Here is a 241,686-nt window from a genome sequence, read left to right as displayed (position 1 = left end):
TTGATGGTACCATGTTGCCCTAGCACTACGCTGAGCTTGCAGTGGAAGTGGAGGGTGAGCCCAGAAGTTCCAAATTCTACTTCAACTTATTTGGGTTCCTGATGTCATGTCCATCTTCCCCTCTCTGGGCCAAGACCCAAGGAATGAGGGGACTGATGGGTTCCTTCTCAGGGATACAAGCACCAGCAAGTCTTGTCTCAACCCCACTGACCTTCCCCTTATCCTAGGCTCTTCCAGCTGGAAGAACACTTCACTTCCTCTCTCAGTAGGTGACAACTTCCCACTGTCGTACTCTAAGTTTGCTTCGCCTATGATTATAGTGAAACTTTTTGTCCAGGCTTCATGCTTTGCTCTTAGTATTTAAGAGTATTTGAAATTTGGAGCTTCTTTTACTTTCCCAACAAAGCTTTCAAGATTACTATTTAGTTATAGGCTTCAAAAGCTGAAATAGAGTCATTGTTTACCTTTGCATTCCTGCTATAACTATCATGATGTTTTTTGAGGCAAATGGATGCCTTTGGTTAAAAAGGTAATGGTCGCATGGAAGAAAATAAGAAAAAAAATCACATTAATATTTTTCAAAGCATATCTCCCTCTCACCAATTTTTAGTCTGGTTAAAGATTAACTTATTAGTTCTTGGGAATTCCCTGGCAGTCCAGTGGTTAGGACTCCGTGCTTTCACTTCTGAGGGTCTGGGTTCAATCCCTGGTTGGGGAACTAAGATCCCAGAAGCTATGTGATACAGCCAAAAAAAGAAAAAGCAAAATGATTAAGTTATTAGTTCTGAAGGTGTAACTAAGAGCAACCACTCCCATCCCCGACTAATGGGGTCCTTACAAAAGAACAAACTTATTAAATATAAGTAAAACAAAAGGGAGCTGAAGTCTATCTTCTGCAGACCCCTGGAATCAGGAAAAGTCCAAGGAAAAGGAAGGATTATAGTTATTACTGCTCCAAGCAGGATGTGTTTATGGCACAAATAGATGGCAGAGAGGGTATCAGCAGCATCCTGTCACCCAAAGAGTTTTGAGTCCACTTGTGCAGTCAAGGGTGGGACAGCAACTTGGTCAGTGGGTTCCAGCAGGGGTCAGCAATGGATTGGACTGGAATGCATCTAGCAGCCCCAGAGGCAGTGCTAGAGGCTTTCCTTCTGGGGCTGTGTGTATTCATGGCTTTTACCTAAAAGAACGAGGCTTTCATGGACCAGGACATACATTTCAACAAATATTTATTGAGCACTTGGAATGTGTCAGGCACTGTTATAGGCACTTAGGATACAAAGTGAATAAAACAAAGATCCCTGCCCTTATGATCTCATATTTTAGCAGGGATATAGAAAATAAACAATAAGTATATAGTATGTTAAGTAATAAAAGATATGGCGTTAACAAAAAGTAGAGCAGGCTAGGTAGGATCAGGAGTGCTGGGTGGGAGTAGGGGTTAGACTGAGGTAATCAACAGGGTGATCTGGATAGGCTTCATTGTACAAATAGGATATGAACAAAGACTTGAAGGAGGTGAGAAAGTTAGTCGGGAGCTATCTGAGGGGAAATTGTCCAGACAGAGGGAACAGCTAAAGAAACAACCCTAGAGGATGAGATCAAGAAACAGAAAGGAGAACAGGATGGCTGGAGCAGAATTATGATCAGAAGGAAGAGGGGATGCCAGATCATGTGGGTATTATAGCCTACAACTTTGGCTTTTTCTCTGGGTAAAATGGAGAGTCATTGAGGACTTTGAGCAGAAGCATGATATGATCTGCCTTATGCTTAAAAGGATCATTCTGACTGTTACGTTAAAGGGGCTCAAACAAGGTGATATGTTAGGAAGCAGTTTCGTTAATCTAGATGATGGTGGCTTGGACCAGAGTGATGGTAGAGGAGGTGGTGAGAAGTGGTCAGATTCTAATACATTTTACAGGAAAAGCCAATAGACTTTCCTAAAAGGTTGGCTACAGGGAGTGAGAATATGAGAAGAGTCAGAGTGATTCAAATTGCTTTGGCCTGAGCAGCTAGGAGAATGGAGTTACCATAAACTGAGTTGAGGAAGTCTAGATATGTGGACAGGTTTGTAGGGGAAGAACAAGTGTTTAGTTTTGGACATGTTGAGTTTGAGATGTATGTTAGACAACCCAGTGGAAATTTTGAAATAAGTCTGGAGTTTGGGAGAAAGGTCTTGGACTAGAGATTAAAAAGATGGGGGTTAACTGCATATTTAAAGCTCACAGTCTGAATCAGATCAACAAGATCAACAAGAGAATGAGTGTAGAGGGAGAAGAGAAGAAAGGCTAAGGCTGATCCCTGGGACAGTCTTAAAGTGAAGAACTGAGGGAGTTGAGGAGGAACCAGAAAAGGAGCTGAGAAGGCGTGACCAGTGAGGTAGGAAGAAAGCCAACAGCGTGATGTCCTAGAAGCCTAATAAAGAAAGTATCCAAAAAGGGAGTGGTCCACTTTGTCAGACGATCATGCTAAGTCAAGTAGGATGAAGGCTGGGGAGCTGGCCATTGGCTCCCGCCACTTGGCGGTCATTGGTGACCTTGATAAGAGCAGTCGTGGTAGAGTGGTAGGGGTCAATGCCAGATTGCAGTGGATTTAGGAAAGAACAGGAGGAAAGAACCTGGAGACCATGAGTACAGGGAACTATTTGAGACATTTTTCTGTAAATGGGAGCAAAGAAGTGGAGTGGAAATTGGTAGGGGAAAATGGGGTCAAGAGAACTGATTGCTTTTTTTTTAGATGGAAAAACAAACAACCAACCCAGCCTGTTTATATGCTAATGAAAATGTTCCAAGAGGGAGTAAAAAGTTGCTAATGCAAGACAGAGATGAGGGAGAACTTCAGGAGTGATATCCTTGAGGAGGCGAAGGCAATGGGATCTAGTGCACAAGCGGAGGGATTGATTTTAGCTAGGAACATGAATATGTAATCTGTGAAGCAGTTGGATATTCAGGTCTCTTCCCTAGTAAGGCCTGCTCCACGTTATAGTGACCGTTTAATTACTTAATTACCAGCACAAAATCTATGATGGGACATTTGCTTCCCCGATGAATTTTCAGGTTGGACAGTAAAAAGGAAAGTGTCCACCTAGAGTTTTGAGGTGTTAAATTCTTAGTTTCAAATCATACATACCTTTTTCCTTAGATTGCTAATATCACATAATTTCTCATCTCAGAAAACTGTTTTTAAGGCTGAGTGGGACATTTTGATCTCCTTTATAACTGGAATGACGGAGACAGATGGGGTCTTCTAGTCCTTTTTGGTGACATGTGGGCCATTAGCTATATTAACGTCTTTGCAACAGGCAATCTTGCCTTACTACCCTGAACACGTATTCCGTCGTACTCAGAGGACGACTATGATTGTGCTCAGAGTCTGGACTATCCTGATGTAGTTCCTAGGAACTATGGTATAGAGGTTGTTCTTGTACAATATGTACATCCAGAGGTTCAGAGACTGTTGTTTTTTTTTAAAAGACTCCACATTCTGCTAGAGTTCTTGGAGGCCCATCATCTAACAAGGAAGCCTCAAGGGAAAGTAACAGAGTCACTCCAGTCAGAGTAATGAAAACCTCAAGGCCAGAATGACAGTCCTCTCCTGTGTACTGACTTGGGTCCCTCCTGCTTCTTTGGCTTCCCACTCAAGGGAGCTCCGAGGTAGAAGACTGATGGCTGACTGACTGTGTATGTAAACAGGAATAAGCTGCAGGTCACTAGACAAGTTGACAAGGCACTGAATCTCCTTCTTGGAAAAAGACACCTTCAGGGGAAAATCTATTTGACAACAGACATTTGTTTTGTTTTGTTTTGTTTTTGCCGTTCGCAGGCCTCTCACTGTTGTGGCCTCTCCCGTTGTGGAGCACAGGCTCCAGACGCTCAGGCTCAGCGGCCATGGCTCACGAGCCCAGCTGCTCCACGGCATGTGGGATCTTCCCAGACCGGGGCACGAACCCGTGTCCCCTGCATCGGCAGGCGGACTCTCAACCACTGCACCACCAGGGAAACCCGACAACAGACATTTAATGCTCAGAAGTCAGGTACTGACATTCTGGAGCTTGAATATGTACAAATACCTCTGAATGGGCTCTAGATAAGGACATCATTGATACAGTCCTGCAAGAAAATTCTTCGGGAGATGGGAACACCAAGGAAAAGGTCTTGCCACACCACAGAGTAGTACAAGTCAGGAGAATTAATGCAACCATAGTTAAGTATGCTGAGAGTGTGTCACTGAGCATCACAAGTGAAAGGAGGGCTGCTGGTTGGAGTGGACAGAGATCTAGAGGAAAGCATGGGCCATATCAATGGCAGCAAACAATTGTGGTAGATGTTATATCTGAGCCAAGCTAAAGACCCACACAACAATCTCTGTGAGTCATCTGTAGCCAATCTTTTAAAGAGGCCATATGAGAGAATCAAAGAGATGTGTGGTAGGAAAATAACCTCTACTGAAGGCTATCAGGCACAGTTGATGAATTTTCCTTTAAAGCCACAAGGCATCAGATATTGCCATGTCATTTGGGGTCCCAGCAACAAACATCTGGCACATTCAGTTGGGTCAATCGAGGGAAGTTTAATAAAGGCACTGTCTTCAAAGGTGCGAGTAGAAGTGAAGCAAGTATCCTGCAACTAGTAACTTGAGGTACGACTCCTCGACTTGAAGGAGCAAGGGCAGGGGCTTAGCAGCAGGTTACCACACCTGAAGAAAGAGAAAGAGAGAGCTGTGTAGAGAGGGTTACCTGGCAGGTGCAATGTTCTTCAGTTAAGGGGTGAAGCCAGCTTGTACAAGCCTGCCAGGAGGGAACCAAGAAAAAATTACCCAGCTCTCACTCTTCTCCTTCCCATGGATCTGTTCTTACTTGCTCACCGTTGGCCAAACCCAGCTGGAAGCCAGACAACAAGACAGTATTTTGACTGGCTCAGATTTCTGAGGATAAAGAAGAGCAGAGAGAGGTAGAGAGCGGATATGGAGGGATATCAAAAGATATTCAGCAAAATATCAATAACTTTAAAGGGCTAGAGGAATGCCAGTAGTCCTTTTTTCTTTTTAACTTGTTTAGATGACAGAACAAAATATCTGTTCACTCAAAACAGGAGATCTAGACTACACATTATGGAACTCTATGTCTACGTTACATTCCTCAAGAAGAGCAGTAACTATCATGTGGTTAGCATAGCCAATAAGATCAACTTTGAAAAACATTACCTTTTACCAGTTTATGATTTTAATGCTCTTTTACCCTTATTACAGAGCAAGAGCAATACATTTCCATTGTAGAACATTTAGAAACACAGATAAACTGAAAAGAGAAAACAAAATTTACTGTAATCTCACATTTTAGCAGTACTAATATTATGGGATATGTTTCTTAAGTTTCTTAATCAGACCTTACATATGTATCTGTATACTTTTTAACTTTTTATTTTGACATAATTCTAGACAGAGAAGTTTTGTGTAGCAGTACGCAAAGTTGCCATGTACCCTTCACAATGATCGTCCAAATGTTAACCTTTTACCACATTTGCTTTATTCATCTCTCTCTCTGTGTATGTGCACGTGTGCACATATATACATACACAACTATAATTTATACACACATAAACATTTTTTTCTGAATCATTTGATAGTAATCAAATTTAAAATCTAACAGAAGCAAGTTATGCCAATAACCTCTAAACTATCAATATCCCCAAGTGTACTGGGAAATCCTCAAAATTAAGAGAACAATAATGATAACAGAATGCTTATCAAGGAATTGATCAGATCAGATCAGAACACAGTTATCCAGTAATTGAACACCCTCAGACCTTTGTAAATACTCTGCCATCATATTGCAATCCTGAGACAGGCTGTGAAGGGTCCTGTGTGACAGATGCCCAGCCATGTTCCTATTTATGGGAATGAGACTCTTTAAACCGGGTTAACCCAAGAGAAATATTAGAGGGCTCAGAGAGGGACCTCAGGAATTCACCTTTGAGCCAGATCATGGACAGCCAGGTAACTGATACTCCATTCCAAAGATTTTGTTGCTGGCATCCCATCTCATTTAGAGTGTATCATTGTGGAGAAGTCAGTTCCGGGTGTCCAACTGTAAATGCTTGCTATAGAAGATAGAGAAATTAGTCATTTCTGCCAGGACATAAGCTACTGCCCGACTGTGGAACCACTAGGGAAAGAAGAGGAATTACTTTCTGTTTCCTGTCAGGTCCTGATTTAAGGATAATATGTTGGGACTTTGTTAAATAATTTTTTTTCCAGCATAGCACATCACCTTGAGAATTGGCATAAAACAGAGCCAGATGCTAAAATGCCTTCCTGGATAGTTTTCTAGAGTTGGGCCTGTTCCCCTGAGGTGTACAGTTGAAGATATCAGATGGTCCAGCCTTCTAAAAGCCAAACAGCAAGAGGCTTAGCCACAGGGTCAAAGCACAGAACAGCAGAACAGCATTGAGTTGGATGTCAGTTGACAGGAGCCAAGAGAGTCCAACTCAGGCTTATCAAGGAGCAGCACTTGCCTATCTGATCCCAGACTTGGCCCTATTTTAGAAGAAAAATTGCATTATTTTCCTTATAAACTGACACAGGTTTCAGTTAATTTAGGAGACTGTCTCTTGACCAAAAAGAAAAAGACTATTTTAACATAGTAATTCCTTGCGGAATGATTTTCCTGAGGATGCCTACCAGTGTCCTATGAAGGAGGTTGGCAATTGGTAGTACAGGTGAATGTCTTCTTAGCCAAAGGACCGCCAAGGGACCTACCCTGTTCTTTGAGATCAGGAGGGAAAAATGGAGGAAAGATGGTATAGGAGGGCTAACAAGGAAAAGAGAAATCCAGGGCCACTCCCTCACCAAGTTCTCAGTTCCTGGAAGGAACTGCACGTGAATCTCTCAAATGCCTGTGGGCCCAAGAGTTAGCTGCAGAGGGTGGATGAGATTGGGGGCTACAGTCTTCAGTGGGATTAAGATGCACACATATATTAAAAAAATGCACACATATAAAAAGAATGTGATGGGAGGACCCCAGTTGGAAGGTAGCCAAAGGGACAGCTTGAGAACAAATCTTCTCTCAGTGGAGCCTGTTGAAACTACAACCTTGTCCACACTATGCCCATAGACAGTGAGCCAAAGAGAGACATAAACAATCTCTCTGTGGACAACCCAAAAGGTTCTACCCTTGCTATCCTTCCTCCCCACTCCATAGTCAGAGGGACATGCGCCAGGGAGAGAGGGATGAGAGCCAGACTGCTCTGAATAAGGGGTTTAGGGGAGACCTTAAAATCACATAGAAGATTTAAGTTGTGAAATGAAGAGCAAGGAGTCATAAGAACTGGAAATGACTGTTCTAATAGATGAATCGCCAGGAATTGATAGGAAAGGAAGTTTCAGAAGAGTGATTATGGCAGCCGCTAGGGGGATAATTAATTTTATACCCAACAGTTGAGATTCTTCTCCAAGACATTAAATTTAACATCCAGACACTTATACCCTCCCTCTCCTAAGACGCCTAGATTCCACCATACTCCTCCTCCATTTCTGCCCTCTTATTATAGCAGCAACATTATCAAGGATCAAATGTACACTAACCAACATCATAACCTCTCTTTTAATCTGTTTTCCCAGTGGCATGAGGAGCCCCAAATGGTCAAGAGGTAGCCTCAGCTTCTAATTCAATGGGACCATTGTGGGACTTTTAGTATTAGGAAATTTAAACAAGTGAAGCCCAAAGCAGTGGAGAAGGGAAATAAGAACTTTGTAAGTGATGTAAGAATCCCACTCCTCCAACATTTAGCCTGATCCATGTATTCTGGCTTTGGGAGAAACAGCCCCATATATAGTCCTGGTTCAGAACATATGCCCTGACAAGCATCCCTATCTTATAAGTGCTCTCAATCATATAAGGTCTCCCTGCTGACACCGAAAATGAATCTTCAAAAACCTTTCTACCCAGTGACTTCTGATGATGGTAAAACCAGGAGATCCCATGGTCATAATCAACCTTTTGCTCTATTACTTTTATGAAGTGTGAATTTCTTGGTCCAAAATAAAATTATACGAAATATTGTGTTAATGAATCAACGCTAAGTCCAAAAATGATGCTAATGGGAGAGAAAGGGCAGGCATGGAAAACAAATTCATATCCAGAATAAGTGTTTATTTCAGTATGGGGAAAGAGAAGTCCCTTCCATGACTGAAGAGATTCGGGGTAACTCATTTACCACCACTCACCTGAGTGTGAAGGTTCAGAGGTCATTACTGCTCACAGGTTGATAACCTGAAAAGAAAGAAAAAAATCATGTTATTGAGCCTATGTATAAACTTGAAATCTGCCACTATTTCACTTTGTTTATGAGCCCATTAAACAAGCTCTCAGTGCTGGGAAAGAAACCAACTGATATCTACAGGAGAGGTCATTTTATCTACCCGATAATTTAGCCATCTCTGCAGTAGGAGCATTTTGTTGAGCAGCCACAGGGGACATGGATATTCTTACACTCTGGGCTCATGCTGAGCTGTTCATTCATTCATTCTCTATCACTCAGGGTCCCAGCAGAAACAAATGGTACATGCAAATTAAGGTATTTCAAAGAGGTAACAAGGGTTATTTACAAAGCCATAGGCAGCATGTAGCACAAAGGACAGTAGAGTACCCTAGCACTGTTTCCACACCTAGACCCAAAAGCAGAGGGAAAAAAAAAACCCAGAAAGATAAAGTCATATAGAGAGGGCTACCTGGAGGAAAGCTGTGACATTCATTTGTGACAACCCAATGGGGAGAGTCAAGGGACTATATCATTTGACTTAAATGTCCTTCTTCCCTCACCTCTCTTCCTAGGATTCCTATTTACCAAACCCAACCAGCAGCCAGAGGACAAAGGATGCAGACCAAACAGGTCAGCCTCCCAGGGCAGAGAATAAGAAATGGGCAGAGAGGTGGAAAAGAGTAAAGAGTGGATCTAGAAAGTCACACAGGAGATATCCAGCACACATTAATTCAAAAATTATTATGTGCCAAACACTACTCCAGATGTTGGGAACAGAACAGCCAAAAAACAGACAAAAACTCTTAACCTCATGGAGCTCATAAAATATATAGTATGTAAAATATGCACAAGTACCAATAATAATGAGAAAATAAAGCAGGAATGGGATATAGGAAATATTGGCTGGGGAGGATTATCACAATCTTAAATAAGATGACAGATAGGGTTTCAGTTGAAACCTGAAGGAGGTCAGGAATTCATATCTGTAGATATCTTGAAAAGCAGACTATACATAGGGAATAGCAAGTGGAAAGGCTCTTGTGAGTACACGTGGCATATCTGAGAAACAAAGAGAAGGCTAGTAGGTGAGTTGGATTGAGCAAGAGGGATATAGTATTAAGAGATAATAGCAGAGAGGTGAAGGAGTAGTGGAGGCAGGGTGGAGACCATACCATGTATGTAAGGCTTTGTAGGACATTGACAGAATCTTGGCTTTACTCTGAGTGAGATGGGAAACAATTGGAGGGTTTTAAACAGAGGAGCAGCATGGTCTGACATGTGCTTACATCATTATTCTGGCTGCTATGTTGAGATAGACTGATGTGGAGAGGGGGGTCCAGGTTAAATAAAGGAGGCCAGTTAGGATAGGAGGATATTACAACAATTCAGTCACGGGACAATGATGGTTTAGGCCATGATGGTAGCAGGGACAGTGGGTGGTAAAGGTGACAGGATTTGCTGAAGTACTGGATATGGATGTGAGAGAGAGCGAGGAAGTTGACTCCAAGGTTTTTTTGTTACTGGAAAAAAAGTAATTGCTATTTACTGAGATAGAGATTGCAAGAAGTTTGAGTTTGGTGTATTTTTCCCTGGGTGGATTTTAGGAGCTCAGTTTTGGACGTGTTGTTTGACATCCCAGTGGAAATGTGAAGATGGATATATGAGTATGGATTTTAGGAGAGAAGGGGAGATTTAAACATGCATAGATATTTGTGTGCCATGTGTGCGGTGTCCTGGAAACCAAGGAGAGGTAATCAGCTATGACAAATGCAGCTGATAGTTTAAATAAGATTTGAACCTAAAATTACCATTGGAAGAAGCAATGCAGGTGACATTCATAAGAGCAGTTTTAGTAAAGTATGGGGATGTAAGGTGGTTTGAAGTGGGATCAAGAAAAATGGGAAGACAGGGAGCTATACTCAATATCCTATGATAGGGCTTCCCTGGTGGCGCAGTGGTTAAGAATCCGCCTGCCAATGCAGAGGATATGGGTTCAAGCCCTGGTCTGGGAAGATCCCACATGCTGCGGAGCAACTAAACCCGTGCACCACAACTACTGAGCCTGTGCTTTAGAGCCCACCTGCCACAACTACTGAAGCCCGCATGCCTAGAGCCCTTGCTCCACAGCAAGAGAAGCCACCTCAATGAGAAGCCCGTGTACCACAATGAAGAGTAGCCCCCGCTCACCGCAACTAGAGAAAGCCCGTGCACAGCAAAGAAGACCCAACACAGCCAAAAATAAAAATAAAATAAATTTATATTTTAAAAATCCTGTGATAAACCATAATGGAAAAGAATATAAAAAAAGAATGTCTGCATGTGTGTAACAGAGTCACTTTGCTGTACAGCAGAGATTGGCACAGCATTGTAAATCAACTATACTTCAACAAAAAAAGTAAAAAAAAAAAAAAAGAAAAATGGGAGGAGAAATATTGGAGATAGTAAATATAGACAAACCTTTCAAGGAATTTTGCTGAAAGGGAAGGAGAGGAAAGTGGGGTCAATATAAAGTCTTCTGTCTCAGTAAAGACAGAAGAAATTAAAAGTCTCTTTTTCAAACCTCATTGTCACCAATTCTCCAATCTTGGTCAATTAAAATTTGTCTCAGGGACTTCCCTGGTGGTCCAGTGGTTAAGACTCCACACTCCCAGTGCAGGGGCATGAGTTTGATGCCTTATCAGGGAACTAAGATCCCGCATGCTGCACGGTGCGGCCAAAAAAAAAAAAAAAATCTCAGAAATTAAGGTATGAGTCTATATAAGAAAAGCTACCAACAAAATTTACAACATCAACCTTATACCACTAGTCACCAAAAACATTTGATTTTTGATAAACACCTATTTATGATGAAAAAACCCTTAAGAAAACTAGGAATAGAAATAGAAGGAAATACTTCACCTTGATAAAGTTTATACGTCAAAAACCAACAGCAAACATAATTAATGGAGAAACTTTAGATCCGGAGCAAGATTAAGATGCCCCCATCTCTGCTATTATTTATACTCAAGGTCCTGGCCAACTTTATAAGGAAAGAAAAAGATGTAACTAGCTGAAAAACTGTCATTATCTGCAGATGATAGAATCATTGATCTAGAAGAACCAACAGAATCAACAAACTGTTAGAACTAATTTCTCTAAATCAATAATAACCAACTAGAAAATGTAATAAAAATAAAACACTATTCACAGTAGCAACAAAAACTGTGAAGTAACTAGGACTAAATGTAATCCAGTATGCTTAAGACTTCTATGAAGTAAACTTTAAAACTCTAGTAAAGGATATAAAGAAAATCTAAGTAAACAGTTTTACCTTCTTAAACGGTACAACTCCGTAGAATAATAACTTATTTTGGAAAAAACTAATAGACAATATAAAGAAGATCTAAATAGATTAAATGTCATGCTTTTGGATGGTACAACTTTATATTATAACAATGTTTCTCTATATTCATCTATAATTTTAAGTAATCCAACTCAAAATTGCAGTTGGACATTCTGAAGAAGATGATAAGTTGACTCTTAAATATGAATAAAAATCAACTTAAAAAATACGAGTATTGGGAATTCCCTGGCGGTCCAGTGGCTAGGACTCCGCGCTTCCACTGCAGGGGGCAAGGGTTAGATCCCTGGTTGGGGAAGTAAGATCCTGCATGCCATGAGGTGCTGCCAGAACAAAAAAAACAAACAAGCAAAAAATATGAGTATAGAGGTAGAATTTTCCATACCTGATATTAACAGAATTTTGGCGCTTAATACCTGATGAATAAATTTTTGGCTCAAGAACAAAGAGACCAGTGGAATAGAATAAAGAATTTAGAAACAAAAATTTATCAGAATCAAATGTATACTAAAGAAGGCTCCAAAAATTCATTGAGAAATGAAGATTGCTTTCTTGCTTGATTGATCAATTGATTTGTAGATGATGTTGAGGAAACTGGCTCACTCTGTGGAGCAATATAAACTGAATTATTACCTAACATCATCACTATATTGAGAAATACAAACTGGATCCTTACCTAACATCAAATACAAAGGGGTATTCTAGATGGGTTAAAGACTTAAAGGTAGGGGTAGGGGGAAAGTCACAGAAGAAAAATTCAGAGAATATATTTATGTCCTAGGAGCAGGGACAGACTTTTTTTTTTTTTTTTTTTTGCGGTACGCAGGTCTCTCACTGTTGTGGCCTCTCCTGTTGCAGAGCACAGGCTCTGGATGCGCAGGCTCAGCAGCCATGGCTCACGGGCCCAGATGCTCTGCGGCATGTGGGATCTTCCCGGACAGGGACACGAACCCGTGTCCCCTGCATCGGCAGGTGGACTCTCAACCACTGCGCCACCAGGGAAGCCCTGGGACAGACTTTTAAACAAAATTTAGAAAACACAAACCATGAGGCAAAATGCTGATGAATTTGATTACATCAAAATTAAAGCTTTCCAAAACTCCAATGAGGTACCACTTCACACTCACTAGAATGGCTACAATGTAAAAAAAAGTGGAAAATAATGAGCAAAGAGGTGGAGAAATTGAAACCATTGTACATTGCTAGTGGGATTGTAAAATGCTTCAGCCATTGTGGAAAATAGTTTAGCAGTTCTTCAAAAAGTTAAACATAGAATTACCATATGACCCTACAATTTCACTCTTAGCTATATATTCCAAAGAATTAAAAACAAGTGCTCAAACAAGTACATTGACATGCATATTCATAGCAGCCCTCTTCATAATAGCCAAAAGGTGGAAATAGCACTAATGTCCATCAATGGAAGAATGAATAAACAAAGTGTGGTCTACCCATAAAATGGAGTATTACTCAGCCGTTAAAAAAATGAAGTAGTAATATATGCTATAACATGGATGAACCTCCAAAGCATACTAAACGAAAGAAGTCAGACACAAAACGACGTATTGCATTATATGACCTATCCAGAATAGAAACATTCATAGAGGTCAAACAGATTGGTGGTTGCCAGGGCTGTAGGGGACGCAGCATGGGGAGAAACTGCTTAATACAGAAGGATTTTACTTTGGGCTGATGTTTGGAACTAAATAGAAGTAGTAGTTGCATGACATTGTGAATGAACATGTCAGTGAATCGCTCACTTTAAAATGGTTAATAGGGACTTCCCTGTTGGTCCTGTGCGTAAGACTGCGTGCTCTCAATGCAGGGGATCTGAGTTTGATCCCTGGTCGGGGAACTAGATCCCGCGTGCATGCCACAACTGAGTCCACATGCCGCAACTAAAAGAGAAAAGATCCCACATGCCGCAACGAAGACCCCGCATAGCCAAAATAAATAAATAAATATTTTTTAAAGATAATTAAAAAACCAAAATGGTTAATAAAAGTCTTGGTGGAAGTATTAAAAAAAAAAAGCTTTCTATCCAGAGAAAAAATTAATAGACAAATAATAGAATTAAAGAAGATTACTTGTACTCATAAAAACTGACAATGGATTGATATCTAGAATATACCAAAAAATTTTGCAAATGAACAAGAAAAAGAGCAATCGCAATAAAACAATGGGCAGAAGAAACCAAAAGTTGATTAAGGTATGAAGAAATGTTAACACTCATTAATAATCAGTGAAATGCAAATTAAAACAGCAATGAGATATTAATTTACACCTATCAGATAGGAAGAAAATTAGCAAGTTGAATGTGTACTAAGTATGTGTATAGGCGGATACATCTTAGATCATGTTCCACAGAAGCAGACGTTGAGATATGGACTTATTTGCCAGTGATGTAAACACTAAGGAAGTCTTCCCAGGATGAACTGGTAAGGGAGTGGGGAATACAGGACAGAAAAAAGAAACCGATGCAGCCAAAAATGAATAAATAAATAAATATTTTAAAAAAGAAAGAAAGAAATGGGACCTAATTAAAAGCTTTTGCACAGCAAAGGAAACCACCAACAAAATGAAGAGACAACTTCTTAAATGGGAGAAAATATTTTAAAATGATATGACCACTAAGGAGTTAATATCCAAAATATATAAATAGTTCATATAATTCAATATCAACAAACAAACAAACAAACATCCCAATCAAAAAATGGGTAGAAGATCTGAATAGACATTTTTCCAAAGAAGACATACAGATGGCTAACAGGCACAAGAAAAGATACTCAAAATCTTTAGGTTGTTTCCATGTCCTGGCTATTGTAAATAGTGCTGCAATGAACATTGGGGTACATGTGTTCTTTTGAATTGTGGTTTTCTCAGGGTATATGCCCAGTAGTGGGATTGCTGGGTCATATGGTAGTTCTATTTTCAGTTTTTTAAGGAACCTCCATACTGTTCACTCCACAATTGATATTGGCTCTATCAGTTTACATTCCCACCAACAGTACAAGAGGGTTCCCTTTTCTCCACACCCTCTCCAGCATTTAGGGTCTGTCATACAGAGTGAAGTAAGCCAGAAAGAGAGAAATATCATATACTAACGCATATATGTGGAATCTAGAAAAATGGTACAGATAAATCTATTTGCAGGGCAGGAATAGAGATGTAGATGTAGAGAAGGGACATGTAGACACGGGGTGGGGGAAGGGGAGGGTGGGACGAATTGGGAGATTAGGATTGACATATATACACTACCGTGCATAAAATAGATAGCTAGTGAGAACATGCTATGAAGGACAGGAAGCTCAGCTCAGTGCTCTGTGATGACCTAGATGGGTGGGATGGGGGTGGGGTAGGAGGGAAGTCCAAGAGGGAGGATATAGGGGTATACATATAGCTGATTCACTTTGTTGTACAGCAGAAACTAACACAACATTGTAAAGCAATTATACTCCAATAAAAAAAAGAAAGGCTAGCATCAAAAATTCTACAAATAACAAATGTTGGAGAGGATGTGGAGAAAAGATAACCCTTGTACAACTGTTGGTGGGAATGTAAATTGGTGCAGCCACTATGGAGAACAGTATGGAGGTTCATCAAAAAACTAAAAATAGATTTGCCATATGATCCAGCAATTCCACTCCTGGGTATATATCCAGAAAAAAAGGAAAACACTAATTCAAAAAGATACATGCACCCCAGTGTTCATAGCAGCACTATTTACAATAGCCAAGATATGGAAACAACCCAAGTGTCCATCAACAGACGAATGTATAAAGAAGTTGTGGCTTATATATACAATGAAATACTACTCAGCTATAAAAAAGAATGAAATTCTGCCATTTGCAGCAATGTAGATGGACCTAGAGGATATTATGCTTAGTGAAATAAGTTAGAGAGAGAAAGATAAATATTATATGATATCACTTATAAGTGGAATCTAAAAAATAATACAAATGAATGTATATGCAAAACAGAAACAGACTCATGGATATAGAAAACAAACTAGTGGTTACCAAATAGGAGAGGGGAGAGGGGAGGGGCAAATTAGGAGTATGGGATTAAGAAATACAAACTACTACATATAAAATTGATAAGCTACAATTATATATTGTATAGCACAGGGAATTATAGCCACTATCTTGTAACAACTTTTTTTTTTGGCCGCGCCATGTGCAGTTTGCGGGATCTTAGTTCCCCAACCAGGGATTGAACATGGGCCCTCGGCAGTGAAAGCACCAAGTCCTAACTGCTGGACCACCAGGAAATTCCCAACTTTTAATGGAATATAATCTGTAAAAATACTGAATCACTAAGTAGTATGCCTGCAACTAATATAATATTGTAAATGAACTATACTTCAATTAAACAAATAAAATAAGCCATTATTAATAAATTATAGCACCTTAAAAATAATAAAACACATTTTTTAAGTAGTATTGAATTTTGTGGAATGAATATAAATTTTTCTTAGATAAATAAGGATGGAAAATATTTTTATTGAATGATATAGTTCTATAAAATTGGTATTTAAAAGCAAGGAAACATTCATAATATTAACAAGCAAGATATTCTGTGGGATATATCTGCATATTCTTCTAGTAATTACCCTTAAAATTTCAATGTGCAGTTTTTACAAATTTAAGAAATATACTCCTGAACAGATGGAGTTAAAAAGGAAGACTGTTTACTTCTGAACTCTTCCCTGCCACTTTCCCTGCTATCAAGCAGTATTTTGGTTACATCTTGTCTTTTTGGTAACTATTCATTTTGATAGAATTTAAAATTTAGAGAAAAGTTGTAAGAATGGTATCTACCCTTAACCCAGACTAAACAGTTGTGTACATTTTCCCCCCTTTGCTTTATCACAGGTTTTCAGAAATTTGAGTATAATGTTTCTCAGTCCCATTTTCTTTTTGTTTATTCTGCTTTGGGTTTGTTGAGCTTCCTGAATCGGTTGATTGATATTTTTCTTCAAATTTGGAAACTTTTCAGCCATTATCTCTTAAAATATCTTCCCTTCCCCACTTACCAGGGCCTCCAATTACACATAGGTTAGACCATTTGATATTGTCCTACAGGTCATGAGGCCTTGTTTATTTTTCTTATGTATTTCATGTGTTCTCTATATGCTTCAGTTTGGATAGTTTCTTTTGTTATGTTGTCAGATTTACTGAGATTTTCTTCCTTTGTATCTAGTATGCTATTAAGCCCTTTAGTGTAATTAGATGTTGTATTTTTTTCCTATGGAACCTGTTAGACTCACGACATTCAGTGATAAAAAGCCATACAAGCATTTTTACTATGCCAAATATTCAAAAATTAGTGTTATTGAATGTTTTAATTGTGTGAATTTAAGTATCTGACCAAACAGTTTTTGAACAGGGTAATGTGTTTCTCTTCCATGTGTGAATATTTTCCCCTATATTAATTGAGGTTTTGATTGGGTTAGGTTTTAATCTCATATAGTGTATGCCTATATGTTTTTTCTTTTTTTAAATTGAGTTATGAAACTTCCCAGGAGAACTTCCAGAAGTCCTCATGGACCAACATAGAATCTCCTACATCCCCTAAAGGTTATCTGTGGGCCAACTCTAGCACCCCGTCAACTGGTGCCTCTCCCCTAAAGTCAAAGTCTCAGGTAAAAGTTAAAGTCTGTACGTGTTGAGGAGCTGCCTAAGACTATGCAGTAAGAAAGAAGAAGGAAGACTGTTCTCTACTCTGATCTCCAGCATATTGGTAACCACTCAAAGATGTCTGGACATGTAAGGGGTAGAGGCCAGGCACTGGGGAAATTGATTGGATTCCTTGCAGATCCAATCACGTAAAGTGCAAATGTTGTTTTAGTCACTACTTAGAGGCTATTTTCACATCCCAAATTATGAATTTGAGCACCCGAAATGCATGTAATAATGTAATAACTATTAATTTGATCAGCTTTCCAATAACTGTTTAGCTATATTGGCTTCCTCAAATCCAAATCAATATCTTTTCCCCTTAGCTTATATTTACACTGGCCCTAAAACTCAAAGTTTCTCTGTTATCTGCTTATGGATTCCTGAAGCATCCCTTCCCCAAAGTTTTTATTCCCAGGAATCATCAAAGTCCCCCAGCTGTTCTCATTAAGGACTTCCAATTTGTTACCATCGGAGGGCGACTTTCAATAATTTCCTGGGGGCTTCCCTGGTGGCGCAGTGGTTGGGAGTCCGCCTGCCGATGCAGGAGACGCGGGTTCGTGCCCCCGTCCGGGAGGATCCCACGTGCCGCGGAGCGGCTGGGCCCGTGAGCCACGGCTGCTGGGCCTGCGTGTCCGGAGCCTGTGCTCCACAGCGGGAGAGGCCACAACAGTGAGAAGCCCGCGTAACATACACACACACACACACACACACACAAATTCCTGGATCCAGGCTCCCTCTTGGGGTATAATTCTAAATTGTTCCCTAATATCATTCCTTTCCTCTTCCATTAAATCTCTGTATGACACAGTCATTTTCCCAGACCTACTATCATCAAAAACATCTCCCCAACCTTTTCCTATCCTAGTCCCAAGTGTAAAAGCAGTTAGGTCCATATAAAATCAGAGAGATATTCTTCTTTTCTTTTTGTATAAGACTAGTTTTGACATTTCAGATCTCGTGTCTTCCCCTGAGTGTCAATCTCTCTTCATTCATCTACTGATATGCCACTAGTTTGCCTTCTATCATTTCTAAAACTAACATTTTCAAGCCATAGTTCTCTCTTCATTTGAAACACCCAGTTGGTTGGCCCTGCCTGCTGATCAGGGCATTCCCACTGTTTCTGGACCAGCCTAACTCCATAAGTAAAGGCATACCAGATGCAGGCTCCCTATAGTGAATTTTCAGCCTTTCCAATGGTATTGTTTCATTCTTCTTGTAAGAATAGACCTCTTCCTCTTCATCTAGTCATGGCTATACTGCTATGGTATTCACAAATGTGATTGGCTCAAAACTAACAGACATATCAGAGCCAAACTGAGAGCACAGAGCAGAGGTGGGTAGGGAGGGAAATGCCTCAAGGAGGCTGTTGATAAGCCACATAAAACCCTCGATTCTGGTTCCACGCTGATTTTTGCTCACACCTACTTCTTCTTTAAGAACAAGATAAAAAGGGAGAAGGTTTGGGATGGCTATTTAGTACCACCAACGATGCGTAGCAATAATAAATCAAGCCCCCAAACTCACATAGTCTACTTGGAATTTTTCAGCAGGGTTTTCAGTTACTCATTCAATCAACAAATATTTGCCGAGTGTCCACTGTGTATCAAATAGTACTCTTCCAAGCACTGGGGAGATAGTAGTGAAGACAGCATGCAAAATCCTTGCCACATTACAGTGTACATTCTTCTAAAGGAGATGGATAATAAATTTAAAAGTATATAAATTCAGGTAAATCGAAGGGCTTTGAAGAATAATAAAGCATAATACAGAGATACAATTTCATTGGGAGAGAGTACCTATTTGGAGTGGCTAAGGAAATCCTGTCTTATAAGGTGACACTTGCCCAGAAAAATGAATGGAGTGAGGGTGTAAGTCATTGGAAGTTCTTGGTGAAGAGTGTTCCAGAGACTAGAATTAACAAAAGCCCTGAAAGGGAATGACCTTAGCGTGTTCAAGGAATAGCAAGAAGTCCAAGATGGCAAGAGTTGCTGCCATGATGGAGAGCCTAGAAGGAGATGAAGTTAGGGAGAAGGGTGATCTTGTATAATATAGTAAAGAGTTTGGGTTTTATTTTAAATGTGATAGGAAGTATTGAGAGGGTTTGAGCAGGAAAATTCTGTAATTTTTTAATTTTTATATTTGAAAAAGATCTATCTACAGAAACACATTTGCTTCTTTCCTTCCCCTTCTCCTGTGTGTTTAACACTGTCTCTGGGTTTAACCAAGTGTTCATGAGGACATAAGGGAAGCAGGCCCACCATGCAAACTCAGGGAAATGGAATACTTGGACCATAATTCATAGACTCTTTCTAAAAGCCTGAGAAAGATCACTTAGAATTCTTTCTTATCAAATGCCTTTGATTTCTTAAGGGAAATAGAGCTGATAAGACCTGCCAACAGGCATCTAATCTGTGCCTGACATATTGTTCACTTCCTAACATTACTTCCCCTTTTCCTCATCTCCTGCAAAGGAGATTCATCACAAAGAAAGCTGCAATTGTTTTTAGGCAGCCCATAGTGAAAGGAAGCTTTGGCTTGGACCAGGGTGGTTGAAAGGCAGTCAGATTTGGAACACATTTGGATAATGGAATCAATAGGTCTTGACGATGAATAGATTGGATGTGTAGTTGAGGGAATAAGAGGAATCAAGGATAACTCCAAAGCTTTCTGCCTGAACAATCGAATAAATGGCAGTGCCACCTCTTGAGATGGGAAAAACTGAGGGAGGAATGATGGGGAGGGAGAATCAAGAATTATTTTGAACTTGTCAAGTCTGAGATATCTGTTAGCATCCAAGAGCAGATGTAAACTGCAATTGCATCTCGTCCCCAACCAGAATGTAAGCTCCAAGAGGATAGGGATTTTTGTCTGTTTTGTTTACTACTGTATTCTTGGAGCCTAGATGAGGCGCTGGCACATAGCAGGGTTTTTTGTTTTGTTTTTTTAAATAAATTTATTTATTTATTTATTTTTGGCCGCGTTGGGTCTTCGTTGCTGCATGCGGGCTTTCTCTAGTTGCAGTGAGTGGGGGCTTCTCATTGCGGTGGCTTCTCTTTGTGAAGCACGGGCTCTAGGCGTGCAGGCTTCAGTAGTTGTGGCACGCGGACTCAGTAGTTGTGGCTCACGGGCTCTAGAGCGTAGGCTCAGTAGTTGTGGTGCACAGGCTTAGTTGCTCCACGGCATGTGGGATCTTCCTGGACCGGGGCTCGAACCCTTGTCCCCTGCATTGGCAGGTGGATTCTTAACAACTGCGCCACCAGGGAAGTCCCACAGCAGGTGTTTGATAAATATTTGGTATTTGCTGCATGAATGAACAAATAAATGAGTAAATGTGAGTCTGAAGCTTTCATAGTTTGAAGTCCTGGCCTGTAGCCATTGCTGAGCAGAATGATAAAAAGCAAATGGTGGCAACAAATACCATATATTAATACCTAAAATAGTGAGAGAAAGCCGTGTCTGAGGGACCTCTTCCCTCTATCAGAAATCAAATTCAAATTTCTGGATTGGCCTGCCACATGGAGAAAAGGGAGACATGGAGAATAGAGGGCCAGAGCCTGAACAGAGGAATGAGTGAAACCATTTATGTGAACTTTTAATGTATAAGATCTCTCCAAATACAAAGGAAGCCCCAACAGTGATATGAATTTGCTTCTTGAGGGAAAACAAAGTGGAAAAGTGAGAAAGAAGAGGCTTCCTAAAGAGATCCTTCCACATTCCCAACCCCCCTCACCCTAAGTCTACAATATAAAATATTGAAGTTTTTAAAGTTTTTGTCAGTACTGAAATTCAATATATGGTTTGGTGTGAAAATGTAATGTACAGGAAGACATATAGTTTGGTATGATTATGTATTATCCTACATCACTGTTGCTGGCTATCACGCTACGAAAAGTCTGATGTTATTTGAAAGAACTGGAAGGATCAAGAAAATAAAAAAGAGGGTGGGGAGAAAGCTTGTTTGTTTCAGCCTACTGAGATGCCAATAAATCAGTGCTAATTGCCCAGAGTCTACCTTTTGTGGGTGAACTCAATCTTGACAATGAATTGTGACACTGTGTCTCCCATATCAGGGTAGCATTCTGTAATACTGACAAATATTCTTCTCTCTTGGAGAGAGGCATCTTTATTGATCACATCTATTTCCTGAACCATTCTGTCTTACAGTCGAGTCTTTGATGCTTGGACTTACAAGTTAAGAATCTGCAACCTTGTTCTGTGGTGCCATTGAGCTAGATCAGGAGAAAGGCTCTAAAGATACAAGAGAATGAAATGTGTCAGTGGGACTGGGAAGGTGCCGTAAATGGGAAAACACATCTTCTGCTCCCATCCCAATCACAACACTTAGAAACTTGCCATGGTGAGCGGCTTCAGTCCCAAGGTTTTTCCTGAGACCACCTTCTATCCCTTACTGTCCATCCTGTATATTTTTAAAAACCCATTTTCTTCCCTTTTGTTTCTCCTTTGGCCCCCACATCCCTTACACTCCTGTGATAAATTGAATGAAAGCTCTGTGTAGAGAGATAGCTTCCACTCTCTCTTGTGAGTAGATATCCCCATATTTTAAATAGACAGGTCTACAAACAAATCTCATGGCCTTGAATTTCCCAGGTTCCCAATCTCCTGATCTTCTTCATATGTCTCTATTTCTGATAGTCTTTCTTAGCTCCATATTTATTCCACAGTGGCTATTGCTGTGGCTACATTCTCCTCCTCATAAAATTCATTAACTCTGAAAGTCATTTTCCATTTATTCATTGCTGAATAATGCTAGTTCTGTTCAGATTTGGTATTGATCAACAGATGAGATGAATGAATGTTTAAACCCTGGTCCCACTCTGTCCACAGATGGAAGGCAGGTTGCTAGGCAAAGCTTTCTGCCCAGGCTCCAGTTTCTAGCAGGCTTTCATTTTTGCTTTGCCATGGAGATAATTTCCTGAAACCCCTATTTCCTTGTTCGCTGGTATCTGAACCAATGTAGAACATTCACACTACAGCCGCAGCATTCACTGCAGCCAGGATGTTGAGGTGTTTGACGTACCAAATATACCTCCTCCCCCTACAGGTTCCGAAGCAATTTTTTAAAAAATGCAAAAATCAGGGCTCCCCTGGTGGCGCAGTGGTTGAGAGTCCACCTGCCGATGAGGGGGACGCGGGTTCGTGCCCCGGTCCGGGAGGATCCCACATGCCGCGGAGTGGCTGGGCCCATGGGCCATGGCCGCTGAGCCTGTGCATCCGGAGCCTGTGCTCTGCAGCGGGAGAGGCCGCAGCGGTGAGAGGCCCGCGTACCACAAAAAAAAAAAAAAAAAAAAAGCAAAAAGCAAATAATTTCGAAGTATCTGTTTTTGCTAGAGGCTAGTTTGGAGTCTATGGCTGGGACCCGAATATAAATTTGGCTTCTTAATACATCCCCCTAGCCCCCAGGTAACTTACCACGTGTTGCTGGCAGGTTGTTTGGGAAAGCAAGAGCCAAAATTGGGATTACCTACCCTTGCTCAGTACTATATGCCATAGTTTTTCTTTTCAGAGAAGAAGGGAGGATGCTACCATACCAATACTTTTAAATGGATAGAAGTTTCTGTTTTATAAGCAGTGAGAAATAGGAGGAGAGGAAGAAAATGGTTCCACAAAGAGTTCTTCCTGCCTCCTGCCCTCACCTAATACTCCCAAAATGCACTATGCCACCCCAAGCACCCCATCCTTACTACCCAGTGTTTACCTGGGCTGTGAGGTCTCCATCTAGACATAGAAAGTTGTGGAGATGAAGGGTTGAGGAGGAACAATTCTTAGGTCCCATCATAGATCAACACCTAAGGGGTAGTAGAAAGGGGTGACCAACCTGAGTTTTGGTGGATGCAGCTCCTGTGTTTGGAAAGAAGACAGTCAGGGGACAATGTATGATACATTCACATTATCTTCTCTCAGATGGTCTCTGTTCAAGCAAATCCTGGCTTTGCCATGAACTCAAGCCTAACAGGTTTTTTGGATCTGATTTATCTGCCTTATAACTGGTAGCATGGGCTTGCTTATTAAGCTTTGATACTTTTTGTGAGTTTTTAATCATTTTCTGTACCTTCAAAAGTTGCAGTTTAGATGCTTTAAGGTAGAGGCTCTCCTCTCTTTTCTCATCTCTTCCCGTGATTTCTGGGGCTCCTTTCTCCTGGTTCTCCAACCTCTGGCCACTCCTTTTTGGCATTCTTTACACCATCCACTTGTGATGTTCTTCTTTTAGCGTTTGCTTTATCTGAGCCTCTGTCCCGTGCCTTAGTGTCTTTTCAGCCCACCGTTTCTCCTGCTTAAGCTCATTGGCTCCAATACTTTCAGCTAGCATATATACTTGATGCTGATTCCCAAATGTGTAATTCTTTCCCAAAAGCATATTTTAAGCCATTTACTCAACACTGTCCCCACCTGCATCTCATACTCAGTGGACCAAAACCAAAATTCATCAACTGACTCCATCTTCTTTATGCTACATTTTAGTAAATTGCACCCACATTCACTCAGGTAACTGAGCTAGAAATGTGACTATAATATTCATGAGCCCATGGATCCAACCGGTTACCAAGTCTTATTAATCCCACCTTTCTAACATCTTTCAGATCTCCTTCTTTTATCCTTCTTCATTGCCACTACCTTATTTTAGACCTTATATCAGTTCAGGCTTTTTAGGTTGCAATCAACAGAAACAAACTGACTAATTTAAGCAAAAAAGGGGTATTTATTTGAAAAGATATTGGGAAAGCTCACAGAATTGGAGGGAAAACTGAATAACCATGCTTCAAGGAAGACTAGATCTGAGGCGTTTCTGGGGACCTTAGCAGGTGGAGCTCAAACTTGTCTGGGACACTGGGTAAGGTAACTCAGCTACAATCATCTTTCATCTCTCTGTCTTTATCAAACTTTCAAATTCCTAGTAGAAAGAATCTGGTTGGCCATCTTTGAATAAGTCATCCAGGGCTAGGAAACAGGGGTGAGTGGCAAAAATTGCCATACACCCTTCTCAAACCTTCCTCAATACTAACTAGCTTTCTCAAATGCCTCTGCATCTTTCCAATCTATAGTTCACATGGCCACCATTTTTGTATTTTAAAAATATATACTGTTCAAAGTATCCCTACTTAACATCCCTCCATAGTGCTTTATTATTCATAGAATAACCTACAAGCTTCTTCTAGGGACTTCACTCTAGGATTTAGACCCTGGCTTCCTCTCTAGTCTCATCCCTTGCTACCATTTCATTAAATCTTTTTTTAAAAGTTAATTAATTTTGGCTGCGTTGAGCCTTCGTTGCTGCGCGGACTTTCTCTAGTTGCGGCGAGTGGGGGCTACTCTTGGTTGCGGTGCACGTGCTACTCATTGCGGTGGCTTCTCTTGTTGCGGAGCACAGGCACTAGGCACGCGGGCTTCAGTAGCTGTGGCGCACGGGCTCAGTTTGTGGCTCACAGGCTCTAGGGCGCAGGCTCAGTAGTTGTGGCGCTCGGGCTTTGTTGCTCTACGACATGTGGGATCTTCCTGGGCTCGAAACCATGTCCCCTGCATTGGCAGGCGGATTCTTAACCACTGCGCCACTAGGGAAGTCCCTTCATTAAATCTTATGTTCCAGGCATACTGTGGTTACTGGCAATGCTCCTAAACAAGACATGCTTTATTCTATGTTCATGTTTTAGCTTGTGTTGCTCCCTCTTTCTCAAATGCCCATTTCCTCTTCTTTTCACCTGGTTGACTCATACTCACCTTTCCAGGCTCACTTTAGGGACTAGTTCCAAACCTCTCCCTGTCTCTCCTCATCCAGGTTAAGTGCTCTTCCTCTCTACTCCGCTAGCATCCTGAACTTCTCTCTAACATGCCCATTGCAATGTGTTGCATTCCACTCTTTCCTGATCTGTCTTCTAGGTTAAACTGTGAGCTCCTTGAGGTCGAAGAGTACATTTAATTTTTATTTAGTTCCCATTACCTACGACAGTGCCTAACATGTCATAGATGTTTGGCAAATATATTGAAATAAACAAATATTGATTTTGAATGCCTAATGTATAAAGCACTGTGGGTGGAACAAACATAATATATATATAATTCATATTTCACTTTCAAGGAGCTTACTGCCTAGGGAGCAAACAACCTGCATATAAGAAAAGTATACGTAGAATAACAATTTACTATATAATTGCATGCACAAAAAAACAGTACCTGCATGCTAGAATTTGGGATTAGATTGATGTGGAAAGTCTTCTCTGAAGAAGAAAGGCCTAAGTAGTAACATAAGTAAAGAAGAAGACTCAAATGGTTTGAAGAGGTTGGGGAGAGAGTTTTAAGTTTGGAGAATAAGAGAAATAAATGTTCACTATGTCTGAGGAAAAGGGTAAAAACATTGGCTAAGGCAGAAGTTGATTAAGATACAGTGAAAATATATCCTTACTGTATAGCACAGGGAACTGTATTCAATATCCTGTGATAAACCATAATGGAAAAGAATATGAAAAAAAATGTATATATATATGTAAACTGAATCACTTTGCTGTACTGCAGAAATTAACACAGCATTGTGAATCAACTATACTTCAATAAATTTTTTTCAAAAAGATACAGTGAAAGGGTCAGTGTGTGTGTATGTTGGGGAGTCATAGGTTAGAAAAACAAACTGGAGCAGATTATAGCAGATTTTGTTTAAAATCTTTGGACTTTTCATTCTCTGACTCGAACATAGAACACCTCAGCATTCTAGATTGCCTTTTCATCACAAATTCCCTGTGTCTCCGCTAGAATATTTTCAAAATGGACAGTTTCCATGTCAAGGAATTTCCCCTTCTTCCCTGAACTAAGCTTTCCTAATGTCCTTCAAGGTATTGTACACTCCATCTTTCTATTCTTATTTTAGATGTAGCTTTTGTGTTTGTGTGATGTTTTTCCCCACACTGATTTGCAGACAAACAGCACAAGCCTTATATCCCCCAATTTGTTGGCTCCTACTTATTTTAGTTTCAATATACATGTGAGCTGGATTCACAATTCCAGAAAAACTAAAGGTGAGAAAAGGGTGAAAAGCTTATTAGTCTATTTCCCTTGAAGGGAAGTTTCAGAGGTTAACTCAGTCTAGTGATAAACTCTAGATAGTCATATTTAGGGTTTGTGTCTAGACACTCAAACTAGACATAAAGCCTGAGCAATCACCTATCAAAACTATTAACATTAATATAGATCTTTCCTCCAAACCCATAGGCTTTTTAGGAGCTTGGGCTAATAGGCCTTAACAAAGCTCTCCTTAATTGTCAGGGCCCCCATTATTTGATCTCATCCTACCTCCCCACTTTTATGTCTTATCACTTCAAACAACAACAGCAAAAAAATAAAAACAAAATAACCTTCCAGTCAGGACTAATATCTGGAAAAGTATGATTATATTGAGAGGGGAGGTATACATTAAAGGATGGCTACTCTTCCAAACTTCTCCCACAACTGACACGTGAATTAATTTTATTTCAGCTCTTTATATAGGTAAATCTCACCACTGTCATGGAATTAGAACGTCACCTTTAAATCATTTGGTTAACTCTATTTTTACAGATGAGGAAATTGAGGCCCCAAGAAATGAATTGACTTACCTAATATGTTAGCATGTATTTGTCATTATTGTTTCATATTTAACAATCACTTTCTCTTCCCTCCCCTCATTTACCAACTAAACTTAAGTTCTTGAGGGCAAGGATCATCATGTCTTGTGCATTTTCTGCCTTCACAATGGCATCAATAAGTCTCCTCTTGTTTTCACACAGGATCAAGAATGGGGCTGAGCACAAAGAATATGCTAAGAAAAGAATGTTTGGATTGAACTGAACCCCTGCAGAACGTGGACTATTTAGAGGCACTGAGTTTGGCCTCTGGGTGAATATTTGCCTTGGGTTGGCCCACTTAGCAGTGAACAGTAATGGGCCAAAAGAGACAGGCCAAGTGTGTAGTCTTTTTTGCCCAACCAAGTTATGAATACCTTCTTATACAGACTCATTTTGTAGTCCATATCACTTTGAAAAGTACTAGTCACAGAGTAGACACTCATTAAAAACGTTTTAATTGACTTACTGTCCTGGGATCAAAAATCAGATCTTGATCTGTGCTTCATACAGCAACTAGAGTAGCTTTACCAAAAGAAAAATGCCGGGCTGTCAAATATGGACACTGCTGGGCTGAAGAAGCATTTTTCATGCAGTTTTATGCCTTAACTTGGCCTTGAACAAGAGTATCTGGGATCCTGTGCTGCCTCTTAGATACCAAAGAATCATTTTGGAAAGTGCTACAATAAAGCCTATAATATAGTGTTAATTATTAGATAACTTAAGGTAATAGTACACATCAAAAGGGCACCAACTCTACGATGTTAAGTGGGGGTGAATTTATTTTGGTCTACCCACAATGTGTCACCCTCTCTCCTGGGGACTATTTTTAAGACCTCTGCCCTGAGTTAATGATGCAGCTGGTGGCCAGCAATAGATGGAAGTGAGCCATCCTTGGATGGGATTTGATCCTGGATTTGGGATTATTTATACCATGCTATAGCCCGTTGACCTATCAACTACATAGCTTGGCCATTTCTACTTTTCTTGTTTTGGTCTTTACTCTGCCACCCTCATTTTTAAAGGAGAGAGGTTTAGTTGAGGTAGTTCCAGGGTCCTACTTAATTTAAGCTAGTTTAACCTCCAAAGAGAAAGCAGGCTATTTATTTTAAGTAACCCAATCTTACTGATGAGCATCTTTCACTATGTTAGGGCAGTAAAGGTTTAGTAAGAATTGGTCAAGGAATCCAAAATACTTTGTTACTAAATATTGCAACTTTTGCCCTTTTTCTCCAAAGGGAACTGGTATCTGGAGAAGAGGGAGATGGGAAAGTAAATGAAAGTTTAGATTATGAGAATATTTACCACTGATGATTGTTTTTATTACCTTAATTCTAGGTAGGGAAACTTAGATGTGGTTGGGTACATGAGGGAACCAGTAATCCAAGCATGGTCATTAAGAATTGGAAATTTAGTTGGGAAGTTCCACTAACTGTATCCCTTCTCATGGAATCATTGGCTAATTATTGGCAAGGGCAGAGCTGTTTCCATGTGGAGAAGAGTATGCAGGTAGACATTCAAAACCGTAGGTGGTCTTTAAGGGTATTATGATTGTCCAGTTGCCCAAAAGAATTTGCCTAAGCAGTCTACTAGGCCAGTTCCTTGAGTGGTCTAAAATCCCTATTTTTTTTTTTAAATTGAGGTATAGTTGATGTACAATATTATATAAGTTTCAGGTATACAACATGGTGATTCACAATTTTTAAATGTTATATTCCATTTAAAGTTATTATAGAATATTAGCTATATTCCCTGTGTTGTACAATATATCCTTGTAGCTTATTTATCTTATACATAGTACTTTGTACCTCTTAATCCCCTACTCCTATCTTGCCCCTCCCCCTTCCCACTCCCCACTGGTGACCACTATTTTTTGTTCACTATATCTGTGAGTCTGTTTCTTTTTTGTTATATTTCCTAGTTTGTTTTATTTTTTAGATTCCACATATAAGTGATATCATATAATATTTGTCTTTCTCTGCCTGACTTACTTCACTTAGCATAATACTCTCCAAGACCATACATGTTGTCGCAAATGGCAAAATTTCATTCTTTTTATGGCTGAGTAGTATTCCATTGTACATATATACCACATCTTCTTTATCCATTCGTCTGTTGATGGACCCTCAGGTTGCTTCCATATCTTGGCAATTGTAAATAATGCTGCTATGAATATTAGGGTACATGTATCTTTTTGAATTAGTATCTTCAGGGGTTTTTTTGGATATATACCTAGGAGTAGAATTGCTGGGTCTCATGGTAGTTCCATTTTTAGTTTTTTTTTTAGGAACCTCCATACTGTTTTCCATAGTGGCTGCACCAATTTACATCCCCACAGTGTATGAGGGCTCCCTTTTTTCCACATCCTCTGCAACAATTGTTATTTGTGTTCTTTTTGGTAATAGCCATTCTGACAAGTGTGAGGTGATAGCTTATTGTGGTTTTAATTTGCATTTCTTAAAACCCCTATTTTAGAAGAAATCAACTTATTAGTTGTCACCATGTCTTCAAGAGGTCCCACTTGATTAACTCTTCACACTGAAGAGCCCAGCATGCAGGCTGAATAATGAGTCCTGTTCTTTACTACCCATACATACGCAATCAGTGATCACCCAAATTGGGCTCTTCTAAGTCATGTCCCCAAACTTCATTGAGAGAGGTTGAGAACATGTAGAAGACCAAGACTCTGAGTAAGAAAAAAATAATTTGATATTCTGCCTCTTTTTCAGGTTTCAGTATGGCAAATCAAAGACTTCAAGAACTAGCCCAGTTAAATTTGAGAAAGAAACAATTGTTGATAGTGATGAGGTAAGAAAGAGCATTAGCAATGTTCACTTATAATCTTTCTTTGGAATTGCTTAGACTACTTTATAAGCTGGGTCTCACAAACTTCATGTTGAAAAGCAAAAAGGGGTCAAGATTTATATAGAAAGCAACGTTAATTTATCTAATTTTATGAAAGAGAAACAGAGACATAGAAAAGGGAAGAGACAGGGACATATCAGCAAAGAATCAAAACCCAGGGACCAGAAATCTATTTTAGGGGATGAGCGAGTGTTAAGCCCTGACTTAAACTTGATTTTGTGGTCACTTCTTGCAACAAAACTCCTTTGGATAGCTTGGTTGCTTCCCAAGGTTTATCATATTCAAGTGAATTTTCCAGGTCAACTTTTATTTCATCAGCCAGAGATAGTACAATTCAACATAAAACTAAAAACATACTCCAATTTGGACATTCTTATGGATTTAGTCAACTACTGGAGACTAATTTGGAAACAAGATGCAATACCTTAGAAAAATTTGGGAGTAAAAACATTTTTCCCAGAGACTTTCCCCAAAAAATTAATTAAAAAAAACAACTATAAAGGAAAAGTCTTCACATCTTCTCCCAAATAAATTTTCCCGAGACGTCTGTGATTCTAAATATATATGTCATATCTGTGAAGCCAGTTTTTCAAATGTATTTTTGTTTTGAACAAAGGGACTTCAGTTTTACAGAAGGTAACACAAATGAAATCATTGCAACTTTGGATTTGTCCCCTATTTCATCCCAGCATTCCTAAAAGAATGTATGGCATATCTCTGCTAATCCTCCCCACAGTCCTCCTCCAAGCCCTGGAAATTGCCAACTCCTGGCATTTTCCTCCCCTCATCACACAGTTTTGTCCCACTCTTACTATCTCCCTCTTCATTCACCTTCTTGCCGCATTCACCTGTTCAGTGTGAGTTCCCTTTCTTCTGAATCCCAGCTTACTATATCACCTCCTTGGGGGCATGGCAATCTTTAGAAATGCTCATCCACAGACAGGATTGTGCTCTTTATCTGATTCCTGATTAGGCCAAGCCCGAAGGAGATAACTTAGAGCTTTTATCTCCTTGTGTTCTTGTCCCTTTGATTTATCCTTAGATAACCTGGGGCTAAGCTAGAGGCCAGGCAACAGCCCTGGGGGTCAGCAGAAGGAGATGGAGGAGGTCCAGCAACTCTACCACCAGACATGGCACTCAAGCAATCCACCAATCACCAGCACCACCACCAGCAGAAAAACACAAAGTGGTAGACAGAAGGGTTACCAAAATTCAATTACTTTTTGCCACATTTCTGGAAGAATCATATGTCACAGAAATATTCAAAAATGCAGACTGCACCATTGTTTCTCCCTTCTGTGTGCCGCCCCCAGCCCCGAAAGCAGTTATCCCCCAGGCTTCCTTTCACCGACAACCCTTAAGTTATTGCCCTTCTGTAACTTGTTTTTCTCCTTAAAGGTTGTTTTGTTTTTCACCTGATTTTGCATGTTTTGTTTTGTTTTTTACCTGATTTCCCTTCTATAGAGATGGAAAAGGCAGAAGAAAGAGGTGTGAGCTCTAGGGATGATTTGTCCCGGTCTAAACTTTGATGCTGCCCTTGTCTATTTCACCCCTTCACTTCCTAACAGCTCCTAACATTTCACAAAGCTGGTCCACATTTCCATGTACAAGCTACCCTGTCAGGGTGCCTTAGAACCTAGCTCTCCATGCTATGGCTCTCATTCCAGAAACCCAGGGTGCAGAGCATGGAGTTCTTCTCACTTAATTTAAGTTAGAGACCAGATTTTAGCCAGACTAAGGTGAGGTAAGGAATGGAATATTGTTTAGAATAGGTACAACTTGAAATACTAATTTTGATTATTGTCTCTAGATTTTTGATGCAGTCGGGCAATCAAAATTTGTTCCAGAGAACCTTCACCATTACACAGTCCATCCAAATTTGGTAGGTGATAAAAGCATTCCCCCAAGATCTCCAACAGCAAGTTTCAGCTGAGGCCCACTGCAGAGTATCCCAAGTGCCTCCAAGTGTCACCAGCTTCTGTGACTGTGCATCCTCCTAGGACAGGGAAGCAGAGCTCTCTCAGGACACTGTTGGGAATGGTGGTGAGGGAGGAGGGCAGGACTGGGAAGAAGGTGGTTCCTGCAGCTGATTTTTTTTTTTTAATTGAGAAAACATATTTCGAATCAGGAAGTGTTCTGTTCTCTCCCTCTCCCTTCCTCTCTCTCTAATCCTCCACCTTCCTCCTGCTGATGGAAAAGCAAGTTTAGTGGGCATGCCCCTTCCCCCACTACATCTTAAGTGACATGCTGTCTTTTGTGACTGCTTTTCCTTTTTTTAACTTTGTGCTTATTCTGCATATTAATGTGGTTGTGCCTGTGGAGAAACGTTGGTGGGTAGGAAGATGCAGATAAGGGCTGTGTTGGCCCCCTCAGGGCTCTCTGAACTAGGAGATTTGGTTCCTGGCAGTTTCCCTCCTCTGCCTCAGAGTGAGTTGTAGAGAAGGCTGTTTAGGTTGAACATAGAAACTTCTGCTTGTCCTGTTTTCTTGGGCACAATGTTGGGCACAACTTTTCCACAAGAATGAAGTCATCTCGCTCCTTTTAATGTGGAAACTTTTCCATCTCATTTCCCCAGCCCCTTGGTCTGTTTGCAGGGAAAAGCTCTGAGAGAAGAAAGGGACAGAGAGCTTCAGACATTTTCTATTAAACCCAGCCCCTGTCCGGCTTCTACCCCTACCCCATAGAGGCAAAAGATTAGCCAACTGATTTGTTAATCTGCTCTTGAACTAATCCCTTTGTCTCTCTGGAAATCTTTCTGTCTGCTCAGGCCCAGTACTATGAGCCTTTGAAGCCCACTGCACTGCATAAATTCCTGGCTCGAAACAGGAAAATTCAAAGCTTCACATTGAAAGTAACAGAGTATGATCAGGATAAGACCTTACTGATTATGACCAACAACCCACTTCCCTGCTCAATCGACCATCAAGGAAAGGACACGACATCAAAATACTTTTCCAGTGAGTTACTGCTCAAGGTAATGGCACCTGGGGAAGTTTCCTGGCACCCTGAGTAAGGATCCTGAAGAATTAGGAGTTAGCTTGAAGAAGGGAGCTAACCTAACGTGGAAGATGGTACTCAGGACCCAACCTCTTCCTTCTTATTCTTTGCCATATGCTTCACCAAATAGAATCTGAGAGCCTGGGAAATACTCAGAATCAGAATTGCACAAACTTTGGTCATGAAAGTTCATTACACAGAGAAAAGAGGGTCTTAATTCAAAATTGTTCCTCCTTGGTCAAAGATATTTAGTTTGTAATTAACAAAGGGTAAACTAGCCACTGGCTTTCTAGTTGAGTATAAAGTAGCAACAGATAAAACAGGAAATGACGAACAAGGAACAGAAACGAATATCAAATTGGGAAAGGGGTAAAGGGTTATGCTCTATACCCACTGCTCTTGGGTGTCAGAAGGGGAGAACAGAAAATTTACTATCACAACAGCCAGATGTTTGGGACTTTGTTATACACTAGAGAAGTTCAAATTCAATTCAATAAACAATTACTGGACATACACTAAGCTAAGAACTAAAATATGAAGATGATTACAAGACAGTTTCTATCTTGAAGGAGCTTGGAGTCTAACAGGAGAGACAGATCAATAAATGAGATATAAAAAGTAATTATTATATACCAGGATATATGAATAATAAAAGAATATACAAGATACACTAATATACAGTAGAGAACAGTATCTTTATTGGAGGAAAGGAAGTAATCAAGGAGATTTTACAAAAGAGGTGACCCCTGTCCAAAAAAAAAAAAAAAAGGAGAATATTCCAATCAGTGGGAAGGGCAAAGGCATAGAGACATGAGAAATTGAGGAGCATTTAGGGGAATGTAAGAGAGTAAATGGCAGGAGATAAAAGGTAAAATCAAATTTGCATTTTAGAAGACCTTTTTAGGAAGTTGAGAGAAAGGTGTATTAGTTGTGGAAGAGAAAAAATCGGTAAGATTAGTTATATTATTACTACAATTGTCAAAGTGAGGGATGCTGAAGAATTGAATAAATCAATAACAGAGGAAATGAAGAAAATCAATTAAGAGATATTTAAGCATATGATCTAAAAAAGATCTTGACAGCCTTAAGAGTGGGCCTAATATAACAAGAAGAAATTAAATAAGTGAAAGTGTAAATTTAAAAAATCTAATTATTACAGAAATTTGATGCTGGGAGTGGAATGATCCAAGACAGACTGTTATAATAAAATGTGGTCAATATGGAATTAGTATTTCTTATCAGCTAGATGGATGGCAGTGAGAGATTCCTTTCCAAACGGATGATAAAATGCTAATATCCAGTGGTATATGCTGACAAAGGAGTTAATTAATTCATTGCCTATGGTTCCTTGGGTCTCAGAATTTGTGCCATTTGGACATAACCTCAGAGGTTGTCTCTCATGGTAGTGGATAACATACACTGAGAGGAACAAATGTCAAGCCAGGGCTGCCTTGCTCAAGGTAGAGAAGGAAATACAAGACTATCACGTAACCCTGGTGCAAGAAGAGCTTTCTTCCAACAGCTGGCACTTTGTGAGCCTTCCAGGTCACATGTGGGACCTGATCATACTCATGAGTAAATTGTGGTACCAGCCAAATTGTATTAATAGACAGTATTAAGGCTCTGATTGTCAAAGACTGGCAGCATGGTAATTTTATGGGGCTATCTGGAAGAAGTCCAAGAAGATGGAAATGCCCAATATCTAGAATGCCTCTTTAATATTCATGCTGCATCCCTTTCTCTTACTATACAAATGTGATAATCTTTTGTGAGCCTGAGATTATGCACAAAAGAAGCATTCTTTTGCTACACCCAGACATGTGTATAAGAAGAGTGTGGGTACCAGCAATCAAGTTGAAGAATGAACCAGACATGTCTATCACAGAGATTGTTATACTCACAGCCCCTTCTAAGTGACATGGCCCTACCACAGTTTGTGAAGAATAGGATGCCCCAAAAGGTCCTATTCTGAATAACTAGACTCAATTCTCTATGCCTACCTAGGACCAGAGAAGGCCACCTGATCCAGTGAAGCAAAATTCATAGGCTGGTTAGTGACCTGTGGTGTCGATCGGTACCCCCAAATCTAACCAAACAAACAAAACCCAAAAACCAAACCAAAACCTAAACCAACTAACTGATGCCAAAATGTTGGCCTCTGTACCACCAGCACTGAATTAAATCTCGGAGACAGTTTTGGGTGAAGTGGAAAAGAATAGCTTTATTGCTTTGCCAGGCAAAGGGAGACACAGTGGGCTCCTGCCCTGAAAAACTATGTTCCAAACCTGGGAGGATTTGATGAGCAGTTTTACAGTAATGGTTCAAAGGTTACTGATAAGATTAGGGTGTGTGCAGGGCCTGCACTCCTTTAATCTCAGGTGGTCTTGAGGAGCTTCTCTGGTCCCTTTAATCTCGCCTCAGGTGGTTTCTTGCCTGCTCCTCCCTTGATTAGCGACTGTTCGAATCTTTCCCTTTTGAACTCAAGGAAGGTCATGGAGGCTGGAGGCTGGAGTCTGTTCCCTATGAACAAGAAATGGGGGACAGAAAGGCTTCTGTGCCCAGGAGCCCCACAGGGTCCTGCTCGGTTTTGTAACTTATCAACAACCAAAATCCCTGAGCTAATCATATTCTTGCTCCCAGGCATCTGAATTGGGAAAGGAAAAGACTGAGGCTGTGGGAATAAAACGTGAAAGGGCATGTAGAGGAAGGCCATAAAAACGTCAAACCATGAGGAAGAAGGTAGGGGCAGCTTGAAGTAGAAATGAATAAGCAGAAGCTGTGGGTAGGTAAAAAGATATACAGGGTAAAGGTAAGGAATGAACACTAGAGACAGAAGGAAGCAGACAGGAAGAAGGTAGGAAGCGTGTTAATGACATAATGCTAAATGATATGAGACAAGATAGACAAGCTTATGCAGTAGTGGTCCTAGATAGTGCTGCCTTGGATTCCAGATAAGTTTTTTATTTTTGTTTTTCTGCTCTAAGGTCTAGCTCTGCTAAGGTTTCTGCTCTTTTGTGGCCAGATTATTAGCTGTGTCTTAGGTCCTAGGCACACATGCTGCTACCGTAAAACCCCTATTAATTGAGGTAACTTAAATGAATTCCTGTTCCTCAAAACTGGAAGACTTTAAAGAGAATGAGTACAGAATTGAAAAGACTTGGTTCAGCAGCAAGCATTTCTAAAAAAGAGGTTTGAAAATTCTGAGCAAAAATGTTCCGTATGGGTCAATTAATTAGTTTGGTTATTCCTTCATTAACTGTCATTCTTTTATTCATTCGACAAATATTTATTGAGCACTTACTATGTACCAGGCAACGTTATGGGGTAGTAAGGATCTATCAGTGACTAAGTCAAAGTTTAATTCCAGTGAGGTAGAAGACCATAAGCAAGCCAACAATCGCACGGATAATGTATAATGTGTTAAGTGCCCCAAAAGCAGGATAAGGGAATGGAGGGTGATGGGTGTGAGTGGTGATTTTAGATAGTGTAGTTAGGGAAGGCTCTCAGAAGCAGCAATGACATTTGAATAGAGACTTTAATAGGATGTGTCCTGCAGTTGCTACAGCTAGCATATTGTTTTCATTTCAGATTGCCACACATTATATAGATATAATTATTAACATAATGTGTAAATATAAGTTGTAACTTTCTCAAATGAGTGAAAATGAGAGAAATCAGGAGAACAGTGAACCCAAAGCCATGTCATATGAAAAAAAAAAGTTCAAAATGTTGGCAATGTTGAGCCTGGAAGAGAGAGGGCGCTCAGGGGGAACGTGATAGATTTCTTCAAATTCTTTAAGGATTCTGTGGAAGAGACACTAGATTTATTCCGTTTGGACTGTAGGGTAGAAGTGACAGGGGATAGCAATCAGCTGATCAAAGATTAAGCAGGCTGGGTTTTTAGATATAGGAAGATGGACCACTTGACAGTGTTACTATGGAGGGAATAAGAGTGTCAGATGAATGGTTAGAATTGATGGTCTTTAAGATCCTTTCTGAAAGTCTTTGATTCTATGACTTTAATAATGATGAAATTATTACCTCACAAAACATCCCATTCTGTGGCCTTTTCACTGCAGACAGAGAATGGGATGTGAATGAGACAGCCAACTCCAAGAAAGGTGGGTAGAATCCCATGGATCTATTCCCCAATTTATTACCAAATGTTTGGTTTCCTAAGCAATTCACTAGTTGAATCCTTCACAAAACCTGGGAAATTTTTCTTCCATTTACTACAAACGGCTAGTGGGCAAGCTTAATTGATTACTTAGGAAACTGACCTAACTTTGTACAAATCGTCTGGCTGTGAAACCAACAGGTATTAGCCCACCCAGGGAACTGTTTTCTCTTCTTTGGGTTTCTGCATCCCTACTTCCCTCTTCGGCAGGTTTTGCTGCATGATTTTAGGGGAATGGGAGCTTAGCCCAGGAGCTTAGGTCAGTAAGTCCAGGAGACTCAGCTAACTCCCTCACTTACTCTTCTTCCCTTTGCTGCAGGAAAGTCATCAGCACAAGCCCACTGAGAACTTCTTCCTACCTCTGATGTATCAGAAAAAAAAGTTAAGATCTGGGCTGAAACCAGTCTTCCCTGTGACACTGCTGGAGGACCCTAAATCCAAGAGAGAACAATGGTTTAGGTGAAGTCCTGGCTCTTTCTTACCTTTTCCTTATTCGTGTCACTATCTCTTTTCAATATGATTTAACAAACACTTTTCGGTTGTACGGAATGTGGACAACTGTGTAATAATAGGACAGCTTCCCTACATGATCCCCAACCACACTTCTACCTTAGCAACAGAGAAACAGTAATGCAAAACTAAAGTTTTTCACAAGAATGATTTTCAAGAGTGAAGACAAGTATTCAAAGGTCCATGCTTTGAGGAAACAACAACAAAAAATTTCTCTTGGTGCCTGTTAAGGGTTGTGATATAGGAACAATTTGCTATGTATGAGATTTGATTTGAAACTGGTTATAGGAGCAGCTTATATCTTGTTTAGAGAGGAGAGAGGAGATTCTGGAGTTCCCTCATAGGTTTACAATGCTAGGTTCTAGAAGCATCCCTTCCACTGAACAATACTCCCGCTCTGTACCAATGAACACCCTCAAATCCTACGGTCCTTTCTTCTCCTCCAGAATCTGAGAATGCAGTGAGTGGTTCCATTAATCCCTCACCCTAGGATCTACTAAATGAACTTTCTTTGTTAAGGTTTTCCACGGACGAGGATTTCAAGAGTGAAGGGAAGTATTCAAAGGTCTGTGCTTTGAGAAAACAGAAAAAAATGTACCCTCAGCTCAACTTTGCTCCAGTCTGTAAAAGAGATCTGAGGAGTGACGGTAAGGTCCTCTCTATCAAAACAATGGTTTATGGGATGGAGCTGTGGGCAGGAGGGACAAACTATGGGGACGAGAGATAAGGGCAAATCTCTCCTGGAGGTTCTGGAGGCTAGTTTTCCTTTTAGCATGGAAGCCAAGAACTGATAGAGGCCCAAGTGGTGCTAGGCTTTCCACCCTGTTTCAATCCTCACATTTCAAGAAAACTCTAGCATAGTGTTTTCCAAACTACATCACCTACCACTTTACTAGTTTTGGTCAATGAGTTATTTGCCCTGTTATTTACTTAATGTTTTTCTTTCAAATTATTTTTTTGTCCTAATTAATACTATATCATTGCCATCATGGGTTTGATATACTAATCACATGGGTTTTTTTTCTCTTATACAATTCTCTCAAACATTTAATCAAATTCATAATAATTACATTTTAAAAACTAATTTATTTTGGCTGTGTAGGGTCTTCGTTGCTGAGTGTGGGCTTTCACTAGTTGCGGCGAGCGTGGGGCTACTCTTCGTTGCGGTGTGAGGGCTCCTCCTTGCGGTGGCTTCTCTTGTCACGGAGCACGGGCTCTAGGCGCGCAGGCTTCAGTAGTTGTGGCACGAGGGCTCAGTAGTTGTGGCTTGCGGGCTCTAGAGCACAGGCTTAGTAGTTGTGGTGAACGGGCTTAGTTGCTCCGCGGCATGTGGGATCTTCCCAGACCAGGGATCGAACCCATGTCCCCTGCATTGGCAGGCGGATTCTCAACCATTGCGCCACCAGGGAAGTCCCATAATAATTAAAATTTTAAATGTTTATCTAAGTATCACCTAAAACTACCCAGTGGTACGCATATCACACTTCGAGGAAAACTGTTCTAGAAGGGCCAAAGGATAAGCTATGCGTCTCAGAGGTCCATGAGTCTCTTTGGGGTTGAGGCAGGACATGGCGTGGAAGAGGTTTGGGATAAGGTTGTAAGGAAGGGGTACAACAAAAACGCTCCTCACAAATTGTCATTCATTTAGCAACATTTATGGGGCACTTACTCGTGTTGGATATTTATCAAGCACCAATAATAATAGCACTTTCCATATGTAAGACATATGGATGGGCCAGGTCATGAAGGGCTTTGTATATTTGTATAAATAAGGGCTTAGGTTTTATCCAGCAGGCGGTTGGGACCCACTGAAAAATTTCAGAGCACTGAACACACATTTGTGTATTAGAAGTATAATCGATGGCTCCCCAGACTTCACCAGCCTATGGCTCCAAGATAAGGTTCATTTCTCCTACAGGACTGCTCTCCTCGAGCAGTTTCTGGAACTCCCTAAGGTATGCTTCCCTGTTCTACAAGGCCATCCTAGCGATTGCCAGCCATCCTCAGCTCAAACAGTCACAGTTCCAGAGGTATGAGGTCATATCGTACTATCCCTTACCTGGCTTCTTCAAGTGTCTCTGCTCCTTCTGTACCTATCTGCCACACCACCTGACATCCCTCCTGCCTCTCTTAACTCCCCATATACAGCTAAAACCAAGCTGTGATATTAAATAACACTTCATAGATGTGAAGAAAAATTAAAGGCTGGCAGAGAGTCATTTATCTTGCTTTAAAAGGGGACACTGTTAGGCTCAGCCTCAACCCCCCCTCAGTCCCTTCATACTCCCCAACAGGCCCCCAGCACATTATCCATTCTTGGGAGTCTCTTGGCTTACCAGCACTGTCTCTGCCTAGGCTCCTAATACCCTTGGCCCAAGGAAGGGGAAAAGGTAGCTCCTTCCCCTAAGCCTGTTTATTTTCAGCCCCCAGAATAAATCAGTAGGAACATCTATTTCCTTCAAGGGAAACTCCACATGGAAAGCAAGCTTTGAGCTTTATAAGCCAGATAAGGCAAACATAAAATAGTACATTTAGTCAGAGCTAAATCTTAAATGATACCATACGCAGGATATCAGCAGTTCAGCTTAAATCTATATTGGAAGGAAGAATTTCTCCAGTCTAGAATCTAATCTAGATTAGAATTTCTCTGATTTTTCAAGGGCATGATTCTGTTAAGGTATCCCAGTTTACATTTCTAAACAGAACACTTAACATCTCAGTCTGCAGCATTTATTAGAATTATGGTGACTTTACAGTTTCCCTCAAGAAAAATGAGTGGATATATACTTATGTATCTAAAGGGCCCATTATTGTGCTTTTCCTAAACAAAGACAATCCACTGTGAAGTTGAAACAGTGTCTCTACTTCACGTAAAAGAGAACCTAGCAACTCCTCCTTCCATCAATAATTTTCCATGTTTACCAGGCATCCAAATAAAGAAAGATTACACAGAGAATTGCTTGCTTGGTAAAAGATTACCAGGCCATGAAGGCTGGTTAGGAGACTGTCCAAGAAACAAACAGATAGGACCTGAATTAAGGTGACAGCAGTAGGAATAAGAAAACAAACTTTTTTTTTTTTTGCGGTACGCGGGCCTCTCACTGTTGTGGCCTCTCCCGTTGCGGAGCACAGGCTCCGGACGCGCAGGCTCAGCGGCCATGGCTCACGGGTCCAGCCGCTTCGCGGCACGTGGTATCTTCCCGGACCGGGGCACGAACCCGTGTCCCCTGCATCGGCAGGCGGACTCTCAACCACTGCGCCACCAGGGAAGCCCAAGAAAACAAATTTAAGGGATATTTACAAGGCATAATACTTCAAAATGGGGGGGGGGGAGGGATGGGAGCAAGAAGAGCCCACAACGGAGGCGTCCAAGAAGGGCATAAGTTGAAAGAGATTCTGGAAAAAGTGATGACAGTGAAGCCAAAGGTAGAAACAGTTTCTTAGTTACACTCTCGGACAGGAGAACTGAAAAGGCTAAGAGGAACATGAATATACAAGTGAAAGTTCCTTCACTTAGTTAAGCGTTATGTAAGCGTCAAAATGGCCACAGATGGAATCGTTCGAAAGGGGTGGGATTAAATAGGGAAGACCCTAAACTGGTGGGTGTTGATGAAGGGAAGAATTATAAAGAAGGTTGGAATGGTAGTCCGTGGTCCAAAACCTATCCTCTTGCTCAGAGTAAAGAGCAGCTTTCTCGGCCCTCCGAGCGGATCTCTTTTTACGTCTCACATTAAGTGTCCTAAACCTCTGGAAATCCACATTCACGAAGGTGCCCTGTGCTTTGTTGCAGTCTCCAAGAAGTCAGGGAGCTACCTGCCAACTTCCCAGATGATTTGGGAACCATTAACCCTTTCATCACTCCTGGAGGAGAAGCCCACCAGAACCGCGCCAGGAGAGAGCGCGTTCCGCAACGGAAGGGCCCAGCAGTGGATTATAAAAAACGCCAGTGTCATTAAATGAAAACAAGCCCTACATGCCCCTCGCCTCTCTCCAGAGACTGAGCGGCCTGGAGAAGTCGCCATTTAGGGCGTGCCAACCAAATAAAATCTTATTCTGCCCTCTCCGGGCGTGGGCTGCCGGGTCGCTTGCAGGGTGGGCCGTGGTGAGCCCCCTGCAGCGACCTGTCACCGTAGGGGCGGGGACGCGGCCCCGGGGAGCCCACCCTTGGCCCCGCCTCCTCCCGGCTTGAGGAGGAAGAGAGGGCGTGGCCACGTCCCCTGGGGCTGAGAGCGGTCGGCTACGGCCGGGGAGGGCGGGCCTTCTCTCCGAGTGACGGGACCGCGGCCCAACCGGCGCCAGAGCACGGGGCCGACCTTCCTGCAGCTTCTTCCGCTTGCTGGCTGCGGCGCCTGGGACGGTGGCGGTGGGCTTGGGCGCTGGGAAGTCGTCCAAGATGATTAAAAAATTCGACAAGAAGGACGAGGAGTCTGGTACGCGCGGGGCGTCTGACGCCCACCCTCAGCCGCGGGGCCCCCTTCACCTGCCCGCCGCCACCTGCTCTCGGGGACTGCGGACCTGGGGGCGTGGGCGCCGGTGTGCCGGCGGGCCGGAGTTGGAGCCCAGCCCCTCCTCCGACCCACTCCTCTCCAGCCGGGGGCCTGCCCCTAGCCCCTCCCCCGGGCGCCGGAGCCTCCCCTCAAGTCGCGCGCGAGCGCCCGGGCGCTCGCGCGCAGCCTCGGGCTGCTCGGCGGCCCCGCCCCCAGCCCCCCTCCTCCGGCTCAGCTCCTCGGAGCCACCTGCTCCAGTTCGCCAGGGCTGGGCTGCCCACCAGAGTCCGGCCCATGGCAGGTGGCGGAGGTAGTGAGTGTGCGCTTGCGAGAGGCGGGGTGGGGTGGGGTGCTGGTAGTGCAAGGCCCACGGTGGGTCTGGGATTCACGGGACTGAGTGTGTTTGTGAACTTTGTGGTGTCTGTACCTTGCAGTCTCCCCGGGGACCTCTGCTTTGTCCACTTCCGTGCGGGCAAGCCTGCTCCGTGGTACCTAGCTCGTTTAATACTCAAGCATCCAAAAGTGAGTTGCATCTTGATAGCCGTCTTTGGTCCAGAGTAAATGAGGAAGATGCCAAGTCACCTCAAAAAACAAAAAGAAACAACCCCCCCCCCCAAACCCTCAGTGATTGATAGCTGCTCTAAGTGTGGTCGAGGGTTGGGTTAGTAAACCTCTGTGGCCCCTTCCAGCTTGACGTGTATCTAATTCTCTGATAAACTCCTCACAGTAAATGTTAGAAACACATAAAATAGTGCTTTCCTTTAGGGAAATCCAAAGGACCCTACCACAGTCTCATTAATTTTAGTTGTATGGACATGACAGATATTTCTAACATTCATGTAAAAAGAAGGCAGGGAAAGAATACACTCATTTCAGGCAGGGTTTCTGCAAAAGAGAAGTACAGGATCTTACAGGATAGCAGACAGAGCTAGTGTCAGAAGGATTTTAATCAGTTTGTATGCATATTAGTAATGATTATCACTGTGAAATCCAAGTGGTCACTTCACTTGGGTGAGATTTCCCAAGCATTCAGTACCCTTCTGTAGAAAGTAAGTTTGTGTAGGACAACTATTAAAGACATTTTTTTCCCCCCGTAACATAGGTAGTGGCTCCAATCCTTTTCGGCATCTGGAGAAGAGTGCTGTCTTACAGGAGGTATGGCTTGGAAGTATAGTGTGTTTTTTTCTTTTCTATTCCATTTTAGAATGGGGGACAAAGAGCCCCAGAATGCTCTGATACAAAATAAGAATTAAGGAATGCAACTGAGTTCAAAGAATATATACTTGAGGGAAAAAGAAGAGGGGTTACTTGTCATAGGAGAGTCTAGAGCTTATAGAAATGCAAAAATATGTAGACTCTGTCACATGTTGAGAATTTTAAATAAAACACCAAGGAGGTGTTTAGTGCAAGGTTATTGAAGGAAGTTATAGATATTAAGCCTATTGTATTCAAATGATGTAGATAAATATTGTGATTCTTACTTAATAGATAAAGCCCACAAGTTGAAGTAGCAGACCTAAGGGAGTGAATAGTATAGAATGGAAAACCTAGGCCACATCTAATAATTTATTATATAACATAATAAGTTGAAAACTGTAAGCAACATTATTTGGATACTGTGATTAAAATGTATAATAGTCTTTATTTAAGTTGATTTTCTGTAGTCTGTGATAGCAAAGATAGAAAATATATATAGCAATGTTTTTTGTTTCCACAGGCTCGTATATTCAATGAAACGCCCATCAATCCAAGAAGATGTTTGCATATTCTTACAAAGATTCTTTACTTATTGAACCAGGTAAATTATTTTGATTTTCCTCAGATTTGTGTCCTGGGATAGAAATACATAACATGCAGTGAAGTACTTTCTGGCAAGTGTAATTATTTATTTTTTAAAAATTCACTTAATTTTAAAATTTACCGTGTTTGATTAACATAATAATATGTAAAATTTCTTGAGGACGAGGAGTATGACAGACACTTCTTTTTTATTCATGAGGTACCAAATCAGCTAAGCACATGGTAGGATCTCAACGTTGATTTGAATTTAACAAGTATTAGTTAATATTAAAACATGTTTTTTAGATATGTTCAGAAAATAAAAATATATTGCAAAATCTTACACAAATTTCAGATAGATATTTTATCCTTTTGGGGGGAGTATATTATATTACTATTTTAAAACTTTGATTTTAATATTCAAATTTTATACAGGCATACCTCATTTTATTATACTTTATTGCATTTTTTTTACAAATTGAAGGTTTGTGGCAACCCTGCATTGTTAGATGATGGTTAGCATTTTTTTTAGCAGTAAAGTATTTTTAAATTAAGGTATGTACATTGTTTTTTTTTCAACGTAATGCTGTTGCACAGTATAAACTACAGTATAGTGTAAACATAACTTTTATACGCACTGGGAAACCAAAATATTCCTGTGACGTGCTTTATTGCAGTATTCACTTTATTGCTGTGGTCTGGAACTGAACCCACAGTATCTGCAAGGTATGCCTGTATTTATTTTCCCTACTCCACCACTAGCAGTATGATTCTGTGCTTAATTGTTTTGTACCTTAATGTCTTTTTCTGTAAATGGGGATTATGCTAATACCTGTTTTATAAAGTTATAATGATTAAATGATACGATAAATGTGAAGTACTGAGAATAGTCCTGGACACATAGTAAACATTCAGGAATAGTTTTCATTCGGTCATATAGCATATATATTTATTATATACCTGCTGCGTTCTATGCACTGTTTTAGGCACTGGGGATGTAGCAGACAAAACCAACAAAAATATTTGCACTCATGAAACATAGATCCACTTGCACTTTTTTTTCTTTTTAAATTAATTAATTTATTTTTGTCTGCGTTGGGTCTTCGTTGCTGTGCACAGGCTTTCTCTAGTTGCAGCGAGCGAGGGCTGCTCTTCATTGTGGTGTGCGGGCTTCTCATTGTCGTGGCTTCTCTTGTTGAGGAACACAGGCTCCAGGCGCGCAGGCTTCAGTAGTTGTGGCGTGCTGACTCAGTAGTTGTGACGCGCGGGCTCTAGAGTGCAGGCTCAGAAGTTGTGGCGCACGGGCTTAGTTGCTCCGCGGCATGTGGGATCTTCCCAGACCAGGGATCGAACCTGTGTCCCCTCTATTGGCAGGCGGATTCTTAACAACTGCACCATCAGGGAAGTCCCCCACTTGCTCTTATCGTTATTTATTTAATTTTTTTTTCTTGTGTGTGGTTTTATTTTTTTGTTTGTTTCTTGTGTGTTTTTTTGTTTTTTTTTGCTTCAGACTAAAAAAGTCTCATGATTTTTAGTCTAGGGCCTTAGAAAATGTGAGTCTGTTTCTTAGACACACACACACACACACACACACACACACACACACACACACACACCCCCACACCCACACACACACACACACCCCCCCCACCTCAGGTGGTTTACATATGGTGCTTAGAAGACTGTGGTTTCCAATCTGAATTCCATGAGAATATTTTTACTTTACTATACTTCATGACTGAAGACCTCATCCAGAGACATGAAGTTTTGTAGCTTGCAAATGGAGGCAGAGCAACAAGAACATGCTTTTAAATAAAATATATCTATTCACAAACATATATTCTCATGTGGTATTATATTAGAAACATTTAATGCAAAGTCAGTTTGATTTAACTTTTCATAGCATATATTGTGTCCAAGTTGGGGAACTCCAGTCTATAAGCAGAATTTTGAGTAGTTAAAGTTGGTTCAGAGTAGCATGTATTTTTACATTGACCAATACTGCTTTGATGGGCAACTCATGTTGAAACATATAATTATCTTGATAAGGAAGTTACCCACACAGTCTGATAAACACAGTCAACTAGGTGAACAGATTTGGGAACTTTAGCTTTATCTTTTGCCTAGTTCTTGGTAGTGCTTTATGGAAAAATACTTCTAAGTTTCTACTAGAGTTGACATATCCGTATATTCTCTGAGTTTCAAGTCAAAAAGTAGGGACTTAGGATTTACTGTACTAGTATGACTGACAAATAGATGGGCGTCTGTATGTTCTCTAAATATGAAAGAAAGTAAGGGAAATGTCTTGATGATGAGCAAGCTGGGTACTCTGACTTAAGTAATTGTAAACTCTTATACTTTGTCTTTCATCCTAAACTTTCAGGGTTTTTCATCAAAATTTGTTTATTCTTACACCTATGACAAATAGATTGACTAGTTATATTTTTTATGAGAGCTGAAGCCCTGAAAAGTGATTGAGCCCAACATATTATATAGGATTGTTTTTACTGAAGAAGTTAACTATTGAAATGGTAATGTTTCAGGTGGTCTGTGGTCTGCAGTGTTTTGACTATTAATAAAATATTGGGTTGGCCAAAAAGTTTGTTTGGGTTTTTCTGTTACATCTTATAGAAAAACCCAAACGAACTTTTTGGCCAACCCAATAGGTTATCTAACACCTCGCTACTCAGAAATATGTGGTTCCCAGATCAGCAGCATTCGCATCACTGGGAGCCAATTAGAAATGGAAAATTTTAGGGTTCACACCAGAGCCACTGAATCAGAATCTGCATTTTGGGAAGATCCTCTGATGATTTGTTAAGCACGTTGAAGTTCTGACCCAAAGCATGTTTTTAGGGGCTTGAGCCAGTGTCTTGAGATGTATTAGCAGCCCTATAAGCCTTACTTTTATATAACTAATCTGCTGCCCTTTTGGTTGGTCCCTTTTTACCATGTTTTCTGGGATTCCTAATAGATAGTTCTTTACAGTTTAATATTTATTATGCTCCTATGATATTGTCAGGCATTGGATTATAGAAATGTAGAAGGTATGATCTCTGCTCTTAGGCAGTGTAACAATAACATCCTGTTCTGATAAGGAAGTCAATTTACTATCATTTTCTATCTCCTTGTAAATCACAGTTCTTCAGGGAATTTAAAATAGTTCCTGCTAAAAAGTTAGATACCACTGTTCTAGAACTTTCATAAAAGCATGGTGTATGATAATGGATTATTTTAAATAAGGAATGGATAAATGGCTATGTAGGTTTATAAATTAAAAGCCAGAAAAATAGCAAAGAGGCACAATGTTTATACAGAGAGTTTTTCCTGAGTTCTAAAAGATCTTTGCAGAAATAAATGGAAAGTCCTTAATTTTTGTTGAGTTTAAGAAATTGTTTTAATTTAAACTTAATTTAAATTACTTAGGGTGAACACTTTGGAACTACGGAAGCCACAGAAGCCTTCTTTGCAATGACTCGATTGTTTCAATCTAATGATGTAAGTCTTTTTTTTTTTTTAATTCTTTTAGGCTAAAAAAAGCTCCTTTTATCTGTTTTCCTTGGGGGAACTTAGAGTGCTCCAAATTAGGGAAAGTTGCTTGAAATGTTTAAAATTACTTAAAAATTTTCTCTTCATAAAATTTATAAATGTTCATTAAAGGACATATGAAAATGAAAGAATGAAAGTATATAGTTCAAAGCTGTTCACTCACAGATCTACCATCTGTGCAGTCATGAAGACCGCTAATATCCAGCTTCTGGCGTGACACTGCGGAGGTGGACTGGTATAGAAGTCAGAGGACATAGCTATCACATCTCTAAGTTCTTAGTCAAGTTTCTTGTGGGCCTGGGGTTGCTGTTGGCAGATGAGAAGACGCGCTGGATGCAGAGTGGGGAAGGGACATGGAGTAGGGAAGAAGAAGAGTGAGGACAGACTAAAGCTGCCAGCACCTCTGCATCTGTCTCTCATTACCTTCGACCACCCTGACTTTCAAGCATAATGTGTGCTTCACTTCTGTCTTCCAAATGTGGCACATATTTCCTTTTTGCCCAGCTCTGACTCAGAACCATCAGAGAAGGGGATTGTGGGACCTGTATTTCTCAGCTTTCTGTTAACATAAATTGGCCAAATTGTGCAGTTCTTTTGGTATGCATTGCATATCATCACAGGCCACATTTTGTGCCTGACCCCGAGGATTTTATAGGATTTGAGTCTGGTTATGTGTCTAGATAGTGAGCAGTTTGGGGATTAGGTCCTCAGGAACATCGGTGTCCCATGTAAGGCAACTATCTCAGGGAAAGTCAGTGCACATTCTTCAGGCAAATGGAGCCTAATTTCCTCAGACAGGGTATGAAGGACTGCTTCTGCTTGCCCAGGAGGCTTGGAGGAATTTAGAGGTTCAAGGTACTTCACTTCATCAGAATCTGCCCATATGTCCCCATTCTGATTTTCAGGGCCCCTCTCCTTGCCAATCATGGTCCTAACTTTAACATAAAATGGCTCACAGGGGGTAAATTGAATTTGCATTGTAATTCAGTCACCTGCAGGATATACTTTTCAGAAATCTCAGCCCTGTGTCCACATGGCATGAGGCTTTTTATTAAGGCATTATGGACGTTTTCTAGTCCCTGACATAGACCTTAAGCTGTGAATTCAAAACTCCGAGCTTAGCATTTTCTTTTACCTAGTTTGCCAGTGTACTTAGAAGGAACTAGCCCATTATACAACTCATTTTTACAAAAATGTTCTATGGCAGCAACTAGTTGATTACCCAAACCTTTGTCTTCTATAGTCCTTGATTATATTTGTCTGCAGGTGATGATTTAAGTATTTTGCCACAGCATGCCATGGATGACTAGTGTCCCCTTTACCACTGGAGACAGGGTCATTAATTCCTTTTATCAAGTCAGAAAAGCAATTTCAGATTCCTATCCTTAAGGCCCTATTTCCCTTTAATCACTTCCTGTACCAAAATTTGGGGTTCAATCAGGGAAGCAGAATTGCTGTGTTCATTATTGAATTATTTATTAGAGGAATTAAACTAGAAAACGAGGCATTTCAAGCTGCTGGAGAGTGCGGTCACGGAGAGGGACTATCATAAAAGTTGTGGAAGGCTGCTTCACGTGTCTTGTGGTAGGCCAGAGGCTGTCGCTGCTCACAGGGCTGGCAGTTGGGAAGAAGAGCTGGACGTGGAGCAGGGAAGAGGATGCAGAGCAGGGAAGAAATAGCGTGAGGACAAACTCGAAGCTTCTAGCACAGAGGTTGTATTAAGAGAAGAAGACATGAAGTAGTTTTCTAGGAAATGGATTGGGGAAATGTAGGATTGTTGGACAGGACGCATGGCCCCTTCAAGTTAGTGGTCATGAATTAAAGTATTCCCAGGTAGCATGGTGAATGTTTTTCTCCAGCTACAGGCTTCAGGTTAAGGCATGGAACAGTTAAAGATGGGGTTTAATCAAGATTGGGGTTTTGCCATGTTAGTAAGCAGAGGGAGGAACAAGGAAATTGAGTGATTGAAATATTGACTGTGGAGTCTGTGCTTGGTTAGGAGGCAAGTAAGAACGGGGGCTGATTGGGACAGTAAAGAGTTGATGGAATCAATGGCTTGTAGGTCATGATGGAGCGAAAGAGTTGAGTCAGGAGTGGTGGTTGGAGAGTGAATGCTTGGAAATGAAATACAAAAGGGGTACTGTTATTGAGTAATGACCAGGATATTTTATTTTTTTTTGTAGTGACTGAGGTTTAGTAACCATGTACAGCATGATGTGATTTGTTTTGATGGTCCCTTAGGCAGAGTATGGCATTAAGGATATGATTTTTTGTGGGGAAGATGAGGGGGTTTTGCCAGTGGCATGTGGAACTCCTTCCTTTCCCAGCCTTCCTTTACCAGAGGGTAATAATTATTTTGAGATTGGTATCCTCCTATGTTTATATATTATATCTGTTTGTATCCATAATATATACTTAGTATTTTTGTGTTTTAAAATATAATCTGAATGATGTCATCTTGATATTATTTTGCAATTTAAAAAATTAATGTTTTTGAGATCTGCCCACTTGCTACAAGTACTTTTACTTTATTCTGTTTTACTGCTGTATGGAATCCCAGTGTGTGAATATACAGTATTCTTATTTATTTATCCATTCTCCCATTGGTAGATCTATAAGTTGCTTCTACTTTTTTGCTATTACAAATGACATCACACATAATGTTTATGTACATGTCTTCTTGTGCACATAGAGAATTTTTCTGGGGTAGATACCTCTAAGTGGAATTTCTAGGTAATGCTATTTATACGATCTTGCCAAATTGATCTTAAAGGGTTGTACTAATTTACACTGTTTGCTTCCAAATCCTTACCTGCTCCAAATAATAATTTCTATTATCTGATCTAAATATTTGCCATTCACAAGAAGGTGATATGGCATCTCTTTGTGGTTTTAATTTGCATTGCCATATCACTGCCGAAATTGAAACTCTTTTCATATAGTTAATGGCCATTTTACTTTCCTCCTCTGTGAATTGTCTGTTTATATTCTTTGCTTATTTATATTCCATCTATTGATTTATAGGTTTAAAACTTTATTTTAGCCTTTAAAGAATCTGCTTTGTTTTTTTAATTTTAAAAATCAGCTTAAATATACAATAAAATTCACCAATTAAGTGTACAGTTGTGTTTTGACCAGTGTATAGAGTCATGGAACAATCACCACAGTCATGATATAGAAACTTTTCGTCACCCCAGAATGTGCCCCCATATTTCTTAGTTGTCTATCTCCTCCCTCAACCCCTAGTACCTGGCAATCACTGATTTACTTCCTGACAACATAGTTTTGCATTTTCTAGAATTTCATTTAGATTTAATCATATAGTATATAGTCATTTATGACTTTTATGTCTTGTTTCTTTCCCTTAGCTTTTGAGATTGATCCAAGTTTTTGTATGTATCAGTAGTTTGTTCATTTTTATTGCTGAGTAGTATTCCACTGTATGGAGGTAGTCTTTATTTATCCATTCACAAGTTAATGGATATTTGGGTTGTTTCCAGTTTACAGATATTATAAACAAAGCTGCTAAAAATATTCAAGTACAAGTCTTTGTGTGGACCTATGTTTTCATTTTCTTTGGTTAGTATCTAGAAGTGGCATTCTTGGGTTTGCATTTCCTGAATGATGAATGTATTAAGCATGTATTAAGCAAACATATGCTTATTTGCCATCCGTTTATCTTCTTTGGTGAAGTGTCTGTTGAAATCTTTTACCTTTTTTTTTAAAAAAAAATCAGGTTGTTTATCTTCTGCTTATTGAGTTGTAGGTGTTCTTTTTATTTTCTGAATACAAGACCATCATCAGATAGGTGTTTTGTAAATATTTTCTCCTTCCCAGATCCCAGTCTGTGGCTTGCCTTTTCATTCACTCACCACTGCATTCTTTTTCTTTTTTTTTTTAAGTATAATATACAAATGGTAAAATTCACGCTTTTTAGGGTATAGTTTTATGAGTTTTGACAAATGCATACAGTAGTATTATCATCACTGCAGTCAAGATTTAGAACATTTCCATCACTCCAAAAAGTTCCCTACTATATGATCTATTCCTCGCATCCTCAGGCCCAGGAAACCAGTAATCTCTTTTCTTTCCTTATAGTTTTGCCTTTCCAGGAAGTCATAAGAATGATATCATACTATATGAAGCCTTTTGAGTCTTCTTTTCAGGCACTTAGCATAATTCATCTGATATTTGTCCATGTTACTTTTTGTGTCAGTTTACTCCTTTTTATCTCATTGTAGTAATTTGTTGTATGGATGTACTCAGTTTATTTGTTCATTAGCTGAAGAGCATTTGGTTTGTTACCATTTTTTGGTGGTTATGAATAATGTTGCTATAAACATTCATGTATAAGTTTTTAAATGTAAGTTTTTATTTCTCTTGGGTAAATACCTAGGAGTGGAATTGCTGGGTCATATGATAGGTGTATATATGTTTAACTTTGTAAGAAACTGCCAACCCATTTTCCAAAGTGACAGTACCATTCCCCCCATTACTGTATGAAGCTTCTAGTAGCTCTGCATTCTAGCCAGCACTTGGTATTATATGTTTTTTGTTTGTTTGTTTATTTTTTAATTTTAGTCATTCTAATACGTATGTAGTAGTATCTCTTTGTAGTTTTAATTTGCATTTTCCTAATGACTAATAATCTCAAAATCTTTTTATGTGCTTTTGTTGCCTTCTATGTATCTTCCAAGATGAAGGATCTGTTCATATCTTTTGCCCAATTTTAATAATTTGGTTGTATATTTCCTTATTATTGAGTTTTGAAGGTCTTAATGTATTCTGGATAGAAGTTGTTTATCAGATGTTTCCCAAATATTTTCTCCTAGTCTGTGTCTTGTTTTTTCACTTTCTTAGTCTTTAACAGAGCAGAAGTTTTAAGTTTTGATGAAGTCCAGTTTATCATGGTTTTTTTTCCTGTTATGGATTGTGTTTTTGATGTGTATTATAGAAATCTTTGCCTAACCCAAGGTCATAGAGATTTTCTCCTATGCTTTTTCCCTAGGCATTTTGTAGTTTTTGTGTCTTAAATTGCTTTATGATCATTTTGAGTTAATTTTTGTACATGATATAAAGTGAGGGTTGAATTTCTTTTCATCTCCTTCCTCTTCCTCCACCACCCCCTCCTTTTCCTCCTCCTTTCTTTTCTCATCAAATTCTACTGGAGTAATTGCATACCAATATGGAGGGAGGAGGAGCAGGAAGAAATAATGATGATTGTGTTACAGTGGCACATTGGAACATTCTATTATTTTCATTGCCATATATATCTATTCTTATTCCAGTATCACACTGTCTTGATTACTGTAGCTTTATAGTAAGTTTTAAATCAGGTCGTGCATGTTTTCCTATTTTATTATTATTTTTTTCCTTTTCAAAGTTGTTTTGGCTCTTCTAAGTTCTTTGCATTCCTCTATGCATTTTAGAATCAACCTGTTCATTTCTATTAAAAAGGCCTGCTGGAATGTTGATGGTGATTGCATTGACTCTAAAGATCAATATGTTCAACTACAAGAAAATTTAAAACAAAGAGATCAATTTGAGGAGAATTGACATTATAACATTATTGAGTTTTCTACTCCATAGACATGGTATATATTTCCCTTTATTCAGGTCTCTAATTTCTGTCAGCAGTATTGTAGCTTTCAGCATAAAAGTCTTATACATATTTTGTGAACTTTATCCCTGAAGCAGTTAACATTTTTTATGCTATTGCATTTGTATTGTTTGTAGGTAGTCTATAGAGATTAAATTGATTTTTGTATATTGACCTGTTTCCTGTGATCTTGTTAAATTTATTTATTACTTCTAGGAGTATTTTGGGAGATTCCTTAGGATTTACTTTTTTCAGTCTGTATGCTTTTTTTTTTTTTTCCCGGTACGTGGGCCTCTCACTGTTGTGGCCTCTCCCGTTGCGGAGCACAGGCTCCGGACACGCAGGCTCAGCGACCATGGCTCACGGGCCCAGCCGCTCCGTGGCATGTGGGATCCTCCCGGACCGGGGCACGAACCCGTGTCCCCTGCATCGGCAGGCGGACTCTCAACCACTGTGCCACCAGGGAAGCCCTGTATGCTTTTTATTTGTTTATCTTACCTTTTTGTCTTCTTGCACTATTGTATAGTGTGAATAGAAGTGATGGTAGAGGACATCCTTGCTTTGTTCCTGATCTTAGAGGAAAGGTATTTAATCTTTCACCATTAAATGTGATGCTGGCTCCAAGTTTTTCATAAGTGACCTTTATCAGGTTGAGGAATTTCCTTTCTGTTCCTAGTTTGCTGGGAGATTTTTTTTTTCCATAAATGGGTATTGAATTTGGTCAAATGTCTTTTCTATATCCATTGAATTATTGTGGTTTTCCTTTTTTAGTATATTAATATGGTGAGATGCATTTATTTTCCTGGAAAATATAAAATCTTTGTTTTCTGTTTGTTAAAATTTGTTATGGATTTTGAGTCTGTGGTCATGAAATATATTTATGTATAGTTTTTTCTTGGGTTTTGTATTTGGGTAATGTTGGCTTCATAAAATGAATTGAGAAGTGGTTCTTCCTCCTCTGCTCTCTGGAAGAGTTTTTCTAGAATCATTATTAATTTTTCCTAAAATGTTTGATGGAGTTCACTATTGAAACCATCTTCATTGTAGGAAGGTTTTTGATAATTAACTACTTTAAAAGGAAATAGATATGCTGCTATTCAGATTATTTGTCTTCTTTTTTTTTTTTTTGCGGTATGTGGGCCTCTGACTGTTGTGGCCTCTCCCGTTGCGGAGCACAGGCTCCGGACGCAAGGCTCAGCGGCCATGGCTCACGGGCCTAGCCGCTCCACGGCATGTGGGATCTTCCCGGACCAGGGCACGAACCCGTGTCCCCTGCATCGGCAGGCGGACTCTCAACCACTGTGTCACCAGGGAAGCCCTATCTTGCTGTTTTAATTTGCCTTCCCCTGATGACATATAATGAGGAGCATCTTCTCATATACTTATTTGCCTTCTGTTTTTCTTCTTAAGTGAGGTATCTGTTAAGGTCTTTGGCCCATTTTAAAATTAGGTTGTTTTTCTTATTTTTGACTTTTAAGAGGTTTTTCTGTTTTTTGGGGGGTTTTGGGGTGTATTTTGGATAACAGTCCTTTCTCAGTTATGTGTTCTGTAAATATTTTTCCCAGTCTGTGTTATCTTCTCATCCTCTTGACATTGTCTTTTGCAGAGCAGAAGTTTTTAATTGTAATAAAGGCTGACTTATCAATTATTTCTTTCATGGATGATGCCTTTGGCGTTGTATCTAAAAAGTTATCACCATACTCAACATCATCTAGGTTTTCTTCTAGGAGTTTTATAGTTTTGCATTTTACAGTTAGGTCTGTGGTCGATTTTGAGTTAATTTTTGTGAAGAGTGTAAGGTCTGCGTCTAGATTCATCTTTTTGGCATGCGGATATCCAGTTGTTCTGGCACCATTTGTTGAGGAGACTATCTTTACTCCATTGTATTGCCTTTGCTCCTTTGTCAAAGATCAGTTTACTGTATGTATGTGGGTATATTTCTGGGTTGTCTTTCCTGTTCCATTGATAAATTTGTCCATTCTTACGCCAATACCATTCTGTCTTGTTAGTGTTTACTGCTTTCTTTTTTTTTCTACTCTTCATTCCTTACTGTATTTCTGAGTTATTATCTAGAATAATTTTCCCTGTGCCTGAAGAATATACCTTCTAGAATCCCATCTTTTGTAGACTTTAGATATTTTATCCTATGCAAGACCCTGGGCTTACACTTCTGTGGCTATGAGTTGTGTGTTTTTCCATTTTGGGCACCTGTGAATTTCCCTTCATTTTCCCTTGGCTGTGTATTAAAATTTTTTTGTTCCTGTTTTATTCAGCATTTCTGTGTATTTGTTTAGGCAGTATAGTTGTTAAAAACACATCTTTGTCAACACTACATTGTCACTCTTTAATTTTAGCCAATTTGGTGGGTGTGAGGTGGTATATGAAATGTGGTTTTAATTTGTATTTCCCCAGTGACTAACAGTGTTGAGCCTCCATTTTTTGTGCTTTAGCTAAATTTTTTTGTATCTCCAGTTTTATTCTGCTTCATGGTAGATTTTTGCTTGGGGGGGGGAGTGTAAATTTTCTTCTGCTCTGAAGTTTTGATTGTCATTTTTTTTGCTTTCTTCTCATAGTAGCTTCATATGGATGTGATATGCCTCATTATCTGCCCCCATGCTGCCTTTCTCATTCTGGGGTGATTTTTTTCTCTGTTTAATCACCATGAGAATCCTCACTCTGTTCTGCCTGTTCCTTAATGGGCTCAGTAGTCTCCAACAGATCCTTTGTACAGCTTGGACTCTGGAGCTGGGTCTGATGTATTTGAGTTTCACTACTTATAAGAAATATGAAGTTACTTGGTAGAGAATGAGGCTAGACAGGCTAGAGGAACCAAGGCTTTGAGCATTGAGTATGAGTGTTTATGAATAAAATCAGAGATCCAGGTGAGGAGAAAGGGTGGGCGAAAATTTGTTTAACACTTCTTTTGGATCCAGGTATCCATCTAGAAATCTTGATAATTGAAAATAGTAGTTGTACAACCACAAATACCTTAAGAAAAAATATGCTGAACTGAGGAAAACACAGAGTCTGCATGTCTCTCTGTATATATTTTTAAAGAATTTAAAAAATACATTTTCTAGGACAAGCCTTTAGCACCTTGAAAAACCTGTCTTTGGACTCACATTGTCACAGTCACAGTTTGGGTCCTTCTGTATAAAGATCCATGTAATTAACTGAATTTTTGAATTTTCATCTAGGTGTCTTCTACTGTTAGTGCATCAATTACTTGTGTTTAGGAAATACTAGAATTTTGAATATTTTCTCATCCAGGCCTTTTTTTTTTTTTTTTTTGCGGTACACGGGCCTCTCACTGTTGTGACCTCTCCTGTTGCGGAGCACAGGCTCCGGACGCGCAGGCTCAGCGGCCGTGGCTCACGGGCCTAGCAGCTCCGTGGCATGTGGGATCTTCCTGGACTGGGGCACGAACCCGTGTCCCCTGCATCGGCAGGCAGACTCAACCTCTGCGCCACCAGGGAAGCCCGAGAATCTTTTTAAGAATAGCTTTCTAAATATATTGACTTGGGGCCCTCACTTCAAACAGTTTAAAAAACCATTTCCTTATGAATAACCTTTTGCCTTTTATAAATAATTTTTCAGCAAACATTGAGAAGAATGTGCTACCTTACTATCAAAGAAATGGCTACCATCTCTGAGGATGTCATAATTGTGACAAGCAGGTATGTGAATAGTTAAAACCTACGATGTGATTCTTACATATTTAGTGGAGTATTTGTTGTTCTCTTTCTGTTAATTTTACTTTTTGACTGTAAGAAAGCCAGTAGGAATTGAAAAGAACATAATGTCTTAAAGCATTCTTTTCTAAAATGTGGTTGTCATGTGAAAACCATCTCTGTTTAATAAAGCTGAGAAAGAAGTCACAAAGGATAATACTAATAGATTTGATTACATTTTAAAATGTCATAAAAATATATAAACAAAACTAAAAAGTAAATGATACATTGAAATAAAATATTTATTAAAAAAATTTTATTTTATATTAGAGTATAGTTGATTTATGAAAAAATATAACAAGTACATCAAAAGGCTAACATCTATAATATATAAAGAACTCTTATACTTCAAAAAACTCCAAGTGATACTTCATAAAATAATCAATATAAAGGATCTAAATATCTTTAAATAGTCATTCTCACTAGTAACCAAAAAATGTAATTAAAAATTCAACAATGAGTTACAATATTTTTTTGTTTTGTTTTTTGTGCTTTTTAAATTCAATTTATTTAAACTTAAAAAAAAACAAACCCCAAAACAGCTCCCCCATTTCTCCCACTCCCCCAGTCCCTGCCTCTGGGAAACCACTAGTCTGATCTCTGTATCTCTGTATCTATGAGCCTGGTTTTATGTATTTACTTATTTATTTAGATTCCACATATAAAAGAGATCATATGGTATTTGTCTCTCTCTGTCCGACTTATTTCACTTAGCATAATGCTCTCAAGGTCCGTACATGTTGTCACAAATGTCAAGATTTCATTCTTTTTTAATGGCCGAATAATATTCCAATGCATATATGTACCCCAATTTCTTTATCCATTCATCTGTTGATGGACACTTAGGTTGTTTCCATATCTTGGCTAATGTAAATAATGCTGCAGTGAACATGGGAGTGCATATATCTTTTTGAATTAATGTTTTCTTCAGATAAATACCCAGAAATGGAATTGCTGGATCACATGGTAGTTCTATTTTAATATTTTGAGGAACCTCCATACTGTTTTCCATAGTGGCTGTACCAATTTACATTCCCACCAACAGTGCAGAGGGTTCCCTTTTCTTCATGTCCTAAACAACACTTGCTGCTTCTATCTTTTTGATAGTAGCCATTCTAACAGGTGTGAGGTGATAGCTCATTGTGATTTTGATTTACATTTTCCTGATGATTAATGATGTAGAGCATCTTCTCATGTACTTGTTGGCCATCTGTATGTCTTCTTTGGAAAAATGTCTGTTCACATCTGCCCATTTTCAATCAGATTGTTTGTTTTTTTTGCTATTGAGTTTATGAGTTCTTTATAAATTTTGAAAAATTATAATATTTTGCCAGTCAAATTGGCAAAAAAGAAAAAAGGCAGTCAGTACTTGTAAGGGATATTGATATTCTTGTATACAGGAGGTAGAATAATAAATTGATTCAGTCTTTTTAGAAAGCAGCGTGGCAGCATTTGTTGAATGTTTGAAAGGGTTTATCCCTTTGATCCAGTAATTCCACATCTATGGAATTATCCACAGAAAACAATCAGAGATAGCACAGAAATATTTATATACAATGATGCTTATTGCAACACTGTTTACACTAGCAAAAAGGAAAAAACAACTTGAATGTCTGACATTGTTAAAAATGATCTAATTAATCATGTTTTAGTCATATTATGAAATATTTTAATTTTTTGAATATATTTTTGAGACATCTTTAATGATATGGAAAAGTCTTCAATAAAGTGCTAAATGAAAGTTGGATTCAAGTCTGTGTATTCCCTGTAGTCTCTTTTAAAAATATTCTAAGTATGCATATAAAAATATATGATTGGATATACACTGATATATTACCAGTAAGTTATCTCTGGGTGTTTGGAATTGTGGCTATTTATTTTCTTTAAACTTTTGATAATTTCCAAATGTCCTAGAATGAGTATGTATAATTCAGAGTCCTAAGATATATAACAAATGTTATTTAGAAAATAGTTACTAACAGTTATTAATATATAGTTGTAGTTAATAGTTACTAATTATAACTCATTCAAGTGAATCTGGTATTTGTACAAGAAAATAAGTTTTGGAGGAGGGTACTTACGTTTAACCAGCAGTTGTATTGAATGTAGTTTCATAATATTAGTAAAGCTTTCAGCTGAAAATAACACAAAGCCAGAATTAAATAGTAACAAACAAAATAAGCACAGAGTAGCTGGTGTTGGTTCAGTAGTTCAATAGTGTCAGGGCTGGTGTCTCTTAAATTCTTCGGGACGTCCTCACATTATTGCAAAATAAGATGCCTGAATTACTGGCAGTGCACCATTCAAGGTGGGAGGGGTACTGAGAAGGGGGCCAGAGAGAGCCAGTGCTGTCTGCCCCTTTTATCAGGTATGCAAAAGCTTTTCCCAAGGCAATTTTTAGATTTTATTTGGCACAACTGTGTTATGACTAACCTTAGGAGGCCAGGAAAGTGAGTATATAGCTTTTATAGCCCAAGGGGCAGGCTTGGGAGAAGGGAGGGGATTAAAAATGGGTATCGGATTAGTCAGCTAACAGTGTGTGGCACAAATACAAAACAAAAAAATCTTCACTTAGATTGCTAGATTCACTAAATATTGGAAAAATTAAAAATAGATTAATCAACTGTTGATTGAGGGTGTTTCGTTCCTTTGTTTAGCTGTTAATACTTCCATCTGAGTCCTGTTAGGCCGCTTTGAATCATGGTTTGCTTCTCGTTCCTTTTAAGTAATTAGTAGATGTAGTAGGCAGAATAATGCCCCCTCCACCCCCAAGATATCCCTGTCCTAATTCCTAGAACCTGTGAATATGTTACATTACATGGCAAAGGGGAATTAAAGTTGCTAATCAGCAGATAAGGAGAGTATCCTGGATTATCCAGGTGGGCCCAATATAAGGATAAGGGTCCTTAAAAGTAGAAGAGGGAGGCAGAAGAAAAGCGTCAGTAAAGAGATGTGATGATGGAAGCCGGTTCAGAGGGATGCACTGTTGTTGCTGGATTTGGAGATGGTGGAAGGGAGCCATAAGCCAAGGAATATGGGTGATGTCTGGAAGCTGGAAAAGGCAAGGAAATGGATTTACTCCTACAGCCTCCAGAAAGGAATGCCATGCTGCTGACACCTTGATTTTAGCCCAGTGAGACCTGTGTTGGACCTCACCTTACAGAACTGTAAGGTAAATAAATGAATGTTGTCTTAAGCCTCTAAGTCTGTTGTAATTTGTTACAGCAGCAATAGAAAACTAACAGATTTTTGCAGTATTTAAGTGTATCAAATCAATACATTGTATACCGTACAGTTACACAATGTTATATGTCACGTATATCTCAAAACTAGAACAAAAACCTAATAGAGACTTTGGTACCTGGAAGTGGGGTGCTGCTGTAACAAATACCTAAATATGTGGAAGTGGCTTTGTAATTGGGCAGTGAGCAGGTGCTGGAAGAGTTTTGGGGAACATGATAGAAAAAGCCTACACTGCCTTGAACAAACTGGTAGAAATATGGGCGTTAATGACTCTGCTAGACTTGGAAGTGAGGAGCAGGATAGAGAAAACATTTATCATACAGCATTGTGAACAGACTGTTGATAGAAATATGGACATTAAAGGTGTTGCTGGTGAGGGCTCAGAAGAAAATGAGGAAGGTATTAGAAACTGGAGGGAAGGGGATCCTTGTTATATTGTGGCAGAAAGCTTAGTGGCATTGTATCCTGCAGTTAGGTGGAAAGCAGGGCTTGTAAGCAATGAATTTGGATATTTAACTGAGATTTCCAAGCAGAATGTTGAGGTGTGGCTTGGTTTCTTTTTGCCACTTGTAGTAAAATTTGAGAGTAGGGTAATAAATTGAGGAGAGACCTGTTAAACATGAACCAGGAGATCTTGATAAATACCAAATCGTTATGTTGTACACCTGAAACTAATATAATGTTGTATGTCAATTACATCTCAAAAACAAAACAAAAATAAACCAGGAGTTGTTGATTTTGGAAATTGTCAGCCTACCAAAATGGCAAAGGATGCTAAAATCAAGAGATGTGTGTTGGGAAAGCCTTCTCTAGAGAAAAAATCAGAGTTACTCTACAGCCTTTTCCTGAAACCTCAGAAAGATTTAAAGGTCAGCGTATTCACTCACACAAAACACTGAGAGATGAAGGGTGTGACTCATAGATTCCCTCAGCATCTAAGCAGAAGCCAAAAATAGAGATGGGATTATCTAGGCAAGATCTGTGGAGGAGCCTCTTGTCTAGTGGAGTCTCTGTACGTATATGGTAGTCCCACAAGGCTCGTGAGAATCTTATACCAGCAGAAACACTGCCAGCTTGGACTGAAAGGAACAGAGAGGTGAAGTGAAAGAAGGCTATCAGAGCCCCAAAATTCTACAGGCAGGAAACAGGCTGATAAGACTCCTCAGCTTTAAACACAAGCTGCCCTTTATAAAAAGGAAGGATGGCTCGGAGGGCGGAGGCCCATAATGTAGAGCTGAGAACCATAGTGAATTCTGCCACGACTTGAAACCGCTTCCAGTTTGCCTGGCTGGATTTCAGAATTGCTTGGGAACAGTAACTTTTTTATCCTTCCATTTTCTCTTTTTGAACAGGAACGTCTGTATGTGTTATCCTATGGCAGTCCCATCTTTGTTTTTCAGAGCAGGGAACTTGTTTTTTAGTTTCACATGTCCATGCATGGAGAGGAATTTTGCCTCAGGATAAATTATACCCAATCTCACCCATCCCTGATTTAGATGATTTTTGATGATAAGATTGGGACTTTTGAGTTGGGTGAGATTTTGGAGTTTTTTTTTTTTTTTTTTTTTTTTGACTGTACCGCATGGCACGTGGGATCTTAGCTCCCCAACCAGGGATTGAACCTGTGCCCCCTGCATTGGAAGATGGAGTCTTAACCACTGGACTGCCAGGGAAGTCCTGAGATTTTGGACTTTGAGTTGATGCTATAATGTGTTGATTTGGGGGGGATCTTGGGATAGGGTGAATATTATCTTGCGTATGAGATGGATGCAGCCCTGCTGACACGATGATTTTAGCCCAGTGAGACCTAAGTTGGAATTCTAGCCCATAGAACTAACTGTAAGATAATAAATACATTTTTGTTGTTTTAAGCCACTAATTGTGGTCATTTGTTATAGCAGGAATAGAAAACTAATATATTAGATGACCATTCTACATACATAGACAATTGTGTTAGCTTGGTAAGAAATCATGGATATTGAGAAAACCTAAAGGCAGACACTTCACAAAAGAGTATATACAGATAGCCAATAAGCACATGGAAGTGTTCTCAATATTATTAGTCATCAAGGAAATGAAGATTGAAACCTCAGTGAGATACCTTTTCATACTCACTAAAACGGTTAAAATAGAAAAGCCTGACAGTACCCAAATCAACAAGCCTGCTCCAATACCAAGTATGGAACTTGGTGTATGGAACATTTGAAGCTTTCCTACATTGTAGGTGGGAATGTAGAATGAATGATACAACCACCACAGAAAAAGTTTGTCAGTTTCTTATAAAGTTAAATATATACCTACCCTGTGGCCAGTAATTCCACTGCTAAGTATTTACCCAAGAAAATGAAAATCTTTGGCCGCAAAAAAGACTGTATAAGAATTTCATAGCAGCTTTGTGGTAGCCCTAAACCAGAAACAACCCAAAAGTTCATCAACAGGAGAATGGTTAAACCAACTGTGTTATATTAATACAGTGGATCAATACTCAGCAATAAAAAGGAACAAATTGCTGTTTCAAGCAACAACACAGATACATTCCTAAAATAATATGCTGGAGCAAAAGAAAACACATGCTGGATGATTCTATTTATATAAATTCTAAGACCAGTCAAAACTCACTTGTGGTGACAGAAACCAGAAGTCTGGTAGGTTGGAGGAGACTGACTGGAAGTGGTCATGAGGGAACTTTCTGAGGTGATGGAAGTGTTCAGTATTTTATTTTGGGTAAAGGTTATATGAGTGATCACAATTGCCATCTAACTGAACACTTAAGCTGGCATTTTTATTGTATATAAATTACAACTCAGTTAACAAAAAGAAAAACATGAAGAGATTTAGTTAGTGGCTTAAGGATGGTCAAGTATATTGACAATCTGGTTATACTGTTCTACCCCTGTCTGATGAGACTCACCAGTGAAAAGCTGCATCTGAAGATTGCTTAGAATTCTGGAAATGAGTCCTGAGGAATGACCCATCACTCACATGGGGAGTAGCATGGGGGAATGGGTTTCAGTATGTGATTAGTTACATCCCTAGTCTCAGAAAATCAAAAGAACGTTCATAGGCCATGGTTTAGGAAGAAATAAAGGGGCTGTAGAAACGGCTGTCTGGCAGGCAGTTTTGATATCAGTTGTGGGAATAATGTGAGGATTTGGGCAGGGGGAGGATAATACTTAGCTTCCTGAGGGAACTAAGAAGCTAAGACCATCCACAGACTTGGTAAGAAACATTCAAACCTGAAACAACTTTTCTATTTGAATGGTGCTGCTGTCCCTGACGTTATGTCTGCCAGGACTTGGTGTAGAGCAAGAAAGGAAATGAGATACTATTCTAATCTGACTTAGCCACCACTGTAGTGAAACTTCTCTCTCAAAGATTTCCAGTAATCTCTTAATTGCAAAATCCCAAAGCTGATTTTTCGGTCTGTATTTTAATTGACCTCTCTCTTAGTTTTAATATGGTTAAACACTCCCTGAAGTTCTACCGTCTTTGGCTTTCAGAACCATAGTCCTGAATTTCCTCCCATCTCTGATTATTCCATTTTATTCTTCCACAGAAGTGGCTGTTTTATTCTGCCTGTCACCCTAAATATCGGCATTCCCTGGGGTTCACATCAATGCTTTTGCCATTTCCCAAACTCATCATGCTATTTGATACTCTGTATCACTGTACATGTTTCTCCCTGTGCCTGCATTTACCCTATTTCCTTTTCCACAAAGCTCAAACATCATTTTATGTATTGACTTTCCTGTTCTTGACAGGTTAGTCATTGTCTCTTCTGCTGTTCTTATAACACTTTGTTTTAACCTCTATTCTAGTGTTTAGTACATTGTGCTGTAATGATTTGTTTACATGTTTTTCTACCCACTGTACTGTTAGTTCCTTGAGAGCAAAAATTATATCATATATGACTTTGTAACATTAATTCTTAGAAAAGTGCCTTGCATGTATTAGACACACATTAAAAGTTTGTTTCATGAATTAAGCACAGGATAATCCATTTTCTCACTTCAGTTAAGGGGGCTGAAATCATAAGGATTATTTGTCTTTCTCAAGACAGCACTCACACATATGAAGGAGTGGAGAAATATGGGTGTATTAGTTGGGTTTCTCCAGACAAAAGAACTAATAGGATATATATAGATATATAGAAAGATTTATTATGAAGGATTGGCTCACGCAGTTATGGAGGCTAAGCCTCATAATCTGCTCTGTGTAAACTGGAGGCCGAGCAAAGCCAGTGGTATAGTTCCAGACCAGACCTGAAGGCCTGGGAACCAGGAGTCCTAATTTCCCAGGGCGGGAGAAGATGGACGTCCCAGCCCAAGCAGAGAGCAAATACTCCTCCCTCTGCCTTTTTATTCTATTCAAGCTCCTAACTGATTGCGTGATGCCCATTCCTATTGGTGAGGGTGATCTTCTTTATTCAGCTTGCTGATTCAAATGCCAGTCTTCTGGAAGCGCACTCATAGACACACCCAGAAATAGTGTTTGACCAGTTATCTGGGCATCCCTTAACTCGGTGAAGTTGACACAGAAAATTAACCATCGCTGTGGGTTTAATGGGAGTTGAGAAACCTTTCTGTGTCCTGCCTCTTTCCTGCCTCTTTCCTGCCCAGTCGCCAAGCAGACTGCCCTGATTTATTTGGATTCATACTTAATTCTCTTTTAAAATGAAATTGTGGAAAAATTTTGAGAGAAAATCATGAAAATGATGCCAAGTCATAAAACTCCTTTCTCCAAAGCCTAATGAAATGAACACCAGTGTGTAAAGGGGGAAGTCAGGGGACTTTTGATTCTAGCCAAGATGGAGTAAGGGGCAGGCCGTGTCTCCCAATGATCACAACAAAAACCTGTGGACAAAAGTACAGAAAGTGACTACCCGAGGCCTTTGAAAACTGAATAATAACAGTGAATTTGAGGAGAGAAAACAGTAATTAATGAATAACCAGTGTGGTAACAGTGAATTTCATGTTTATTTTTCCTCTTTATACCCCACATTTGACCCAAGAGCAGGCTAATGGGAGAACTGTACAGTGGGAGGAGTCAACAAAGGCAGAAGCCCATCTCTCTAGCCTGAGCACAAGTTAAAGAAAAGACCCCTGCAAGCTGGAGAGCATGGGGGAGAATCCTTGTTTGTTATTGTTATTTTGTTTACTTTCTGGTCCTGCCTTGAGGCCAGCCCTAGTTGTGGAACACTACTATGACGTGACAGCAGTATTTCAGACACCTGAAACCCTGAGATAAGACCTGTCTCTGAGAAAATGGGCCCCTGGCATGTGAAGAGTGGGGGGAAATCCACGTTACAGTTGACCCTTACAACAGGAGTTTTGAGCTGTGCAGGTCCACTTACACACGGATCCTGAGGAACCACATATAGGGAGAGCTGAATATAAGTTATATTCAGATTTTCGACTGCGTGGAGGGTTGGCACCCCTAACCCCTGCATTGTTCACGGGTCAACTGTATTCTTTTTTTCCTTCCTTCTTCTATCTCTTTTTCTTGAGCGCTTGCTTCCAAAGAATTGTGCAGTAGCATAGGGAGCTAAAACTCTGAGAGAATCTCATATTTCTGGTGAGAAGAACTGGGAGAAGGAGTCCTTGAGAGCCAGAGAGTGTGGGAGAAATGACATGCACAGAAGGCCACACAGAACTTGCGATCTGAAACTGCCTTGAGTGCTTGGTAAAACGAAAGTCAGCATTCCTCAGAGGCTTTTAACAGGACTCAGAGTCTCATGACATAGTATTCAGAATCTCCAGATACAATCCAAAATGAGTCAACCAGGAAAGTCTGACCAATTCTCAAGGGAAAAGATAATCAATAGATGCCAACCCGGTTATTATCTAGATGTTGGGATTATTAAAGACTTGAAAGCAGCTAGTACAACCATGCTCCATAAAGGTGAACACTCTTGAAATGAATAGAAGAGTAGAAATTCTCAGCAGAGAACTATATATATAGAAAAGAACCAACTGAAAATTTTAGAAATTACAAAGTACAATATGCAAAATAAAAAATTCATTGGCTGGGCTCAATAGTAGTATAGAGATGTCAGAGGAAAGCATCAGTGAACTTGAAAGTAATTCAGTAGAAATAATTCCAATTAAGAATAAAGAGAAAAAAGATGGAAAACAAAAATAAACAGCCCCACTGACCTATGGGACTGTATCAAAGGGTCTTACATTCGTGTCATTGGAGTCCCTGAAGAAGAGGAGAGAGGGATTGGTGCAGAAAATTTTTGAAGAAATTATAGCTGAAAACTTCCAAATTTGGGGAAAGACATAACTTTACAGATTCAAGGAGCTCAGTGAAGCATATGCAAGATAAACTCAAAGGAATCCACACCCAGATCATAAGGAAACTGCTGAAAACCAAAGATAAAGTATAACCCTTGAAAGCAGTTTGAGAAAAATGACTCATTACATATAAGGAAACTTCAGTTTAAAATACTGTGGGAGGACTTCCCTGGTGGCGCAGTGGATAAGACTTCACGCTCCCAATGCAGGGGGCCTGGGTTTGATCCCTGGTCGGGGAACTAGATCCCACACGCATGCTGCAGCTTAGAGTTTGCATGCCACAACTAAGGAGGCTGTGTGCTGCAACTAAAGAGCTGGCTAGCTGCAACTAAGGAGCCCACCTGCTGCAACTAAGGAGCCCACGTACTGCAACTAAGGAGCCGGCGAGCCTCAACTGAAGGAGCCCTGGAGCCGCAACGAAGGAGCCCACATGCTGCAACTAAGGAGTCCACCTGCCACAACTAAGACCTGGCGCAACCAAATAAATAAATAAATATTTTGAAAAAATACTGTGGATTTCTCATCAGAAAACACATTTCGGAAGATGGTGGAACACTGTCGTTTAAGTGCTGAAGCAAACGGAAATGACAACCCAGTATTCTCTATCCACAAAAAATATCTTTCAGGAGTGAAAGTGAAATAAAGACTCCTCAGATGAAGGTAAATCAAGAGTATTTGTCACCAGCAGACCTACTCTGAAGGAAATATTAAATGAAGTGTTTTAGGCTGAAGGGAAATGATACTACATCTTTGTAGTACTGAAAGAAAACAAAAAGCACAATTGTTAGCCCAGAATTCTGTGTCCAGCAAAAATAGCTTTCAAAAACAGTTGGCATAAAAGCAATTTCAGACATGAAAAAGCTTAAAGATTTAATCTGTAGCCTTTTTTTTTTCTTCTAAGGTCTATGGACCTAAATATAAAACCTAAAGCTACAAAACCTCTAAAAGAAAACATATGGAAAAATCCTTGTGACCTTGAATTAAGCAAAGATTTTTGAGATACAACGTCAAAAGCTTGATCCATAAAGAAAACAAAAAGACAAACCACAGGGTGGAAGAAAATACTTATAAATTATATATAATAAAGGACTCGTATCTAGGGCATATAAAGAGCTTTCAAAATTCAATAATGAGAAAACAATACAATAAAAAAAGTGTAAAATCTGTGAATAGACACCACTAAAGAAGACATATACATGGCAAATAAAGCAAATGAAAAGATGTTCAACCTTCTTAGTCATTAGGGAAATTCAGTTTAAAACCACAATGAGATACCACTATACATCTTTCAATTGACTAAAAATTAAATAGACTGACTTTAGCAAATATTACTAAGGATGAGGAGGAATTGGATCTCCGGTAGGAATGTAAAGTGGTGAAATCATGTTAGAAAACATTTTTGCAGTTTCTTAAAAAGTTAAACATGAACCTACCATAAGATGCAGTTCGTTCACTTCTAGATATTAACCCAGGTGAAACGAAGCAAAAGTTAAATGGAGGCTTTTGGGGTATAGAGATTTGGAAAGAGCATTATGTCCAATGTTTCCATGAAAAGGGGGCTGAACAAATAGCAAGTTCAGCAATTTATCTGAATCCTTTAGAGTGCTGACACTGATATCTCAGAGTAACCAACTGGCTCAAAACCTAAAGACAGACCAGAGCTTACAGCTTACCAGAGCTTGGACTGGGTTTGGTTTCTTGTTGCTCTTGTAACACGCAGTGCTCCCCAAGCTTGGCTTCAAATTCCTCTAGTGATACCCTATGTTTAGGTTGAGGGCTGGTGTGACAAACAGAGTTTTTTTTTTTTTTCAATGATTGCCCTCAGCTTTTGGTATTTTCTTCCCCCAGCCCCTCAGAGAGGGTTGTTCTCTTGCAGGTTACTTACTTATCCCTCAGTGCAGTGGGCTGGTAGGGATGGGAGGCTGTTCTTTGTTGTTCTAATTAAGGCTGTCTTAGGCAGGCACCCTGTTCCTGGATCTTAGGGTTGTGGCCTTCACTTCTGCACCCCCCCCCCAAAAAAAAAAAAAAGAATAGCCAGGAAATAACTGAAAAAGGGAAAACCGTGAGGAAGGACTAGCACTACCAGTCAGTGAAATACTAAGGCCTGTACAGTTACAACAGTGTGGTACTGACACGTGAATAGACAAAGAGACCAGTGGAGTAAAATTGTGTGATGACTGTGTAAAGTGTCAACTCGGCCGTGCTGATGTACATTTTTCAGAATTCTCTGATACAAATGGAAAGTACAGAATTAGACCCAAGGACACATGCAAACTTAGCATATGACAAAGGTGGCATCTCTAATCACTGGGGTAAGCATGTACTTTTTTTTTTTTTTGCGGTATGCGGGCCTCTCACCACTGCGGCCCCTCCTGCCACGGAGCACAGGCTCCGGACACACAGGCCCAGCGGCCACGGCCCACGGGCCCAGCCGCTCCACGGCATGTGGGACCCTCCTGGACCAGGGCACGAACCCGCATCCCCCGCATCAGCAGGTGGACTCCCAACCACTGTGCCACCAGGGAAGCCCCAGCATGTACTTTTTAATACATGTTTCTGGGACAACTGAGTAGCCACTTAGAAGAAGATAAAATTAGATCTGTATTTCACATCATATACATGAGTAAACTCTAAAAAGATAAGGAGTATAAATTTTAAAAAATGAAACCATACAAGTACTAGAAGAAAACATGAGTATATTCTTCTTTAACCTTGGTGTAGGGAAAAGTTTCATAATTATGACTAAAATCCAAAGGCAATAGAAAGGATTGATAAATTTGACTACATAATTTTTTTAAATTGCATGACCCAAACACCATAAAATATAGATAGAATAAACCAGGGGTTTGCAGTAGGGCCAAGTTGTGGTATAAACAGTTATTCTTAATTTATTGTCATGGTATCCTATGTGACATTGCCATTCATTTTATGGCAAAAGCGGAGTGATAGTGGGCTCGTGACTGGGAGGGAGATGAGTAGTTTTGTTATATTGTGCTTCACCTAGGAGCAGACAGCCTGATGCTATGATAAGATGGCCTATTGAATGCTCAGCTGAGGTAGTAGGTTGGAGGAAGGACTCTGTGAGGTTGGGGAATTCTCCTCCAAGATGCCATATATCCATTGAATCGATTGCCAGTGTATGGTACTGTCACCAAGAAATAGGTAGGTCCAGAAATCAAGAGGTGGAAGTAGGACTGGCTCCTCTAACCCTCACTCCCAGTGACTCACTTGTAGAATTTATGCTTCCCATTCTCACCCCGAATGTGGATTAGAGGTTCCGGTTCCCAGGGGACAATGTTTTCAAGGGGTGAAAAGGGGGAAGCATTTAACCCATTGACTCCTGGTTCCCGTGGGTTGTGGATTGTCTCCAGTGCAGAAACATCCCACACTTCTGGATTCTACATGTCTGAGTAACAGGTTGGCAACCTAAGGCATCCCACACTGCAGAGTCAGAGCAACCGTGGGGCAGGAAGTGAGCCAGTTTGCACACTTGAAATGATGACTCCTATTGGGTCACTTTGTGTTCTTCATGCTAGTAGACCAGCAGGTAATGAAAGGAGCTGCTATACTTGTAGACGTAACTGACCTTGATCCCTATCAGGATCTAGGGTTGTTTCTATATAAAGGTGACAGGACTGTATCTAGAATTCAAGGTATTCACTTGAGTATATTTTTGTGCGTTCACGCATGGGAAAATGTTGACTAGGGACTAGGGAACAACCAATGGTCCAACCAGGGTAAATCCAACAAAGGCTCAGATCCCTTGGGATCAAGGTTTGAGTCACCTACCAGACACATAACCAAGATGAGATAAAGTGCTGGCCAAGAGTGAGGGAAATAAAGAATGGGTTGTTATAGGAAGGAGATGATGAATATCAATTATGGCTTTGAAATGTGTTGTAGCAGTATGGGTTGTACCATGTTCTACTCATCTTCCAGTCTCTTGTAGAAATAGTGGATGGTTACCATCTTGAAGACTCAGTGATAGATTAGATTCAGTGGAAGACATATTCAAATGTGAGGGGTGCAAATAATGGGCTGTATTGGGTGCCACTTTTGAGCAACCTCCCGTTTCCTCAGCCTCATCTTTGGTTCCAGCTGTGGCTGTGGTCAACATTGCCATGTAGGGTCCAGCTCACTAGCATCGATAGTGCCTCACTTCAAGCATGTCCTGTGCGTTTTGCTTCCTGCCCTGCAATTTCTTGCACACTCACTGAACTCACATGTGTGAGTTAACATGTGAATGTTAAGAGAATGGGGAGTTAACACTCCGGGGTGAAATCTCTACCAGGGGCTAAGAGCTAGTGGATAAATTCTTTCCTTTTCATCCCTTGAATGTGTGGTTTCTGAGATGTATTTCATTAAGGTCCTCAGAAGATTGGTCATTAAATAACCAGATGTTTGTGGCAGTGACACACTAGAGAAAACTTCTTTGGGTTGACTTTCCCTCCTCCTTTGTTTACTTCCTTATCTTTTACTTGTCCCTCAGAACACACTCCCAAATAAACTATCTGTATGTAAGCCTTTACTGTCAGGGCAGCCCAAGCTAAACAGAAGTACAGAGCAGGGGTTGGCAAACTATGGCCCATGGCCAAAACTGTTGCCTCATTTTGTAAATTAAGTTTTATTGGAACGTAGCCATGCCTTTTTGTTTATGCATTACTATGGCTACTTCCGTGCCCAGCAAGCCAAGGAGAGAGGACTCAGGAACCAAACCTGCCAAGCCTCAGTTTTTCAATCTAATTGGAAAAATGCAAATATTTGTGAAAAAGACTGGTTGATAAATTATTTATCCCCAAACAATGGAAATCTGTGCTACCATTAAAAATATATTTTAGATATACTATTTAGACATTTTAATATATATAAGTATCTAAAATTTTAAAACATCTGCCTATAAGGAAAGATTTTCAAGTTATATTACTAAGTAAGATTGAAGGTACCAGAAGAGTGGCGATCCATTGGCATGTATTTTAAAAAGTCTCTGTGGTTGCATATATTTTAAGAACTTTCTTAAGAAAACTTTAAGCAACTGTTCACAATGACTGTCTCCAGTTGAGTGGCACTACAGGCTAGGGTGGGTGAGGAGAGACTTAGACTTTATATTTTATACCTTTCTGAATACTTTGAAAATGGATTGTTATATGAGTGAAATACTCTACCTAATAATTGAAAAATGAACAAAATTGAAGGACTGTCAGTTATTCGCAACTTTCTCCTCTTGGTGCCCTAATGGAGTGAGTTGGAGTTGGAGGCTGTTTTGGATTATGTGAGGGAAGTTGAGTGAGGGAGGAGGTGGATAGTCAGTTTGAGGGTAGTATAAATGCACAGAGGACAAGAGAAGGAAGGGTAAAAGAGTGAATAATCTGAAGGTTAAAAACCTTTTAAAATTATGGCCATGAAGTTTTGTAGCTCAGTCCACACTCCTCTGCCTGTTTTTGCAGCTCCACAGAAAGGTCTGAAACCATTGACAATTATTTTAGAAAGCCATTCCTGTGAGAGCGAGACCTCATGAAGTAATCGTTTTAGTCAGTTTCTTTTAAAGAGTTATTTTTAAGTCTGATGAGTTTTTGGGATTTTGGGGGATTTCAGCCTGAGGCTCTCTATATAATCGTCTGCTTTTTATGCCAGTAATCAGTATCTAAAATTATTTTTATATTTAGTTTATGTGATTAATATCTCTTTCCCACTGGAATGTAAGCTCCATGAAGGCAAAGACTTTGTTTTGCTCACTGCCGTATTCTTTTTTTTTTTAATCTTTATTGGAGTATAATTGCTTTACAATGTTGTGTTAGTTTCTGCTGTGTAACAAAGTGAATCAGCTATATGTATACATATATCCCCATATCTGCCTCCCTCCCACCCTCCCTATCCCACCCCTCTAGGTGGTCACAAAGCACCTCGCTGATTTCCCTGTGCTATGTGGCTCCTTCCCACTAGCTCTCTATTTTACGCTTGGTAGTGTATATATGTCCGTGCTACTCTCTCACTTCGTCGCAGCTTACCCTTCCCCCACCCCATGTCCTCAAGTCCATTCTCTATGTCTGCATCTTATTCCTGTCCTGCCACTAAGTTCATCAGTACCAATTTTTTAATTTTTTTTTTAGATTCCATATATATGTGATACCATACCGTATTTGTTTTTCTGACTTGCTTCATTCTGTATGACAGACTCTAGGTCCATCCACCTCACTACAAGTAACTCAATTTTGTTTCTTTTCATGGCTGTGTAATATTCTATTGTATATATGTGCCACACCTTCTTTGTCCATTCATCTGTCTGTGGACCCTTAGGTTGCTTCCATGTCCTGGCTATTGTAAATAGTGCTGCAGTGAACATTGTGGTACATGTCTCTTTTTGAATTGTTGTTTTCTCAGGGCATATGCCCAGTAGTGGGATTCCTGGGTCATATGGTAGTTCTATTTTTAGTTTTTTAAGGAACCTTCATACTGTTCTCCATGGTGGCTGTATCAGTTTACATTCCCACCAACTCACTGCTGTATTCTTAAGATTTAAAATAGTCTTCTATCCAGTAGTTTTTATATTTATCCAAGGAAGACACTCAATAAATACTTGTTTAATCAGTAGTTGTATTAAGATAATTATGGGGACAAGTGGAATTAGTGAGGGGTGGACTCCACAAAAGAGAAAACTTTAATCTTATGGTAACCAATTTGATTTTTCTCAGTCTGACTAAGGACATGACTGGAAAGGAAGATGTGTACCGAGGCCCAGCCATCAGGGCTCTCTGCAGAATCACTGATGTAAGTTCTTTGTTTTACTGAGGTGTCAAAGGGGACCTATGTTTATCTGCAGGTGACCATGTAAATTTAGTAGGAGTCCCTGTCTGACTTTGTGAATCATCAGCAGAAGAGAAACATGACCACCAGAAAGGCTTTTGTGGCTCTAGGTTTTTTTTTCTTTTCGATTGTTTTTTCCTTTTGTTTATTTAGATTATTCTATTTCTCTCTATATTTACCCTCATGGACTTTTGTCATAGTCAGGGCACATTGCTTGCAGGAGACAAAAACCCATTCGAATTTAGCTTTAAAAAAAAAAATCTTTCTTACAAAATACAAATCTCTCAGAATTTGAGGTAAAGCTTACAACCAGAACAAGAAATAGGGCAGCTCTATGGAACTCAGCAGCAAGATTCTCAGATATTTACTCTTATCATCCATCATTTACCAGGCTCAAGCCCTCTCATTTAAGTATTTAAGAGAAAAGATCTGATTAGCCATCAGCCAACCAGTGGCTTGTTATCTACCTGGGTCCAAATCAGGTGTTTAACCTTGACTTAGTCTGTTGTATTGGGAGGGATGAGGTTATAGAGTATGTTAGGCTGTCCCTTTCTTGGAACTCTGAGAAGGAAAGGTTAAAATGAAGGACAGGCTGGGCATTGCCAAGCAAACTGAATAATATTTCAGCTATATTCATGATCGGGTGTATTTTATGTATATGCTTGCAATCTTCTCAAATTTCAAAGGTTGAGCAGGGTTAAGTGGTAAATCTGGATCCTAGGAGGAGTAATAGAAATGGTTTAGTATTTTTCAATGCTCAGTTACTTTATTGTGGTTGCTTTTGCTTTTAGCATTAAATTGATACCATAAGACTTGACCATTCCAGGGCTAGCTAAGACTCTTCATCTAAGTATCGATCTTGGTGTATTTATGCATCCTTACTTACCTGCCACCACCTTCCCAGTGCTAAGCTTTCTTCCAGATAAATTAAAAAGAACTTTATTTTCAGAGGATTTCCTATTGAGGACTCAGTATAGTAGCATATTGCACATTTAATTTCTTATGAATCTAAAATAATCAGAGATTACAGTTGATTTATAGGACTCTCTGGGATCCATATAAAATACGTGCCCTACACGTAGAGGTATCTTCAGGACTTTAAAAGCATCCCCATTTAGGAATTTCTTTTATAATATCCCTGATAGGTTCAGCCTCTACTTGTGTATTTCTTCCGAACTGGGATTCTTCACTTTGAGATAGTTTATTTCATTGTGGAACAGTTATTCCTCTTCCTTACAAATGTTCCTTCTTTCTTTCTTTTTCTTTTTTTTTTTTTTTTGCGGTACACGGGCCTCTCACTGTTGTGGCCTCTCCCGTTGTGGAGCACAGGCTCAGTGGCCATGGGTCATGGGCCCAGCCACTCCATGGCATGTGGGATCTTCCCAGACCGGGGCACGAACCCGTGTCCCGTGCATCGGCAGATGGACTCTCCACCACTGCGCCACCAGGGAAGCCCCCAAATGTTCCTTCTTGAAGCTGCCACTTGGTTGTCTGGGTTTTGCCCTCTGGGATCTGATTATTATATGATAAGCCTTTTAATGCATTCTAAATATTTGCACAGAGACAAATATGTGACTTGTTTTTGTAAATTATTTTGAAGTGGTAGTTTTGGATGAAAATGTTCTGCTTCAACCGCTTTTTCTTTATGAATGTTCTCAGGGAACAATGTTGCAGGCCATTGAAAGATACATGAAACAGGCCATTGTGGATAAAGTCTCCAGTGTATCCAGTTCAGCATTGGTATCTTCCTTAGTAAGTGAACAAGTAACTGGTTCTCATGCATGGTACAGTTTCTAGTTGCAAAAACAAAGTATCAGTATGATTCTCTCGCAAATGAAATATTTAAAAATATGTATAGATTTCTGTTACTTTATACAATAATGCTTTACCTGAAAGAGGAACATTGAGCAATTAAAATGGGCAGTTATAAAAACATGAAATTTTCATATGTTTGAAAGGTTTTGGTAATCAGAAAGCTATGTTGTATATATAATACAGATAGTGGGTTAGGGTGGGATGGGGATCAGGGAAGAAACTGAGCTAATCTCTTTCTTTAAATCTTCCTTTATGACCTGCCCTTCTACCTCTTGTCTCTTTGTCCTCTGCTTTTGTTGGTGCCCTGTGTCTGCAGTGTCCTTCAGTCCAAAGTCTACTGTCCCATTACTAAATTTCCTCCCAGGAAGTGCTGGTTGTTTTAGTAATATCTTTTCTTTCTCTTTTTTATCAAAACAAAATTTATTCATGACAGCCTATCACATTGTATTTGATTAAAATTGGTTACTAATGTGTGAATGGATTAGATCATCTGAATCACGAGAGTTGCTGGTTCTGGAATATAATTGGTCAAGTTTTACAGCAGGTACTCTACTTTTTTATGGTACTCTGTTTTTTCTTCCAGGTGAGTTTCCTGGAAGTAAAACCTATAATGTTAACATTATTTAAGTACCATCCTATTAATTATCCATTCCCTCCCCGTCCTTCCCCTCTCATTACTTCCCTTTATACACCTTTCCCAGCCCACAAACATATGCTCACCTTTGCAAAGGGGTCTTGGAGAAAGTGTTTCAGGTTTATTAGTTGTCTCAGAGACTTGAAATAGACTTATAAAAGCTATAACATTGTTTCTCTTTTTCTGGAAATGTCTGTTAGTAATTTTCCAAGAAAACTAACTCATGTTTCTAAACTTTTAGTGACTATGCATGATCTGTTCTCAATTTTTTCTGTATTTAGCACATGATGAAGATAAGCTATGATGTGGTTAAGCGCTGGGTCAATGAAGCCCAAGAAGCTGCTTCAAGTGATAATATTATGGTCCAGGTACTGTCATTGAATCACCTTAGCTTATGTCTCCAGATCATCTTTCTTTAGCCCTACATTTTAGGGGCAGTTTATTGATTCCCCAGATGAGTATTAGCTAAAGGCTAATATTAAGCAGCATAATATTAAGTATATATTAGTGCATATTCCCAAGTGAGTATCCCACTAATTATGATTACCACTGTAGGCCCTGCTATAGTGTTTAGTAGAAACTGTAGGAATGTTTGAGAAGATTCTTATATTCAGTGGTAGTTTGAGATGCTCATTCCAGAGGTCATAATTCATTTCAGTCCTTTGTTTGAAAAATAATTTGTGAAGATGGATGTTCAATTCCAAGCTTTTCAGGCCTTGATTATACTAGACATTAGAAGAACAGTAAAGAGTAATTATCACTTTGCGAAGCTTTAAAACTGTTTTGTTGGAAAGATCTCCTTTTGATATTCATTACGCTATTCTTAATTAAAAGGAACAAGATTAAATGCTTAACTGGCAATTTTATGTAAAGTACTCCATTTATATTTGAGAGGGTACTTATTTATCCTCTTTTAATGTTTACTTCTCATGTTAGCATATTCACTTATGAGGAAGTAGAGTAGTAATTTTTCCCTTGGGAAACATTCTCACCTTCCTAACTCTGATCATTGTGTTTTTACACAAAGTGCCATGATAATTACATGCCATAAGCCTACTTCAGGAGATTAATCCTTTAACCACTAACATAACCACAGATGATTTAAATCCACTAAGCAAGACCTGTAACACTGGTTAAAGCCTTGGACCTGAGAGCCTTTGTACTAACGATGGATGGGGCAACGCTGAACCTGCTAGAGCCATCTTCAGATTGTATGTCACCCCCTTAATACTTACCTAATCTGTATTAACAACTTCTGAGGGTAAATTAGAAACTCTTTATCCTTTCAATCATGCCTGTGTTTGATTCAGTATGAAAAAGATATTCTATTTGTATACATTAAACTTGGGTATCTTTTTATTAAAAATGTATTTCCGTATGATTCTATATTTATGTAAGTTTTATCCTCTTCCTACTCAGCCTTCTCTCTATATCATATTCTTTTTCTTGTTCTTTAGTACCATGCGTTGGGAGTTTTGTATCACCTTAAAAAGAGTGATCGCCTTGCTGTTTCTAAGATGTTGAATAAATTTACTAAATCTGGTCTCAAATCACAGTTTGCCTACTGCATGTTGATCCGAATTGCCAGTCGCTTACTAAAAGAAAATGAAGAGGGGTAAGTGTTTTCAGCTAATCCTAAGTAATTTTCCATTTGCTGGTTAACATACCTCAGCGTTTATTTCCTTTATGAATATTTTTTGGGCAATGTCGACTTTACAGATGGATTTGGTGTTTTCCAAATTAAGAAAAAAATATGGGATTCCAAGAATCACAACTTTTTCTTGTGGCCTCTCCTGTTGCGGAGCACAGGCTCCGGACGCGCAGGCTCAGCGGCCATGGCTCACGGGCCCAGCTGCTCCGCAGCATGTGGGATCTTCCTGGACTGGGGCACGAACCCGTGTCCCCTGCATCGGCAGGTGGACTCTCAACCACTGCGCCACCAGGGAAGCCCAAGAATCACAAATTTTATTTTTACTTTAATGTATGCTGCAGCATATATACTTAACAGATTATGATTGCTAATAATACAATAAATAACAAACTGATATTGAACAAAAAATATTTATCATAGGTTATATAGTAACTAAATGTGAAAGCTGGAAGTGACATTAAGAATCATCTTGTTTATCCTTTTTATTTTTATAAAAGAGAATGTTGAAGTACTGCATTTAATAATTTATTTAAAGCACGTGAGGGAAGCTAGTAGAAATACACATTCATAAGGTTCTTATACTGTTCATGAAGTAGTGTTATAGTATCTGATGGTAGACTGTGATAATATAAGGATGAATACTGTAACCTCTTGAGTAATCACTAAAAAAACTAGGAGATATAAATGTCAACAGAGAAGAAAAAATGGAATATTGAAAAAAATATTCAGGGCTTCCCTGGTGGCACAGTGGTTAAGAATCCACCTGCCAATGCAGGGGACATGGGTTTGAGCCCTGGTCTGGGAAGATCCCACATGCTGCGGAGCAACTAAGCCCATGCACCACAACTACTGAGCCTGCGCTCTAGATAGAGCCCGTGAGCCACAACTACTGAGCCCATATGCTGCAGCTACCGAAGCCCATGTGCTTAGAGCCTGTGCTCTGCAACAAGAGAAGCCACTGCAATGAGAAGCCCACGCACCGTAATGAAGAGTAGCCCCTGCTCGCGGCAACTAGAGAAAGCTCGCGTGCGGCAACAAAGACCCAACACAGCCAAAAAAAAAAAAAAATTTCAGCTGAGCTTCCTGCTTTCAGTAATGGTAGAGTAGCTTGGTTATATTAGCCCTCCTGCAAATAATGATTATATCATTAGTCCAAAACTGTGTGTCCGTGAAACAAAAGAACCCACACTATTTGAAAGTATTGGTGAGTGGTGAAAAGCAGGCAAAAACTGGAGGGAAATTACTGCATGGAAGACAGAAACTATACTGGGTGAGATTTGTGTATATCTGGCTGGTCTCTGAGGGCACTCCACAATTTTGGGGTGTGGGATCATAGAAAGCCATAGTATTTATGGACAGTGGGGAGAGAACACAGTTTGAAATTAGAAGAATGATGAAAATTTAGGGTGGAAATCCTGGGAAAGAGGGAGCCACAGATACAGTGAGCCTCAGAATCAATTTCAAACTCTGCAAAAATCTTTGGCTGACTACTCAAGGGGAAGACTCCAGTAAACCTGTCAAAAAGCAGTAGCTGTCAGCTGAAAGAACTGAATGGAGAGTTCACTTGCAACTCACCATGGAGAAGATAACGTTTGGAATTTGATCCCAGCTCAGTTAACTGCCTGCTACAGGAACATCTTAGATTCTAGAGTCTTTGCATTATATCGTTCACAATGTCTATATACAGTAATAACTAAAAAAATAAAAATAAAATTGCTAGAAGTGCAAAGAATTTGGGAAATGTAACCAGTAGTCACATTTTACTATAAGCAGCAAGAGGAAACCAGGTCATACCTTCACCACTTTCCTTGGAAGTTCCCTCAAGTAAATATCCAAAAATTACAAATTCTGCTTTCCACATAACTGTAGGACACAGTTTCACTGAGCTCTGTGCCAGTACATAACAAGGATCCACCTTACTCCATTTTACAATAACAAGTTTCTGACTTCCTTCTGATCCTCCAAGACCAGCTTTCTACAAGCAGTCTGTGAGCCCTCACTGCCTCTCCTTCAAGACCAAATTTATAATAACAGTCCGTCAAGGCATTTTAGATTTTCTTCATTATGCTCACTAGAATTCTTCCAGCCTCTGCCTATTGTCTGGTTCCAAAAGCAGTTCCACAATTTTAGGTATTATAGTAGCACCTCACTTCCAGGTACCAAAATCTGTATTAGTGTTTTATTGCTGCCATAACAAATCACTACAAATGTAATCACAACATCCATGATCTCACAGCTCTTTAGGTTAGACATTGGTCTCATGGGGTAAAGTTAAGATGTTGGCAGTGTGCTTTTGGTTACTGGAGGCTTTGGGAAAAAATCCACTTGCAATCTCATTAAGGTTGTTGGCCAAATTCATTTCTTTGTGGTTATAGATTGTAAGTCCCTATTTCCTTGCTGGCTGTCAGCCAGGGATTGGTCTGTGCCATTTAAGGTAACATATTCACAGGTTCCACGGAGGAAAGCATGGACATCTTTGGGAAGCCATTTTGCCTGCTACAAGTACAATAACTGAAATGGATTATTTGCTGGATGAGCCTAACACCAAACTAGAGATGGCTGAGGAGAGTGAAAGTGTTAGTGCATTTGAAGATAGTGCTATAGAAAGTAACTAATTTGAAGAACAGAGAACAGATTAAGGAAAAATAAACAGAGCTTCAGAGAACTGTGGCATAATATCAGGTGGCCTACCACTTGATATATGATTGGAATCCAGAGGGAGATGTGAGAGAATGGAGCAAAAAAGGTATATGAAGAAATAATGAACAAGTATTTCCCAGTATGCATTTATTCTAGAACTGTAAGGTTGACCTAACAGTCAAAAATCAACATAATATTCCTCATCTAAAGAATAAAGGAGGGCTTCCCTGGTGGCGCAGTGGTTGAGAGTCCGCCTGCCGATGCAGGGGACACGGGTTCGTGCCCCAGTCTGGGAAGATCCCACACGCCGCGGAGCGGCTGGGCCCGTGAGCTATGGCTGCTGAGCCTGCACGTCTGGAGCCTGTGCTCCGCAATGGGAGAGGCCACAACAGTGAGAGGCCCGTGTACCGCAAAAAAAACATAAATAAAGAATAAAGGAGATAAATCCTAACATCTTGATGCTAAAAAGCAATTGATAAAATTCAGTGGCAATTTGTAATTAAAAATATCTTTTCAAAGCAAATAATAGAAGGGAACATAATTATTCTGATAGGAGTACCAAAAAATCTACAATAAACTTTATACTTATTGGTGAACAGTTAAAGACTTTCCCTTTAAGATTGTGAATGAGACAAGGATGCTTGCTAATCCTGTTTTTTAAGTAACATTTTACTGGAAGGCCCTACTTGGTGCAATAAGTTAAGAAAAAAATTAAAAATCTAAAGATTTGAAAGATGACATGAAAGTGTCTTTGCAGACAACATGACTGTGTATATAGAAAGTGCAAAATAATCTATATATTACCTATTAGAATTGATACATGAATTTACCAAAGTTACTGGATAGGCTAATATCCAGAATCAATTTTATTTCTACATACCAGCAACTGATCAATAAGATACAATTTTGAAAAGATGGTACCATTTTAATTAAAATCAAATCATTAGGAATAAATCTACCGAAAATTGTATACATCTCTACACAGAAAATTATCAAATGTTATTTAAAGTAAGACTTGAATAAATGGAGGGATATGTCATGTTTTTAGATTAGAATATTCAATACTGTAAAGATAGCACATCATCTTATTTTGATTCATGAATTCATTGAACCCTCAATCAGAATTTCAATTGGCTTCTTTTAAATACCAAACAGAAATGCATACGTTTGTGTGTCAAAAGACATACCAAGGACACCTTTAGTACTGTTTTTCATAATAGCCCTGAAATGGAAGCAGGCCAAAGGTCCATCACTGGTAGAATCAAAAAAATAAATTGTGGTATATTCATATAGTAAACAGTATGCAACAGTGGAAATGAACATATTACCATTGTCAAATGTAACCACATGGATAAATCTCAAAGAAGTCACATACAAACAAATACATTCTGTAAGTTTTGTATAAATTAATTTCAGACTTAACTGGCACAACTAATCTGTAGTATTTTTTTGTTTGTTTTTGTTTTTGCGGTACGCGGGCCTCTCACTATTGTGGCCTCTCCCGTTGCGGAGCACAGGCTCCGGACGTGCAGGCTCAGCGGGCATGGCTCATGGGCCCAGCCACTCCGCGGCATGTGGGATCTTCCCAGACCGGGGCACGAACCCGTGTCCCCTGCATCGACAGGCGGACTCTCAGCCACTGTGCCACCAGGGAAGCCTACCGTGATGAATATTGATGTTAGATGGAAGTAAAAGCATGTTAAGTTTTTGTGGTTTGTTTTTGTTTGGGAGGAAGATATTGTTAGTGATATTAAACTTTGTCAGAAATATATATGGGTTAGTAACTAAGAATATAAATGGAATATAAAGCTTTAATAATGTTGAAATAAAAATGGAACAAAGAAAAGTTGATTGAAGGTTGGTAAGGAAAAAATAATAAAGGCAAAGTATATAAATAGAAAAAAGAAAATAAATTGGATAGAATTAAGTGTAAATGTGTTAGTTATCTCTTGCTGTGTGACAGATTAGCCCAAAACATAGCCGCTTATAGCAGACATTTATTATCTCACAGTTTCTGTGGTTAGGAATTTGGAAGTAGCTTAGCCGTCTGGTTTTGGTTCAGGGTTCTTCATGAAGTTGCAATCAAGTTGTCAGAGCTGTAGTCATCTGAATCTGGAAGATTCCAATTTCATTCATGCAGTAGTTGATAGGCCTCAGTTTCTTCCTGGCTATTGACCAGGTGCTTCGTTTCTCACTTTGAGAGCCTTTCTCTAGGCTGCCTGGATGTCCTCACAGCCTGGCAGCTGGCTTCTCCAGAGTGAACTGAGGGAGAGAGCCTAAGGTGGAAGCTGCAGTGTTTTATAACCTAATCTTGAAAGTGACATGCCATCACCTCTGATGCTTTCTCTTGGTCACACAGACCAACCCTCGTGTAATGTGGGAGGGGGCTACACAAGGATGTAGATATTCAAAAGTGGAGATTTGGGAGGACCATCTTGGAGGCTGGCTAGCAAACAAGATATTTCAATTATAATAATAAATGTAAATGGGTTTACTTACATTATTAAAGGATTACTTATTAAAAGAGTCTCAGATTGGGTAAACAAAATAACAGACCTACTATATAGCCTTTTACATAAGACACTTCCAAACAGAATGACGAGGAAACATTTCAAGTAAATATGTCAAGAATATATGCTAGATATATACTAACACAAAAAAATAGTTTAGCATTATTAGTCTAAGCCCCAATAGGAATCAAGGTTTAAAGCATTAAAAATGACAGTGGGATTTTGTATTTTGACAAAAGTAATGGTCTTAAAAATGGTATAACAGGAGCGATCTTACATATACTTAATAGTGTTGTTTCAAAATATGTAAAGCATAATGTTAAATACAAGAAATTAAGGTCTTGGGAGACTTTATTTATTTTTGGATTTTGAATTTTATTTTTTTATACAGCAGGTTCTTATTAGTTATCCGTTTTATACATATTAGTATATATATGTCAATCCCAATCTCAAGGTCTTGGGAGACTTTAAACACTTCTCTTAGATGGCCAATCAAGCATAAAAACTTCAGACTGTAGTTGACCTGTATATCACTGATAACAAAATTGACCTTGGATTTATAACCCTGTGTCCAAGAGAGAATACATAATATTAATTCTTTAAAATTTTTAAATTGAGAAACATAATGTACATATAGAAAAATGCATAAAAGTTGTAGTTGTATACATTATGTCCACTTTCTGTGAGACACTCTTATAATGATCATATACATTAGGTGGTAGTACATTTCTGGTATTTCAGAAATGTTTTATGTATCCTTCTTGGTCATAACTACCCCCAGTAGAAACCACTTTCTGACTTTTATGGTAGTTATTTCTTTGCTTTTATTTAGATTTTTACCCCCCTGTGCATGTATCCCTAAACAGTAAAGTTTAGTTTTGCCTTGTTTTGAACATTCTGTCTATAGAATCATGCAGTATTTTGGGTCTTTTTTTTTTTTTTTTCCACTCAGTATTCTGGTGTAAGAGTCACCCTTGCTTTTGGTGTAGCTCTAGTTCATTTTAATTATATTTTATATTTCCTTGATTGAATACTTCCTAGTTTATTTATATTCATTCTTCTATTAATGGGCATTTGGATTATTTTCTGTTTGGAGCACTTATTAATAATGAAATGGCTATAAACAGTATCCCTGTACCTCATACCACACTGCCTCATTACCATAGCTTTGTGTCTTTGTATGTAAGCATGCATTTCTATAGGGTACATATCTAGGAATAGAATTGCTAGATCATTGGGTATACATCTCTTTACTAGGTAACGTTAGACTTTTTTTCAAAGTGATTGTACCAATTTACACTCCAGCCAGCAGTGTGGGATTTCTTGAGGCTTGATATTGTCAAACTTTAAAAATTTTACTAATCTAAGGGGTATATTATATATTTTTTATTGAGCTATAACTCGCATATCATAAAATTCACCTTTGTAAAGTGTAAAATTCAGTGGTCCTTAGTATATTCACAAAGTTGTATAACCACTACTACTAACTCCAGAACATTTTTACCACCCTAAAAAGAAAACCCCAACCCATTAACAGTCCTACTCCCTATTCTATCCTCCCCTCAACCCCTGGAAAACATTAATCTGCTTCCTGTCTCTATGTATTTGCCTGTTCTGGACATTTCATATAAGTGGAATCATACAATATGTGGTCTTTAGTTTTTGGTTTCACTTACAATAATCTTTTCAGGGTTCATCTATATTGTAGAAGTATCAGTACCTCATTTTTTATGGGTGAATAATATTCCACTGGGTGGCTATACCATATTTTATTTATTCATTTGTCTGTTGATGGACATTTGGGTTGTTCCCACTCTTTGGCTATTATGAATAATAATTCATAGACTGCAATAGACTGCTGCTATTGGCAGTCATGCGTAATTTTTTACATGGACATGTTTTCAGTTCTCATGGACATTTACCTGTGAGTAGAATCCCCAGGTCATTATGTAACTATGTTTAACTTTTCGAGGAGTGCCAAACTGTTTGACAAAGTGGTTGTAACCATTTTACATTCTTGCCAGCAGTGTGTGAAGTTCTGATTTCTCCACATCCTCACCAACACTCACTATTGTCTGTCTTTTTTTATTATACACACCATAGTAGGTGTGAAGAGGTATATCAATGGGGGATTTTTTTTCCCCCCACTGGAAAAGTTTTATTGAAAAAAAAATTATACAGGTAAGTTCTTGGTCTGACAGCAAGAAAAGTTTTAGTTCCCTAACAAGTTTCAGCATCTTTTCATATGCTTATTGGGCATTTGTATATCTTTTTAAAATCCTTTGCTCGTTTAAAAAAAATGGGATTATTTGTCTTTTATTGTTGTTTGAAATAGTTGTTAAATATATTTTGGATACTAGACCTTTATTAGGTATATAATTTTCAAGTATTTCCTCCCATTCTGTGGCCTTCCTTTTCACTTTCTTGATAGTGTCCTTTGAAGTACAGAAGTTTTAAATTTTGATGAAGTCTAATTTGTCTTTCTTTCTTTGGTTGCTTGTGCCTTTGTTATTATACCTAGGAAACCATTATCTAACCCACGGTCACGAAGATTTACACCTATGCTTCCTTCTTCTAAGAGTTTTATTTTTTACATTTTGGTCTTTGGTCCATTTTGAGATATTTTTGTATATGGTGTGAAGCAGGGGTCCATTTTCATTCTTTTGCATGTGGATATGCAGTAGCAATATGAGTTTGCAGTTGTCTCAGCACCGTTTGTTGAGAGACTGGTCCTTTTCCCTTGAATTATCTTGGCATCATTGTCAAATCATTGTGGTTTTAATTTGTAATTTTCTAATTACTAATGAGTTTGAGAACCTTTTTCTATATTTATGAGCCATTTGGATATTCTTTTATATTTAAATACCTATTGGAGTTTTGCCCTTTTTTTTGTTTGGGTTATCTGTTTTATCCTTATTGATTTCTAGTTCTTCTGTATTCTAGATGTGAGTCCTTTGTTGGTTGTATAAGTTGCAAATAGCTTTTCCCACTCAAGTTTGTCTGTTCCCTTTCTTGATATCTTAATGAACAGAACGTTCTTAAAGGTAATGTCATTCTTTTACTTTCAGAATAATATTTTTGGTGTCTTGATCAAGAAATGTTTTCTACCCCAAGTTTTCAAATGTATTTTCTGTACTATTTTCTACAAGTGTTATAGTTTTAACTTTCATGTTTTAGGTCTATAATCTACCTGGAATTGTTTTTTGGATATGGTATAAGGTAGCAGTCTTTTTTTCCCATGTGGATATGCAGTAGTCCCAGCGCCATTTGTTGAAATACCTGTCTATACCCTTTGCTATGCAATATCAGCTTTGCCATGAAACAGGCATCCTTATATGCATTGGTCTGTTTCTGGGCTCCTGTTCTCCACTACTCTATATTTCTCTCCCTGTACCAGCAAAACATTGCCTTATCATCACAGCTTTATAATAGTGTAGATATATGGTAGAACAAATCCTCCTCTCTTATTCATTTGCAGTAGTGTTTCTCAGTTCTTGTTTTGTATCCTTATTTCTCTTCTCTCTGTGTGTGTATATAATTTTATCATGGATTGTTTAGCTTTCCCCTCAGTTGAGTTTGCCTCTTCCTGGGACACTCCCACCAAGAACATTAATAAAAACCAAGAAATTCTAACCTGGGCAATCTTATCCCCCAGATTTTTCATTCATTGGGACTTTAGGGATATTTTTCCACAGGCAGCTAGTGAGACCAACCATCGCAATGACTGGCCATGCTGCCAAAATGAGTCTCCTTTGGTCATGCTGCCAAATGACCTCTCATTCTTTGATCCACTTCCAGAAAGCTACAGTAGAAACCTGGCTTGACGCCCACCTTGCTATAACAATTTTTATGCAAATAAGTACAAATATCCAAGCAAAACTCATACCTAACCTACTGGAGTAACATTCATTGGGCGAAACACATAGACTGGTGCAGTACTAGTTGCACTGGGCTCCACATTGCCTTTTCATCCTAGGACAGTGTACAGAGGTCTATCAGGACCATTTTTCTCACCCTGAGAAAGGGATTATGACCCTTGGGTTTTGAGATTTTTAAACTACTGTGTATAATTATATGCCAACAAATTGGATAACCTAGAACCTATTTTGATGGCTTAACATAAATTTTGAGGGAAGCAGCCCTTCCCTGGCATAATCAAGGGCTGGGATCCAAACCTTGCCAGATGTATGACATGGCATGCTAGTAGTAGAAATCTCCATGTCCACCTTTACTGTTGGGGAAGCACCAGCTCCTCCTTTGGCATGATAGGAAGGAGCTTGAGTCCCAAGCTTTGTGGGTGACCAGAATCGATTACACATTTAGCTGAGTCCAGTTGTTATGGAAGTTCATAGGAATCCAGCTTCTTTTCTGAGTGGCCAGAAGATCAGTTTTGGACAAAATGACCATACTCCGCACTTGTTAAACTCATTTATTAATTTTCAGAATTTCTCTGGCAATTATTTTTGATTTTGTATGTCCAGTATTATAGTTGGCCTTTAAAAAAATTACAGTTTTTGCTATGAACTTCCCTCTTAGTACTGCTTTTACTGCATCCCATAAGTTTTGGTATGCTGTGTTTTTGTTTGTATGAAGGTATTTTCTAATTTCTCTTTTGATTTCTTCTTTGACCCATTGGTTGTTCAAGAGTGTGTTGTTTAATTTTCGTATGTTTGTGAATTTTCCAGTTTTCCTTTTGTTAATTCTAATTTCATCCCATTGTGGTTGAAAAAGATACTTGGTATGATTTTAATCTTCTTGAATTTGTTAAGACTTGTTACCTAACGTGATCTATTCTGGAGAACATTCCCTGTGCACTTGAGAAGAATGTGTATTTTGCTGCTGTTGGGCAAAAAGTTCTGTATATGTCTGTTAGGTCAATGTAGTTCCAGCCCACTGCTTCCTTATTGATTTTCTGTCTGGATGTTTTATCCATTATTGAAAGTGGGGTATTGAAGTCTTCTACTATTATTGAATTGCTCTCTTTTCCCTTCAGATCTGTCAATGTTTGCTATATTTAGTTTTTTGAAAATTGTTTTGACTATTCTGGGTCCTTTATGTTTCCATATAATTTTAGGATCAGCTTTGAATTTCTACAACAAAAAGCCTGCTGGCATTTTGATAGGGATCGCATTGAATAGAATAGATCTATTTTGGATAAATCAATTTGGGAGAATTTCCATCTTGACAATATCTAGTCTTCCAGTCCATGAACAGAAATTGTTTCTCCATTTATTTAGATTTCTCAGCAGGGTTTTGTAGTTTTCAGTGTAAAAGTCTTGCATTGCTTTTATTAAATTTATTTCTAAGTATTTTACTCTTTCTGATGCTGCTGTGAATGGAATTGTTCTGTTAATTTTGTTTTGGATTAATTGTTGCCAATATATAGAAATCAGCAGTTGATTGTTGATTTTCACGTGTTGATCTTGTATCCTGTAACCTTGATATGGTCATTTATTTGTTCCATTTGTGTGTGTGTGTGTGTGTGTGTGTGTGTGTGTGTGTGTGTGTGTGTTATATTCCTTGGGATTTTCATGTACAGGATCATGTCATCTGAGAACAAATACAGTTTTACTTCTTCCTTTCCAAACTAGATGTCTTTAATTTCTTTTTTTCCTAATTGTACCATCTTGAACCTTCAGTACAATGTTGAATAGAAGTGGTGAAAGCAGATATCCTTGCCTTGTCCCTGATCTTAAGGGGAAAGCATTAAGCATGACGTTGACCATGGATTTTATGAAGATGCCCTTTATCAGTTTGAGGGGATTCCCTTCATTCTCTAGCCTTTTTGAGAGTATTTATCATAAATCGGTGTTAGATTTTGTTGACTGCTTTTTCTGTACCTGTTAAGATGATCATGTGGTTTCTGTCCTTTTTATTACTAATTTGGTATGTAACACAAAGTGATTTTCTTTTTTCTTTTTCCTTTTTTAAAATTGAGGTAGAATTGATTTACAATATTATATAAGTTTCAGGTGTACAACATAGTGATTCACAATTTTTAAAGGTTATACTCCATTTCTAGTCATTATCAAATCTTGTGTGTATTACCTGTGCTGCACAATATATCCTTGTAGCTTATTTTATGAATAATAGTTTGTGTCTCTTACTCTCCTACCCCTATATTGCCGCTCCCCCTTCCCTCTCCCTACTGGTAACCACTAGTTTGTTCTCTATATCTATGAGTCTTTTTCTTTTTTGTTATATTCACTAGTTTTATTTTTTAGATTCCACATATAAATGATATCATACAGTATTTGTCTTTCTCTGTCTGACTTATTTCACTTAGCATAATATCTTCCAAGTTCATCCATGTTGTTGCAAACAGTAAAATTTCATTTATTTTTATGGCCGAGTGGTATTCCATTGTGTATATATACGACATATTCTTTATCCATTCATCTGTTGATGGACACTTAGGTTGCTTCTATATTTTGGCTGTTGTAAATAATGCTGCTGTGAACACTGGGGTGCATATATCTTTTTGAATTAACGTTTTCCTTTTCTTTGAATATATCCCCAGGAGTGGAATTGCTGGATCATATGGTAGTTCTGTTTTTAGTTTTCTGAGGAGTCTCCATATTGTTTTCCATAGTGGCTGCACCAATTTATATTCCCACCAACAGTGTAGGAGGGTTCCCTTTTCTCCACACCATTCTCCACAGCATTTGTTATTTGTGGACTGTTTAATGTCTGTTATGGCAAGTATGAGCTGATATCTCATTGTGGTTTTGATTTGCATTTCTCTGATAACTAGTGATGTTGAGCATCTTTACATGTGCCTGTTGGCTATCTGTATGTCTTCTTTGGAATAATGACCATTCTGTACTTCTGCCCATTTTTAAATCAGGTTGTTTGTTTTTTTGTTTTTCTTAACATCTTTATTGGAGTATAATTGCTTTACAATGGTATGTTAGTTTCTGTTGTATAACAAAGTGAATCAGCTATACATATACATGTATCCCCATATCTCCTCCCTCTTGTGTCTCCCTCCCACCCTCCCTATCCCACCCCTCTAGGTGGACACAAAGCATGGAGCTGATCTCCCTGTGCTATGTGGCTGCTTCCCACTAGCTATGCCACTCTCTCACTTCTTCCCAGCTTACCCTTCCCACTCCCCGTGTCCTCAAGTTCATTCTCTACATCTGCATCTTTATTCCTGTCCTGCCCCTAGGTTCTTCAGAACCATTTTTTTTTTTTTTTTTAGAATCCACATATATGTGTTAGCATACGGTATTTGTTTTTCTCTCTCTGACTTACTTCACTCTGTATGACAGACGTTAGGTCCATCCACCTCACTACAAATAACTCAATTTCGTTTCTTTTTATGGCTGAGTAATATTCCATTGTATATATGTGCCACATCTTCTTTATCCATTCATCTGTCGATGGACACTTAAGTTGCTTCCATGTCCTGGCTATTGTAAATAGAGCTGCAATGAACATTGTGGTACATGACTCTTCTTGAATTATGGTTTTCTCAGGGTATATGCCCAGTAGTGGGATTGCTGGGTCATATGGTAGTTCTATTTTTAGTTTTTTAAGGAACCTCCATACTGTTCTCCATAGTGGCTGTATCAATTTACGTTCCCCTCAACAGTGCAAGAGGGTTCCCTTTTCTCCACACCCTCTCCAGCATTTATTGTTTGTAGATTTTCTGATGATGGTCATTCTGATTGGTGTGAGGTGATAGCTCATTGTGGTTTTGATTTGCATTTCTCTAATGAGTAGTGATGTTGCGCATCCTTTCATGTGTTTGTTGTCAATCTGTATATCTTCTTTGGAGAAATGTCTATTTAGGTCTTCTGCCCATTTTTGGATTGGGTTGTTTTTTGATATTGAGCTGCATGGGCTGCTTGTATATTTTGGAGATTAATCCTTTGTCAGTTGCTTCGTTTGCAAATATTTTCTCCCATTCTGAGGGTTGTCTTGTTTATGTTTTCGTTTGCTGTGCAAAAGCTTTTAAGTTTCATTAGGTCCCATTTGTTTATTTTTGTTTTTATTTATCTTTCTCTAGGAGGTGGGTCAAACAGGATCTTGCTGTGATTTATGTCATAGAGTGTTCTGCCTGTGTTTTCCTCTAAGAGATTTATAGTGCCTGGCCTTATATTTAGGTCTTTAATCCATTTTGAGGTTTTTTTGTGTGTATGGTGTTAGGGAGTGTTCTAATTTCATTCTTTTACATTTAGCTGTCCTGTTTTCCTAGCACCACTTATTGAAGAGGTTGCCTCTTCTCCATTGTATATTCTTGCCTCCTTTATCAAAGATAAGGTGACCATATGTGCGTGATTTATCTCTGGGCTTTCTCTCCTGTTCCATTGATCTATATTTCTGTGTTTGTGCCAGTACCATACTGTCTTGATTACTGTAGCTTTGTAGTATAGTCTGAAGTCCGGGAGCCTGATTCCTCCAGCTCCATTTTTCTTTCTCACGATTGCTTCGGGTATTCGGGGTCTTTTGTGTTTCTATACAGATTGTGAAATTTTTGTTCTAGTTCTGTGAAAAATGCCGTTGGTAGTTTGCTAGGGATTGCGTTGAATCTGTAGATTGCTTTGGGTAGTATAGTCATTTTCACAATGTTGACTCTTCCAATCCAAGAATATGGTATATCTCTCCATATGTTTGTATCATCTGTAATTTCTTTCATCAGTGTCTTATAGTTTTCTGCATACAGGTCTTTTGTCTCCAGGTAGATTTATTCCTAGGTATTTTATTCTTTTTGTTGCAATGGTAAATGGGAGTGTTTCCTTAATTTCTCTTTCAGATTTTTCATCATTAGCGTATAGGAATGCAAGAGATTTCTGTGCATTAATTTTGTATCCTACTACTTTACCAAATTCATTGATTAGCTCTAGTAGTTTTCTGATGGCATCCTTAGGATTCTCTATGTATAGTATCATGTCATCTTCAAACAGTGACAGTTTTACTTCTTTTCCAATTTGGATTCCTTTTATTTCTTTTTCTTCTCTGATTGCTGTGGCTAAAACTTCCAAAACTATGTTGAATAATAGTGATGACAGTGGTCAACCTTGTCTTGTTCCTGATCTTAGTAGAAATGCTTTCAGTTTTTCACCATATGGCCTTTATTATTTTGAGGTAAGTTCCCTCTCTGCCCACTTTCTGGAGGGTTTTTATTATAAACCGGTGTTGAATTTTGTCAAAAGCTTTTTCTGTGTCTGTTGAGATGATCATGTGGTTTTTCTCCTTTAATTTGTTAATATGGTGTATCACATTGATTGATTTGCATATATTGAAGAATCCTTGCATTCCTGGCATAAACCCCACTTGATCATGGTGCATGAGCCTTTTAATGTGCTGTTGGATTCTGTTTGCTAGTATTTTGTTGAGGATTTTTGCATCTGTGTTCATTAGTGATACTGGCCTGTAGTTTTCTTTTTTGTGACATCTTTGTCTGGTTTTGGTATCAGGGTGATGGTGGCCTCGTAGAATGAGTTGGGGAGTGTTCCTCCTTCTGCTATATTTTGGAAGAGTTTGAGAAGGATAGGTGTTAGCTCTTCTCTAAATGTTTGATAGAATTCACCTGTGAAGCCATCTGGTCCTGGGCTTTTGTTTGTTGGAAGAGATTTTTAATCACAGTTTCAATTTCAGTGCTTGTGACTGGTCTGTTTATATTTGCTGTTTCTTCCTGGTTCAGTCTCAGAAGGTTGTGATTTTCTAAGAATTTGTCCATTTCTTCTAGGTTGTCCATTTTATTGGCATATAGTTGCTTGTAGTAATCTCTCATGATCCTTTGTATTTCCGCAGTGTCAGTTGTTACTTCTCCTTTTTCATTTCTAATTCTGTTGATTTGAGTCTTCTCCCTTTTTTTCTTTGTGAGTCTGGCTAATGGTTTATCAATTTTGTTTAACTTCTCAAAGAACCAGCTTTTAGTTTTATTGATCTTTGCTATCATTTCCTTCATTTCTTTTTCATTTATTTCTGATCTTATCTTTATGATTTCTTTCCTTCTGCTAACTTTGGGGTTTTTTTGTTCTCTTTTCTCTAATTGCTCTAGGTGTAAGGTTAGGTTCTTTATTTGAGGTGTTTCTTGAGGTAGGATTGTATTGCTATAAACTTCCCTCTTAGAACTGCTTTTTCTGAATCCCATAGGTTTTGGGTCATCGTGTTTTCATTGTCATTTGTTTCTAGGTATTTTTTGATTTCCTCTTTGATTTATTCAGTTATCTCTTGGTTATTTAGTAGTGTATTGTTTAGCCACCATGTGTTTGTATTATTTTACAGATTTTTTTTCCTGTAATTGATATCTAGTCTCATAGCGTTGTGGTCAGAAAAGATACTTGATATGGTTTCAGTTTTCATAAATTTACCAAGGCTTGATTTGTGACCCAAGATATGATCTATCCTGGAGAATGTTCCATGAGCACTTGAGAAGAACGTGTATTCTGTTGTTTCTGGATGGAATGTCCTATAAATATCAATTAAGTCTATCTTGTTTAATGTATCATTTTTTTAATTGTTTTTTGTTTGTTTGTGGTATGCAGGCCTCTCACTGTTGTGGCCTCTCCCGCTGCGGAGCACAGGCTCCGGGTGCGCAGGCCCAGCGGCCATGGCTCACAGGCCCAGCCACTCCGCGGCACGCGGGATCCTCCCGGACCGGGGCATGAACCTGCGTCCCCTGCATCGGACGGACTCCCAACCATTGCATCACCAGGGACGCCCTAATGTATCATTTAAAGCTTGTGTTTCCTTATTTATTTTCATTTTGGATGATCTGTCCCTTGGTGAATGTGGGGTGTTAAAGTCCCCTATTATTATCGTGTTACTGATTGATTTCCCCTTTTATGGCTGTTAGCATTTGCCTTATGTATTGAGGTGCTCTTATGTTGGGTTCATAAATATTTACAACTGTTATATCTCTTTCTTGGATTGATCCCTTGATCATTATGTAGTGTCCTTCTTTGTCTCTTGTAATACTCTTTATTTTAAAGTCTATTTTGTCTGATACAAGAATTGCTACTCCAGCTTTCTTTTGATTTCCATGTACATGGAATTTCTTTTTCCATTCCCGCACTTTCATTCTGTATGTGTCCTTAGGTCTGAAATGGGTTTCTTGTAGACAGTAAATATACGGGTCTTGTCTTTGGATCCATTCAGCCAGTCTATGTCTTTTGGTTGGAGCATTTAATCCATTTACCTTTAAGGTAATTATCGATATGTATGTTGCTATTACCATTTTCTTAATTGTTTTGGGTTTGTTATTGTAGGTCTTTTCCTTGTTTTGTGTTTCCTGCCTGGAGAAGTTCCTTTAGCATTTGTTGTAAAGCTGGTTTGGTGGTGCTGAATTACCTTAGCTTTTGCTTGGCTGTAAAGGTTTTAATTTCTCCATTGAATCTGAATGAGATCCTTGCTGGATAGAGTAATCTTGGTTGTAGGTTTTTCCTTTTCATCACTTTAAGTATGTCCTACCACACCCTTCTGGCTTGCAGAGTTTCTGCTGAGAAATCAGCTGTTAACCTTATGGGGATTCCCTTGTATGTTATTTGTTGATTTTCTCTTTTAATATTTTTTCTTCGTATTTAATTTTTGATAGTTTGATTAATATGAGTCTTGGCATGTTTCTCCTTGGATTTATTCTGTATGGGACTCTGTGCTTCTTGGACTTGATTGACTATTTCCTTTCCCATATTAGGGAAGTTTTCAACTATAATCTCTTCAAATATCTTCCCACTCTGTTTCTTTTTCTCTTCTTCTTCTGGGACCCCTATAATTTGAATGTTGGTGCGTTTAATGTTGTCCCAGAGGTCTCTGAGACTGTCCCCAATTCTTTTCGTTCTTGTTTCTTTATTTCTGCTCTGTGGTAGTAATTACCACTATTTTATATTCCAGGTCACTTATCCATTCTTCTGCCTCAGTTTTTCTGCTATTGATTCCTTCTAGAGAATCTTAAATTTCATTTATTGTGTTGTTCATCATTGTTTGTTTGCTCTTTAGTTCTTCCAGGTCCTTGTTAAACTTTTCTTGTATTTTCTCCATTCTATTTCCAAGAATTTGGATCATTTTGCTATCATTACTCTGAATTATTTTTCCGGTAGACTGCCTATTTCCTCTTCATTTGTTTGGTCTGGTGGGTTTTTACCTTTCTCCTTCATATGCTGTGTATTTGTCTGTCTTCTCATTTTGCTTAACTTACTGCGCTTGGAATCTCCTTTTCCCAGGCTGCAGATTCGTTGTTCCCATTGTTTTTGGTGTCTGCCCCCAGTGGGTAAGGTTGGTCCAGTGGGTTGTGTAGGCTTCCTGGTGGAGGGGACTGGTGCCTGTGTTCTGGTGGATGAGGCTGGATCTTGTCTTTCTGGTGGGCAGTATCGCGTCTGGTGGTGTGTTTTGGGGTGTCTGTGACCTTATTATGATTTTAGGCAGCCTCTCTGCTAATGGGTGGGGTTGTGTTCCTGTCTTGCTAGTTGTTTGGTATGGGGTGTCGAGACCTGTAGCTTGCTGGTCATTGAGTGGAGCTGGGTCTTAGCGTTGAGATGGAGATCTCTGGGAGAGCTTTCGCTGTTTGATATTACATGGGGCCGGGAGGTCTCTGGTGGTCCAATGTCCTGAACTTGGTGCTCCCACATAAGAGGCTCAGGCCTGACACCCGGCCAGAGCACCAAGACCCTGTCAGCCACACAGCTCAGCAGAAAAGGGAGAAAGAAAAAGAAAGAAAAAATAAAACAAAGTTATTAAAATAAAAAATTATTAAAAATAAAAAAGTACTAAAAAAAAGGAGAGCAACCAAACCAATAAACAAATCCACCAATGATAACAAGCAGTAAAAACTATGCTAAAAAAAAAAAGTGGACAGACAGAACCCTAGGACAAGTGGTAAAAGCAAAGGTATACAGACAAAATCACAGAAAGAAGCATACACACATACACACTCACGAAGAGAGAAAAAGGAAAAAATATATATATATCTATATAAAAAAAATATATATATATATAAAAGGAAGAGAGTAACCAAATCAGTAAACAAATCTGCGAATGATAATAAGCTCTAAATATTAAACTAAGATAAACATAAAATCAGAAACAAATTAGATGCCGAAAGCAAACCCCATTCTACAGTTGCTCCCAAAGTCCACCACCTCAATTTTGGGATAATTCGTTGTCTATTCAGGTTTTCCACAGATGCAGGGTACATCAAGTTTATTGCTCCTGAGGCTTCTAGGAGAAATTTCCCCTTCTCTTCTTTGTTCACACAGCTCCTGGGGTTCAGCTTTGGATTTGGCCCTCCCTCTGCGTTTAGGTCGCCTGAGGGCTTCTGTTCCCTTTTGGGAAGTCTGAGGTCTTCTGCCAGTGTTCAGTAGGAGTTGTTACACATGTAGATGTATTTTTGATGTATTTGTGGGGAGGAGGGTGATCTCCACGTCTTACTCCTCTGCCATTTTGAAGGTCCTCATTTTCTGATGTTAAATCAATTTTGTTTGCATTCTTGGGAAAAATGCTACTTGATTATGATATATAATTCTTTTTATGTATTGGTGGATTCAGGTTGCTGATAATTTGTTAAGGAGTTCATATGTCTATGTCAGGAGGGATATTGGTCTGTTGTTTTCTGAGAATTTGTCAGGCTTTGTTATCCAGGTAATAATGGCATCACATCATTAGCTGGGAGGTAGTGTACCCTCATTTATGTTATAAAAGAGTTTGTGAAGGATTGGTATTATTTCTTAAATATTTGATAGAATTAACCAATGAAGCTGTTGTGACCTTTGCTTTTTTTTGAGGGAAGTTTTTGGGGTTTTTTGCGGTACGCGGGCCTCTCACTGCTGTGGCCTCTCCAGTTGTGGAGCACAGGCTCCGGACGTGCAGGCTCAGTGGCCATGGCTCACAGGCCCAGCTGCTCCGTGGCATGTGGGATCTTCCCGGACCGGGGCACGAACCCTGTTCCCTGCATCGGCAGGCGGACTCTCAACCACTGCGCCACCAGGGAAGCCCTTGAGGGAAGATTTTAAGTAACTAACTCATAGGTCTGTTTAGATTCTATATTTCTTTGTAAGTCAGGTTTGGTAGTTTGGTATTTCTAGGGATTTTGCCATTTCATCTAAGTTATCTAATTTGTTGGTATATAGTTGTTTATAATATTCTCTTATAATCATTTAAATTCCTTTAGGGTCAGTAGTGTTGTCCTTTACTTCATTCCTGAGTTTGGTAATTTGTATTCTTCACTTTTTTTTTCCTTGTTTAGTCTAGCTAAAGGTTTGTCAATTTTGTTGAATTTTTCCAAAGAACTAGCTTTGTGTTTCGTTCATTTTTTTTATTGTTATTTTTCTGCATTCTAGTCCATCGATCTTTTCTCCGATCTTTATTTACTTTCTTCTTGCTGTGGACTTGGTTTACTCTTCTTTTTCTAATTTCTTTATTGTGGATACTTAGGTTACTGATTTGAGACCTTTCTTCTTTTCTGGTATAGGTGTTTAGAGCTATAAATTTCCCTCCAAGCATTGTTTTGGCTACATCTCATAAATTTTGATTTACTGTGTTTTTGTTGTCATTCTGTTTCAGATTTTTTCTTGTTTTCCATTTGATTTATTCTGGATACATGGGTTACTTAGAAATAAGTTGTTTAATTTCCAAATATTGGGGATTTCCTTTATTTTCTGTTGCTAATTTATAATTTACTTCAGTCGTGGCTGGGGAATATGCTTTGGTGATTTCTATCCTTTTAAATGTATTGAGACTTATTTTATGACTGGCATTTAATCTGTCTTTGAGAACTGTCCATATGCACTTGAAAAGAATGTATTTTATAGTCACTGGGTTGAATGTTCTAGGTTGAGTTGAGGAATTAAATTGTTCAGGTCCTCTATATCCTTGATGATTTTGTCTAGTTGTTCTGTCAGCTATTGGGTAGGTATAGACATCTCCAGCTCTTATTGTTAAAAGATCTATTTCTCCTTTAGTGTTAAGTTTTTTTGTTTTGTTTTGTTTTTGTTTTTTGTGGTACGCGGGCCTCTCACTGCTGCGGCCCCTCCTGTCGTGGAGCACAGGCTCTGGACGCGCAGCCCAGTGGCCATGGCTCATGGGCCCAGCCGCCTCGCGGCACATGGGATCCTCCCGGACCGGGGCACGAACCCACGCCCCCTGCACTGGCAGGCAGACTCCCAACCACTGCACCACCAGGGAAGCCCTAGTGTTAAGTTTTGTTTCATATATTTTGAGGCTCTGTTGTTAAGTGTGTATATGTTTATCACTGTTATATCATCCTGATGTATTGAGCAGCTTCTCATTATGTCTCTTTTTGTTTCTTGTAATATTTTGTCTTAAATTCTCTGTCTGATATTAATATAGCCACTCCTGATCTCTTACGATTAGTTTGCATGGCATACCTTTTGCCATCATTTTACTTTCATCTCATTTGTATCTTTGAATCTAATGTGTATCTCTTGTAGACGGCACATAGTTTGATTTTGCTTTTTTATCCTGTCTGGCAATCTCTATCTTTTGGTTGGGGTGTTTAGACCTTTCATATTTAATATAATTATTGACATGGTTGTATTTACCTTCGCCATTTTGCTGTTTTTTCTATAGAAGTGTCTGTCTTTTTTGTTCCTCTCTTCCTCTTTGACTGCCTCCTTTTGTGTTAAATAAAATTTTCATTGAATCATTTTAATTTCTCTGTCAATATTTTTACTGTTTAAAAAGTTGTTTCTCGGGCTTCCCTGGTGGTGCAGTGGTTGGCGGTCTGCCTGCCGATGCAGGGGACATGGGTTCGTGCCCCGGTCTGGGAGGATCCCACATGCCACGGAGCGGCTAGGCCCATGGGCCATGGCCGCTGGGCCTGCACGTCCGGAGCCTGTGCTCTGCAACGGGAGAGACCACAGCAGTGAGAGGCCCACGTACCGCAAAAAAAGAAAAAAAAAGTTGTTTCCCTGGGAATTAGAATATGCATTTTAATTTACCATGATCTACTTCAGATTAAGGCTAATTTAATTTTCGTAAAATATAGAATCTTTGCTCCAGTATAGTTCTGTTCTCTCCCTGCTCCTGTTTGCTATTATTGTCATGTATATTACATGTATGTGCATTATCCAATAATGCAGTGTTATAATTATTTTTATACAATTTTATGTCCTTTAATTAGTTAAGAGAAATGAAAAAATTATTTGTAGAATAATTTATATTAACTCACATATTTACCATTTCTGGTGCACTTTATTTCTCATTGATTATTCATGTCACTGGAGTCAGTCTTTCAGTTTAACAGACTTCGTTTAGTATTTTTTATAAATCAGGTATGTTAGCAATACATTGTCTCAGTCACTGCTTATCTGGGAATGTCCTTTTATTAGCCTTCATTTTTGGAACATAGTTCTGCTGGATAGAGAATTTTTATCTTTTTATTTCAACACTTTGAATATGGCATTCTCTATTTCATTGTTTCAGGTGAAAAGCCACTAATTGTATTGTTGCTCCCCTGTACAATGTGATGAGTAGCTTTTATCTTGCTTCTGTCAAGATTTTCTCTTTGTCTTATGCTTTCAGCACTTTGATTATGGTGTGTCTATATGTGGATCTTTTTTTATTTTTCCAACTTGGGATTTGTTGAGCTTCTCAAGTGTGTAGATTAATATTTTTAACAAATTTTGGTAGTTTTTGGTCATTATTTGTCAGGATATTCCTTCTGTCCCTTTGTCTCTCTCCTTTCTTTCTGGGCCTCCTATCATGAAAATGTTGGTACACTTAGTCATATTCCATAGGTCTCCAAGGCTCTGGTTTTTTTTTCCTTCATTCTTTATTTTCCTCAGCTAGATTATCTCAGTTTAACCTATCCTCAAGTTTTCTGGCTTTTTCTACTGTCAGTGCAAATCAGCTGTTGAATTGCAGATTTGAATTTTTTAAAACTTGTTTCTGAACTCTCAGTTTTTTAAAAATTGAAGTACAGTTGATTTACACTACTGTGTTTCAGGTGTACAACAAAGTGATTCTTTTTTATGGCTGAGTAATCGTGTGTGTGTGTGTGTGTGTGTGTGTGTGTGTGTGTGTGTATTTTATATATATATGCATATTACCTCTTCTTTATCCATTCATCTGTTGATGGATACTTAGGTTGCTTCCATGTCTTGGCTGTTGTAAATAATGCTGCTATGAACATTGGGGTGCATGTATCTTTTCGAATTAGAGTTTTTGTCTTTTCTGGTTATATGCCCAAGAATAGGATTGCTGGATCATTTGGTAGCTCTATTTTTAGTTTTTTAAGGAACCTCCATACTGTTTTCCCTACTTACTGGTTGCACCAGTTTACATTCCCACCAACAATGTAGGAGGGTTCCCTTTTCTCCACACCCTCTCCAGCATTTATTATTTATAGACTTTTTTTTTTTTTTTGCGGTACACGGGCCTCTCACTGCTGTGGCCTCTCCAGTTGTGGAGCACAGGCTCCGGACGCGCAGGCTCAGCGGCCATGGCTCACGGGCCCAGCTCCTCCGTGGCATGTGGGATCTTCCCGGACTGGGGCACGAACCCGTGTCCCCTGCATCAGCAGGCGGACTCTGAACCACTGCACCACCAGGGAAGCCCTATTTATAGACTTTTTGATGATAGCCATTCTGAGTGGTGTAAAGCGATACCTCCTTGTGGTTTTGATTTGCATTTAATTAGTGATATTGACCATCTTTTCATATGCATGTTGGCCATCTGTATATCTTCTTTGGAAAAATGTCTATGTCATCTGCTCATTTTTTGATTGGGTTGTTTGTTTTTTTGATATTGAGTTTTATGAGCTGTTTGTATATTTTGGAAATTAACCCCTTGTCAGTCACATTGTTTGCAAGTATTTTCTCACATTCTATAGGTTGTATTTTCATTTCGTTGATGGTTTCCTTTGCTATGCAGAAGCTTTTAAGTTTGATTAGGTCCCATTTGTTTATTTTTGGTTTTTTTTTCTTTTGCCTTGGGAGACTAGTCTAAGAAAATATTGCTACTATTTATGTCAGAGAATGTTTTGCCTGTCTTCTCTTCTAGGAGTTTTACGGTGTCACATCCTATATGTGTCTTTAAAGCATTTTGAGTTTATTTTTGTATATGATGTGAAGGAGTGTTCTAATTTCATTGATTTACAAATAGCTGTCCAGCTTTCCCAACACCATTTGCTGAAGGCACTGTGTTTTCTCCATCGTATATTCTTGCCTCCTTTGCTGAAGATTAATTGTATGGGTTTGTTTCTGGGCTCTCTATTCTGTTGCATTGATCTATATGTCTGCTTTTGTGCCAATACCACAGTATTTTGATTAGTGTAGCTTTGTAGTATTGTCTGAAGTCTGGGAGAGTTATACCTCCAGCTTTATTCTTTTTCCTCAGAATTGCTTTGCCAATTCGGGGCCTTCTGTGATTCCATATAAATTTTAGGATTATTTGTTCTAGTTCTGTGAAAACTGTCATGGGTAATTTGATAGATATAGCATTAAATCTGTAGATTGCTTTCAGTAGTATGGCCATTTTAATAATATTAATTCTTCCAGTCCAAGAGCATGGGATATCTCTTCATTTCTGTGAATCATCTTCAGTTTCCTTTATCAGTGTTTTAGAGTTATCAGCATATAGGTCTTTCACCTCCTTGGTTAGGTTTATTCCTGTGTTTTTGTGTGTGTTTGTGTGTGTTTAGTGCGATTTTAAACTTTTTTTTTTTTTTTTTACTTTCTGATATTTCATTGTTACTGTAAAGAAGTGCAGCAGATTTCTGTATATTAATCTTGTACCGTGCTACCTTGCTGAATTCATTTATTAGTTCTAATAGTTTTTGTGTGGAGTCTTTAGGGTTTTCTGTATAGAGTATTGTGTCATCTGCATATAATGACAATTTTACCTCTTCCCTTCCAATTTGGATACCTTTTATTTCTTTTTCTTGTCTGGTTGCTGAGGCTAGGACTTCCAAAAATATGTTGAATAGCAGTGGTAAGAGTGGGCACCCTTGTCTTGTTCCAGAATTTAGTGGGAAGGCTTTCAGCTTTTCACTGTTGAGTATTGTGTTGGCTCTGGGTTTGTCATAAATGGTTTTTATTGAGATGTATTTCCCCTATACCCACTTCAGTGAGAGTTTTCATCGTGAATGGATGTTGAATTTTATCACATGCTTTTTTTCTATCATTGAGATGATCATGTGGTTTTTGTCGTTTCTTTTGTTGATGTGGTATATCACGTTGATTGATTTGCATATGTTGAACCATCTTTGTGACCCTGGTAAGAATCCAACTTGATCATGGTGTATGATCCTTTATATGTGTTGTTGGAGTTGGCTTGCTTAAATTTTGTTGAGGACTTTTGCATCTCTATTTGTCAAAGATATTGGCCAGTAATTTTCTTTTTTTTGTAGTGTCTTTGTTTTTGGTATCAGGGTGATGGTGGCTGCATAAACTGACTTTGGGAGTGTTTCCTCCTCTTAAATCTTTTGGAATAATTTGAGAAGGATAGGTATACGTTCCTCTTTGTATGTTTGGTTGAATTCCCCAGTTAAGCCATCTGGTCCTGGATTTTGTTTGTGGGGAGTTTTTTTAGTTTTTTTGTTTGTTTTTTATTACAGATTCTATTTCACTTCTAGTGATTGGTCTGTTCAATTTATGTTTCTTCTTGATTCAATTCTGGCTGTTTCTAAAACCTTTTCTGTTTCTTCTCGGTTGTTCAATTTGTTGGTTTATAACTTCATAGTATTTTCTTATGACTTTTTGTATTTCTGCAGTATTGGTTGTTATTTCTCATTTCTTATTTTGTTTATTTGGGTCTTCTCTCTTTTCTTCTTGTTAGCCTGGCTAGAGGTTTGTCGATTTTGTTTATCCTTTCAAAAAAACTAGCTCTTGGTTTTATCGAGCTTTTCTATTGTTGTTTTGATCTCTATTTTATTTATTTCCTCTCTGATCTTTATTATTTCCTTCCTTTTAATGACTTTGGCTTTTGTTTATTTTTCTTTTTTCTAATTCTTTTAGGTGGTAGGTTAGGTTATTTGCTTGAGATTTTACTTGTTGCTCAAGAAAGGCCTGTATGTATCGCTCTGAATTTCCCTCTTTGAACTACTTCTGCTGCATCACATAGATTTTGTAAGGTTGTGTTTTCATTGTCATTTGTCTCAAGGTATTTTCTGATTTCCTCTTTGATGTCATTGTTGACTCATTGGTTTTTTAGTAGGATGTTGTTTAGTCTCCGTGTGATTTTTTTTCCCATTTTTCTTTCTGTGGTTGATTTCTAGTTTGATACTGTTGTGGTCAGAAAAGATGCTTGAAATAATTTCTGTCTTCTTAAATTCATTGAGGCTTGTTTTGTGTCCTCGTATGTGGTCTATCCTAGAGAATGTTCCATGAGCACTTGAAAAGAATGTGTATTTTGTTTGGTTTTTGTTTTTGTTTTTTTTGGATGAAGTGTCCTGTAGATACCAATTAAGTACATCTGTTGTGTCATTTAGGATCTCTCTTGCCTTATTGATTTTCTGTCTGAAAGATCGTCCATTGATGTCAGTGGGGTGTTAAAGTCTCCTACTATTATTGTATTCCTGTCAATTTCTCCCTTTATGTCTGATAGTATTTATTTTGTATATTTAGGTGTTCCTACATTGGGTGCATATATATGTTAACAAGTGTAATGTCCTCTTCTTGTATTAATCCCTTTATCATTATATAGTGTCCCTTGTCTTTCTTTTTGGACTTTGTTTTAAAGTCTGTTTTGTCTGATATGAATATCGCTACCCCTGCTTTCTTATTGCTTCCATTTGCATGAAATATCTTTTTCCATCCCCTCACTTTCAATCTATGTGTGACTTTTGCCCTAAAGTGAGTCTCTTGTAGGCAGCATATTGTAGGTACTTGTTCTTTTATCTGAGCAGATTTGAAATTTTTATTCTAGTTATGCACTTTCCAAATCCAGAGTTTCTATTTGGTTCCTTTAAAAAACAAACAACTCATTTTTTCCTCTTTATTGATACTCTCTCTTGGGTGAGGCATGATTGTCATGCCTTTAACTTTTTAATTCCCTTTAATTCTTTAGATATGGTTTCTTTTGCTTCTTTGAACATATTTATATTAGTTGACTTAAAGGCTTTGCCTAGTACATCCAACATCTGGGCTCCCTCAAGAATAATTTCTGTTGACTGCATTTTTTCACTATATATGGGCCATACCTCACTATTTCTTTGTGTGTCATAGCTTTTTGTCAAAAACTGGATATTTAATATACTGTGGTAACTGACAATCTTATTTCTCCCTTTTCCATTCTCAGAGTTTGTTTTTGTTGCTGTTTGTTATTGTTGTTTGTTTAGTGACTTTCCTGGACTAATTCTGCAGTCCTTATTCTTTGTCATGTGTGGCTACTGAAGTCTGCTTGGTTAGCTGAGTCTTTGGATAATGATTTGACAGATTTTCTTAAATGCTTTTGACCAACATGTCTCCCATCTTTTTTTCAGTGGGCATTTTGTGTGTTGGGGTATGCATAACTGTGCCTAGTCTTCCCTTCCTAATTGTGCAGAAACTCAAAGTCAAGCATGGGTGAGAGGCTAGAGCTCCGTAAGCTCTTACCTGGGTATTTGCACAGCCTTCTAGATCCCCAGGAATATGTCAGAAATTAAAGCCCCTTATGGGCATCTCATTTCTTAGATTTTCTTTTTAAGTTTTTTTGGCCAGACTCTTGTTTGCGCCAACTAGAATCAGTACCTGTGGCAACTGCAGTGTTAAGCAATTGCTGCTGTTTTTTGGGAGACAAACCTCCTGGGGATAGGGCTTTCCTCACTGAATGTCCTCAGAGTTAGATGAAATAAAAATTCGCTTCGGGGAATTCCCTGGTGGTCCAGTGGTTTGGACTCCACACTTCCACTGCAGAGTGCATGGGCTTAACCCCTGGTTGGGGAACTGAGATCCCACATGCTGTGTAGTGCGGCCAAAACATTAGCTTCATGAATGGGGCTTTTTTAAGGAGCATCATTCAGGTCAAGTAGCGACAGTGCTCCAGGAACATGGCTTTTGATGGTGCTCCAAATTCATCTGCCTCCTTCAGTGGCTACTAGGCTGCTGGCTTTCATAGCTAGTATGGTTCTGAGGCCCTGGTTTCCAAGGCTACCATGAAGCTGGGAAGAGGGTATGAAATAGAGCAAGTTAAAATACCAGAAAGCTTACTGTTCTTATGAAGATTCAGCTGTTCCTCTTGAATAAATGTTCCTAGGATTGTTGCAATCCTTCAGCTAACTTCTAGAGTGCTGAAAATGTTGATTTTGAAACTTTACACCAGTATTCTCATTGCTTTTATGGAGGAGTGTATTTTCAGAGGTCCTTCATTCATAATTCCAAAAGTGCTTCTCATTCTGTCTTTGCTTTTTTTTTAAAAAAAATTTATTTATTTCGTCACGCCAGGTCTTAATTGCAGCTCGCGGGCTTGTTAGTTGCGGCTCACTGGCTCCTAAGTTGCAGCACACAGGCTCCTTAGTTGTAGCATATGAACTCTCAGTTGCGGCATGCATGTGGTATCTAATTCCCTCACCAGGGATTGAACCCAGGCCCCCTGCATTGGGAGCATGGAGTCTTAACCACTGTGCCACCAGGGAAGTCCCCCTGTCTGTGCTTTTAGCCACTATGCACATTGCCTCTGTTCTTTATGATATCTAATTATGGCCTGTGTATATTTATTGTCAGCCATGAAAGTCCAGTCTTCGATTTCATTGAGAGCTGCTTGCGAAATAAACATGAAATGGTTATTTATGAAGCTGCTTCAGCTATCATCCATCTTCCTAACTGTACTGCGAGGGAGTTGGCACCTGCTGTTTCAGGTTAGTTGTATATTTGATAACTGGCTTTTGTTTATTTTCTTATGTTTTTGTTTTAAGTTCCATAGGTCTACAGAATAGGTAATTTTGAACCTTAGCTCTGTATATGTAGTTTTTACATTTTGATACATAAATGGTTTATTTTAGCTGTTTTTTAGTTACAATTGTACCTCCATATCCTTGGGTTCCACATCCCACCAATTCAACCCAATCGATTCACAGTTGGTTGAATCCTGAGATGTGGAACCTGCAGATACCAAGGGCTGATTGTGCTACACCATTTTATAGAAGGGTCTTTAGCATCCCCAGATTTTGGCATCTGCTAGGGGTCCTGGAAGGTCCGGGGTCCAGTCCCCTGCAGATATGGAGGGGTGACTGTGTTTCTTTTTCTGAAGTTATCATTTCCCCATATTAAAAAATTTAAGTTTTTACTTAGAAAACAAGTAACTTTAATGCCTTCAGTTCTCCATGTTTAAAAAACCCATTTACTCTTACAACCATAAATATTCCTACTCTTTAAATTCAGATATTAATGGGTATATTAACATTTTTAGGAAAAAAATAAACTTTGTTTCCTGTATTTAAAGTTTTTATAGCTCAACAAAAAGTACTTTTTCTATTTTTGATGATGTATTTTTCATGTGAATTTTTTTTTCTTTTTTTTTTTTTGCGGTACGCGGGCCTCTCACTGTTGTGGCCTCTCCCATTGCGGAGCACAGGCTCCGGACACGCATGCTCAGCGGCCATGGCTCACGGGCCCAGCCGCTCCGCGGCATGTGGAATCCTCCCGGACCGGGGCACGAACCCGCGTCCCCTGCATTGGCAGGCGGACTCTCAACCACTGCGCCACCAGGGAAGCCCCATGTGAATTTTTGATGCTGTCATCTAATTGCCTTATGCGTATTTTGAATGTGATTCTTCATGTACTGTATTTTCAGAAACATGCTATATGTTGAAATGAGCTATGTTCACAGTGACCTTTTTTCTTTCCTAGTTCTTCAGCTTTTCTGTAGTTCTCCTAAGCCAGCTTTGAGATATGCAGCTGTGAGGACCTTGAACAAGGTAGGTGTTCCTTTGCTAACTATTGACTTGTATCAGTGTTCAATTGAGAAACAGTAAATACGAAGCATTTGGCTTTCTGTCCAAGGTTAGTAGATATGATTTATGGGCTTCACTTCTGTAGCACCTCACTTGTATTTGCAGCTTTAGATATGGCCATTTATACTATTATTCATGTGCTCAATAGCCACCTGTAGTTAGTGACTATCATATTAGACACTGCAGATACAGAATATTTCTATCATTGCAGGAAGTTCTCTTGGACAATGTTGGTCTATAGCAACACTATCCAATAGAAATACTATGTGAGTCACATATGCAATTTTAAATTTTATTGTAACCACATTAAATTCTTTATGATGAGATTAATTTTAAACATATATTTTATTTACCCTAACATTTATAAAATTTATCAACATGATCAGTATAAAATTATTAGAGATATATTTTACCTTCTGTTTTTTCATACTAAGTCTTTGATATCTGGTGTATATTTTGTATTTACAGCATACCTCTGTTTGGAATAACCACATTTCAAAGGCTTAGTAGTCACATATGGTTATTGGCTACCATATTGGACAGCATAAATCTAGAGGATAGAGTGCAGAAACACAGAATGAATTAAATAACTATAAAAATTTTATTTTATTTATTTATGTTTTTAAATATTTATGTGGCTGTGCTGGGTCTCAGTTGCGGCAGGCAGGCTTCTTAGTTGTGGCTTACCAGCTCCTTAGTTGCGGCTCACTGGCTTCCTAGTTGTGGCATGCGAACTCTTAGTTGTGGCATGCATGTGGGATCTAGTTCCCTGACCAGGGATCGAACCTAGACCCCCTGCATTGGGAGTGCGAAGTCCCAACCATTGTGCCACCAGGGAAGTCCCTAAAAATTTTAAATGCAAGTTTAATGTTGTAGAATAATGGTCTAGTGTAATATGTGGTCGACTAAATTAATTGTATTAACAACTGGAGGAGAGAAATTTAGAGCAGCCATGGAAGGAGGCTTTATAGAACAATATGAATTGTATTTTGAAGAGTTGATATCGGTCCACATTCCATCATCTATAATCTTGGGACCAGATGTATCTCAGAAATCAGTATTTTGAGAATTTTAGAGAGGTAATATGGTGCCATCTCTTATATTAATACTAACCCCTTTGGGCCTAGAGCAGTTAGACACATTAGACATGTTAATATTTCTGCTTTATACGTATGACTATCCTCACTACATGGAATAAATTAAGACTTAGTTTTACATTAGTTTGGGTCATTTTTTGCTGTTGAGTGAATTCTGATGGCAATACTTTGCTGAGTTCTCAAAATTTTACCATTATGGGTAAAGGATTCTATACCAGTATTGGATTAGGCAGAGAGGCAAACATCATCAACAAAAGCAAAGAAGCAGGACAATGACACACATGTTTTATCATGTGAGCAATCCAGTTTGGTTGCAGTTTGGTTGCTTAAATACAGAAGTGTTTTGTAAGTGGTAAGATATTACATTTAAGTGCCTTCGAGTAGTGTTTATCATTCTAGGTCCTACTCGCAGATATTCTAAAATCTAGTAGAATAGATAACCATGAACACATGTACTATAAGGACGAACAGGCCAACTGTAATAAAAGACAGACTATGATATTGTTATAAAGGTTATAGAAACCTAGGAAGATAAAGTGCTGTGCTATACTGTAACTAGCAGTTAATCACTTATCAAATGATATATCATATCTTATTTATTACAAACATTCATCTTGAAACAATTGCCTTTTAACGTATGTTGTCCAAAAAGCCATTTACCTTAATTAAAATTTCTGACCAGTCCCTCCCAACAAGCCTCTTAGATAGCCTCATCCACCAGAGGGCAGAGAGCAGAAGCAAGATAACTACAATCCTGCAGCCTGTGGAAAAAAACCACATTCACAGAAAGATAGACAAGATGAAAAGGCAGAGGGCTATGTACCAGATGAAGGAACAAGATAAAACCCAAGAAAAACAACTAAATGAAGTGGAGATGGGCAACCTTCGAGAAAAAGAACTCAGAGTAATGATAGTGAAGATGATCCAGGACCTCGGAAAAACAATGGAGGCAAAGATTGAGAAGATGCAAGAAATGTTTAACAAAGACCTAAAAGAATTAAAGAACAAACAAACAGAGATGAACAATACAATAACTGAAATGAAAACTACATTAGAAGGAGTCGATAGCAGAATAACTGAGGCAGAAGAAAGGATAAGTGACCTGGAAGACAGAATGGTGGAATTCACTGCTGCGAAACAGAATAAAGAAAAAAGAATGAAAAGAAATGAAGACAGCCTAAGAGACCTCTGGGACAACATTAAACGCAACAACATTCGCATTATAGGGGTCCCAGAAGGAGAAGAGAGAGAGAAAGGACAGGGGAAATATTTGAAGAGATTATAGTTGAAAACTTCCCTAACATGGGAAAGGAAATAGACACCCAAATCCAGAAAGCACAGAGAGTCCCATACAGGATAAACCCAAGGAGAAACACGTTGAGACACATAGTAATCAAATTGGCAAAAATTACAGACAAAGAAAAATTACTGAAAGCAGCAAGGGAAAAATGACAAATAACATACAAGGGAACTCCCATAAAGTTAACAGCTGATTTCTCAGCAGAAACTCTACAAGCCAGAAGGGAGTGGCATGATATACTTAAAGTGATGAAAGGGAAGAACCTACAACCAAGATTACACTAACTGGCAAGGATCTCATTCAGATTCGATGGAGAAACTAAAACGTTTGCAGAAAAGCAAAAGCTGAGAGAATTCAGCACCACCAAACCAGCTCTACAGCGAATGCTAAAGGAACTTCTCTAAGTGGGAAACAAAAGAGGAGAAAAGGACCTACAAAAACAAACCCAAAACAAGAAAATGGTCATAGGAACATACATGTCAATAATTACCATAAATGTGAATGGATTAAATGCTCCAACCAAAAGACACAGGCTTGCTGAATGGATACAGAAACAAGACCCATATATCTGCTGTCTACAAGAGACCCACTTCAGACCTAGGGACACATACAAACTGAAAGTGAGGGGATGGAAAAAGATATTCCATACAAATGGAAATCAAAAGAAAGCTAGAATAGCAATACTCAGATGAAATAGACTTTAAAATAAGAATGTTATAAGAGACAAGGAAGGACACAACATAATGATCAAGGGATCAATCCAAGAAGAAGATATAACAATTATAAATATATATGCACCCAACATAGGAGCACCTCAATACATAAGGCAACTGCTAACAGCTATAAAAGAAGAAATCAACAGTAACACAATAATAGGGGGGGACTTTAACACCTCACTTACACCAATGGACAGATCATCCAAAATGAAAATAAATAAGGAAACAGAAGCTTTAAGTGACACAACAGACCAGATAGATTTAATTGATATTTATAGGACATTCCATCCAAAAACAGCAAGATTACACTTTCTTCTCAAGTGCACACAGAACATTCTCCAGGATAGATCACATCTTGGGTCACAAATCAAGCCTCAGTAAATTTAAGAATATTGAAATCATATCAAGCATCTTTTCTGACCACAATGCTATGAGATTAGAAATGAATTATAGGGAAAAAAATGTAAAAAACACAGAGGCTAAACAATACGTTACTAAATAACCAAGAGATCACTGAAGAAATCAGAGGAAATCAAAAAATACCTAGAGACAAATGACAATGAAAACACGATGATCCAAAACCTATGGGATGCAGCAAAAGCAGTTCTAAGAGGGAAGTTTATAGCTACACAAGCCTACCTCAAGAAACAAGAAAAATCTCAAAAAAGCAATCTCACCTTACACCTAAAGGAACTAGAGAAAGAAGAATAAACAAAACCCAAAATTCGCAGAAGGAAAGAAATCATAAAGATCAGAGCAGAAATAAATGAAGTAGAAACAAAGAAAACAGTAGCAAAGATCAATAAAACTAAAAGCTGGTTCTTTGAGAAGATAAACAAAATACATAAACCATTAGCCAGACTCATCAAGAAAAAGAGCAAGAGGACTCAAATCAATAAAATTAGAAATGAAAAAGGAGAAATTACAACAGACACCACAGAAATACAAAGCATCCTAAGAGACTACTACAAGCAACTCTATGCCAATGAAATGGACAACCTGGAAGAAATGGACAAATTCTTAGAAAGATATAACCTTCCAAGACTGAACCAGAAAGAAACAGAAAATATGAAAAGACCAATCACAAGTAATGAAATTGAAACTGTGATTAAAAATCTTCCAACATGGCTTCCGTGGTGGCGCAGTGGTTGAGAATCCACCTGCCGATGTAGGGGACACAGGTTTGTGCCCTGGTCCAGGAAGATCCCACGTGCCGCGGAGCAGCTGGGCCGTGAACCATGGCCACTGAGCCTGCATGTCCAGAGCCTGTGCTCCGCAATGGGAAAGGCCACAACAATGAGAGGCCCACCTTCTGCAAAAAAAAAAAAAAAAAAAAATCTTCCAAGAAACAAAAGTCCTGGACCAGATGGCTTCACAGGTGACTTCTATCAAACATTTAGAGAAGAGCTAACACCCATCCTTCTCAAACTCTTCCAAAAAATTGCAGAGGAGGGAACACTCCCAAACTCATTCTGGGAGGCCACCATCACCCTGATACCAAAACCAGACAAAGATACTACAAAAAAAGAAAACTACAGACCAATATCACTGATGAACATAGATGCAAAAATCCTCGACAAAATACTAGCAAACAGAATCCAACAACACATTAAAAGGATCATACACCATGATCAAGTGGGATTTATCCCAGGGATTCAAGGATTCTTCAATATATGTAAATCAATCAATGTGATACACCATATTAACAAATTGAAGAATAAAAACCATATGATCATCTCAATAGATGCAGAAAAAGCTTTTGACAAAATTCAACACCCATTTATGATAAAAACTCTCCAGAAAGGGCATAGAGGGAACCTACCTCAATATAATAAAGGCCATATATGACAAACCCACAGCAAACATCATTCTCAATGGTGAAACACTGAAAGCATTTCCTCTAAGATCAGGAATAAGACAAGGATGTCCACTCTCACCACTATTATTCAACATAGCTTTGGAAGTCCTAGCCACGGCAATCAGAGAAGAAAAAGAAATAAAAGGAATACAAATTGGAAAAGAAGTAGTAAAACTGTTACTGTTTGCAGATGACATGATACTATACATAGAGAATCCTAAAAATGCCACCAGAAAACTACTAGAGCTAATCAATGAATGTGGTAAAGTTGCAAGATACAAAATTAATGCACAGAAATCTCTTGCATTTGTATTCACTAATGATGAAAAATCTGAAAGAGAAATTAAGGAAACACTCCCACTTACCATTGCAACATAAAGAATAAAATACCTAGGAATAAACCTACCTAGGGAGACAGAAGACCTGTATGCAGAAAACTATAAGACACTGATGAAAGAAATTAAAGATGATACCAACAGATGGTGAGATATACCATGTTCTTGAATTGGAAGAATCAATATTGTGAAAATGACTGTACTACCCAAAGCAATCTACAGATTCAATGCAATCCCTATCAAATTACCAATGGCATTTTTTACGTAACTAGAACAAAGTAAACTTAAAATTTGTGGAGACACAAAAGACCCTGAATAGCCAAAGCAGTCTTGAGGGAAAACAACAGAGCTGGAGGAATCAGACTCCCTGACTTCAGACTATACTACGAAGCTACAGTAATCAAGACAATATGGTACTGGCACAAGAAAAGAAACATAGATCAATGGAACAAGATAGAAAACCCAGAGATAAACCCACACACCTATGGTCAACTAACCTATGACAAAGGAGGCAAAGATATACAATGGAGAAACGACAGTCACTTCAATAAGTGGTGCTGGGAAAACTGGACAGCTACATGTAAAAGAATGAAATTAGAACACTCCCTAACACCATACACAAAAATAAACACAAAATGGATTCAAGGTCTTCCCTGGTGGTACAGTGGTTGAGAGTCTGCCTGCCTCTGCAGGGGACATGGGTTCATGCCCCGGTCCGGAGGATCTCACATGCCACAGAGCGGCTGGACCCGTTAGCCATGGCTGCTGAGCCTGCACATCCAGGGCCTGTGCTCCGCAATGGGAGAGGCCACAACAGTGAGAGGCCCGTGTACCGCAAAAAAAAAAAAAAAAAAAATGGATTAGAGACCTAAATGTAAGACCGGACACTATAAAACTCTTTAGAGGAAAACATAGGAAGAACACTCTTTGACATAAATCATAGCAAGATCTTTTTTGATCCACGTCCTAGAGTAATGGAAATAAGCACAAAAGTAATCAAATGGGACCTAATGAAACTTGAAAGCTTTTTGCACAGTAAAGGAAACCATAAACAAGACGAAAAGACAACCCTCAGAATGGGAGAAAATATTCACAAACGAATCAATGGACAAAGGATTAATCTCCAAAATTTATAAACAGCTCATGCAGCTCAATATTAAAGAAACAAACAACCCAATCCAAAAATGGGCAGAAGGCCTAAATAGACCTTTCTCCAAAGGAGACATACACATGGCCAAGAAGCACATGAAAAGCTGCTCATCACTAATTATTAGAGAAATGCAAATCACCTCACACCAGTTCGAACGTGCATCATCAGAAAATATACAAACAGCAAATGCTGGAGAGGGTGTGGAGAAAAGGGAGCCCTCTTGCACTGTTGGTGGGAATGTAAATTGATACAGACACTATGGAGAACAGTATGGAGGTTCCTTAAAAAACTAAAACTAGAATTACCATATGATCCAGCAATCCCACTACTGGGCATATACCCAGAGAAAACCATAATTCAAAAAGACACATGCACCTCAATGTTTATGGCAGCACTGTTTATAATAGCCAGGCATGGAAGCAACCTAAATGCCCATCTACAGAGGAATGGATAAAGAAGATGTACATATATACAATGGAATATTACTCAGCCATAAAAAGGAACAAAATTGAGTCATTTGTTGAGACATGGATGGATCTAGAGACTGTCTAGAGAGTGAAGTAAGTCAGAAAGAGAAAAACAAATATCGTATATTAACGCATATATGTGGAACCTAGAAAAATGGTACAGATGATCCAGTTTGCAGGGTAGAAGTTGAGACACAGATGTAGAGAACAAATATGGAAACCAAGGGGGGAGAACTGCGGTGGGGTGGGGATGGTGGTGTGCTGAATTGGGCGATTCGGATTGACATGTATACACTGATGTGTATAAAATTGATGACTAATAAGAACCTGCAGTATAAAAAAACAAAGAAACAAATAGAAAAACAAGTAATACTAAACTTTCTTTGGGTTATTTGTATGGAAATATGTTAATATAAATGTTTCAAACATTACATGAAATTCCTAAAAATCTTATGTTCTGGTATAATGTTATAAGTCATAATTCTAGTTATTACTTTAAAATGTGTATCTCAGAAATAACTAAATTTCCTTGTCAATTGCATTATTATGAACTTTCATCAAATCTTTAACCGTGGTCATTTTAAAAAAATTTATTTATTTTTAGCTGTGTTGTGTCTTCATTTCTGTGCGAGGGCTTTCTCTAGTTGTGGCAAGCGGGGGCCACTCTTCATTGCGGTACGTGAGCCTCTCACTATCGCGGCCTCTCTTGTTGCGGAGCACAGGCTCCAGACGCGCAGGATCACTAGTTGTGGCTCACGGGCCTAGTTGCACCGCGGCATGTGGGGTCTTCCCAGACCAGGGCTCGAACCCGTGTCCCCTGCATTAGCAGGCAGATTCTCAACCAGTGCGCCACCAGGGAAGCCCCAACCGTGGTCATTTTTAAGTCTTCTGTCATTTACAGACAGTTCTGGGTGTACTCTGATGCTTTCACAAACATGTTCCTATAAAAGAGTTTCACCTTGAAGGAATTCATGGAGAAGACTCTGACTAGTACAGGTTTCTGGTAACTGACTATACTGCTGAACTGAATGAATAAGCATTTTCAGAACTCTAATGGAAAACTTATGAATTCATAAAAGTGCTAACAAGATCAAGATAAAAAAATTAATTACATGGGACTGAGTGAACTGAAGAGGATGATTATAATTTTTGTGACTTCCTGTTTGAATAATAAAAAAAAAATCCCACAAGGATTCAGAGGCAAAAAATATACAAATCAATTTTCACTGCAAAGTAAAGGAGCTGTTACAGTGGAGGATTATTGGACTAAATGTCAATATTATGACATAGTATGAGTGTGTTTCATGTTTGGTAATTGCAATCATTGTTGCTTTTGTTGTGGTCATCCATTTACAATGCTTGGTGTCTGTTTATTTATCTCTTGTAAAAAGAAAATACAGTGTGTGTGTGTGAGTTGTGAAAAAAAAAGGGAAACTTTTAAATTCCTGATTCTGGTTTTGCACAACTGTATAATTAACGGTGATGATCATATTATAAGGGGAGGCCCAAATAGAAGTTACAAATAAAGGAAATAAAATTCCATTTAAAAAAATTTTTCTGTTTTCATCTTCTTTTATTTTTTAAAGTTCTGGTCTTTATCAGTAGCAATTTGCTGAATTTTTTCCATGCCCTTTGGCCAGGTGGCAATGAAGCACCCCTCTGCTGTTACTGCCTGCAATCTGGACTTAGAAAACTTGATCACAGACTCAAACAGAAGCATTGCTACACTGGCCATTACTACACTCCTCAAAACAGGAAGTGAGAGCAGTGTGGACAGGCTCATGAAGCAGATATCATCCTTTGTGTCTGAAATCTCAGATGAGTTCAAGGTAAGAGTTTAAATATGAGCATGTTTTCTCCCAGTCTCTGGCTTACCTATTTCATTTCTTTTTTTTTTAATTTCAATAAATTTTATTTGCTTTTTAAAAATATAAATCTTATTAAAAATAGAGATGTACATGACATATATATGAAGAATATAAATAAATCACCTAAAAAACAGCTACAAATTATCCACAATCTCAGTACCCCAGAACAACTTTATGATATTTGTTAAACATGATTCCAAATATAGCTCTGTATATGTGCAGTTGGGTAAATGAATAGCTAGATATATTCAGAAAAAAATTAAGAGAAATGTAATCATACTATGCATACTATTTTAAAATTAACAATATAAAAATATATTTTGAACTTTAAAAAGGAAAATAATTAAAACTGAAGTTAATTGTGAACTTCAAATAAGTATTTCTTTACGCAAGACAATTTTTTCTTTTTTTATTTTAAACATTTTATCAAGAAGGCACATTTTTTTTAATACAGCAGGTTTTATTAGTCATCAGTTTTATACACACCAGTGTATACGTGTCAATCCCAATCGCCCAATTTATCACACCACCACTCCACCCCCCCACGGCTTTCCCCCTTTGGTGTCCATACGTTTGTTCTCTAATTTCTACCCTGCAAACTGGTTCATCTGTACCATTTTTCTAGGTTCCACATATATGCGTTAATAAACGATATTTGTTTTTCTCTTTCTGACTTATTTCACTCTGTATGACACTCTCTAGATCCATCCATGGCTCAACAAATGACCCAATTTCGTTGCTTTTTATGGCTGAGTAATGTTCCATTGTATATATGTACCACATCTTCTTTATCCATTCCTCTGTAGATGGGCATTTAGGTTGATTCCATAACCTGGCTATTGTAAACAGTGCTGCAGTGAACATTGGGGTGCATGTGTCTTTTTGAATTATGGTTTTCTCTGGGTATATGCCCAGTAGTGGGATTGCTGGATCATATGGTAATTCTAGTTTTAGTTTTTTAAGGAACCTCCATACTGTTCTCCATAGTGTCTGTATCAATTTACATTCCCACCAACAGTGCAAGAGGGCGCCCTTTTCTCCACACCCTCTCCAGCATTTGCTGTTTGTAGATTTTCTGATAATGCGCATTCTAACTGGTGTGAGGTGATATCTCATTGTAGTTTTGATTTGCATTTCTCTAATAATTAGTGATGAACAGCTTTTCATGTGCTTCTTGGCCATCTGTATGTCTTTTTTGGAGAAAGGTCTATTTAGGTCTTCTGCCCATTTTGGATTGAGTGTTTGTTTTTTTAATATGAGCTGTTTATATATTTTGGAGATTAATCCTTTGTCCGTTGCTTCATTTGCAAATATTTTCTCCCATTCTGAGGGTTGTTTATTCATCTTGTTTATGGTTTCCTTTGCTGTGCAAAAGCTTTGAAGTTTCATTAGGTCCCATTTGTTTATTTTTGGTTTTATTTCCATTACTCTAGGAGGGAGATCCAAAAAGATCTTGCTATGATTTATGTCAAAGAGTGTTCTTCCTATGTTTTCCTCTAAGAGTTTTATAGTGTCCGGTCTTACATTTAGGTCTCGAATCCATTTTGAGTTTATTTTTGTGTATGGTGTTAGGGAGTGTTCTAATTTCATTCTTTTACATGTAGCTGTCCAGTTTCCCCAGCAGCACTTATTGAAGAGACTGTCTTTTCTCCATTGTATATCCTTGCCTCCTTTGTCATAGGTTAGTTGACCATAGGTGCATGGGTTTATCTCTGGGCTTTGTGTCTTGTTCCATTGATCTATGTTTCTTTTCTTGTGCCAGTACCATGTTGTCTTGATTACTGTAGCTTCGTAGTATAGTCTGAAGTCAGGGAGTTCGATTCCTCCAGCTCCGTTTTTTCCCCTCAAGACTGCTTTGGCTATTCAGGGTCTTTTGTGTCTCCATACAAATTTTAAGATTACTTTGTTCTAGTTACATAAAAAATGCCATTGGTAATTTGATAGGGATTGCATTGAATCTGTAGATTGGTTTGGGTAGTATAGTCATTTTCACAATATTGATTCTTCCAATCCAAGAACATGGTATATCTCACCATCTGTTGGTATCATCTTTAATTTCTTTCATCAGTGTCTTATAGTTTTCTGCATACAGGTCTTCTGTCTCCCTAGGTAGGTTTCTTCCTAGGTATTTTATTCTTTATGTTGCAATGGTAAGTGGGAGTGTTTCCTTAATTTCTCTTTCAGATTTTTCATCATTAGTGTATACGAATGCAAGAGATTTCTGTGCATTAATTTTGTATCTTGCAACTTTACCAAATTCATTGATTAGCTCTAGTAGCTTTCTGGTGGCATTTTTAGGATTCTCTATGTATAGTATCATGTCATCTGCAAACAGTGACAGTTTTACTTCTTCTTTTTCAATTTGTATTCCTTTTATTTCTTTTTCTTCTCTGATTGCCGTGGCTAGGACTTCCAAAGCTATGTTGAATAATAGTGGTGAGAGTGGACATCCTTGTCTTATTCCTGATCTTAGAGGAAATGCTTTCAGTGTTTCACCATTGAGAATGATGTTTGCTGTGGGTTTGTCATATATGGCCTTTATTATATTGAGGTAGGTTCCCTCTATGCCCTTTCTGGAGAGTTTTTATCATAAATGGGTGTTGAATTTTGTCAAAAGCTTTTTCTGCATCTATTGAGATGATCATATGGTTTTTATTCTTCAATTTGTTAATATGGTGTATCACATTGATTGATTTGCATATATTGAAGAATCTTTGAATCCCTGGGATAAATCCCACTTGATCATGGTGTATGATCCTTTTAATGTGTTGTTGGATTCTGTTTGCTAGTATTTTGTCGAGGATTTTTGCATCTATGTTCATCAGTGATATTGGTCTGTAGTTTTCTTTTTTTGTAGTATCTTTGTCTGGTTTTGGTATCAGGGTGATGGTGACCTCCCAGAATGAGTTTGGGAGTGTTCCTTCCTCCGCAGTTTTTTGGAAGAGTTTGAGAAGGATGGGTGTTAGCCCTTCTCTAAATGTTTGATAGAATTCACCTGTGAAGCCATCTGGTCCAGGACTTTTGTTTGTTGGAAGATTTTTAATCACAGTTTCAATTTCATTACTTGTGATTGGTCTTTTTATATTTTCTGTTTCTTCCTGGTTCAGTCTTGGAAGGTTATATCTTTCTAAGAATTTGTCCATTTCTTCCAGGTTGTCCATTTCATTGGCATAGAGTTGCTTGTAGTAGTCTCTTAGGATGCTTTGTATTTCTGTGGTGTCTGTTGTAACTTCTCCTTTTTCATTTCTAATTTTATTGATTTGAGTCCTCTTGCTCTTTTTCTTGATGAGTCTGGCTAATGGTTTATGTATTTTGTTTATCTTCTCAAAGAACCAGCTTTTAGTTTTATTGATCTTTGCTACTGTTTTCTTTGTTTCTACTTCATTTATTTCTGCTCTGATCTTTATGATTTCTTTCCTTCTGCGAATTTTGGGTTTTGTTTATTCTTCTTTCTCTAGTTCCTTTAGGTGTAAGGTGAGATTGCTTTTTTGAGATTTTTCTTGTTTCTTGAGGTAGGCTTGTGTAGCTATAAACTTCCCTCTTAGAACTGCTTTTGCTGCATCCCATAGGTTTTGGATCATCGTGTTTTCATTGTCATTTGTCTCTAGGTATTTTTTGATTTCCTCTGATTTCTTCAGTGATCTCTTGGTTATTTAGTAACGTATTGTTTAGCCTCTGCGTGTTTGTGTTTTTTACACCTTTTCCCTATAATTCATTTCTAATCTCATAGCGTTGTGGTCAGAAAAGATGCTTGATATGATTTCAATATTCTTAAATTTACTGAGGCTTGATTTGTGACCCAAGATGTGGTCTATTTGGAGAATGTTCATGCACAGTTGAGAAGAAAGTGTAATCTGCTGTTTCTGGATGGAATATCCTATAAATATCAGTTAAATCTATCTGGTCTATTGTGTCACTTAAAGCTTCTGTTTCCTTATTTATTTTCATTTTGGATGATCTGTCCATTGGTGTGAGGTGTTAAAGTCCCCCACTATTATTGTGTTACTGTCGATTTCCTCTTTTATAGCTGTTAGCAGTTGTCTTATGTATTGAGGTGCTCCTATGTTGGGTGCATATATAATTGTTATATCTTCTTCTTGGATTGATCCCTTGATCATTATGTTGTGTCCTTCCTTGTCTCTTGTAACATTCTTAAAGTCTTTTATCTGATATGAGTATTGCTACTCCAGCTTTCTTTTGATTTCCATTTGCATGGAATATCTTTTTCCATCCCCTCACTTTCAGTTTGTATGTGTCCCTAGGTCTGAAGTGGTCTCTCGTAGACAGCATATATATGGGTCTTGTTTCTGTATCCATTCAGCAAGCCTGTGTCTTTTGGTTGGACTATTTAATCCATTCACATTTAAGGTAATTATTGATATGTATGTTCCTATGACCATTTTCTTAATTGTTTTGGGTTTGTTTTTGTAGGTCCTTTTCTCCTCTTTTGTTTCCCACTTAGAGAAGTTCCTTTAGCATTTGTTGTAGAGCTTGTTTGGTGGTGCTGAATTCTCTCAGCTTTTGCTTATCTGCAAACGTTTTAGTTTCTCCATCGAATCTGAATGAGATCCTTGCCGGTTAGTGTAATCTTGGTTGTAGGTTCTTCCCTTTCATCACTTTAAGTATCTCATGCCACTCCCTTCTGGCTTGTAGAGTTTCTGCTGAGAAATCAGCTGTTAACCTTATGGGAGTTCCCTTGTATGTTATTTGTCGTTTTTCCCTTGCTGCTTTCAGTAATTTTTCTTTGTCTGTAATATTTGCCAATTTGATTACTATGTGTCTCGGCATGTTTCTCTTTGGGTTTATCCTGCCTGGGACTCTCTGTGCTTCCTGGACTTGGGTGGCTATTTCCTTTCCCTTGTTAGGGAAGTTTTCAACTATTATCTCTTCAAATATTTTCTCTGGTCCTTTCTCTCTTCTCCTTCTGGGACCCCTATAATGCAAATGTTGTTGCGTTTAATGTTGTCCCAGAGGTCTCTTAGGCTGTCTTCATTTCTTTTCATTCTTTTTTCTTTATTCTGTTTCGCAGCAGTGAATTCCACCATTCTGTCTTCCAGGTCACTTATCTGTTCTTCTGCCTCAGTTATTCTGTTATTGACTCCTTCTTGTGTAGTTTTCATTTCAGTTATTGTATTGTTCATCTCTGTTTGTTTGTTCTTTAATTCTTCTAGGTCTTCGTTAAACATTTCTTGCATCTTCTCCATCTTGGCCTCCATTGTTTTTCCGAGGACCTGGATCATCTTCACTTATCATTATTCTGAATTCTTTTTCTGGAAGGTTGCCTATCTCCACTTAATTTAGTTGTTTTTCTTGGGTTTTATCTTGTCCCTTCATCTGGTACATAGCGCTCTGCCTTTTCATCTTGTCTATCTTTCTGTGAATGTGGTTTTTTTCCACAGGCTGCAGGATTGTAGTTCTTCTTGCTTCTGCTGTCTGCCCTGTGGTAGATGAGGCTGTCTAAGAGGCTTGTGCTAGTTTCCTGATGGGAGGGACTGGTGGTGGGGAGAGCTGACTGTTTCTCTGTTGGGCAGAGCTCAGTAAAACTTTCATCCTCTTGACTGTTGATGGGTGGGGCTGGGTTCCCTCCCTGTTGTTTGTTTTGCCTGAAGCCACCCAACACTGGAGCCTACCTGGGCTCTTTGGTGAGGCTAATGACAGACTCTGGGAGGGCTCATGCCAAGGAGTACTCCCAGAACTTCTGCTGCCAGGGTCCTTGTCCCCATGGTGATCTACAGCACCCCCCTCCTCTGCAGAAGACCCTACAACACTAGCAGGCAGGTCTGGTTCAGTCTCCCCTGGGGTCACTGCTCCTTCCCCTGGGTCCCGATGCACACACTACTTTGTGTGTGCCCTCCAAGAGTGGAGTCTCTGTTTCCCCCAGTCCTGTCAAAGTCCTGCAGTCAAATCCCACTAGCTTTCAAAGTCTGATTCTCTAGGAATTCCTTGTCCCGTTGCCGGACCCCCAGGTTGGGAAGCCTGACATGGGGCTCAGAACCTTCACTTCAGTTGGTGGACTTCTGTGGTTTAAGTGTTCTCCAGTCTGTGAGTCACCCACCCAGCAGTTATGGGATTTGATTTTACTGTGATTGCGCCCCTCCTACCATCTCATTGTGGCTTCTCCTTTGTCTTTGGATGTGGGTTATCTTGGTGAGTTCCAGTGTCTTCCTGTCAGTGATTGTCCAGCAGCTAGTTGTGATTCTGGTGTTCTCACAAGAGGCAGTAAGAGCATGTCCTTCTACTCCGCCATCTTGTTTCAGTTCCCTATTTCGTTTCTTAACAGTGTCTTTTGATGAGCAGAAGTTTTAAATTTTTATGAAGTCTAATATATTAATTTTTTTCCTTCACAGTTATTGCTTCCTGTGTCCTAAAAATCTTTTGTCTATTTCCAAGTCTTAAAGATATTTTCCTATGTTTTATTGTAAATGTTTTACAGTTTTAGCTTTTACATTTTGGTCTATGATCCAACTTGAATTAATATTTGTGTGTGATAAGTTCAGTTTTTTTCCATACTGATTTCCACTCATTCTAGCATAATTTGTTTAAAACACTTCTCTTTCCCCATTGGTGTGCCTTGGCATCTTTGTCTAAAAAGCAGATAACCATATAATTGTAGGTGTATTTCTAGGATCCATATCACATTCTATCGAACTATTTGTCAATCTTATGCCAGTACCTCACTGTATCGATTAATGTAGCTTTATGGTATCTCTTAAATGTGTGGTCTTCCAACTTTGTCCTTCTTTTTTTTAATATTCTAGTTCCTATTTCCATATACAATTTAGAACCAGCTTATAATTTCTGTAAAACAAAGCCTTCTAGGATTGTGATGGGGGTTGTGTTGAATCTATAATCAATTTGAGGAGAATTGATAGCTTAATATTATTTATTCTTCCAGTTTATGAATATGGTGTACCTCTCCCTTTATTTAGGTTTTCTTTGTTTTCCCTGAGCAGTGTTTTATAGCATTTATTCTAGAGGTCTTGCACATCTTTTGTTAAATTTATGTATAAATATTTTATGCTTTTTAAATTCCATTTTATTAACATTTCTATTTCATTGTTTGCTACTAGTATATTAAAAATAGTTTTCTGGGGCTTCCCTGGTGGCGCAGTGGTTGAGAGTCCATCTGCCCATGCAGGGGGACACAGGTTCATGCCCCGGTCCAGGAAGATCCCACATGCTGCAGAGCGGCTAGGCCCATGAGCCATGGCTGCTGAGCCTGCGCGTCCAGAGCCTGTGCTCCGCAATGGGAGAGGCCACAACAGTAAGAGGCCCGCATACCGCAAAAAAAAAAAAAAAAAAAAAAATTCTTTTTTGTTTTTTAACTCTCCCATAATTAGATATCCTTGCTGAGTCCCCTTATTGGTTCTAGTAGTTGTTATATGCATTCCTTAGGATTGTCCATATAAATAGTCATGTTATCTATGAATGGAGACATTTTTACTTCATTTCCAATCCAAATACCTTTCCTTTCTTTTTCTTGCCTTATTAAAATGACTGGGACTTCCAATACAGTGTTGAAGAGAACTGGTGAGAATGTGTCAGAGATAATCAAAATAGCAATAAATTTCAGTTAGAAGAATTAAAGTAAAAAGATATTATTCCTTCATTTTTATTTAATTCTCAGTCAAGAGGTATAGCTGACTCTATTTACTCTCTTCTTGTATTTATCTACTTTTAAAAAACAAATGTAGCCTGTATATTCAAGTAGACATTTTGAATATTTGGGAAACCTTGGGAGGTTATGAAGGTCATTTTGTAATATAGTTTATTGAATGAATCTCCTATGCTTGGATGTTTAGATAGTCTGCAGTATTTTGTGATTACAAATAATGCTGCAGTGGATAACTTTCTGCACGTGTTTTCTTGAAATTTTGGAGGTGTGTCCTCAGGGTAAATTCCTAGAAGTTCATATACTAGATTGAAAGGTAAATAAATACGTAGTTTTGTAGAGAATGTTAAATTCTACCAGGAGTGCGAAAGAGTGCCAGTTTCCCCATAGCCTTACCAATAGAGTACATATATTGTATTTTGAAGTTTTTCCAATCAGTTGGGTGAGAAAGGATGTCTCAGTGTAGTTTTAATTTTAATTTGTTTTATGATGAGGGAAGGTAAACATTTTTGCATATTTTTAAAGATCATTTAATATCTCTTTTTTAATATTGTCTGCTCACATCTTTTTCCCATTTTCTATAAGATTTTTGGTCTTTTGTTTCCTCAGTTAAAGTTTTTTGTGTATTAGGGATATTTATTCTTCATCTGTGAAATGTGTTATGATATTTTCTCCCAGTTTGTCATTTGTCTTTTGACTTTCCTTATGATGTCTTTTGTCATGCACAAGTTTTTAATTTTTATGTAGTCAAATTTGTTGATCTTTTTTTTTTTAACATCTTTATTGGAGTATAATTGCTTTACAACGTTGTGTTAGTTTCTGCTTTATAACAAAGTGAATCAGCTATATATATACATATATCTCCATATCTCTTCCCTCTTGTGTCTCCCTCCCTATCCCACCCCTCTAGGTGGTCACAAAGCACCAAGTTGATCTCCCTGTGCTATGTGGCTGCTTCCCACTAGCTATCGGTTTTACATTTAGTAGTGTATATATGTCCATGCCACTCTCTCACTTTGTCCCAGCTTACCCTTCCCCCTCCCTGTGTCCTCAAGTCCATTCTCTAGTAGGTCTGCATCTTTTCCTATCCTGCCCCTAGGTTCTTCATGACCACTTTTCTTTTTTAGATTCCATATATATGTGTTAGCATACAGTATTTATTTTTCTCTTTCTGACTTACTTCACTCTGTATGACAGACTCTAGGTCCATCCACCTCACTACAAATAACTCAGTTTCGTTTCTTTTTATGGCTGAGTAATATTCCATTGTATATATGTGCCACATCTTCTTTTGTTGATCTTTTCTTTTATTACATTGGGCCTTTGAGTAATAGTTAGAAAGCCTTTCCCTTCAGACTATAGAATCTGAATGGGTGTAAGAATTCACCCATGTTTTCTTCTAGTATATGTATATTTTCATGTTTTACATGTAAATCTCTGATCCATTGGATTTTATTATTGTATGTAAAATGAGAAGTGGATCTAATCTTATCCTTTTCCAATGACTATCCAGTTGCCCCCCCAAATTTTATTTAAAGGTCTGTCTTTGTCCAGTATTTGAGATATTACCTTTATCATATACTAAAGTTCCATATGTACTTGGGTCTATTTGGGGGCTTTCTATTCTGTTCTTTTGTTCTCTTTACCTATTCATGCATCAGTACTACACACTATTTTAAATATAGAAGCTTTGTAAGGATGTTTGAATATCTGTTAGTCTCCTCTCATAGCTCTTTATTTTCATTGTTTCCCTAGCTGTTCTTACATGTTTATATTCCCTTATGAATTTTAGTATTAACTTGTCTAGCTTCATTTAAAAAAAATCTCGGGACTTCAGTCCAGTAACTTAACTACTGCAGTCCAGTAGTTAAGACTCTGTGCTTCTACTGTAGTGGGCGTGGGTTTGATCCCTGGTCAGGGAACTAAGATCCCACATGCTGCATGGTGCGGCAAAAAACCACAAAATGAACAAACAAAAAAAACTCATTGGCATTTTTTTTGGGATCACGTTAAATTTATAAGTTTTCTTAGGGGAGAACAAATATCTTAATGATGTTGAGATATCCTAATGAAGAAAAGGGATATTTCTTAATTTGTTCAAGTCTACTTTTGTGCCTTTCATGAATATTTTATAGTATTTTTATATTAGATTTGAATGTTTTAAAAATTCTTTTATGTACTTTATTGTTGCTGTTATAAATCTTTTTTTACTCATTGTGTTTTCTAACTAGTTATTATTTGTGTATATGAATAGTATTATCTTTGCATTTTAACTTTACAGCCTGCTACCTTGCTGAATTATTTTATTGAGTTAGTTTTCTCATAAATTCTCTAGGGTTTCCATGATATACTGTTATATCATCTGTAAATAAAGATAGTTTTGTCTTTTAGTTTCTAATTCTTATTCCTCTAATTGTTTTCTCCTATCTAATTGCATTGGCTAATAGTGCTGGAATAATGGCAAATAACAGTTGAGACAGTAGCATCCTTGTTTTGTTTCTGACCTTAAAGTAAATGACTCTTGGGGTTCCCTATTAAGTAATATGCTGGCAGTACGATTGAGGGTGTGTGTGTGTGTGTGTGTGTGTGTGTGTGTGTGTGTGTGTGTGTGTAAAATGGAAGTGCCTGTCCATTCCTGTTTTATTTTTTTAAGAATTTTTATTAGGAATGACTGTTGGATTTTATCAAAGGTTTTTCAGCATCTATGGATATAGTCATGATTTTTCTCCTCAGACTCATTAATATTGATGAATGATATTCATTTTCTAATGTTGAATCATTCTTGCATTCTTAGTATAAATTCCATTTCATCATGGCATATTCTTTTCTTACTGTAGTGTTGGAGTCTGTTAGCTAATGTATCACTTAGAATTTTTGCATCAATGTTCATAAATGATTTCCATCTGTAATTTTTCTTTTTGTATGTATACCATCTTTATTAGGTTTATATATCAATGCTTCATAAAAGATTGTGGATGTTTTCTTTCATTTTCTATGCTCTGAAACAACATATATAGATTTGGGACTATCTGGTTGGCAGACAGTTCTCCAGTCTTCCATAAATTTCTTGCATTTCTGCACACCCGGCAAATTAGGCACTAACTGCCCTTTGTTTCCTACTGTACCAGTTTTGTCCCCTTTGTGTAGTGCAAGATCTCTTCCAGTCTCAAAAGATACAGCATCTCCCTAAAAGTAGTAAATGGCCGGTTTCCATACAGCCCTAGAAGATACAGCTAGTCCTGCCTCTAGAGCAAAAAGCAAACATGCTTATTGCCTAGTATAATAAAGGTAATGTTTCCCTTCTGAATAGAGGACTGGCATGCTTACTGCCCACTGTAAAATATTCAAGTTCCATATCTCAAAATCTCCTGTAATGCAGCCTACTGTGGGCTCAAGTATTATCTGGCCCTTTTTGCATTGTCCTATGGTAACTGGGGCTTAGCAAACTGATCCCCAAATGCTGATATCCTGGCTACTGCTTCTGCTGTCATTAAATAACTGTCTTTCATCTCTGATCCAGGATTCTTGTGTATTCTTCTAGCATCCATGAAATTGTAGCAGTCTAACCTGTTAACTTGCAAGTAGGGTAAAATTTCACACTCTTTTTACTTCTTGACACTGGTCTTTAAAGTTGTGGTAAAAATTTCCTAGAAACCATTTTGTGAAATAGTTCTTTGGTAACTTTCTCTATTTCTTCTATGGAAATGAGTCCTTAAGCTTTTTATCTTTACTGTTCACTTTAAAATTTGTATGTGAAAATTTTAAATGTAAAATTTTAAAATATGCTCAAAGCTCATTTGCTTGGAGCAAAGGGGTGGGGTCTTTTTTTTTAAATTAATTAATTTTATTTATTTATTTTTGGCTGCACTGGGTCTTCATTGCTTGCTCGCGGGCTTTCTCTAGTTGCAGCAAGCAGGGGCTACTCTTCGTTGTGGTGTGCAGGCCTCTCATTGCAGTGGCCTCTCTTGTTGCGGAGCACAGGCTTTAGGCACGCGGGCTTCCGTAGTTGTGGCACGTGGGCTCAGTAGTTGTGGCTCGCGGGCTCCAGAGCGCAGGCTCAGCAGCTGTGGTGCACAGGCCCAGCTGCTCCGCGGCATGTGGGATCTTCCTGGACCAGGGCTCGAACCCACGTCCCCTGCATTGGCAGGTGGGCTCTCAATCACTGCGCCACCAGGGAAGCCCTGGGGTCTCTTGAATACACTTCATTTTTACATTGCTTTTTATTTTCCTCTGAGGTCTCTTTTGCTTATCTTTCATGAAGAACCATTATTGTTATTTTAGTTAACTATAGTGCTTTCTTAGCTTACAGTACATAAGTAGCTAAAGTTATAAAGATGAACGTCCTTTCTGTGTTTTCCTCTAGGTGGTAGTTGTACAGTCATTATAAAGGTGCATGTCCTTTTTGTTTGTCTTTCTATAGGTGGTGGTTGTACAGGCAATTAGTGCTCTCTGTCAGAAATACCCTCGAAAGCACAGCGTCATGATGACTTTCCTCTCCAACATGCTCCGAGATGACGTAGGTGCACTACTTTTTAATCATGTGAAGTTGCTCTCTTAAATTCTTATGCCGTAGTATTTAAAGCAGCTTTCTTTATCATCTCAGTATGCATCTCAAATAGTGTGCCTAATTCTGTTTTCTGTCTTATTACTAGACATGCTATATTGCTTTGGCTTTCCCACTTGGAGGAAAAAAATGCTTTTGTTTTTTTCATATGGGAAGGGAAATGAAATCTGAATGTTATAGCATGAGCCTTGGAGTATAAGCATTTCTCCAAAAAGTGTCCTCAGAATGAATGGCAGTTTTCTCTTTTGCCAGGGAGGCTTTGAATATAAGCGAGCCATTGTGGACTGCATAATCAGCATTGTGGAAGAGAACCCTGACAGTAAAGAGGCAGGTCTAGCCCACCTTTGTGAATTCATCGAGGACTGTGAACACACTGTTCTGGCTACTAAGATTCTACATTTGTTGGGCAAAGAGGGCCCCAGAACGCCTGTCCCCTCCAAGTATATCCGCTTTATTTTTAATAGGGTGGTACTGGAGAATGAGGCTGTCAGAGCTGGTGAGTCATTGCAACACTAATAATGGTGTAACTGCTGATCTTGTGAAATGCTTATTAACTCAAGGGGGTGGTAATGAAATTGGAAAATGAAGTTGCAACGTCTATTTGATGGTGGGATCTTGGAGCACACTTAAGCCCCAGATGTACAGCTATTTCTTTGTATTCCAATTTCCATCCTGATTTCTGCCTGTATCAGAGACAAATAACCCTTGACTTTCGGTATGACGGAAGATTATGATGGCGTCATCCATTTTTTCCGAGTTATGGTCATAAGTATGAATGTCTGTGAAATTTGTGTGTCTTTCTGCCTCTGTAGTTTTTGTGTTTTTTTTTGGTTTTTTTTGGTTTTTTTGTTTTTTGTGGTAGGCGGGCCTCTCACTGCTGTGGTCTCTCCCGTTGCGGAGCACAGGCTCCGGACGCGCAGGCTCAGCGGCCATGGCTCACGGGCCCAGCCGCTCCGCGGCATGTGGGATCCTCCTGGACTGGGGCACGAACCCGTGTCCCCTGCATTGGCAGACGGACTCTCAACCACTGCGCCACCAGGGAAGCCCTCTGTAGTTTTTAAGTGACTTTTTAAACAGGTCTTAGGGTTTTTTTTACTTCCTCCTCCCCTCAGCATGTGAACTGGTACAAATCTCCCCTGTTAAAACTATAAGCGTTCCTTTGATCCATTGTCTCTCACTAGCTACTGACCATACTCCCCCTGTTATGTAACCTTGTAGGAGCTATTACTAGCTGCCCCTATGAACTTATTCTCCATTTTCTCTTCAACTCACTATAATCTTGCTCTCTCCCTTAAAAATCTTCTGAAGCTATTTTTTTTGGAAATTACTTATAAGCTAGTTGGAAAATCAAGTTAGACACTTTAATGTTCTTACCCTTGTTCACCTCAGTCAATTTGATGTACTGTTGCCTAAACACTTCATGAAACTCTCTTCCCTTGGTTTCCACAATAGCCTGCATCTTTCCATCACTCCTCAGTCTTATTTATAGAGCTTCTGTTCCATTCCTTAAAACGTTAGTTTTCCTTAGGGGTTTGTCTTCTCAACATACACATTCATTCTGGTGATCATTTCCAGAGCTCTGCTGATATGCTGTGGCATTGCAGTCTCTTTCGTGAACTTGTACGTCTGGCTATCTAAGGCACTTTAAATTCAGCTTGAAATTCAAACTATCCCAAACGGAAATCCTCACCTATATCATCCACTCAGTTGCAAGGCTAGAACCTTACTCCATTGTTTTATAACCCCCATCTATCCTTTGGCAAAGTTCTTTCCATTCTGTCTCCTCAAAATGCATTTCTTCATTGTCTTTTTTCGTAGATTTCCTGAGGGCTGCATTAGGCTCCCATCCATTTCAGTTGCCCAACTAGTCTGACTGCTTGTAGTTTCGCCCATATCCAGTATATTATTCTCCACACTCTGCTACCAAAGTGGTCGTTAGACATAAAATCTCACAAATTTAGAGTAGTACACTCTGCTACAAATACACAGATTCATCCTGTATTTAACACCCGTTAATAATAGCCTTGAGGTTGAACCATAACCGAATTTTGTTTTGTCTCTAGTCTCTCACTTTTCTCCTGCTCTCCAGCACAGGTCTAGTGCTTCAGCCTTGCTCAGCTGTGTCCAGTCCCAGGATCTTGCCACACTTTCTTGTCTGGCCTGAGGGCCTTGGTACTTTTTATTCTCTCTCCCTCGAATGCTCTTTTCCTGCCTTTTCCCTCTGGCTAACTGTATTTGTTCTTCAGACTTTAGCTCAAGTAATAAGTGTCAACTCCTTGTCTGTCTCCTCCTTCTCCAATTGTGACTTACATTCCTTTATCTCCTCACGTAGTACCCTGGATATAGTCCTACCATGGACTTTCTGTGCTATGTTGTAACTACCTCTTTACTTACCTGTCTTTCCCACTGGAGTACAACTCCTTGATGTCTTCTGTCTTTCTGCTTCCAGCATCTAGCACAACTCCTGACAAAGGTTAAGTAAGCAGTAAACCTCTGTTGATACAGTGACTTTTAATAATAGAGTTTTGGGTTTTGGTTTTTGTTTTTTAATGTGTGGGGCTGGTTGTTTAAGATTAGAGCTTATAAGGAGCTGGACTGGAAGATAGCTCATATAAGGAATACATATGATCCTTTTTCCTCAATGCATGGTGGGTTTTCTTACTCAGAGCTCTCTTGGGCCTGCTGATTTCTATTTATGCTTAAATGGATCAAGGAAATAAGATCAAGAAACTCACAATAAAACAATAAGAGTTTATTCCAACTGAACACGGGGAAACTCCTCTAATTTTTTTTTTTTTAATGATGACTGCTTGACTCTGAGAAGCCAATATTCATGTTGTTTTGTTTTATGCTCCATTACAGCTGCTGTGAGTGCTTTGGCTAAATTTGGGGCTCAGAATGAGAATCTTCTCCCAAGTATCCTAGTACTCTTACAAAGGTAATTAAAAGAATGTCTTTTTCTTTTCTTTTCTTTTTAAAATAAGAATGCCATGTGGCTGAATAGAGAATTCCTCATTGTACCATATCAAAACGCATTGCAGGACCTAAGAGTAGAGCTGATGGAGTCAGGGCAAATGGCATTTTTCTTATTCTTCTGGTAATTTTGCATGTGCTAAGTACATGTAAAATTTGACTTCTAATTTCTCTTGCATAATTTTGAGGAAGTGACTTAAATACATGTGCCTCAATTTGTATAACAGGGGCCAACTTCAAAGAGATTCACTATGTAGAGTTGAAAATACCAGCTTTTCATGGTCTCCTTGACTCCCTATTTGATGAGGAAAAGACTTGCTTTAGCAAACACTCTGTGATTGCATCTTGTAATTGAAGCAGAAAAATTACAAGCCAAAGGCTGGCTGGTTTAAATCAAATAAATTGCCATTTGAGTGATATCCATGCCTGGATTCAGAATGCTTTTTAGTATCCTTGGAAAGTATAATATTACCATTTTTAAATTATATTCGAAGTCTAAGTCTTTACCAGGGTCATGTGGTTGCAGATCCAAGAATAGACTCCAAACTGCTACCTTATGTTATTGTGTCCTTCCTAATTATTTTAATGCCTACTTATGTAGTGCTTCTGATTCATAATGACACCATTTCTTTACCAATTGAGAACAGTACCCGGTATTTGTAGAGATTTTAGGATCCACCGTTGGCTGTTGTTGAGCTCTTTTATAAAGGCAGTATCAGATGGCCTGGATCGTGTCCTTTAGGTATAGTGGTAAAGCTATTGGAAATCATTACGGTGCTGTGACATGTATCTTCTGTATCCCTGGACAGGTGTATGATGGATACTGATGATGAGGTACGGGATAGAGCTACCTTCTATCTGAATGTGCTGCAGCAGAGGCAGATGGCGCTGAACGCTACCTATATCTTCAATGGTCAGTGAGAGCCAAGAATGGAGACAAGTACACTTTTGTTCCACAAATGGTGTCTGAGAAGCATATCCATGATGATTTGCATATGAGCTGGCTTCACTAGGCAAAATGCTTGGTTTCTGTCTTTGAATGCACTTCCATTTCTAGGGAGACCTAAAGTATGTAAAAGCCCAAAGAATATTGCTTTTTCATGGTCCTCCTTGAGCTCCCTCTTGGATGGATTTACCTTTTTTCCCTTATGCTATCATCGTTTCCATGTGTCTCTGTTGCTTTGTTTTCTGGAAGATACTTCTATTTTGTTGAAAATTCCTATGCTCTGCTCCTATGCTTCCTTGGATGGAATTATAAGAGCCTTTATTTTTTATTATTTAGGTTATAAAATCTGTGGTTATAGTTTTCTTTAGAAAGCTTAGATAAATATTACAAATCTGGGCCTATCTGGGTCCTAGGATTGGCAAGAAGTAGTGCTGAGAGTTTTCTGTTTCATAGGTCTGACAGTCTCTGTACCAGGGATGGAGAAAGCCTTACACCAGTACACACTGGAGCCTTCAGAAAAGCCCTTTGATATGAAATCTATTCCTCTTGCTATGGCTGCTGTCTTTGAACAGAAAGCAGGTAAGGGGAACACTTAGTTTTTCTATGTATAAGTAGTTTTACACCAATAAAATACACTGTTAGCATACTTTCTTTAATATTTCTTTTAATGGTCACTGCTTCTAATCTTACAGAACTAAGAAGGATGATACTTTTTTTTTTTTTTTTTCGGTACGCAGGCCTCTCACTGTTGTGGCCCCTCCCGTTGCGGAGCACAGGCTCCGGACGCGCAGGCCCAGCGGCCATGGCTCACGGGCCCAGCCACTCCGCGGCATGTGGGATCTTCCCGGACCGGGGCATGAACCCGTGTCCCCTGCATCGGCAGGCAGACTCTAAACCACTGTGCCACCAAGGAAGCCCCCTGGATGATTCTTTTTAAATTAGGGTTTTAAAATTTTTTCCCTGGTTTTCTCATGAAAGCAAGAATATGAATTGTGACTCAGGTTGAAATTTTTTTTTTTTTAATGCTAAGTGTTACAGCGTTTGAAGTTAGTTGTCACCGTGTGTTTCAGAGCAGTAATTGTGCTGTCACCTCTTATTTCTATTTTCCGATACTAGTTAACGTCTTAATTAATTTTTCTGTTGGAGGCTTAAAAAAATAAAGGAACAAAGTGTGTAGTGGTTAGAACCAAAAATGAAAGAGCTTACGCTTTCAACATTTTCAGGTTTTTTTTGTTGGTACTATATAAGTAGTTTTTCCTGTTTGAATCACGAGATTTGTTTTATAAAGTATTCCTCCTTTTAAGAGTAATTAAAAAAAACATTTCGGTTCATTAAAGCAAATTTTGTATTTTTAGGACTTACTTTATTATTTCATAAAATATGTTCACTAAATACATTTTGAGTGTTCCTCCAAAAAAGATGACAGAGAACCTCCCAGTATGATTCAGCAATAGCACCTTATGTTTATCTGCTTAACGTTTCTGTCCTCATCTCCTGTCTGCATGTTTGGCTTGATAGTAGGAGGGAAGCTCATTTGATTGCTCATACTTGTCTTTGTAGAAATCACACTGATGGCTACTAAGCCCGAGAAGTTGGCTCCTTCCAGGCAAGACATTTTCCAAGGTATGATGATTTGATGTGTAGAAGCAGTAGCCTAGCACCCGAGGCATTGTAAGTATAATGAAGGCCACTACTTTTGTTCAATTTGATTAATTCTCAGTACGGGAGCTCGTTGTATGGCCGAATATTGATTGTCCTAGCTTACAGTTGCGGGCGCTACCTGGAGTCTGTGGGACTTTCCAATTTCCAGTTGCCAGCTTACGGAGAATGCTTTTCTTACTCTGTATCAGGGAACTCAAATTCTATGAAATTAGGAATTAAGTTTGTCTGTCTGTTGCTTTTAGTAATTGAGTGTATAAACTCTTACTTAAAAGATTATTTCACTAAAGCTTGGGGACACATTAGTTGAGTGTTCAACTATTAGTAAGACTATGGAAACTTAAAACATTTTAGACACCCAGAGTAATGTCTTCCCTGTCTTCTTACTTTCCTCCTCCTTTTCTTTCCTTTTTTCTTGATAGAACAACTGGCTGTCATTCCTGAGTTTATGAATCTAGGACCCTTGTTCAAGTCTTCTGAGCCTGTTCAACTTACAGAAGCAGAGACAGAATATTTTGTTCGTTGTATCAAGCACATGTTTACCAATCATATTGTGTTCCAGGTGAGATAAGCGCCAGAACTGGCTCCAGTAAGGGGTTTAGTGTTAATCCCCTTTTAGTTTATGATTCTAGTTCCTTTTATAGAGAAGCAAATTTAGCAGCATATCTGGTTTTCTTTCCTAACTCCATAGCTGTAGAGATGTGATGGGTAGCTTTTGATGATTTAAATTTAAAAAGACATAAAACTGAAATGTCTGAAGAAGTTGGATAGCATAAAGGATAACCTGTGGAAAAAATAGTCATCATTTAATATCAGGGTAAAATAAGTGTGTCATTCCAAGAACTTGGATTTCAGTTTGGTTCTCAGCCAGCTATCAGACTTCTACCATCTTGTTTGGTAGAACTCCGTCTCAGGAAGGAGGAAAACACTGGTTAATATAAACAAAAAAGACCTCAAGAATAAGGTTATCCTCGTTGCCTCAGGAAAAATCTTAGGGGGAGACATGCGTGGTGTTTAGAAAGTATAGAGGGTTCCAGAACTCAGTCGTGGGTTATGGGTGGGAAGGAACAACTTGCTTGCAACAGTTCTTCTCCTTCATAACTTTCCTATTTGCTGACTTTTCAGTTTGACTGTACCAATACTCTCAATGACCAGCTACTGGAGAAAGTGACAGTGCAGGTGGAACCATCAGATTCCTATGAAGTGCTGTGTTGTATCCCAGTCCCCAGCCTACCTTATAATCAACCAGGAATATGCTACACTCTTGTTCGTTTACCTGATGATGACTCTACAGCAGGTAATAACACACAGAATGGAAGAGATATGATTAAGAGTGCATTACCACTTGAGCTCTTAAATGTCTGGACAGATGTTTGGGGTTCAAGAATTTGTTTCTTTTCCGGAATTAAATGATGGTATATTTATAAAATGAGTTACTGCTTACAGAAATACTAATTTTATAACCAAGTTTCTGAGTAAAATATGCTGGACATTTAATTATAAAACAGAAACTGGATGTATACAGTGGTAGCCCAAAAAGGAACTCAAACTTTCTGTTGGAACAGTGTCACCACTAGTGAGGGTTCATATACCTGATGTCTCCTATGAAGGATCATGGCCTACTTCTCCCTGATGTTTCTTTCCAGGGCATCCTAAGGACTTTTTATTTAGTAGATCCATGGCATCATAAAATATATTGTTTTTAAGGGTCCTGTAACACGAGGCAAGTGTCTAAGAGTATGTCTCAGCCTAATGAGTGGCTTAGCCAACATCTGTGTATCCACATTTGAGAAGGGCTTGTAATCTGCTTGACCTGTATGCAGTCTTGGGGGTGGGGGGGGGCGGTGGGGGAGGCCTGTGAAGAACAGCCAATTGCTAGTGCCAGTGGTATTTACAAATTGGGGGTTTGAGATCTTCTAACCTATGAATGTCAAGTATTTGTTGTACTTGATTTCTTTTTCCCATTTTCCCACCTGAGTTCTTTTCTTCCCATATTCACTGCAGAGTTTTCACAGCTGTTACCCAGTTTTCACTGAAATAAGCACACACATTGCACTTACATTTTGAACAATTTTTATTACTAGTACAGGAAAAAACAATTTTTACTACTAATACAGGAAAAAACAATTTTTACTTCTAATACAGGAAAAATCAGATAGAAGTTAACAAATATTGGGAAAGTTACAGAGTTACAAGAAATCGTAAAAGCACTAGTAAATAGTTATCCCTGGTCATCATTCATTACATTTGGGGCTTAACCTGTCTTCCCTTAGCCCCTCTCCCAACTCCCTTTTTAGATGTTGGTTCTGGGAGCCCCTGCCCAATCTTACCTGTGTTGGATGATAGACCAGGCTACTCAACTCTAGCACGAGGTAGATTCAAGTTGGCACCATTGCTGGGTCTGAACCCCAGGTTGTTCCCTCTGGCCCTGGGTGGACCTGCAGTTGCGGCCACCCTGGATCCATAAGCTCCTGGGTAGGAAGGCACTTTCCTATCTGGCCTCCACTATTTCTCCTTCGAGCATTAGGCCATCCAACTTTAACCTTTAATTACCTCCTTTATCCCTTTATGAGGTTTCTCTTATTCCATTCCCTTTTAGCTTCACTTTCTTTCCTGGTCTGTTTCCCTCTGGTTAGATTTGACTTATGTCCACCAGCCAGTAATTAAGCTGGCTGTACTCTTATGTAAATAAAGCTAGTTTTATTTACCCTTATTCTAAACCAGTATCTGGGCCCAGTCTTAATGTAGCCCTATGGCTTCTGCCATCATCCTGGGATACACCATACTTCTTCAGTTTTTTCTAGTAGGCACCTCTCCATATTTCAAAATTCTAACCCCATTTTACTTCCCACTAAGTTTCTGTTTTTTAAGGGATGCCATTACTTCGCCACTTAATTTTGGAAGCAAAATGCTGAACTCATTGGTTAAAGAATCAAGCTCTCCCCAGTTGAGAATACTAGCTCCTCCCATTTCCCCAGGTTCACTTGGATAACTGATAACTCAGGTGCCTCACACCCCAGGGAGTGGTTCTAACAGAATACAATAAATACAATTTTACAATATCAAAATACATAAAACAACAATATTGAAATTACATAAGTTACATATAGTATAGGAGAAAACAACAACAACAGAAAACACTTCTACTAAGACAGAAAGCATAGGGAGATTTTCTTACCCCTCCTTATTACGGAGTTAATTTCTTTTTAAAACAGATCTTACAAATTAGCCCAGAGGTTTCAACCTTTGGTCTGCTGGCTATGGACTCTTTTGCTTGATGGTTGTTAGTATTTTGTCTATAAAAATTTGTCATTTGGAGAATTTTCTTTCTTTTCTGTTAAATTCAGAGGGTTTGCTGGTTGGTGTTAAAACTTAGTTATAAACTCTTGTGATTGCATCTTGGAGAAAAGAAATGGAATTCTTCCAATGGAAGTCTCAACACTTGGACTTTTAAAATTTTGTTAGTAGTCGATTTACGTTTTACCTATCATTTACCTGCTTAAAAAAAGACTCCTTTCTATTCTTTAGTCTTTGTTAGAAACTCTAAAATTTTTAATCCATGGCCAATCCAAAGTCTTTGCTGTGCAATGAATAGAAGTGAAATACCAGGGCATAGGTGGTAATAAGAGTCTTTTCCACATGCCTTCCTTTCAGCATTTTCCCATTGCAGATATTCTGGATTTTACCAATCACCTGAAGATCTATACAATCAATCACCTCTGCTTGTCTCATCTCAGAAAATATATTTTCCGTATAGTCACAGAAAAAAATAGAAATTCTATAGATTGTGATTTCCTTCAACTTGAAAACTGTATAGAATAGAAAGTAATGTAGGTTTTGGAGATAAATTCGATTTGAATTCTGACTCTGTTACACACTGAGTGTGTAATCACAGGCAAGTTATTTGATCTCTGTAAACCTTCTAGGATTGTTGTAAGCATAAAATGAAATTAAGTAACGTGATTAGCGTGGTGCCAGACACATAGTAAATACTTAATAGATAGAGGCTATTATTGTTTCAATTCTGAAACTATCCACTTTCTCCTTTTATCCTCTTTAACAATCAAGTCTTTCACAGTTCAAAAGATACCCACCCACCCATATCCTCAGAAAGTTATTCCATCACCTGTTCTTACCTTTTCTGTATCTTTAAACTTTCCCACTCCTCCTTACTTTATAAGTATACAAAAAATCTATGCCATCTGAAAAAATTTACTTTAACTCAACATCAAGATATTACCATAACTCCTTCCCTGAAATCTTGGGCAAATTGTGGAAAGAGTAATCAACATCATAAGTCTCAATTTAGTCCTACTTATCTTCCATCCTCCAACAACTACTCTTTACTGAAAAATTTCTAGAAAAGCCTTCAAGGCAGAATGCTTTCTTAGTGTCCTTTCTCATCCAGCAACGTTCCTTCCTCTGAATGTTTATTACACCAGTAACAACATATATATGCAACATTCTACAAATTTTTCCCCACTTTGGACCTCTGTAATGACTCTACCTTTTTGCTTTATTACTTACTCAGAACCATTCTAATCCCTATATTGCTTTTATTATTGAACTCTTGGTCCTCATTGCATCATTATTTCTCATTTCAACAAATTTAGATAACTCATTTAAATAGCCTTCAATAGAAAATATCCATACTAAGATCAAGTTTAACAGGACATGTATATGAGTTTCTCTTTCTGTTTTTTTTTTTTTTTGCGGTACGTGGGCCTCTCACTGTTGTGGCCTCTCCCATTGCGGAGCATAGGCTCCGGATGCGCAGGCTCAGCGGTCATGGCTCACGGGCCCAGCCGCTCCGCGACACGTGGGATCTTCCCAGACCGGGGCACGAACCCGTGTCCCCTGCATTGTTAGGCGGACTCTCAACCACTGCGCCACCAGGGAAGCCCTCTCTTTCTGTTTTTCATTAGGGATGCTGCCTCCCATTTAACAATTCATAACTCTTTCATATTATACATACATACTGCAGTTCTTGCAGTTCTACACTTCCTTAAACCTTTATCTTAATGAGCTACCACAGGATCCTGATGGACTCCAATCTCCTCACTGAATCTGTTGTCTCCATTCCATTATTTGCTATTCAGTATTAGCCATATTAACTCCTGACAATCTGAATTAAATCCACAGCTTCAATTAAGTAAAATTTATCTGTTTTTTTTACTTTGACGCACCTCCAGCCACTCACTGGGATCCATATTAATGACCCTTGGTGAAACTCTGCATTCTTCCAAGCTAAGCACGTAATCTGAATTTCTACTCAAATGCTAATAAAAAAGCAGGATAGGTTGAATATTACTGTTTAGCCACCATTTCCCCTACCTTTATCACTAGAATTTGCATCAGCCTAGCCGTAGAATCCATATTCCTCCAAATCTGACCCGTTAATGAGACTCGCCAAGATTCCAGTTTGAGACCTCATTCGCCTGTTCATTCATCTTGCAACCAACCTCCCTTTCCTCAAACACACTGAAATGTCAACATTTCCTCTGTGCTGGCTTTGAACCTGTCTTCCTATCCTATTTCATGTTCCCGTTTCACACCATCATCGATAGCTGTCATCTTTATTGCTGCCTTTCTTAAATGATAACATCTCTCCAGAATGCAGTATAAACATGGCACATCCACTCACTTCCTGTTTCCCCATCTTGTAGCCTTAGAAAAACTGGTTCACAGTCTGGCCTTTAAATGGATTCAGTATGTGACAATGTGTGAAATTACTCCTTGACCTACTCTTATTATTCAAAACAACCCCATTCTCCGGCATGTGTCTTCATCTTGGGATGTCAGGAGCACTAATGTTACGAGGACTGCTGCTGACGCTCTCCCTTCAGATTTTGTTTTATGAATTTATCTCTATGTGACCATTTATTCTCTTGAATCTACCCACTTCGACGTAATTGTCTGACAGATTTTTCAGGCAGCCACCCACCAATTTCCCTGTGGTAATTTCTTTTTATATATTTCTCCCATTTCCCTTTATTCCATTAATTGTGAGCAACAGGTCGCACTATGCATCCTAACCATTATAATGTTCCTTAATAATTCCAAGAATGATTTGTATGTATACTGTTGACTTAGTTCCAATTTTATTTTAACCACTTCTTTTCTCTTTTTCCTCTGCTCATTTTCATTGGAAAAACAATGAACGTATAAACACTATATCAGCATCTGTAGGAGGCATATTTTACCAGTGCTAAATAGAATTCTTTCAAAATCCAATTGATTGCACTATACACCTTTGCTTTGTACTTGGCTATGCTGTAGCCTCTCCCTCTATAAACATTCTACATTGTCTATCTTCCCATAAAACAGTGCTTTCCCACAGATATAACAGATAGCACCTGTACTTTCTTTTATTCACTAGTGTACACCTGCTGTCTGGCCTCAATACTACCCCTCCTGCCCCTGAGATCTGCTGACGTCCCCAGACGGGGAGCTCTTGAAGCTGCCTTCCCCTTTTCTGTAGAGCCCCCTTTAACTTCCCTGAGCCCTTCACACATTCATGAGGTTCTTCCCCTCATCCATGCTGCCTGTCCCTTTCTTTTCCCATTGACTCCCCTGACCCATCTCAATACTGGCCTACCACCTTCATGGACACTCGAGAATCCAAGGATCTCTCTCTTTGCAGGCTGGGTGTGGACTGAACGTTGCTCAGCCCATCCTCTGCCTTTTCTCCCACTCTTGTCTTCAAGAGCCTCTCTGCTTTATCTTCAACATCCCATCCTACTTCCCCTACCACCTGTCAGTCATGCCACAGATGCAGTGGTCTTTTCCTTGACATCTGCTCTCTTCTTGACCTGCCCTCATGCTCCCCAGTCTCCAGCTTCTTGGTCTGCAATGTGCTGTAGTGACTCCATATGCTGTCCCCATTCATCCCTGAGCACCGTGTCTTTTCAGGTCCCTCAGGCTTCTGTCTGACCTTCCATTGTTTCGTGTCGTCATGCCCTGCATTGACAGGCTCGTCTCCAACATTTTCCACAGACCACTACCTTTACCAGCTCATCCTCTTCTCACCTTGTCCACCTCCCCCATGTTCCAACCTGGCCTTACCCACGCTGTCCTCTCCCTCCTGCATGGGCTTCCTCACACCCTTGGCCCACTCATGGGTGCACAGCTCCTGGACCCTCGACATCCAACTCCATCCTTTTGGCTCTTTGCTGTCACACTCTGTGCAGTGTTTTCCCTGATCCTCTCAACAAGCCTCTCCTGCCCTGGTTGCTGGGTGCCATTGCCTCACCTTCCTCACTCTTCTTAGCCATTGGACCTCCTCTTCTCTACTACCTGTTTCAGAATGCTCACCTGATCTTGCCTACGTCCGGGGCCCACCTTCATCATCTCTCCTTATTTCCTTCTCTACTGTATGTATAGCAAAGGAACTGTCCTACCTGAGCCATGTGACGTTCTTTAAAGAAGCTGCTGTCTGTGCACCTTCCAGCTGGATTCAGTTGTCTCCTCTGCTCTGTGCTCCCTTCTCCGTCCCCCATCCACTGCTCAACCCGGTTGAGTCGTCTCTGCTTCAGGCACACTGTGTTGAATCCTCACGCTCCGCCCACCAACCCACGCTCATGAGCCAGGCTGAGCTTGCCTCCCGGGCCGCACGACCCCACGACATCACTCCCTGTAACCTTTCAGGTTTCCATCCAGACCCCTTGTCATGTACTCTTCTGACACAGCTCTCGGGGAGGCTCCGGCCTTTGATTCTCCAACCTTTTTCTTTCACCGCAGCACTCTCACCTTCTTCCCACCCTCTTGCCCCCGCACCTGCCAGACCCACTCCCGACACCACCGCCCTCAGTCTGGACCTGCACAGAGCCCTGGGTCCTGCTGTCCGCCCTCCCTACCCCCTCGGAGCAGTCATCTCTCTTCCAGATGCTCTCCTGCACTGTCCTCTCCCGTCCCATCTACCCCTTCCTTCTGCGTGGACACCCCCCTCCGGTGCTCTCTGCTCACATACAACCCAACTTCCTTTCAGTCACCACTTCCATCTCCCTCAGCCTTACTCCTCCAGAGTCCTAAGCTCAGGGACACCATGCTTGCAATCCACTCCCAACTGATGGACCGTAATCCCCCTCCCCCCTCCCCCAATCATTCCAGGTGCCTTGCTGGCTACATTCATTTACTCGCTGTCTCCCTGGCCCTGCCTGGGTCCTTTTCCTCCATGTCTGACACTCTTGACTCTGATGCCTCCATCTGCCCGACTCGGGCTTATCTGCTCATGCTTCACCCCTCTTCCCAGCTGCCCACCCTGCCCCTTCCACCCAGTGATTCTCACCCAAGGATGCGTGACCCCCAAGGCAAGCCTATCAGCATCATCCTTCAGCAATGTTTTTATGTTTTCGTTTTTGATTTTTTTGTTTTTGTTTTGAGCAGAGTACTGCTCTCCCTCAGATGTTCTGACAGGCCTCCCTTGGGGTCCATGCCCACAGCCCCCCTTGGGTGAAATCGACCCCCCCCCCCCGGGCAAGAATCACTGCTGTGGAAGCCCAGCGTGCCTCCCTGGGCTGCACTCCCTCCTTGCCCGCCTCTAGGCTCCCATCGATTGCCATTGACCCTTGTTCCTCAAGGATCCCAGCCGCGCCCCCCCACTCTGACACTGGCCCGGCACTGTCCTCCTGGAACCACCACATTCCCTTCCATATTAACTCACTGACACCTGACGTGCCGTAAACCCCGTTCTGCATTAAGACACTATCCTTTTCACACACCCCTATATACCCCTCCTGCCCCCCATCCTTTATGACCCTCAGGTACTGGGACAATATCTTTGGTGCTTGTCCTTCTTGCCGCTTGCCATTGTCTATCACCCTAGGTTACCCCTCCTCATATCAGACCCACGACACCGTCCCCCTGGAGAGCCTTGCCCCTACTGTCCTCACCTCCCTCTGTGATTCCTGCCAGGCAGACCTTTCCCTCCCTTCCTGCAGCTACTCTCCTTTGTCCTCTCTGGGTGGCTTGCCTGGTCTTCCCAGCCCTCTCCTCACTCAGCCTGAAGTCATCACCCCAACACTGGACTTGAAATCGTCCAGAAGCGCAGTTAAAGTAGATGATTTTCTCGTGTCTGCAGTTGGATCTCCCTCCCCACCCCACCTCCACTCCCAGAAATCCCAACCCTGTCCTCTCATACAACCCTGTCAAACCCGACCTGCACCCCGACCCCAACGCCATCCCCATCCCCACTCATTCCCTGAGCTCCTCCCTCCCCGACCCCAACTCCCTCCCCGCCCCCAGCGGATCCGTAGTAAAGAGCCTGGCGGAAGAGTTGCACCCTTGCCACAACATTCGAGGCTGTAGCAGCGGCCACTGCTCCCCACCCCCTGCCTGCCACCCTCCACTCCTCCCTCCCCAAGCCTCTGCTCCCACTGGCTGGCCCTGTAACTCTGAGGTTCCTTCTGGTTGGCACCTCCGAGATCTGCCTGGATTCCTACCTGCCCACCTCCCTCTTCCCGCTGCTCCCCCGTTGGTGTCCAGCCTGTGTCCCTTCTGCTGCGCTCCATTCTCCATCCTCCCCTGGATGCCTCCCATCACCTGGTCTGTCTCCGGTAGGTGGCCCTCCTGTCGTGCCACATCAAGACCCACTTGGACATTCCTTCCTGTGACCTCTCCTCACGTGATCCGTTCCTTCCCTTTCCCTCCCTGGCCCAGGGAAAGCGTCTGCCTCTTCTCTAGGGCCCGTGATGTCATCTCAGTGCTTCCTGATGCCAGTCATTGAGTTGCACTGGGTCATCCCTTCTCCGTAGGGGGTGCTCCCTCGTGTGACCGGCTCTCACAGCTCATGCTCTTTCCGTCCCCTGCCCTGCCACGTTCTCTCCTGAAATCATGGGCTGTCATTGGTCTGGTCCTTATACTGGCTTGGGCCACCATTTCCCTTTAGGCTCCCTTTTCCTTAGTCGTGTTCTGTCTCACCTTCCTTCCTCTTCTCTCTTCCCTTTTAATCAAGCCATTGCCCACGGGACTTTACATCAGGCCCCCACTTTGCTATCTTCTCCTTCCCTCACCTCCACTGCTTTCATCTCTCCTCCTTCGGACCCTGGGGTACACCCCTGCCCATTGCCTTGCTCTCCCACTCCGTGATGACGTGGTCCAGATCTCTCCTTTGCCCTCTTTCCCTCTTGGCCATATTTTAAGACTCTCTTCTGGTTGTCCATCCCATTCTGCCTGCCCCCTCTGTTGTTCCCCAGATCCACTCTCCTGATCATGAGACCCCACCTCCAACTCTCCACCATTCTGCCCCTTGCTGTCTCTCCCTGTGCCTCTTTGCTGCCCCCATTCTCTTCTCTGACTACACATATGGTTTGAAGGTCCCTGGTTCCCTGTGTGGACTCTCTCTGCCACATCCTAGGACTCCACCCTTTATAGCTCCCTTGTAATAGCAGAAGCACTGTTGATACCACCTGAATTCCTGGCCACTTCTCTGCCAATTCTAAGCATATTTGCTACCAACACACTGGGCTGCACCCACTTGAGTCCACCCTGAAGTCCCTGAGGTTACCTGCCAGTCATTTCTGTGCAGGATGTATCTAATGTGCAATGCTGCCCTGTTTCCTCCATGTCACCACAGTCATTGTGGCCCCTGTCCCCAGTTGCTCCTAAGAGCCCTGGGTCTTCAAACACCCAGGCTTTGGCATCTCAGCTGGGACCTGCTCTGTTCCTACCACTGGGCCTCAGTACTGCACAGGCCACTCCTCTTGAGCCGTGAGATCAGTGGATGTCCCCACATTCATGAGGTTCTCTCCCCTCTTCTGTGCCTGTCCCTTACTTGTGCCATCGACTCCCTGACCCAACCTGCTCCCTCCTTCTCATAGCTGCCCAAGATGCCTCTGTCTCTTGCTATCCAGAGTGGGTGGGGATTGGATGTTACTTGGCCCATACTCTGCCTTTTCTTCCGCTGAGAAACGCTCTACTTCATCTGCAGCATCCGTCCTATTTCCCCTGCCACCTGAGTCATGTGAGGTCTTCGCTGCCTGTTCCTCGATACCTGCTCCCTCTCTTCTGACACACGCTCATGTTCCTGACCGCCAACTCCTGGTCCACAAAGTGCTGTCCATGGCCTCTGAAAACAGCCATAAGGACCCTACATTTCGGGTCTGCCATTTTGGAAGAGGTGGTTGTTTCTGGGTCCTCTCTGATGTTTCTTTTTCTCACCATGCCCCGTCTCCAGCATTTTCAGTGGGCCTCTACCCCTACCAGCCCAGGCTCCTCTGGCCTTACCCACCTCTCCCTGCTCCTCGCTTGCCTTACCTGCGCTGCGCTCTTCCCCCTGCATGGGCTTCCTCTGACCCTGGGTCCAATTTTCAGGGCACGGTTCCTGGATTCTCCACACCCACTCTCTTCTGTGTGCTCTTTGCCATTCTCCCGGCACAGTGTGCTCCCTGATCCTTGCAGCAAGCCCCTCCTGCCCTGGCTGCTGGGCGCCATCACCCGACCTTCCTCCTTCTTCTGGCCCATTGGACCCCTTCTCCTCTACCACACTCTCACCAGTTGGAGACTGCTCACCTGACATCCTTGGCCCAGTTTCTAAGTCTCTGCTGCTCTGCAGTTACTGCACACACAGCAAAGGAACTGTCCTACCTGAGCCGTGTGACGTTCTTTAAAGAAGCTGCTGTCTGTGCACCTTCCAGCTGGATTCAGTTGTCTCCTCTGCTCTGTGCTCCCTTCTCCGTCCCCCATCCACTGCTCAACCCGGTTGAGTCGTCTCTGCTTCAGGCACACTGTGTTGAATCCTCACGCTCCGCCCACCAACCCACGCTCATGAGCCAGGCTGAGCTTGCCTCCCGGGCCGCACGACCCCACGACATCACTCCCTGTAACCTTTCAGGTTTCCATCCAGACCCCTTGTCACGTACTCTTCTGACACAGCTCTCGGGGAGGCTCCGGCCTCTGATTCTCCGACCTTTTTCTTTCACCGCAGCACTCTCACCTTCTTCCCACCCTCTTGCCCCCGCACCTGCCAGACCCACTCCCGACACCACCGCCCTCAGTCTGGACCTGCACAGAGCCCTGGGTCCTGCTGTCTGCCCTCCCTCCCCCCTCGGGGCAGCCATCTCTCTTCCAGATGCTCTCTTGCACTGTCCTCTCCCGTCTCTTTTCATGCCCGCAGCCCCACCCACCCCTTGTATCCCCTGCGCTTCATGACTCTCAGGCATGTGACAGTATCTTTGGTCTAATTCTCCTCTTTCTCAGTGCTTGTCATTTGTCCCTTTGAATAGTTTATCCCTCCTCATTTCAGATCTGTGACACCCCCTGCCCTTACGGTCATAATGTCCATCCGTCTTTCCTGCCAACCAGCTGTTTCCCTTCTGCCTTCCTGCAGCTGCTCTCCTTTGTCCTCTCTGGGCAGCTTCAGTGCTCTCACCCTCCCTCTTCTTAACGTGCTCATCACCCCCAGCACCGGACTTGTAATCAGTCCACAAGCTCAGTTAAAGTAGGTGACTTTCTCAGTGCCTGGAGCTTGATTCATGTGTCCCGACTCCAACCCCCGTCCCCCCATCCCCACTGATCCCAACCCTGCCCTCCCACCCAACCCAGTCAACCCCTACCTGCACCCCAATCCTGATCCCCGTCCCAAAGTCCATCCCCCAAGCTCTCACCCCATCCCTGCCAGATCCACAGTAAAGAGCCTGGCTGAAAAGTTCCACCCTTGCTGCAACCTTTGAGGCTGTAAGAGCAGTCCCTGCTCCCCGCCCCCTGCCTGCCACCCCTTTCCCACTCCTCCTTCCCCATGTCTCTGCTCCCACTGGCTGGCCCCAGTACTCTGCACTTCCTTCCAGTTAGCGCCTCTGACATCTACCTGGTTTCCTACCTGCGACCTCCCTCTTCTCATTGCTCCTCTTAGTGGTAACCAGCCTGCCTCCTTCCACCTCTCTCCTCTCTCCATCCTCCCCTGTGCACCTTCCATCACCTGGTCTGTCTCTGGCAGGTGACTCTCCCTTGGTGCTGCATTGAGGCCCCCATTTAGACATTCCTTCCCAAGACCTTTCCTCGTGGGACCCATTCCTTCCCTTTCCCTCCCTGGCCCAGGGAAAGCGTCTGCCTCTTCTCTAGGGCCCGTGATGTCATCTCAGTGCTCCCTGATGCCTGTCATCGAGTTGCATTGGATCATCCCTTCTCCGTAGGGGGTGCTCCCTCCTGTGACCGGCTCTCACAGCTCACGCTCTTTTTATCCCCTGCCCTGCCACGTTCTCTCCTGAAATCATGGGCTGTCACTGGTCTGGTCCTTCCGCTGGCTTGGGCCACCGTTTCCCTTTAGGCTCCCTTTTCCTTAGTCTTGCTCTGTGTCACCTTCCTTCCTCTTCTCTCTTCCCTTTTAATCAAGCCATTGCCCACGAGAGTTTACACCAGGCCCCTACTTCCCTGTCTTCTCCTTCCCTCACCTCCACTGCTTCCATCTCTCTTCCTTTGGACCGAGGATGCACCCCTGCCCATCACCTTGCTCTCCGACTCCCCAATAACATGTCCAGACACCCCTCTTTCCCTCTAGGCCACGATCCCCTCACAGCACCCATGTGCAGATCTTAAGACCCTCCAATTGCCCCCCGTCCCATTCGGCCTTGCTCCCTCTGTTGTTTGGGTCCAGCCTCCCAAACAAGAGTCCCTCACCCTCCAACCATTTAGCATCCCACCCATTGCTCTCTCCCCTTATGGTCCTTTCCTGCCCACATTATCTTCTCAAACTAGACCTCTGATACCCCACTGGCTTCACAGGTCCCAGCTGTTCCCCTGATTACCTGCGCAGAGTCTTTCTGCCACTGGCTAACCTCCATTCTTCAGCACCTGATGAATAGCAGAAGAATGGATTTGGTGATTGATGACAAATGCTGTTACCACCTTAGTTCCCACCCATTCCTGTGCCATTTCTAAGCAGGCTTGCTACCTGCACACTGGATTCCACCTGGTCCTTTCCAGTGTCCCTGAGGATACCTGCTAGTAGTTTGTGTGCAGGGTCTATCTGATGGTACAGCACCGCCCTGTCCTCTGTGTCACCAGTCGTTGTGGCCCTTTCCCCCTTGCTCTGAGGGCCTTGGGTCTTCAAAGGCCCAGGCAATGGTGTCTCAGCTCTGCTTTGCTCCTACCATCTGGCATAAGTGCCGCACAAAACCTTCTTGCCTCCTGAGATCTCCCGAAGTCCCAGATTGGGAGCCCTTCAGGCTGCCCTGCTGTCCTCTGCAGTGCCCCCTTTACCTGTTCTGAGCCCCGAGCATGTCCATGATGTTCTTTCCCCTCTTCACTGCCACCTGTTCCTTTCTTTTCCCATCGACTTCCCTGACCCAACTTGTATCTCGCAGACACCTTTCATGGCTGCCCGAGACTCCAATGTCTCTCTTTCCAAGCTGGCTGCCACTGAACTGGCTCGGCCCCTCATCCACCTTTTCTCCTGCTCTTGTCTCCAGGAGCCCCTCTGCTTCCTCTTCAACATCTCATCCTACTTCCTCTACCAGCCGCCAGTCATGTGACACATTTCCCAATCTTTCCCTTCTTCTTTGACCTGCCTTTATGTTCCCCCATTGCCAGCTTCTTGGTCCCCAGCATGCTGTACTGAACCCAGGCTGTCTGAATTCACACCAAAGCATGCTATGTTTTGGGCCTACCATTTTGGAGAAAATCGTTGCTTCTAGGTGCTCTCTGACCTTTCATCATCTCACCATGCGCTACGCTGACAGGGCTGTCTCCAAATTTCCAAAGAGCCACTGCCTCTACCATCTCAGCCTCCTCGGGCCGCACCCACCTCTCCCTGCTCCTCGCCTGCCTTACCCTTGCGGTGCGCCTCCTCCAGCATGGGCTTCCTCATGCCCTCGACCCACTTTTGGGAGCACGGTTCCTAGATTCTCCACATCCACTGTCTCCTTCTAGCCCTTTGTCATCCATCTCTTGATGCAGTGTGTTCCCAGATCCTCTCAACAAGCCTCTCCTGCCCTGGCTGCCGGGCGCCATCGCCTGCAGTTTCTTACTCATCTGGCCCGTTGGATCCCCTCTTCTCTCCATACCCTCCCACCTGTCAGAGACTGCTCACCTGGCCTCCTGGTTTCAAGGTCTCTCCTGCTTTGCTTCTCTACTGCAACACAGTAAAAACCTGTCCTACCTGAGCATGTAACATTCTTTCAGCTACGGCTGTGAACCTCCCAACTGGATTCAGGTGTTCCTCGGCTGAGTGCTCCCTTCTTGATCCTCACCTGCTGCTCAACCCAGTTCAACCCTCTTTGCCTCAGACACACAGTACTGAGTCCACAGACTCTGCCCACCAGCCCACACTCAGCCCTGGGGACCTACGCTGTACTTTCCTCCGGGACCTCGTAAAGCTTGCTGCCTGTAACCTTTCATGCTTCCATTCCAGACCCCTTGTTGCATGCTCTTCTGACAGCTCTCGGGGAGCCTCCCCCTCTGATCCTCCTCCCCCTCTGATCCTCCTCCCCTCTTCCTTCCACTCCAGTACTTCGACTTCTGCCTCCCTCCTGCCTGACATCATCCCGTTCGGTCTCGAACTGCACAGAGCCCTGAGTCCTGCTGTCTGCCCTCCCTCTCTCCTCCTCCCTCTCCAGCAGTCGTCTCTCGCCCAGATGCACTCCTCCGTGTTTTGTCCCATCCGTCTGCCCTTTCTTCACTGTGGACATCTCGCCCAGAGCTCTCTGCTCAGATTTGCACAACCCACCTTCCTTTTGGTCGCCATTCCCAGCTCTCTCAGCCCTACTCCTCAGGTGTCCTCAGCTCAGGGACCACCACCTTGTTGCCCACCCTCTCTACCATGGATGGTGAATCCTAACCTGCCCCCTCTCATTCCAGGCCCTTTGTTGGCTACATCCATTTGCTCACTGTCTGCCTGGTCTGGGTCCTTTTCCCTTACTTCTGACACTCTTGACTCTGATGCCTCGGTCTGCCCGACTTGGGCTCATCTGCTCATGCTTCACCTCTCTGCCCAGCTGCCCACCCTGCCCGTTCCACCCAGTGATTCTCACCCAAGGATGCGTGACCCCCGGGCAAGCCTATCAGCCTCATTATCCCGGCGTGCTCTTGTGCTTTCCTTTGGGGATTTTCTTGATTTCTCTTTGTATTGAGCAGAGTGCTACTCACTGTTCAGATGTTTTCATGGAACTCTCTTGGGGCCACAGCTTCTCCTTGGGTGAAATCCACCCTCCTGTCCCCACGATGATCCCTGCTGGGGAAGCCCAATGTGACCTCCTGGGCTCCACTCTCCCTTGCCCACCTCTAGCCTCCCATTGGTTGCTACTGACACTTCTTCAGAATCCCCAAATGGCCCCACTCTGACACTGGCCAGTACTCTCAGAACCACCACAATCCCTTCCGCAGTTACTCACTGACACCCGACAGGACACAAATCTCAGTCTGCATGTATTATTCTTTTCACACACACATCCCACACGTCTTCTACCATCCTCAATGACTCTCAGGCATTGGGACAATATCACTGGTCAAAATCTGGTCCTTCTTGGCACCTGCCATTGTTTTTTTCCCTACTTTACCCCTCCTCATAGCAGGCCCACGACATTGTCCCCCTGCAGAGCCTTGCCCCATGGTCCTTCTGTCCCTCTGTGATTCCTGCAAGGCAGACCTTTCCCTCCCTCCCTTCCTGCAGCTACTCTCCTTTGTCCTCTCTGGGTGGCTTCCCTGGTCTTCCCAGTCCTCTCCTCAGCCTGAAGTCATCACCCCAACACTGGACTTGAAATCAGTCCAGAAGCGCAATTAAAGTAGGTGATATTCTCAGTGCCTAGAGATTGGCTCATGTCCCTCCACCCACCTCATTAATCCCAGCCCTACCCTCCCATCCAACCCAGTCAAACCCAACCCACACCCCCACCCTAACCCTGTCCCCCTCCCCACCTCCCACCCCCATCCCCTCACCCTTCCCACACACCCACTGACCCCATTCCCAGCTCCCCCCGCCCCCAGCGGATCCGTAGTAAAGAGCCTGGCGGAAGAGTTGCACCCTTGCCACAACATTCGAGGCTGTAGCAGCGGCCACTGCTCCCCACCCCCTGCCTGCCACCCTCCACTCCTCCCTCCCCAAGCCTCTGCTCCCACTGGCTGGCCCTGTAACTCTGAGGTTCCTTCTGGTTGGCACCTCCGAGATCTGCCTGGATTCCTACCTGCCCACCTCCCTCTTCCCGCTGCTCCCCCGTTGGTGTCCAGCCTGTGTCCCTTCTGCTGTGCTCCATTCTCCATCCTCCCCTGGATGCCTCCCATCACCTGGTCTGTCTCTGGTAGGTGGCCCTCCTGTCGTGCCACATCAAGACCCCACTTGGACATTCCTTCCTGTGACCTCTCCTCACGTGATCCGTTCCTTCCCTTTCCCTCCCTGGCCCAGGGAAAGCGTCTGCCTCTTCTCTAGGGCCCGTGATGTCATCTCAGTGCTCCCTGATGCCTGTCATCGAGTTGCATTGGGTCATTCCTTCTCCGTAGGGGGTGCTCCCTCCTGTGACCTGCTCTCACAGCTCACGCTCTTTTTATCCCCTGTCCTGCCACGTTCTCTCCAGTATCATCTGCTGTCTCTCGTCCGGTCCTTCCACAGGCCCAGGCCACTGTTTCCCTTTAGGCTGCCTTTGCCTTAGCCTTCCCCTGTCTCACCTTCCTTCCACTCCTCTCCTCCCTTTTAGTTAAGCCGTTGCCCACAGTTCTTTACACCAGGCTGGCACTTCCTCCTCTTCTTCCTTCCCTGGCCTCTACTGCTTCCATTTCTTCTCCATCAGCCCCCGTGATGCACCCCTGTCAGATGTCCTTGACCTCACACTCCCCCTTGACAGAGTCCAGATCCCCTTTGCTCTCTTTCCTCTACTTCATCTTCAACTTCCCCTTCCATCTGCCAGTTCCTGGGTGGATTCAGTGGTCTTTTCCTTGACATCTGCTCCCTTCTGCCGTGAAGCTCCACCTGTTGCCAGCTTCTTCCTCTTTCATGTGCAGCTATGAATCCTTCTGCTCTCCCCCTACTTTTTCTAGTCCACCGTTTTGGAGAAGGTTGACGCTTCTGTGAGCTTCTCCCTGACCTCTCACATCTCCCCATGCCCTGCACTGACAGAGTTGTCTCCAGCGTTTTCAATGGGCCAGTATCTCTACCAGCTCATTCTCCTCTGGCCTCCTCCCACCACTCCCGTTCTCCTTGCTGGCCTTACCTGCTCTTTCCTCTGCCGCCTGCATGCCCTTGGCCCATTCCTAGGGGCAAAAGTTCCTGGATTCTCCATGTCCACTGCCACCTACAGGTTCAATTCCATCCCACTCTTGGTGCAGTGCTTTCCTGACCTTTTCAACAAGCCGCTCCTGCCCTAACCCCAAGGCTCCACGGCCAGCCCTTTCTCACTCTTCCTGCCCTATGGACCATCTCTCTCTACCATATTCTCCCACCCTTAGGAGACTGCTCCCCTGACCTCCTACCTCCCGGGCCCAGTTTCTAGGTCTCTGCCGCTTTGCAGTTACTGCATACATAGCAAAGGAACTGTCCTACCTGAGCCATGTGACATTTTTCAGCTACCATTGTGAACCTTCCAGCTGGATTCGGTTGTCTTCTCTGATGAGTGCTCCCTTCTTGATCCACCACCTGCTGCTCAACCAAATTCAGTCATCTTTGTCTCAGAAGCAATGCACTGAATCTGCGGTCCATCCACCAACCCATACTCACGCCCTGTGGACGTAGTGTATGGTTTCCTCCTGGGCCCCCAAAATGTCGCTCCCTGTAACCTTTCATATTCTATTCAGACTCCTTTGTTGCTTATTTTTCTGACACAGCTCTTGGGGAGCTTCTTCCTCTGATTCCCCTTTCTCCTTTCACAGTGGCACTTCTGCCCTTCTCTTAGCTTTGCACCTGCCGCCCCACATGCTACACCATGCTTCTCCATCTCGTCCTGCAGTGATGCGTGCTGCCTTCCGTCCCTCCTTGTCTGCTTCTCCTCCCTCCCTAGCAGTCATCTCTCTTCCAGACGCTCTCCTGAACTGTCCTCTCCCGTCCCATCTGCCCCTTCCTTCTGCGTGGACACCCCCCTCCGGTGCTCTCTGCTCACATACAACCCAACTTCCTTTCAGTCACCACTTCCATCTCCCTCAGCCTTACTCCTCCAGAGTCCTAAGCTCAGGGACACCATGCTTGCAATCCACTCCCAACTGATGGACCGTAATCCCCCTCCCCCCTCCCCCAATCATTCCAGGTGCCTTGCTGGCTACATTCATTTACTCGCTGTCTCCCTGGCCCTGCCTGGGTCCTTTTCCTCCATGTCTGACACTCTTGACTCTGATGCCTCCGTCTGCCCTACTCGGGCTCATCTGCTCATGCTTCACCCCTCTTCCCAGCTGCCCACCCTGCCCCTTCCACCCAGTGATTCTCACCCAAGGATGCGTGACCCCCAAGGCAAGCCTATCAGCATCATCTTTCAGGAATGTTTTTGTGTTTTCTTTTTTGATTTTTTTGGTTTTGTTTTTGTTTTGAGCAGAGTAGTGCTCTCCCTCAGATGTTCTGACAGGCCTCCCTTGGGGTCCATGCCCACAGCCCCCCTTGGGGAAATCGACCCCCCCCCCCCGGGGAAGAATCACTGCTGTGGAAGCCCAGCGTGCCTCCTGGGCTGCGCTCTCCCCTTGCCCGCCTCTAGGCTCCCATCGATTGCCATTGACCCTTGTTCCTCAAGGATCCCAGCCCCGCCCACCACTCTGACGCTGGCCCGGCACTGTCCTCCTGGAACCACCACATTCCCTTCCATATTAACTCACTGACACCTGACGTGCCGTAAACCCCGTTCTGCATTAAGACACTATTCTTTTCACACACCCCTATATACCCCTCCTGCCCCCCATCCTTTATGACCCTCAGGCACTGGGACAATATCTTTGGTGCTTGTCCTTCTTGCCGCTTGCCATTGTCTATCACCCTAGGTTACCCCTCCTCATATCAGACCCACGACACCATCCCCCTGGAGAGCCTTGCCCCTACTGTCCTCACCTCCCTCTGTGATTCCTGCCAGGCAGACCTTTCCCTCCCTTCCTGCAGCTACTCTCCTTTGTCCTCTCTGGGTGGCTTCCCTGGTCTTCCCAGTCCTCTCCTCAGCCTGTAGTCATCACCCCAACACTGGACTTGAAATCAGTCCAGAAGCACAGTTAAAGTAGATGATTTTCTCAGTGTCTGCAGTTGGATCTCCCTCCCCACCCCACCTCCACTCCCAGCAATCCCAACCCTGTCCTCCCATACAACCCTGTCAAACCCGACCTGCACCCCGACCCCAACGCCATCCCCATCCCCACTCATTCCCCGAGCTCCTCCCTTCCCACCCCCAGCTCCCTCCCCACCCCCAGCGGATCCGTAGTAAAGAGCCTGGCGGAAGAGTTGCACCCTTGCCACAACATTCGAGGCTGTAGCAGCGGCCACTGCTCCCCACCCCCTGCCTGCCACCCTCCACTCCTCCCTCCCCAAGCCTCTGCTCCCACTGGCTGGCCCTGTAACTCTGAGGTTCCTTCTGGTTGGCACCTCCGAGATCTGCCTGGATTCCTACCTGCCCACCTCCCTCTTCCCGCTGCTCCCCCGTTGGTGTCCAGCCTGTGTCCCTTCTGCTGCGCTCCATTCTCCATCCTCCCCTGGATGCCTCACATCACCTGGTCTGTCTCCGGTAGGTGGCCCTCCTGTCGTGCCACATCAAGACCCACTTGGACATTCCTTCCTGTGACCTCTCCTCACGTGATCCGTTCCTTCCCTTTCCCTCCCTGGCCCAGGGAAAGCATCTGCCTCTTCTCTAGGGCCCGTGATGTCATCTCAGTGCTCCCTGATGCCTGTCATCGAGTTGCATTGGGTCATCCCTTCTCCGTAGGGGGTGCTCCCTTGTGTGACCGGCTCTCACAGCTCACGCTCTTTCCATCCCCTGTCCTGCCACGTTCTCTCCAGTATCATCTGCTGTCTCTCATCCTGTCCTTCCACTGGGTTTAGTACTGCCTTCCCTTTAGGCTGCCTTATACTCATCCTCACCTCACCTCACCTTCCTTCCTCTTCTCTGTTCCCTTTTAATAGAGCCACTGCCCACAGTTCTTTACACCAGGCCCGACTCCCCCCTCTTCTTCCATCACCTCCACTGCTTTCGTCTCTCCTCCCATAGGCCCCAGAATGCACCCCTGCCCATCACCTTGCTCTCCCACTCCCCGATGACATGGTCTGGATCCACTCTTTGCCCTCTTTCCCTCTAGGCTACGATCCCCTCGTGTACAGATATTAAGATCCTCCTCTCTCTCTCCATCCCATTCTGCATTGCCCCCTCTGTTGTTTCCTGGATTAAGTCTCCCAAACAAGAGTCCCTTACCCCTCAAGCCTCTACCATCCCACCCACTGCTTGCTCCCCCTGTGCCCCTTTTCTGCACACACTGTCCTCTCAGACTAGACCTCGGACACCCCACTCCTTTTGAAGGTCCCCCTCCTTCCATGTGTGCAGTCTCTCCACCACATGCTAGGCCTGCACCACCCCCCTTTCCAGTGCCCCTGGAATAGCAAAAGCTCAGAATCGGTGATGGTTGGGAAATGTCAACACAGCCTTGGTTCTCCCTCACTCCCCTGCCATTTTAAGCATATTTGCTACCCGCACTCTGAACTCCAACCACTAAGTCCATCCGAAATCTCTGAGGTTACCTACTAGTGGTTTCTCTGTTGAGTCCTCCTTAATGTGCAACGATGCCCAGTTTCCTCAGTTTTACCACAGTCGTATCAGGGGATGGACTCCGTTTTGCTCACTAATACCTCGCTCTTTGGTTCCTCTTTTTGATCTACATTCATTGCTCAATCCATTTCCGTATTTCTTCTTTTTACACATTTTGCTGAATTGCTTTGGTTTTCCATTTATTCCTTGGTAGGATCACTGCAATTTGTGTTGTTTTAGGTCCACTTTACTGAATTTATCTCAGGGGATGGACCCCGTTTGTTTGAAGGCCCCAGGTCTTCAAATGCCCAGGCTGTTAGGTCTCACCTCTGCACTGCACCTGCCTTCTGGTCCCAATACCACACAACCTACCCCCCTTAACCCTGAGATCTGCCAAAGTCCCCAGATTAACAGCTCTTCAGGCTGCCTTCCCCCTTCTACCCTGAGCCCCTCACATACTCGTAAGGTTCTCTCCCTTCTCCTGTGGTGCTTGTCCCTGTTTCTCTTCCCTGCCACCCCCTGAGCAGCTCCCCTACCACTGTCAGTCATGAGAAGGATTCAGTACTCTTTTCCTTGACTAGCCCTCATGCTCCCAGGATGGCCAGTCTCTTTGTCCCCAGTGTGCTAATACTAAGTCCATCTGCCGTCCAAATTCACCCCTAAACACCCTACCTTTTTGGGTCCACGACATTGAATGAAGAAGGTCATTGCTTCTGCGTGCTTCTCTGTGACCGTTCTTCTCACCATGCCCCGTCTCTAGACTTTCAATGGGCCTCTACCCCTACCAGCCCAGGCTCCTCGGGCCTCACCCACCTCTCCCTGCTCCTCGCCTGCCTTACCTGCGCGGTGCTCTTCCTCCTGCATGGGCTTCCTCTCACCCTTGGCCCACCTTTGGGGGCAGATTCTCCACACCCACTCTCTCCTTCTAACTCTCTGCCATCCCTCTCGGCAGTGTGTTCCCTGATCCTCTCAACAAGCCTCTCCTGCCCTGGCTGCCGGGCGCCATCACCTGCAGTTCCTCACTCTTGCGGCCCGTCGGAGCCCGCGCCTCTACCACACTCTCAGTTGTTGGAGGCAGCTCACCTGACCTCCTAATCCTGGGCCCAGTTTCTAGGTCTCTGCTGCTTTGCTTCTCTATGGCACACTTTCAGCTACTGTCTGTGCACCTTCCAGCTGGATTCAGTTGTCTCCTCTGCTCTGTGCTCCCTTCTCCGTCCCCCATCCACTGCTCAACCCGGTTGAGTCGTCTCTGCTTCAGGCACACTGTGTTGAATCCTCACGCTCCGCCCACCAACCCACGCTCATGAGCCAGGCTGAGCTTGCCTCCCGGGCCGCACGACCCCACGACATCACTCCCTGTAACCTTTCAGGTTTCCATCCAGACCCCTTGTCACGTACTCTTCTGACACAGCTCTCAGGGAGGCTCCGGCCTCTGATTCTCCGACCTTTTTCTTTCACCGCAGCACTCTCACCTTCTTCCCACCCTCCTGCCCCCGCACCTGCCAGACCCACTCCCGACACCACCGCCCTCAGTCTGGACCTGCACAGAGCCCTGGGTCCTGCTGTCCGCCCTCCCTCCCCCCTCGGGGCAGTCATCTCTCTTCCAGACGCTCTCCTGCACTGTCCTCTCCCGTCCCATCTGCCCCTTCCTTCTGCGTGGACACCCCCCTCCGGTGCTCTCTGCTCACATACAACCCAACTTCCTTTCAGTCACCACTTCCATCTCCCTCAGCCTTACTCCTCCAGAGTCCTAAGCTCAGGGACACCATGCTTGCAATCCACTCCCAACTGATGGACCGTAATCCCCCTCCCCCCTCCCCCAATCATTCCAGGTGCCTTGCTGGCTACATTCATTTACTCGCTGTCTCCCTGGCCCTGCCTGGGTCCTTTTCCTCCATGTTTGACACTCTTGACTCTGATGCCTCCGTCTGCCCGACTCGGGCTCATCTGCTCATGCTTCACCCCTCTTCCCAGCTGCCCACCCTGCCCCTTCCACCCAGTGATTCTCACCCGAGGATGCGTGACCCCCAAGGCAAGCCTATCAGCATCATCTTTCAGGAATGTTTTTGTGTTTTCTTTTTTGATTTTTTTGGTTTTGTTTTTGTTTTGAGCAGAGTACTGCTCTCCCTCAGATGTTCTGACAGGCCTCCCTTGGGGTCCATGCCCACAGCCCCCCTTGGGTGAAATCGACCCCCCCCCCCCCGGGGAAGAATCACTGCTGTGAAAGCCCAGCGTGTCTCCCTGGGCTGCGCTCTCCCCTTGCCCGCCTCTAGGCTCCCATCGATTGCCATTGACCCTTGTTCCTCAAGGACCCTAGCCCTGCCCCCACTTTGACACTGATCCAGCCATCCCTTCTTGGGACCGACACAATTCCTTCCATCTGACACGCCCCAAACTCCAGCCTACTTGACATAGTTATACTTTTCATTTTCTTAGGTCTGTCTTCCCTATTAGTCAAGTATCATTGTTGAATGTGACTTTAATTCTTTTTACTTAAACTTCCTAAACCATCCCACATTCATTCCATTGTTTAATTTTACTTGTTTTCAAAGTGCTTAGTGTTCACTGTGTTAGAACAGAACCCTGGAAATCTACTCATTGCAGCCCTCATTCTTTTCTATATTTAATATTTTGCAGGACATGCTCTAACCTTTTCCTCTCATCCCTCATTCCTCTACTCCACTCATTCCCACTTAACATTTTCTCCACTTTCATAAATACTCTGTATGTTTTAAGTTTATATACTATAACAAGTTTGGCAGGATTCTCTGTTCTACCACCTTATCTTACCCACTCTTTGCTATTATCCCCATCATGTGTTGGTTTTACTAGACTCTAGTTTTGTCATTGTCTTTCTGTAATCCATGCAGTTTTCCTCTCCTTTGTTCTTCCTCTATTTCCATTACTACTGAATAAGGTCATTTTCGTCTCATTTTTGTTTCTTCTCATGGAGTCCTTTAGTCGTATGTGTAACTCTAGTTTTGCGTATCTGTTTTGTTCCTCTTTCTCTCCTCTGCCATATTTTAACCCCCTAGTTAACCCGTCCCTGTTCCGTGATTCGTCCAGTACCATCTTATGAAGTTATAAATCCTTTCTAGATGTGCAGTTTTCAGTTCCATTCCATGACACCCTTTGCCCCCATCAGCTGAATTCTTTATCCATATTGTCTTAACTTCGTTCTCCACTTGGCCTTTTTCTAATACTCCACTCTACTGCATGTAGTCGCCTTCTGACTTGTTTCCATCTGCCTTCACTTTCTTCGGTACTTTTCGCCTGTCTTTAATCCTGTGTCCATTTCTGCCCTCAATAAAGATCTCCTTATTGTGAAACTGTTTTACCCTATATTTTATCTAGTTACTCTGAAATGTTTTCTTATCCATACAGTGCTCTTTTTACTTGGTTTCTATCACTTATATTCTTCCTTGTTCCATTAGATACAATTATAGTGCCAAACCTTGTTTTTCAGTATGTCATTCCTCACATGATCTTTCCCATCTAAAGTTAAATTTTGCTTTTCCACCCATTTTCTTCTTTTTTCCCTATTCTACCTTTTATTAACCATCCATATACTGAGTATGTACCATTCTCACACGCTCACTAATACCTCGCTCTTTGGTTCCTCTTTTTGTTCTACATTCATTGCTCAATCCATTTCCGTATTTCTTCTTTTTACACATTTTGCTGAACTTCTTTGGTTTTCCATTTATTCCTTGGTAGGATCACTGCAATTTGTGTTGTTTTAGGTCCACTTTACTGAATTTATCTCTGACCTTTCTGCCGACTACACCTCTTTATACAAACGTACTTTCCCACATACTTTCCCACTCTTATGTCTCATTTTCAGTTATCACTTTATCTCCCCCTTTTCTTCCTTTAAGAAATGCCTCACCACACAGTTCTCTTCCTGGCTCAACTGCTTTATAAGTACAATAAGCAATTTTCATTATCCTTTCTTTAAAATATGCTGAATCGCAGTTTTTCTTAGTAAATGGTTATATTGCAATATCTTAAATTTGAAAAGGCCCATAACCATTTTCCTTTTAAAAAAAATCCAACGTATCTTCTCAACCATCACAAAAATGCTATTATAAAAACTTTTAAGTATTTCTTATAATATAAACCATTTTAAAGAACAACTACGTAATTATTTAACATAAAATTCATTCACTAGTGTACATGTTTGTAGTACAAAATGATCCCATACTATGATATAAGACTGTAATTGCATTCTCCTTTTACAATGCATGGAATAATGAAAGGTTCTCAAGAGAAATAACAAATGCATATACATTTTCAAAATGCATTGTATAAATAAGAAACGCTTGGGAAACATCTACTTACCAATTGGCGAATTGCTGGAGTTGTTCCACACATATTATAGGGAAGATGATAGGAATAATGCACAACACATTTAAAAACCTTGAGCATAGGAAGTAAACCTATAGATAAAAGAACTATGTCTGCAGCAAACATATACTATCCCAAATAGACTGTACAAACTCAAAGTTTTTGCTAGCACAAGAATGCTAACTCACTGTACCAAGTTTCCCAAGCACATGGTGATATGTAGGTAAAAACTTTTCATGTTAACAAGTATTTTGGTAATGTGAGTAGACAGCTGGTGATACCTGCATTCCTCATTCTGGTCTCAGTAATATTTGCCATTTTGCGCCTTGCATATTACAAACCCAGCCTAATTCATACATCCCCCTTCTCTAACCAGCATCTTCTCTCCTTTCCTCTTTCCTCTTTTTTTTTTATACGAGTCTTTGCAGTTACTTCTTTCACTTTCAGCCGGTCCTAACATGACTCCTTAACTTCTCAGCAAACTAACATCACATTTACAGGCAGGTCTTCCATAACTCCTTTTGACTATTTGCCCTACCAGATCTTAAACATTCCCTTATCTTTCATCCACAGATTCTATAATATATCAATAAATGCAGTATTATTCCCTTGAGATTGCCTTATCATGATCCGCAACCACTCCTCAACCAATAGCATTCGTTTGCTCTACATACTGAAAAGTATCCAATCCACACCTTCTAAAAGGTCAATCAGTGGTGATGTCTTTAAGGTTTCCACCAATGCCTTCTTGTCAAGGTTTATGTTAATCCATCTCTTTCTAACCTTTCTTAACAAGCAATCACTTCAGCCATAAATTTCCCACGAAGACTTCAAGAGCCAGCCTACCCAAGTCCTGTTCTTTTTCAGGGCCCGGATCCTCTTTCATTCTATATATGCAGTTCGGGGACCTGACGGCTCTGTTTCTTTCATTCATACCTGATCTGTCTTGTTGCCATTCCAGCTACTCAGAACTACTCTCTAATTCACACAATGCCCCTTTACTTACTTGCCATCCTCTCCTATTTTCTTTTTATTCTGTCATGACCTTTGGCCTTAGTATGGAGCAAAAGCCATTTCTTCCATCTGTATGACTATTCAAATAATGTCTTTCCATCTACAAGGAACTTGAACATTGCTCTTCTATCCGTTTTCTCCTTTTCCCCTTTCTCCTTTTGCTGCAAACTCCCTACATTTCCTCCAACATTCCTTCTTCTTTCAGCTATATCATTCCAGTGAATCTAATCATCTTTTCTGGATATGTACACTTTTAATGTTCAGCACTCACAATTCAACCTTCATCCATCTTCCTTATTTCCTGCATTCTGTACTGAAATCTGTTTCCACCCTCCATTGAGTCTGGATTTTCCCAGGATTTCTGCTCTGGCCCATTTTAAGTCCAATCACATTTAATTGCTCTCTAACCTCTCATTCTATTGACTACACTGATTGCTTCAAATCTTTTCCAACAAAGCTTTCTGGGCAGCAACACATCATACTCCAGTTCTTACTTGGCGGCATTCTCACCTCTTTCCTTGGCTGGTTGATATCTGGCTTACCATACAATCCTTCACTGAACTTTTAATTCTGATCTCTCTGTGCTCCTCATCCTGGACCTGTTTAATGCCCTTCCTTGTTTAACATTTTGCTAAACTGCATGTTCTGCACCACAGCCTATATCCTAGACTCCCTCTCCTTACTTAGATTTCAGCCTCAATTTTTTTCTCTCTCTTTTTAAAAATACATCTCAGCAGTTTCTCTCACAGCCAGTCCTAACATGATACTTTAATTTCTGAGCACTTTAACATCATACCTCAACAAGCTCTTCCTGAGTTCCTTTGATTATTTGCTCTGTCATATACATGAACATCTATAATATTTTTGGCTTCCATCTGTCATCATAGTGAGGAACACATTAGTCTTCTCTTGAGGCGCACTTCCACTCACTTCTTACCAAGTACACTTCATCCTCTCACCAGATAAACGACCCACCTGCACTCTCTAGTTGGTCAAACCAGCATCTTTCAGGTTGCTATCGATGACTTTTCATCAAGGTTCATTCTAACTTCCCCCTCTAACCATTCTTATCAACCAATCCCTTTATTTAAAATGTTCTGTTCCCCCAAAATTCATATACCTACTACCCCACTTCTTTATATCTTAACTTTATGCTATATTTGATCGAGATTTTTTTAAAGAAATAGAACAGTACACATATAATTGAGACTTCCTTTGTACCACTTTAGAATCATTTACCTCTTTCCCTTCCTTCTAAGAGAAAATCACTAAATACTTAAATATTTATCCTCATATATATTTTATACTATTCATAAATATTCATATATCCATAATATGTAATGCTGTCTTTGAGGGATATATATATATATATATATATTCATTCTTAAAAAAATTTTTTTCCCATCAAGACTTTGAGTGCTAGTCTACTTTCTAACTCCTATTCATTTATATGCAGGCCTTTACTTCTCTCTAGTTATATACCACTCATTGTCATCTTTACCTAACACCAAACATTTTTAACCAGTTAGACCCCTTCTGAGATCTGACAGATTTCTCCATTCCAAGTCTCTTCAATTCACATCTTATTTGCCTTTTTGCTACTCTGACTACTGAGAACCCTACTCTAATGCATGCAATGCTCCCATTATTTAGATTAAAACCCCCTCTTCTTTCTTATTCTGTTATGCTCTACCATATCTTAACTATCCATTTCAGCTACTATCCTATGTCATAGCAAAGGGTACAGTAGTTTTCTAGTGAGGTTTACCTCCCTAGCGATTCCCAACTACTCCTCAAGAAATACAGGTAGTCTTCTCTATAGGCAAACCACTGGCCCATGCTCCCTAGCTGGTCATGTGGCCTCTCCCGTTGCGGAGCACAGGCTCCGGAAGCGCAGGCTCAGTGGCCATGGCTCACGGGCCCAGCTGCTCCGCGGCATGTGGGATCTTCCCGGACCGGGGCACGAACCCGTGTCCCCTGCATCGGCAGGTGGACTCTCAACCACTGCACCACCAGGGAAGCCCCTAACCAAGCTTTTAATTAAAAAATTTTACCCACAGCATTAAGAGCTAGTCTACTCTATAATTCCCATTTTTATCCAGGTCCTTGAAACTCTGTTAGATACACCACTCATTACCGTTGGGCCTTCCCATCCAATTTGAACATTTAAGGAAATCTCCATTCTGAGTCTCTTTATTACACACCTGATCTGTATTGCTGCTATTCCATTACTCTGAAATCTTCTATAGTTCATACAATAGTCCTTTATTCAGTTAACAAACTTTCTTTTCCTTTTCATTCCATCACAATCTTGGTCTAAATATGGTACCATAACTACCACCAGTCAATAGATACCATTCTTAAATCATCCCTTCACATCTGTGGGAAGCTTCACTTTGCTCTTCCATTGCTTTCCCCTGATCCTTATTTTGCCCTAGAGAAACATGCTGCCTTGTCTTCTGTGTCCCTCCTTTCAGCTTCCACGTACATTCACATCATTCTTACAGATTCAGCTGTCCCTTTGGGCTAGATACTCCCCCCATGTTGGACACTCACTGCTCAAGCCCTGCTGTCTTCCCTTTGTGTCCTACACTCTTTACTGCATTTGTTTGTATTCTCAGTTTAGCATAAACTTCATAGGATTCCTGCCACTGGCCTGCCTTTTATGTCCATCCCACTTGGCCTGTTTCTGACCTTTCACTCTATTGACCACACCCATTGCTTCTAGTATTTTTCCAAAAAAGCATCCTGGACAGCAAAACTTTATACTCCAATTCTTACTTTGCTACATTTTAACCTCACTTTCTCTCATTCATACACAACTCTGACAAAATTCCAATTCCCGTTTCCTAATGTTCCCATTTAGACCTCTTCAGTATCCTCCCATATTGATTTTTCTACACTGCATGTTCTGCACGCTAGCCCAATTCACACACACTTTCTGCTTATTTAGTTTCCAATCTCCATCTTTTGCTCTTTCCTTCTTTGCTATTTTTTCATACAAGTCTCCTCAGGTGCTTCTCTCACTTACTGCAAATTCTAATATATTTCCTTAACTTCTGAGTATATCTTTAATGTCCCTCTTATGGGACATTCTTTCCAATTTCCCTTTGGAGGATTCCCCCATATATCTTAACCTTTCATAGTGATGAATGCATATTCTTTTTGAGGTTTCCTCCTCTCCTGATCCCCACTCTGTGCCTCACTCAAAATCAATTTTCTACTCTTTTTTTTTTTTTTTTTTGGCGGTACGCGGGCCTCTCACTGTTGTGTCCTCTTCCGTTGAGGAGCACAGGTTCTGGACGCGCAGGCCCAGCAGCCATGGCTCATGGGCCCAGCCGCTCCGCGGCATGTAGGATCCTCCCGGACCGGGGCACGAACCCGTGTCCCCTGCATCAGCAGGTGGATTCCCAACCACTGCGCCACTAGGGAAGCCTCAATTTTCTACTCTTTAGATAAGCCTTTCCCTTAGATAGCTTCTAACCTGTCTTCTTCCTTTCCATCGTGTTCTTTGGCCCAGCTATGGTGCCTATGCCTCCAGGTGGTATCAGTGACAATTTCTATGTCAATATTAAGTGATACCTTCTCATCTGGCTGGCAGCAATTTTAACTTTGCTGTTTTACTCCTTTTTCTTTATTTTGCCTTATTAAAAACTGTACCTTGTATTCAGCATCCCTCTTTCATTCAGAGACTGTGTATGTACGATCATTCCCATAGATTCAGTAATCTCTTCTAGATAAACGGACACCTCATACTCAGCAGTCACTGTTCAGACTCTGGACTGGATTATATAGTTCCAGCCCATGCAGCCTCTCTCTTCCACAAAGCTTCCTGAACGGTTCCCCCTCATAACCTCAATTCTTATTTAGCCACATTCCCTCCTTCCTCTCTCTTTTTGAGTGGCTGCAATCTAGATAAACATAAAATCACTCTGTTAAAGCTCCTACTCTCCCGTGTGCCAGGCTTTCTCACTCTAGCACTCCCTAATGCCCTTACCCATTGGCCATGTTACTCTCCTGCAAGTTCCTCACCCGAGTCTAACTCACATGGCCCTTTTCCCGTTTTTAGTCGCCATTCTCTCCTTGTCTACTGTCCTTTCTTACAAGTCTCCTCAGTTGCTTCTCTAATTTTCAGCTAATTAGATTCAGCTGCTAGCAAAGATTTTTAATCGGGATTACTCTTAATCTGCCTTTGTCTAAAGCAGTGGCTCTCAAACTGCAGTTTGTTAAAATACAAACTGCTGAGCCCCACCCCAAATTTCTCATTCAGTAGGTCTAGGAGGGCGAAGAATTACATATTCCTAGGCAGAGCTGATAGAACACACCTTAAGAAGCACTGCTCTAAACTTTCCCCCAACCAAGCCCTTTAATTAAAAATTTCCCACGAAGGCATCAAGAGCAAGTCTACTCCTGTCACTCCTTTTCAGGCCTCTATTTCTCTCCCATTATATAGACTAGTCATTGCAGTCTGGCTTATACCCAACATACCACTCAGGCCCATTCTCACACTATAGGCTTCCCCATTCTGGGAATCGTTATGGTCCTGTGGTTTTTCTTATTACCACCCACCTACTCAGAATCGTTCTCTAGTCTATACAGTGCTCCTCTTAGCTTTACCCCCCACCCCTCCTTCTGTGTCTTTTGGCCTAAGTATGGGATCCTCTCCCTCCAGTCAATACCTGTCATTCTTCAAATGGCATTCTTTTAATCTGGGGGCACCTGTAATGTTGTTCTCCCATTCCTTTTCCCTTGCTACCTGTCTTGCCCTAAAGAAATATGCTGCCTTATCTTCAGCTTCTCTTCTTTTTTTAGCTACCATCTCTGTTTCATTCAAGTGGATTCAGTCTCCTCCCAAACAGCACTCCCTAGCCAGGTTCTCTCCCCAGGAGCTGTCTCTCCACTTTCAGAAAATCTTGACACGACAGAGTAAATTCTAAGGATAACTTTAATGTGGCATTTGCAAGATATTCATTTGTATCTCCCTTTGGTGGTCTGCCTTCCCACGTCTTAATTATACATATAGCATAATTTCATCTACCATCTGTACATGAAAATAACAAATGAAGTTTTACTTTTGAGTTGGGCATGATCGCTAGCCACTCAGCTCTCAGTATTAGTCATGCATGCTATAGACCAGTGCTCAGAGATTTATCCTGGTGTCTTTAAGGTTGCTGGCCTGTCTTTATATCAGAGTTCATCTTAGTCCATCTCCTTCCAATCCTCCTAGCTAAAACTTCCCACCAAAACTTCCCATTACTTTTCTGGCCCTGTCCTCCCATCGTATATACTGCTTTTCAAAGTCTGGCGTTAAGACCCATCATTTAACCAGATAGACCCATTATAAGATCTTACAAGAGTTCTCATTCTGGAAAACTGTGTTCCTCGTCTTATCTGCCCATGCCACTCCACCTGTTCTCAACTACTCTTCATATAGTTCTTCCCTTATGTAGTTTCCAGTCTCTCTCTTCTTTCTTATTTAATCATGATCTTTGGTACAAGTATGGTACCATATCCCTCCTGTCAGTACCTGCCAATCTTCAAATGACCCCATCTCTTCTGCAGCTCTTCCACTCTTTTCCTTGATTGACCCTAGAGAAACACCTATATTACCTACAGTCACTTGTTTTTTCAGCTACCATCTTTATATCATTTCTCATGGATTGAGACGTCTCTTCTTTCATCTTGTTTTCTACACTGTTCTGAATACACTTGCATTCTCAGTTCAGTACAGCCCTTCACAGGATTCTTGCCACTGGCCATTGGCTTGGATCCATCCCATTTAGACTCTTTAATATGTCACTCCATTGGTCATACTTGTTGCTTCAAATATCATTTGAGAAAAGATTCCCAGATTCTGTTAGTGAGGCACTCCCTCATTAACACCAGCTCTTATTAGCCACTTCCTCTCCATGTCCTCTCTCCTCTTTGGCTGTAATCTAGCTTAGCTCCCGTCTCTCTACTTAATACGCAGCTCTGCCCTTTTCCAGTGTTCCTCCTTTTGGCCCTGTTTAATGCCCTTCCCTACTCACACCTTATATTCGGCACCCCAGCTTAAACCCTCCATCTTCTGTTTTTATGCTGCTAGCCTCCGTCTTCTCCCCTCTCTCCATGATATTTTCATACAAATCTCCCTAGGAAATGTCTGTCACTATTAGCCATGGTAGGGTAACTTCTAAGAGCAACCAATTTTAATGGCGCACTGCAATAATCTACGATATCTTAGCTATCCATCACCCTTTCATTTACCATCTTGTCTACAGAAGGAATGGAGGCAAAGTACTTCTCTTGAGGTGTATTTCCCTCAGAATCTTCACCCATTCTCCAACAATAATCTATCTTCTGGCCAAACTACCTATTTACGCCTCTATTAAGTCAAACCTACTCTCTCTAAAGTTGGCAGCAATGGGTTTTTATCCGCATTCATTGTAAGCAGCTTCCTTATAAACTTTCCTGTCACCCAAGTCCTTTAACAGTTTCCCTCCAAATCGGTGCTTCAGGAGCTAATCTACTCCTGCCTCCTACTCAGGTCCTTGCTCCTCGCACTTTCTGTGCACTTCTCGTTGCTATACGATCTTTACATCCAAAATGTGTCCAGTTAGACCATTTTGAGCTCTGACAGGATTCCCCATTTGAGGTCTTTATTACACACCTGCTCGGCCTTCTATGCTCTCCACTATACAATATTTCCATTTCTCTGCCTCTAGTCTCTCTTTTCTTTCTTTATTCCAGCATGACTTTTGGCCCAGGAATGCTGACTTATCCTTCCAGTTGATGTCTGTCATTCCTTAGCATCTCCTTTCTGTCTGAGGGCAACTTTAATCTTGCTTTTCTGTACCTTTCTTCCTTTTTCCCCATATTTGTCCTAGAGAAAAACCTTATCTTCAGCACCCCTTCTGCCACATGTGTAGCATTTTCCTGGTAGGCACGTTCTCCTCATTTTTGGCACTCACTGCTCAACTTGCTTTCTTTCATCTGCCTTGATTCCCTGCACACTCTACGCATCCCTTCCTTCTCAGTTTGGTCCAGACCTGTGGGGATTGCTGCAGGTAGCCTGTGTTTCAGGCCCATCCCTCCTACCCTCTTATCTTTCACCCCACTGACCACATCATTTTCTGTAACTATTATTCCAGCAAAGCTTTCTGGAATCTCCTCATAACCCCACTTATTTAGTCATAGTCTTCCCTCTAGTGGTTGAGGCCTGACAGCTCCCACCAAATCTCCCACTCTGCCATTTGCCACACTGCATGTTCTGCGCCCTGGCCTAATTCACACGGCTCGCTCCTTTCTTAGCTTCCAGCATCCATGTTTTCTCTAATTCTGTGTTTTGGTATTTCTTTTTCCTACAAGTTTCCTCAGTAGTTATCTCCCATTTTCAGTCAGTTCTCAGACAAGCCTGATTTCTGGGGACAGTCTTAATGTAAACCTCCAGGGCATTCCTCTCTTATTCCCTTGGTTATCTGCCGTGCTTCATTCATGAAGCTCTCATCTTGGCTACGGCAGTGGACTCAGTATTGTTCTCTTGCCATGGAAAGGCTCTCTCCCACCCCCTTCTCCTCACCCAGTGTTAGTCATCCTCTCTCACAACACTGAGCGAGTGCTACCAGTGGCTTTTAATGGAGTTCACCTTAGATTCCGTGTAACCTCTTACTGTATTAACCAAACCATTTATTTGAAAATTTGCCACAAAAGTTTCAGAAACATTATCTCTATTAATATCATTCCTATTTGTGTCCTTAATCCATTTTTCCTTATCACTTACTTATATATAAAGTGTCTCTGTCTTTACTTATACATAAAATTCAACCAGTTAGCCCAGTCTGTGATCTACCATTATTCCTGACTGTCTCTCCTTATTCCTCTTCCTTATTTGCCAGTAGCCTCCATGAACCAACCTGGGGTTCATATAATCTTCTATTACTCAACATCTATCCTGCCTCTCCATTTTTATTTGATCATGACCTTTGTTCATACCGTAATCCCATTCTCTCCTTTAATTTTTTCTTTTTTAAATACCTCAACTGACGCATTCTTGGCTTGTGTTAATTTCCACTTCTTTCTTTCTTCTTCTTCCCCCTTCCTCCTGCAGAAAATCCTACCTTAATTTAAACAAGATCCTTCTTTCACCAACCCCCTATTGCACTGAAATACATTCTGTACTTTTGATAGGTACACTCTTTCCTATATGGGGCAATCCATTCCCATCATCTGTTTTCGGTATGCTAGAGTGAATTCATTTGCTCTCTGAATTCAGGCCTATTCATAGGATTCCTACCAGTGGCTTTAATTACCTCTAACATTTCAATCTCTTGACTGCCTCAGCTACTAGAGCCTGCTGGAAAATATCTAGTCTCCTTCCTTTGAAATATAAGGTATTTCAGATTTGTTCCTAAACACATTCTCTTCTCAGCACCTATGTATTAGCCTCTCTCTTACTGCTTCCAATTACACCACTGCCTTTCTAGCCTCATTCCTTTAGCTCGTGTACCTTCCTCTGCTTGCCAAAGCTCTTTTGCATCTTTTGAGATCCAATTAAACTGTACATCCTTTCAAATTTTTTATGATTTTCCAAGGCTGTTAATCCTGCACTCCCACATAGCACTCTATTAAAACTTATATTAAAGAACCTATGGTACTAAATTGTAATGTCACAGGTATATATAGGTAGATCTCTCACACACACTGTTATTCAACTCCTAGACAATCAGCTGTGGGGAAAAAGGTCATGTCTTAGTCGTCTCTTTATCTAAGGATCTGGCATATTCATTTATACCTTTACATTATAAACGTATTGACATTTTCTACATTTTTGGATGGAGGGAGTTTAAAGTTAAGACTGAACAAATGAAAGTCTCACTACCCAACCTGTCATATATGGTCTTTACATCTGAGTCTATTCTTTCCTGTCCTTGCCTATTCCCCAAGTAACTTTCTAACTCCACAGTTTCATATATATATATATATATATACACACACACACACACACATATGAAATTTTTTAAACCTACAAGCCTTTTCCAGACCATGGACTAGACCCTTATGTGCCTTTTCTTCATCCATGGTTAATAAATCCTCTCCTTCAGACAGTTCAGAAAATCCTATCTTCTTCATGAAGACTTCATTTTCCTTCATTTCTTCCACTGATTATCTCAAAACATGTAATTACCCACTTGCTTTCCCATTGTACAACACTGACTTCACCAATATTAGAACTTCATTACTGACCTACTCACTAAAGGTTGAAAGTTGACATAAAGCAAGTTCATTCTAGTGATCTCTGAAGCCACTTTTGGTCCACAATCTACAGATATAATATCTGTAAAGGTATCGAGACTGTGATATACATAGTATTAATTTAATGATCTGTGTGTTTTACCATCCATATTTTATGCTTTGTTTGTCAGCTCCTGAAGTAGTGGTTCTTAACGTTGACAGGCATGACAAAAAGCCCCTTAAAAAGTGTCTCCCCTGCTGCTTTCCTGATCTGTAGTCAGATGCTCTACCACTGAGCTATACCCCCTGCTTTCCTTATCTGAACATAAAAACAGAGTTTTGCCCATGTTGTCTTTTCTGTACTACTCTAACTCGCAGCAGGGAACAGATTTTAAAGTCCAGCGTACCGGCTTCTTTTGAGAACTACGACCCTAGAAAACAGCCTACATACGTGTCACTTGCTAATTCAGAACACAGAGCCAAGGGCAGATGGTGCCTCCTAAGTTACTGATGGAAACCGTGCGCTTGCGCTGCCCATTGACGCAGGCTCGCCTGCTCTCTCTCCTCCAGCTGCAGGTACCTTCAGCTGCACCATGAAATTCACTGTCCGGGACTGCGACCCTGACACGGGGGTTCCAGCTGAGGAGGGGTACGATGATGAGTACGTGGTGAGTCTCCCCTGCAGAGAGACTCACTCTGACCCCTTGCACCACTGAGTGACTTCTGTCTGGAGAGAACATTTTCATCTGACATGAACTTATGGGATTGTATTCTTCTCAAACACATTACAGCTGAGGAGGACCTGGGCTAATCCTCCTGTCGTGGGAGTGCATCATGCCAAAGAGAATTGGGATTTACCACTTCAGTACTGATTAAAGCAAAACTCACCCTTTTTAATGTTTTTATAATAGGGATAATTAAGAGATGAAAATAATTACATGATTTTCATTGAGATCAGTTTTATTTAAAGTATTGGGGGTAGGGGTTTTTTGTTGTTCAGCAGCTTTTAGTTTGCTTATAATGTAGCCACATCATGGACTGAAAAGCCTTCACAGAATGCAGGGAAAAGTTTTAGAAATATCTACCTGTTCGTGAATGCGAAGTTCAGAAGGCCCTGTACGGCTTGAACTCTGCAGTTACGTGTGGCAATGTGACTGCTTTGTACCTACACCAGGGCTACAGACGTTGATCTGAATACGGCTCTTGCCAGATGACCTGTTTTCTTGCTTTCCTTTGCTAGGGCCCACCTTGTTAGACTTATCCAGACTACAGAACTTCAAACTAGCTTGGTAGTAGAGTTTTTCCTAGGCTCCTGCAAAGGCTATAACACAGGATGATAAAACCAAATGAACTAATCTCTTCTACCTTCGTACTGAACTGAGAGGACTCATTTTCTGACCCCTGTTTGTTAACCCACTAGCTAGAAGATCTTGAAGTGACTGTGTCTGACCACATTCAGAAGGTAATGAAGCCTAACTTTGCTGCTGCCTGGGAAGAGGTAGGCGACACCTTTGAGAAAGAGGAGACCTTTGCCCTCAGTTCTACCAAAACTCTTGAAGGTGAGAACAATTTTGCTATCAGTATATTGCCTGATAGCAGTCTAACACCTAATAGGCATATTTGTTACTCCAAAAGGACTCCCTTTTCTTTAAAAACTCCGTAAACTATTTCACTTTAAAAGGCCAGAACGCTGTCTTCATCATCTAACAGAGTCAACCCATTTCCAGTCCAGTAGCCTCCCTCCACACACCACCACCAACCCTGTGCACCCCCAACTCCCAGCACCAGCTAGTGCAGAGGCAGATCCCTACGCTGACCTTTTCTCATACGGTTGCATCAATCTTCTCAACACAGAAGCTGTCAACAACATCATCACATTTCTGGGCATGCAGCCATGTGAGAGGTCAGACAAAGTACCTGAGAACAAGAATTCCCATTCCCTCTATCTGGCAGGTAAGAAACTTTCACCAGATTTCTCCTGTATTTTGTTGCAAAATTTGATAGGAAGGGATGTGCATGGGCATCTCATGCCCTGCTACTGTCCCATTATCCCATTATATGAGTTACAACTTGAAGCCCCATCAAAATGAATAATTTGTTTTAGCTGTTTAATTTGCATGCTATTCTTAGATGCTATTTAAGATGTATATTTGGCCCAAGACACTTAAATCTCTTCTACAGATACCAGTGCCCCCCGCTTAAGTACTCCATATCAATATTATTGAATACCTTCTATGTACCTGGTATTATGGGAATATAAAAGATTATTTAGAATTTGTATGTAGGATTCAATTCCCACCATAAGCACAAATCTCTAGAAAAGCTAAACTAAAATAATAGAAAGGAAATGCAGGCAGAGCACGATCAATTTCATTATTCAGAGCTTGTTTTGAGTTCTTAACATGGTTTTCCTCACTTTTTTCCTCTCAGGTGTATACAGAGGTGGCTATGATTTATTGGTGAGGTCCAGGCTGGCCTTAGCAGATGGGGTAACCATGCAGGTGACTGTCAGAAGCAAAGAGGGAACACCTGTAGATGTTATCTTGGCTTCTGTTGGATAAGTTTTTACTGGGTGAGATGAAGTTGATGTACCCTTCACTGTCAGTGGGCTTTCAGGCTATTGGCATGAATTTCCCAGAATCATACTTTCAAAAATGAATGACTTCAGAAAAGCAAATTAAATGTTTGGCCCTGAGCCAGCAGATCAAGCAGATGTCTGTCCTTGTGCATGTCTTTTTGTTGTTCCTTTTTCTTTTTATTACACTTGGTCAGCTTTGGTATGGTAGTACAGCTTTGGGTGATCTTGAAAATCAAATACTATCCTATGCCCCAGCTGCCTAACTTCATTAAATTCTTTAATTCACTGTGTATCTGAAAGCTCCTGGCAATGTTGGAAAGCTTTTATCCCAGAGGGGTGGTGGGGGAGCGGGAGCCAGAGTCCACTTTTGTCAAAATTCATTTTTATTAATAGAAAATAAACACTTATTCCAGTTGTTATACTTGAAGTTGCTAATAAAAAAAAAAAGAATTTAAAATCACCACTTAATAATCCTGTTTTAACTAAGACAATGAAACTGTGGCTTAAAAAAAAAAGTATTCAGCACCATTTGCTCATAGAACTTTCAGACTTTGTTCTTAAAGTTTCTAGAACTTTCCCGTCTGTAAAGTACAGGAATTGCTGAGCTACATGAGGAACCCTCTCTGGGACAACCAACGAGAAGTTAAGCAATCAGTATATATTCAGCCTGGTAACTTGGACTGTACAACGATCCCCTCCTCTCCACTCTGGCTCAGGAGGGACATGCTTCTAAGCACTGAGGTATGACGAGTCCGACTGTTATTAGCTGGAAAGACCAGTTCTAACAGCAAATAACAGTAAATCTCTGGCACAGAGACTACTGTCCTTAATGTTCTGTGATTTTAGGAAATTCTGTAAATAGCTCGGCTTTACTTCAATTTACTCAGAAATGAAACATGTTTAATAAGGTTAAACTACTCTGCTAGAGTAACTGTCTGCTGGTTTAGTGTCCTTATAAAATACATACATAATACGTGTAGGTAAATCATAGTCTTAAAGTATACTTAGAATACTGCGTTACTGAAACCAAAGTCTAACAAAATGACTACAGTTAGAAGCAGCTAATGAAACTAAATCCAAAGTTATGACAAGGGAGACTCATTCTCACTTGAAGCTGTGCCACTTAGAGAATTAAAGCCATTCAAGGCGAGGTGAAGGTGGCACCTTTAGATAATTCCAACCAGGGCCAGAAATTAGCATTTCTAAATATTTCAGAAAAGTCCATAGAAGTGTTTCAAAGACTTTTATGCAAAAGAATGTCTGTCTGTCTGTCTTTCTGCATCAGTGAGTAGTAGTGCCCATCAGAATTTCCTAATAACACAAAGGCAAGTCCATACACTTGATCAGATGTCAAAGGAATGGGAGGTGGACTATTAGAAGGTCACCCTTAGAGCTTCTGCTGGCTTTTTACTATATGCTGTTCACCAGTGTGAGTCAGGTGGACTTTTGTGAGAGAATAGTGTTTGGTGGCCAGGACCTCTTTTGGGCGTTTCTTGCTAAGTGGAATACACAACAGATAAGGGAATAGGGGAGGTAATACAGGGAAGCTACTCTTTCCAGCTCAGAAGGAGTTGATGAAGCCCATATATGCATTCAAGAAGCCCATGGGATCCTCTAGCTGTGGATAGTGGCTAATGTGGTCATCCAGAATCGACACTGTGGACCGCGGCAGCGTTTTCCTAGTGGAAGAGAACAGCATGTAGGTGAACTTGAGGCTGGAGGGAGGGGGAGGGATGTAAGCCAGTGGGCAGCCCTAGTAAACGCCCCTGTGGACATACCACACTGGAAGGAACCAACAAAGAGCTTATTCACCTTCTACTTTGGAATTATATCTATCTTAGGCAGGTAAACTTGCCAATTCCATTTATGATGTATACAGACTAGTTTTTAAATGCTCATATTCCAACAGACAACAACGTGAAAATATAACACATATACAACACATGTCAGAGCGGGATGACTTCCAGCTCCTTGGAGAAGTGGGCCATTCAGCAATTCACTGTCCAAGTAAAGATAACAAAAGACCTTGCTTAACCTGAGGAGATGAGAGAGGGTATTTTTGTTTAAAATTAAATGTAAGCTATTTACTACTGGGTTGTTTCTACTAGGCCATGTGAAGGTATGGAACATTTTTATGTGACATAATCAAGCTCTCATATTCCGACACCTTCCAAATAAATACCTAGAGAGGAGAACAACCTGCGAAGGCACTTCCCCACAGTTCCTTCTCCCCATGCAGTCTCCTCAGCTGAGGCCAATGAGTTGGCTTTACAATCAGACTAAAGCAAACGCTTCTTAAAATATATCCACTTCCATTCCTTGGTTCACGTGATAGCTGTTTCTTACCTGTACATCTCGGAACATGTAGTAACCATGATAGTGAAAACAGACTGTATAAACCAAGAGAATGTATAACTGAATTTCTTGAGCTTTACATTATGTGAGAGTAAGATTCCCCATTTCATCCTCTATTATGTGTTTCCTAGATGAACAGCCAGTGAGGTCAGAGACAGAGGCTAGATTGCCTCAACAGACAATCCTGTTCACCACTGTCAGGATGAGGTACTAAGAAAACAAAGACCCCTGAGGGAGACTCACCTGTACAGCTCCAAAAACTCTGGATAGGGATTCACTGGATCCAGTGGCCCATAGATAAAATGAACTAGGAAAGGGAAGAGGAAGGAATTATTAATAGCTCTCACATCCATTTCTCTAGTCCCACTGTAAAATTAACTACCCCTCAAAAACAAAATTTTTTTTCTTTAAATTTCTTTTATAATAGAAAACCTAGCTTCTTTCAATAAGTAGGTTACAAGGAACATATGGGAACAAGCCTAAAAATCAGTCCATTTGAGACCTTTTCTCCTGTAAACAACCATTCAGTCCCTTCATCTCTTCCGTGCCCTGGACCAAAAGGAATAAGCCCCACTTCCAACATTCCATTTCTATAAATCCAGAAGACTGTCATTCTTTAAGTCTCTCTCTTCAGTTACAGTTGACCCTTGACATTTGAAATCAACCAGTGATAGCCTGAGCACTAAATACTCTGTGTGAGATAGTGCACTGAATTTCTTTTTTAAATCCATAAGAATGAAGAGAGAAATAAGCAGAGACCACCTATAGCCTCTTTATTAGTAATCTAAACAGCCTGCTGTCCCAGCAATTCAGCATTGAATGTGGCAGCTACTGACAATGCACAGCACAGAAACTGGTCTAACTCTCACTCCTGACAGAGACACCAACTCCCTTTCCAACAGGATCTCAATGTTTTATATACTTCTCTTCAACACATGTCACTGGCTGCCAGATTAAATAAAGGATGGCCAGTTACATCTGAACTTCAGATAATGACTTTTTTTTTTTTTTTAGTATATCTCAAATACTGCATAGCCTATACTTATCCTAAGTAGGTGTTTGTTTGTTGTTTATCTGAAATTCAAATTTAGCTAGTTATCTTGTATCTTTGCTAAGTCCGGCAGTTATTTAACCTGTAGTCCCTCAGTTATTTAACCCGTAGTCCCTCAGTTTTCCTATCAAGAGGTAATATAGAGGGACTTCTCTGGTGGCGCAGTGGTTAAGAATCCGCCTGCCAATGCAGGGGACACGGGTTGGAGCCCTGGTGCAGGAAGATCCCACATGCTGCAGAGCAACTAAGCCCGTGCGCCACAACTAGTGAGCCTGCGCTCTAGAGCCCGCAAGCCACAACTACTGAGCCCTTGTGCCACAACTACTGAAGCCTGCATGCCCAGAGCCAGTGCTCTGCAACGAGAAGCCCGTGTGCTGCAACTAAGACCCAACGCAGCCCAAGATAAACTTTATTTAAAAAAAGAAAAAAGAGGTAATATAGAAATACTCACTGGGAATAGATACAGAGGCAAGAGCTCCCACCCAGCGTCTTCTAAACTTCTTCCTTTGATTGATGTACTGCAAGAGACTATAGGACAGATAAGTCAGCAAGAGTAAAACAAGAAACTTTTTTTTGCTATGGGGATGCAAAGGCCTGACAGGAACCACAAGGAACACAACCTACTGAACACGATCAATATGTTTTCTTAATCCAGAAGCAACTTGGCATTCCTGGGAATGGCCCACTTAATTTACCCGTTTCCGTTACCCTCTAGAGTTAACCACCATGTAGCTATGGCAGTGATCACGCCTACTATCGATGTTAGAATTAATGGTTCTTTGTGTTTATTAAGCAGGGAATGAAATCTAGGAAGGCTGGAAGTTACTTTGGATTGCATGTGACTAAAGTCTGGGTCTAGAGTTCTGATTTTGGCTTCACCACTAACAAGCTCTGTGACTCAAAAGTTGTTGCTAACACACACATCTTTCCTCATCTTCAAGAGACTGAACTACATGATCTCTAAATTGGTATCTACTTCTAAAATTCTGTGTAGAAGTTCATGAGCACAAAGCTACAACCTCTGCATTTCATCTGACCACAGATAAAATGGAGGCAGAGTCCTCATCCTACAGTGTAAGATGTCACAGCTGCATTTTAGAACTCAAATTCATGTATTCTAATTATTCTGCCTGCCAACTCCAGGACAATTATTTTTGCGAACTTCAAATATCACCTCTTAGAAATGGTATTTAGTTTCTTGAAAGCACAAGGGAATTTTACAAGAGGGCTTTGTTTTTCAGTTTTTTATATTAAAATGAATCTTCAAGGGTCCCATTCCTTAGGGAGCAATGGCTCCCTCGACCTCACAGTTCCCGGCAGAGCCACCAGTTAACACACTGGAAGCTACACTGACCCAGCTGGCAAAGAGACAGGGCCTTTTACCCCAAGTAGTTCTGGATACACTATCTCTAGCTCCCTCTGCGAAAGTGGCTACATTCTCATTTGAACCAAGGCATGGGGATTCTTTGTACAAGACAGAGAAACCTCCCTTCTCAGTCCCTGTTGCTACAGAAAAGATATGAAAAAGGAAACAATCTGTACTTTGAGAGAGGCATTAAGCACCTTTCAGAATTATGATTAGACATTTTGAAACATTTACTATTGACAAAAGGTCCAAAGACGATTTGCCAGTCAGTCAGTTACAGACTAAATTAGCATTAGAATTTGCAGCTGTTTATCCAAACTTATGGTGCCAAATGGCTTAGGCTCAGAGCTCACTCTATTCTCAATTTCTTTCTTCTTAGAAAGTACAGAGCATGACTTTTTGGTTTGCCTCATAGGTCATAACCACTCTCCTTGTGGTTATGAAAGCAAGGAACAGAACACACAATCCCACATCTTTCCCCACTTCCCAAAAGAAGTGTCTCTGGAAACCAAAGCAAAGGGTTATTTCTTACCTGTCAATAACCAAGTTCCCGTCATTGTTGCGTATCCCTGCCCACATGTCCCACAGTTCACTCTCAGAGGGTCGGGTGTATGGCCCAAAGACCGGGGTGAGACTGAACGAGTCCAAAAAAGTAGAAAGGTAAGTGTGAGAAGAACTCAGTACATCAAGTATGATTGGAACCTCAGGTCATGTATGTCTGACCCTTGACTGGTTTATGAATTCCTTCTACTACTTGCCTGGCAGTGGTCAACACCTTTACTTTAAAGGGTCAAACCCTGAGATTTGGCCCAGAACTTTAATGGCAGCAACTTTTCACTACATTGCTCCCATGCTGAAGTGAATCAGTGTTTGACAATGACTTACCCTCGAGAGAATACGAAGAAGTTCATCAGTCGCGTGAGGATGGGTGACAGCATGCCTCCATCTTTGAGAAGCTATAGGTGTGAAAGTAAAAATCGAAGAGTCCAAAGAAAGAAAACAACTATCCAGGATAAAAGGTTTTATACTAGGAACTAAAAAAGGACTTTAGCCAAATCTACTGGCTTTTAGTTTCTTGTTTTGCTTACCCACATTCTTCTCCCATAGAAAACAAATCTATTTCTAATTCCCTTTAAGATTACATTCTACGCTTCCCTAAATCCCGAAGACTTTTAACTGATATATTCAACTTTAGACTAGGATCCCAGTTTGTTCAAACATCATGCTAATGACACAACTCTTTAGATAGCTGTACTTCTCCAAATATTTGTTGCTCTCATTCTCAGAAATAAGCCTTTATTTATCTAGGGGTCACTTCTACTGCTTTATTTTTCCTTTATTAAGGAAAAAATTAACTTCATTAACATGAGTTCATGATGAAACAGATTTTAACTACAGCCCTTGAGAGCAGGTATGGCCGTTATAAAGATACCAGCATTATTTATATCAGTATAAACCTTAAAAACTAAAGATCTATGTCAGTGGAGTAACCAACCTTTTGGAGAAGGAGAGGACGGTGAGTCTCAGGAAATATACCTGTAGGAGAAGAGACTTAGGGTAGTTATTTACCAACAATCTTAGGCCAAACATAGGCCCATTATCGGAGACAATTCACCCTATTAGTTGAGGGCTTTTACTGCCAAAAACCAAACTACAAATAAAAACTTAGTACTGTCATTTATTATTTATCCAGGGAATTCTGTGTTTATCAGGTCAAACTCTATCCCACTGGGATCACTTTCCCCACTGTAGAGAGAAGGGAAAAATATGTCATGGTCATCCACACTGCTGATGACTAGACTCTGGCTCCCCTTAGCGTTTCCACCCATTCCTCAGAATACACAATGTTGTTAACTATTCGGGCTGCAAAGGAAACCAGAGATTTTTCAGAAGTGTAGATGCTTCAAAACACCTAGAGCTTTTCCGTTTCCATTTTTTTCCAGAGTCAACGGGAGAAAGCCATGAGCATTACTGATAAAGGGACAAACAGACTCCTCTCCCAATCTGCCCTTAAGGTATTCTAAGGTGTTCGGGGGGCACCTGGATATTCATGGATTTACAAGCCAGGCTCAATGGCAGGCAAAGAACAAGAAACATCTCCAAAAGGTCTAATCAAGGGCTCGCTAATTTCCAACTGAAACTTGGCACTACTGTGAATTGAGAGTTTATGACACAAACCACAGTAGTAGTAGAAGCACCTGTGGCTTCATCTCAAATGTCTGCAGAACCCACTGCAGTTGTTGCAGAGATTGCGAAATATCATCTGCACTCCCCACTACTTCTAATCACAGTTGTTACCAGACACACCACAAGATCTTGCTGGAAAATGCATTAAATACATTTTAAAAAGCACATCTTACTATAACACAGCTTTCTATTAACTTACGTCAAGATAATCAGTTTCCTTTGTAATCTTACTTTATTTTCTGTATTTAAAAATATTACTCTGAGAAAGCGTCAGTAAATCTCATCAGGCCACAAAGTGGTTCATGGCATGAAAGAGGTAAAGATCCACTACTTTGCTTGGGTCTGTTTGCAGTACCATCAGGCTACCATTTAGACGTCACTGCCATATCTAAATGTGGCCCTCTAGGCTACACCTCACTTTCCACCCGCCTCCAAGGCAGTTACCTCCATTCGACAGACAGAGACTCTTGATGGTAAGCCGACCAGATCGATTCTGCTTGAACCTAGAGGTGGGGAGGGAAACACATAGCTTACTGAGCAGCTGAAGACAAACTCCCAAGAGGGAAAAGGGCCAGAAAGAACCCAGAACAATGTACTTCTCTCATCTTAAACGAGTGAAACCTGTGAATCGTACACAAGTCATGGCTTCACTGACCTATAGAGCAGCTCCTGAGCAACGATATCCCCATAGTCGTGAGACAACAGGTTGATCCTACGGTTCTGGAGCCCCAGATGCCGCAAAAGAGCTTCCACAATGCTGGCCTGCTCGAATATGGAATAGTGATGTGGTCTCTAGGGAAAGGAGAGCCCAGATACACAGGGTGAAGTCAAGGGTGCAGGTGTGTCTGCCAGCCTGACCCCTCCATCCTTGCCTACCCCCATCCCGCAACACTGCCCCATCTAGATGCTGCTTACCGGTTTGTCACTGAAGCCAAAGCCTAGGAAATCAAGGGCAATCACTCGATGAAACCTGAGGGTCAGACCTTCCCAAATCTACAAGAAGGAAAGGGATGGTTTGGTCTTTCTAATCCTGCCCCTCCTCTTCTCCAACCTACAGCAGCAAAGGAGTTTCATCCCTATCTCAGCTTAATAAACAGACTTCGATAAAGGGAAAATCTTATGAAACCACCACAGGCCCACAAATGATCCTCCTGGAAAGTGCTTTATTCCTTATAATTAATCTCCATTGAGGGAGGAACTCCAACATTTTTTAACTTGGCAATGATCGCTCCCAGATTGCCAAAGACTTTTTTACTCCCTTACAGTAAATGAGCAACAGTTCTACATTTAATCCTATTTTATTAAGCAACTCAAATATGCAAGTCTTCCAGTGCTGACAACAAAATCCTCGATTTTGGATTTTTAAAGGCATAGTAGGATCCAGAAGTCTGATTTCCTTACCTTGTACCAGTCATAGCTGGATGTTGGAAAGCCGTGTAAAAGCACAACTATCTCTGGACTTCCAACCACACCCACAGAGTCTGGGAAGAGAGAGAGCAGTTAGGCCGACGCCCTAAGAAAATAACCCTGAAGATATGAAAAAACGAAATAATCTGGTATAAAGGACAAGAAACCTTGACCAAGTTAATGAAATTAAAATAACAGATTTTTTTAAAAATGCAAGCTTATTGCTTTACGTAAGAATAGCCATTTGATATGTTTTCTTTTATTCTGTATATTTAAAAATTGTAAATATAGCCAATATTTTATAATAACTTTAAATGGAGTATAGTCTATTAAAATATTGAATCACTAATGTTTTACACCTGAACTAATATAATATTGTAGATCAACTATACTTCAATTTTTTATAAACGTAAATAGCTCACTTTATATGAAAATACTTGACGGCAGACTGCTTACTTTCACCTAGATTTTTAAGAAGTATTTCCTCATTTCTCCCTTTATTCTGTGTCATTAATATGTAAATTGCTTTTCCACAGTAAAAAGTAAAGCTTCACAGTTAAAAGTATACAGTCACAACTTAATAACTACAAGTTCTTTGTACCTGATTATTAATGGCCTCACAAAAATTCCCTTCCTCAACCCAGTGGGTGCCTCAGTTTATGCCATTTGTCCAACAATTTTATTTCCCGCAGAGGAGACTCAACTGAATATTAAAAGCATAATGCTCAACTATTGCAAAATTCTAGCAACTATAAGAAAAGGCTAATAAACATGAACATTTTTTAATGTATAAACATCTTTTAAATTAGCCAAATATTTAAACGGTAAGTAGCCTTGCTAATAAAAAATAGTATTAGATTAAAACTGATAGATTCATATACTGCCACTGGCATGAGAATTTGATAATAAGGTTTACAAAAATAATTTAGTTAGAAGCAATGAAAAATTGTATATACTTTAGCCTAGGAGTCTTATTCTTGAGAATCCATGCAAATAAATCATTTCATTTACACGAAGTACTATTTGAAAAAATAAGGAAAAAATTAACACATACATGGAGATTTCCCTTTAACATTATTTAAAACATTGGAAAACTAGAAACAACCTAAGTGACCAACATAAAGAAAATTATATACTTACTTTTAGTTGAATATAGCGAATGAGAGGAGGTCAGGAGCAATAATGAAAAACGGTTTATGACAAACATTTTTCGTTATTGCTCTTGACCCCCGCCCAAAAGCAGTCTTTTCCAATCTTGTTTCTCATTCCCTTTACCTATAAAATGAGGTGAACAGCACCTTTCCAAGTACTGTTGTAAAGATTAAACGAAATTATGAAGGTTGAAAACATAATTCAATGCCTAGCATAAGGTAATTAATTGGTAAGTAGCAGTCATAATAATTATTAGCAAATTAACTTAGACAAAGGTATAAGACTTAAATCACATTTAGTTATACATACAACAAATAATCTTTATAGAAACAATAAAATGAAATCAGGGATGGGGGAACAGAACCAATGGCAGCTGTATCTATGGATGTTGTTTATATTATCTGACACTAGGGGCGCTCACAAAAGAAAGCCAGTACTATCTATCACTGCAAATCAGGCTACAAAGTAAATTATACTGGTCACATATACACTACCAAATGTAAAATAGATAGCTAGTGGGAAGCAGCTGCATAGCACAGGGAGATCAGCTCGGTGATTTGTGACCACCTAGAGGGGTGGGATAGGGAGGGTGGGAGGGAGACGCAAGAGGGAGGAGATAATGGGGATATACGTATATGTATAGCTGATTCACTTTGTTATACAGCAGAAACTAACACACCACTGTAAAGCAATTATACTCCAATAAAGATGTTAAAAAAAAAGTCAAAATCAGAAAAAATAAATAAATTATACTAACAAGTCAGTCTATGGACATTGGAATCTCCATTCCACCACCCTCACCCTCCCAGCAATTTTCTTTGAGTTTCCCTGCTATCAAATTAATGAGGGGAATTAGTCCATTCCTTCAAATGGACACTACACAGAAAAAGAGGGTTTTCCCCTCCATCACTGAGGGGCAACAGAGACCAATGGACGCAAAATAAGTACCTCAGAGGGACCCACGGGACCTCTACGTGCAGAGTGTTTCAAGAGCCCTGTTCTTACCTTGGTAGAAGATACGCAGTCCCTTGTAGGTAAAAAATTTGCCTGATGACTTCCATGAGTGAAGAGCAGGGGAAAGCTGGGGGGGCGGGATGTGCAGATAGGCTGCAAGCAGGGGCACAGCCAACAGCCCCACCTGGACCCACCACTCCCTCATCCTGTAGGGAAATCAGAAACCCGGGGTAAGCAGTTGGGTGACATTGTACATGATTCTAACACAAGCCCCAAACTGGTAAAACAGGGTGGGGAATTTCTGTACCATGTGGGGACTACCCTGTCCTCCATGTCAACCGTGGCAGAAAATTTACCAAGAATGTAAGTGTACTCTGCCTGCTATGGCAATCACCATATTTGCTCATCATTCTAATTTTAAGGAAAAAAATATACTATTTTCATATGTAATCTTCCCCCTCAACTTCATCCCACTTTAACCCCACAGCCCCTCCCTTGTGCTCTTCCCAAGACCTGCTGTAGAGGTTTTATATAAAGTAAAAGGAAGATAAATTACTTAAGTAACTTCATTGTCTTTTATCAAGGCTTCCTGTGGGGAGGGAGGGTTCCCTTCATATTTACTCTAAAAGCTCTACCATCTACCCACCAGCCCCGCACCGGTAAAATGTTTTACATATATATATATATATATATATATAAAACTAATGTTTGTTTTAAAAAAAAAAAAGTAGGAACATCACGTGTCCTAAAGCAGAGAGCTGCTCTTGATTTTCTAATATTTATCAACCCTCTGACTCCAGTGAAGCCCAGTTTGCTACTACTATCTGGATTTGTGCTGAGAAACTGCTCAGGGTAAAGAGTCTGTGAAAGTAAGAAGATAGGTGCCCTGTATATTCCAACGTAAGCAGCTTTATCATGACCCTGAATATCTAATCTCTTGAGAGGTCAGGGCAGCAGATTATATTTCTGCTTTTCTTAGCAGACTCTTGAGGAAGCTCCCCCATTTATTTAATTTCTTAGGATGCCCCTTCCTTCCCATCCCCCCAAAAAGAGGAGCAGAGCATCTGAGAACTGATTTTGTTTTGGGGAGGAAAGCACTGATTTGCACACCCAACTTTCCCATGCCCAGGACTTCGAAGGTCCAGATCAATTCATCCACAATGACAAGAAGTGCTAAACAGGAATTAGAAACAGTTCCCTCTGTTTCTAGCTTATGACTCCTGATGGCCACCAGGGAAAGAACCATCAGTAGAATGGAAATTCTCTTAAAAACAGCCAGAATGGAAATACCGTCTAAAACTAAAATAAGAATTGTCAAGAACACAGAACTATAAATAAGGGGAATTAATTGTGAAAGCCCTGGTGGAAATGTCTTTGTGCCTGTATCCTTCTACCATATTACCTGTAATCTGGCCACAATCTCTGACAAACTAATCCAACTCACAAGATATTTATTTATTTTAGAGTTTTTTTCAAAAAATAAGAGCCTGTAGTTTCACATCCACAGAGAATCTCAGCTCTTTTGACTATTTTTCAGGTGTCACCAGGGCGGTCTTTTTTTTCTTCCCCCCTCTGAAGTGCATATCCATAAAACAGACCCAGTGATTTGGTTCTACCTTCCAAGGTAGAAAGATTAAAGATTAAGAAATGATTAGAAAAAATGCCCGGAACATGACCATTATATCGCAATATCCACCCCCCACAGTAGTAGTAGGCTACATCCCATTATCTCCTGAAAAGGTGAGATGACAAAAAGTATCAGGTTTAGATGATCATTTCTAAGCGCTACCTGTCCTGGACTTAAGCTTATACATTTTCACCTGCGCATTTCATCACTCCTGATCCCCATACTTCTCATCTCATTCATTGACGGGTTCCAGCAGCCGAGTATCTGCAGTGACTCAGCAGAGAGCCGGGGAGGGCATACGAGAGGAGCTGAGCAGGAGAGGCTCCCCCGCCCCGCCGCCGACCACCATGCGGGGCGGTGAGGGAAAGGACTGACACTCTCCGCTCGGGACACCCTCACCCCGCACCTCTTCCTTCTCTTTTACGCTAAGAAAGCGAAGAGGCAACCCCTCAGAAAGCCGCTTTCTGTCTTAATTACTTCAGTAAAAATGCCCCCAACAACATTTTAGGATTTTTAGTACGTAAGCAATCAGGCAGTCAGTAGGCAAAATAGATTAAACATTTTTTGACCCAAATCTCCATTCTTTGATGAGCCAAGAATCAAGAGTACAAATTCAGCAAACTCCAGTAACAAACCTTCCAGAAATTAATGAACCTTTCCGAGCCTTTATTTCTTCATCTTGTAAATAGGAAAAATACACACATTTAATACCACCAAACCTGCCCACTTCACAGCATCGCGGTGAGACTATGAACTATTTTGTAAACCAATGCAAATAATTCATGTGTAATATTATGAGTTTGGTCACATCATTCTCACTTGGCTTCCTGTTACTGAAATCTCAAAAATACTTACGCCTCGGTGATAAGACACTGCCAGTTCTAGTCACACCTATGCGGTAACTCACGCCACGGCGACACCAGGGTCTTCAAATCCTAAATCACCGCAGTGCAATACCGGGGTCTCAAAATTCTAAATCGTGCCAGGGCGATGCAGGGGTCTAGAAACCCTAAATCGTGTCAGGGTGATATTCGGATGTTAAAATCCTAATTCACGCCAAGGCAAAATCCAGATCTAGAAACCCTAAACCGCGCCAAGGCGATGCTGGGATATAAAAACCCTAATCGCGCCAAGGCGTTACCGGAGTCTAAAAATCTTAAATCGCGTCAAAGTGAAACCGGGTCTAGACACACTAATTCACACCTAGGGGGTACTGGGATCTAAAAATCCTCAATCGCGCAAGGGTTGACACCAGGATCTAAAAACCGTCAATCGCACCAAGGCGATGCCGGGGTCTAAAAATCCTCAATCATGCCAGGGTGATGCCGAGGTCTAAAAAAAATTGTAAACCATATCAGAGTAACACCAGGGTCTAAAAATCCTAAGTCACTCCAAGGCGCTACCAGGGTCTAGAAATTCTAAACCGCACGGGGTGACGCCAGGGTCTAGAAATTCTAAATTGCATCAGAGAGATACCAGGGTCTAGAAATCCTAAATCAGGGAGATCAGGCGTTCTGAACATTCTACTGTGTGCAGGCGAGACATCCTCTTCCAAGCAGGTAGAACGGGCTCAGAGGACGGGAATGCATGCCCCCCTCACCCTCCGGAGATTTTCCCTCTACTGCGGGAGTCGCGCTCTGGCAGCCCCAGCTCGGACGGACAAAGTCCCACCCGCTGGCCCGCACCCCATTTGGGGACGACGTCTGCAAGCCAGTCACACACGCTCCCCCCACCCCCTCTCCCACCACGCACCCACCTGCGGAGGCGATCTCGGCGCACCATGGTGGCGTCTTATCCCATGCCGCCTGCACACCGGCCCTGAGCAAAGGGCGCGCCGCAGCGCCCGCAGCGGTGCAGGGTCGGCCGGCAGCTGGGCGCAGCCCACAGCCCGCGAGGGCGGCGCGGCCGCGACAAGCAGCGAGCGGCCACCGGGGCGTGCGCTGCGGCAATGCGCAAGGCGCGGTTGCCGCAGAGGAGGCGCCGCCCGCCGTGATGCGCCGGGATGTGCTGGTGGCCGCGGCAGCGCAGAGTGAGTGGGCACCGACTTTTAGAGCCCACCCGCGCCCCGCCCCTGGCCCGCCCACCGCGCTGCAGTGCCCCTCCCGCCGAAGCCACCCCCTTCCCCGCAGCCCCGCTGAGGGCGCAAGGATGGGGCGCCCCTCCTACAGCAGCTGCTTCGGAGGGCACCTTCAGGGGTATTGACCCCCACCAGCACCCCGCTGCTCCCTCACGGCCCCCTACCCTGAACCACAGGTTCTGTAGCAAAAATCCTCCTCTGGCGAGTTAACACTACAGGAAGACACGACAGACTTCCTGAGACTCCATCACCTCCCCCGAGACCACCCATAGGCCCCCCACCCCAGCCCCAGAGGTGGCCACTCGACCTCAGATGCAGTGGGACCAGGGCTTCCGCTGTGGCGCCGGCTCACATCCCGCTCGCGATCCGCGCTGAGGCGGGGGCTCTGAACCGCTCGAGTGCCCGGGCCAAAGCAGCGGTCCCTGAACGCCCAACACCTCCTAGGTCCCTAACTACAGGTACCCACCAGGGGCACAACCGAGTGGCTAGGGAACGACAAGCTCGGCTGGGCTACTGCAGAGCTAATCGGCTGATTCAAGGGACGACCGCTCGAGAGCAAAAAACGGGGCAAAACTTGGGGCAAGTCTGGGCTCTCTCGGTCAGCCACCGCCACGGCGCTGGGCACGTTTCCTCTGCGGCAGCGCGACGTGGTCGGCGTGCCGGAGGCCCGCCGCAGCCCTCCCGCGGCACCCACTCCCGGCATTAGCCCGTCCTGTGCCGGAAAGAATGATCGGCCGAATTATGAGACTAAAGCTCCCTTTGTTTATGCATTTATTTAAGACTGAATCACAATGCGAGGGCCCCAGTGGTACGGAAAAGAGGGAAGGATTTTTTTACTCATCCACAATCCTTTAAAAGACATCTATCACGCCTTTGAAGAGAAAAGTGTAGAGAATCAGTGTCTGTTCGTTTTCTGGCTGTAAATTGAATTCCTGACAAACGCGTGGGCTGCGAGCGAGCCAGGCGGCCCGAGCGGTGCCGGCTCCCTCCAGCAGGGGCGCTGCAGGCCTCTATTCCACTCGTGCCCGCCCAGGCCTCCCCGCCACTCAACTGCCCAGAGCGCGGGCGAGCATGATTCCGAACATCTGGGCGAAAGGCCGGGCCAGCCGAGCCCACCCGGTACCTCACAGTGTGCCAGGGAGCTGAGGGCCACCAGTCAGACATAGGAGAAACCGCCATCTATGAGCGTGTCACCAAAACGTGTGGCGCAGTCTAGGGTACACCTCTACTGGTGTCGATTCCGAGGTTCATGAAACCAATGCTTAATTTAGCACCTCCAGAGCGCTAAGAGCCAGGGGTGCAAAGACGAAGGAGGAATGGCCCCTGCCCCCAAAGCGAGCTGCTGTCCATCCGGTGAGGATGACACACAAGAACTGACGGTGCTTAAATTTTCCCTTTAATTTCCTATCAGCGTTTTGTGACAGGTTGGCCCCCTCCCCCTAACATGCAAGCCCCTCAAAGCCCGAGCCCAAGTATTATTCACCTTTTGTATCCCCAGAGCCTGCCACGGCGCTGGCCACAAAGCAGACTCCTAATAAATACTGCATGAATAAGTACAAGAATTTGAGGGCGCACAGGGGAGGAAGTAATTAAGGGGAGGGGGGAAAGGGTTGTCTTGAATGATGAATAGACATTTACCAGAGACAAAGAGCATTCCAACCAGAGGGGACGGCATTCGCAAAGCACCGGAGGCGCAGGACCGCACAGCCTTTGGGGAAAACTCCAAGTCCTTTGGGCCGTGGCGCTGGTAGACAAAAAATTAGGCTAGAAAGAGTATTTCAACCTAAGGAGTTTACAATTTGTCCCGAAGAAAATGAGGAGCCACCGATGGATTTAAACCCTCTGTGGCCTTAATTGGTTACTTAATGAAATTTAAATTACTCCCCTTAACAAGTGGAAGATTACCTATTTTAACGAACCACCACCTTTTAAGGACTGAAATAATTACTCAACAAAATTTAAATCGGTCCTTTCAACAGAATAAAGACTTTCCTATTTTAACTAAGACAACAATATATAACAAACTTGGCATTATAGTTTTTCGTATTTACTGTCAATGGAACCTATAAGTCCTACAAACAATTCCGCACTTTCATTCTCACCATACCAGAAGCACCAGCATCCGAGATGAAGGCAATTTTGTATTTAATGGACTGAGTGCTCACAAAGGATCTTATTCTGAAAGCCATGGAACATGTCCACCCACATGGAACAAGTAGGTAGACAGGAGCGGAGACTGCTGGGGGGTGGGGGGCGGCAGAGGGGACCAAGGGAAGCACTTGAAGACAACGGGAATTCTAAGTCTGATGCTCAAGACAAACCCTCCCGGACAGAGTGCTAGGAAAAACCTCCTTGGAAAAGGAGGGCTCAAGGTTGAGAAGGACTTCAAACCCGTAACCCGTTTAGGCGAAGGAAGCATTCCTGTTTGGAAGAACCTCCCAGCACAGAGGCAAGGAGTCTGGAAAACGCAGAGGATACTAACAGAGATCAGCTTGGCTAAAGCCGGGAGAGAATGCTAGAGAATGCCCCAGAAGCCAAACAGTTAATGAGTTTTTTAACCGTGCCTGACTTACAGAGAGAAGCTTCCTCCACCAGGGGAGAATCTGGCCCAAGGTATAAAACATTTGGAGTGCCTGAGAAAACATGTAGCCGTACATAAATCCACAGCCTGCCTCTGGCTGGTTCTCAGTGCACCCTTTCATTTCTTGGATACAAACACCACACTTGACCGACATCACAGGCAGCAGCATTCCCTCAACCCGTAGCTTATCATACATTCCTGTCACATTCCAATTCTCAGACAGTCCCACATAAAAAGACCTCAGATTTGTGCAAAGATGAGGGTAGAAAGCTCAGCATTTATTAGCTTGCTGATGTGCAACAGTGGTGAGATCAGCAGGGCTGGTACTGTGGGTTCAATAATCATTTTTTTTTGAACCCCAGTTTGAGACCCATAATATGACAACAAGGATATTTATGGAGACAACAGGACAGAACTGGGGCTGCCACTTGCAAGAGCCATAATTATCGATTCAAATAAGCTAAAGAAGTCCAAGATGGGGGAAACTTGACTGAACAGCAGCACATAAAGCGAGTCAGGATTTTAGTTGTCAGTGAGTCAATGTGATATGGCTCCAAAAAAAAACCACTGTAGACTGTAGACTGTAATTAGAGAAGCACCCAGAATGAGCTAATCCTGCTCTATTCTGCTAGTGAGAAAGCGTTTTATTTTGTTCTGCACAGCAGATATTAAGAGACACATAAACAGGAATTTGTTCAGAGAAGACCGACTAAAATGCATTGCAAATTATGTCACTGAAGGTGTAACAGCTGTCATATTTTAAGCTCCTACTATAGCATGGATCTTCACCCAATTTATCCCTAATTCTCATAATAACTCGCTAGATGAGTACTTTCATCCGTATATTTCAGAGAAAGATACAGCAGCTCAGAGCACTGTTAGTATGTGAAGGGACTGGGAACTGAGCGCAGATGCGTCTGGCTCCAAAGCTGGCGTTCTTTCCACTACCCCACACTGCCTCCCTGTTTAAAATAACCGGGCATGTTTAGTTGGAAGAAAAGAACCCTTGTGGAGTGAGTGGAAGAAGGGAAATGTGTTAGCAGTCCTCAAATATTTGTGGAAGCAGCATTAGACATTTTATTCTGTATGGCTCCAATGAGTGCAAATTGTAGAGAAACAGATGTCAATTCAACATAAAGAATTTTCCAACAGGGTTGTCTAGAGACTGGGTAGCTCAGCCATTTGGGGACGTGACAAGTTCGCTGTCTCTAGGGGTTGGGTAGCCCTGCGGCAGGTATGCAAGGTCTGGATAAATGCATGAATGACCTTTAAGGTCTTTTCCCATCTGACAGAAACTAAGGCTCAGAGAGGCACTGGAACTTGGCCAGGGTGACCCCTCCCTGAAAGGTCAGATCCACAACAAGATCTTTCCTGGGTGTCCCTCAACCCAGAGCTCTTTGTACAACATGCTATTTCATGCTGAGGGCAAGACAAATTGAAGAAATTATGCATACAATCACATCAACCTCCCTCTCAATCAAATTTAACCCATATATCCAAAAGGCGACTGGTGTCTTCCTTCCTCTTCAGGCTCGTTTTTGGGTAAAAATCTTTGGCTGAAAAAAGTTCAAAAGATAAGTGGGAGAGGAGAGAAGCAAGGGAGCTGGATAACCCATTAACCAGATAAGATAAACCTAAGAGACTGTTTCTAGAGATTACAGTATTACTGAGCACCCCTAAAGTATCTTTACACACCCTTTGCATTACTGGGCACATCCCATAATCCCAAGTCTGGTACTATTCTGCTGTTCCACACCTGGAATACATCTTATACACTCACACATAAATAGGTTGAAGGATTTGAAATAAAATCATATCTTGCATTTTTATAGCTCTTTACCCTTTCATGTATGTTATCTCATCTGATGTTCATCACAGTCCTCTAAGGAAAACAGCTTTCTTTCGGACGGACAAGCAATTTCCTAGCTGCCTGGGGAAGAAAGGGCTACGGCACACAATTCATTTTTTTTTAAAACTACATTCCACATTAAATTATCCCCCCAGCCTGGATGAGTCAACCCAGAAGCAGGTGTTTTGCTTTTCCTCGATTGCTATCACCGCCGCAAACCTTCAGCTGTCCTCCCCCACCGTGCCCTCCAGGGCCCCCACCCCCGCTACTACCGCAGCGCTTGGTCCCCAGCCGGTTACTAAGCACTCGCTCTGCACAGCCCCGCACTCGCTGCTCCAACTCCCAGCGAAAACTACACCCCCTCCCCACCGGCGCCGGGTGGCCGCGTCCCCGTGCCCCCAACATTCGCCCAGGCCCGCGTGGCTGCGACCTTCCCAACCACCAATGAGGTCCCGAAGCGGGAAGGCGCAGCCTCCCGGGAACTCGAGACCCGATTTCCTGGAGGGATGGTCAAGCCGACTGACTGACTAAACGCTCTGTGGGGAGTCAAGCCTCGGGCGAGGGTTAGGGGACTTCTGTGTTCTCGTCCGACCGCGAGGTTCTAGGAGACGATGACCGAGCACCTCGCCCGCGTGGCCCTCGAGTGAAGCGCACACCTCGTGCGGCCACCCACCAACCTCCGCGTAATCCGGCACGCCCCAGCCGGTCCCCACGGCCTCCCGGGCCACTATCACTCAAAGCTTGGCCCCAGGATTGGTGTAGTCCACGCACACTAGCCACATACCCCGAGTGTGCCCATGCCCAGTCATCCGCTGGGCTAGGAGGCTAAAGGTGGAGGGTCACTCCTTCCCCGCCTGTTTCCTACCTGATTCAGGTAAGACCTGGGCTACAAGACTCCATGTTTGGGGACCCGGTTGCGCATGCGCTTCCCGCGGCCAGAGCTTCGCCGCCTGACCCCAGTCCCAGGGAAGACCCAGCCAAGCCACCGAATACCCGGTTCTGGGCTAGAGCGTCGCCACCTCCGCGCACCGGCCCATCGCCCCCGAGCCCAACCTATGCTGCCGCCTTCTCCCTGCCGGGCGTCAGCGCCACCTATTGCGAAGGGTATGAAACGGCAGGCTGTGCATTGAATAAGAGGCTGAATAAACGAATAAACTTTTATAGGGCCCAATCTGAGTACATTTACATGGTAAAACTGAAGGCCAAAGATAGTTATTAACTATGCCGAGATCTTTGGCGAGGCTTCCATATCTCAACCATTTCCCTAACTTCATAGTTACCCTAAAGACTCCCAAATCTATATCTCCAGCCCTTCCCTCTACTCCAAACTCTAGATCCATATATTTGACTGCCTTCTGTTCCTCTTCACATGAATGGCCTACACACGTCTTATACTCCACAAGGACTAAGTTAAATTCATTACCCTTCCTCCACTACAAACTAACCACCCCCCTTCCCCAGAACGTGTGCTACTTTCTTTATTCTCTGTTGTGGTTAATGGCATCATTAGCCACTCCAGTCTACTACACTCAATTACCAATACCTGTGGCGTAATGGAATGAAGCTAAAAAGCCAAGCAGCCTTGGGTACAAATCCCAGCAAGTTCTCTCCTTCCCCCTGCTCTTCATCTTACTTCCCAAGTATCTTGGATTCATCTTGCTTCCCTCCATTCCCAACAGTTTCCCCTTGTTCAGGCCTCATTATCTCTCACTTGGACTACTGCCTCCTAATTGGTTTCCAGGTCTCCATGATCACACCTTTCTAATTCATCATTCACACACCTGCCCAAAGTGATTTTTCTAAAATGCAAATCAAATCGCATCTCTTTCTGTCTTCAAACTCTGTACTAACTCCTATTCCCAATGCTAAATTCAAGCTCTTTAACTGGTCATGCAAAACACTTCCAAATCTGGACCTTCCCTTCCTCTAGAATCTTCTCTCTTACCACCTGCACCTCTCCCAAACTTCATAATCTGACTTAATGTTGCTAATTGTAGTTCCTCCCAAAACACTGTGTGGTTTCCATTCTCCATGCCTTTACACATCTTTCCCCTGCCAAATACATTCGTCCCCACTTAGGCTACCTAAAAACTTCATTACTCAAAATTCACCTTAGTTGTCACATGCTCTTGAAAGCCTTCCCTGAAGCCTTCCTACAGAAATATCACTCCCTCTGTGCTATCTCTGTCCCTTGTTGACCACTATGTGCCAGACACTGTGCTAAACTCCTTATGTACATTATATCATTTAATTCTGATGATAATGCTATAAAAGAACTATTATTATCCTAATTTTACGGATGAGAAAGCTGAGGCTTTGAAAGATGAAGGAGCTTGCCCAAGGATGCAGAGGTGGTAAGTTGTGGAGCCAGGATCTGAACGCAGATATGTCTACTCATGTTTATCTATTCATCAAAAAGGTTTGTAGAATTAAATGATATATGAAAAATCACAGATCATCTTTGAAAAGTATTACAGAGTTTATTTTTTAAAGGAAAAACACACAGCTGTTCTACTCTAGTAGATGGAAATAGAGTGTTCTACTTTAAACTAATGGTATCGAAGGCCAAATAAATAGCCTTGACGTCAAGCTAAATAAGGAAACAATCCTGCTATTATTCTGTATAATTTTTTCTTATGATATGAATGTTATGAATTTTTTTGCTAAGGGACTGATGTATTGTAAACCATTAATAAGTAGATTTTTTTTAAAAAAATCTCCTTCTGGATAAGTGGGAGAAGAGAGATCTATTGATAAATGGAAAGAGTCACCATAGAATGTTCAAAAACTTGCCAAAGATGGGGATACCAAGATATCATGAGGGACGTATGGAGTCTAAACGAGTTAATGTGTGTAAAGAGAAGAGTTTCTGGCACAGAGAAAGCACCATATCATTGCTATTGCTATTACTGTTGCTGTTGTTAAGAACTTCAGTAGCTCCCAATTCAGTGGTAAAGACAAACACATAAGCTGATGAGTGAATAATACAGCTATGAACAAAGGTCTGTTGGGAGTTCCCAGAGGAGGCGGGGGTGAGGATCTTCCAGGGAATAGGAAGAGGGGCAGGGAACAAGATGGCACCCAGAGGCCATATGACTGAGAAAGGAGTAAGTTGCTGGAACCAGAGCAACACCACCTAACTTCTGCAGAAACGTTTTATTTGTTGGCAGATCTTTTACTTCTGAAAGCTCTGTTTCTTAGAAACTCTAACGTTTAAAGTTTCCTTACTATTCCAAGCATTCTTTTGCTTCTGGCCCAGGAATGGGACCTTAGCCACTGGGCAAAAGAGCAAGACTTTTACCCAGATGACATGAAAGTATGGAGGAGGGGAGAATAAGTGACTGAAGCTTATGAAGGGGTGACCAAGTACTCAAGGGAAGTTCCGGCCCCACCCACAAGTCCAGCTGGGATAATCAGGACTCCAGAAGGGGAAAACACATTCCCATCCCCCAGGCTCCAGCCCCTCCCTAGCAGAGGAGAAACAGATGGGCACAGACTTAGTGATGTGTGCCTTGATCAGGAGGGAAGGGCAGAGGCCATCATCCAACTTGGCAGGCACTGCCCAAGAAGGCCCACCTTTTTCCTCCAAACCCATGCCAGGTGTCTAGCACACTAACTCAGTGTTTCCCAAGCCAAACGACATGGAAGGCTGCTTAAAAGTCTACATTCTTTACCACAGGCCATTAACTTTACATGTAGGCAAAACATATTTATGTTCCTCCTGTTCTTCAATAAACAGAGTAAAGAAACTTTCTGTGGGTAGTTCACTCCAGACCAGTGAAATGAGGCCAGCTATTCTGATGGGAATAACTAATGAGACACATACAGAAACGAAGTTAAACGTTAAACAGAGGAACACTGTTGGTAGAATTGAATAGATACAACTTTTTTGGAGGGCATTTTGGCAATAGCTATTAAAATTGATCCGGCAATTCCACTTTGCCAAATTTATTCTGTGTGTATACTCCCTGACATGTGTCCAAGGATGAACAATGCTGCATTATTTGGAAAAAGAATCTTTTTAACTGAAAACAAGCTAAATATCCATCTATAAGGTGCTGGTTATGAGGCTGCCTAACGTGTAAAGCTTTTCAATGTACACGAAAATGCAAGGTTCAAAAGAGTGTGTATATTATAATCCTACTTGTATAAAAATCTGTATGTATCATATAACTAAATATGTTGATATTTACAATATTAATATATTTACATATGTATTAGAAATCCCTGGAAACATCCAGATGTGGCAAAGCGGCAGCTTAGGGGCAAATCTGGTCTACAGGGAGATTCGTTTATTGCGCTTTTCTGTTTTAAATTTAAATGTGAATGCCCGTAGAAAGGGCCCTTTACTCTCTAGTCTCACACCCTTCAGTTCCCCCAGCTGTTACTTGGCCTGGTCCCTAAATGCGAGTGAGGAGAGCTGCAGGCACTTGTGGGGGTAGCTGGAGGCATGCTTTTAGTATTTACTTTCCACTTCTGATCTGTAAGCAAACATGACATTTATGACTTAAGGGAGGGTAGAGTGGGGACTGACGTCTTTCCATGTCGGAGAGAACAAGGACTAGAGGAAAATAAGGATCCTGAGAGATGAGACACTGATTTGGAAGTTACTGCTACAGGCGAGATAAGGAGCAAGCGGAGGCTGAGCCAGCCAGTAAGAGCAAGGATGAATTGTGAAGCCCAGATTTGAAACTTCTTTTAAAATCCCTTATCAGCCACTGCAGTTAAAGGAATGTACAGGCTTCTCTTTCTTCTTCTTTCTTTCCTGTCATGAGTAATCGCAGCCTGTGGTTTATCACATGGGCAGCTGGGCAGGACTCTGTTGTGCTCTGTGGGAACCCAGCTCTGCTCATAGCACTCCTGGAGAGTCTCATTCTCCTGTGCCTGTGAGTTAATTTCTTTCCCTTCACAGTGTTGGCACCAGCTGTACAGAAAGCAGGAGTCTTCAGCACCAAATATACAGCAGAAATCAAACTTGGATGTGCCTGTACCGAGTCTACCAGATAGTACTGTCCTGCCCTTTGTCTACCTGTAGGATCAGTGGCTTCCACAGTTAACTTCAAGACAATATTAGAAATCCTAATAGTCTGTAAATAAGAGTAAAGCTTTACCTTAAAATAAGAACAAGGAAAACTCCCAAATGAAACATTCCCTTGTTTTTGGCAGCAGTTAACAGACAGCAGCTGGTGTGAGAGTCCTGGATGCCATACTATGCTCTTTCATCTGCTGGAAATTCTTCAGTTGAATGAAATTATTCATTTGAAAGTTTTCATTGAATTTAGGCTGGTATTTCAGGGACTTTTTCTTCTGTAGTCTGAACAGTGGGGAATGCATCATGGTGCTAAATTGGGGAGATTGGGCCGTGAATATAGTCCAATCCATGAATTACTCTTTTTTGAGGGGCTGGTTCATTGAGGGAGAGAGAGTGAGAGAGAGGAATCAGAGATTTTATAACTATAGGAGGGATTACGTCCTATCTATGATTCACTCTACCCCCATTCCCATTATCTCTGTCCACAATATTATGCCTGTCATAGACATTCAGGTGCTTCAGCGCAAATCCACTAAGTTCACACAAGTATCCCAAATGACCATCAGCTGATGGATGGATACATAAAATGTGGTATATGCATACAATGGAATATCATTTGGCAACAAAAAGGTTGAAGTTGAGATACATGATACACCATGGATGAACCTTGAAAACATTATGCTAAGTAAAAGAAGTCAGACACGAAAGACCACATATTATATGATTCCATTTCTACAAAATTCCAGAATAGGCAAATCTATAGAGACCAAAAGTAGATTAGTGGTTGCCTAGGGCTGGGGTAGGAGGGGGGAAGGAGAGTGAATGCTAATAGGTATAGGGATTTTGTGGGTGGAGGTGGTGCATCTAAAATTAATAGTGGGACTTCCCTGGTGGTGCAGTGGTTAAGAATCCACCTGCCAATGCAGGGGACACAGGTTCGAGCCCTGGTCTGGGAAGATCCTACATGCTGCGTGGAGCAACTAAGCCCATGCGCCACAACTAATGAGCCTACACTCTAGAGCCTGCGAGCTACAACTACTGAGCCCACCTGCCACAACTACTGAAGCCTGTGCGCCTAGAGCCCGTGCTCCTCAACAAGAGAAGCCACCACAATGAGAAGCCCCCGAACTGCAACAAAGAGTGGCCGCACTCGCCACAACTAGAGAAAGCCAGTGCACAGCAACGAAGACCCAACGCAGCCAAAAACAAATAAATATATATATATTTTTAAAAATTAATAGTGGTAATAGTTACACAATTCTGTGAGTATAATAAAAACCACTGTAAATTTTAAATAGGTGAATTATATGTTGCATAAAGTGTATCTCAATAAAGTCATTACTGAAAAGATAAAAGGAAGGAAAGATGTATACCAAGAAAACATTAGTTTAAAAAGCTGAAGTGACATATAATATTATAAAAAAGATTTTGGAACAAGGAATATTACCATGGATAAAGAAGGATTTCACAGTGAAAAAGGAATTAATTCATCAAAAAAAAATCCTATACGCGTATGCATATGGTAATAGAGCTTCAAAATAACTTAAGCAAAAACTGATGGAATTAGAGGAGAAACAGTCAAATCCACAATTATAACTACAGGTTTTTATATTCCTCTCTCAAAAATTTATAGAGGAAACAGTAAATCAGAATATACAACACTTGAACAATACTATCAATCAACTACAACTAATTATCATTTAAAGAAAACTCCACACAACAAAAGTAGAACACCCAGTCTTTTCAACCGAACATGGACTATTCATCAAGGTAGATCATACTCAAGATAGATCATATTCTGTATCATATTGGATAGGTCTCAATAAATGCAAAAGGACTGAATTCATTTGAACATATTCTCTAACCACAATGGAATTAAATTATAAATCAATAACAGAAAAATATATGGAAATCCTCAGGTATTTAGAAATTAAACAGTAGACTTCTAAATAATCCATGGGTCCAATACAAATCACAAGTGAAATTATTAAAAATTTGAACTGAATGGAAATAAAAACACAATACATCAAAATTTGTGGGAGGGCTTCCCTGGTGGCGCCGTGGTTGAGAGTCTGCCTGCCGATGCAGGGGACACGGGTTCGTGACCCGATCCAGGATGATCCCACATGCCATGGAGCATCTGGGCCCGTGAGTCATGGCCACTGAGCCTGTGCGCCCGGAGCCTGTGCCCCTCAACGGGAGAGGCCACAGCAGCGAGAGGCCCATGTACCGCAAAAAAAAAATGTGTGGGATACAGCTCAAACTGTGCTAAGAAGGAAATTTATAGCAATGAATACAATCATCCCTTGGTACCTGTGGGGGAATTGGTTCCAAAACCACCACCCCCATACAAAAATCCAAGGATACTCAAGTCCCTTTTATAAAATGGCTGTAGTACAGCTGGCCCTCCTTATCCCTGGGTTCGTCATCCTTGCATTCAACCAACTGCCCATCCCACAGATAAGGGGAGCTGACGGTATTTAACAAGAACAGTCTCAGATCAAAAATCTAAACTTCGGGGCTTCCCTGGGGGCGCAGGGGCTGAGAGTCTGCCTGCTGATGCAGGGGACACGGGTTCATGCCCCAGTCCAGGAAGATCCCACGTGCCTCGGAGCGGCTGGTCCCGTGAGCCATGGCCGCTGAGCCTGCGCGTCCGGAGCCTGTGCTCCGCAACGGGAGAGGCCACAACAGTGAGAGGCCCGAGTACCGCAAAAAAAAAAAAGAAAAGAAAAGAGAAATCTAATCTTCCACCTTAAGAAACTGTAAAAAGAAGAGCAAAGTAAACCCAAGTAAGTAGAAGAAAGGAAATAATAAAGAGCAGAATCGATGAAACTGAAAACAGAAAAACAGTAGAGAAAAATCAATGAAAATAAAAGCTAATTCTTTGAAAAGATCAATAAAATTAATAAAAGTCAGATGAATCAGGGAAAAGAAGACAAAACTTACCAGTGTCAGGAATAAAAGAGAAGAGAATAAAGATCCTCAGACATTAAAAGGATGAAAAGGCAATATTATGGACAACTTTATGCCAATAAATTCAACAACTTCAATGAAAGACAAATTCCTTAAAAAATACAAACTGCCAAAGATCATTCAAGAAGAAAGAAATGAACACAATATCCCTATAGCTACCAAATAAATCGGACTCATGGTTAAAAACCTCCTCACAAAGAAAACTCCAGGCATAGGTGACTTCACTGGTGAATGCCACCAAACATTTCAGGAAGGAATAATCCCAATTCCACACAGTCTTCTAGAAATAAAAGAGGAAGGGACACTTCCCAAATCATTTTATAAGGCCAGCATTATTCTGTCCCCGAAACCAGACAAAGGCATTACAAGAAGAGAAAACAGACCAATATCCTCATGAACATAGATGCAGAAATCCTTAACAAATGTTTTGCAAATTAAATCTAGCAACATATAAATTGAATGACACATCATGACCAAATGGGGCTTATCCAAGGAATGTAAAATTGTTTCAGTATTCAAAAATCAATCAGTGTAATTCACCACATTAACAAACTAAAAAAGAAAAATCATCTCAATAGATGCAAAAAGCATTTGACAAAAGTCAAATCCATTTTTAATGAAAATTCTTGGCAAATTAGGAATAACGAAACTTCCTCAACACAATTAAGGACATCTATGAAAAACCTACAGCTGACATTATTCCTAATGCCTTCCTTCCTAATATAGGGAACAATGCAAGGATTTCTACTTACCACATTTCTGTTCAGCATTGTCCTGGAGGCCCTAGACAGTGGAATAATGCAAGAAAAAGAAATAAAAGTCATACATATTGAGAAAGAATAAGTAAAACAAAATCTATTTATATACAACATGATTGTATATGTTGAAAATCCTAAAGAATCTACAGAAAAGTTACCAGAACCACGAAGTGAGTTTAGTAAGATTATAGAATACAAGGTTAATATACAAAATCAACTGTGTGTCTATTTACTAGCAATGAACAATTATAAAATGAATTTTTAAATACCATTTACAGTAACATCCAAAATTATGAACTACTTGGGGATAAATTAAATAAAACATTACAAGATTTGTACACTGAAAACATCACTGAGAAAAATTAAGGAAGATCTAAATAAGTGAAGTTATATCATGTTCATGGGTTAGAAGGCTCAATATTGTTAAAATAGCAATTCTCTCCAAACTGAGCTACAGATTTGACACAATCACAAAAAAAAGCCAAGCAGACTTTTTTTTTTGCTGTACGCGGGCCTCTCACCGCTGCAGCCCCTCCTGCTGCGGAGCACAGGCTCAGGACACACAGGCCCAGTGGCCATGGCTCACGGGCCCAGCCGCTCCACAGCATGTGGGATCATCCTGGACCGGGGCACGAACCTGTGTCTCCTGCATCGGCAGGCGGATTCTCAACCACTGCGCCACCAGGGAAGCCCCAAGCAGACTTTTTTGTAGAAAGTAACAGCTGATTGTAAAGTTTATGTGGAAATGCAAAAAGCGTAGAATAGCCAAAATGGTTTTTAAAATAGAGAACAAAGTTAGAGGACTTACACTACCTTATTTCAAGACTTACTATAAAACTATAGTAATCAAGACAAGGTGATGTAATTGTAAAAACAGACATGTAGAGCAATGTAACAGAATAGAGAGTCCATAAACAGACCCACATATGCATGGTAATTTGATTTTCAACAAAGGTGCCAAGGCAATTCAGTAGTGAAAAGATAATATTTTCAGAAAATAATACCAGAACAAGTGGATATCCATAGGCAGCACACACATATATACATACACACAAATGGGGGGGTGAACCTGGAATCTTACCTCACTCCATTTACAAAATTGAATTCAAAATAAATTATAGCCTACATAAAAAATGTATTCAAAATGGATTACAGATCTAAACATTATGAGAACTATAACCATAATAGTTCTAGAAGAAAACATGAGAGGAAAGTCTTAGTGGGCTTTGGTTAGGCAAATATTTCTCAACTAGGACATAAAAATATAAAACCTAACAGGAAAAATGATAAATTGGACTTCATCAAAATTAAAACCTTTTGTTCTCAAAAGACATTGTGATAAAAATGAAAAGGAAAGTGACACACTGAAAGCATTCACAATACATATAACTTATAAAGGACTTGTATACAACATATATAAGAATCCTGCAACTCAGTAAGAAGACAAACAGCCCAATTTTTAAATGAGCAAAAGATGCCAACAGACACTTCACCAGAGAAGACATATGAATGGCAAATAAGCACATTAAAAAATGCTTAACATCATTCATCATTAGTGAAATGCAAACTAAAATCACAGTGCAATTCTACTTCAGACCCAGTAAAGTGACTAAAATTAAAAAGACTAACAATCCAAGTGTTGACAAGGATGTGGAACAATTGAAACTCTCATACATTGCTGATGAGAATATGAAATTATATAACCTCTTTGGAAAACAGGCTGTTTCTTATAAAGCATACTTACTATATGGACTCAATTACTCTGATACTGGGTATTACCCAAGAGAAATGAAAATGTATGCTCACATAAAGACTTGTTGAATGTTCAGAGCAATTTTATTTATAACAGTCAAATCTAGAAAAACCCTTCAACTTGTAAATGGATAAATTATACAATATCCACTCAATTGAATGATACTCGGCAATAAAAGGAAACAAATTATTGATACATGCAGCAATGTGGGTGTTTCTTAAAGCATTCTAAGTGAAAGAAGCCAGACAAAAAAGACTACAAACTATATGATTTCATTTACATAAAACCCCCAAACTTTTGGGGGTGGTGGAGACATTCTCTATATCATGATTATGAATGTGGTGAAATGGCTAATATATACAATATACGGTTAACTCTTGAACAACATGGGAGTTAGAGGCACTGATCCTCTACTCAGTTAAAAGTCCAAGCATAGGAGCTTCCCTGGTGGCGCAGTGGTTGAGAATCCGCCTGCCGATGCAGGGGACATGGGTTCATGCCCCGATCCGGGAAGATCCCACATGCTGCAGAGCGGCTGGGCCCGTGAGCCATGGCCGCTGAGCCTGTGCTCCGCAACGGGAGAGGCCACAACAGTGAGAGGCCCGCGTACCGCAAAAAAAAAAAAAAAAAGTCCAAGCATAATTTACAGCCAGCCCTCCACATCCTTGATTCAACCAACCCCAGATCATGTAGTACTGTAGTACAAATTTAGTGGAAAAAATTTGCATATAAGTGGACCCATGCAGTTCAAACCCATGTTTTTCAAGGGTCAACTGTATACTTAAACTTATTAAATTTTATTGTATGTGAATTATACTTCAGTAAAGCTGATTTTTAAGGTGATGTAAAAATATTTAGTATAAGTTTAGAAAAAGTCTGGAAGAATGTACATTAAATTCTTAACAATGGAGAAGAAATTACAAAAGACTTTCAACTTCTATTTCACTTTGTTATATACTCTATAATGTTTTATCTTTTCCCAAAGAGACTTCTATATTAGTCAAGATTCTTATGATTGCTAGTGACAGAAACATAAACTAATTTAAGAAAAGGCAAAATTTATTGGTTTATTGTGTCACTAGTTCATTTATTTATTGTGTCATCTGGGGGTAGATTCAGACATAGCTGGATCTAGGTGCTCCACTGAAGTTTTTGAGAATGAAGCTTTCCTCATCTATTGGTTCTTCCTTCCCCTGCATTGTCTTCATTCTCAGACTGTCTCTCTCACTGTGAGGATGACACAGCAGCCTAATAGCTTAGCAACCCCAGAGGAAAAGTCACACCAGGAAAAGTCCTGAGCCAACTCTTAAAGATGCAGCTGGGACACATTTCCTTCCCTGAGCCCTGGCACCCTGATGGCAAGGCATGGGTAACAGGACCATGCATGGAGCTGAGCAAGGGCAGGGTGGTCTCAGCCCCATACTGAAGAGTGGTTCCCAAAAGGAGAGAAAAAAAAAAAAAGAGGGTCTGATATCAGAATAAAGGCAGCTTAGCAGGCATAAACAGCAGATGACTACTACAATATACTGCTTTTAGAATTAAGGAAAAAGTTATTTTGCTTTTAATCTTTGTAATAACAGAGCCCAAGGAAATATCTTCTGGTGCTTTTCTAACAGAGCATAGCATAAAGCCCACTGTTATGAACTGAATGTGTGTGTCCCCCCAAAATTCATATGTTGAAACCCTAACCCCCCATATGATGATATTAGGAGGTAGAGTCTTTGAGAGGTAGCTAGGTTTAGATGAGGTTATGAGGGTGGAGCCTCCATGATGGAATTAATTTCCTTCTAAGAAGAGAAAGAGACTAGAACACTCTCTCTCCACCATGTGAGGATACAGTGAGGAGGTGGCCATCTATAAGCCAAGAAGCAGGCCCTCACAGGACGCTGAATCTGCCAGCACCTTGATCTTGAACTTCCCAGCCTCCAGAACTGTAAGAAATAAACCTTCATTGTGTAAGTCATCCGTTCTATGGTAATTGTTATAGCAGCCCAAGCTGACTACATGACCCACATATCAGCCTTCTCTGATGGATTAGGGAGGAGTTAAGGAAGATGCCATCCAAGGGGAACCCTTTCCTTGCCAAAACAGAGGGTAATTTGTAGAATGGAGTAGAGGTAAGATAGGGCTTGGAGAAGATTTGTGTAATCCCTTGAGGGAAACGACATAGGTGGTTGACTAGAGATGAAAAAAAGGACTTCCAAGTAAAGCCAAGGGTGGCCATGTGACACACCATGTGGCCATTCTGGGATAGGGGGATGGCTGAAACGATCGTGGTGTTGCTTCCATGTGCTACCTGGAATCAAGCTGCCGGATAACGATACTGCACTTCTGAAGTGTCAGGCCACTTGTGCTTGACGGTAAATAATTTTAAATACTTTTATATTAACACAAATAAGAATGAATTATGAAGTAGAATGCAAAAATTGCATGTGATTTTTAAGATAAAATACAAATTCCTTGCTTGCAATAACCCCTTCAGGCTGCCTCTCACTCTCTCCTTCATGTGAATTCAGGTTCCTCTGCCATTAGAAATTGTTTGGTGGAAAATTTTGAGAAGTATTTCTTTAAGGAATAAGGGCTGGGGATAAAGGATGTTCTTGGGGTTTTTACAGTGTCCAGACACTTTGCCAGAAGAAGAAACCAGGCAAGGATTCAGGAAGATTTGGGATTTTGAGGACAGGGCTAACATCTGGAGGGATTGGCAGAACCAATGCTAGTATATGCATAAGGGACTGAGGTTCAGGGCTGCTCACGTAAATCCTAAGAGCAGCTGCATTCCTGGGTAACATCTCATGTGGAAAGCATGGGATCCTGCCCTGGCTTAGGGTCTGGATTAGCATCTCTTTGAGGAGTAGGAATCTAGTGTTCTCGCAGAGGCACATCCATTTCTGGGGTCAGGGGAAGTTCATCTCTGAACAACAAGCTCTGGTGAGCAGCTTTTTGCCTCAGAATTGGTGGAGAAGAGAGATGGAGCCCAGAAGGTTTAGAGTTCACAGGTTTAATAAGATATGGGAGATCCACAAAGGGTCATAAAAATTAAAGGACATTTTAACACCACAAAAGTAAAAAGGACAAAATGGAAATGATAGCCCTTCTCCAGAAAAGGACCATTAGCTGGCACCTGGTCTTTTTTTTTTTTTTTTCATCACAAGGCAGAAGAAAAATTTTATCACAGATCACAGCATTCTGAGGAACTGAGAATACTGCAGTGAAGGACAGGATGGGTCCTTCCTTTTATGCACTCTGGGATGACTGAAAATTACCCCCAGGAGGACTTTATTTAAAAACAGAGGAATGAGCTAACACTACTGTAGTCATCATATTGCAATATTTAAATGTATCAAACCTACACTTTATACATCTTAAATTTAAACATTGCATAATGTTATATGTTAATTATATCTCAGAAAAAAAAAAAAGAAGACAAGGAGAAAGACAAGCTCATGGCAATTAGCAGGACATCTACAACCTGACCACAGGATAGCAAAGGACACTCCTGCTTCTGTCTCTCCTGGGTGGGGACCCTCGAAATCTTAATAAGTCTTGGCCATTATGGTGAATTTTAGAGGGCAAGGAACAAGGGGAGGTGGAGCAGAATGAGAGAATTAAATTGGAAATATAGATTCTTGAACTGAGGTGGATGAAGAAATGAAATAATTATAAACCCAAAGGCCAAAAAAAGGAAAAAAACAATCAACCTGCACCTGGAGCATTAGGTTCTGGAAATCCAATTTGCACATAGAGAGTGGAGGGGCCTTCGCTGAGGGGGGTGTGCCAGGAGCTGAGGCCCCACTGGTGAGCAGAGGACTGTTGCCCTGGAGACAGTCTTAGCTTAGAAATGGCAAACAGGAAAATAACAGGGGCTTAAGGGAGAAAGAAGAAAAAAGGCACTGCCTGGGATGGTTGATATCTTAGAAACCAGACTATACTGCATGAAACAAATGTACTTAAAAGGATAAATACAGATTTAACTGCTTTGAATAATGAAGATAGGAAGAAGGAAGATATTTTAGTTGTTTCTGGGTTTGGATGGGCGATCAGACACTCAAGAGATTTAACAGAAGAAAAAAGAGAAATGTGTTAGAGCAGAAACTGAGATACACTTGACTATCTCCTAGCCTCTATTCCAGAATGTACTATTGAAATGTGCTTTCAGAGAGCTATTGATAGAGAAATAATAATAAAAATAAATCCAGGGAGCTTCCTTCTTGGTGCCCATGATAATAATTTGAGATGGCAGATTTAAGAGGGAGAAGTCCAGAGCTATTTAGCATAAAATTCAGAGGTAATAATTAGCTAGTTTCAAGGCAAGGCAATGATTGAGGGGAAATGGATTGGGCAACCATGGCCAGGAGATTTGGGGGTTAAGACTTGGTCAAAGTAGGTCTGGACACCCTCTTCAAAGTGGCTAAGGGTTTTGATACTGAAATAGGAACCCCGAGAGACTGGAGCTAGAGAAGGGACTTCCTGGAGCAGAAAAAGCCAGGAAGATCGGTCAAAGGGCTTGGAGTAAGGGACAACTGGGAGAACCAAGCCTGGGATGTGCACAGAGGACAGATGTGAAGCTAAAAACAATAGCCAATAACAAAGGAAAGAGGAATAGGGACAGGTGGATAATATATTGCCTTGGGCAATTGCTGAGAATGGACTACAGCAGTGGTTCTCAACGTGTAGCCCCCTGACCAGCACCATCAGCATCATCTGGAATTTGGTAAAACGCAAATGGTCCGTCCCCCTGAATCAGCAACCCTGGGGATAGGCTCAGCAATCTGTGTTTCAGTAAGCCCTCGAAGTGAAAGCAATGCACTCTAAAGTTTGAGAACAACTCTACTGAAGCATCCCTGGCTTGCCTTTAATGGCTGCTTAGACCAACAAGCCAGGGAGCAGGGCTCCCTTAAACCTCTGGGTTGGCCTAGATGGGTGAATAAATGGTGAGACTCACTGAAGGGGAGCCACAAGAAGCCATGTCTGGGTTTGACACTGGTGTTGGACTGATAGGAGAAGTTTTAAGCAAAACTACACAGCTCATAGAAGAGAGGTAGACAGGGCTAGCCTAAGTAATAGGACTTTAGGAAGAATCAGAATTCACTGATAATTTCTCTTATCACAGAACTAGCTCTGGAAAATGACAGGTTTATAATAGAATTAGTGAACCCAATAACAGAAAACAAACAAAGGTGACCCTATGATCTGAATATTGAACAGGTATACAGGTTAGAAGGCCCCCAGGAAATGGAAGAAGTACATTTTCAGCTTGCGGAAATCAGGTAGTAAAGCAACAAGAAGCTTTAGACATCAGGAACCAAAAACATGCAGACATAACTGGATGGGGTCAGGGCACTAATGGAGAAGACTGTAAATGACTGTAATTTTCAGAGCTGTGAAGCCATAAATTGCTCTGGGAGGACTGCCTACTATTAGTGTAGCACTCTCTGCTCTCAAGATGAAGCAGCTGGAGGCTGTGAAATTGGTTAAAATGATTCTCAGAAAAAGAAGGAAAATTGAATATGAAGGAAAAGAGGTCTTCTGCCACCCTCTCAAAAGAGATGGGGCCCAAAGCCCTGGATGTAGGGGCCTGGACCATCTTCAGAGGTGAAACTGTCTTCAAGTGTCTGCAATCCAAGGAAGGAGTTTTAAGGCTAAAAACTCAAGGGCACTAGAAAGTAAACTGACTGCAATTCTTGCTACCATTAAACTTTTAGTTTTATAGAGAGGCAATGGAAGGACCTCAGCCTGTGGGGGCAGAGACTATATACAGGATGTATAGAGGGAACAAAAACCGTTGCTTTGGTAATGGTGTTAGCGTTGAAAATGACAGACAGTAAACTAGGGATATAACAGGGGCTTAAGGGAAAGAGTGAAAAGACCTAGTACCGTCCCCAAGTTCTAACCCCATAAACTGCTGATGCCGCAATAGGAAATAAAAGCTAAGATACAGAGTCAAAATGAGGGAGGATCAAGGTACTAGGAAACCCAAGAATGAGAACTAGGCAAGTGGGTGAGCCAGAGATGGATGACTGCCAGAGACCAAGTCCACTTAAAAGCTTTCCTCAGGGCTTCCCTGGTGGCGCAGTGGTTGAGAGTCCGCCTGCCGATGCAGGGGACGTGGGTTCATGCCCCGGTCTGGGAAGATCCCACATGCCGCGGAGCGGCTGGGCCCGTGAGCCATGACCGCTGAGCCTGCGGGTCCGGAGCCTGTGCTCCGCAACGGGAGAGACCATAGCAGTGAGAGGCCCGCGTACCGCAAAAAAAAAAAAAAAAAAAGCTTTCCTCAGCCCTCTCTCTTTTTTGGGGGGTGAATTTTTAATAATTTTTTTGAGATATAACAGATATATAACAAATCACAAATATTTAAAATAATCTAGTTAGTGATTACGAACATTATCTGTCACCCCCAAATTTTCCTCCTGCTGTTTTGTGATGCATTTATTTTCCTTCCCTCACCTCCTATATACCCATCCCCAGGCAATCACTGATCCAGTTTCTGTCACTGTAGGTTAGTTAGACTTTTCTAGAATTTTATATAAATAAAATTGTGAGTATGTACTCTTTTTTGGATGACTTCTTTCACTCAACATAATGATTTTAAGATCTATCCATGTTTTTGTATTGTTACTTTGTTCCTTTTCAATGCTGAATAGTATCCCATAGTTATATGGAATCAACTATATAGCCATCAACTGTCTATTCATTTACTCATTTATCTAGTCATCTGTACATGGACATTTGAGTTGTTTCCATTTTGAGGTATTACAAATTAAGCTATTATGAACATTCACATACAAAGCTTTGTATGGACATATTCCTCTTAAGTAAATTCAAATGATGTTTTATTTGATTGGGGTTTGATTTGCTAAACTTTTGTGAAAATTTTTGTGACTATATTCATGAAAGATACTGATATTCAGTTTTCTTTTCTTATAATGTCTTTGCCAGGTAACACTGGCCTAATAAGATGCATTAGGAAATGTCTTCCTCTTCCATTTTTGAAAAATTTTGTATAGAATTGGTATTTTTCTCCCTTAAATTGTTGGTAGAATTCCTCAATGAGGCTATTTGGCCTGGAGCGTTTTTGTTGGTCAGTTAGTTTGTTTTGCGGGGAAGGAAGATTTTTAAACCTACAAATTCTATTTCTTTAATAGATACAGGACTATTCAGGTTACCAATTTCTTCTTGAGAAAGATTTGGTAGTTTGAATCATTGTCAGATTTATTGGCATACATTTTTTCATAAATGTTATTATCTTTTTAATGTCTGTTAGAGCTGTAGTGTTATCCCTTCATTTATTCATGATATTGGTAATTTTTGTTCTCTTTTCTTTCTGATCAGTATGGCTACAGATTTATTTACTTTAAAGATGTTCCCAAAGATCCAGCTTTTAACTATCCCAAAGAAGGAGCTCTTAAGCAAGTTTCTAGGACCTTGAACCATTAATTAATCCCTTATCACAAAAGATTCTAGACCCACGTTTAAAGGCACCCACTTATTGATGCAACTAGAGTAACTCAGGTTGTCAAGGAATTATGCTAGAACATAAATTCACCATTCATCTCAGCACAGAGGTTCCCAGCAGGATCAATAGCACTAGCCCTCCTGATACCAAGAAATTCAATTTTTCATTGAGAGTCAAAAATCTACAGGTGTTCTTAGACCAGTGCTTGAGTTCACTGCATACTGATTTTCTAGGCATGTTGTTGCTCTCTGATGTCCCCTACTCCCCAGTAAGAACCAAATATTAGCACAGCTAACCAACAAAAAAGAGAGAAGATAAAAATTACCAATATTAGGAATAAAAGAAGAGAGACCCCTCTGATATTAAAAAGATAATTAGGCAATTATCTTTTAAAAAGATAAAACAACTCTATGTCTCAAAATTCAAAAGGTTTGGTAAAGTGGACCAACTCCTTGAAAGACACACATTGCCAAAACTCACCACAGAAGGAATAGATAAGGATAATTCTGGTAACCTTATATCTATTAAAGAAAATACATTTGTAGTTTAAAACTTGCCCCCGGGCTTCCCTGGTGGCGCAGTGGTTGAGAGTCCGCCTGCCGATGCAGGGGACACGGGTTCATGCCCTGGTCCGGGAGGATCCCACATGCCGCGGAGTGGCTGGGCCCGTGAGCCATGGCCGCTGAGCCTGAGCGTCCAGAGCCTGTGCTCCGCAACGGGAGAGGCCACAACAGTGAGAGGCCCGCGTACCGCAAAAAAACAAAACTAAACAAAAACTTGCCCCCAATTAAACCCTATAAAAGACAGTTTCAATGTGACTTCTACTAAATATTTAAAGAAGAAATAACACTATAACTATGCATACTATCTTACACAAAATAAAAAAGGAAGGAACATTTCCCAACTTATTTTATGAGACCAGCATTATCCTAAATACAAAAATCAGACAAAGACTGATTTCAAGAAAAGAAAACTATAAACTAATATCTCTCATGAGTTAGATACAAAGTGTTAGCAAACTGAACCCACCAATAGAGAAAAAGGAAAATACATATGACTAAGTGGGGTTCATATTAGGAACACAAGACTGGATCAACACTTAAAAGTCATCAGTATAATAGTAGCTATAATTATTAATACTATATTATATACTTGAAAGTAGATCTTAAATGTTATCACCACACACACAAACAATTATGATTATGTGATGGGATAGAGATATTAACTAACCTTATTGTGGTAATCATTTTATAAAATATACATGTATCTAATCATCACACTGTACACCTTAAATTTACATATGTTATATGTAAATAATATCTCAATACAGGTGGGAAGAAAATAAATCAATATAATTCACCATATTAATAGACTAAATGATAAAAATAATATGACCATATCAGTGGTGCAGAAAAAGCTTTTGACAAAATTCAACATTGATTCATGATAAAAGTTCTCAGGAAACTAGAAATGGAAGGGAACTTCTTTAACCTAATAAATGGTACCTGCAAAAACTCATACAGGTAACATTATACTTAATGACAAGAGATTGAATGCTTTCTTTCATAAGATTTGGAACAAGGCAAAGATGTCCTCTTTACCTCTCCTGTTCAACATTGTACTTGAGTTCCTAGCTAGTGCAATAAGGTAAGAAAAAGAAATGTATACAGATTAGAGAGAAATAAACAAACTAGTCATAGGCAACATGATTATTTATCCAGAAAATCCCACAGGATCTACAAAAAAAACCTCTAAACTAAAAATTGAGTTTAACAACATTGCAAGATACAAGCTTAGCATACAGAAGCCAGTTGTATTCCTATGTACAAGCAATGAACAATTGGAACCTGAAATTAAAACAAAACAATACTATTGACAATAGTACCACCCTCAAAAAGGACTTAGGTATAAATCTAACAAAATACGTACAAGATCTGTATGTGGAAAACTAAAAAACATTTATGAAAGATATAAAGAAGATCTAAATAAATGGAAAGATGTACCATGCTCATGAGCTGGAAGACTCAATATTGCTAAGATGTTAATTCCATCAAATATGGTCTACAGATTCACTGCAGTCCCAAACAAAATCCCAGTCAACTTTTTTGTAGATTTTTATAAGCTTATTCTAAAATTCACATGGAAAGGCAAAGAAATTAGAATAGCCAAACAATTTTGGGGAAAAAAAAATGTTACCTGATTTTAAGACTTACTATTACTATAATACTACAGTAATCATAATAGTAATTATAGATATAGATTAACTGGGATGTTGGGGGAATCCCAGGATGGAATGTAAACTGTGACAAATAAGTTTAACTGTATTACATATGTATGCCATAACCACATTTAAGGGTGTAGGGAGAAAAGGAGCTGACCTTAAGTAACTTTGGAAACTGCATTTCGACTAGAAGCTTTAAGGCTAAAGACAAAAGAAACTATGCATAAAAACTGAATTTTACCTGGTAAATTTGTTTCTCATTGGAGTACAGGTTCACAATTCTAAAATTGCTTTACATGTATATCGAAGATGAACAACTAAGTAAATGGATGGTGGATGGTGGGAATCAGGTTCCTCACTATGACAAGGGAAGTTACAGAGAAGAAAGGAAAGTTAAAATGAAACTTACAGTGCTGGTTTTGAAGGCAGAGGCATCAATATGAGCTCATGTATGTATTATATATATGAACTCGTCTGTGCTTTTATATATATGTATGTATATATATACACATATATGCACATGCAGAAACAATCATAGATATACTTGTATTTATTAGTTAGTATACATAAATATATTATGCAGCTCTGTCTGCTGAGAGGACCAAAAAGCATCCTAGTAGTAATGAATAAACCCAGTGCTCAGATTTTAGTTTCCATGTACCATTTTCGAAGTAAAATAAAACAAAACAGGCATCTTTGAGAAATGATTGAATTCTAAGATTGGGGTGAAGAAAATACAAGAAAGGAATATCTTGAAGTAACAGAAAGTAAGAAAATTCTCAAAAAAATAAAATGATGGGGGGCCTAATAAAGGGACATAGGAACCAACCTGAAAGTGTTCCCAACTGCCAAAATCTGAAACAATTTGAACAACAAAATAATAATAGTATTGGATTATAACCCAAGGCAAATATACATGAGTCCATACTGATATAAATAAAATATTGAATGAATGAAATAAAATGAAAGTGACAAGACACTTCCAAATACATTTATTAATTGCCTATGCCACTCCAGCAGGTGAAATTTAATTTCTTCCTTTCTTGACGTTCCAACTCATTTCAAAATAATAGAGTATGGAAAGGGAGAAATATAAACTATATCATGAAGAAACTTGGCAAATACCACCTTAACCAAGTGATCAAGGCTAACACCACCAGTGATATCATGTGGACATCATGTACCTCCTGATACGATGGGATGAGAAGGGCACTTCACTTCTGTGATCTTCCTTCAAAAACCCACAACTGCAGTCTAACTATGAAAAAAACCCAAAAACCTCCAAATATAGAACATTGAATAAAATACCTGACTAGTACCCTTCAAACTGTCAAGGTCATAAAACACAAGGAAAGACTGAGCAACTATCATAGACCCAAGGAATCTAAGGATACATGATTACTAAGTGCAGTGTGGCATCCTGGATAGGATGTTGGAACAGAAAGAGGATATTAATGGAAAAAGTCCTAAAATTTAGTTAATAAAGATATACCAATGTTGGTTTCTTAGTTTTGACAAATGTATGATGTTAAAAATAGAAGAAATGGTGAGGGACTTATGAGAATTCTCTGTTATCTTTGCAACTATTCTATAAATCTAAAGTTATTCCAAAATATAAAGGTTTTTTTTCTAATGAAGGTGACATAACCCATTTCCAGACAAACACAAAGCTGAAATAATTTGTCTCCAACACTACTATACTACAAGAAATGTTAATGAAGTTTCTCAATCTGAAGGAAAATAATACCTGAAGGAAAATGATTTCTTCTTGAAGGAGGAAACCTCAGATCTACACACACACACAGAGGAATCAGAAATGGCAAGTATGTGGGTTAAAAAAAACTAATTTTCTCACTTTTGTAATTTCTTTAAAGCATATTTGACTGTTTAAACTAAACTGTTACCAATGTATTGTGGGATTTATATATGTAGAAGTGAAATATATGACAACAAGAGTGCAAATGACAGTAGGGGTATGTAGAAGTATATAGTTTCACACTTAATATTAAATATAATACTATTTGAAGGTGCAGTGTAACAAGTTAAAGACGGATGTTATAAGACATAGGACAATCACAGAAAACAAAGAGGCATAACCAGTAATGCATTAGAGGAAATAAAATGAAACACTAAAAAATATGCAATTAGGGCAAAAGAAGGCAGAAAAAGAGAACAAAAATCAGATGAAAGAAATAGAAAAGTAGTAGCAAGATGGTAGACATAAGCCAGACAATATATGTAATTAAATTAAATGTAAATACTCAATTATAAGGCAGAGCTTGTCAGAGTGAATAACAGAGCAAGGCCTAACTATCTGATGACTACAAGAAATGACTTGATATACAAAGAAATAGTTAGACTAAAATAAAAAGATGGAGAAATATAACATGCAAACACTAAACTTAAGAAATCTGGAGCATCTTTATAAATATCAGAGAAAGTAGACTTTAGAATAAGGAATATTGCTAAGAGATAAAGAAGGACCATACCGGTTTCCTGTTGCTGCATAACAAATTACCACAAGCCTGGCAGCTTAAAACAATACTCACGTATTAGTTCACATTTTGTACATTAGAAGCCAAGCATGGCATGGCTGGCTTCTCTAGTCAAGATATCACAAGGCTCAAATTGGCCAGGTTGAGTTTTCATCTGGAAGCTCTGGGGGAAAAAAATCTGCTTTCAAGTTCACTCTTGTAGTTGGAAGAATTGAGTTCCTTGTGGTTGTATAACTAAGTTCCCCGTTTCTTTGCTGTCAACCAGGGTCTCACTCAGTTCCTAGAGGATACTGTCATTCCTTGATATGTGGTACCCTCCATCTTCAAGCCAGCAAAGGGCACTGAATCCTTCTCATGCTGCAAATTTCAGACTCCTCTTCTGTGACCAGCAGGAGAAAACTTTGTTTTTTGTGTTATTAGGTCAGTCTTACCCAGATAATCTCCCAGTCTCAGGTCAATAGTGCCAATAAAACCTAACCCACGGAGTAAAACCCATCACATCAACAGCCCTGGAGATTATTCAGGTTATATATACCAGAGGGGAAGGAAATTTTGTGGGTCATCTTAGACTTCTTCCTGTCATAAGGACATTTCATAATGATAAAATGATCAAGTCACCTGGACATAGTAAGACTAAATACGTTTGCATCTAACAACAGAGCTTTAAGATATATGAGAGAAAAACTAATGGAACTAAAAAAATTATACAAATTCACAATTGTGGTTATGAATTTCAGCCTTCCTTTCTCAGTGATTAATAGAGCAAAAGGACAGAAAATTAGTTAAGATACAGAAGACTTGAACAACACTATTAACCAAGTTGACCTAATTGACATTTGTAGAGCACTACTTCCAATGATTTTAGAAAAGCTATTCTTTTCAAGTTCATGTGGTATAGTCACCACAATAAACTATATGTTGGGCCATAGAATAAGTTTCACCAAATGTAAGAGGATGGAAATTATAGAGTGTATTCTCTGACTGCAAAGGCGTTAAATTAGAACTCAATAAAACCCCTATTATAGCAACTCCACCACAACATGGAGACTCTCCAACTTGATGTTTGGATGTCAGTATGACTGTGATCCTTTGGTATGGTCAAAGAAATATTAACTACTCACATAGTGTAGAAGTCCCAAGGTGAGTGGTGGCGAGGATTGCTCTCTCTGAGTGAAAATCCAGAACAGAGAGAAAGAATGGATAGTGAGTGTGCAATATTTCATAAAGGGAAATACCTGTCAGCGTAAAGTTTGAAAGAGGTTCCACCTGGCATGAAAAGAGGCAAAGAGGCAGCAAGAGGTCACCTGTGCTCGTGGGCCTTGGGCGTGGGTGAGCTTTATCAGGATGCTACAGGAGGCAACAAACACAGGCAAGCAATAAGGCTTAAAGATGTCTAACATTAAATCAAACGTCAATTGGAGTTTGTTTCTTTCATACAGTTATCATGACCCCAAAGAGAAGGAAATTAAACAACAAACGTAAATGATTCTTGGATTGAAGATGCAATCACAGGGAAAATGAGTAAATATTTTGAACTGAATGATAATGAAAATACAACATATTACTCAGGCAGTGCTTATAGGAAAACTTTTACCTTATCAGAAAAAGAAAGATTTGAAATCAATGACCTAAGCTTCCACTTTAAGAAACTGGAACGAGAAGCGCAAAGCAAGCCCATGACCATAAAAGAAAAGAAATAATAAAGATAAGAGCAGAAATTAACAAATGAGAAAAGAGATAGATAATGGAAAAATTAACAAAGTAAAAAGTGCTTCTTGGAAAGGATAAATAAAACTGAGAAGCCCTTAGCTAAACTGATCCAGGAATAAAGAACACAAATCACCAACACCAGGAATGAAAAGGTGTTATCACCACAGATCTAAAGACGTTAAAAGGATAATAATATTTTGAATAATTTTATGCCAATAAATTTGACAACCAAGATGAAATGAGGAAAAACCTTGAAAAATACTCTTTATAATAATAATTGATACCCCAAAAGGCAAGTATTCACAACACATATATCAGACAAAGGACTTGAATCCAGAATATGTCTATAGATATCTTACAACTTATTAGTAAGAAGACAAACTATCCAATTTAAAAATGGGCAAAGGATTTGAAGGGATCTTTACAAAATTAGATAATTAGTCAATAAGCACATGAAAAGATATACAAAAAGTTAGCCATCAGGGAAATGCAAACTAAAACTACAATTATTTACAACTACACACTCAGTAGAATGATTAAAAATTTTTAAAGTGACTATTCTAAGTGTTGGAGAAGTTGTGGAGAAACTGGAACTCATATATTGTGGGTGACAAGGTAGAATGGTATAACCATTTTGGAAAACAGTTTGGCAATTCCTTATGAAGTTAAACATACACTTACCACATGAACCAGCAGTTCTACACCTGTTTACCGAAGAGAAGACTTATACATGAATATTGATAGCAGTTTTATTCATAATAAAGCCAGATATTTGCCCCAGACAAGGAGAATTCCTGTCTCATGCTCCTCTCCTCCAAAAATGTAAGAAGCTACTGAAACATGCTGCCTGCTCTCAAACCAGAGGCATCCAAAATCACCACAGCCAGATTTTGCATTTAACAGCCACCCTAAATCCCAGGAACCTGCTCTCACTAATCTCTAGGCAACAGGACTCAGCTTCTGTTCTTCCAAACCTGATTACTTACCTAAGTTCCTATAGCCAATGTGAATCTCTTTCCCTGCACTTTCAAAGAAGCTTCAGCAAAGCCCCAACACCAAGAAGACCATTATAGCAGGATTTCCTTCACCAGATAACTCAGCACCACAAATGCCAACTCAAGAGCCCATGTGGCTATTCTAACCAGTAGTAAATGGGAAATGCCTGCAAGAGTCTGGAGATGGGCCCAAATTACCCTGTTAGTCAAAGCAGTTGGGAGGAGCATCTAATGATTGCTTTGTAGTAACTCAGGAGGAATCAGTTTGAATCAAGAACTCACCCAAGATGGCGATCCAAGAAATACTTGAGAAACTGTGGTGGAAACCTCTGTGAATTTGTTGGAGAGTCATGCTCAGGACTTTCAACTGTTCATCCCCAGGTCCATTCTTGGTACTAGACTGGCACCCCATGTGTTCTCTTCTTGCAGCAGTTCCTGAGTCATCCACTAGCTTCCTCACCTCCTGCTGCTGTCAATAACTAGAGTGGTCATAAAGTTTATCATCCAAACTGGGACACCTGAGAATGTAAAGTGCATGTTATTAATTATTACAGTTTGATAACAGGTTTAAACTGGGACTATCCCAGGAAAACCAGGACATACAGTCACTCTAATGATGACTCCTCTGCCCCAAGGAGTTCTCTCTCAAAATTAACTGGAGAGTCACAGTCACCACACCATTCTCTTTGCTGCCCCCACAAAAATGCAAGTAGACTTTTCATTTTAAAGGTTTTATTTCTAGTCATTAGAGGTAAATTGACAATGATAACTAATAAGAGAAAATTAAAAGAATATAAAGTACCTAATTTATGGTCCCTAAATAGCCAAATACACTGAGATGGCAACTAAAATTTCATGGACTTTAGTTTTAGATTTTATTTCCTTTTCTTTATGTAAATGACCACCTATTATTGCAGACACATCACATGTGTATTGTGAAAAATAAGAAAATGTTGACAAACCAAAACTACAAAATAAAACACCTTCACCTAGAAATTACTACTACTGAGTGATGTTAGCAAAAATAGTGGGCTAAGAACCTCAAAATTCTCTCCTCCACAAAAACAATGAAAAACTAGCAAAAATAATCAGAATCAACTTTTTCAGAACTCTGGAAAATAAACAAAGGGTTACAGTAATCCAAAAAGTATTTATTAAAAAAAAAGCTGAATCTCAGTAAGAACTGAGATTTGTATGATAATTTGTATAATAATTTAATTTGCCATATTCCCATGTACTTCTTTCCAGCTCCATAGTTGTCTTGGAAACCAATAGCCCACAATTACAGTGAAAACCAGCAGCCTGGCAGTTATCAGAGGGGCAGAATGGAGTTGGAGCTCCTTCAAAGCTCATTCATAAAGAACTGTCATTATTTGACCTATCTGGTGGTTCCTGGGAGATCCCACTTGCAAGGTTGTCTTTATTTGACTGACTCGGGGTTCATCCAATGCAAAAAACCTTTTCCCCAAGACAGTTGTCAAAAACAATTAGAGGTAATTGTTTAACTTCACAGCTGCCTCACTCATTGGATAATGGTTGGGGCAAATAATAGACTAACTGAAAAACGTAAAAGGAAAATTTGACAATGAAACCACAGGGACTGTAAAAATATCTGCACATTCCTGGGAACCTAGAAGGCCACATGCATATATGGAGCTGTGCTCATGCTTAGGGCTGTACACATAATCAGCAAAGACCTTAAGAGCTCATTTTTACTTGAGACCTTGAGTCTCTGTGCAAGCAGGAAGTAAAGGCAAAGGAAGAATTTTCAACTGCCTAGCTGAGTGTTGAAGGCATGTCCCAACATATACACTGAGCTCCTCTGCAAAGACTGGAAGACTTATTGGTTCCTAGAAATTTCTGCCCTATTATTAGCTGACCACTAAGCTAAGAAATCAGAGATTTCAATATACAGCAAAGAATACAGACTTTACAGAATTTGTTAAGAAAAGTCACTAAACAAGCAATAACAAACAGGAACAGCAATGACAAACCTTGGGGAGGGGAGAGAATCTGATTTACAGATTACATTCCAGATTGCCAATCTGAATTCCAGATTACCATATTATATTATTTAAAATGTCCAGTTTCAGTAAAAAATTTTGAGAAATGAAAATAAATACGAACATATGGTCAATACATAGGGGGAAAAAGCAATCAATAGAAACTCCCTGAGAAAGCCCAGCTGTTGGACTGAAAGGACAAAGATTTAAATCAGCTATTATAAATGTTTTAAAAAAATGAACTGAAACCATGTCTAAAAAACTAATGGAAAGTATGAGAACAATATCTCATAAAATAAAAATATCAATAAAGAGGTAGACATTATATTTGACAAAAAGACCCGAATGAAAATTCTGTGGTTGAAATGTACTATGACGGAAATGAAAAATTCACTAGAAGGGCTCTAGAACAGATTTGAGCAGGCAGATGAAAAAATTTTCAAACTTGAAAATAGTTCAGTTGAGCTTATCCAGTCTGAGGAATAGAAAGAAAAAAGAATGAAGAAATATGAAAAGAATCTTAGAGATCTCTGGGACACCATCAGCAATTCAACAAAAGTTGGAAACTTCAATAACCCACTTTCAATAATGGGTAAAATAATAAGACAGATTAGTACGGAAACAGAAGACTTAACACTATAAACCAACTAGATCTAATAGACATTTATAGAACACTCCACTCAACAACAGTATAATACACATCATTCTTAAATGCACATGGAACATTCTCCAGCATAGACCATATGTTAGAACATAAAACAAGTCTTACTAAATTTAAAAGGATAGAAATCATACAAGGTATTTTCCCTGACCAAAAGAGACTAAAATTAGAAATCACTAATGGAAGGAAATTTGGGGAATTCACAAATACTTGGAAATTAAACAACACACCCCTAAGTAACCACCAGGTCAAGGAAGTATCACAAGGGAAATTAGAAAATACAACTGACCCTTGAACAACACAAGGGCTAGGGGCACTGATCCTCCATGCAGTCAAAACTCCATGTGTAACTTTACAGTCAGCCCTCCATATCCTCAGTTCTGCATCCATATGTTCAACAAACTGCAGATTGTAGAGTACTATACTACATATTTATTGAAAAAAATCCATATATAAGTGGACCTGTGCAGTTTAAACCTGTGTTGTTCAGAGTTAACTGCACTTTGATATAAATGAAAATGAAAGCACAACACACCAAACCTTTTGCAATGCAGTGAAAGCAGTGCTTATATGCAAATGTATAGTTCTGAATTGTTATATTTAAAAAGAAGAAAGTTTTCATGTCAACAACCTAACCTCCCATATTAAGAAACTAGCAGAGGAGAGCAATCTAAACCCACAGCAAACAGAAAGATAGAAATAATAGAGATTAGACCTGAAATAAATGAAATAGAGAATAGAAAAACAATAGAGATAATCAATAAAACTAAAAATTGGTTTTTTGAAAAGATCAACAAAATTGAAAAAATATTAGCTAGATTGACCAAGAAAACAAAGATAGAACACTCAAATTACTAAAATCAAGAATGAAAGACTGACAATATAGTGACCTCATAGAAATAAAAATGATTATAAAAAATTCTATGAATAATTGTATGCCAACAAATTAGGTAAGCCTAGATAAGATGCACAAATTCCTAGAGAGATACAAACTATCAAAACTGACTCAAGAATAAATACAAATTTTGAATAGACCTATAACAAGGAAAGAGATTGAATTAATAATCAAAAACTTCCTACAAAGAAAAGCCCAGAACCACATGGCTTCACCAGTGAACTCTACCCAATGCTTAAAGAGGAATTAACACCATTTCTTCACAAATTGTTGTAAAAAATACAAGAGGAAGGCACACTTCCCAACTCATTCTATGAGGCCATTATTACTCTAATACCAAAACCAGACAAAGATATTACAAAAAAAGAAGACTATTCAGACTATATTACAAAGCTACAGTAATCAAGACAGTATGGTACTGGCACAAAAACAGAAATATAGATCAATGAAACAGGATAGAAAGCCCAGAGATAAACCCATGCATATATTGTCACCTTATCTTTGATAAAGGAGGAAAGAATGTACAATGGAGAGAAGACAGCCTCTTCAATAAGTGGTGCTGGGAAAACTGGACAGGTACATGTAAAAGAATGAAATTAGAACACTTCTTAACACCATACACAAAAATAAACTCAAAATGGATTAAAGAACTAAATGTAAGGTCAGACACTATCAAACTCTTAGAGGAAAACATAGGAAGAACACTCTATGACGTAAATCACAGCAAGGTTCTTTTTGACTTGCCTCTTAGAGAAATGAAAATAAAAACAAAAATAAACAAATGAGACCTAATGAAACTTCAAAGCTTTTGCACAGCAAAGGAAACCATAAACAAGAAGAAAAGACAACCCTCAGAAAGGGAGAAAATATTTACAAATGAAGCAACTGACAAAGGATTAATCTCCAAAATATACAAGCAGCTCATGCAGCTCAATATCAAAAAAACAAACAACCCAATCCAAAAATGGGCAGAAGACCTAAATAGACATTTCTCCAAAGAATATATACAGATTGCCAACAAACACATGAAAGGATGCTCAACATCACTAATCATTAGGCAAATGCAAATCAAAACTACAATGAGGTATCACCTCACACCAGTCAGAATGGCCATCATCAAAAAATCTACAAACAGTAAATGCTGTAGAGGGTGTGGAGAAAAGGGAACCCTCTTGCACTGTTGGTGGGAATGTAAATTGATACAGCCACTATGGAGAATAGTATGGAGGTTCCTTAAAAAACTAAAAATATAACTACCATATGACCCAGCAATCCCACTACTGGGCATATACCCTGAGAAAACCACAATTGAAAGAGAGTCATGTACCACAATGTTCACTGCAGCACTATTTACAATAGCTAGGACATAGAAGCAACCTAAATGTCCATCGACAGATGAATGGATAAAGAAGATGTGGCACATATATACAATGGAATATTACTCAGCCATAAAAAGGAAACAAAATTGAGTTATTTGTAGTGAGGTGGATGGACCTAGAGTCTGTCGTACAGAGTGAAGTAAGTAAGTCAGAAAGAGGAAAACAAATACCGTATGCTAACACACATATATGGAATATTTAAAAAAATGGTTCTGATGAACCTAGGGGCAGGACAGGAAAAAAGACGTAGACCTAGAGAATGGACTGGAGGACACGGGGAGTGGGGAGGGTAAGCTGGGAATGAAGTGAGAGAGTAGCATTGACATATATACACTACCAAATGTAAAATAGTTAGCTAGTGGGAAGAAGCCACATAGCACAGGGAGATCAGCTCAGTGCTTTGTGACCACCTAGAGGCCACCTAGAGGGGTGGGATAGGGAGGGTGGGAGGGAGATGCAAGAGAGAGGGGATATGGGGATACAGGTATATGTATAGCTGATTCACTTTGTTATACAACAGAAACTAACACAATATGGTAAAGCAATTATACTCCAATAAAGATGTTAAAAAATAAAGAAAAGGAAACTAAAGATCAATATCCCTTAAGAACTTAGACACAAAAGTTCTCAATAAATACCAGAACACTGAATTTTGTAAGATGTAAGAAAGCTTATACACTATGACAGAATATAAGTTTGGTTCAACATATGAAAATAAATGTAATATGTTATATTAATAGAATGAAGCACAATACCATATGATCATCTCAATAGACGCCAAAACAAGCATTTGACAAATGTCAACACCCTTTCATGATTAAAAAAACCCCAAAAAGTATAAATTGAACTCCCTCAATCTGATAAAGGGCATGTACAAAAACCCCACAACAGATATCATACTTAATGGTGAAAGACTGAAAGCTTTTCTCCCTAAGATCAGGAACAAGACAAGTGTGTCTGCTCTTGACACTTCTAATCAACATGGTACTGGAGGTTCTAGCCAGGACAATGAAGCAAAAACAAAAACAAAAACAAAACAAAACAAACTTTGTGCTTCAAAGCATGCCATTAAGAAAGTTAAAAAAACAACCCACAGAATGGAAGAAAACCTTACCCATCATATGTATGATAAGGGTCTGGTATCCAGGATATTTATCCAGTAAAAGAACTCTTACAGCTCATCAATAAAAATACAAATAACCTAATTTTTAAATTGCCAAAAGAACATGAATAGACATTTCTACAAAGAAGATACACAAATGGCCAATAAACACATGAAAATATGCTCAACATCATTGGCCATCAGGGAAATGAAAATCAAATGACATACCACTTCATACACAGCAATGTGGCTCTGATAAAAAAAATATGGACAATAACAGGTATTGGCAAGGATATGGAGAAATTGGAACCCTCACACACTGCTGGTGGGACTGTAAAATGGTACAGCCTCTTTAGAAAACAGTTTGGCATTTCCTCAAAAAGTTAAAGTTACCATATGACCAACAATTCTGCTCCTAGGTATATATCCAAAAGAACTGAAAACATATGTTTACACAAAAACTTGTACACAAATGTTCATATCAGCATTATTCATAATAACCAAAAGGTTAAAACAACCCAAGTGTCCATCAACTGATGAATGGATAAACACAATGTGGTATATCCATACAGTGGAATATTTTTTCATCCATAAAAAGGAATGAAGTACTAATACATGCTACAATATGGATGAGCTTTAAAAACATTATGCTAAGTGAATGAAGCCATACACAAAAGGCTACATATTATATGATTCCATGTATATGCAATATTCATAATAAGTAAATTCATAGAGACAGAAAGTAGGTTATTGTTTGCCAGAGGTGAAGAAAGGGGGATATATGGAGAGATTACTAATGGGTATGGGGCTTCTTTTGGGGGTAATGAAAATGTTTTGGAACTATATAGTGTTGATAGTGGCACAAGCATTTGTGGCACAAGATTTTACTAAATCTTCTGAATTGTATACTCTAAAAGGATGAATTTTATGGTATACGAATTATATCTCAATAAAAAAGAGATATGCTACTGCTAATACCCACATTAGTATCTTTTCAAATCTTTCTCTATGCTTACATGTGATATGTATTGTTTTAACCAAAATGACATATTAGTAGATATACTCTTTGAAACCTTCTTTTTCAGTCACCTTGCACTTTCTGTAAGTTTCATTTCATCTACTACCCAATCCGTATTCCAATTTCCCCATTTGTTTAAAAAATGTTCTTTACCGTTGGTTTGCCCAAATCATTAACCAATCCAGGACCATATATTACATCTTGTTTGATGTCCCTTAAGTCTCTTTGAACATAGCACAGCTCCTTTTCCATGACACTGACTGTTTAAGAGGCCAGGGCAGTTGTCTTGCAGAATATCCTACTGTCAGGCTTTGTCTGGTTGCTTCCTCATGGTATTTTTCAACTTGTTCCTCCATCTCCTGTTTTTCACATAAAATAAAACTTGTATCTAAACTATTTATTCAAGTTAAATATATTTGGATAGAACGTGTCATAGGTTATATTGTATACTCTGTATGGAGTCACATCATAGGACACATAACATCTGGTTGACTGTCTATTAGGAACACTGAGACTGATCTCAGGATATAAGAGTGATGACAGTCTGACCCCTTTGCCGTACAGTTTTTCCACCTTGCTGTCTGTGGTGTGTTGCTTTGGTGCTATACAAGTATCAGCTCCCCAAACCCATTCACCAAACAGTCTTTTAAAACTAACTGAAGTACCTTGCCTGAATCAATATTTTCATTAGAGTTTCCCAACTATTGCTTTCCTTATTGTATAATTCCTTCTACATTTATTTGCTGGCATTCTTCTGTTAGCACTTTCCCTCATCGGCTAGGGCTACTTGCTTACCTTGAAATACAGTTCCAACTGGAAAGGGAGGATAAATGCTTAATTCCTCCTATTTAATTACAAAATTTTAGGGTTTTTTTTTTTTCCTTAGTGTTCACCAACCCCACCTTCCTTTCCTCTACTTTCTATAGAGCTTTCCTTCTGCCTGAATATGTATTCAAGGCCTCTCTGCAGCCCAGCATTGACCCATTTGGCATTTCCTCTCAGCAGCTCCATTAACTTAGCCCATAACTTTTCCTAGAACTCAAAAAACCCCACAGAATACCCATAGGACTACCAAATTCATTAGTTGAGGCCCTAGACCTACAGAACTTGTCCAAGCATCCATTTCAACAAGACTAACTCAACCAGGTTGTCTCCTTTTCCATCTTCAATGCTAATTGTGCCTGAGTCCTTGACAGGGTAAGCCCTGGCCAGACTCATATCAACTCTAACTATGTTCTCTGAAAGTATTTTGCCTAATCTCTGGCCTTTGGAAACGATTACTAAGATAAATAAACACATTGGCAAGGAATCATGGTATGGGAAGATGAGAACTGTATCATCAGCAGAGGTCAGATTTTTTTTTTTTGCAGTACGCGGGCCTCTCACTGTTGTGGCCTCTCCCGTTGCGGAGCACAGGCTCCGGACACGCAGGCTCAGCAGCCATGGCTCACGGGCCTAGCCGCTCCGTGGCACGTGGGATCTTCCCGTACCGGGGCACGAACCCGTGTCCCCTGCATCGGCAGGCAGACTCTCAACCACTGCGCCACCAGGGAAGCCCAGAGGCCAGATTTTTGAAGAGGAGAGAAAGTCCTGACAATAGACCCTGAGCATCAGCATGGACTGTAAGTCCAAAAGCACTTTTCTTCTATGAGGAAGGAGTAAGTCTGAAGCAAGATGGGCTCAAGCCTGGAGGAGCTATGGCTGACTTGTGATACTTTGTCCTCAGCTCATGCTGAGTGAGGGTGCAAACAAAGGGGAACAGGACCTTGCTGGCAGTCTCAGCAAGAGCTGGGAGAATGAGCACCTCTGCAGCCCCCGGGGGCTATGAATTGACTGATCTATAAACCAGAACACCAATGCGTTCATATACAAAGAGGATGCTCCTTGCCAAAGAGACCAGATGTTCATGCTGAGTGGTCATTGCATTCTCTCCTGTTGGAAAATCTATATGGAAAGCCAAATTATAATCAAGAGGTTGTTTGTGAGCATGAAATCAGAACAAAAGCAGGGAATTGGATGAGCTCTGTGGCATCAATAGGGATATAGGGTGGACTGCATATTTCTGTCAAATGGTCAAAAAACAACTCTTTCCCTTGACAGAGCTGGAGACATAATGACAAATGTTTGTTCCTTGGCTCTACGTTTCAGCACTCCCTACAGACCACCCCCCTTCTGCTCACATATTCTTTCTTCAGCTGTTAAGGCCATTGATTAGGTTACAGCTTTGCTCCACATTCCATCATGCCTTGATTAAATTTCCAGGCACTGCTACATCCTGTTTCTTAAGATGACATTTGCAGACATTTATTCACATTCATTGTGTGTGGATTTCACTAGTTTAACAATCAAAGGCTGATATTATTTACCAGTTTGGAGGACATTTTACAACTGTGCCCTATGTACTGATATACTAGACAGCAGAAAAAAAGGTTGAAAATGTTCAGTGTGATAAAGGGGGAGCCTTCCTATGGTTTGGTCTCCCATGTGTCTTCATGAGCACTGTCACAGAATTTCATTAATTTGACAAATATTTATTGTGTGCCTACCATCTGCCAGTACCATCCCAGGCACTAGGACTATAAAGAATGAGATATGCTATCCTTGCATTCAAGGAGCTGATAAGGTAGTGAAGGAGGCAGGCAAAGAAATCACCCATCACAGCACAGCATGGTAGACACAGGGTTCCATGGAACCATTTTGAAAAAGCACCTCCTGAAGTCTGGGATGAGGGTAGGAGTTAGTCAGGGAAGGCTGCCAGAAAGAGGTGATGTCCATCTTTATCCCAAAGGGATAATGAAGAGTGAAAAAAGGATTTTCCAAACAGAAAGAATAGCAAGCACAAAGACTCATGGCATACTTGAAGCCATTCTGTATGGTAAGAGATTGGGCTGAAATGGTAAACAAAGAACAGAATTTCAAAGGTCTTGTGTGTCACTCTAAAAGAGTGGATATATGTATATGTATAACTGGTTCACTTTGCTGTACAGCAGAAACTAACACAGTTTTGTAAATCAACTACAGTCCAATAAAAATTAATTTAAAAAAATTTTAAAAATAAAATAAAGAATATAGACTTGAACATAAGACTATGGGAAATCACTGAAGGGTTCTGAAGTCTACTTTGTCTAAAATTAACATAGCCAGTCCAGGTGTTGTTTTGTTTTTATTGTGGCAAAATATATACAAAGGAAAGCTTACCATTTTAGACATTTTAAAGTATGTGTATACCATATTTTGTTTACCCATTCATCAGTTGATGGGCACTTGGGTTGTTTCTACCTTTTGACTAGTGTGAATAATGCCATTATGAACATTGGTATACAAGTATCTGTTTGGGTTCCTGTTTTCAGTCCTTTTGGGTAAATACCCAGGAGTGGAATTGCTGAGTCTTATGGTAATTCTATGTCTAAGTTTTTGAAGAACCATCGACTATTTTTGCATAGCAGCTGAACCATTTTACCTTCCCACTTGCAATGCACAAGCATTCCAATCCACATCTTCACCAACACCTGTTTTCCATTTTAAAAAAAATAATAGCCATCCTGCTGGTTACGAAGTGGTACCTCATTGCAGTTTTGATTTGCTTTTCTCTAATAACTAATGACGTTGAACACCTTTTCATGTGCTTATTGGCTATTTGTATATCTTCTTTGCAGAAATGTCTATTCAAGCCTTTGCCCTTTTTTAATTGGGTTGTCTCTTTTGTTGTTGCTGTTGTTGAATTTTAGGAGTTCTTTATATACTCTGGATATTAACCCCTTATCAGAAGTATGATTTGCAAATATTTTCTTCCTTTCTCTTTATAGTAGTATCCTTCAAAGCACAAATGTTTTAATTTTGATGAAGATCAATTATTTTTTCTTTTGTTGCCTGAGCCCTTGGTGTCATATTTAAGAAAGCACTGCCAAGTCCAATGTTATAAAGATTTCCCCCTATGTTTTCCTCTAAGAGTTTTACAGTTTTAGTTCTTACATTTAGGCTTTTGAGCCATTTTGAGATAATTTTTGTATATGGTGTAAGGTTCAACTTCATTATTTTGTATGTGAATATCCAGTTTTCCCAGCATCATTTAAAATTTTTTAAATTTTATATTGGAATATAGTTGATTTAAAAAGTTGTGTTAGTTTTAGGTGTACAGCAAAGTGATTCAGTTATACATATACATATATCTATTCTTGTTCAGAGTCTTTTCCCATATAGCTTATTACAGAGTATTGAGTAGAGTTCCCTGTGCTATACAGTAGGTCCTTGTTGATTATCTATTTTATATATAGTCATGTGTATAAATTAATCCCAACCTCCTAATTTATCCCTCCCCCCGCAGCACAATTTGTTGAACAGACTTTCCTTTCCCTAGTCCAGCTTTCCTTTGATTAGTGCTTACTTGGTATAGTTTCTTCTATCCATTTACTTTTAGCCAACAAGTATTTTGAATTTAAAGTATATTTCCTGTAGGTAACACATAGTTGATTTTCTTTATTTAATATGAAAATCTTTGTCTTTTAATTGGGATGTTTATAGAAGGGGTTGGCTATAAATGTTCTCTGTAAAGGGCCAGACAGTAAGTATTTCAGGTTTGCAAGTCATCCAGTCTCTGTTGTAAATGCTTGACTCTGCCATTGTAATGAGAAAGGAGCCATAGGTAATGCATAAATGGGTATGACTGTGGTCCAGTGAAACTTACTTTACAAAAACAGGCAGCAGGCTAAATTTGAGCTGAGGGCCATAGTTTACTGACTCCTGGTATAGACTGTTTATATTTGTTTTGACTATTGGTATGGTTGGATTTAAACCTAACATCTTACTATTCATATCCTATTTGTCCCATTTATTCTTTATTCTTTTTTTCTGGCTTCTTTGGAGTAGCAGTATTTTTATTCATCCATTTTATCTCCATTATTGTCTTGTTATTCATGACTTTTTAAGTGGTTGCTGTAAGGTTTATAATATACATCCTAAGCTCATTATACTCTACCTTGAAATAACATACCAATTCATGTTTAGTTTAAGATCCTTGCAACAGTACACCTCAATTTCCTCTCCTAACCTTTGTGCTGTTACTGTCATATTTTTTTAAATAAATTTATTTATTTTATTTATTTATTTTTGGCTGCATTGGGTCTTTGTTGCTGTGTGCGGGCTTTCTCTAGTTGCGGAGAGCGGGGGCTACTCTTCATTGCATTGTGCGGGGTTCTCATTGCCGAGCAGGGGCTCTAGGCACGCAGGCTTCAGTAGTTGTGGGACTCGGGCTCAGTAGTTGTGGCTTGCGGGCTCTAGAGTGCAGGCTCAGTAGTTGTGGTGCACGGGCTTAGTTGCTCCATGGCATGTGGGATATTCCCGGACCAGGGCTCGAACCTGTGTCCTCTGCATTGGCAGGCAGGTTCTTAACCACTGCGCCACCAGGGAAGCCCTGTTGTTATATATTTTAATTCTACATGTTATAATTCCCATAATCCATTGTTACCATTTTTACTTAGTTAATTTTCTTTTAAATAGATATTATATAAAATAATAAGTTATTATAAATATAAAAAGGAAAATGTCTTTTATATTTACCCTCATTTTATCCATTACTCTTCATTTGTGTATGTCCAAATTTCCACTAGTACACTCTCTGCCAAAGAACTTCCTTTAACATTTTGTGTAATATAGGTTTATTATCAATGAATTCGTTCAATTTTTGTCTGAAAAAGTCCATATCATTTTCATTTTTAGCAGATATTTACATTGAGTATAGAATTCTAGGTTGACTTTTTCCTTTCTGCACTTAAAAAATGTCCTCTCACTGTCTTCTATTTGAATAGTTGTTGACAAGAAGTTTGCTGTATTCTTATCTTTCTTCTGTATGTTATTTCTCTTTTTTCTCTGGCTGCCTTTGAGATTTTCTTTCAAAAAAGGGAAATCTTTAGTTTTCAGCAAATTGACTATTAGCATATAGGCATACTTCAGAGAAATTGTGGGTTCGATCCAGACCACCACAATAAAGTGAATATTGCAATATTGCTAGTCACACGAATTTTTTGGTTTCCCAGTGCATATAAAAGTTATGCTTTGGAAGATGACGGAAGAGTAAGACACGGAGATCACCTTCCTCCCCACAGATACATCAGAAATACATCTACATGTGGAACAACTCCTACAGAACACCCACTGAATGCTGGCAGAAGACCTCAGACCTCCCAAAAGGCAAGAAACTCCCCACGTACCTGGGTAGGGCAAAAGAAAAAAGAAAAACAGAGACAAAAGAATAGGGACGGGACCTGCACCTCTGGGAGGGAGCTGTGAAGGAGGAAAGGTTGCCACACACTAGAAGCCCCTTCGCGGGCGGATATGGGGGGTGGCGGAGGGGGGAAGCTTCGGAGCCGCGGAGGAGAGCACAGCAACAGGGGTGCAGGGGGCAAAGCGGAGAGATTCCCGCACAGAGGATCAGGGCCGACCGGCACTCACCAGCCTGAGAGGCTTGTCTGCTCACCCGCCGGGTCAGGCGGCGGCTGGGAGCTGAGGCTCGGGCTTCGGTCTGATCACAGGGAGAGGACTGGGGTTGGCGATGTGAACACAGCCTGAAGGGGCTAGTGCGCCACAGCTAGCCGGGAGGGAATCCGGGAAGAGTCTGGACCTGCCGAAGAGACAAGAGACCTTTTCTTCCCTCTTTGTTTCCTGGTGCGCGAGAAGAGGGGATTAAGAGCGCCGCCTAAAGGAGCTCCAGAGACGGGCGCGAGCCGCAGCTAAAAGCGCAGACTCCAGAGACGGGCATGAGATGCTAAGGCTGCTGCTGCCGCCACCACGAAGCCTGTGTGTGAGCACAGGTCACTATCCCCACCTCCCCTCCCGGGAGCCTGTGCAGCCCGCCACTGCCAGGGTCCCGCGATCCACAACTTCCCCGGGAGAACGCACGGCGTGCCTCAGGCTGGTGCAACGTCATACCGGCCTCTGCCGCCGCAGGCTCGACCTGCACTCCGTGCCCCACCCTCCCCGCCCTGGCCTGAGTGAGCCAGAGTCCCTGAATCAGCTGCTCCTTTAACCCCGTCCTGTCTGAGCGAAGAACAGACGCCCTCAGGCGACCTACACGCAGAGGCGGGGCCAAATCCAAAGCTGAACCCCGGGAGCCGTGGAACAAAGAAGAGAAAGAGAAATTTCTCTCAGCAGCCTCAGGAGCAGCGGATTAAATCTCCACAATCAACTTGATGTACCCTGCATCGGTGAAATACGTGAATAGACAACGAATCATCCCAAACTGAGGAGGTGGACTTTGAGAGCAAGATATATTATTTTTTCCCCTTTTCCTCTTTTTGTGAGTGTGTATGTGTATGCTTTTGTGTGAGATTTTGTCTGTACAGCTTTGCTTCCACCATCTGTCATAGGGTTCTGTCCGTCCGTTTTTTGTTTGTTTTTTAATTAAAATTTTTTTCTTAATAATTATTATTATTTTAATAACTTTATTTTATCTTACTTTATTTTATTATATTTTATCCTCTTTCTTTCTTTCTTTCTTTCTACTTTTTCTCCCTTTTATTCTGAGCTGTGTGGATGAAAGGCTCTTGGTGCTGCAGCCAGGAGTCAGTGCTGTGCCTCTGAGATGGGAGAGACAACTTCAGGACACTGGTCCACAAGAGACCTCCCAGCTCCACGTAATATCAAACGGCAAAAATCTCCCAGAGATCTCCATCTCAACACCAACACCCAGCTTCACTCAACGACCAGCAAGCTACAGTGCTGGACATCCTATGCCAAACAACTAGCAAGACAGGAACACAACCCCACCCATTAGCAGAGAGGCTGCCTAAAATCATAATAAGGCCACAGACACCCCAAAACACACCACCAGATGTGGACCTGCCCACCAGAAAGACAAGATCTAGCCTCATCCACCAGAACACAGGCACTAGTCACCTCCACCAGGAAGCCTACACAACCCACTGAACCAACTTTAGCCACTGGGGACAGACACCAAAAACAACGGTAACTACGAACCTGCAGCCTGCAAAAAGGAGACCCCAAACACAGTAAGATAAGCAAAATGAGAAGACAGAAAAACACACAGCAGATGAAGGAGCAAGATAAAAACCCACCAGACCTAACAAATGAAGAGGAAATAGGCAGTCTACCGGAAAAAGAATTCAGAATAATGATAGTAAAGATGATCCAAAATCTTGGAAATAGAATAGAGAAAATGCAAGAAACATTTAACAAGGACCTAGAAGAACTAAAGAGGAAACAAGCAATGACGAACAACACAATAAATGAAATTAAAAATACTCTAGAAGGGATCAGTAGCAGAATAACTGAGGCAGAAGAACGGATAAGTGACCTGGAAGATAAAATAGTGGAAATAACTACTGCAGAGCAGAATAAAGAAAAAAGAATGAAAAGAACTGAGGACAGTCTCAGAGACCTCTGGGACAACATTAAATGCACCAACATTCGAATTATAGGGGTCCCAGAAGAAGAAGAGAAAAATAAAGGGACTGAGAAAATACTTGAAGAAATTATAGTTGAAAATGTCCCTAATATGGGAAAGGAAATAGTTAATCAAGTCCAGGAAGCACAGAGAGTCCCATACAGGATAAATCCAAGGAGAAACACGCCAAGACACATATTAATCAAACTATCAAAAATTAAATACAAAGAAAACATATTAAAAGCAGCAAGGGAAAAACAACAAATAACACACAATGGAATCCCCATAAGGTTAACAGCTGATCTTTCAGCAGAAACTCTGCAAGCCAGAAGGGACTGGCAGGACATATTTAAAGTGATGAAGGAGAAAAACCTACAACCAAGATTACTCTACCCAGCAAGGATCTCATTCAGATTTGATGGAGAAATTAAAACCTTTACAGACAAGGAAAAGCTGAGAGAGTTCAGCACCACCAAACCAGCTTTACAAAAAATGCTAAAGGAACTTCTTAAGGCAAGAAACACAAGAGAAGGAAAAGACCTACAATAACAAACCCAAAACAATTAAGGAAATGGGAATAGGAACATACATATCGATAATTACCTTAAATGTAAATGGATTAAATGCTCCCACCAAAAGACACAGATTGGCTGAATGGATACAAAAGCAAGACCCATATATATGCTGTCTACAAGAGACCCACTTCAGACCTAGGGGCACATACAGACTGAAAGTGAGGGGATGGAAAAAGATATTCCATGCAAATGGAAATCAAAAGAAAGCTGGAGTAGCAATTCTCATATCAGACAAAATAGACTTTAAAATAGAGACTATTACAAGAGACAAAGAAGGACACTACATAATGATCAAGGGATCAATCCAAGAAGAAGATATAGCAATTGTAAATATTTATGCACCCAACATAGGAGCACCTCAATACATAAGGCAAATACTAACAGCCATAAAAGGGGAAATCGACAGTAACACATTCATATTAGGGGACTTTAACACCTCACTTTCACCAATGGACAGATCAACCAAAATGAAAATAAATAAGGAAACACAATTTTAAATGATACATTAAACAAGAAGGACTTAATTGATATTTATAGGACATTCCATCCAAAAACAACAGAATACACTTTTTCTCAGGTGCTCATGGAACATCCTCCAGGATACATCATATCTTGGGTCACAAATCAAGCTTTGGTAAATTTAAGAAAATTGAAATTGTATCAAGTATCTTTTCCGACCACAACGCTATGAGACTAGATATGAATTACAGGAAAAGATCTGTAAAAAATACAAACACATGGAGGCTAAACAATATACTAATTAATAACGAAGTGATCACTGAAGAAATCAAAGAGGAAATCAAAAAATACCTAGAAACAAATGAAAATGGAGACACGACGACCCAAAACTTATGGGATGCAGCAAAAGCAGTTCTAAGAGGGAAGTTTACAGCAATACAATCCTACCTTAAGAAACAGGAAACATCACGAATAAACAAACTAACCTTGCACCTAAAGCAATTAGAGAAAGAACAAAAAAACCCCAAAGTTAGAAAAAGGAAACAAATCATAAAAATCAGATCAGAAATAAATGAAAAAGAAATGAAGGAGACGATAGCAAAGATCAATAAAACTAAAAGCTGGTTCTTTGAGAAGATAAACAAAATTGATAAACCATTAGCCAGACTCATCAAGAAAAAAAGGGAGAAGACTCAAATCAATAGAATTAGAAATGAAAAAGCAGAAGTAACAACTGACACTGCAGAAATACAAAAGATCATGAGAGATTACTACAAGCAACTCTATGCCAATAAAATGGACAACCTGGAAGAAATGGACAAATTCTTAGAAAGGCACAACCTACCAAGACTGAATCAGGAAGAAATAGAAAATATGAACAGACCAATCACAAGCACTGAAATTGAAACTGTGATTAAAAATCTTCCAACAAACAAAAGCCCAGGACCAAATGGCTTCACATGCAAATTCTATCAAACATTTAGAGAACAGCTAACACCTATCCTTCTCAAACTCTTCCAAAATATAGCAGAGGGAGGAACACTCCCAAACTCATTCTACAAGGCCACCATCATCTTGATACCAAAACCAGACAAGGATGTCACAAAGAAAGAAAACTACAGGCCAATATCACTGATGAACATAGATGCAAAAATCCTCAACAAAATACTAGCAAACAGAATCCAACAGCACATTAAACGGATCATACACCATGATCAAGTGGGGTTTATTCTAGGAATGCAAGGATTCTTCAATATATGCAAATCAATCAACATGATACACCATATTAACAAATTGAAGGAGAAAAACTATATGATCATCTCAGTAGATGCAGAGAAAGCTTTTGACAAAATTCAACACCCATTTATGATAAAAACCCTGCAGAAAGTAGGCATAGAGGGAACTTTCCTCAACATAATAAAGGCCATATATGACAAACCCACAGCCAACATCGCTCTCAATGGTGAAAAACTGAAAGCATTTCCACTAAGATCAGAAAGAAGACAAGGTTGCCCACTCTCACCACTCTTATTCAACATAGTTTTGGAAGTTTTAGCCACAGCAGTCAGAGAAGAAAAGGAAATAAAAGGAATCCAAATCAGAAAAGAAGAAGTAAAGCTGTCACTGTTTGCAGATGACATGATACTATACATAGAAAATCCTAAAGATGCTACCAGAAAACTACTAGAGCTAATCAATGAATTTGGTAAAGTAGCAGGATACAAAATTAATGCACAGAAATTTCTGGCATTCCTATACACTAATGATGAAAAATCTGAAAGTGAAATCAAGAAAACACTCCCATTTACCACTGCAACAAAAAGAATAAAATATCTAGGAATAAACCTACCTAAGGAGACAAAAGACCTGTATGCAGAAAATTATAAGACACTGATGAAAGAAATTAAAGATGATACAAACAGATGGAGAGATATACCATGTTCTTGGATTGGAAGAATCAACATTGTGAAAATGACTCTACTACCCAAAGCAATCTACAGATTCAATGCAATCCCTATCAAACTACCACTGGCAGTTTTCACAGAACTAGAGCAAAAAATTTCACAATTTGTATGGAAACACAAAAGACCCCTAATAGCCAAAGCAATCTTGAGAACGAAAAACAGAGCTGGAGGAATTAGGCTCCCTGACTTCAGACTATACTACAAAGCTACAGTAATCAAGACAGTATGGTACTGGCACAAAAACAGAAAGATAGATCAATGGAACAGGATAAAAAGCCCAGAGATAAACCCACACACATATGGCGACCTTATCTTTGATAAAGGAGGCAGGAATGTACAGTGGAGAAAGGACAGCCTCTTCAATAAGTGGTGCTGGGAAAACTGGACAGGTACATGTAAAAGTATGAGATTAGATCACTCCCTAACACCATACACAAAAATAAACTCAAAATGGATTAAAGACCTAAATGTAAGACCAGAAACTATCAAACTCTTAGGGGAAAACACAGGGAGGACACTCTATGACATAAATCACAGCAAGATCCTTTTTGACCCAGCTCCTAGAGAAATGGAAATAAAAACAAAAATAAACAAATGGGACCTAATGAAACTTCAAAGCTTTTGCACAGCAAAGGAAACCATAAACAAGACCAAAAGACAACCCTCAGAATGGGAGAAAATATTTGCAAATGAAGCAACTGACAAAGGATTAATCTCCAAAATTTATAAGCAGCTCATGCACCTTAATAACAAAAAAACATAAACCCAATCCAAAACTGGGCAGAAGACCTAAATAGACATTTCTCCAAAGAAGATATACAGACTGCCTACAAATACATTAAAGAATGCTCAACGTCACTAATCATTAGAGAAATGCAAATCAAAACTACAATGAGATATCATCTCACACCAGTCAGAATGGCCATCATCAAAAAATCTAGAAACAATAAATGCTGTAGAGGGTGTGGAGAAAAGGGAACCCTCTTGCACTGCTGGTGGGAATGTGAATTGGTACAGCCACTATGGAGAATAGTATGGAGGTTCCTTAAAAAACTAAAAATAGAACTACCATAGGGCTTCCCTGGTGGCACAGTGGTTGAGAGTCCGCCTGCCGATGCAGGGGACGTGGGTTCGTGCCCTGGTCGGGGAAGATCCAACATGCTGCGGAGCGACTGGGCCCGTGAGCCATGGTTGCTGAGCCTACACGTCCGGAGCCTGTGCTCCGCAACTGGAGAGGCCACAACAGTGAGAGGCCCGCGTACCGCAAAAAAAAAAAAAAAAAAAAAAAAATACAACTACCATATGACCCAGCAATCCCACTACTGGGCATATACCCTGAGAAAACCATAATTCAAAAAGAGTCATGTACCAAAATGCTCATTGCAGCTCTATTTACAATAGCCAGGAGATGGAAGCAACCTAAGTGTCCATCGACAGATGAATGGATAAAGAAGATGTGGCACATATATACAATGGAATATTACTCAGCCATAAAAAGAAACGAAATTGAGTTATTTGTAGTGAGTTGGATGGACCTAGAGTCTGTCATACAGAGTGAAGTAATTCAGAAAGAGAAAGACAAATACCGTATGCTGACACATATATATGGAATCTAAGAAGAAAAAAAAAAGGTCATGAAGATCCTAGTGGTGAGACAGGAATAAAGACACAGACCTACTAGAGAATGGACTTGAGGATACGGGGAGGGGAAAGGGTAAGTTGTGATAAAGTGAGAGAGTGGCATGGACATATATACACTACCAAACGTAAAATACATAGCTAGTGGGAAGCAGCCGCATAGCACAGGGAGATCAGCTTGGTGCTTTGTGACCACCTAGAGGGGAGGGATAGGGAGGGTGGGAGGGAGGGAGATGCAAGAGGGAAGTGATATGGGAACATATGTATATGTATAACTGGTTCACTTTGTTATAAAGCAGAAACTAACACACCATTGTAAAACAATTATACTCCAATAAAGACGTTTAAAAAAAGTTATGCTTATACTATACTGTAGTCTATTAAGTGTGCAATAGCATCATGTCTTAAAAACAATATATGTACCTTAATTTAACAATACTGTATTGCTAAAAAATGTTAACCATCATCTGAGCCTTTCACAAGTTGTAGTAGTAACATCACTGTGATCACTGATCACAGATCACTATAACAAATATAATTTGTTTGAAACAAGTTTGAAACATTGTGAGAATTACCAAAATGTGACAGAGAAACATGAAGTGAGCAAATGCTATTGGAAAAATTGCACTGATAGACTTGCTTAATGTAGGGCTGCCACAAAATTTTAATTTATAAAACCTGCAGTATCTGCAAAGCACATACAAAATGACATATGACTGTATAGGTAGATTTGATTTTGTTTTGGTTTGGCTATTTTTATGCTGCTTGAGATTCTCTGTGCCTCTTATATCTGCAGTTTGTTGTATTTCATTACTTTTGGAAAATTCTTGGCCATTATATCTTTAAGTATTTCTACTGCCCTATTCTCTATCTTCTCCTTGATATTGTCCTACCATTTCAGTTTTTTGTTTTGTTTTTGTTTTTTGGGCTTTTTTTTTTTTTTTTTTTTTTGGCTGTGTCACGCAGCTTGCAGGATCTTAGTTCCCTGACCAGAGATTGAACCCAGGCCCAGCAGTGAAAGCACTGAGTCCTAACCACTGGACCGCCAGGGAATTCCCTGTCCCACAGTTTAAAAATTTTCCTTTTTGTAACCTTCCTCCCCACTTTTTCCTCCTTGTGTTTCATTTTGGATAATTTCTAATGTACTATCTTCAAGTTATCTAGTCTGTTTATGATTCTATTACAAGAATTCTTTATCTTTGATATTGTATATTTTTATCTCTCACATTTACTTTTTATAGTTTCCATCTATCTGCAAAACTTTCCATATGTGCATACATGTTTTCTGCCTTTTCCACTAGATCTTTTAATACATTTTTGACCAGAGACATATTACGGCCACAGGCGTTAGTTTCTGCAAAATCCTCCAGTCAATATGTGTTAATATATTAGTCATAGTTATTTAGAAGTTTCTGTCTGATAGACACTTACTGCTGAGATCTGGTTCTGTTGATTGCTTTATCTCTTGATGATAAGCCTTCCCCTCTTTCTCTCTCTCACCATTTCCTTTTTGTATTGTCATAATTTGTTATTGAATGCTGGACATTATGTGTAGAAGCCAATAGAGACTTAGGTAAACAGTATTTATGCCTGGAAAGAATCATGCTTCTTCTGTTAAGCAACTATTGAGCGGGTTGAGTTGATCTAGTCAGTAGTTGGGCTGGTTTGAGTTTAGTTGTTGCCGTCATTACCCTGGGTGCACCAGCAAGCGCCATTACCTTGTGCTTAGTGTGGGATATGGGTTGCTGCAGGATTTTCTCTCACAGTCTTGTCTCGCCCTCAGCAATAGGCTGCTGTTGCTTGCTGCTTGTTGCTAGACTGTGGTGGAGGCAGGTGGTGGTTATTGATTCTCCTGGTACAATCTCAGTCTCAGATAAGGCCTGTGCATCTGGGCCTGGGGAGTGGGACCTTGTTAATGTTCCTACCCTCCTTCCCTTACTTCCCCCATGGTAGCCAAACTCTGCCTTGTATCTTTGGTGGGGCTTGGCAGAAGAGAGGTACCTGTTTCTCTCCCTCTGCTTTATATTGGTGTAGGTTCTTGGACCCAAGAGGGTCCCATGATTTCTCCCCCCCTTCCCCCACTCTGCCCCAGGAGCAAACATCTTTTGCTTCTACCCTTCTTCCCGAAGCAACAGATGTCCGCTGGGCTCCAGGGAGTGAGAAATGGTTTCCTGCCCTCCCCATATGCAGACAGATTTTGCTTCCACCCCTCCCCTGGTGACTCGGGGGGCAGGAGGGTCTACAGCCCCTCCCCTGGTGGCTTAAAGCTTTTTTGCTTTAATAAAGTAGGGCCAGATGATACGGTGGTGGTTTGTGCCTAACCCCAGCAGCAGCCAGTCACCTCTACAAACCTATACCACCAAGGGAGGCTCTCTCTGGTCTCCTGTCCTGCCCCCAATCTTTCTCTGGAGCACCCATTAGACACCCACAGAAAAGACCTTGCAAGTGAGCATAAACTCCCCTTGTGTCTGGGACTCTGTGCTAGTCAGGGTTCTCCAGAGAAACAGAACCAGTATAAATACATATAGATACAAATGTATATCTATATCTATCTGTCTATACATCTAAGAGAGAGAAAGATTTATTTTAAGGAATTGGCTGTCACAATTATGGAGGCTGGCAAGTCCAAAATCTGCAGGGTAAGCTGGCAGGCTAGAGCCCCAGAGAAGAGCTGATGTTATAACTCTGGTCTAAAGGCTGTCTGCTGGCAGAATTCCCCCTTCCTCGGGGGACCTCAGTCTTTTTCTCTTAAGATCTTCAACTGATTGGATAAGGCCCACCCACATGATGGAGAGCAATCTGGTTTATTCAAAACCTACTGATTTAAATGTTACTCTCATTAAAAAACAAAACAAAACAGGGACTTCCCTGGCAGTCCAGTGGTTAAGACTCCATACTTCCACTGCAGGGGGTGCAGGTTCGATCCCTGGTCTGGGAACTAAGATCCCATAAGCCGCACAATGCGGCCAAAAAAACAAAACAAAACAAAACCTTTTCAGAAACATCCAGAATAGTGTTTGACCAAATATCTGGATACCGTGCCTAGTGAAGTTGACACATAAAATTAACCAACACAGGCTCCCAGTTATTCTAAACTGATCTGCTAGCCGAAACTCAGCATTTAGGAATTAGTGAAAATTGTAGCTGATTTCTTCTTACCCACTTCTATGGCAGTCACCTTTTCTTCAGTGATCTGCTAAACATGAAACAGTTTGCACATCTCTTCTCTCTGCAGCAGAGCTTGTCATTTCTTGGAATTTGGTTATTTGGTTGCCTTGTGATCTCAGCTCTCTGAAGGATTCAAGAAAACATGATTCTGTAGATTATACATTTTTTCTTATTGTTAGGATGTGAGTGATGTCCTTTGCTGCTTTCTACATCCTAAATGGAAGCAGAACTTCCACTAATGTTTGTTTTTACCATGGGTATGATCTTGATTATTTAAAAACTGTGAAGGACAGGAATTATATTTGCAGAGTGTAGTACAGGGGTTGCAAATTAGTGGCCTGTAGATTTCACATGAAAACCCAGGTTTCTAGATTATTTTGATAAATGTGACCATATGACACACTTGAACCACTTTTACTGGCCTTTTTATGGGGCACAAGCTCTCCAACTGACCATTGTGCGCAGAGTGACACAGGTACCTCCCAACACTGATTCCTCCTCTGTCCCCTTGGTGTGGACCATCTCGGGACCTACGCTGGCTCCTCAGAGTTCCTCGGAGCTACTTCTGTGGCAAAGCATTGTTCTATGCAAATCCCAAGCCAGAAGCAGAACACAGCACATGACAACCAAAGGCCCTAGGCTCACAAGTGGTAAAGAAGCTTTTAGACCTCCCTGGGAGGAGACATTATACATCCTTTCTACCACAGGTAAGAGTCTTACGTGGCTCTCAGAAGTGGCTGCAGAACTGTACATGTGGGAATGCCAATCCCATCAGGTATGCAACCAGCATGCCAATTTCTTTGTTTCACCAGCAAGCAGTGTAGCCTGTAATGGTCTCAGAGGTATCCTGGGGAGGTAGGTATTACTCCCCTGGGAGGGGCTGCAAGTATGGTTGAGGTCTTTGGGCCCAGGCCAAGTACTTCAACCCTGTCCTAAGCTGGAGGAGGGCAAGGGTCAGCCCTCCATTCAGAGGCTAACGTGCTCCTTCCCTGGCACATTCCACCACCAGGTAGAACAACATCAAATTGTTATCAGAGCTGCAGAGAATTATCACTGCATGGGGCCTGTGGATCTGTGGGTTCACTGCCTCAGGAGCAGTTCCATTTCTGGGGTCTCAGGGAAGAGACCCAGGAATGGACTGGATTGGGCAGAATTATTTCCTTAAACATCTCGAAGTGCATGTCATTTAGGGAATCAAGGTAAATGAAGCCGAGGAGGAGAGCCAAGGCCCAAATCCCAGAAGCAATGTCATGAGACAGGTCTGAGGGGAGGGTGCTGGGCTCTGAGCAGGAAACCAGGCTGAGAGCTGAGGGCGAGGGGATGAAGAGCTAATTGGTGTGAGACTGAAGGAGAGGATGGATTCAGCATGAAGGGGGAAAGGCAGGGTCCAGAGGGTTTTAGCTCAGAGAGGGCCAGTCTGCTTAATACCCAAATACCCATCTAATTGCTGGGGAAGGGAGGCTGGGGGGAGGGGACTGACCAAGCACAGGGGCACCTAAGACACTAACTAGCCCTAAGCCAGCCACACTTACCTATCTGGGACTCCCACTGACTCTGTAGGGACTAAAAGATTTTTAGAACCCACACAGGGTTAAAAAGAAGACAGCCAACAAATGGAAGTTCACAAGAGCACTCCTAACTTCATGAAAAATAAGATTAATCAGTGAAAGTAGGAACTTTTAAAGAAAAGAATTAGAACTTCTTCTCTTACAAACAAAGCTTGAACCTCTTAGCAATCAGAACTCTGATTGCAGGGACCTTACTCAAGTGCCTGGAGAGTCTTTTACTGTCAAGAATGGGAGAGCTATAGCACTTCAGAGGGCAGAATTACACAGAATTCAGCTTGGCTCGAAATCGGCCCAGACAAAGACCAGAGACAATTTTCAGGCTGAAGTCAGAATCAGGTTTTTTGTTTCTTAGGGGGAGAATTTTTTTTTTAAGATATAAAATTAATTCATAGTCCCTGAAGCAAATTTGCAAAATGTACAAAGTGTAAAAAATAAAACAAATGTCTCCATTCCATAATCCAGAGACGGTTTACATTTTAAATATTTTTTTTGTCGATTTTTTTTTGTGCGTGTGGATACCTATGTTTTTCTCCACACATATCAGGATTCTATTAAATAAACAATTCTTTCCAGCTCTTCCCTTTACTCCATCAGGAACAGTTAGTTCTCCATTACCTTAATTATTCCTTGAAACATATTTTTTAATGGTTCCATAAAATTACTCATTATGGATATGCCATCATTTATTTTAATCATTTTTAAACTAATGATCAATCAGTTTCATTTTTTCATCATTTTAAATAAGATTCCAATAAATACCTGTGTGTGTAATCTTTGTGCATCTCCCTGATTATTTCCTCAGGAAGAATCCTCAGCATATTAAAATTTGAGGGTCCACTCTTGCATTACTTTTCACTTCTTTTCACACTAACAACGTATGCTTGTTTCATGAATCATTAGCCAACACTTAGCATTATCATTAAAAAAGAGAGAAAACAAAAAACCTTTTTCTGTTCATTAGTTGAAAAATGGGATCTAGTTGTTTCATTTTGTGTTTCTTTCCTTATTAGTCAGACATTTCTTTATACGTTTATCACATGCTTTTCTTCTATGAATTATCATTTTGCACCATTTACGCACTTTTCATATTGGCGATGAGAACCTTGCTTTAATTTTGATGCAGCTTTGCTATAGCAGGACCCAAAAGGAATCCTGAAGAGAAACTCATGATGTTGAAAGCCTTTTGACTTATAGATTTAAGCTTTCCAAGGATTCCACTGAGGCAAAATATGAAGGAAATGGGAGGCTCTTCTAGTCTCTCAAGGTGTGGCCCTTGGATCCTATGCATCAGAATCAAGGGTGGCAGCTGGGGAAGATGCATTTAAATTACAGATTCCTAAATTCCCACCCCAGATACAAAGAGTCAGCATCTTTGACAACTGGACCCAAGAAGCCACATTTCTATAATATCTCTGATTACTTTATATGCAGCCCAAATTTGACAATCACAATGACTACTGAGGCAAAGAAACCTGATATTCCCATAGGCTCTGGAACAAAAGGGAGCCAACCATAGAGAGAAGTGAGTCCAAACGTTGATAAATGGA

General features: G+C 40.6%; 3 protein-coding genes across 8 annotated transcripts; 2 read left to right on the top strand and 1 right to left on the bottom strand.

The window, feature by feature from the left end:
• Positions 1-2,482: 2,482 nt before the first annotated feature.
• On the top strand, positions 2,483-41,573 carry TSGA13 (testis specific 13). The gene is made up of 8 exons (XM_019923780.3): positions 2,483-2,563; positions 27,121-27,158; positions 29,614-29,692; positions 31,560-31,631; positions 32,517-32,723; positions 37,243-37,382; positions 37,953-38,080; positions 41,224-41,573. Exons 1-8 carry the CDS (start codon positions 2,483-2,485, stop codon positions 41,391-41,393), a joined length of 915 nt encoding a protein of 304 aa, XP_019779339.2. The 3' UTR covers positions 41,394-41,573.
• A 169-nt stretch (positions 41,574-41,742) lies between these two features.
• COPG2 (COPI coat complex subunit gamma 2) lies at positions 41,743-171,447 on the top strand. 2 transcript variants are annotated; one of them, XM_019923320.3, is made up of 24 exons: positions 41,743-41,863; positions 43,023-43,075; positions 43,638-43,718; positions 47,126-47,197; positions 56,445-56,524; positions 72,807-72,882; positions 74,578-74,670; positions 75,649-75,735; positions 76,825-76,982; positions 104,776-104,909; positions 105,901-105,968; positions 114,568-114,756; positions 126,828-126,923; positions 127,224-127,467; positions 129,834-129,909; positions 130,754-130,857; positions 131,344-131,469; positions 132,451-132,513; positions 132,972-133,111; positions 133,675-133,846; positions 169,305-169,402; positions 170,155-170,293; positions 170,589-170,687; positions 171,165-171,447. In XM_019923320.3, the coding sequence occupies exons 1-24, from the start codon at positions 41,827-41,829 to the stop codon at positions 171,293-171,295; spliced, it is 2,616 nt and encodes an 871-aa protein (XP_019778879.2). In that variant the 5' UTR covers positions 41,743-41,826; the 3' UTR covers positions 171,296-171,447. The 2 variants fall into 2 exon arrangements, with proteins under 2 accessions (XP_019778879.2, XP_033719164.1); XM_033863273.2 differs by lacking the exon at positions 75,649-75,735.
• Positions 171,448-171,677: 230 nt separating this feature from the next.
• On the bottom strand, positions 171,678-215,810 carry MEST (mesoderm specific transcript). Of its 5 annotated transcripts, XM_073809942.1 has the most exons (13): positions 215,594-215,810; positions 198,676-198,706; positions 181,836-181,990; positions 179,673-179,752; positions 179,187-179,264; positions 178,927-179,063; positions 178,716-178,774; positions 177,580-177,620; positions 176,970-177,040; positions 176,617-176,718; positions 175,170-175,246; positions 173,911-173,974; positions 172,998-173,347 (listed from the first exon to the last, which is right to left on the bottom strand). In XM_073809942.1, exons 2-13 carry the CDS (start codon positions 198,678-198,680, stop codon positions 173,200-173,202), a joined length of 1,017 nt encoding a protein of 338 aa, XP_073666043.1. In that variant the 5' UTR covers positions 198,681-198,706; positions 215,594-215,810; the 3' UTR covers positions 172,998-173,199. The 5 variants fall into 5 exon arrangements, with proteins under 5 accessions (XP_033719166.1, XP_073666043.1, XP_019779089.1 ...); XM_033863275.2 differs by lacking the exons at positions 172,998-173,347; positions 198,676-198,706; positions 215,594-215,810 and adding exons at positions 171,678-172,991; positions 185,168-185,411; XM_019923530.2 differs by lacking the exons at positions 198,676-198,706; positions 215,594-215,810 and adding an exon at positions 190,784-190,915.
• Positions 215,811-241,686: the final 25,876 nt, after the last annotated feature.

Source organism: Tursiops truncatus, chromosome 9, assembly GCF_011762595.2.
Source record: "Tursiops truncatus isolate mTurTru1 chromosome 9, mTurTru1.mat.Y, whole genome shotgun sequence".
NCBI classification, from domain to species: domain Eukaryota; kingdom Metazoa; phylum Chordata; class Mammalia; order Artiodactyla; family Delphinidae; genus Tursiops; species Tursiops truncatus.
This window is presented reverse-complemented; position numbering and strand designations above follow the sequence as displayed.

Coding starts and splice junctions, on each gene's coding strand:
- TSGA13 (XM_019923780.3), top strand. CDS start 2,483: ATGAAGGCTGGGGAGCTGGCCATTGGCTCCCGCCACTTGGCGGTCATT. Junction 31,632..32,516: donor ACACAGTCCATCCAAATTTG/GTAGGTGATAAA, acceptor CTGTCTGCTCAG/GCCCAGTACTATGAGCCTTT. Junction 37,383..37,952: donor AAGAGAGAACAATGGTTTAG/GTGAAGTCCTGG, acceptor TTCTTTGTTAAG/GTTTTCCACGGACGAGGATT.
- MEST (XM_033863274.2), bottom strand. CDS start 185,193: ATGGTGCGCCGAGATCGCCTCCGCAG. Junction 178,775..178,926: donor GCTCAGGAGCTGCTCTATAG/GTCAGTGAAGCC, acceptor CCCCACCTCTAG/GTTCAAGCAGAATCGATCTG. Junction 176,719..176,969: donor TTCTTCGTATTCTCTCGAGG/GTAAGTCATTGT, acceptor GGACTCGTTCAG/TCTCACCCCGGTCTTTGGGC.
- COPG2 (XM_019923320.3), top strand. CDS start 41,827: ATGATTAAAAAATTCGACAAGAAGGACGAGGAGTCTG. Junction 41,864..43,022: donor CAAGAAGGACGAGGAGTCTG/GTACGCGCGGGG, acceptor CCCGTAACATAG/GTAGTGGCTCCAATCCTTTT. Junction 129,910..130,753: donor ATCCTAGTACTCTTACAAAG/GTAATTAAAAGA, acceptor ATCCCTGGACAG/GTGTATGATGGATACTGATG.